General features: G+C 40.1%; 22 protein-coding genes across 30 annotated transcripts; 9 read left to right on the plus strand and 13 right to left on the minus strand.

The window, feature by feature from the left end:
- Positions 1-6,529: 6,529 nt before the first annotated feature.
- LOC101159926 (alpha-1A adrenergic receptor) lies at positions 6,530-20,299 on the plus strand. 2 transcript variants are annotated; one of them, XM_011480271.3, is made up of 3 exons: positions 6,530-8,214; positions 19,221-19,264; positions 19,382-20,299. In XM_011480271.3, exons 1-3 carry the CDS (start codon positions 7,251-7,253, stop codon positions 19,784-19,786), a joined length of 1,413 nt encoding a protein of 470 aa, XP_011478573.1. In that variant the 5' UTR covers positions 6,530-7,250; the 3' UTR covers positions 19,787-20,299. The 2 variants fall into 2 exon arrangements, with proteins under 2 accessions (XP_011478573.1, XP_004073535.1); XM_004073487.4 differs by having other exon boundaries at positions 6,536-8,214; positions 19,221-20,299.
- A 2,095-nt stretch (positions 20,300-22,394) lies between these two features.
- LOC101163908 (gastrotropin) lies at positions 22,395-23,514 on the plus strand. The gene is made up of 4 exons (XM_004073329.3): positions 22,395-22,609; positions 22,688-22,848; positions 22,923-23,012; positions 23,130-23,514. Exons 1-4 carry the CDS (start codon positions 22,543-22,545, stop codon positions 23,187-23,189), a joined length of 378 nt encoding a protein of 125 aa, XP_004073377.1. The 5' UTR covers positions 22,395-22,542; the 3' UTR covers positions 23,190-23,514.
- A 4,181-nt stretch (positions 23,515-27,695) lies between these two features.
- LOC101160175 (cyclin-J) lies at positions 27,696-43,946 on the minus strand. Of its 2 annotated transcripts, none has more exons than XM_011480273.3 (6): positions 43,520-43,946; positions 42,833-42,940; positions 39,053-39,263; positions 31,897-32,196; positions 31,635-31,794; positions 27,696-30,741 (listed from the first exon to the last, which is right to left on the minus strand). In XM_011480273.3, exons 2-6 carry the CDS (start codon positions 42,908-42,910, stop codon positions 30,210-30,212), a joined length of 1,281 nt encoding a protein of 426 aa, XP_011478575.1. In that variant the 5' UTR covers positions 42,911-42,940; positions 43,520-43,946; the 3' UTR covers positions 27,696-30,209. The 2 variants fall into 2 exon arrangements, with proteins under 2 accessions (XP_011478575.1, XP_004073536.1); XM_004073488.4 differs by having other exon boundaries at positions 43,640-43,945.
- A 489-nt stretch (positions 43,947-44,435) lies between these two features.
- Positions 44,436-47,757, minus strand: c1qtnf2 (C1q and TNF related 2). The gene is made up of 3 exons (XM_011480274.2): positions 47,576-47,757; positions 47,005-47,262; positions 44,436-45,839 (listed from the first exon to the last, which is right to left on the minus strand). Exons 2-3 carry the CDS (start codon positions 47,252-47,254, stop codon positions 45,199-45,201), a joined length of 891 nt encoding a protein of 296 aa, XP_011478576.1. The 5' UTR covers positions 47,255-47,262; positions 47,576-47,757; the 3' UTR covers positions 44,436-45,198.
- A 996-nt stretch (positions 47,758-48,753) lies between these two features.
- slu7 (SLU7 homolog, splicing factor) lies at positions 48,754-53,381 on the minus strand. Its single transcript, XM_004073330.4, has 15 exons — positions 53,218-53,381; positions 52,897-53,056; positions 52,650-52,803; positions 52,492-52,572; positions 51,914-52,078; positions 51,627-51,692; positions 51,415-51,546; positions 50,665-50,762; positions 50,517-50,584; positions 50,195-50,334; positions 49,815-49,976; positions 49,625-49,726; positions 49,459-49,536; positions 49,267-49,386; positions 48,754-49,184 (listed from the first exon to the last, which is right to left on the minus strand). The coding sequence occupies exons 2-15, from the start codon at positions 53,046-53,048 to the stop codon at positions 49,005-49,007; spliced, it is 1,698 nt and encodes a 565-aa protein (XP_004073378.1). The 5' UTR covers positions 53,049-53,056; positions 53,218-53,381; the 3' UTR covers positions 48,754-49,004.
- Positions 53,382-54,008: 627 nt separating this feature from the next.
- On the minus strand, positions 54,009-70,499 carry LOC101160669 (histone-lysine N-methyltransferase, H3 lysine-36 and H4 lysine-20 specific). Its single transcript, XM_023959240.1, has 23 exons — positions 69,682-70,499; positions 68,502-69,328; positions 68,096-68,237; positions 67,391-67,563; positions 65,527-67,312; positions 65,324-65,448; positions 64,328-64,541; positions 63,563-63,663; positions 63,392-63,451; positions 63,107-63,316; positions 62,930-63,016; positions 62,709-62,832; positions 61,719-61,916; positions 60,282-60,461; positions 58,884-59,040; positions 58,592-58,797; positions 58,397-58,509; positions 58,046-58,315; positions 57,837-57,953; positions 57,626-57,767; positions 57,430-57,536; positions 57,150-57,354; positions 54,009-55,218 (listed from the first exon to the last, which is right to left on the minus strand). The coding sequence occupies exons 2-23, from the start codon at positions 69,309-69,311 to the stop codon at positions 54,485-54,487; spliced, it is 6,261 nt and encodes a 2,086-aa protein (XP_023815008.1). The 5' UTR covers positions 69,312-69,328; positions 69,682-70,499; the 3' UTR covers positions 54,009-54,484.
- Positions 70,500-70,836: 337 nt separating this feature from the next.
- Positions 70,837-72,658, minus strand: LOC105354916 (UPF0461 protein C5orf24 homolog). Of its 2 annotated transcripts, none has more exons than XM_020706646.2 (2): positions 72,401-72,658; positions 70,837-72,183 (listed from the first exon to the last, which is right to left on the minus strand). In XM_020706646.2, the coding sequence occupies exon 2, from the start codon at positions 72,178-72,180 to the stop codon at positions 71,503-71,505; it is 678 nt and encodes a 225-aa protein (XP_020562305.1). In that variant the 5' UTR covers positions 72,181-72,183; positions 72,401-72,658; the 3' UTR covers positions 70,837-71,502. The 2 variants fall into 2 exon arrangements, with proteins under 2 accessions (XP_020562305.1, XP_011478578.1); XM_011480276.3 differs by having other exon boundaries at positions 70,977-72,186; positions 72,401-72,656.
- A 168-nt stretch (positions 72,659-72,826) lies between these two features.
- Positions 72,827-77,477, minus strand: atp5po (ATP synthase peripheral stalk subunit OSCP). Its single transcript, XM_004073331.4, has 7 exons — positions 77,394-77,477; positions 77,054-77,104; positions 76,850-76,960; positions 76,501-76,630; positions 73,391-73,503; positions 73,213-73,299; positions 72,827-73,086 (listed from the first exon to the last, which is right to left on the minus strand). The coding sequence occupies exons 1-7, from the start codon at positions 77,418-77,420 to the stop codon at positions 72,976-72,978; spliced, it is 630 nt and encodes a 209-aa protein (XP_004073379.1). The 5' UTR covers positions 77,421-77,477; the 3' UTR covers positions 72,827-72,975.
- Positions 77,478-78,956: 1,479 nt separating this feature from the next.
- On the plus strand, positions 78,957-85,284 carry sfxn1 (sideroflexin 1). Its single transcript, XM_004073332.4, has 11 exons — positions 78,957-79,069; positions 80,440-80,609; positions 80,685-80,855; positions 81,073-81,171; positions 81,278-81,353; positions 81,584-81,669; positions 82,313-82,440; positions 82,575-82,624; positions 82,808-82,857; positions 84,783-84,830; positions 84,984-85,284. The coding sequence occupies exons 2-11, from the start codon at positions 80,446-80,448 to the stop codon at positions 85,078-85,080; spliced, it is 969 nt and encodes a 322-aa protein (XP_004073380.1). The 5' UTR covers positions 78,957-79,069; positions 80,440-80,445; the 3' UTR covers positions 85,081-85,284.
- Positions 85,285-88,152: 2,868 nt separating this feature from the next.
- LOC101173428 (copper-transporting ATPase 1) lies at positions 88,153-105,246 on the minus strand. Of its 2 annotated transcripts, none has more exons than XM_023959244.1 (23): positions 105,061-105,246; positions 104,224-104,354; positions 102,797-103,262; positions 100,355-101,095; positions 99,990-100,184; positions 99,725-99,888; positions 99,454-99,615; positions 99,258-99,334; positions 97,093-97,315; positions 96,760-96,993; positions 96,582-96,673; positions 96,258-96,385; positions 93,564-93,718; positions 93,339-93,473; positions 91,357-91,551; positions 90,819-91,001; positions 90,514-90,727; positions 90,281-90,427; positions 90,036-90,142; positions 89,656-89,859; positions 89,107-89,224; positions 88,933-89,035; positions 88,153-88,827 (listed from the first exon to the last, which is right to left on the minus strand). In XM_023959244.1, the coding sequence occupies exons 2-23, from the start codon at positions 104,341-104,343 to the stop codon at positions 88,554-88,556; spliced, it is 4,437 nt and encodes a 1,478-aa protein (XP_023815012.1). In that variant the 5' UTR covers positions 104,344-104,354; positions 105,061-105,246; the 3' UTR covers positions 88,153-88,553. The 2 variants fall into 2 exon arrangements, with proteins under 2 accessions (XP_023815012.1, XP_023815011.1); XM_023959243.1 differs by having other exon boundaries at positions 90,036-90,178; positions 105,061-105,245.
- Positions 105,247-106,296: 1,050 nt separating this feature from the next.
- On the minus strand, positions 106,297-119,778 carry LOC101164902 (copper-transporting ATPase 1). Of its 2 annotated transcripts, none has more exons than XM_023959242.1 (23): positions 119,494-119,778; positions 118,207-118,337; positions 116,732-117,197; positions 115,447-116,187; positions 115,082-115,276; positions 114,817-114,980; positions 114,530-114,691; positions 114,334-114,410; positions 113,866-114,088; positions 113,518-113,751; positions 113,340-113,431; positions 113,016-113,143; positions 112,117-112,271; positions 111,892-112,026; positions 111,527-111,721; positions 109,821-110,003; positions 109,517-109,730; positions 109,284-109,430; positions 109,039-109,145; positions 108,659-108,862; positions 108,109-108,226; positions 107,935-108,037; positions 106,297-107,829 (listed from the first exon to the last, which is right to left on the minus strand). In XM_023959242.1, the coding sequence occupies exons 2-23, from the start codon at positions 118,324-118,326 to the stop codon at positions 107,556-107,558; spliced, it is 4,437 nt and encodes a 1,478-aa protein (XP_023815010.1). In that variant the 5' UTR covers positions 118,327-118,337; positions 119,494-119,778; the 3' UTR covers positions 106,297-107,555. The 2 variants fall into 2 exon arrangements, with proteins under 2 accessions (XP_023815010.1, XP_023815009.1); XM_023959241.1 differs by having other exon boundaries at positions 109,039-109,181; positions 119,494-119,777.
- An 8,243-nt stretch (positions 119,779-128,021) lies between these two features.
- On the minus strand, positions 128,022-146,829 carry atp10b (ATPase phospholipid transporting 10B (putative)). The gene is made up of 21 exons (XM_011480280.3): positions 146,275-146,829; positions 143,734-143,938; positions 143,418-143,503; positions 143,062-143,168; positions 142,234-142,365; positions 141,964-142,091; positions 141,437-141,689; positions 139,355-139,545; positions 138,059-138,214; positions 137,166-137,658; positions 136,985-137,085; positions 136,770-136,896; positions 135,297-135,481; positions 132,847-133,114; positions 131,813-131,889; positions 131,587-131,712; positions 131,295-131,495; positions 131,132-131,212; positions 130,925-131,029; positions 130,158-130,345; positions 128,022-129,049 (listed from the first exon to the last, which is right to left on the minus strand). Exons 1-21 carry the CDS (start codon positions 146,682-146,684, stop codon positions 128,788-128,790), a joined length of 3,882 nt encoding a protein of 1,293 aa, XP_011478582.1. The 5' UTR covers positions 146,685-146,829; the 3' UTR covers positions 128,022-128,787.
- A 4,371-nt stretch (positions 146,830-151,200) lies between these two features.
- gabrb2 (gamma-aminobutyric acid type A receptor beta2 subunit) lies at positions 151,201-187,695 on the minus strand. Of its 2 annotated transcripts, XM_004073334.4 has the most exons (10): positions 187,534-187,694; positions 187,343-187,443; positions 186,922-186,989; positions 174,958-175,178; positions 160,966-161,048; positions 157,429-157,566; positions 157,113-157,265; positions 154,851-155,095; positions 154,235-154,375; positions 151,201-153,147 (listed from the first exon to the last, which is right to left on the minus strand). In XM_004073334.4, the coding sequence occupies exons 1-10, from the start codon at positions 187,605-187,607 to the stop codon at positions 152,791-152,793; spliced, it is 1,581 nt and encodes a 526-aa protein (XP_004073382.1). In that variant the 5' UTR covers positions 187,608-187,694; the 3' UTR covers positions 151,201-152,790. The 2 variants fall into 2 exon arrangements, with proteins under 2 accessions (XP_004073382.1, XP_011478583.1); XM_011480281.3 differs by lacking the exon at positions 154,235-154,375 and having other exon boundaries at positions 187,534-187,695.
- Positions 187,696-187,834: 139 nt separating this feature from the next.
- On the minus strand, positions 187,835-194,656 carry LOC101161166 (gamma-aminobutyric acid receptor subunit alpha-6). The gene is made up of 10 exons (XM_004073492.4): positions 194,475-194,656; positions 194,290-194,396; positions 194,122-194,189; positions 193,559-193,779; positions 193,399-193,481; positions 193,163-193,306; positions 192,320-192,472; positions 191,963-192,213; positions 189,457-189,701; positions 187,835-188,550 (listed from the first exon to the last, which is right to left on the minus strand). The coding sequence occupies exons 1-10, from the start codon at positions 194,519-194,521 to the stop codon at positions 188,535-188,537; spliced, it is 1,335 nt and encodes a 444-aa protein (XP_004073540.1). The 5' UTR covers positions 194,522-194,656; the 3' UTR covers positions 187,835-188,534.
- Positions 194,657-195,581: 925 nt separating this feature from the next.
- Positions 195,582-197,573, plus strand: nudcd2 (NudC domain containing 2). Its single transcript, XM_004073337.4, has 4 exons — positions 195,582-195,975; positions 196,525-196,573; positions 196,672-196,823; positions 197,102-197,573. The coding sequence occupies exons 1-4, from the start codon at positions 195,787-195,789 to the stop codon at positions 197,183-197,185; spliced, it is 474 nt and encodes a 157-aa protein (XP_004073385.1). The 5' UTR covers positions 195,582-195,786; the 3' UTR covers positions 197,186-197,573.
- On the minus strand, positions 197,462-201,485 carry ccng1 (cyclin G1). The gene is made up of 6 exons (XM_004073336.3): positions 201,349-201,485; positions 200,219-200,482; positions 199,880-200,133; positions 199,725-199,803; positions 198,638-198,748; positions 197,462-198,536 (listed from the first exon to the last, which is right to left on the minus strand). Exons 2-6 carry the CDS (start codon positions 200,480-200,482, stop codon positions 198,345-198,347), a joined length of 900 nt encoding a protein of 299 aa, XP_004073384.1. The 5' UTR covers positions 201,349-201,485; the 3' UTR covers positions 197,462-198,344.
- Positions 201,486-201,982: 497 nt separating this feature from the next.
- LOC101165402 (septin-8-A) lies at positions 201,983-210,120 on the minus strand. Of its 2 annotated transcripts, none has more exons than XM_011480282.2 (10): positions 209,990-210,120; positions 208,427-208,541; positions 208,142-208,337; positions 206,710-206,896; positions 206,461-206,622; positions 205,839-205,935; positions 205,487-205,655; positions 204,961-205,093; positions 204,685-204,875; positions 201,983-202,637 (listed from the first exon to the last, which is right to left on the minus strand). In XM_011480282.2, the coding sequence occupies exons 1-10, from the start codon at positions 210,002-210,004 to the stop codon at positions 202,583-202,585; spliced, it is 1,320 nt and encodes a 439-aa protein (XP_011478584.1). In that variant the 5' UTR covers positions 210,005-210,120; the 3' UTR covers positions 201,983-202,582. The 2 variants fall into 2 exon arrangements, with proteins under 2 accessions (XP_011478584.1, XP_004073383.1); XM_004073335.3 differs by having other exon boundaries at positions 201,983-203,479.
- Positions 210,121-211,138: 1,018 nt separating this feature from the next.
- On the plus strand, positions 211,139-212,985 carry LOC101161415 (ankyrin repeat domain-containing protein SOWAHA). Its single transcript, XM_004073493.2, has one exon. The coding sequence runs from the start codon at positions 211,215-211,217 to the stop codon at positions 212,400-212,402; it is 1,188 nt and encodes a 395-aa protein (XP_004073541.1). The 5' UTR covers positions 211,139-211,214; the 3' UTR covers positions 212,403-212,985.
- A 1,471-nt stretch (positions 212,986-214,456) lies between these two features.
- LOC101166143 (growth/differentiation factor 9) lies at positions 214,457-218,020 on the plus strand. The gene is made up of 2 exons (XM_004073338.4): positions 214,457-214,940; positions 216,355-218,020. The coding sequence occupies exons 1-2, from the start codon at positions 214,562-214,564 to the stop codon at positions 217,281-217,283; spliced, it is 1,308 nt and encodes a 435-aa protein (XP_004073386.1). The 5' UTR covers positions 214,457-214,561; the 3' UTR covers positions 217,284-218,020.
- Positions 218,021-218,574: 554 nt separating this feature from the next.
- LOC101166394 (cytochrome b-c1 complex subunit 8) lies at positions 218,575-220,804 on the plus strand. Its single transcript, XM_004073339.4, has 3 exons — positions 218,575-218,667; positions 220,089-220,258; positions 220,635-220,804. The coding sequence occupies exons 2-3, from the start codon at positions 220,105-220,107 to the stop codon at positions 220,727-220,729; spliced, it is 249 nt and encodes an 82-aa protein (XP_004073387.1). The 5' UTR covers positions 218,575-218,667; positions 220,089-220,104; the 3' UTR covers positions 220,730-220,804.
- Positions 220,805-224,101: 3,297 nt separating this feature from the next.
- On the plus strand, positions 224,102-233,710 carry hspa4 (heat shock protein family A (Hsp70) member 4). Of its 2 annotated transcripts, none has more exons than XM_011480283.3 (19): positions 224,102-224,443; positions 225,128-225,185; positions 225,359-225,499; positions 226,627-226,749; positions 226,946-227,045; positions 227,154-227,287; positions 227,381-227,625; positions 227,697-227,773; positions 227,881-228,032; positions 228,126-228,232; positions 228,314-228,447; positions 228,654-228,841; positions 229,475-229,573; positions 229,754-229,909; positions 229,993-230,118; positions 230,233-230,340; positions 230,421-230,540; positions 230,673-230,834; positions 233,009-233,710. In XM_011480283.3, the coding sequence occupies exons 1-19, from the start codon at positions 224,337-224,339 to the stop codon at positions 233,213-233,215; spliced, it is 2,544 nt and encodes an 847-aa protein (XP_011478585.1). In that variant the 5' UTR covers positions 224,102-224,336; the 3' UTR covers positions 233,216-233,710. The 2 variants fall into 2 exon arrangements, with proteins under 2 accessions (XP_011478585.1, XP_004073389.1); XM_004073341.3 differs by having other exon boundaries at positions 229,478-229,573; positions 233,009-233,561.
- A 496-nt stretch (positions 233,711-234,206) lies between these two features.
- On the plus strand, positions 234,207-236,304 carry LOC101167050 (glucosamine-6-phosphate isomerase 1). Its single transcript, XM_004073342.3, has 7 exons — positions 234,207-234,381; positions 234,581-234,708; positions 234,960-235,061; positions 235,140-235,322; positions 235,437-235,621; positions 235,727-235,901; positions 236,032-236,304. Exons 2-7 carry the CDS (start codon positions 234,585-234,587, stop codon positions 236,088-236,090), a joined length of 828 nt encoding a protein of 275 aa, XP_004073390.1. The 5' UTR covers positions 234,207-234,381; positions 234,581-234,584; the 3' UTR covers positions 236,091-236,304.
- Positions 236,305-238,848: the final 2,544 nt, after the last annotated feature.

The following is a 238,848-nucleotide window of genomic DNA, read 5'->3' on the forward strand; positions in this document are numbered from 1 at the left end:
CAGTGGGATAAAATAAAACGAGTGATGGATGAAAAAATGAGGAAGAGATGAGCACAGAACACTAAACTGGAAGGATTACAAATGTTTTTCTGATTGTTTCATGTCTAACTTCTGCACAATCCTGTGGGATGGCGTTTTCATGGCCAAAAACAGAAGCTCACCCACAGGCACGCTGAGCTGCAGTATAAATATAGAGATCGTATCACTTTTAAATAAATCACTAGATTAATATGTCAAGCATTTGTGGGTTTTTAAGCTAAAATAGGTCCATAGTCCACTTTTTGCGCATATAGAACCTCAGTGCAAGCCAAGTTTGTGCTCCTTGAAAGGGCAGTGCTGTATACGTTGAGTGGGAATGTAGTTGCCCTACACTCCACATCCTACACAGGCTCTGAGAGAGGTCAAGCTTCAACTTTTTCAAAGGTCAACATGAAGCTTTAGTCGTTTGTCAGTTAGACATTTTTGAAATCTGGGCCTATGAGAGGCTGTATCTAAACATAAAAATATAAAAAAGTGTGTTTGATGGGTGAAATTTGTACAATGGGAGTAGAAATGAAAACAAATTGTCTGGCTGCTGTTCGCACATAAATTCCAAGATTATGATAAGTAAAAGGATACTTATCTATACATAGACTGCAGTTTTTCAAAAATGTCCATTGAGGAATGTATGAAGTTAGAGATTATATTACATTGAATACATTTAATATAAAATCTAAGGAATACATTAATTTCCTTAGAGAGAATAAAACAAGATAATTAAGTTCGTAAGCCTTGGATAGCTGACAAGTGTTTCGTGGTGCTTTGTTGGATTTTTTCATTGTTGTTAATCAAAAATCTTTTTGACTTTTTACTTTATATCAAAATGTCCTTTTTAACATGATGGTAATTATTCCTGAGAAATTTCTGTGTCTCTCAACTAAAAAAAACATAATTTTATCAAACAACTAGATTTAGTCCTTATCAAAGAAGTACTGGTCTAACATTTTTGCAAATGTGTGAATTTCTTGTTCAACCCACACAAAACTGTTTGTATCATATTTGATACACATATGACATTTCTATCTCATTAGCATGATCCAAATTTGGTTGTTTTCTGTGGGGACTTAATGTTAAAACACACTTAAAAGCTCAAAAAAGTTAATTGTGCATGATGTAGGCTAAATGATAAACAAATGTCACACTCTTCCATTTAGCAAGTAATTATTTAAACAATAACACCATGTTAAAAATGGGTGATGTGAGCAAGAACACAACAAAATCGTCCAACATATCCTAATTGAAACTATCTATATTTCATAAACAATGATATTAGAATTTCTTTGTAGAGTTAATTAAAAAAAAACACAAACAAAACCATCTTCATTTTTTTATTCGTTTTCTGTCAATAATTTGTTGTAGTGGGCTTTGTAGGGTTAAAATATTCAATGTTAAAATTGATTTAAAATGTGTCCAAAGATAAATGAAAGTATTTATCGGGATGTTTGCATGGCTTTTGTCAGGAGATAAGTGTTACCAGGGTCTGGCTACTGTTGTGCTTGATGGAATAAAAGTGCTACCAGGTGGCTACACTGTCAGATCTGTGAATTGAGCTGTGATTTCTCTCCTGTTTTGAGGAAAGCCAGAGTGGAAACTCCTTATTTTTTTCGAGACACTGTAATTTGTTAAAGAGAATGTTTTGCTCTCTTAAAGCATGATGCATATGGAAAGATTTATGCCGTGGAAAGCACCAGATGTCAAACTAAACGATGAGCTGACACTCTCCAAACTACTATGGTTACAGATGTTGCAATAATTCTCTATTAGCTTGTGACAATTAGCAATATGTTGACATTTAAGTCCCTTTTACTCATCTAAATCAGAACATCTGCCTTAAAAAGAATATGGAACATTTGGAAATATGACAAAGTCAATACTTTTTCCAAATTGTACAGAGTTACAGAAGACATCTGAGAGCACACATCAGGGACGGTAGACTAGTTTATGAGGAAGTAACTCAAACTAACTTTGTTTTTGTTTCAAACCCAACTCCTTATTTGCAATAAATATTCAGACAATGTCTCAGAGCAAATTAATTCACCCAGAACCACCGTTTTGTCTCCGGCATGATGTGTCACTATGTTATCTTCTTCAATCATCCCCTGAGGAGCCATGCAAACTCTGATTCTGAGTGGGTGAGCATGCTAATGGGCATCTTATCTGTCTATTTTCCCCTTTTTGTCTCCCTTGTGTTCTCTCAACTTGGACACAATGTATAATACTAAACTGATGAATCACGGAACACAAGGTCTGGTGGTGAAAGGCTGAACAGAACGGCAAGCTTTAGAATTTCAAACTCCTTTTTCTGGTCCCAAACGATGCAAATAGGAAGAGGACACATGCCGAGACGCATTCCGAGCTTGGGAACGTGCAAACATGCAATATTTCTGCTAGTTTCTCTCAGAATCAAAGTTTGTGTTTACAAAGCTGCAATACCATTTGACATCAACCCAGAAAATTACAAAAATGATACATTCTTTTCATTTCCCTTACAAAACCAATTTTATGGCCCAAAATCCTACAGGTAACTTGACTAAATAAGCATTTTTTAAATAACATGTCACTCTAAAAGAAATTTTACCGAAATTTGAAATGTCAAACAAAAATTCAGTTTTGTTAATTAAATAAATGTTTTAAGAAAAACTACCACTACTGTTTGAATGTTTATTTCAATTGTTTCTGCAATTTCCATTCTTGTTTTCAATATGACAACAGATAAATACCTATTTTTAGAAATTCAAAATCATCTGTTGCCTGTTTTGAATGTTGTAAAACATAAATAAAATGTAAGAAGGAATGTCTTCTGTTAAAAATAATGAATAAATCATAAGAAAAGAGGTGTTTGCATTTATATTGGATTTCTGTTTTTCCGTGGTGTCAAAAGTGGAAAACAGGACCCAATCAAAGACTCTGAAAGCAGATGCTAGAGATAATTTTTTAATCAACATAAATAGACTAACCATAAAGTATTTTTAGATATACAAAAACTATGAATATATATTTTTAAATAAATAAAACACATACTGAGCCGTTTATTGCCAAGTGGAGCTGGTGGGATTGCATACAGAACCCCTGACATAAAGTGGGGGGAAAAAGGTTAGGATTTACACAGAAACTTTTTTCAGAATTGTTTACATTTCAAAAGGATTGCTTTACCAACAGACATGAGCAAAAACATGTTTTTAGACTCTTTTTTTCTATCATCCATAAACAGTTAAGTTCGTTTTTTTATGGTTACTTTATTTAAAACTTTATTTTCATGTCTTATTATCATAAACTTTGCATCAATAGATCATCTTGTTAAATCTGTTTTGGACTGGAAAGAGCAAATCTTGATCGCTCTTTGTGTATCAGGGCACCTTGTACTAAATTCATCATTGTTCCAAAATCACAACATGATAGGGAAAATTATATAACAAAAAGTCACTTCCAGGTTGGTGTGTTACACAACATGTACCCATGGACAGTGTGGGAGACTCTACACAATCAAACAATAGCTGTGCACTCATCAAGGTGTGTAATTTCCTGTATAGATTAAGTTTTTATGTGTGCTTCCCTTCTGTTGCTGTAAATCATTTGGATAAAACTGTCGGAAAAACATCTGAAACTTCATAGGTTTACATAACGATACTTTTTTATGTTGCATTTGCTGCAACATAAAAATAAATCTGTGTGTTGGTTTGTCATGCAGGAGATGTGTGTTGTCTCGTGTGCAGCTCTTCAAAAGGTCACTGTGCTCCTAAATCAGTCCCAAGTGCTCGGTGAGCATAACTTTGCTGTGAAAACAGCAGTCAGAGTTCAGGTCCTGGGCAGGAGCAGCAGCACTTAGCTTTAGAAAAACCCGACCTCTCACCTTTTAACTCTTCACTGTATGAAAAACATCCGGCCACGACAGCTGAATCCATATATTTCATCCGGAATATGTGGATATTTTGTAGAAATCATACCAACTGACTAAAATGAGACTTCCTTCTGTTTTGGCAGTTTAACAATTAAGCCATAAAATACAAAATACTGAAATTTGTCAGTAAGGGGTGTTGCTGGCTATACAAAACCGTCAATGTCAGGAAATCTCCAGGAGAAGTTGTATTTTCTAAGGAATTTTGCCTCACGTAACCCTTGCGCAATCCTAGGCACTTTAACATTGGGAGTTGGGTCATCTAGACCCACTAGACAGTGCGCTGAACCTTTTTTTTTCAATGATTTGTGAACCTCACTGGTGTCCATGGATTACATGAAATATTTCTCCCTACCATGACAAAGGTGGATAAAGGTGGAAATATTTCATGTCCATGGATTACATGAAATCTTTCCACCTTTATCCACCTTTGTCATGGTAGGGAGAACACGTCAATGCAAGGGTGGGGTCATCTAATATAGCACAAGAGTTAAACCAGGTGACACAAAGAGTCAGTTAGGTCTGACAGAAAGAACTGAAATGCATGCCTTGTTTATTTTCACATTTTCATTGTCTGCCCTGGTTATCTGCCCTCATCCTCTCAAACTGGAGGTAAATTCCATCACAAGGGCTCTCGTTTAAGCAGAATTTTAAGCAAAAGATATGAAATTCGTTTTCTACCTGAAGCGCTCTGCCACATGCAAAGCAGCAGATGCAGTTGAAAAGCTCAGAGAATTCAATCAAGTCCGGTGGGCAACAAAAGGTAACCAAATCCCTGGACTCCGGTCATAGATAGGAGCTGAGATAATACCTAAAAACTCGGAAATCCATGGAAAGACTGAGAGACTTTGAGGGAGCTTGTCGTCTAAGGATGTTTTTGCTCTCAGGATCTATTCTATTTATTAAAAAATCCCACTTCTCTTGTGATTCCTCTAACCAACATCCGAAATTAATCTTTGTTAATTCTAAACATATTATAGTGAAAATCTAGTTGTATAAAAAAATTCAAATTAACCTCTTATCAATAAAAAATAAAAAATATCTAAGCTTCAAATTAATAACTTACTGTATCATCATTTAAAACTTCTCATCATTGCTTTTATGGACTTGAACCCTTTTCAGCCTGCTGAATATGTAAAAGTGCGGATGCTGCACTTCAACTTGTATGAGCACTTTTTTAAATTCATGGTATGCTAATGCAATTTATAGGGTACGCAATTAGGGATCCTTGAATGGACAGAACACTTAATTTATGCATAATTTGTAAAGATTAAGGCTATCACATTAGACACCGATCACTTGGCAAACAGGTGGTTTTGGCTCAGATAAAGCAATAATACTTGTTCAACTTTCGGCACATCAGGGGTCACAGCGAATCAGCTTTTACTGATTCATACAGGTGGTTTGGCAGAGATTTTTATGCCAGATGCCCTTCCTGACACATCCTTGTATTTTAGCCAGGTTGGGGACCTGCACATGGGTATCCATCCAGACGTGTGGCTATCTAGGATGACGCTCATTGCATCCCCTGGGAAATGAACCCTGGTTTCCCATTTGCCAGTCCTACACGCAGCCAACTGAGCCACTCAGCTGCTTCTGAAGCAAAAATAACAGTAATAATAATGATTTATTTTTCATAGTTGTTGTCCCTATGTTTTTCTTAGAATTCTGACTTCAATAGCTGCAGATTATATTTCTGATTTACACTAAAAGCATACTCAATAAAGTGAACATTCCAGGACACAAGAAAACCACTTCCAATCATCATATTGATCTGACACAAGTTTTCTGGCCTTTAAACTGATTGAAGTTATGTCAGCAGATGTTCTTAAATATGCTGGAATTAACAAGCTCTCCTGGGTTTTCCACTAAATAGAAAGAGTGCATTTTTTTAAAATATGAGAGAAAAGGATTAGATTTAGCATTTTTTATCTTTTCATATAGTTTGAATAATATTGTGATCGTTTACGGAAGAGTTGTTTCAGTTTGGTTTAATCGAAAAAGAAAAAAAATAATCTAAAAGTTAACAATGTAGATTGTCTTGTCACAAAATGTTTTTTTTTCTTTTGCTCTCATTTGGTGCCAAATATAACAAAAAAGGTTGGACCTGTGTCAAATGGCAGTGTTTGTAGTGCATCAGTAACTTTGATTCAAACAAAAACCCAAGGAAACCTTCTTGTTTCCTATTTTCAGACAGCATTTAACCCTTGTGCTATCCTAGGCACCTAACATTCACTGGTTTCTAAGGATTACATGAAATCCTCTTCACCTTTGTCATGATAGGGATAACATGTCAATGTAAGGGTGGGGTCATTGGATAGCACAAGGGTTAGATACAGAAACAAATAGAGCAAGCAGCAAAATCAACAGTCAACCAGGCATCATCCTAATTATGAACAATAGTTTAGTTTAGAACTCTAGAAAGGCAGGATCAGTGAAAGATGGAACAATTAGCAAGCATAACCTTTGGAAATATCCATATTTGGCAATGGCAGAAAATAAATGCATCTTACATCAGAGCTGGATGCTTTCATAAGATTCTATCTACTCAATAACCAAACTCTTATCAGATGTATAAGGTAGATATACCAAACCGCAGCCTTTGGAATTCAGCCCAGTAATTATTTATTGCTCAGTGGAATTAGTCAAAAGAATTCCTGCAACTCACCATACTTGGAATATAATTTATGAAAAATGCCAGAAATGTTTATGCTTATCAATTTTAGTTGTCTGATATTGTCTCCTGAAGATGAAGATGCCCGGAAAACCAAAAGTAAAAATAAATTTAAATTAAATAAACGGAATCAAATCATATATTTTGATTGCTTTGGGGTATTTAAAGACATCTCCGACCTAATTTCCATCAGTAGACGTATTGTAATTAACTAATTATTTCATTTTTTTCAAAAGGCAAAAACGTCCATCTCTGCTTTTTCTGTGCGTAAAAAGCGCAAAACCCGTGCGCTCAGAGGAGAAAAAACGTCTAGTTGCGCGCTGCGTCTCCCGATCTCTCCTTGGGTATGTTGGGTCATTTTATGGCAGCAATGTGTAGGAGAGAGGGAGGCAGGAGGCGATTGTCCTCCCCCCTCACTTCTGCGCTGAGCCCTCGGGAGAGCGCATGGTGGAGAAGGATTGCCTGGCTGCTCAGTGACTTGATAAACAAAATGTCAGCGCTTTAGTGAAAGCTGTGGCGGCCGCTTCACTCCATCCACGCGGACCTCGGCAGCTTTTGTCCCGCTAAGTTCCAGCTGAACCATGTTGTGAGTTTTGGTTACCAGTGACCAGAAGCTTGCTATGGGGCACGTTACGCGTCAACATGAGTTTGAGCACTAACAATGTCACAAACTTGTGGAAAAATGGTTCTTCGGAACTCAACTGGGAGACTCTGCAGATCAACTTCACCAACGGCTCCGGGGGAGAGCACCGGGAGGCTGGCAAGGTGGACCTCACCCGAGCCATCGTGCTCGCCTTGGTTCTGGGGGCTTTCATCGTGTTCGCCATCGCCGGCAACATCCTCGTCATCCTCTCTGTGGTATGCAACAGGCACCTGCGTACCCCCACCAACTATTTCATCATAAACCTGGCCATGGCTGACCTGCTGCTGGGCACTACGGTGTTGCCGGTGTCCGCCACTAAGGAGATCCTGAACTACTGGGTGTTCGGCAGAATCTTCTGCGACATTTGGGCAGCGCTGGATGTGCTGTGCTGCACCGCGTCCATAATGAGTCTGTGCGTAATCTCCATCGACCGGTACATCGGAGTGAGCCACCCGCTGCAGTACCCGGGCATCGTGACGGAGAAGCGGGCTCTGCTGGCCATGCTGGGAGTCTGGGTGCTGTCGGTGGTCATCTCCATCGGACCTCTGCTCGGGTGGAAGCAGCCGCCGTCGGATGATGACATGGAGTGTCTCATCACCGAGGAGCCTTTTTACGCGCTCTTCTCCTCTCTCGGCTCCTTCTATATCCCCCTCGCAGTCATTCTGGCGATGTACTGCCGAGTGTACATTGTCGCCAAAAGGACCACTCGAAACCTGGAGGCAGGTGTAATGCGTGAGAGGATGAACACCAGCGAGCTGACACTCAGGATTCACAAGGGCTCGCAGATGCACGAGGAACCGGGGACCTCCAACGCGGGCAAGGGCCGCGGACACCAGGCGAGAAGTTCCCTCACTGTCAAACTTCTGAAGTTCTCCCGGGAGAAAAAAGCTGCCAAAACCTTGGGGGTCGTGGTTGGCATGTTCATTCTATGCTGGCTGCCTTTCTTTTTGACCTTACCTTTAGGTAGGTTCAGCAGATTATTTTGTTCAATCTATATTTTTTCTACCACCTATTCCCACATTTTTTTGATAGACTCTGAAATGAGGCCAAATCTATTCTCTGATTTAGTTTCCAATTTCAGCTCCAATAGTAATTAATGTACCACCTTTAGAACTTTAAGGAGGAGTTTCTTGTAAGCTTATCTAAATAATTACTGTTATCTTTGCAGTGTTCCATGAGTCTCAGGTAAACTGTAGACATCCTCCCTCTCATCTCAGCCAGTTCTATCAGAGGTCTGTTGATCCTACAGCTTGAGTTTCAAAGACTCCAGAGGAAATTAAATTGTGGTGAAATGTCTGAGACGCAGTAAGGAGACTCAAAAAGCCTCTTAATTTTGGAAAGTTGTTGTAAAGTTTTTTTTTTTTTTAATTTTCTGATTCCGATGGGTGCCTCCTTTTATTTTCAAGCACCTTTATATATGCATGCTTATCTCTCCAGGTCTTATTCGACTGTGTTTACGCCTCTGGCTAGAAGCTGCAGCTCATCACACAGATGCACTTTAGTACTTGAGGCGATCTTGCAATTTGTGCTTGTTACACAGCTAGGGTTATTAGGCTGGAGAGCATCATCAGTAAAATACCAAAATGTGATTTTTATGAAGTTCTGGTTGCATATCTCTGCAGGAAGTGGAAAGAGCAAAAGAGGGAGTGACAGAAGGGGGCTTTTTTGTATAGGATTGCTGAACAAACTGCCAAGAAACCCCCTCAATGGTACAATTGTCTTCCATGTCTGCTGCGCAGCATACTGATAGACAGAGACAAAAGAATGACAGCAGTTAATTTAGTGTACATTTAAAATAGTCAGAGCTCCATCATGGTTACTATCCTTTTTATTATGGCACTGAAAACGATGTCCTCTCTGAAACTTTTTTAAGGAGATTTGCTGATGTTTTTTTTGTTGTTGTTGTTTTTGTCCCTGGTGGGAGTTTGGTCTGAAGTTTAATTCTTCCCATTTGGAATGGCAGCACTTCTCTCCTCATGTTGCTCCCTCGGTATCCATCCGCCTCCACCCACAGAGTGGGATTTCCTGTTTCACACTTGTTATTATCCAGCTCCCTCCACCACATGCTGTCACAGATATCTAACGTGTGTGGGGGCTCAGCCTGGCTGAGTGTTTGTGCGCCGACTGCAACGAGGTTTCTTGTGTTTCTGAGTGAGTTTGCCGGTGTCAAGTGTAGCACTGCTGATTTTTTTTAAACAACTTGAAAGAAGGGGGGGCTGCTGCCAGTCTAAACTGCTGCGACCTCAGGCAAGGTCTCTGCCGGTGAATGCAGCCTTTACAAAGTGTGGGATCTCCCACCTAACTAGTACTCTTACCTCGCTTAGCTTTCTGCACGGAATTCTGCTATTTCACTTTATTTTGTGGTTAAAAAAAATGACAGCAACACAAAAACGTCTTTATGTTTTGATATCCTAATTCAGTGGTGTCATGATTATACTAAATCATATGGTTGGGAATAAAAAGCTGGTTTGATCTTAATGTAGAAAAAATATATAAATTTGTCCAATCCCTAGACCCTTCTTTTTAGCTATCAAAAACTGCTTTTTTGGTTTGATGAAACGTAAAATGAATTAATGACATTTGCAAATGTTCAGTTGAAGACACCAATTATGTTAATGTTCCTTTCATAGCAACAGAAAATTGTTTTAAAAGGAACATTTAACAAAAATGATCTGAAATTGACTGGTTAAAGATATTGGCAGCATTACCCAAGCCAACACAACATTCTTTTCTAATTAGTTTTTTATCTAGACTGACATCCTTAGATGAAGAGATTTTAAATTTAATTTGTAATCTGTTGTTGTTTTTATTTAGTTATTGCCAGATAGATTGTTATAGTTAATAATCCTAATCCTAATCCTTAAAATATGCATCCATTTGTATGTCTCTATCCTAAATTGAAAGGTTTTATTTTGTCAAATTTTGATTAGTAAAATAATTCATCTCTATCATAGTTGGTGGTTTTTGAAGGATGGACTGCAACAGAACAGTAATTTAATTAATAAACCAAATATAACTGAAAAAGAAAACGAAACCTTGCAGGGGGATGGGGGGGGGGGGCTCAAATGGATCTGCAACTAAATGCTAAAAGATTTATCTATTAAAATAGAAGTAATCAATAGACAAGTAGCAGCAAGGATGATTGGAATGAAAACAACATCAATAAAATCTGGCAAAGTAGCACCAACAGCGAGAGTAAGAGATCGTAAAAATGTAAATTACCGTATTTTCCGGACTATAAGTCGCACCGGAGCATAAGTCGCACCAGCCCAAAAATGCATTATTAAGTAGAAAAAAACACAGATAAGTCGCACTGGACTATAAGTCGCATTTTAACTTTCACAACCTTATATGACACAATCATAGCAGACTGTTTATCTTATAATTTCACAGTAATTCTTTCTCTTACTTAATTATTAATTCCTTTCATGAAGCATCATTGGCTAACTAATACTCTGTTTTCATCCTGTATTTGTAGAAACAGTTTTCACTTTTATTGCATTTCTGAATCTATGAAATCATTGGAAAATAGAATATTATGTTGTTAGCCTTCAAGATCTTACTGTAAAAAAAAGTTTGCTGATTCTCTGAGTCACTTAACATCCTCTTAACACTTAACATACCTCATACATCAAATTGACCCAGGAACATCATCTCTGTTCCTCACAAATAAACATAACAGGAGGGTTAACAATCTATTTATTTCAATTTATTTCTAATATAAGTCGCTGCGGAGTATAAGTCGCACCCCTTGCCAAACTATGAAAAAAAGGGCGACTTATAGTCCGGAAAATACGGTAATGTGTACATTGAAAAGAAACCAAAGTGAAACAGAATTGAAGACAGATCTTTATCATATCAGGAATTTGTTACAATAATTTATAATGATAACCTTGTTTTTGGACAATTGTAAAATAATTTATGCTAAATAGTCCATTTGGTTTGTAAAGTTATAGTAATGCTATAGTTTATAGTTGTTGGAGCCTCTTCTAAAAATCATCTGATAAACAAAATTTAGAAAAACAAAATGCAATTTAAAAGCAGCTCCTTTTTTTAATTAGTAAAACTGCTTTATTAAAAAGTTTCCAAAATTAATATGGTTACATGTCCTTGGCAGGTCAGATACATATTTTATGCATTACAAAAAGAAGAAAGTTGTTTTATATTTCTTCTCAGAGAAAAGTCCTTAAGGCTTTGTGTTCAGGCTTGTTGATAATCGTCTGCATTAAGCTTACATGCCTTTTTCTCATTTCCAATGACTGTTTTCCTTAATAGGATCCAGTAGTTTTCTGGAGCAACCAAGTTTGTTTTTGCATCTATCTAATGTTTGAAATGTGGTTTTATACCCATTAAATAGTATATACCTGTATGGCTTATTTTTTTTTACCTTGCTTAAAGGCCTAAAGCGCTTTCCCTTCACAGTCCCATTTACCCATTCACACAGTGATGGCTCCACTGCCGAACACTGGCGCCAACCTATAACCGCCAGGAGCAATGTGGTGCCAGTGTCTTGCCTAAGGACACTTTAACAGATTGGCTGGGTGGGAACCGAACTTGCAATCTCTTCCAATCAGAGGTTGACTTCTCTACATCTGCACCGAGGCCACTGTGTGGTTTTGTACTTCACTTGAAGGAAATAGTGAAGTACAGTAGTAGTAGTTGAGGACAAGTACTGCATAAGCAGCTTATCTGTGATAACTAGGGTTGTGAAAATTCTTATTCTGAATACATAAAATAAAGTCCTTGTGTGTAAGAAAGCAATCCTGTAATTAGTAAAAGACCTATGAAGCTTTACTTAACCCAGTGATAACACTGAACAATGTCAGTATTTTGTTAAAAAGTCCTAAAGTCACCAAACTCCAGAGGAACTGGAACAACGTTTTAGGTTAGATTTTGCAGAGACTAACACAAATGACAAAGAAAAGGAAATGCTCAGTTTAATTCTATTTTCTCAAACTACTGCTGAGAGAGAAGTCTATTCCTGAACTAAACAGGAAGGTCAGATCCAAACTGGCCCCAGCTGTCAAATGTAGCATTGAGAGAGATGCAGCTGCGTTCACCAGCTCCTGGTGGCCCTGAGATCTTATCCTTTTTTTAACTTCCATATTTTCCTTAACAGCCGAACTGCAGCTTGTTGTTTTTTTAGACTCAGATTTTTAATGTCTGAACTAATAGAACTGAAAAACAAGTAGGCTAAAATGTTTGGAAAAATTCATTTGAAACACACAATATACATTCTTTGCTGTTCTTAGCACTGCGTTTTTCCAGGGATCTGCTGTAGTCACTCCCCCAGTGTGGAGGTTACTGTCCCAAGTGCCACCGGGCAGCACTGTCACCTTCACCTTCCAAGGTTGATGCTGAGTCCTTCATGTCACTTGGTATTGCCACATCAACGGTTTTCTTCTGTTTTTTGTCCACCACTCTGTCTGGTTGGTTCGTTGTTACAGTCCCACAGGAACTTTTCTCTCTCATTCTCTGCCGTTTTCAGAGGTGTTTGCCTTTTTGACTTTGAGGTTTCCAGTCCATATTCTGCACACATGTTCCTCTAACTATCCCACGTTTTGATGCTCCATGTATGCTTTCCCTGCCAGCATCTTACACCCTGCAGTTATGTGCTGGATTGGTTCAGGCGGCTCTTTGCACAGCCTACACCTTGGGTCTTGTCTGGTGTGGTAGATCTGAGCCTCTATCGCTCTGGTGCTCAAGGCTTGTTCCTGAGCTGCCAGGATGAGGGCTTTCCAGCCTTTTCTAGTCATTGGTAGGACTTCTTGATATCAGCCTGTTTATTTATGGTCTGGTGCAACATCCCATGCAGGGGCTTGTCCTCCCATGAGGATCTGTCCTCTTACACTGCATCCTCTGATCTCCAAGACAGTTGACAAATGTATGTATTTTTAAGCTATTCAGTAGGATTTACTGGATTATTTTTATTTACTACGTTTCTAACAGTTGAAGTGTATCTATGATGAACACTACTGACCTCTCATCTTTTTAGTGGAACAGCTTGCAGAATTGGTGATTGAAAAACCCTTTTTCTACTTGCCTTCGTAGCCATTTAAATACCCTGATGCACTGACACAAGTAATAAGACATTTCCTCCATTTTAAATCAAACATCAAGACAAATGCCCCCTCAGCAGACTGCATAGAACATAAAAGTAAACTGAAGCAACATTTTTGATACTGACTTAAAGACACACTCTGATCATCTTTTGGTCTATTGTATAAGCATCCCCAGTGATCTTTTTATTATGATTATGCTGTCTGAAGCCAAAATCAAATGACCAATGTTGTTTTCTAGGACATAGTTTCTGCAGAGCGGCAAGAGTTCCTTCAAAATTTACCTCTGAGTTGTGGGTGGCACTGTTGGCGTGGAGTAAGCCCACCCCTACTTCCTGTCATCCACTTTTTACACTCGCTAACTTACAGCCCTCACAACCCCTAACTAACATTAGCGGGGCAACAAAAATGAAGCTCTCCAGCCGTACAGTTTTGAACCAGATGCAAGCTCAGACCAGGAAAAAACAAAGGCGTGCATAGATTTATTTGTCTACAAAAGGATGCATCAGAATAGAGAAGAGCAGGGGACTTGGCCTGCCAACTGTATTTTCTATTTCACAACTACAAGCTTTTTTTAAACAGCCTTTTTTGAGTCTGCTCCTGATTCACAATATAAATAATAAAATAATTAATAAAGAGATAATCAGAAATACTTAATTTTCTTAAACAAATGTTCTCCATCTTCAGAAGAATGGCACAAGAACATGTTCTAAACACCAAAAACACTATTCTCATCGGACTGGGATTTTAACGTTCCCAAAGGAAACACTCTGAAGTGTTTTTCTAATATCCTAAATTAATTAAACTCCTTGAAAAAAAATCATCTAAATAAGAAATAAATAAATAAAATATTACATCATAATGTAGAAATAAGTTTTTTTAAATAATGCTATAAAAAAGGTCAATTATTCTCATTGCCTCTATTAACAGCAATACTAAATAAACAGAAATATTTATGTCAAAGTATAAACGGCATTCCTTAATGCTGAACACATGCATATCCACCTTCTAAAATACCACATGACCCAGAAGCTGTAATGAAGATCAAATGTTCTTCTAAAGGATTTTATGGATCATTGATAAATTGCTCTAAAAGCATCTCGACCTTCAAAAGGATGCAGGAAACAATGATGCCTCTGTGGATGGATGGATGGACTTATCTACATTTCTCAAATGTCTCAGTGAGGGAATTTATTAATGGCCTGAATGAATTTTTTCACTTCACACATTCCAGTGTTTTTACACCCAGAGCAGACACCAGTGTCCTATGAAAACTCTGTTAGGCAAGTGTTTGAAGCAGTGTGAGAGGCCGGCACCTAGAACTGTTTGTTCTCTTCTCCACATTTTCAAGAGGTCTTTTTTTTCTTCTTTTCTGGTGCGTTCTACATGGCTCTCGTGCATTTCCTTGTTCCATTTAGCTGCAGGGCCTCAGCGCTCCGGGGCAATTGAAATGTTATTTTTTGAGAGGAAAATAATGAGAGCGCTACGTGTCAAATCAATGAAGGAGAAAGGAGGTGGCAGCACTAAGAAGGAGGGGCCACAGGGCACCGAGGAGGAGGAGGAGGAGGAAGAGGAGGAGGCGAGGAAGCGGGGAATCTGACTGTCAACCCAATTTGATGAAAATAGCTTCACACTGTGTATTCAGTGAGCGCTACACAAGGGGGCAATAAAGCTTCAGTACTTTCAGATTGAGACACATTAATCACATTTAGTGATGTTATGAAACAGGATGTGCGAGCTTCAGGAGAGCAGATTGTGGATCTTTGAGGGTGTGTGTGCGTCTACATGGCACAGAATAGGCACTGAGTCTTCCAATTGGTGAACATAACAGGATGCACTGTTTTGTTAAGATGTTCCTGTGTTTCATAGGGAGGTGTGTGTGTGTGTGTCAGGAAGGAGGTGCAAGTAGTTTTCTTAGCAGACATGGCAAAAAAACCACCAACATAACAGCTCCTCCCCCAAAAGAGTTATCTATACATACCATTGTCTTGCAGCTGAGCCCTCTGCCCCCTTTTATATTGTACTATAGCTTTTCCACATAAACGCTTCATGTAGGACAAAAATGGTTTACACAGACCTTGAACATACAAACACGCACCAAATCTGGCGACGATAAGGTCTGCTGTCAGCCTGTTTCCTTTGGTTTAATCCTGTGCTCCTGTTGAATGAGGACACATGCACACAATGGCCTCGGCCCAACCTTTATTAGTCTTTGATGAGACCTCTGCTTGTTTGTTCGCGCTTTCTCAGAGGGGGCCACGCCTGCGTTTGAACATACCTGTATCACAATCAATTACTGGTTTATTTGAGCAAAGTTGCAACTCACAAAATTTTCTAATAGAAGATATTTTTGGGAGACTTCAACTCCACATCCGTCCTTCTGAAGACGGAAATCTCAGTACATTTAATTTTGACAGTTATCTTATCCATTGTTAAATAACAAAACAAAAAAAGTGTCTGAACACAAAAACGCTCAAAAAATTTAGTGATTATTTAATTTAAAAAAGACAAGTATATAGCACTGCTCTTTTTCAAATGAACAATCACTATTTGGTTTCCAGTCTTTATTAACCTTCATTCCAATCAACTGTGTTTTATTTACTAAAATGTTTTAGTCTTTTACCTTTTACTCTTCAGCTTAAGAATTTTGTTCATCATTTATTTCACTTTTAAAAATAATATGTGACATATGAAGCATATTTTTGTTTAAAATTCTGCTGAGTAGACTCTTATCAGATATGTTGGTCAAATATGCTGCTTTTTTCCAACCTGGCTGCTCTATGTTGCAGAGCAACAGTCTGTCAGCGTTGCTCCGGCAGGTGTGTCCCAATGAATCTTCGGGTGTGTTCAATTAACTTTAAGGTCACAGGAGCAAAGTCAATGCACTACTGTTTGACAAAATATATAGTGATTTTCCCTTTGGGGAAACTTACTTTCTTTTGTCCTTACCATAATTGAGATATACTTTGTTTGAAAAATTCCATTAGAAATTTAACAAAAGAAGTCCTTTTGGCAGTAACAAATACTTGTAAAAAAATCAAAAATAAGAGGAACTTTGAGTCTCAAAGGCAACCTACACAAAGAAAAAAACATACAAAAAAACTGCAGCAGCTGTAAAGGAAGAGAAAAGATACCGGTTTCCTTTAAATATGAAAAAAAAAACAATTCTTTTTTTAAGCATTCTAAAATAGAGACAGAAAGCTCAAATACAACAAGGAACTACCTTCATATTATGTTAAATTCAATCTACACACTCGAAACTAATTAAAACCCATGTGTTTATTTTAAAATGTTTTAAAATGACAGAATTCTTCCCTTCCTTTCTTAGCATTAAAGTACACTTTTCTCCTCTTTGTGCATCACATTTATGGGGTTTATCGTGTGTCTTTGGTCCTTGCATAACTCGACATACCTGCCCACTTGTGTGCAGCTGCAGAGACGAGAAGAGCTCAGTCAAAAGGGAAGCTCTAATAAAAGGATTATTTTTAAGATGTTAATTATGTAAATAATGCAAAAAGGCGCAGACAAAAAAAAGCAATCCTTTTTACACTCTACCAGTATTACTGCGGTTTCTGTGCTCCTCGCTCTTCTTTTTCTACTGACCACCCAGCCGGAAAGTCTGTGATTATGGTAGCAGTTTGCCAAACACATGAATGCATGTTTCACATACTCAGAAGATCAGAGACAGCTTTTTTAACCCTGAAGTGATGAAACACCTTGGATCATCAAAATAAACCCATATGTCTTATATGTGTTGTCATTCAGGCTGTACTGTTTTCATGATTGACTGAACAGTTTAATCAAGGTAGACTCTTCTATTCTGGAAAACCAGAAATAGTTGTTCTTTGCACCTCCTCTAAGAGCTTGCCTTACTCTGAATGACTAGCAAATGAGTTCATTGGAACATTACAGTCACATGAGCTGGTTTTTCCACATAGTTGTACCCCAAAACAAAAATAAAACCATCTGTTTGTACATTAAGTACATTATAATGTGAAATAAAAGCTGCTAGTATAGCCATAGCTATCTGTGACTTGGCAAATCAAGATGAATGGAGACAGAAATGAGGAACGTTCCAATTTAAATTAGATTTTTTTTTTTTCTTTTTTACCCATCCTTGCAGTGGATACCAGGCAGCTCTCTACAGTCACGCTTAACTGGCTTTCCAGATGGGCAAATGTCATGTGAAAATAGTAGCTACAAACAGGAGGCTCATCCACAGGCAACTCAGGAGAAGCCTAATACAGATTTAGAGGGATTTCTCCGGTTTCACCTCAATGCTCCACGTCTGCACACTCACACAGAGACACAGACGGAATCAGAACCAGGAGTGCTTGGAGCCACTCCACGTTCGCATTAAGGAGTTGCTCGAGCTGTCAAAGCATATTTGATAAGGCTGGGATTTTGTAGTATTACGGTTGTTTTCACATTTAAAATCTAGAGATTATAGAGCATCCTCAGAGGCTGCATGAATGTGATTAAACCATAGGTCGGGTAAATATAGCAACTGTTGATATGTACCTGCATGAAATCACAGGATGCATTTTGTGGTTACACACTAATCACACTCGTGCTGTGCGTATTAATGCTGGGCTTTTGTCTGCAGAATTTCTCTCTCATGTACATCAATTATACAAGATATTTCCTGTAGTGTTGACATTTATTCTAATTAGCAATTTTCAGAAGCCTATTTTATTATAAATGTTTCAAGACTTTCCAAGATAATTTCTATTTTATTGTTAGGATTGTTGTTGAAATTAGTAAAATATACCGAGCTTTCTTTCTTATTTCAAATGCAAATCACTTTTCCTTTTAATCACTCTCTGAATTCTGGTTGGTTTCCAAATAAGCCAGACTTTCTAGAAAACCATGTCATAAGTTTATGGAGGCCTCCCAAAATATAAAATCTTTTTTTTAAATTGCAGATTAATTCAGGGAGTCTTTCCGAAATCCAGAAATGTTGTTTGAATCACTGCTGCCATCTACTGTGTATAGCGTACTTTGCATGTTTACCTGTAAAGTTTTCTTTTTGTTTCATTTTTTAGTGGTCTTGAGGTTGTCGTTTTACAAAAGTGGCAACTTCAGGAAAATCATTTGTATTTTTGCAGCCTAAATACTTTTCAACTTTGTTGTATCAAGGCTTTAGAGGATTCAATGTTAAACAAAAGAAAAATGTCCCTTTACGTATGAATTCATTTTAACCCTTGTGCTATCTTAGATGACCCCACCCTTACATTGACGTGTTCTCCCTACCATGACAAAGGTGGATAAAGGTGGAAAGATTTCATGTAATCCATGGACACCAGTGAGGATCACAAATCATTGAAGAAAAAAGGTTCAGAGCACTGTCTAATGGGTCTAGATGACCCAACTCCCAATGTTAAAGTCCCTAGGATAGCACAAGGGTTACACAAGGCCAAAAATAAATAACTAGAAACAATGGATCTCAGTGACTCCAAAAGGGTCAACCCTGTACTCTTAAATATACTTAAAAAGACTTATCGCCAAAGGGTTTGGAGGATTCAAAGTCGTCAAAAAGCAAAACTTCTATTTGAATTTATTGTAAATAAATAAACTCCTTTTTCTAAATCCACTTAACCCCTTTTGGGGTCACAGGTACAGGGCACAGGTTTTTTGCTGACATGAAAGCAAGCAAAGTATCTAAAATAATTTTTCTAGGATTTGCACCAGTCTTGGTTTTAAACGGAAAGACTTTATGACAGAAACAAATTAAAAAAGATTCTGCTCAGAGTGGAAACAAACAAACCCAAATCTGAGAGAATTTTCAAATAAATTATATTTGATCTAATGTGATGTCTGTGGAAAAATAATTGAAGTTATAGCTGCTTTTTATGTGTTTTTGCCTGGAAACTTTGATTTTTAACTTCCCACATTTCTGTCTCCGTCCAGGGTCTTTTAATGAGAACCTGCGCCCCCCAGAGCTCCTCTTTCGGGTAATCTTCTGGCTTGGCTACTTCAACAGCTGCTTAAACCCCATCATTTACCCCTGCTACAGCCGTGAGTTCAAACTGGCCTTCATTCGCATCCTGAGATGTCAGTGTCATCAGCAGAAACGACCCAGCTGGAGAGCCTACAACTACCGCTCCTCCAACTTCAGCTCCTCTGGAAACTCACGCAAAAGCTCCACGGATCACACCTCCAGCTGGCTGAACGGAAGCCAGGGTACCCTGCCCTCCTCGGCTAGTCCCAGCCCCAGCTACCTAAGCTCAGGCCTCCCTCCTTGTCCTGAAGGGGAAACATTATATATTTGGGGAGCCAGCACTCCTACTCCCTCCACACCCAATCGGCTCCTTGGCAGCACTGCAGACTGCCAGCAGGCGGCTATGAGAAAGGAGGTTAGAGGAGACAAAGCAGCTAAAGACACTGCAGGAGGTGTTTTCTCTTTTTCCTTTGAGAACAGTAAAGACAAAGAGGTGCGCAGCAAGGACAGCATTGTAAACGATGACAAGGTCTGACTGCCGCATCTTACTCCAATGTGATGTATTGGTTATTGGGAGCACCGTCAGTGTGTGGGTGTAGGAGGCCGCAGGCTTCACCGTGCATGCTGAGGATCACTCATCTGAACAGATGACAAACGCCTGTTGTTGTTCTCGTTGCATCACAGATGTCATGCTGTACGTTGCCGTACCTGTGATTGCGACCGACCAGAAGCTTCCTCTGATAAATAGTTATGGAACGCTTTACCAAATGTATCTGTGTTGGTGTTCCCTGCAGACTGGAGAGAAATCTGCATGCATTTCAGTTTAACTGCAAACAGGGGAAAAAAATATCCATTCATGCCTTCACTTTCAAAGACATTCTGTGTGTAAAAAGGCAGAGCCAGAATCACCAGTACAACAAGACGTTCACTTGATATCTCCATTGTGAAAAAGTTTTTAAAGTTCGTGCGCACAGTCATCCGTTTTCCTCCTGTTGGTGTATTTGTAGAAATGTGATGGATAAATAAACGTGTAAACTTTGTTTTAAGATTCTGATTCCACTCTGATTGTTTCATTTACATTTTCCTTTAAAAATATTAAAATATTTCAAATCTGCACATGAAAAGTGGAAAGCGTTGAGAGAAGAATTTGCTGACAGGAACGCACCGTCTTCTGTGAAAGCAAAATTCAAGCAAGTACAGAGAAAAACTATGAGAAAATGCTGTGTCATCTTTGAGGAAGTTCCCGAGTCGGACAGCTGTCCCAACTAAATCCAAAAGTTCAACGAGCCTCGGGTTTAGAAAGACTTTAGAGCAGCTATTAGAGATGATTAAAGCCTCAGTGGAAAACTCTGGAGGGACTGGAAGAATGTGCTTGCAGCAAACAAACATCAGTGAAATGGAGGCCGATGCTCTGAGAACTGGACTGAGAGTTAGAGTTCTGTCAAAATCTGGTGTCTAACAATCCATCATGTTCATCAGAACACCAGATGGTCAAATAAATTCACGTCTCTTGAAGACGATGAGACACTTGGAAATGTGATCATTTTGGTGGAAAAAAGAATCGGAATTTAGGTTTTTGAGGTTTAAAAATGAAACAAAAATAGGTAATAAGTGAAGCACAAAAAGGCTGGAAGAAAGCCTAAATAAAACAACTAAGAAACATCAAAGGTAGAACAATTGAAGTGTACTTTATTAAACACACTTGAGTATAAGTATTCTATAGACCAGGAGTTAGCACCGTTTATGACATGAAGTGCCAATTTGAAATTTTCTCCAACTGTGCCATCATCAACTATAGTGTGAATACAAAGAAACACAAAATAATTCTAGTTTTTCGTACGCACGAGAAAGTATCTGGTGTGCACGATAAACTAAGTTCCTTTGAGCACAGGTGACCTTTTCAGTGTCTGTTAGCAGAAAATAACAATATATAAGCTCATTGAGTTTTATTTTGCCTACAAAAACACTGCAGCTTTGCTCGCCTGCTGTGATCTGCCTGCGTCTAAACGCCACCTAAAACAAGTTCTAAAGTCATGCTGTTTGTTTCACTGCAGTCAAGTGAGTCACTGTTCACATTCCTGTGACAAATCAGCCGTCACTGGATTTTAAGTGCAGGCTGCAAATGCTAGGCAGAGTCCGGGCCTCGAGGACCGGTGTTTGCTAAAAAACACACCTGATCCAGGTAGTCAGCAGCAGATTAACCCTTGTGCTATCCTATGGGGTCAAGATGACCATTGACGTGTTCTCCCTAGCATGACAAAGGTGGATAAAGGTGGAAAGATTTCATGTAATCCATGGAAACCAGTGAAGATCACAAATCATTGAAGAAAAAAGTTCAGCGCACTGTCTAGTGGGTCTAGATTACCTCACTCCTGAAATCAAAGTGCCTAGGATAGCACAAGGGTTAAGGCAGGAATTCTGAGAAACCAGCAGGAGGTCAGCCCCCGAGGCCTTGAGTTTGACACCTCTGTGTTAACAGCTTCACGAGAAATCATCAGATTTCAGAATCATCAGAGCTCCCAATTAATGCAATTATATTACTATTAAAGGAAACAATAATAAGATAATACTGACTGTGCACAATGGAAATATTTACTAATAAAAGGAATTACAAAAACCTGAATGACCAGTTTTCCAGGCTTTGACTTGAAGTAAAGATGCTCTTCAAATTAGTAGATTATCATTCCTTCATACTTAGTACTTCATAAAGTACTAACAAAGTATCAACTATCTTTCCTGTATAGTTTTTGAGTAATAATCTGAAATATCATAAAAAGCCTAGAAGACATGCTGAACTAATGATGCTCTGTCGCAATTAAACCTAATGCTTAAATGCCACAAGTCAGCCAGAAACCCTGGACATTCCCTACGTTATATTGTCAGGGCACACTTCCTTTTTGTCTTCTTCATCCATCTCAGCAAAGAAATATGTGAAATATGAAAAACAGCTACTCATTACCCAATGTGCCGTTGACAGACAATAATTGCAGTTCGTTATTGCGTCAAAGCACCCTTGAGTTATGAGTATTTCTTCCGTCTCTCACAACTTGCAGAGACTTGCAGGCTTTGGTCAGATTGTCGTTGTTCTTGAAAAACTAGACTCCTGTTGTGGACGTACTGCGTCATCTCAAATATTGAGGCTATGTGTCTTGGAAAATTACAGTTGGCACTTCCACACATGTTTAAGGAGTGGCTCCACATGACGAGGAAGAGGTGGAACTGAAAGTTTCTGCATTAGACCTTTTTACCTCAGAGACTCCAGATCGGTCCCATCTCCTGTCTTTCAGCATCATGAAGTTTGCTGGGAAATATGAGCTTGAGAGCCAATCAAATTATGAGGAATTTCTGGAAGCGATCGGTATGACAACTTTTTGGTATCTTCTCTGTACTGGTCATGTCTGTAATTGTTGCTGAAAGCTCTCTGTCTCCATTTGAGACCTTGTCAATGCCAAGACCGAGCACAAAGTGGTGACAGAGGTGGTTCAGGATGGGAATGACTTCACCTGGACGCAAAGTATTCCCAACTGGTCATGGACCAACAAGTTCACTGTGGGTCAAGAATGTGAACTTTTGACGATGAAAAACATTAAATTTAAGGTGAGGTGTTCACACAAACTGTTTTCAAGTTCACTTTAACCTCTTGCTTAAACCTTAACTCTTGTGATCTGCAGGCCTTGGTAACTTTGGAAAATGGCAAACTTTCCATCCCGTTTCCTCAGTACCTTTTCACAGCGGAGATCATTGATGACAAGCTTGTGATGGTAAGTGAGGAAGCTTCTGTAACTGTTGCTTCTTTACACGTGTTCATTAGCTAGTACTTCAGTTCTTTTTCTTTCTCAGTGTGTGATTTCTTCCCTTTTCAATGTTTTGTTACAAAGACATGTGTAACACCAGGGGAGAAGGGTGTGACGTTCCGAAGAGTGAACAAGAGAATCTGACGCTGCGAGACTCAACATGCCTCAGTGGGAAACGGCGTTAAAACTTTCTGCTGTCAACGGGAAAAAGAAGAAAAACTCAAAATGAGATGCACACCAATAGACTGAATTGACTTTCTTGCCTTGTTTGAGCCAAAACTGTGTACTGTAGTGTTGCATTCATGTGTTTAAATAAAACAGTCCTATGACCAGGAACAGTGTAGTTTCAGCCATCAAGAATGATTTTTTCTTTTGAACAAGTGGAAAGGAATACACTTTTGCCAAGTTTGACCAATAAAACAATGTTTAAATGAAATCATGTTATTTTGCATTAAAATTCTTTTATTATTAATAAGTAAGCGTTTCTGTTTAATCCCAAAACTACAACGGAGGCCCTAAAACTCCATCGTACAAAGGTAATCTAAAGCTGAAATGTTTGTTTTTTTAATCTCCTCTAAAATATTTGGCTGATATTAACATTCTACTATGTATTTTCAGTTTTAATATTCTGCATGATACCTGCACAGTTCTTAGGGAAAATACATTTTTCTATGTCAGCCAATGAAATCTACATCTTCACTTTACACATGGGGATCAAGTACAAATGAACTCAAATAATTTATACTGCAAATGAGATGAAAACATGTTCCTTGCATCAGGTTAGAGAAAATAAATATTACTTATTTTTGTATGGTTAAAAAAAAGAATTTCAAACGTTTCTAAAACATTTGTTTTCTTTTGGTCTGTTTGTGTTTCATTACATTTTGAGATGAAACAAGTCTTAAATTGAACAAAACTGAATTGACAAAATAAATTCAGTTAAATTAACCAAATAGAACAAATTGGAATTTAGAAAAATTATAATAAATGAGTTTAGATTTAATCAAAATGTAGATCAACTAAAATGAGACAAAACTAAACTGAATTAAAATGAAAAAACTGAATTTTTAGAAAAAGTTTTTTGAATTCAATTTGTTTAAACTAATATATATTCAGTCATGTATTTTCTAATCTGTTTTGTCCCTTTGGGGGTTACAGGGCTGCTGGGGCCTATCCCAGCCACTGATGGGTGTAATGCAGGGGTCACCCTGGACAGGTTGCAGGGCCACAATCACACACCCATGCACACCAACCACTTAACCTATAAAGGATTTTTTGGACAGAGGGAGGAACCCAGAGTCCCTGGGAAAAACCCATGTGTGCACAGGGAGAACATGCAATCCCAGCTGGGAGTTGAACCAGGGGCCTTCTTGTTGTGAGGCAAGAGTGCCAACCACTGCACCACTGTGCAGGCACAAATATAGAAAATTATGCAAATATATATCAAATTAAATGTAAAATTAATGTACTATAGAAAATTATATCAAAAACAGACTTGAGAAAACATATAAAAAGACCAAAAACACAGAAAAGAAGTGAAACATTGAAAGCACTGCCTAATAAACTATTTTGAATTGCAAATGCTCTGCCTTTTTTTTAACCCTCACAATTCCTTTCAACTAAAACATAACGTGATGACAGTTTTGGGAGAACATGACACGAGCAGATCCAGCAGCAAAATGACATCAAACTGTGAAGCAAATTAAAGATTGTAAAATATTTGCCACCAGGATAGATTAGTTGTTGCATTGACACCAGTTAACACTATCTAAGCCTGCATTTCTCAACAGCAGCCACTAGAAGGCGCTGTCGAACAAACCAAAAGACTCAAATAAGGTTTTTAGAATTTCTGCACCACATAAATTTAAAGATTCTGCTGAAGTTTTCAATCCCATCATTTTACTTTAAAATTTATACTCGGATGATCATCTTAAAAAAAATGAATTCAGTTTTTGTTGTTATGTGAAAAGACAATGGTTCTTTACTCGTGTTTTTAATGATCGTCACACAGCATGGACAAGAGTCCTAAATATGTAAAGTATTGAATCCCAGAGGTAATATAGGTAAATCAGCTGATGCATGATGGAGAGCATGATTTTAATGGTTATATAATCAAAATAAACAATGCCTGAAAACTTCATTTTAATGCAAGCACTGTTAAGAAGTAAAGACGCATCTTATAGTAGATCCATGAAATCTCTAATCTGTGACTTTCCAATCAAACTTGGGTAAAAGGTAAATGTACCCTAAAAGACTCAGCTATAATTGTGCAGCAAACTATAGATTCAAAAAAGTGATGACAGTTAAATGACACAATAATTTAAACTCCTGTGTGGCTTCCATGAAGTTCAAATTAGAAAGAAAGCTTGACAAAAGTGAAAACAAAACGGAATTCAGAAATTTCTGCAGAACAGAAATTTATCAGATTTATAGAAAAACCAGACATGGTGCATCCATCCATCCATCCATCCATCCGTCCATCCGTCCGTCCGTCCATCCATCCATCCATCCATCCGTCCATCCGTCCATCCGTCCGTCCGTCCGTCCATCCATCCATCCATCCATCCATCCATCCATCTATGCATCCATCTATGCATCCATCCATCCATCTATGCATCCATCAATCCATCTATGCATCCATCTTTAGATCATGCTGAATCCCTTTCAGGGTCTTGGGGTTGCTGCAGCCAACCCAGCTACTGTTGGACGAAGGTGGGATACACCCTGAACAGATCAGCAACCTGTTCCAGGTCACACACTCACATGCACACCCAGGTGCAAGTTAGAGGCTTCACTGAACCTATGAAGCATGTTTTCGGACTGTGGGAGGAAGCCAGAGAAAACCCACGAGAGAACATGCAAACTCATGTTTCAAATGACATGACTGCCAAAAAGCACTGAAGCTACATTTAAACTACTTTTGAGAAATTAGAAAGCTTTCATTTAACTTAGAAATCTTATGAAAGTTGTCATCCTAAGATCTTTCTTGAATATGTCACACAAAAAAAAACAAAGTTTAAAAACTCTGGGATTTACCAATCTAAAATCACAGTGTGGTTGCTGCAATGCAGAGTGGTAGAAGCTCTGGGAGTTAAGGTAACAGGAAACGTTCAAACCAACACTGACAAATGAGGAGCTTCCACTACAACCCCCATCTCCCTCCTGGAGACGTTTAAAGGAGATCAGCAGCCTGTGTCTTCACCTCCCAAAACAAAAACCTACAGCATGATGGCCTGAAGCACCACTGCTCCCTCAGTCTGCACCTCCACTGCTGAATGGGCCTCTGATCACAGACTTACCTGGAAAAACAGCCCTGTTCAGCTTTTTGCATGTTGCCTTTGTTTTTTTGCCAGCTGGATCTACCATCAGTAGAGTTAAAATAATGTTTCAATAGTGTTTTACTAAAGAAATAATGTCAGTTTAAGAAAAAATGTCTTAGTGACAAGAATGTTTTTTCTTCTTACCCCAGCAGTGTAAGGCAAATAAAAAAATCAAATTCATAAAGTGTTTGCATTCTCACTTCTGTCTATGTAGTCTAATTACATTCTTTATAATCTGAGTATTTACATGTAAACTGAGTTCTTGTTAAATAATCAGATTTTTGATCATACAATCATAATCTGTAGTAGTGGTCTGAGAACAGTACCTCAGCTGATTGAGCTTTAATCATCATTCTATTCAAGTAGAATGATGATTAATGAAATAAAACTACTCAGAGTACAACTTCCTGTAAAAATACACTGAAGATCGAACTGTAAATGATTTTCAAACTAAAATCCATTTCAATCTTTACATTTTTTCTTACAAACTTAAATATTAACTTTACTCACAAAAACTTGACATAAAACTCCAAATGTTCAAAAATGTGTTCATAAACAAAATAAGCAAACTAGTACCTTTTAACCAATGAGAATCAGTAAGAAGGTAGGTACTAAAAATAATAAGGTAATGCTTCCTTTTACAGTTCAGTACTTACAGGGTATTTATGTGGTACGTATATGGTACTTTTGTTTTATCTACTACTACTACTACTACTACTACTAGGTACTTTCATGGCACTTGTGTATTTATGTGGTACTAGTTCCACAGCTAAATCTCCATAGATAAAAATAACCCAGGTTGGATGGTTTTTGACCCAACCTTTGGGTTCAAATGAAATCCCTCTAACCCCCAAAAAAGTAACCCATAAACATACATCAAACAGGTTCCTGTGGTATTTATACATTAACACAACACATAAATAAATACCCACTAGTTACTATGTACAGTGTGTACAGCATAAATACCAAGTAGAAGCAAATAAAGTACCACAAATACACAGCATGTACCCAGTAGGTACAACAAAAGTACTATAAATACTACTTAAATACCCTGTAAGTACTGTAAAAGGAAACATTACCTAAGAATTTCTATTTTACAGAGATGTCTATATTTCAGAGATCCTGGCTGGCACCTCGCTTCTGAGTTCTGCTGCCGTACCTGTGGGATCTGTGTAAATGTGACTGTTGAGTGCTTTAGTCCTTCAGGACTGTGAGAAAACGTTTTACCTGTAAATGCAAGTTGCCAAAAGTAGAAATTAATTCCAACTCCAGAAATGTGTGCATGTTGTCTATAACTCCACCAAAAAAGAAAGAGAAAACACACAGACACTGAGCTCACTTGTGTTTATTTTGTCATGGCACTTCATATTTCTTTTGTTTTTCTTTGTCTTTAATCACTGTGTCACATAGACCAAGACTACAGGTCAATACAAAAAATATATAAAAATAAAATAAAGTTTGTGGTGCCGTATCATCATCAGCATCGGCCAAGTTTGGTTTACGTCAAACCAGCACCTTTTAGAAAACAGGAACAGTGGGATTCTATCTAAAACCAAAGCAGTCAGTAATATCTATCACTCAAACCATGTGGCTGCAATGTGCAACATATTTATGTTTCAGAGCCCACTGCCCTCTAGAGGAGATAAAGTAAGTTACACAAGTATCAAAAATAAGTTACAAAGGGATGAACCAGTGGTACACACAAGACAGTGACAGCTGTGAGCAGGTAAAACAGTTATTGCACCTTTGACACCTTCATGCTGAGAAGAACAAAAATACTAAAATGTGAGTGTTACTGGAATGTAAAAAAAAAAAATTACAAAACATTAAAAGTTAAGAAAAAACACGCTGTGTACTTGTTCTGCTGGGACGCAGAAAGTCCTCACAAATAAAAGGAACTCGTTCTATTTGATCAAGATGTCGAAGAACATATGTGACATGGAACAGCTGAGGGCAAGGCACCAACACGAAGTGACGTCCAGTGTGTAAATTCAGCAGAAAAAAAGCCTTAAAACTTCAACCCCAGCACAATTATTTGTATTCAGATGAAGCTCACACTTCTGATGAAAACCCGCACGTTATGCATCTTTTTGGCCTCCCTGAAGGTAAACGGATTACATGTCGGCAGTAAAAGTTTAAAGAGAAGGCATCAGAATGGAAACTTCATCTGTTTTTGGTACTTTGATCAATAATCGAGTTAATAGCCAACACTCAATAACCAAAGGCCACAGAATGGCCTTAAACTCCACCAAACGTGGGGCCCATATGTTTAAATGATCACCATGGTGACCAGTGGGAAACCCTTGGGATCAGCAGTGGTAATCTGGAAGTGTTTAAACTTCAAACGGAAGTGGAAGGCTTGCACTTGTGGCCTTAGATATCTAGGATGCAATTAGAGGCCATTATTAGCCGAATATGTTTACAAGCAAACCCGTGGTTTTCACTTCGCTATCTAGTAAAGGAATTCCATGCATTTCTATACTGAAGTGTACATGGTCCAGTGATGAAGAGGAGGATGAAGCATTAGCGCTTCAGATTAAAGCACATCACAGAATGATGGAGAGGGAAGCTAGCTTCAGTCTTAAAACCTCCAAAAGACAGTTTCAATGGACAAAACAAGGAAAACTAAACTTAATCAACAATATTTTCTACATTAGTATAAAAAAAACTACACTACGAGAAACATAAGTAATTCAAAAAACACAGAAAAAGGTCATAAATAAAAGCTATGGCATGTTTCAATGGCATTGTATTCAAGTAATTCTTGATAAAGTCCCTGAAAGTGGTTCATGTAAACATCGAGTCATTAACACAGACACTGAACCAACAGTTCATGAGAAAGGCAGCAGCAATTCATATGTACAACACACGAGCAAGGCTTCATGTCTCCGTCACGTGGTCCAGTCACATCGCTTTGTTTCCTTTGAGTGGTGTTGGAAAAGCTAAACCTTTAGTATGGAGAGGCCTGGAGCCGTGCTTCACCTGTTTGGGTGAGGCTCCGCCACAAGGCCCGACGTAGGAGATGGAGAGCGAAAAAAAAAAAGACAAGATGGAAAAGAAAAAAAAAACAATTAGATAATACAGGAGACCTGTTGGAGCTGCAGACTTGACCTGCACTCAAAAATAAACTCTTGGGTCTCCTCAGAGGTTTTATTGTTGTGACAAATGAGTGGAGGAGCCACTGAGCTCATTCTTGCAATGTTTGTTCGTTTGCAAGAGACACAGGCAGTCTGGGGGGGAAAAAAAAGAAAAATCCAGTTTTCTAATGAGATTCATCCTAAAATATAAAAATGTATTTTCTCCACCTCACAAAATGGAAAAGAGATTTTAAAAAAAACTAACACGCATGTTTAAATATGGAGTTTTGAAAAGAAAAACCGGTTGAGCAGCAAGTAATCCTTATCACAGATACTTTGTGTTTTGCGCACCACTAGATTTGGCTCAGCTTTCATACACAACTGAGAGCACAGGCACTGAATGAGGAGGCTGTTGGATCGCACTGCTGCTTTCATCTCATTCACAGTGATGACAGTCTCAATAAAACACATTTATAAATCCAGTTCAGAAGATGGCAGCAACACGTCTGAGGAGCCTCAGTATTTCACATGAGGCGGGGAGTTGGTCACGTCAACGTGATGACTTCTACTGCTTTTCCTTTGGACCTCTGCTTGCGTCTGGAGCGTCTCTGTGGGAGGGTGGGGGCAGCAGGGCGGGTGGGAGGTGCTGCGGGGCCGACGGAGAGAGACAGGAGGTCTGTAAGCGGGTGTTTCTGGGTTTGGAGCTGGGATGGAAGCATTACAGTGGACTCCTGCAGGGGGTTGAGTTCCCTCTCCGTCTCCTGGCGTCACCTGTCAAAGCAGCCGGCGGCAAACGTGTGGTGTGCCCCGAGGTATCCGCCACTATAGGCCATACTCAGGCAGTGTCTCGGTTCTGCGGCGAGCGTCATCTGAACAGAGATGGGGGGCTGAAGAGGCAGCGAGCGAACCCCTGGTTGCAGACCCGAAGTTATACTTGAGTAAGAAGGGAACACGCCGCTAGGAGTGACAGGAGGAGCTCCAGTTAGTAAACTCATAGTGTGGTTCTGAAGGAAGTCCTGAGACATGCTCACGACAGAGCCCAAAGCCTGGGAGTCAGCGAGCGCCTGCAGCTGGGACAGAGACGGGGAGTGCTGCAAAAGGTGAGGGAAGCCATCTGGCTGAAAGAGCAACTGTGGTGTCGATGAGGCAGAGGAGGAAGAGGAGGAGGAGGAGGCCGGTCTCTGGATAGATGAAACTGGAGAAAGGTGAGAGGTCTGTGGCTGCGACTGCAGAGAGGAGAGTCGATGAGGAGGGGTGGATTTGGTTTTATTGGCCTCCTTTACATCATTGTCGTGAGCTCTGCCATGAAAAAGCAAAAAGAGATCAAGTAAGTCACTCAAACCAGAGCAGAAGAAAACAACACCGCAGTTCTGTAGGAAAAAAACATGTAAATGCAAAAACAACAATAATTCAGACAAACCTGTTTGAATAGCACACAATTAAAATAAGTGTAAAAATGATCACAGTCTTCATTACATTTGTAGGAGTATACAGATTACAGACTACGCTAGTTTTAGTCAGATCAGTGTGTTCAAGTCCACTCCACTGAAAATCGTGTTTTTAACATTTCTCCTGATCGAAGATATATAAATATATAAAGAAAACTAAGCCTAAAATTCCATTTCGGAGTGTTTCTTTGTTGAAATCATTGTGAATCAAGAGTGGATGAAAAAAATGCTGTTGGAAAAAGCTTGGCCACAAGCTGTCTGCTTTGCTGTATTCTGATGCAGCCACATGCAGACAAATATATATTTTATACTTTGTTTTTCTCATCTGAGCTGGAATCTGGATCAAAACTGTGCGGCAGGATAGCTCAGATACTGCTCGCCATTTTTGTTGGTATTATGGAAAGTACACATTTCAATGATATTCTATAGGTTTAGGTTGGGGAATGTGCAAACAGGAGGATGACGGGAAGCAAGGACAGGCTTACTCCGCTCCAATAGTCCCACTCATAACTTATAGGTGAATTTCTATTGAACTACTGCCGCTCTGCAGAAACTATGTCATAGAAAATGATTGGATCAAAACAGCATAATCATAATGAAAAGATCACTGGGAATAATTCTACAGTAGATCAAAATATGATTGGAGTTGGCCTTTAAAAAGCCACCAATTGCAGAAATGACACGTAAAATCCTAACAACTGCACGGAAAACAAAATTTAGGTCCAAATTCAGGGCGTTTCTTACAGCAGCATCAGTTCAATGCACTGGGTGAGGTGGTCCCACGTGTAGCCTGTCAGGAGATGCAGAGCAGTTGTCCAACTCGGGGAAATCTGGAGGCAAATGCGAGAAGCTGCCACGCACGCAGCAGCAACCTGAGATGGTCGGAAACTCAGGAACGCGTGATCTAAATGTAGGAAGAAAGCTTAATTAATGCTTTGAGCCAAAGAAACATCCTTTTGGCCCAGACAGCAGAGTGCAAAATAAAAGTAAGCCTCTGTAAACTCACCCTGCAGGGAGACCTCCAGAAAGTAGTGAGTGTATTTGTCCATGAAAGCCTTGGTCTTTGAGAGCGAGGACAGAGGCCACCCATTGTACAGGTCGCTTTCCTGCACTGCAGCATTTAGGTAGTAGTCAATAAAGTGAGCTGGGGTTGGCATGCACAAATTCCAGCCGAACGTCTCCAGGAGCAGAAGCTCCATTTTGATGAGATCCTTCTTGTTAAGAACAAGGTTCAAGCTGCACATGAAGCCGAGGGAGTTCAGCTGCTCCAGTTTGGGAACTCGGTCCTCCTTCTCCTCAAATTTACCTAAAAAAGGAAAGTGTAAAATAAGTTAAGGATTAACTTATTTTAGTCATGTGGACAGGCCAAAGAGATGAGCTGGGTTTAAGAATTCAGTTCTGAACATCTGGAACCATAATGGTAAAAAGCCCAGCAGAAGGGGTTTTACAGAGGACTAAAAAAAAAAGGAAAAGAGCTGTCAAACATTTCAGTCTTCACCCCAGGTCCTCCCAAACAGAGCAGGCTCATTATGGCGAGCCCCCATCCCATCCAAAGACATATTCTTTTCCATAGCAACAGCCCTGAGGCCTGGGTCCATGTGGCCAATGAAGAGGGGCATTTTTCTGCCTCTAATCCAGGGGTCCCTCCACTCAATCAGGAGGGGAGAGGGAGAGGAGGGTATCAGATTACTCTGATACAGATTTCCCTGGAAATCATTTGCCTTAAACTGGACCTGCTTTTTAGGAGCCAGTTGGAACAGACTGAAACCTGCTGGCCTGTAAACATAAAAGCTGCAACAGCAGGGGGTTTTTAAAGCTCATACCCATGAAGACATCACAACACTAATTGACCGTCACAGAAAAATCTCAGCTCTATAAAGATAAAATCCTATTCCTCTCATAGATTTATCATATTTACAGACTTCATAGAAAACAACAAAAAAGATGTGATTAAAAAAGCCTGATTGCTCACATCACATATGATGAAGCTATTCAAGTCTTTCTATTGTACCAGGACTTTTAGTCAAATTTGTCCAAATGGGCAGAAGCTCAAATCATTTGCATGAGTAAAATGGGGGCTTTGTCCTCTTAAATAAACACGGCCAACCTGCTTAAGTGCTGCACCCTGACTACAGGCAAATTATTTTTGCATTTCATCCCCTTGCTGGGATTAAAAAAAAATTATGAATCCAGCTGGGCACAAAATAAAAAACAAAACTCTGCAGAGTCCATCCTCTAATCTAAAACCATGGCAACTGAGCCACTTTTAATGAGGGGGGGGCTGCTTCGACATTGCTATTACACTTGGACGTGAACGCTCCAACTTACAACAGCTGTTGCTTTTGTCTTTGATTGATCTCATATATCCCTTTATTTATCTAGAAGCAGCAGCATCCTCCTGGAGAGTGCAAATTCTATCGCCGATGCTGCGGCCTATTATTAAGCAAGGAAGAAGAGGGGACGAGGATGGGTGGGGGGGTCTGAAGCCCCACTTTCCAGGAGGTTAGGGAGTAATTAGCAGAGAGGCAGTAATGGCTTCTCTTCAACAGAGCAGGAAGCACAATGACAAACAGCGCTGTTTACCACCACAATTGCTCACTCCGTTCCCCAGTCCACACGTGTCCCATTCTGTGCTTTAGATCTGCAGCCTGCTGTCAGACTGTTATGTCCACACGGTCATAAAAGGCCATCAATGCCCCCAATCTCTGCACAAACCCGACCTCTTTGATCTTGAAAGACATTATCAGCCTGCCTGCGTTTTGGAGCTCTGTGATTATCCCTGCAGTTTAACCACTGCGGCTGATCACAGACTTGGAAAAAATAGATACTAAAGTCTATTAAAAAAAAAACAACCCAAAGTGACTTTAGGAACTCAGAAAAGATACAGTCCTGCTTGAAATAAAAGTCGGACACTACAGAATTTTTTTTTTTAACTTTACCTGTCCAGCAGCAAACAGATCACAGAATTGAAAAAAATAGATATGAAAGAGTGACCTCATGGACTAACAAAAGATGGATTTCCGCACAAGATAATAGTCTGACACTAAACAGGAGCTGTTTCACTGAAGATGCAATGTAGAGGTGTTAACCTCATTTTTCTGCATCAGTCTGAAATCTATGCATTTCAAAGTGACTCTTTCTCCATGTAATGAACACTTCCTTTGACAGCAATTTGTTTGTTTTTCTACAAAACATTCAAAAACAGATGATCTACTACAAAGAACTCGCTAGGCTCTTAGGTACGTCAGAACATGTAACCAATCTCACATTTTTCAAAGATAAACATGAACACTGACCACAGTTTCTCTTTTCTTAGCAGTAAATCTAAGAACCTTCACCTAAATCAAGAATCCATAGAGTACAAACAAAAACCATTTGGAGTGTCAGATAATCCACCAGTCTGGATGTTTCTTTAATTCCATCCTTTCATACATGCAACAGGTCCAAACTGCTGCAACATTTGCAGTTTCGTTTCATTCAAGTCTGAATGCAGGCTGACAGAGATGGTGTGCATTCTTCTGCTGTGAGTTAGCTGCCTGCATTCCAGGTATGGCAAACTGATCCTATCTCACAGCAAAGAGCAGGAAGCAGAAACAGCTGAAGGGGGAAAATGTGAACTTCCTATTTATTTCTCATGACATGTCAATACACAACTACAAGACTACCAGTCCTTTCTAAAAACCCAATAGATGATTAGAAGAGATGGAGACAAAGGTTTAGAAGGTTGAGTGAGATTTAAGGTCATTAGTTTGTGGGTTTAATGATTTGGTGGATAGGAAACCGCAGAAATCTTTTCTCAAAGTTGGGTTGCCTTCTGCTAGTTTACAGCCTTTCACACCCCCAACCTTAACATTAGCAGTGCAATAAAAATGGCTAACGATATCGGAGCTATCCAGCCGAACAGTTCTGAGCCAGATATCAGCTCAGACAAGGAAAACAAAGACATACATGGATCTATTCCTCTACAAGTGGATGCATCAGAATAGAGTGGAGCAGGGAAATTGTGGCCCGCCGTCCGTTTGTAGCTCCTACGTCACACCTACAAGCTTTCTCCAACCCCATTTTTTTGTCTGCTCCTGATTCACAAAGATTTTAATGAAGAAATGCAATTTTTAGCTTTTTTTTCTTCATACAAGTCATCAGAGTGGGCCTTTAATTAAAGGTATTCTTTTTAAGGAAATTAATTAGGGTTTTAAAAATATATATATATACAAATTTTTCTTCTATTTTCTGTCTTGCTTCCGAGTTCTAAATCTCCTATTTGATACAAGATCTCATCTGTTGCTGCTCCTGGTCCAGACAGCTCTGATTATGTAGGCCTGGAGTGATCTCTGACCCACATTGCTGAATGCTCTAGTGACCAAGGAGAATTCTAGAGACCCCAAACTTATGCATGGAAGTGTGTCAGCGTGGTGTGTGTGTGTGTGTGTGTGTGTGTGTGTTGGGGGGTTGTATTGTGCCTTACCCTATGGGTGGTAACAAGGCAGACTGTGGGCAAACATATGTTGAGGAATTAAAGAACAAAATCCTTCCACAGTTGAAGCTTTCTTGGTGTGTTCATGTCAATCTGAATGAAGCGGTCATATTCAGAAACTATTTGGATGATCTATAAAAAGCTGTAAACTTACTTAAACTGTGGGGAGCCACATATGGTAATAGTGGGGTCTCAGAATGGGAAGAGCATTTCCCTAATAATCCACATTTCAGGGCGCCCTACTGGGCGGTTCAGTCCCGACACGTCCCTGTTTAACATCAGCAGCCAACCTGCCTTTCAAGTATCACTCCATTCATTGCCCCGGACCCCCAGGTATGCTGGGCTGCTTTTATTGGTTGCCCCGGCTCGCTCTGCATGACCCCGTCAGAGTTAAAGAACAAGGAGGAAACGGAGCCGGCAGCAGAGGGTAAAAGGACAGCCCCCCCCCCCCCCCCCCCCCCCCCCCCCCCCCCCCCCCCCCCCCCCAGAACCCGGCCGTTAACACGGCGCTGCAGCACCCCGGCCGTTCCCCTCAACTGGGAATTTTCCAGCGGGTTAAGACTTCCAAGGTGGATCTTAATGAGGTGGCCAGGAGAAACAAATCTGTGGGTTTATCACGTGGTTGTCATGGCAACTGTGTCCCTCTTTTAGCAACGTCGGCCGCGCACACAAACGCTCGCATAACAACCTCCACCCCTTCAAGTGGGCTCCCCTCCCCCCTCTCTGGGAAGGGTCTTCTTGCTGGCCTGCTCGCATTGACTGGCTTTTGTTTGAGGACTGACTCGGGGAGCATATGGCAGGTGCCCCTCAGCACACTGCGCCTCCCCACCCCCGGGGCTCGGAGGCCGATGTCTGTGCACTTTGTGGTCAGTTTAACAGAGCTTCCTGTGCAGTTGTTTCAGCAGGATGCTCTTTTTTCTTTTCTTTTCTTTCATTTTCTTTCCTCCAAATCCTTCACTCAACCCGATTAATTCAATTCTAGTGATCTCCCTCTGAAGAGTCACCTGGTATATTCCAAAAAAACAACAAACAAGCTTGACAAAGTATAAATCACGGTTATCTGAATCCATCAGGAACATTTTGTGTTGGCTGACAGCAATTCATTGTGTCATTTATGCTCATAGCTGCAACTTTGAGGGGCTTTATGTTTTCCTCAAAGCTTCCAGGAAGACGGATTACATTCCTGCAGGACTTCACAGAACGCAGCACAAAAGAAACTTTATAGCTGTGGAGTGACTTCCTCAAATGAGCATCCTAAGAGACCAGCTCCTTTAATTAAATGAGTTCTCTGGAGCAAAGCACAATCTTTAAATAAGTACCAGTTGATAACACTCGACTCATTCTGAGAAGAAAAAAAGAAGTGAAACGTATTCCTTTAAAGGAGAAGAAGCTTATCCATAAGCAAAAATGTAGACATGAAAGTTCCCACAACCAACACACCTAAAAGAGTTACACTCCCCGTGGTCATCTTTTGATCTACTTTGAAAGCGTTCCCAGTGGTCTTTGAATTATGATTATGCCATTTTTAGCAAAAATAGGAGACCTTCGTTTTCTAGGACATAGTTTCAGCAGAGCGGCAGCAGTTCATTAAAAATTCACCTCAGAGTTGAGGGCGGGACCGTTGGTGTGGAGTGAGCCTACCCTCACTGTCATTTACACCCAAACCTAACATAGCCGGTGCAACAAAAATGGCAAGCAATACAGGAGTTATGCAGCCATCGAGTTATGAGCCAGATCCCAGTTTAGATGAGGAAAACAAAGACGTCCGTGGATATAGTCATCTACAAGAGGACGATCAGAATGGAGCAGGACAGGGAGCCTTTTCTGAGGCATTTTTAGTCATCTCCTGATCCCAACAATTTGAATAAAGAAATACTCAAAAATGCAAATTGAGCTACATTTTTTAATACGTGTCCACCATAATGAGAAAAATGCCACAAGAACCGGTTAAAAACAGCAAAAACACAGTTTTAATCGGAGTGGGTCTTTAAATAAAATGTGTGTGAGCCACAAATGAGGTACTGATTAGTTAACCGAGTGTGGAAGCTAGGAAAGTTTAAAGAAAGACTATTGTGTGCCTCAAAGGGAAGCAGTGAGACCAATAGGGAGGTTGTTCAATAACTAGGCCAGATTCCAAAGCACAAGACATGAAAACCCGAGTTAAGTCAGAATCACACGGCCCTCTCAGAGGTTCATCAATCATGACAGAGACTCCCTAGAGAGCTGGAGGAGACTGACGCAGGACAGCAGAGCACACAGAGCTCCTCTCAACGGGAAACCACAATCAATGAATTCAATAGTAAAAATCTATCAGTGATTTCAAATGTATTATATTCTGTCTGAGTTGGAGAGATAATACTTTATGCACTTCACTAAATGAACCAACATGAATCTAGCCTTAGACTCTCATGAGATTGCTTTTAAATGAGAGCACTTTGAAGTCGGAAATTTTTCTCCAAACCCTGACGGATTGAAGCTAGCCTGCAAACAACCACGCATGCATCCACACACTCACACACAGCTCCCTGGAGTGAAGAAAAAAAAACGGTTTCAGACTCCTACTTTGACGGCATCATTATTTTAATTATTATCCTTGATGCACCACAGTCTGTTAATCACCAGACAGATATAAAGAGGTTAACAGCCCGCACTCAAGGCGCATCATGCACCAGCAGGGGAGCTTTGGGTGATTAATGCACCTGCTTTACACCAACCACAAAGACGCAGCTAAAATTAGTGACAGACAATCAAACTATGGCACTAGTGTCTGCAGGAAAACTTTGGCTGAAGATGGGGTGTGAGTCAGTCCACGGAAAAATGTTTACATGTTTTTTTTTTTTTTTTTTTGGGGGGGGGGGGGGGGAGGCTTGTTCTAGATAGTTGTGGTCGTCACCAAACCACAGCCTTTAGGATTTAATAGACAAACAGGCCTGAGACCTGCTGAAGGTTGCCCTGTAAGATTTGACAATCACATCAGTCAAACAACAATGTGTTGATTTGGCATTAAAATGAAGGCAATGAACTCTGTGCGGAGATGAAAGAGGTTTCTGGAACCAGAATGTAAAGGAAATTTATTTCTGATGTAAAGCTCTCCTAAAATCGGGGGACGCAAACTGATTTGTTTGCTTAATTTGGCACCTAGTTGTTAATTTGTGAACTGAACTCTATTCAGTTATTTTGTTTTTAAACATGATTCAATCTGGAAGTCAAGCAATTGCCCCTTGCTCAATAGCCAACCAACTGCCGACAAGAGATCAAATTACAGCCGCGATCATACACACAGATAAAGATCTGCAGACATGAGAGAAATACTCAACAGTTGCAGCACAAACACTCAGCAGGCGATAGATTACATGTACAGCTTAAAAACATGCAAAATACTAAGAAGGGGTGACAAAGTCTCCCGAGACTCACTCGAATTAGCTTTGTTGCAGGAAGTGCTCTACACTGTACCAGGCTGTGCTAACCACAGCCGCTTTCAGGTCAGTACAGTTTCACTTTAGCGCTGGAGTTTTTAAACCTTTAGCTAAATGAACGCATTTCAAAATGACAACCATAAGAATCTCTTTAACTGTTATGACACAGAAAGAGAAAAGATGGAGTCTACATGTTATATAACCCTTCTGAGAAAAAAAGAGAAAGCTAACTAGTTTATAAAGAGGAAAAAAAAAAACATGTATGTACTTACTAGCAAGCAACAAGCAGGAGAGCGCAATGACATAGAGCTGTTTGACAGCCACATCATAGTGGTCCATGAACAAGTCCAGCAGGTAGACGGCCAAATGGCGTGCCGTCGGACAGAGCTGGTAGCGATTGCTCAGGATGGCCAGCAGGTCTGCAAAGTATCGCCGCATGCCGATCTGCGGGGAGTGGGCTCGGTAGACCGGCAGCTTCAGCTCCTAAACGAGGAGAGGACAGCAGAGTATAAATAACAGGAGCTGGTTCTCTGAGAAGGTGTGATGAAATGGCGTTGGGGTTGCAGAGAATTCGTATGATGATAATAATGATGATGCATGTCTTTTCCCGACTTAAAAATTGAGACCAAAAAAATTAAATATTGACTCCATGGTTTTTCTTAAAGTCCCACTCCGATCATCTAGTAATGTATTTTTAAAGTGTCCCCAGTGGTCTTTTAATTATGATTATGCCATTTTTAACCCAAAAAAAAGTATTATTCTTTTTTTTAATGGTGCCCTTTTCTTGGCCATAGTTTCTGCAGAGTGGCTGTACTTCTTTAGGATTGCCTTGGAGTCTGCTGGCACAGAGCAACCCCGCCCCTCTTCCCCTCCCCGTTTCAGACAGCATTCTGTTTACACCCTTCTGTTAGGTTGGGGTTGGGAAGGGCAGAAAGCTTCTGCTAGCTTACAGCCCCTCCCAATCCAACATAACCAATGTGGCGAGTAATATTGAAGCTATCCAGCCGTACAGTTTTGAGCCAAATACCAGCTCGGACAAAGAAAGCAAAGACGTGCATGGATCTATTTGTCTGCAAGTGGATGCATCAGCATGGAGTGCAGCAGGGAGCTTGTGGCCTGTCAACTACAAGCTTTTATCAACTGCATTTTTTCCATCTGCTTCGGATAAACAACTATGTGAATAAAGAAATACTTAGAAATTCAATTATTAATTCTTATTTTCCTTTATGAATGTCCCCCATCATCAGAAAAATGCTAAAAGAAGGTGTTAAAAACACCATCTTCATTGGAGTGGGTCTTTAAACGGTTCCAGGACCGTGCAGTCACATTTATATGATCGCCAGCTCTGCAGAGAACTGGAGCTAATGTGGGTCATTGCAGAGATCAGCAAACAATGAGGTTGGGTTTTGGGCATGCGGTTTAGGGTGGGGGGCATCTTCTTCCCGTGGAGTTTAGCAGAAGCCTGGATTAAGTTTCACCCCCAACACATCTTCCATTCTTGTTCAATTAGCTGCAGTTGTTTCAGAGAGGAAAAAAAGACACTCATGGCCCCCACACGAGTGTCTTTTTTCCTGGGCATGGGTGTCTTCACGAATCAGCAGAGAGGCATAAGGAAGGAGCAAAAAAGGTTCCAGCTTTCAATCTGCTGCTGCAGACTTGTTTTTCTGCATTCAAGCAGCTTAACTTCAAATGTTTTTGAAAAATATGTTGTTCTGTCAAAAGTTTCAACAAAAACAAGAGATTTGCTTTACAATAACAGAAGGGGGGCTAAATGAATGTCCTTTGTGAACATATTAAACATCAAAAGCTCAGCCCAACAGGCCTGTGCTGCTGAAAAGCCCAACCTTTGATCAATTCTACCAAAACTTTGTGGGGGGTTTTTAAGGTCATTTACTTTGCAATGGCTTTTCATATCCCATCACACCAAGCTGGGTAACCCGAGATAAGTTACAGTGCCTCGGAGCAGCAACTTTGCATGGGAGCACTCAAATCTATCATTAATTCAGAATCTCCATGGTTGACGTTTTGGGACAGACGTGGCAGCAGTTGTACAGCCAACTAACCAGGACCTTCTTCAGTGCCAACCATTGCTGTGCTGCAATCCACTACTGACTTAAGACAAGCTGACAAACCTATTCTTAGTAAAGACAATCAAGTCAAATGTGTGCTTTAAGTTTTTCTTAGAAGAAAAACTAAGGATTTAATGAACCGACCCAATAATCTGTCGTAAAATGAATTATAAGGTAAGGGTTAAAAATACACGGTGAAGTCATAACAGTTTGTTCAGAGTGATAAACTAACAGTGTCAAGGTTATTCAAATTGTCGAGGATGCATCTTGAGTGCAACTTGAACAGTCTTGACAATCTAGAGCAACCCCCGATATCAACCTATACTCCCTAAACACTCCTCTCCTCCCACAGCTTCTGCCTCTGGTCCATCTGTCTTTTTCTTGGGGTGCAAGGCTAGCAGCAGGAAGGGGGGGCCGTCTGAGTCTGGAGGGGCTCTGGGGGTTCGGCGTAGGGTGGAGAGGTGCCTTTGTGGGGGATCCGTGCCGTAATTAAGGATTCCACAGCTGCTTGCTGATTTGCATGTCTGATTTGCCACATGCTACACGCCGCTGCCGTCTCCCACATCAGGACATTATCAGTGCAGCAAACGTCATTAAGGCAGGGGGGGGGGGGGGTCATGCAGGAGATCTGAAGGCTGAGAAGCCTAGAAACTGATTTTACTATTCTGTTTCATGGTGGATTTAATGTGGTTACTTGGGGGGGGGGGGGGACCGCTACCACTTGTTAAATCCTTTTTTTTCTCGTTTTTGACAAAAATATTCCACTTGTGAAAAGGTCACTTAAGAATTAAGACGCTCTATTTCCCCCCAACTGTTAAACTTAAACTGCATATGCGACATGATAAAAAAAGAAAAAAGAAAATGCACTTATTTCACCCAGGATCTAAAAGAAATTAAGCAAGGTGATTCCAATTATCGAGGATATTTAGTTAATCCGCTTAGAGACAACGTATTAAAATAAATACTTTGTTATGATAATCCAGGTTTCTTATCAGTTTTCATGTCTCACTGAACGGTTTTTATTCCAGTCAGGTTGATTGTTGAGCTTGCATGGGCTATTTTCCTTGTTTTTCCCCAGAAAAAAATTGTAACAATCAGAATAAATGTAACAATTCCCACAGCAATACGATCCATTCACAGCGAGATATGAAGAGGATATATAAAACATACCACACTTTTTCAAATAAAAACTATTCTGAATCTGGAAAACCCCTTTAAAAAAAGTAAAGTTTCACTCCAAACACTTGTGTGAGTCAGTGGCATTTCCATGTCATTTACAATGAGGTCACTTCATTGGACTGGAAGCTAAAAAAAACAGCTAAGAGTCTAACTGACTATCACTGATCTGTCAGTTATAGTCTTTTTTTTTAATAGCATATGAAAAACCGTGGGTGTGCCAATGTTTCCTGCCCTTCGCTGATTTTCAGTTTACCGTAATCATGAGCGTGTAATGAGTCAGACACTGTTCTAGGTGAGCTAACCGATGACGGAGCCCGAGCACACGGCTCAACCTCAGACGACTGATTTATGATCCGCTTCAGTCCTGGCGCTTCTGCGTACCTGATCCCTACAACCTGATCCAGTTTCAATAAACCCAGAACGAGTCGCCGTGGGGGTGACGCGGCTGGAAAATGTCGTTCAATTGACAGATGTCTCCATTTATGTGACACATGGGAAGAAACATGAGCAGGGTTTGGGGGTAATTAAGACATCCTTAATTAATGAGCGAAATGAAATACTTATACAGCAGCGTCAAGGCTTTGTGTCTGGTTTATGAAATATTAAAATGTATATATTTATTTATTTATTTTGTCTGTTTCAAAACTACAACAGAGAAAATCAATGCCTTTTTGAGATTTTGTTGATATGAAACTGAAGGTAAAGCTATAGAGACATTTTTATTTATTGTTGGTTTTTGTAACACAGAAAGAAATCTGCATGGGTTCACAAAAACATAGCTTTCCCGTCTCTGGGGGTACTGACCTTGATGCGCAGGGACTGATGGATGTCAGAAGCCAGCTGTCCTTTCCACCACTGCAGCTCCCTCTCCATCTTTCCCATTCAGAGGAGGCCTCCAGAACCAAGTTTGACCTGCAGGGACAGGTTCCCAGAAAAACCACACAAACTTCAGACACTTTCATTCTGAGACACACATTTCCAGCTGTTCACTCACAACACCAGCTCAACTACAAGATATGACGGAGGATTGCGTTGTTGTTGAAATCAAATAACCCATCATTTCGACACAAACGGTGCTTTTTAAAAAAAAGTAGAGTCGTTTAACAAAGTTTTAGCTAGTTTGAAGCCCTACTTTCGCCGGCAAAGGCCATTTTCTCTGCCTGGGTATTTAAATGGCTCAGTTAAATGTCCTCTCACCCACGCGCTTTACGGCAAATTCCTTTGATTAACGTCTTCAGAAATGCCGCTTTAGGGACTACTTTATGAGGTAAAACGCACATTGAGGTTAACGCGACAATGTTTGGGAATAAAATGATGTGGGTCATGCCGTAAATAGACATGTGATAACTGCTTTCTGTTCTCAGAATGAAATTCGCTTCGTGGGATTTTTTTTTTTTTTTTTACAAATTACGACACAAACTTCTTATTTTCGTTAAAAGGCATCGCGTTGAACTTTTCATCTCCGTGATTTTTACATGTGCCACCACTCACCGCTCCGACGGGAATGCCCACCCCCCTCCCAGACCCCTTTGTCTCAGTCCGACATCCTGGATGATAAAACTCCTTGTCGGCACAACTTTAAGATACACGCTTTCGGCGCAAAAAACTCACAAACTACAAATCTGCTGCCGCGGTCATCGAACGGCCCCCCACACAGGAATGAGGCGGGAAGGCCTCCGCTCGCCTTGCTTCCTAAACTGTTCACACTTTTTCCGAGAAAATCTGCTCTACCGTTCTCCTCTCCGGTAGCTTGCTTTAACAAAGTAGCCTCTCCGGCTGCACCAGCTGCGGCTGCTGAGCTGCGAGGCGAGAGGGGTCGACGTAAAAAGTACTGATGCACTCTGGGAAATGCAGTTTACATGGACAACAGTGCCACACGTCTGTGGTTAAGAGAGCAATACAAATGTTAAAGGGAAAAAAAACATTTTTATTTTGATCACCTATATTATATAATATCATATTATATTATATGTATTTTGTATTAAATTACTTTTTGAAGCAGTGTTATATATGTAACTCACATACGTTGTAAAATAGTGTTAACATCATTGACTGTATACTGTGGTTAACATATAATATTCTTGAATAAAAAGTAGTCTACTAAAATGGTATATTTAGTCTCTATTAAAAGTGTAGCAGTATAGTTGATATTTACCTTTTATATACTATTTAAACTTAAAATGTTCTAATTTAGTAAGAAGTATTCAGTTAGTATACTACCTACACTACACGGACATTGTCTATATAATACTTGCTATACTTGCTATACTTGTACTCAAGTATACCTAATAAAATAAACTTCAAGTGGTCTACTTTTTGCTAAGGGATATACAGCATATTTTTCATCACTGAAACTGCATAAGCATTTGTTAGAACTAGCTTTTTTTTCTCCAATTAGTGTTTTTAACAATATTTGACTAGAACAATGCACAAGATGAATCTTATTAAGGGTATATCAGAAGTGGTGGGGAGAATACACAGTTCAGTTGTTAATAAGTTTGTATTGGTTGTTTTCCTTGTGTGATTCTGTTTATCAATACTGCATTTTTTAACATTGTGCTACACAGTATTATACATTATCTAACCAGTGCTCCAAGTAAACATTTATGTTTCACTTACCTTTGCAAATTTTAGAAGTTTCATTTGAACTACATAAACCAGAGGACCTCCCCAAGATAATATAATGCAGATTTTTTTTTTAAATAAAAAAACGTTGAGCAACAATACAATTTTATACAGTTCAGCTGGAATTCACAGTAATCTTCAGTACAATATTTGGAGCTAGTGGTATATCACACAGAAAGAGTGTGCTGATATCAGTTCCGATTTAAAGGAAAACGTCCTGAATAAACCTGCCCCCAGTGCATCAGTGGATTTTGTTAGATGTTAGATTCCCCGGCTACTGAGTTCATTCTCTATGATAACCATGTAACATACACAAAAATACTATCACGTAGACATCTAAACAGGTGAAAGATGTTAGTAAATTAATAAAATAAATGTTTTACTTTGAAAGTTTCAAATGTCACTCCAATCTCAAGGAAATATGTCATGTTTTAATTTTTTTCTTCCTTCTGCGCCCCCTGGTGTCTGAATAAGAAAAAGCATTAAGAGTTTCCTATACAAACGAGAATTCAACAGTTGAGGCAAAATAAATGAGCATCACAGTATCAACTGTTTTGTTCAGTGTGTGATTTTCTATCTGCCTCACTGACAAACTGATGTTCAGGGTTAATAAGAAAGCCAGTAAAGGTGCTGTCGGTCCAAAAAGGGTCAAAAAAGAGTCCATTCTGCTCAGAGTAGAAGATCTGCAGCCAAACCTCGTCAGAACGCTTTAGGTGAAGAACGGTGGAACCAGACGCCACATCATGGTTTCCTGTGTTGCCGTCAAATGTCCTGATCTTGTACTGCCCGTTGTGAACCAGCCCAATGGCCAGGTGTTTGTTAGCCAGTGTGATATCATAGCTAAAGAAGTAGACCCCAGGGATTGCACAGACAAACTTCCCACTGCTGGCATTGTAGTGATTCCCCTCATTCAGCAAGATGCGGTTAAATCGTATTGGTATCCGTTCTTTTGGATAACTCTTTGTCACGGCAACAGAGAAGGCGGATCGGGCTGTGCGGCCACAGCTACAGCCACCTGGAGCTCCTGGCTGGCCTGTGTCACCCAGCTCCCCTTTCTGTCCGGGTTTGCCAGACACACCTGGTGGTCCACGCAACCCCTTAAGTCCTCGAGGTCCTGCTTTGCCAATAACTCCATCGCGACCTTTCACACCTGGCTTTCCAGGATTGCCAGATCTCCCGGGATCCCCTGATTAAGAGAAAAGAACACTGTATCCTAACTGCACATTAGAAACACTCTGTAACTAGTTTTGACATCATTAGTCCAGAAAAAGAGGACTTGGCTTCAAATGTGTTAAGCCCATTATTCTCTAAAGATGTGGGAAAGAAGCTCATTGATTCCCACAAAGCTGTTAAAGCTGTTAAAGGACATCAAAGAGCAGCCAGTGGGCTAAACTCAACATCTGCAAGGATTCTAAAAATCCCTCGAGGACGAACAGAGGAAGTCAAGACAAGAGAGGAAAGTCAAAACGAGAACTATGAAAAGAAAGACGTCCTAACAAAAGTGGGACATGATGGGGGAAAAAAGACCGTTCCTGATCAAGCTGGTTTTTTTTGTTTTAGGTTAGTAAGTGTTTTGAACATGCTTCAAATGAAAGACATCTTCAAGAAGTTTCAGAAGTTGTGTGTCAGGGTTAACCCATGTCTGCTGTGCAGCAGAAAGTACAAATTCTTGTAAGAGAAGGGTTTTACATTAAAATTTGCAGTATTATATAATCGTCTTCATAAAATAAAGCAATAAATGTCATAGTTTGGAGATAGGAGATAGTGGATTTCACAAAACCCATGAGCTTCACTGGAAATATAAAGTTCTGCTGAGTGACACTGGATTGAGTGAGGCTGCACGGTAAAAGGATGGAACCAGAACATCGGACCACCAGAACAAGAATAGTTCAAGGAGACCACCAAAAGAGAAATGTTTGTGACCCCTCAGCACAGTGCTTTGGGCTTCAGTAACCCTAAGTAAAAAGTAGTACACTTGAATTTTCATTTATTAAGTAAATATGAGGATAAGTGTAGGAATTATACTATCTGAATTCTTCTTCCAACTAAATTGTAGTTGGAAGAAATATTTTAGGTTCACAATATATACTGTAGATGTAATATAAAAAGTAAACTTCAAGTATTCTCACTTTCAGTAAAGACCAAGTAGACTTGTAAACTTGAATAGACTCCATTTTGCTAAGGAAACTCATAGCTTTAGTGTTGTGGTAAAGTGATCCTCCAGAATAATCATTTGACAGTTTCAGGTCAATTAATTTAAGTGATGGGTAAATCATTTTGACCCAATGACACAAATTCAATTAGTTACTTAACTTCTCATGAGCAAAAACAATTATGGTTGCAGTGAGTACCTCTGGCCCCCCTTTCTCCTTTCTCTCCATCACTTCCATCCGGCCCGTCCTTTCCCGGTGGTCCCATCAGCCCCACAGACCCTGGTTGTCCAGGTGCTCCTGGATTTCCTGCAGGCCCAGGAGGACCTGGCAGACTGCAGACCAACTGGGACGGATGAACAGTGAGGGGACGATCCCTCTTGGACAAAGGATTTGGCGACTGACCGTTTACGACTGACAGGAAACACATCATGAAACAAAAGTGGAGCATGCTGAGCGCTGGAAAGACACAAACGGGAGAATGGAGCAATAAAGAGGGGGCAAATGTGGCTCCACAGTCCTACATGAAAAAGTTTTAGATGAAAATGGATTCGCCTGGACATGTTTAAGAGAGTATTGACAAAATGCATGCATAGAAGGATAAAGATCCTCCAATCTTTGCATTACCTAAGTGGCACATTCAGTTTTGGTATTCTAAACAATGTTTTGAAAGAAATGCGAGTCATTAATTTAAAGAAAAGGAAAGATCTCTGCTGCGTTTTTTACTAATGGCATCAATCTGCAGCTCTACAAAGATAAAAACACAACTCACCAGTTGGGAAATCAAAGCCTCTTGGGGTTTTCTATCCTATTTCCACAACCTAGATCTCCATGAAAGCTCACCAACGTCTTTGCATGACTCTTCAGCAGCAAAGCGAACATTGTTTTTCTTCAAATCTTTGGAGGAGCTCTTAATGCTGCAAAACATCCGCCCTGTGTTTGGAGGAGATGATGGGCCAAAAATACTTTCACTATGATGTCATATAGCCAGGCCAACTGTACTGCAGTGAGAACACGAGAAACTTTAGCAGAAATGACAGACTAGTACACACTAACACTGTAGACACTGCATCAGTCTACAAAATGTAACTTCAAAAATTCTTGTTTATATTTATTAAACAACTGAAAACTGCAGAGCCAATGCATTCTAACTCAGTAAGGAGAATGTTTTAGCTCAGTGAGGTTCACCTGGAAAACATACAGCATTCTGCTGATATTAGAAAAACATATGTTTGTATTTACATAACCATTCAAAGATTTGGACACACTTTTTAATTCAGTATTTCTTCATTAGATTCTTTAAAAATTATCAATGGAAACTAATAAAAAGCTGAACATGTTTTTTTGTAATTCAGTTGGATATTAAGCCATGGTTTCTCAAATGCAAACTCTATGATGAAATATGATAAATATCGTAATAAATAAGTCATAATAAAGCAAAACTATATATTAGTGTCATAAATCAAAAACTGGATTACCTATTAAGGTTTTGATGGTAAAAATATAAAAAATGCTGTTATTACTTTCTTCAAACCAAATTTTTTTATACATAATATGCAGAGTAATAGTGATTTCTTCACATTTTTAGGGATTTATTATTAAATTTGATCATTTTTATAATACTCCCAACGCGTACCATACAGTACAGTGGAACTGTGTGCTTCTGTGTGATGAGTAATATTTTCTCCTGTTCAATTATTTTATTCTGTTTACTATTTCTTATTGAGATCTCCTGATGTACTTATTTTGTGTAAAAAGTTTAAGCTCATTGTACAAATTGTACAAAAACCCCTGCATGTTTTTACATTGTCATTTTTTTTAAATTAGAGAGAAAAATAACAAAAATTTGAACAAAAAGCACAAATAGTTAACGTTAGTTGCATCTACTTGAACTGGGTTACTTTGGATTAAGAAATTTATTTTTTTCCAATAAAAATAGTAAAAAAGATGTATTTTTACACAAAAATGTTGTTTAATGTAAAAAGCAGACCTCATGTTGAAAGCGACAGACATGTTCTGCACATCAGCATAAAGGTATGGAACAAAGACAAGATGTTTTTTCAAAGGCTAAACGTCCTACAAAGGTGTGAAAATTCATTTCAGAGGACAAAAATATGCATTCTTTCAGCACTTCCAGTGCAGGATTGTTGCTGTTTTCATCTGACTTGTTTATTCTGAGTCTTTCTGGATTTGGTGGTGGATCAGGGATCCAGGAAGGACGCCATGGGATCGTCTGGTCGTATGCGCTTCATGCGGAAGGCTTCCATCTCTTCCTCGGTGGGCGCCTTAACTTCATACAGGCTGTTGTAGGGCCTCTTCCTCTCATCCAGCTGCATGATTGCATCGACCTGCTTCACTCGCTTGTCCTCTGCGTCCAGAGCCTGGATGAAAGTATGACGTGGAAGCTTAGCCATCCAAAAAAAATGACAATAAATGACACCAAAAAAACCCGTTGTACTGCACCTTCTTCAACTTCTCCTTCTTTTTTTCTTCATCCTCTGAGTCGCTGCTGTCTGAGGCCCGCTTCTTGTTCTTTTTGTTCTTCTTTTTCTTCTTCTTCTCTTTCATTTTGTCTTGATGCATCTTTAGAATGAAGACAAACGTTTAAACTTCTTTTCTAAATAGCTGTCTCTTCACATGCTCGTGGTCACTTACTTCCAGGAGAGTCTTGGGCTGTTCCTCCTCTTGATTTTCAATCGGCCCGTCTTCAAACGGAACACAGTCTGAATTGTTCTGCAGGTTGATAAAAGAACCAAACATCTGAGTAAACTGAAGAACGTCAAGTCTGAGAGGGCATGTGTGAGGGCAGCCGTGCACTTACTGTTTTGAATCCAGTATCTCCAGTGCAGTAGCTCTGTTTGATCATCGAGTGGCAACACTTGTATCCCCAAAAGCCATCTTTCCAGTAGGAGCCCCAAATACACTACCCAAGAGAAAAAGGAGCATCAATGTGATCATGAGAAAAGTAACAGGAACATTTCCCACAAAAACGATTGTCCTGTTTTTCCTACGGTGTGGTTGTTGATGAGGACGTCTTCCTCATACTTGGAGCGGGCGACGGCCTTTTCAAGGCCTTTCAGAACGGCGCCGTGACGAGAATATTCCACATAGTCCTCAGTTTGGGCCAACAACAACTCCCGGGGGGGTGCGTCCAAGTGCTCTTGTCCTCCATACTGAGAGCCGCACACACAAATGGGAACAGATTTATACAGTAAATAATAAATGGAATCATATTTAGGTTACAGACTGAAGGGTGGCCCAGATAAAAACAAAACTATTTTCAAAGTCTAAACATAAACTACTAATTCAGTGAATAATTGAGTGGGGCCACATTTTCAAATGTCAAACTTTTGTGCGGCTAAAGATTGTCATGGTGGGGTGAACTGGGCACCTTCTCCAGGATGCTCTCCCTCTGTTCCTCTTTGAAGTCCTCCTTCTTCACTCTAAAGGAGCGGTGGAGCAGCTCCAGCTTGGTGGGGTCAGCCTGAAGATGGACCTCGGAGCCTCTCTCATAGGCCTCCCAGGCAAACACTGACAGGAAAACCACAATGAAAACAAGCTGTCGCACACAGACACACGCCTACAGAGAACCGTACATTTCTTTTGATATGAATCAATAACATATGTGCAACACAAGAGCCCATCAGCTTCCATTTAATCAAAGCTCGACGATTTTGACATTGTAAAGAAATGGAAAAACAGTGTTGACTCACGCTGGGTTTGAGCCATGCTTATTGTAGCTCCAGAGTAGCGAGCAAAGTTGTCTCCAGCGTACCCAACTCTGCAACACGCAGGGGGTCAGTCATTGCAGAAGATCCCGGAAAAACTAACACTGCCTTTTGAAAGATAATAGTAACTCACTCATCAGGGTTCATGCCAGTGTTGGAGTACGGGTTCTCTCTCATGGCTCGGGTTTTTGGATCGTAGTACGCTGAATTTGGATCCAAATTTCTCAGGTACTGAAGAAGAAAAGATGTAAGAACTTCAGGGTTTTTACAGTCTAGGAAATTACAGTCAAACACAGTTTTTATTTGCTAAATTTAATTAGAGATTTTATGTAAAATATATTGAAGATCTAAATAATTTTATTATTATTTACTCTTACAAAAAGGTCATTTTTTAATATCAATGTTATAAGGCCTAATCAAGCTTAATCATCATAGTTTGTTTGTTTTTTAATTTATTGAAGAAAATTATTTAGGTATGTGACATAGCAGCACGCCAACTGTTAACTTAAATTTATCTTAAAACAGCAGTAAAGGATAAAAGTTAAGGATAAAATTCAAAGAAGAAATACGTCTTTGCTACATCGATGGAGCAGTGTACAAAAAAAGGAGCCGTGTGTAGCAACAGAAGTGCAGATAATTCTCATTTTTTGTTGCTTTTAGATACTTGTTTACAAAAAATCTGATAATTTTTGGTTTTAGATTGAACTCTATAGAAACTAATATATTTAGGTTATCCTGTCAGTTCAACTGAGGCTGTGGTTGTGGAAGAGCACAGAAAAACTTTCAAAATATCTGCCACCAAACTAAATATATGCAACCCATCTCAAACCAATGTTTAAAAAAAGACTAAAATATTTGGCTTTTTTGTTCATCTGTTTCTTACTTTAGCTGTGTCTTCTCTGATACGCAGATTCCTGACGGTGATTCGTCTCTTGGAGTCAAAGTTCTGACCGGGCATGTCGATGTCGTCTGCATATTTGTCTTCATCCTCGTCCTCGCTGTCGTGTTCCCATTCCTGCTCACAGAAGACGCAGCAACTCAAAAGGTCATTGGAAATATTATATCAGAACAATCTTTGTGGACACTTATACCTACATTTTGGTCCAATTTCCCTGAGGCCAACTCATCTTGAAGTTTATGCGCCTTCAGAGTCCTTTTAGCCTGAGAAATAAAAGAATTGGGGTTTCAGGAGCAAAGCAGAACATACGTGTTCAGCAAAACATGAACTGCTTCAGCCATATTTTGAATTTCATGCTAAACTAATGATGTTTAGGTTACATTTTAGTGAATAACGGCAGCTAAATGAATAGGGGGGAAAACACAGCAGCATCAGCTTGAATACTTTCCACACCTACATTTTTGGGAAACGTATATCCACTTACCAGATCGACTTTTGCGTACTCTTCAACAATGCGCTGATGCTCCTCGGGGTCATACCCGTTCCAGCGATCACGCTTTCCATCATAATCCAACTGCAGCTGAACCTGACTGTGTTCATCTGGAGCAATGTCTGTTCCTGTGAACTTTGCACCAACTTTCCTGGGTCGCTGATGAAATACGAGTGAAACTTAAACTTTATCGTTGTTTTTAACACAGTGTATTACTTGAAAATACAGCAGAGATGGTGCAGAAAATACATGCCTGCCCTGCAATTGCATTTTTTTGTCTTCTCCTGCTTTACCAAAATTTGTGTAAAGAAATACTCAGAAATGCAATTGCAAGCTTAATTCCCTCAATATGTCCTCCATCATATAAAAAAGTTGGAAAGAGAACATGTTAAAAACACAATTTTAACTGGACTGTCTTTAATTATGATGGGGGTATAATTGTGTTTTAGCATTGTGAGTTAACATTGTGTGTGAAAGTCTTTGTTTTTTGGTTTTAAATTAAAAAATATTTGTACTATGTAAAGCTCTTTGTGTTACATGCGTATGAAAATGTTTTTTTCAAAATGTTTTACCTCCAAACAGTCTTTCTTCTTGTGCGTCATGGCACCACAGTTTTCACAAGCACCCTTTCGGAATTTGGTGACGACCACATTCTGCATGAGATCACAAGTTCAGTCTTCATTCTTAGGAGTCAACACCACATCAAAGTATTGATTCTATGGATCCTTGCCTCCTGGACTCCTCTCTTGTACCACTCGCCAATGGCCGAGAACTGTTTCTGGTTTTCATCCTGTGGCCTCTGATGTTTTAGTGTTGGTCTTTTAGATGGATCGATGTACCATGGGACTGATGAAATATATTGCGGAATGTGAGGGTTTATGTCCCTAGAGAAAAGGATGAATAATAAATTGAGTTCATGTATTTGAGTTGACAGTATTGGACCTATTTCATCATCTATCTTCTCGAGGTTTACATACTTTCCCTCCTCGTCCACCTCAGCTGGAGCATTTCCCAGCTTCCTCTGCTCCTCCAGCTCCTTCTTCTTCCTCCAGTCCTCCCTGGTCATCTTCTTGGGTTCGTCGAGGTTCACGACGCCCTCGACTGGACTGGTATTCGCCTGCTCCGTCATGACTGAAACTGGATTTAACATATCTGTACTTAAGCATTTCATTTTCATCAATTTTGTGTTGTTTTATGTGTTTTAAACAGGAGAGCATTTTCTACGTTAACGTTAGCTTAGATGTAAAAATGTTAGCAAAACAATTTGATTGTGGACAGAATTTACAAGATAACCTTACCTTGTTACTGGAAGAAGAAAAAATGAAGAATGTCGCTTATGTCTTTTTAAAAATAATTATTTTAATTATATGCTCGAAAACTTTAGCCTTTTGAAAATAATGCGCTGTGTTTTGGTTAAAACGCAACCACCGCCATGTTACTCCAACTATCTTCAGGTACGTCACATCCGCTTTCGTCGGAAAGTCAGGCGTCACAGCGGAAAACAGCGACATCACGTGGACACCAGATGCCTTCAAAATAAAAACCATGGCAAAATAAGAATCCCGTCACTCACTTCCGATTGGAGTTTGTTGGACAGTAGTTATTTTTCTTTTATAATTGGATTTGTAATTTTTGCTATAACAATAATAATGGAACTAACGAAAATAACCCAACTGAATTTGTTCAAAACAGACAAAATCGTTCAGTGGCTGTTTGTGGTTTCTAATCTCATAGTTATAATAAATAGATCAATAAATACTGCACTTAAAACGTGTTCATAAATGGGAACAAATGTAAAAGTAGTCTGTGTACGACCTATTGATTATTCTAAATCTTCCTTAAATATTACATCTCCCTTGGGTCTTTTGAAAGAGACAAGATTTGCAATGAGAGGAATATAACATTTTCCCAAAAATCACAGATCAAATTAAGTAAAATTAAATTAAAAAATACAATAAAACAACTGTTACTATTAGTGTTATTTATGGTGGAACTTCCCAAAAAAAACTCTACATTTAACAGGGAGGAGAAACATCCATCAGTTTAATAAAAATATTTTCTGTCATGAGAAGAATTATCCAGAGCCCCATAATAATTCCAGTGGGTTTATTTTTGCACTTTTCACAGACACTGTACTGCAGTGCCCCAAGTGTAACATGGACCAGTGGGAGAGCACGTTTCCATGACCCCTATAAAGAAAAGACGACATTAAGACAAAAACGGCAGCATAAGATGCTCTTTTGATGACAGTTTGGTCAAGTGAAAACTTCCCACTTCTTATTTATATTCCAAACATATAGATAAAAAAATAAAGGCAGGAAATGTAAACAGTGAAAGGTGAAACAACAGAACAAAACAGCACCAGACACATAAACATATTGGCAGAAATATAAAAAAGATTAAGTGAGATAAGCACCGGTACACATCTCCGCTGTCAGTCCAGCAGTGAGGAGATGAGAAGGCAATGTTGTACCAAAGTGAAGGCAGTGTAGCTTTCATGGAGGTACCAAAATATCTCTTCTGCCATAGTCTACTAAATATTCTTGCTGATTTCTAAAGAAAGAGTTACTTTTCATCTTCCAATTTACCCCAAGATTCAAAATCCTCCTCTTCCACCTCTCCGTCATCATCAAAACAGCTACCCCAGGGGTCATCCTCATCCTCCCCCTCCTCATCTTCCACCAAATCTCCACCATAAATGGGTTCCTCCTCTTTCTCTTCCAACATCTCTGTGTCGTTCTCCTCGTCCTCTTCATCTTCCTCCACTTCTTGCATGTCCAACGCACAGACCTCCCCCTCCTCCACCTCCCCGTCCTCCCTCTCATCCTTGGAGGAGGCGGACGAGGAGGTCGTGGTTTCTTCCGTCGTGTCTGCGAGGTAGGAGCTGCTGGAGGGGATGAAGCTGGAGGTAGCTGTCTTGGTGTTGATGTAGAGACGAGGAGGAGGCTCTCGCTTGGATGCTGCTGTTTGGCTGTCAGGGTAAGAGATGGGAACATAGGGAGAAGAAGAGGAGGAGGAGGAAGAAGAGGATGATGCTCTTCTGGCATCTAGGACCGGTGCAGCCACCGCGCCAGGCCTCACAGAGGCCATGCTGGGCATGTATTCCCGTATCTCTCCTGGCTCAAGTGGGTCAGGTCCACATGGGTCGTGTTCGCTGCAGGACAACTTTCCATCCAACTTGGAGATGAAGAGCATTCCTTCTCGATGCTCCTTACAGTAAGAGCTTGGGCACATCTCACAGAACGAAGCAGCCTCTTTTCCACAAAGGTCACACTGGTGCCAGGGACACTCCCATCGCCCTGGAATCGAGATTTATGTTGCAATCAGAGGAATCACTTCAAATGAAAGCACTATTTCAAACATTCATTTTCATCGGATGCTAGGTGTGTTGGTGAGTTTTTGAGTGCGTGGCGGGGGTCAAATTGTCGCTCAAACGCGCAGTAAGAAAGAAGAATTTCAAAAACATTGCGGGACAGAGTAAATCTAAATCAGTTGCAACTTGCATTGATGTGAGGGAACAACAGTTGCAATAATTAAAACAAAAAGAATGTCATGTAGGTGTTCTTTCTGTGCTTCCTGGTACCATTTGACCCACAAACCAGTGGCCCTCGATAGGGTTGTGCCGATGGATGATGCTGGCTGACTGACATCAGGCCCCCGCCACGCTGACATCATAAGCCGCGGTTACATGTGCAAAATATCTTTATCGGATCAATGGTCGGATTAGAATTCAACCGTGTACAAGGGCCCAGAAAAGTTTTTTCCGATTATAACAATCGTTCACATGGGTCACACTTTCGGTCGGAATAAATCATTCGCACATGTACAGTAGTGTTTGAAATACCGCAAGAGGAAATGAGTTCCTTAATATCCTAAATGATCTTCTAAACGTGCTTTTATTAATGTTATGGTTATTATGAAGTGCCTGTTCGCTCATCATTTTAATTTAAATCCGTAGGGTCAGTGCTTTTTCTGTTGAAGAACGGAGCTGGAAGAAGCCAGTGCTAGGAGAGGCTAACACGGGTTAACAACATTTAGCCTTTGATGAACATAAAATCCATGCGGGAAATGCTGCAATCTGCAGCTTTGCTGAACGTAAACATGTGGGAATAACATCAGCTTTTATTTAGTCGGGACACGACTGGAAACACAAATCCAGGTGATTGTTTGAACGGTTTCTAAGGACTGAGCTACATGTCTGCTTTGAAAAGCTCACACACCGCCCCAAACAAAGCCCCTGTGTGTGTGCTGGCGGTCCGAGCTCTGCCCGGACACACACTTTTACCGGAAGACCCGGTTCTCCTGAGTTCGGTAGCTCGTTCACCTAGAGCTGCGGGACGGATCGCAGTCCGAAGTCTCCCACACATAGCGGACAGGTAACAAAGCATCCTCCCTTCCCCTCAAACACAAAGTCCGTCTGCTCTGCTCAGAGACACGGTCGCTCGGTCCACCGGTCCACTTGACTAATCAAGTGCAGGAACGGACTACTTCTTTTCTATTTTGTTTGTTATTATTATTATTTTTTGTTAAAGTCACTTCCCTCAGTTTATACTGCATCATCGCGGATGAGTCATTAGCTGGGAAATAAAATAAATGAAGTAATAAATAATTATATAATAAAGAACAATTAAAAATACCCCCCCCCAATGATATCATCATCCATCCCGATGGTTTACTGCAAAAATCGTCAACTGCCAATTTAAGGGACATCGCCCAACCCTAGCCCTCTACCACCGGGGAGTTAAGGACCCCAGCTTTAGACATGTGTATCACGCACTTACAAAAGCTGCTCACCTGGGGGCAGTACTGTCCTTACAATGGATAACTAAGGCAGCACCAGAGAAGGTGAGCATTCCCATCTGCTCACAAAAAACGGACTATTCCAGGACATTAAGTCTGAACCAATCAGTCCAGGTGGGAAGGAGCCATTAAACTGCATTACTAGTTATGCTTTTATCAAGTGACTTAAGCTTTTCTTCTGGTTTACTATGCAAACAACACAAAATCTCTGTCTAAACATTCAAGCCTCCATGAGAATTCACTCTAAAAAGTGTATAAAAGTGACAAAGTAATGTGGCAGGTTAATATTGTTTGTTGTTATTAAAAAGTCAGTATTTTTTTTAGGAAAATGCAGCTGAGGCGGAGTGTCCAGGACTCTGAATTCAGCCTCCCTGAGTCAGACTGATCTTTAGAACGTGTGGATCAACGGTAAACCACAGGAAGTTCTGACCTGCAGGCCTCTTGGCGAGGTTGAGGCAGTCGGCATGATAAACCTTTGGACAGCCCGGCTTCTTGCATGACACTATCTGACCCCCGTCGCCACAGCTGAAGCACTCGTCCTCCCGCTCCTTCATCACTTGTTGCTTGGTCTTCTTCTTCATGCCCACTCTCCTCTTCCCTTCTTTTAGTTTGACCTTCTCCGCTGGGGGCTGGTTCTGAACGACGAGGAATGAAATGATCAGTTATGGTTTAAGAAGGTGAGCTAAGATGTTTTCAGCGTAGATGTGTACTTTTGGTCGAACACCCAGGAAGCCGCTACAATTGGGCGCTCCGCATTTGCAGACCGTCTTGCCGTTGCCCCGACACTCAAGATTGTAGTTGAAAGTCAGCTCCTCTCCTGAAGAACATTGGATTTAACCCAAATAAGTGCAAAATGCATTGAAAGGGAGAAAAAAAGGAGAAAGGAAACAGCTGATTGTGTCAAACCTTTGGCGATGTCCTGCAGAGCAAACAGCCCCACCCGCGTGTCTCCATTCACAGTCCACTTCTGCGTCTCGCAGTTCGGCTGGCAGCTGTGGTTCATGAAGCGGGCCTGGTTCCCTTTGGGCCCAGCGTCAATGACCCGGTCCTGAGGAGAAGAACCCACAAATCACCATCTCTGCTGAAAGAGGCCTGTGTCTGCAGGGGTGTGGCTCACCTTGTCCAGTGTGAGCATGTAGAAGTTACAGATGTCGTGTTCCTGAGCGTGCCTGATCCTGGCTCGACACTCTTCCTCATCTATAACCTCCCCCACGTATTCACTCACAAATGCTCCCTGTGGTTGAAACAGAGAATGCTCACACATTTAACAAAAAAGAAAAAGACACAAATACCCCTAAAAATCGTCAGTTTTTTTTTTTTTTTTACCTTCTTGATGTCGGACACAGCCCGCAAACCCCACCCACAGGACAGCGTCCTATAGATCTCTACAGTTGTGTACTGACGCTTTGTGAAAGCCTGGTTCTGGCACCGTTCCCCTGCCGCGCACACCTGGGGATGGCACTCGTACATCAGCATGCGGTTGATGCATTCAGAGTCCGCGCCGCACGGGTTCTCGTCGGAGGCTTTGCAGTTGCAACGAGGGACCTCAGACAAGTCTGCTGTGATGATCTGCACCTTCCCAATGGGCCTGTTCACCTAAAACACCAATGGATTTGTCCAACCTTGGTCAGATGGCAAAACGACAAACGCGGTCATGAGTGACGGCTCACACCGTACCTTTATGTGTCGATATGGAGGCGGTTTTTTGTCGTTCTTCCTGTCCTCCTGGAGCTGCTTCATCTCTCGCTCTGTCTGCAGCTCTTTGAAGCGTTCTGCTGCCTCGCTTAGAGCTAGAGACAAATGTGGACATTCAAATTTGAATCTAACTTACACAGAAGGCAGTTCATGGGTAAACACTTGGAAAAAACATACCCTTTTTATAGATTGCGTCTGCACCTTTCCCCATTTTCTCGATATTGTGAGTGTCCCCCTCCATGTAGGGGAACACCCTGGCCTGGTATGTCCACACGAAATCTTTAGAGCCAAAGAACTGGACCGGGAACTCCCCCACCTCATGCTTCATCCTCAGGATGTTGTTCGGGACGTCTCTGGCCAGACACACCTCAGCGGGCCACCACCTAAATGATCAGATCAGACAGAAACGCAGGCTCATCAGGTGCTGCACACAGAGGCTGCGCACACGGTGGGGGACGGGGGTCCTCACCTGTAACGGCCCCATTTGACCCAGAGGATGTCCTTAATGCGCGGCTTCTTTCCCGCCTTGCAGTCGTTGCAGAACCAGCTCCCTTGAGGCATCTCAATGTTCAGGCATTCTCGGTGGAAAGCAGCAGGACAGGCTTCGCAGCACAGGAGGCTGCCCCCTGTGGAGTCCCAGCACACCCATGAACCACTCAACCTTCACCAAAAGCCCCAATCTGTCTCTGGACAGGGACTAAGAACCAACATCTCTCAAATTCCCAAATAGGAACTTCAAAAATAGTCAGAAAAATCATCTCATAATCAATTCTAAACACAAAAAGAAAAAAACAAGATAAGAAGTGAGGTTTAGTTTTTCTACTGCTAATTAAAGTCATGGGACTTTAAGGGAAACTCCTACCCCAACCAAAGGAACCTGTTCTGTTTCTTTCTGTTTCCTGCAGAAGTCCAAGAATGATTGAAAACAAAAGTCACCAAACAGAATTTAGATCTGGTTGAGTGTGAGTGTAAATGAGAAATGTGTCTCATTGTTGTGCTGCTGCCTCTTAGCCAGGACGCTCTTGCAAAAGAGATTTTTAATCTCAATGAGTTTTTTTATCCTGGTTAAATAAAGGTTAAAATAAAAATAAATAAATAGAAAAAATCTACAGAAGCTGCAAATAGCCTACTTAGCTGTTTTACTGGTCAGTTTTCTCATGATAGTAACTTCTATCTTTTTTCTTTTTCTGTATCCTCATAGTGATGGTTTCTAGTCTCTCGTTATTAACTGTATTTAATTTCTAATTTATTGTTTTAACTGTATGTTTTTAGTGTGATGATGCCTTTTGTCCCAGGTCTCCCTTAAAAAAGTAGTTTGATCTTAATGGGACTTCACGGTAAAATAACAGTCAAATAAAATAAAATAGAATAAAAAGGATCACAGGAAAGCAAGTTTTTTCGCCTGATATTGAGACAATGTATTTCTCTAGCAAGAGAACACTGAAAATTGGATTTTAATTGGTGATTACTGTGTATCTGTAGACACGAGAGGTCTTTTAATGCAGAGAGACGTGCTCTATTGAAATAGCTGGATCATGTTGATGTTTATGACCAACAACATCTACACAATTTCCACTTGAGTTAGTCCACAACTATAGTAATCAATTACAAATTGATCAGCACTGCAGGTGTTTGACATTTTCTCTGACAAACTGCTTTGTTCAAAAAACAAAAAGGTTACTTTTCGTTATCACCATGTAATGAAATTTGTTAGACAGAGCAAAAGAAAGAACGGTAGTCCGTTTGCTGATTCTGTATAGATCAGCTCAAACAGTGTTTGCATATAAAACACACTCTGCACTCTTGGGGGGGGGGGGGGGGGGGGGGGGGGCTGAAGTGACAGCGCCGGTTGCCACGGAAGGCTCACCTTCAGAGCAGACGAAGCACCAGCTCACGTTTATGTGTTCGTGGTTCTTGCAGCCTTTGCGGGGAGTGAAGTGGTTTGGGCAGAGGAAGGTGTTGTTGTCCAGCACCACGCTGCCTGCTGCCATGCAGTTGTCGTTGGCGTGATAGGCCACTGGGCAGCGCACACACCGGGCCAGTCGACCTGAAACACACAGTTTTGCAACCTCTCAAAGCCTATTGGTCACCTTCCATAACATCTTCAGATTTCGACATAGTTTGTGTTTACCAGGATTAAAGTGTTGCCAACAATTACACCCGACTCTGCAGAAGCAGGTATAACCAGTGCTTTATGGGTGGCCCTCAGAGACAACACGTGCTACATAACAAAAGTTGACCTCTAAAGAAGACATTTCAGAGTTCCACACAGAGTTCTTCCCGTTGACTATGTAGGGGAACTGGAGAGAGCCAGTGTGATGTCACCCATAGAAAATGCTTATTTCTGGCACCAACCAAATGAAGTCAATTGAGTCAACATTTTTTCGCGACACCAACGGCAAATTGTTGGAGCCAGATGACGTTACTAAGCAGTGATTGGCCCAAATCGGTCTGAGTCAGCGTTCCTATGGGAACCACTCTCACGAATAAAGAGTGAGCTTTTTGGAAGTCCACACCCGGGCTACACCAAACCTTTAAATCAAGCGTCTGATTGGTCAGTTTATAACTTGGATAACTTGCACTGCAGAAAGAAAAATCACCGTAAAAAATAGAATAAGCAGGAACATGCTAAGAACAGTCAGTAGAGCAAGAATTAGTTCTCATTAGAAATCTATGGGATTTTGGCTTCTTGGAGCTGGCAGGGGGAGGGGTCACTCAGTCCAGTACTCACATACAGTCGATGGAGATTCCCACTACTGATCTGTACGGATTTGACGATGCAAACAAAAGCTTTTAGGAGCTCAGGCCTGATGATAGCACTGACCGAAACTGACCATCAACACAAATACAGTGAAGTTAAACAAAAAGGTGAACGCATTCTTCATGAGTCACGCTTACAACTGGACAAAGTACCAACAGAGAGGTGACTGCTTCTAGGATGCTGCATGTCACATTAAACTATGATCCACCCATCAGAAACTGTTCAGTCATCATCTGGCCTTCCGTGAAGCAATCTGGATGTAGACTGTTTCCACAATCACCAATGTTTATGCCGAAACGTTTTCTAGATCAAAAATAAATGACTTTACTTGTTTTGTCGCTCCGCTAATGGTAAGCTAGCAGGAGAGTGTAAACAGAGAGCTCTCAGCAACAGGGAGGGAAGGGAGGCGAAGATGCTTCATGTTCACATTTGCAGAGGTGAATTTCTAATCAACTGCTGCCACTCTGCAGAAACTATGTCCTAGAAAATGACACCGGTTTTTTGATTCAAGCATAATTTCCAAAGAGTCATGCTCAGACTTACCTTTAGAGCTGAAGACGTTGACGGGGTTGGTGATGTGGCAGGACAGGCACACGTGCAGGGGGCAGCGGAAGCCCTTGTTATGCGGCTGGGTGGCTGAAAACGCTAAAATACAGTCCATGTGGTAGAACTTGCCACAGAGCGGGATAATGCAGCGCTTCACGTCACCAGACTTCTTGCACACGAAGCACATATGATCCCCTGAAACAGATGAGGTTCAAGTCAGTGAAAGTCTGTCATGATAACCATCAGTAGTAGATCCAGTTTGAGTTCCAGTGTGTAGCCGAACACACAACCACTCTGAGGTTAGCGGCAAAAGCATCGCTCACAGGTGAAGAAAACGCTGCAACAACCCAATCAAATCTGGCAACAAAATGTGTATCTTTGACAACTATGAAGAATTAAATAGGTTAAGAAGTTCAAAAAAAATTGCAAAATTGTAAAAAAGTCTGAAATCTTTTCCACTTCATCTAAAATCTAAAAATGCAGATGCAGAAAAAACTGAAAAGCAACTCATCCTCTTAAATGCTGAGTTCAAAACACATCAAAATCACTGAAGGCTTTTTGTCATTTGTGTTTCAGGCAAAAAAATGAGAAGTGAGAATTAATAAATATTTTAATAACTTTAAATTATTTCAATTATTAGTGGTGCAAAGCTTTTTACAACCGAACAAAATTCTAATTAATATTGGATATTTTATAAAAAAAATCAAGTTGTTACTCAACTGTGCTGAGTTGAGAAATTGTGAATCAAGTAGTTTGGCAGTGCAGTTATTCGACTGTGATTTATTTGCTTTAAATAAGATTAATCACCATTTGCAAGAGCAGCTCTCTCTCAGAGCATCAATTAATGCTGTATCACTGAAAAACCAGGCAACATCCCCAAAAAGCATTCCATCTAAGGCTTAAAACAACTTTTACAAACTTTTGGAGCAACATTTAGAAACTGGTTTGAGGGCAAAAGAAGGAGAAGCAGCTGCAGCGTCAACCCACCTGTGTTGCATTCCTGACAGAAGAATTTTCCTTTGGGAGCGACCGACAGGCCGACGCACTGCAGGTGGAAAGCTCCATAACAGTGGCCTTCACACACCAGCAAGTCTCCAGGCCTCTCGCACACCTGCGCAAACGCACAAATCGTGATTGCACCCGGACAAAAACAACCGGACCCAGGTTGAGCTACAGAAAATGAGGACAAAAGAAGAAACGGTCGTCACCTGACAGACGTTCTCCTTCAAGGAGGACGTTTTCCCCTTTCCGTCCACTTGGGAAGAGAAACTGTCATTCAAACCAGTTGGCAGCACCTAAAAGTCATTGTTACCCAGAATTATTGAGGCACAGCTGATATATGAGCATATCTATGCTGTATTGCCTACAGCAAAAACCACGCAGACCTCCGGTTTGGGAGTTAGTGTTCCAGTGTGTGTAGTTTGTTTCTCCTCAGTGCTGCAGGGCTCCGTCTCATCCTCTTGCTTGGGGCTCTTGCATGGTTGCGGGGTTGGAGACCTTCTCTGAGGAAGCTTGGAGGCAACAGCTGAGTCTGGGGACGCGCTGGGAACTGGGTCCTTCTTCCCAGCAGCAGCAGCAGCAGCAGCAGCAGCAAACTACACAAGATAGTTTTCAGTTTAGCAGCCTTCCCAACAACTAAACAAACAGTTGAATGTTTTATACTGAAGTACCTGAGTTTTCTTAACCAACACCTTCACGTCTGAAGTGATGTCAGCAAGGCCCTTTTGCTCCTAGCAGGAAAAAAAAAAGAGAAAACGTGATTCTTTTTTAATGACAGAACAGAAAGCTGACATGAATCGGAATTATTCTCCACCAGCTCCCCTCAGTCAGTCTCGACATACCTTCCTCCTCGCAGGAGCAGCAGACACTTCTTCAATCGTACATTCGAGCACCTTATGTGAAAGCTTTCTCGGCCTCTTTCTTTCTTGAATTTGTGCCGTATCTGAAAAAACAAAAAAATCTAGTTTTGACCCATTTTTCCTTTTCCTTTCATTTTCCTAAGGAAAATTATGTGGGATATATCACAGACTAAGTGGACCACAGAATACATTTCTGATGTTTTTTCTGTTAAGCCAATGAAGGCTATGTAAATGCGCGTAAACATGCATTTTGGGCCTTTGCTTTCACGCGTAGCTAGGTTTTTACGACCGTCTGCAGGCTCTACGTACAAAACGTGCGGCTACTGATTGCGCGTTGCAGGTTAAACTAGGTAGAACTTTGACCAATCAGGGATATCGTGGTAACGTATGGATGGCGCCTCTTTTGATTGACGGAAGTGCCAACCATTTGAAAATTGATAATGGTGGAGAAATTAAGAATTGTGGTCGGTTTGTGCCCGGAGTCTTTCATATATTGGAATAAAGAAAAAGCCTGGAGCAAGATTCAGGAGATTTGCACCAATTGAACATTTGGCACCAAGACTCCTACAAAAAGCGCTATAGAAGTATACGCCATTTACCATGCGACGCATGTTCTTGAACACATGGCCAGTGTGTCCTTAGCTTTACACTGATGTCACCACGAGTTCTTCTGGATCAAATTCGAATGCATCATACAATGGCTCTTACTTCTGCAGCTTGCGAGTACAAAGATGCCCTTGGACTCACCGGATCCGAGAGGTAGATCAGTCTTCTCTGCTGCCTCAGAGTCGAAGGATGGCTGGGGGGAAACAGGAGAGGCTGATGTTGCTACAGGAGACAGTTCATCCTGAGACAGACTCGGCCTCATCTCCAACTGAGACTCGGCTGGATCCACCGAGGACGAGGTATCAAACCCTTCCGCTGCGCTGAAGTCATGGAGAGTCGACATCCCCAAAGTCTCCTGTTTGGGCAGTAATGAAGCACAGTGAATCATGAATTCTTTTGAATGTATCAACAAGCTTGTTGTGCCTGTTCTTTAGACTTGGGCTCAATCTTGGCCAAATGTTTGGGAGTAATATCTGCGCAACATTTCCAAATATCGTGGATTTAAGAGCTCTATAGCACAACATCAAAGAAAACATCAAGTGAAAAACATCCAAAAATCTCCATCTCACACCCAGGTCTCTTGAGCATGAAGTTTTGAAGCCCATTAATGACAATAAGAAGAGCGAGAAGGTTAGGATGAACAAGAAAAAATTGTGTTTGGCAAAAACCAAAGAAAAAAGAAAAAAGAAAAGGATTCCTCTCCTTTGTCAAGCACAGTGGCAGAAGAATGATAATGGGGGTAAATTGGCTGCAACAAATTGAATCTGTAAATCTGACCACCGGTATTCTAGAAAGCAAATGTGATGTGAGTCGACTGACAAAAGTTTGTGTTTAAAAATCAAGAAAAATTATTTGTTTTCCTTTTTAGCCAGAAACAATATTAATATTTGAAGAAAACGTTTTTTAAACATTTTTCAACTTTTTTCAATGAACAAAAACAGTTGAATGGTGAGAAAATCATGAATCAGAAACCACTTGCAGATTGTTCCTATAACGATGGTTCCACAAACGGTTCCACCGCTCCCCCTGGGGGGTGGGTCAAATGCGGAGAATACATTTCACACCGTGCATGACAACTACTGGCTCTGATGTTGCTATTTAATAAATCTGTTCTGGGCAGAAATAAGAGCATCTCACCATTTTAGAGGATTCAGAGCCGTGTTTCTTCAACCTCTTTTTCGAGGAGAACATTTGTTCGTACTCCTCCGTCGACTCCAGCAGTCTCTTTGTTGGTTTCCGGAGGCGTTTGTTCTCCGACTGTCCTGCATGACCAGAAAACACACAATATTAGCTGACATTTCCTCGCTTTACGATGTTACCAAACAGGTATCCAGTCTTACCCGCAGACGAAAGCGAGTCGCTGTCTGCGTGCTTCTCCGTTTCAGGCACAGCCTCCGGCGATGCTCCTGTAAGCTGCGATGCATCGCTCGCCATCCTCTCATCAGCACCTTCCACCAGCTGCCAGCGCTTCTTTGGAGCCGCTGAGATTTCGGAGTTCCCGTCGAGGTAGCTGGCAGAAGAGTCAGGAGGAGCAGCGAAGGGATCAGATCCTGGGTCAAGCGGGTCGGTGTGGCCACTGACAAACTCCCTGCCGTGAGCCATGTTCGCCAGGTCCGCAGTCGGGCAAGGCTTCCTGACTTTAAGTTTAGACGGTAGTCTTTGTTTCCTGCGCTGCTTGTCTGACTGAGTGCAAAGAGGAACATCTTCACATTGGTAGGTGTTAGCTGCTGGAACAGTCTGAGTCTTGGACTTGGCTCTCCTCTGTGTGCTTTGGGGCACCGAGGATTTCCCTGACTGCCCGTTTTCTGACATGATCCTGAGAGTTGAACCATCACCTGAACCTGTTAGTGGGTCGGCTGAAGTGGGAATCACCAGGGGCTCCTCCTTGATTAAAGCTGGGGGTGGAGGGATTTTTAGGGGATTGCCTTCTTTTTCTCTAGTATCGTGGATGTCTTTCAAAAGCATGAGGAAGGTACTGAATTTGTAGCTGGAATTCGGCCGGAATACAGAGGGATCCGTCACCTTGTTGTCCGCAGCGAGGGATTTAAACCGCAGTTCCTTACCTTCTGGAAAGGCGTCCTCTGGAGACAGGGACATGGATGTGGAAGCAGATGACGGCTCAGACTGAGAACTTTCTGCTTCCATCTTGACCGACTGGAAGTGCTGCTCACTGACGTCCTTGCGTTTCGATTTTATTAGGGATCCGTTACAAACTAGTTTCTTCTCGAGCTTTCCGGTCCGTCGTTTCGGGGAGCTGTGGTTTATAGGAAGGAACACGTTACCGGGGGAATCCCAGTTTTCGGACATTTCTGTTTTAATGGGAGCATTAGTCCACGTAGCATCTGTACGAGGATGAGGAGGAGTTTGGGTTGGGATATGATTTGGAGCTAGTGCATCTTTCTGATCAGTCTCTTCCTTTGCTTTCAGAGCTTTTCTCATCAGGCGGTTGCTGGCAGGAAGAGGCGTGGTGCCTTTTTCATCCGACCTGAGCAACAGTTCAGCGCAGCCGTCAGATTTATGGTCAGATTTTCCTTCTTTACACGGCAACTGATTTCTAAGGCCGTCGGAAGAATGGGACAGATCTAAAATCTGCTTCACCTTGACTCTAGAGTTTTTTGATTCAGTTGGACTGCCCTCCTTCAACCTAAATGCGCCGACGTCGTGTTCTGGAGAAACTGGGGTGCGTTTTGGACGATGCAGCATTGGAACTGAATCCAGATCAGCATAGGGCGAATCCTTAGGCTCCTCTTTCAGCACACGACTTGAAGAATTCAGCTGGCTGCCAACACTCGCCGCGGATTCCTTTGATCCACCAACGATATGGCCAAATATGTCGGACAAACATTTCTTTTTCCTCTTGACAGTTTTGATCTTCTTGGCCTGAACTGAAGAATTTTTTAAGGGTTGGTGCTCATTACCATTAGGAGCCTCAGTAGGCAAAGGAGACTGAATGAGGTCAAGAGAGACGGAGGGGTCATCGGCTTCTTTTTCCTTAGAAACAGGGCTTGGTATTCGTTCTCCTTCACCCGTAGACACCGAAAGTGCAGAGTTACTTTGTCGACCTGGGAGCAGGAGCTCCGCCTCTGCCACACTGACTTTCCACGCAGTCAGCAGGCTTTTGGGAATCTGCCATGAAAACACACATCCCATTTAAAGCCATGGTGGAGAAATGAAAAGACATCAGAGTCCGACTCCTACACTTACGGTGTACTTGTAGTCCTTCTCCTTCTGCTTTCCTCTTCTTCTAAGCACAGGAAGGTCTTCAAACTGATGGCCTCCTTCAAAGGGAAGAATGACGCCGTTTGGGACCCAGGCCCGTTCTGCAACCTCCCCGACAGTCTCCAGGAAATACATCCGACATGGACGGGGGCTCGGAACTGATGACATCATGAAGAATATGCCCTTAAAGTTCCACTCTGATCATCTTTTCATTCATTTTAAAAGTCTTCCCAGAAACCTTTAAATTATGATTACGCCGTTTTTGCCCACATAAAACACCTGTGATTTTTGGACAGAGTTTCTACAGGGCGGCAGTGCTTTAATAGATACTTGCCTTTGAGTTATGGGCGGGACTATTCAGAGTAAGCCCGCCCCCACATCCCTTCATCCGTCTGTTTACACTCTTTCCCGCTATCTTACAGCCCCTCACACAACATTTTTCTTTCATCTGCTCCTGATTTATAACGATTTTAATAAAGAAATACTCAAAAATGCAATTTTAAGCTTAATATTCTTCACACATGTCCTTCATCATAAGAGAAATGCTACAAAGGTATGTTAAAAACACTATTTTCATCTGAGTGCGGCCTTCCACCTACTGAGAGGTCCATGCAAAAAAAAAAAAAACCTGCAAACTTCCACATTAACATTTTACCATCGTGAATATGATTAGTAATCATCCATGCTCACCTTTCATCTTAGTATGAAAGCCCTGATCGGGGTCATAGATGACCCGGCAAGGCCACCAGGGCCGCCTGTTGAATTTCGCCCACACCAAGTCGCCCTCCGAGTATCTCACTGCAGGGAGAAGCTTTTTCTTTGGGCTGTTGGACTGATCGACAAAGAATAAAAAAAAAGGCTGATTATCGGATCACATCAGTTTGTAAGACAGGTAATGTCAGCAACTGATCTAAAGTCCTTTCAGAAGGAAATTTCTGAGTCATAGCACAGATACAACAGCTGGTTACAGTGAAAGTGCATTTTTAAACTTAAAGTATATAATCTCTGGATTTATGCGCGGTCAAGGATCGATCAAACTTTCTCCAGTGTAGTAAAGAAACCGGGGCGTCGTTACCCATACGTGGTTCACACTCACGTTAGAGTTGGTGCCAGCTGGTGAGATAAGTCCAGGGTCAAAAGAGGAGAGTTCCACATCACTGTCTAACTCCTCACCCAGGTTCCAGCCGTCCCTCAGTGTGATTTCTGGCAGAGCACTGGGGCTGAGTGTGGGGTTCAGTTCAGAAATAGTTTTGGACATCAGATTAAAAACTGTGGGTTTGTATGGTATTCTGTCCACCCCTGAGCTCCATGTGGTTTTACACTTCGTGGCAGTTCTGTCCTGGTTGGAGTTTGAGGGGTGGTGGAAAGGCGTGAGGTCCTCGCCACCCTGGCGACCCTCATCCTCCTCCTTAACGTCACTGCTGTCAAACAGCGTGGACTCAAAATGCAGGCATCCGTTCGGGATCGGGGAGCAGCGGTCAAAGCTGTCCGGACTGCCAGGGGAGAAGCCGTTCCTGCTCCCGTCCTGCAAGGTCTCAAAAGGTTCCAGGTCGTCGTCCCCCGGAGAAGGAGGGAGCTGGACCAGCGGCGCCTCAAACTCGTCATCCTCATCGATTGGGCTTGCGCAGTGAATGTTGTGGTGAGGATGGAGGTCAGATTTGCTCGGATGCTGGGGCCTCCTCTGCGGGCTGTAGCAGCAGGGTCGCTCCGGCTGGCCGTATCCCAGGAAAGCGGTCTGCTTGAGGCTGGAAGGCGGCAGCGGTGCAGGCGTCGCCTGGGCAGATCCTCGCTTCACGACGCCACAGCGGTTTCCATAGGAAGTGGAGCCATTGTGGGCCCTCAGCTCAGGCTGGGTCGAGCCAAACACTGAGCCTACCCTCAGACCCGCTCTGTAAGACTGATTCATGCTGTCATGCTTGTCTCCTGCAAAATAAAAAAGAGGGGAAGACAATAGATACTTCATAGAGTCAACCAACAGAAGAAAAGCCATAAGGAAAGTTATCAAAACATAGCATGGCCTCCATTCAAAAGGCCAGCAGGACGTCCCACTGACACACTGCATTCACAGATTCATAGTCAGGCATTGTCTGTCTGCTGATCGTGGGCCATGGCGATCGCTCAGGCTGTATAGAGGAGGTGACACTGAGCCATGATCACACAGCCACACAAACAAGCTATGGCCGACAGAGGAAGCTATCGCCGACTCACACACAATAAAGCCTCTAAGTTCACCACACTGTCAACACGTGGAGAAAAAAACCCCAAATGAAACTCACCATTGGAAAGTCGGTCACCGTCAACCCAACAGCGGGCCTTCGAGGAGTGACACAAAGCGGGTGTTTTGACTCGATTTGTGAACGCAGATCTGCACAATCCCAGCTGCGGCGGCACAAGAAGTAGGCCAAGGCACCGCTCTCATTCTCGGCACCTCATCGCCTCATCAGCGGCGGCCCTCTTTCCATAAAAAAACAAAAACAAAACCAAACTGTCACCTCAGACACCGAAGAAGACGGCAATCTCCATTACTCTGCAGCCAGTGGCCCCGCCGGTCCCCCCAACAGCCACGGCGGCTTATTTACTACATGGTTTCAGTGTGGCTGCTGCCGAAGTGCCCCCGGTTATGTTAAAACAAGCCCAGACCGACTGTGTTGGTGAGCAGCGACCAATCCGCGCTGCTATGGCTGCTACCCAACCCCCCAGTCTGCAGAGGGCCGTGACACTCGCCCTGCTCGCACGCACGCACACTGGCGGGCACGCTCGCAGACAAGCCTCCGCGCGCACGCGCTAGCTTCCAGGTGAAGTTGTTTAAAGCAGTTATAAGCGGATAACAACAACGAGGTGAACGCGGAGCATTGAATAATATAGTTCCTTTCACAGACTAACAACCACCGGCTAATTGAATGAGCCATGTCTTGAACAAAAACGGCCTCTCCGGTTCACTCCCCCGCGCCATGTTGTTGCCTTTCACTGAGGAAACAGGCCGCTGAGCGCCTCGGCTCGGCACGAATGAAATGTGCGATAAATACGCGCGGGAACCAGACTCGTGTGTCTTTTTAATTCCTTTTTCCCCCTACGCAGTTCATAAACACAAGCTCGTGCGGAAGGCACGAGCGAGAGGCACGCGCGTCTTGTCCTCTAATGCGAATCACAAATGAACCGATGTGGGACAGTCCTGAAGGACTAGTAGACAAAGACAATTAAACGCCTCGATCGGAAACACTCATTGTGGTGTTTCTTTATAGATATCTAACTAATTTACTAATAGAATAATGTTTTCTAAACATCCACGACGGATGATCATATAGGAAGATCATTAAAATCGAAAAAAGTTGATATTTTTTTAATTGAAGGAACAAATGTAACTCTAAATAGCTCAATTGTTTGTTTTCTCGACATTTCTTGTTTCTATACTCTAAAACAGAAACACAATAAACGCTGAAATACGATTTTTATTGAAAAATCTAATGGTTTTTTTTTACAAAGCAAGTTCTATTGTTTGGAGATATGCGCCCCCTGGTGTCCACGTGGAGAACATATGGTTTTTATAAACATCCAAATACAACGCGTCACAATTTATTTTTTAAAATTGAATATTTAATGAACACATACTTTAACTGGTGAATCAAGTGAGTTTGAGCATGAAAACAGGCCTTTTCAGAAACATGAACTAAGTGCAGAAAATAACAAGTAATGTGCTACAAACTATACTGGTTTACAGGTGACAGGTAAGATGCTCAAATATATCACAAAGTAAGGTGCATGTTAGGTAACAGGGGAAAAAAACAACAGGACAGCAACAGTAAGATATTTATGTTCAGGACAATGCAGATGACACTGGTCAGATAAACTTAGAAAAGTCCAAAAGAAGTATTAGACAAGTATCGATATTGGAAGAAATATGGTTTAAAAAATCCACTAAGTAATAAATACAATTTTATAAAACATGATTTTAATGAGTGATGTGTGTGATTGTTTATAAATTTGCTTTAACTCAGGAATGGCAAAAAAAAAAAAAACAGTAAAGATAAGATGATCTCAAGGAAAACTGCCAGCATTTCATACAGCTTCCAGATGCGTCATCATGCACATGAGCCCATCTATTCACTGGGTTTGTCCGCTTTGCTACTCGGCTCACAGAGAACCCTCTTCTCCATCATGGTGTATGAAAAAGGAGGAAGGTCACAGCTTGTCAAGTCCAGTTCCTTGGGAACGCTGCAGTTGTTCAAGTCAAGCGTTTTGGCGCTGTTACGGCCAAACTCTAACTTCCTCAGGCGAGCTAGACTCTTGATGCTACCGGGAGGCCTGCCGGGGCTGACTTTATACCCAGCGGCTTTGGTGGTCCCGAGGGGTCTTCCAGGGCTGGTTTTGAATCCAGCTGCCCGAGTCGTTCCAATTGGGCGTCCTGTGCTTGTGCGATACCCTGCCAACTTTGTGGTTCCTGATGGTCTCCCTCTCCTCCCTGATTTGACTATTCCCTCCTTTTTCCTAGATGATCCCTCAGGCACCGAGACCTCACTAGCCCTGATTCTCATTGCCTGTGCCTGGAAGTCTGTCTGGGTGTCTTGAAAATGACAAGCCATGGCTTTGTGCATCCCATGAGGCAGAGGGGCAAGGCTGGCAAGAGATAGCTGTAGAGCAGGGTTTGCAGGAGAGGTGAAGAACTTGCTGGACGGTGTGCTACATAAATCAAAGGGGCTGGCTGTGTGACAGTTCTCTGCCAGGCTAGCAACACTCATACAGAGGTCACTGCTGCTGCTGCTGCTCACCTGATGCATCGTCTTCTGTCCCAAAGAAGAGAAACAGATGTTAGCTAAAAGGTCACGCGCGCACAATAAGCATGTTATAGTAGCACACTGCTAAGGGAGCTAGCATATATTTTTGACTGCAAAAGAAAGATAGGCAATTAGAATATTTTTGTTGGCAATACTAGGAAGCTCTTAAAAACAAAGGGCTAAGGATAAAGGTGCTTACAGACATGAAACGACCAAGTCTTACCTCAGTCAGAAGAAAGCTGCTGGATGCTACACTGGATGGAAAGGGTTAATTTCGACTAGCGTGCACTACCCTCTTTATAAGCCAAAACATTTCTGTAAGTCCGTTGTATAAAGTGCGTTTTGGCGTCTATGAGTGTTGTTTGTATCAGCACATCGATTTTTGCCTTAATGTCACGTCCATCTAATCCTTTACGAAGAAGATGCGATGAGAGGCAGCCATATTTAGTGAGGAAGAAAAAAAATCTAATGAAACGATGAGAACCAACGACGCATGCGCAAGAATGCTTCCAGGAACCGAGGGCCCCGTGGAAACATTTCAAGCAAATATTTTGTCAAATTAATCATTTTTAAAGTCCTCGGAAGATATTCATACTTTTCTGGAGTCTTTAACTGTTCTTAAAAATAAAAAATCACTGACTTAAACAAATCATTTTTTGAAGTTTTTATTAACATGTATATCAATTTAAGAACAGACATTGGATTGATGGAGTAATCGCAGGGCTAGGACAAGTAGTAATATTTGTTTCTCGGCGTTTCCCCCCAATGGTCTTCATCGCAAAGTGGAGTCCACAGGACTTAAGTCTCCCTGATCAGCCGAGTCAACTTCTGGATCTTTGTCTTAGTTGACATGTCCACGTACTTGTCTCCAATACTGATGATCATGCCACCCAGAATGGACGAGTCTGTCTGTGAGAAGAAAAAATAACAGTAGAATCATCAATTGAGTCAATTACTTTTAAACTTAAATGTTACCACTTTAGCTAAATTAATGGAAATGCAACCACTAGATAGTTTAAATCACACTTGCTGTACCTTTGTTTCCAGCTTGATAGTCTCTCCCTTCTGTAGAAAACCTTTAAGAGCCACTTTCAGGTCAGCCAGATTAGCTTCATCGAGAGGCTGAAAAACGTAAAAAAGTATACAGGTATTGATCTGAAGCAAAAAGTGATCAAACTATTGAGTTAATTGCAAGAACTTCAACATTTCATACCTGAGCAGTAGTGACTGAACAGAGGACCTCTCCACGGTGAGCACTCATCATCTTGCCAAAGGCTCCAATAACATCGGCAGTTAGAGTAAGACGACCATTATCAGCCAAAACATCTGGACAAAAATTAAAAATAGTCCTATTAGTCTGGAAAAACCAAATGTGCAAATTAAAGACAAGAGTGGATACTATAAACTATACATCACACTTGAAAGATATACCGGTAAGTAATTTCTTCCTTTATTTGTCTCTTTATCATGTTTTCCTCCCAAACTAAAATATATAAATAAAAAACACTTTAAATTAACATGGCCTAAAAATTTGGATTGCTTCTTTACAGTGACTAACAATCACTTATTCCTTTTTTGTTTCACTGCGAAACAAAGTAAAAAAAACAAAAAATGTTTTACATCTAAGAGATGGGGAAAAACACAAGCTTGTGCGTGTTTGTGCATTTAGGAGTTTGGTGCTAAACCAATTGCTTCATTGTGGGTCTCCACCTGTTGTTGTATAAGTGTCTATAGTCTAAGAGAGCGTGTAAACTGTTCAACTGCTTTGTCCGTTTTACTTTTCAAATCTACATACCGTAGGCTGAAAGGTCGGAGTTCAACCATCTACCGGTAAATGTAACACAAACGCTTCGATGGCATCAGACACTTCTTTTCAAAATGTTCTCAACCTTGGCCAGTGTCAGAATACGTGTCTGATTGGCGATGTGGGAATTTGTGGCTGTGCTTGAAAAGATCGGACTGTATGCCTGACATTTGGAGGGATCTTTGGTGTCCTTGTGTTTGACACTACTGTGGCGTCCCTCTACAGCAGGGGGGGCAATTATTTTGGCTCGCGGGCCACATAGGGTTGTAAATTTGGATAGAAGGGCCTGACCAGGAGCAGATGCATGGAGTGAGAAAGAAATAACATGGAATCTGGATGAAAACATTTGGATTGAAATTTATATTTTAAAACAGAGCCTTTTAGAGTTTTTAGGTTAAAACTTTTGTTCTCATTTTACAGCCAATTGCACCAACGGCTTGATGTACCTCGTGTAAAACTTAGAGAAATGGTGCGTTCTTGTGGTGTTTGAATGATTGGAAGAATGAAAAACAACAAATCTTCAAACACCACATGGATGCTAGAGCAGAGTCCACAAACCTTTTCTTGTGAGGGCCACAATGAGTCTTTTAAAACTTTAAACTTCTTTTATTTTTATTTTATTTTAAAGCCCCATAATATAGTTTTACTGATTCATTATCCTTTCAATAAAATAAATAACACTATTTATGAAATCAAAAATGACCAAATAACTGATTTTCAAAGACAAAAAGTCGGGAAAAAATATACAGATTTATTAAAAAGAAAAAACAAATAGTGGATCCTCTCCCATCTTCGCCCGCTGAGACTTTGAGGGCTGCAGCTCCTCAAACGTCTCACAGTTTGCGCTAAAACTGAGCAGCTGCGCTGCGTCACGGCGCGTCTGTTTCTCATCCAGTAATAATGAAAAACGCAAATTTCTATGTCTTCTGCTGCAGCTACGCATATATCTGCGTTACCTTTTCACCAGTACAGAGTTTCCTTGTTTATTGCTGGAGTTGAGTTCTAAAAAACCACCTGTGATCGGTGAAATCCACAGAGTCTGATTATTTACAGAAGTTTTATGGCAGTAAAACTCACTGCCTAAACACACTTTTATCCGACAGACATGAACATTTTCACACTTCACTGTTTAAATTCTCAAACCTTCATAGAAATTAGGGCCAGGATCTTAGAATGAAAACAAAGATCTGATTTTTTTATGTTAAATTATATAGATCATTTCTGAATGTCGTTTTGCTGCCAGATAAAGGAACTTCCCCATAGTGGGATTAATATAGTCATCTACCATCTAACTAAAAGAATGAGCTGATCCGGGAAAGGTGAACTGCGCCGCAGAAAGGACTGTCTTCTGTTCTGTTTGACAGGGATTTTAGAGGGTTTCAGGTTGGAGCACAGAGGGGGGGGGAATAAAATGTCACGTTCTATGCGGGTCTTGATCATGTGGCCAGATAAAAAAAAAAAAAAACATGGGTCTCTGATATTGTTCAGTGGGCAGGACCAATCATGGAGGCGGAACAAATCCATCATGTGGGCCGTAGTTTGCCCACCCCTGCTCTACAGGGTCATGGACCAAAATGACAACATCTATAAGTAATGACATAATAACAAAAGTGATATGAAGTCTAGAAGAGCTTTAGAAAATTTGTTGACATATCCTAATATGTGTTGTCTTTAAAGTCCTGATCAGGTAATTTTAGCAATTTTTAAACCCAGATGTTGGTTTAAAACTTTATAACTGCATAAATGAAGCTGTAGTTAAACTCAAATAATCATTGAAATCCAAGTTAATCCAAACTTTAATTTTCAAGTAATAGTTTAACACCAAAAGTTGTGAAACTACTCGGCTTCAGTTTTTTGTCGTAAACAACTTTCTGTCTAATTTGCAAAATAAAGTGACACTCTAGTAAACCTGTCTCTAATTTGACCATTTAATATTTAGCTAAATGTCTACAGTCAATATGCCATATCAACCCCAGTCTTTAAAAGACAGTGTCCTAAGTCTCATTTTGTTACCCTAGCTTTAACTAGAGCCAACAGTCTGGATTCTAAATGTTTAGCTAATACCAAGTAGGAAAACGTAGAGAGAAAAAAGGGCCTAGAAAAGCCCCTTGAGACTTGGAATTGGGCACTTTTACAATAGCAGTAACACAAAACAGGATGCAGAGCATACAAACAACACAAATGTTCTTATTTCACAAAGAAAATTGAGTCTGAATATTTGTCTAAGCAAAAATATATCATATGGTTTCTTAAATATTTTTTTCCAAACTTTACAACAGCAAAAACTCACATAAACTTAACATATTTAGTGAGAGGAAATGTTTCCAATAACTGGTCCTTTATACTTCTACATCTATTGCTTGTATCCAATACGGTGAGATTTTAATCATTAAAATACAAAGTTTCACCATGGCATTATGCAACATTCCTGCAATTTAGGCTGGTTGATATGTCTTTGTTTTATTATTGTCTTAATGAAAAAATAAGAAACAATCCATTCATCCTCAATGAATACTTACTGATGAGATTGACAGTTAAAGGGGAGAGCTTAGCCTTTGCAAGAGAATCACTGAAGACTTTCTGTTTGATGCTGCGCTTGACATGTGGGTTCAATACAATACCAGCCGTCTTGGGGTCCTTGATCAGGACCTGAAAAAAAAAATTAGACACGCCAAACGTTGATATTTTGACAAATTAGACATTTTAAAAATGCACATCACATTTAAATCCATTCAATCTTAAAGTAAATCTTAAACACAAATCAGTTTTTTGAGAGCCACCAATTCACAAACAATGCTGTCTTGAGGCACTACAAAAAAATACATCAGATCCAGACATTTGTCATTACAAATATTTGTCTGAACTCACAGACACTTTCCCCAACTCCTGTTCAACTTGGTCCAGTTTGTTCTGCTTGCTGGCGGCAGAGAACAAAGCAGTGGCATAGCGGCCCTCCACTCCATAGATCTGGATGGGAGGCTGAAAGAGAATATACATTAACCAGGTCAAATGAAGAACCCGAACTATTCACGAATGATTGGTAAAACACCAAGGAGGAGTGTCGGCACTTACCCTAACCAGCTTTGCAACAGGTCTGATCACAGATGTGCTGAGCTGGCGAGCCTACAAACAAACAAACAAACAAAAATAATAGCTTCATTCAAAACGCAAAATAAAGTAAACGTTGATGCACAAAATCCGCATTCGTCGCACGACAAACGAAGCTAGCTAGGCTAACAGGTTAGCAGTCATTCAAGAGCAACGGATCGACTGCTTTCTTTTTCAACATTTAGTGCTATCTTTTAGTCAACTAAACTAAAAATAAATGTTACCAAACGCTTAATTCCCAATAAAGCCTTGAGTTTAGCGAGTAAAAAGCTTTAAAATATGCGTTTAGTTTCGAATGTCGTACCTGCTGTCCTAGCATGAACGCTGCCATTTTCTCCTACAGCTGTCCAAGGTAGACCAAAAAACTGCGCATGTGCATCAGAAAAGAAGCTTTTTGTGGGAACTGTAGTTTATTAGTGGGTTATTTTTTGACAGGCGCATTTATACAAGTAAGCCGAAATACAGCTCTACCATGTGTTTAAAATTGTAAACCATATTAATTCAGAAACATTAATACTTTATTAAACCATACGTAAATGTCTTTATTGAGGATAAAAGTTTACATTGTGCAAACAACTAAACATTTCAGTTTAAAAGACACATGCCTTTTTTTTTTAAACCAAGCCCTCATTTTTTACTTGTTTTAAGATTTTCCTTATAATACCTTTTTGACTTTCTGCTTCCCATGCTAGGGAAAAAAACATTTTTTAACAGAAGTGTAATGCTGAGGACACTTTACAGATAAGACATCAAGTCTGCCATTTAGGAAACATGACTAAATATTTGAGTAAAAGGGAGAAGAACATGTAATTGTTTAAAAGCTTTGAGCAAACGTCAATAAAATGAGTATCTGACCTTTTACTTTAGTTTAAATATGTTGCATTCTTGTGTGTGTTTTCTATTTTTAACTGATGATCAAGAGTTCACATGAGTAAATTGATTGTGAAAGACCAAACTAGTCATTGCCTCTGCACATTTTTTTGTTTTCTCGTGACCTCTGTTAATACCCTGTTGTCGCTACTAATTCCACCCCCTCCCCTTTTTTACACTGTATTATACGTACTTTACTTTAGTACAATTATGGAATAAATCGATCCTCTGTCTTGTCCCTTGTCTTATCACTAGATGGAGACAAATACAGACTTAGTGAACAACTTTGATAAGAGGCTTAGAAGTAGTTTGAAACGTTGTCAAATAAAATCCTATTCCTAAAACTCTAAAAGTTTTCAATGACATTTTTTAAAGTGTTAACAGGTTTTGTTTGAGGTTTTGTAATGAGTTATTTTGCAATAATCCTATAGATATTGGTAATACGACCTTTTCTTTAATGTACTCCTTGAATAGAAAAAAAATTGGTAGTTATAGGAGTCCATGTGTAGATATTAACCTGGCACAAGTGAAAATACTCAAAAGTTTAAGTTTATTAAGACATCAATAATTAACTGTCTGCACATCAAATTCACAGTAGTGCATTCGGGAGGGCGGAAGTGGGGCCCAGTTCACCTCAAAAAATAAAAGCACAATTTTAAAATGTCAAAATTTCTGTTCTTTAGGGCAACGTTATATCACTGTAACGAAACTAGTAGACAGTATATGAAACAACATGTTAATAATTTCCCATCAAAAATTAGAATTGATGAGAAATCTAAAATAATTTTGTGATTTGACCTCAATCTTCGCACTTGTGACTTGAAGATGAAATGCATTTCTCACTTCAGACATTTTTTTAGGTTCGGGGTTCTTATCTAACAAATGAACATTCAGTTGTTAAAAAGGGGCTAAAATTATGCCACGTTTGGGCAGTATAATAATTTATTTTACATGCAAACGGAAGACGGGCTTTTATTTTGTCAAAAAGGTTCTTGCCAGGCGGATGTAGCCGTGTGTGGCCTCGGGCTGTTTTCATGCTGTTAAATGAAAAATTAGCTGTCTGCAGCCTGTCAGGGACTCTTTCCGCGGACTCTCGGAGCCTACAGCGCTGTGAGTATATAGTGGGGGGGAAACATCCTCCTATTTAGGTTCAAAGATACAATATACTATTTTAGTGTCCCGGAAATCGTGGGAATAACGACTTTCTCTCCTGAAGCTCCTTGATTGATACTTGGACGGCACAGTTGCACAGATGTTGTTCCTAATTAACCTCTAATAAGGATCGCGTAGAAAATTAAGTTGTTTTCGTACATGATCGTTTTGTGTTTGATTTTTAATTGTATTTTTTTTACCAGATGTGGAGACACCTTTAGGTACCGTCCAGATCTGACTGGTTTACCTCGGGTTGGACAAAAGCGGTTCCAGTCACACTCTGCATGCTTTTCATGGAGACACAGACAACATATTTCTCCAGTCACACATGTTGACAATCAATAATAAAAATTATAATAATAAACAGTAGCATTTTTTGTTCTACTGTTAAAATGTATTTGACTAAAAGGACTTTGAATTTGGAGGTGAACGTGTTGCCACGCAGGCTGCCGTGGTTTGGCTGAGAGTGGGAGCGAAAAGCAGCTCAGGTTTTTGGATCAAAGGCCAAATCGGTTCAAAGTCCATTTTTCTTTTATGTCCCAAATGATTTTTGCATTTTATTCGTGATATTTGCTCGCGCTTTTAGCGCGCGTGCCTGGCAGCGTTTTGCGCAGAGCAGCTATGCTTCTCTCTCGCTCAGAAACGAAGGTGTTTCATGTTGATCGCGAGAAAACCCCGCCGAGTTTGATACCTGTTAAAGAGGCAGCCCGCTGTCTGTACTGCACAGGTTTCAGAAAAGAACAGTTGTCTGGTTTGTTGTCAATCCAGCAGCCATCTTTGGTGCAGCTGCCTGTGGAGATTCCTGCAGCTGCATGTTCATGCACTGACTACAGCTGGAACAAAATGTAAAAACAAAACATGCAATTTAGGAAGAAGGATTGTGTTTCTTGCTGATACTTGTAGGTCTTTTTTAATGCATTATGTGTGGTTTGATTTAAGGCTGGAAAAAGTGCAACTTTTAATGACCTTTTTTCATCACATGGAGAATTTATAAACTAAAATTTTACTTATTTTTACTATGAATTTGAATTTCTTCAACGTCGTCTTTATTCTGAGGTTGGCGTTGTCCCAAAGTAGGGCTTTGTAATTTGTTGCTTGACAGCCCAAGTGTCAGGTCAGGCCATCACCATAGCAACATTACGGTGAATCAGTGGCATGGCAGGAGAGAAAGGGGCATTGTCATTCCTGAGTATTCTCCGAATTGGGTTCTGATGGGAAGTTCTAGGTTTTGGCAAAAGTCTGTTTAAGTCAATGCAATGCATGGATGCACACAGCTGGGGTGCTAACCTATGATCCCCCCCCCCCCCCCCCCCCCCCCCCCTCCCCAGACAAACATGGCTGCAGAGCTATCAACTTCCATAAACATCAAGGAACCACGGTGGGACCAGAGCACGTTTATAGGGCGAGCCAAACACTTCTTCACCGTCACAGACCCCAGGAACATCTTACTGACTAACGAACAACTAACACATGCACACAAAGTCATCACCGACTACAGGTCTGTAAAGGAACCATCAAATACATTCATTTATGTTCAAACATGAATGTCCATGTCGGGTGTCTTCTTCTGCAGGGAAGGGAATGTTTCTCCAGGGCTGACAGAAGACGAACTGTGGAGAGCGAAGTATGTTTTTGACTCTGCTTTCCATCCCGACACCGGAGAGAAGATGATCCTGATCGGTCGCATGTCCGCACAAGTTCCTATGAACATGACCATCACTGGATGCATGATGACATTTTATAAGTACGATGTTTTTTTGAAACTTCCACCCTTTGACTTTTATAACAAATAATCTAAAAGAAATTAATTGTTTGTATTGAAGTGTATTGAGCTGGTTTGCGTTCACAGCTATTTTTTTAAAGAGTAAATTCAGAATTATGATTGCATTTCTCCACGTTGTGTCAGTTTTTCATGTTTATAAACTGAACGTGATTGCTAAAAATGTCTTTCTTTCTTGCAGGACGACTCCCGCTGTTCTGTTCTGGCAGTGGATCAATCAGTCTTTCAATGCAATAGTCAACTATACCAACAGGAGCGGCGACGCTCCAATAACAGTCAAGTGAGACTGAAAATGCACCTCAGACACACTTTCAGAATTAACCCTTCAATGTCTGCGGGAGACAGTCTTTAACGTGACGTGACCGTTGCGCTCCTGTGTTTTGCAGCCAGCTTGGCACAGCGTATGTGTCTGCCACCACGGGGGCAGTGGCCACCGCTCTAGGACTAAATGCACTAACAAAGGTAGTAGCCCATCTAACCTCAGCCTATATCTCACTAAAAAGCATGAAACCTTAACGCAGTAGTGTCATTACAGGAAGCTAGCTTTGCATGGATGTCATGCAAATAATCATATTCTTATGCTGCTGTTGTGGTTCACGATCCATGCTCATTCATGTCCTGTATATGAATATAGAAATATAACCCTTTTTGCTGTTACAGCGGTGGATACTAAAGCACTTCTCTTCTCTTAGCATATTTCACCTCTGATTGGAAGATTTGTTCCATTTGCTGCTGTAGCTGCTGCTAACTGTATCAATATCCCACTAATGAGACAAAGGTAAGGAGCGGCTTTCACTAAAGTACTTCTTATTTGCTCTGCGTGTTCATACAAACATTTCACTGAAGGAAAAAAATAGTCTTTTTTTCTCCAGTTTCCAGCAGATATGATCAATCACTCAGATTTACTTATAAAGTACTTATAAATAAGCCAAAACATCCAAATGGCTATGCAAGTAAACAAAATATAATAATAAAAACACTAAACAATAAAATACTATAAAAGAAACCTAACCCTTTAGCTATTTTTATTGCTATTTAGTGCAGCGGAGCAGCAGGATTTTTCAAATAGCTGAGATTTGTATACAGTAAACCACAAAATTAACAGTCCTGCTGCACATCACTGTTTCTATGTTGTTTTGACTATTCATGAGTGTGTTGTTGTGTTGTATGTTGTGTTTCACATTCTGACAGTATTTTGCTGGTGTTTACTATAAATTGGAGTAAAGCAGCAAACAATCAACCCTTTAGTTCACTTTATCCATCCATGTATTTTTATACCAGTTTTTGAGCTTATTGCTTCAACAAAGGCCATATGCTCAAATAAGCATCTCTCACTCTTATCAACAGACATTATAGAATCCTAAATGTCCATACGCAGGAGTTTAGCTCCACCAAAATTGAGCTTTACTTCTTCCCTTCAGAGAGCTTCAACATGGCATTCCCATCACAGACGAAAATGACAACAGGCTAGGAGAGTCAACAAAAGCAGCACAGCAGGCCATCTCACAGGTGGTGGTCTCCAGGATCCTCATGGCTTCTCCAGGAATGGGTATACAAATCTAAAAAAAATCTTTTTTCATCTATTTCATTAGTCATAGTTCTCCCTTTCTGACAGCAGGTTCAAAAGATACATTTTCTAAGCTGCATGCTTGGTAAAACCATGTTTCCTCAATGGCTCCTCAGCTATCCCGCCGTTTTTAATGAACCACCTGGAAAAGAAGGCTTTTTTAAAGGTAAGCATTAAACACAACCAGTAGAAAAGAGGAGATGACGGACTTGACTTACTATAAGTTTGGAACTAGTTTGCTCTCTTTAATTATCAGACATGAGGAAAGAAAAGTGCTGAGGCCACTCTAGTATGGGAGTTCACCGCTGCTTTTGTGTCCCTCATCCCTCCTTTTGCTTGGTCTTTTCAGAGGTTCCCATGGATGAGTGCACCTATTCAAGTCAGTCTGGTGGGATTCTGGTGAGTTGTCAGAGATGGCTGACCCGATAAACTCCCTTTTCGCTCTTCCTGCTTCACATTAACTTCTTGTAGCAAATCATTCCGATCAAGTGAAAAGGCACAATCGGTATTAAAGACCCATTCCGATTAAAAATAGTGTTTTTAGTGTTTTGAAAATGTTCTTCTGAGATTTTTCTGATGATGGAGGATGTGTATAAACAAAATTAAGCTTAAATTGTATTTCTGAGTATTTCTTCATTCTGATCGTGAATCAGGAGCAGGCAAAAAAAAAGCTGTTGTAAAAAAACGTCCTTGTGACGTAGAAAACACCCCAGGCCATTCAGATGCATCCACTTGTACACCTTTGTTGTCCTCATCCCAAGATAGCATCTGGATTAAAACTGTTCTGCTGGATAGCTCCAATATTCCTCGCCATTTTTGTTTGATGGGGTTGTGAGGAGATGAAGGGATGATGGGATTTTAGGGCAGGCTTACTCCACGACAACATTCCCATCCATAACTCAGAGGCAAATTACTACAAAACAAAAAAATGCATAATCAGAATTAAAAGACCACTGGGAGCTCTTTAAAAATAGATCAAAAGATGATTGGAGTGTAAAAAAATTGACACCTTATTTTTCCACTGTCTCAAATTTGATCCACATATTTTAACATGGTACGACTGTATTATAAAATGTAATTCTCAACAAAATTAGCATTTTTAAAATACAGCAAGGAGTCAACAGATAATTTTTTTCTCTCCATAAAACTGAGAAAATGAGCAAAACTTTACTTGAGATTTCATGAAAGCAGCCATTTTGAACTGATCAGGAAAATCTCTTCAACTGCCCCTAGTGGAATGTTTTTTTTATGGGGCAGAAAACATAAAACAAGTTGTTCCAAAGACATAAAGGTAGCTGGTATTAGAGGATGCAGAAGACGGGGTTAGATGGAGGAAACTGATTCTCTGTGGTGACCCCTGAAGGGAAAAGCTGAAAGGAAAAGGAAGTTATGAACAATGGGATTTAGGGAAAGTTTGGATCATGACAATGCAATGTATCAAATTTGATACAAATCAATTATTCAATCGATCAAGCTTTATTTATAAAAAAGTGTTTTTTATGTGTCACAGCTCAAAGTACTTTACAATTAAACACAAACAGATAACAAAATACAAAAAACTGAAAAAATGAAAACCAACCCACCCCTTTGCCCCCCACCCCCCATTCACACATACACCCCATGACGTGGCACACAATGCAAACATGCACAAATAAATCTTAGGGTGAAAATACTGGCAGAGCACAGGTAGAACTACTACACACATGTATATTAAGCGAGGATCAGACGTGTGTTTGAGATGAAAGGTAGGCAGTTCGATGATTAGTAAAGAAAAAAATGGAACAGCTTGGATTCTGGTGGCTTTGTGCTCAGGACCTGGGCTCTCAGTGATCCCGAAAGGAATGCAGTGTTTGAATACATTCTGTATAAATGACTTTAAGGCAGCAGTCTGTCCTTGTAACACTGTAACTGTGGGCTAAGAGGCTCAGGTGACAAAAAAACAATCAAAAGCTTTAAAAATGAAGACCGGTTCCTTCATGTGTGGCCATTTTTTATTTAAAACAAGCCTATAAGTATTCTGAGACTGTAAGAATGTTTGAAGGCGGTTTTAGGAAATGAATCAAGGTCGTTGCAATCATTGTAAATACATTCTGACGGACTACATTTGCAATACACAGGCATTATTATTTTTCCCCTGCACATTGTCTGAATGCCCCCCCCCCCCCCACCTTATAACCTTAGTGTGACTCTTTCTCATGTGATTCATTATTTAGTTAAAAAATAACAGGATTGGGACTTGCTGCCAAGTGGTTCAAGCTGGGATTGTGTCTCCTTTCAAACGCTGTTGTCAGAGTTGACTCTCAAAAGTGTGTTTTCTTTTTCAGTTTGGTGTTTGCCACTCCTCTGTGCTGCGCATTGTTCCCACAGAAGAGGTTAGTGAAACACTGGAAACCAGACCCAGTAACACTCTGGCTCAAAGGGTCCTATCATCTTTCAGCTAAATGAACGAGACTTCTTCTTTGGTTTTGTTTTTTTCCTCTCAGAGCTTCACAGCCTAACTCTTGATTTGTCTTCACCCCCTCCAGCTCCATGTCAGTCAGCCGCCTGGAGCCGGAGCTGCAGGAGAAAATCCGGTCCAATCACCCCGGAGTGGAGAGAGTGTACTTCAACAAAGGGCTATGAGTGCACAGCCCCCCCAACCCAAACACTGTCATACAAGCTGCAGGCTTACCTCCTCTGTCAGCTTTCCTCATTCAGTGTGCCAAAGTTACGTTTTCCACCATGAAGGACCATCATTTGTTCAGTTTGTAAGGATTTTTTTATCTTATTGTGGTGGGTGTTCATTTGAAATGCTAACAAAAATTCTTTCTGCCTGGGCCAGATGAAGAAAAGAAAAGCAGGTTCTTATGATAAATCCCTTCTTTTTCTGCACAGTTGGTTTTTATGTTTTTTAATCCCACAACATTGTGAAAACAAAGTCACACTTAACTTAAGGTTAGCAGGCGAAAAGGATGGTAAACTGCAATATTGTAATGATGCAATCAAAGGAAAGATTTCTAAAATGTTCTTAGAAATACATTTGAAAGGTTCTGATTGTTAAGTTCTGGGTTTAGACGTTTACAGAGAAGGAGCAGGTGAACTCAGGAGCCACCTCCACACCTGGACCATATTGTCAGTGCTCTAGAAAAACCCACAATGCTCACTGAAGTAACTTAATCTAAAATAAGGTATTATACATAAAAATTGAGCAAAAAGAGCCAATTAAAACCAGATGTAATTTATGAATTTTTGTTGTAGAACCATTAAAAACACAAGTAATCAAAGCAGGCTTGGACAAGAAGTACACCCGAAAAAGTATTACAAGGAACTATATTATGCAGATTAAGTTGCCATCTTTATTTCATTTGTTAAATTATGTTAATCAGTAGCACTTCATAGGTAAACATCCTTAATGTGAATAGAGTGCAACATTAAATACATTTGTAAAAATCTCATAGAGGAGTGTTTAATGAGTCAGAGGTTGATATTCAGCTTGCCTTGAACTTTTCAATCAAAGCCAGGTTGTGGCTCAGTGTTGTCTCAGAAGATGGCTGGATATTTACAAAGTGTTTAAACCCATTTGGACCAGGAAACGCTGCAAAAGACTAATTGGTGTTCCAGTATTTTATCTCATTTGATTTATTATTTTTTTAACCAGAACAGTGGAGTTAGGGGTTAAAATGCATTTTTTTCTAAGTCTCACAGAAATTAATGACATTTCTAATTTATCCAGTTTTTAAAATCTCCAGTCCTACAGATGTGATGTTGCAATGATGGCTGTCATTGTCGGTGCTATTTGACAACTGCTTTCCAACCCATTAGCAAAAAGTTGGACACTTGAAGTTTATTTGAATAAATATACTTGAGTATAGATAAAGTAAGTCTACTATAGAGTGTGTAGTGTAGGAAGTTTACTGACCGAATACTTCTTCAGACTAAATTGGAACATTTTAGGTTTAAAGTAAACTTCAAGTGTACTGCCTCATTTTTGGTATAGCACACATGCTGCACATGAAAATTGACAACTTTTTGTCAAGGCAAAACAAAAGAAATGACTTCTTATAAGAGTACCATAATAATCAGGAAAAGATTTTCTGAATGGTGTTTCCTTCAGTATTTGTGGCAGATTAATGTGATTAACCCTTCAATGTCTAACTGAGCCAGGAAGGTTTTTGATAGCTTTAAGTTCAACTACTGATTCATCCTCTTTTGCTGGAAATAATCCTACTAATATATATATATCTTCAATGTATGGTACTGTTTTGATGGTAGGTTAGCACATTTTTGTAATATATTTTTAATGTGTTCTTTTGGGGGTGAAAAGTCCAAATTATTTCAGAGATCATGAGTCATGCAAATGGTTAAAAACAGAGGGATTGATGTACCAGTGTCAAACTATATTTTTCAATGTCTTTAAAACAATATTTTAGTTTTCAAAATAAAAAAATGAAGGAAAACTGCTTCTGAAAATGCAAAGCACAATCCTTAGCTGTGCATTTCATCATGAAATGAGTAAAGAGACGTGTACCTGCACTAGACTGTAAAAACCGAATTAGTCCGGTTTAGTGACTCCGTCTTCTGTTTCCTTTGTGTTGCTGTTGTCTGAATTTCAGTCTGCTGTGTTTGGACACATTTGGTGTTGTACTTTTATTTTAGCCTGAAAGCTTTCAACAGCACGTGTCCTCTTGTTATCCTGGTGCGTAAAACAGAATTTCACAACACAACACTGCTGGACTTCTTTCAAATCAGGGATATATAAACAAATTAAAAATTGAAATGTGTGATTTTAAGTCCATTTTGGAGGTCCAATCTGTATCGTATTGATCTGTGCTTCATGTAATGCAAATGTTCTTTTTTTTAATACATCACAAGCCTGGATGAGTTGTTTTTTCCCCATCATGCTGTGTAATTTTCTGTGACATGTTTGGGTTAAAGAGAAGTTTTCTTTCCTTTAGAACCCCCCCCCCCCCCCACACACACACACACACGCAATACTATCAATTGTTGATTAAAAGAAAAGCACAATCCTCTAACACAAATCTGGAGACTTCGTTTTATAACTTATTATAAGAACATAAAGTACTGTAAAGTAGATATTTGTGGAGTTTAACTGTGTCCCCCTTGGGAGACATGGACGTTTGTAAAGTATCTTTGTTGTTGGGAAAAAAAATCCACAATGATCACTGAAATAACTAAACAATTCAAAAATGATGTCTTCTTTTTATTGGTGGATTTTTTTAGGTCCTGTTTAAATCATACTTTTTGCCATTATATCTATTCAAGTGAATTTATTTATCAAATAAGGTAAAAATATGACCTCTGTCAGTGATGCTTTTAACTATTAATAAGTTTGCTTTAAATTAATTAAATCTGAGGGTTTTGAATTAATTTTCTCCAGTGCTGAGCAAATGACAAGATAATCCGGTTTATATTTGCTCCACAGCACCATCTTCTGGTCAAAAGTAGGCACGACAAGCTTTCCTAACGAGACACAACGTCCAAAGGGCTACAGTAGAGCAGACATGAAAGGCAGAAAAAAATTTAAATTGCAATGAAAATTTTGACAAAGACTTGTTCCAAAAAGAATAACAAAACCTCACCTGGGAGGATGTGATCACTACAGAATAAACGGTGTGATAAAAAAAACAGAATAAGGAATTAAAAAAATTCGGGCATTAAAATAACTGTAAACATATATGACAGTAAGAGTCCATAAAAGTAATACACATTTTTTATTTGGAAATCCGCAACATGTTCAGCCCCTCACGAGTTTCTTTTTTCTGTGATAAAATGTTTGCAGAACTCTTAAAATACATACAAAAATGTGCTCAAACATCAGAGTATTCTGTTAGCATCTTTTGGATTGGATATTCCTTAATATGCTGAATATTTACTTAGTAAGCAATAAACTAAAAATAATCACAAAAAATGAAAAAAAAAGATCAATACTACTTGAATATTTCTGAGTAGGATTCATGTGTTTCAAATTTTCTCAAGGAAAATGTATAAAAATATAATAAATGTCTTTACATCCTCTCTTACAAGGGCACCTCAGCTTAATGTGGACCCTTTCAGTCACTGATTCAGTCCTCCATGGCAGTGTGCTCTCCACGTTTTCAGCAGAACTCTTCCTCACACACAGACTCCCCCACCAGCAGTGAGTGCTTGTCGGGCTCATTGAGCGCCAAACTGTTGAGCGATTGTTTGTCTGAGCGTAAGGAGTTGATGGAGGCACGGCTGTAGTTGACGATGCGATCCAGCAGGCTCAGTTTGGGGGAGGGACGCCGCACGACTCCCATGCCGATGTGAACGCTGATGTCCGACAGGCTGTTTTGACGCTTGCTATGACCAAGTCTGGCCTCCAGCTTCTCAGCAGTGGGTTTTGTGTAACTATGGAGAGGAGGGAAACAAATGAGGGAAGGTAAAGGCAATAATACAGACTAATGCACTGCAGGCAAACAAAAGACTGAAAACCAACTTCAACTTTCTTGTTACCATTTCAAAAGAAGAGAAGACACGACCACGGAGACGGAGGAAAGCGCCATCGCAGCAGAGCCCATCCACGGTTGCAAAACCAGACCAATGGGCAGAAATACTCCTGGAAATAATCATTCTTTACTACAAAAACTTTAAAAGAAGTTCTGCTGAAAAGTATTTTGATGCACTAACCAGCAGCAATAGGAATTCCCACCAAGTTGTAGATGAGAGCAAAAACAAAGTTGATCCTAATTCTCTTTACTGTCTTTTTAGAAAGGTCAATACTGCCGACCACATCCAGCAAGTCGTTCTGCACAGGAGACGAGGCGACGCCGAATCCCATCACAGAGACAAAACATAAAAAACATTCAATATTAGGAAATAAGTAAGAGAACACAAAAAAATTACACTTTTCTAACATCTAAAGCTGCTTTATTATCAGTTATTTTCTGGTTATGACACATTTTAAAGATTAAGTAAAAATAAACATGTGTAAGGAGTGGCACAAATTGTCAATTATTTTACAAATAAGAATTCATCCGATGAAACAAGAGTGGAAGCAGCTTTTTTACTTTAAATATCGGTGTCACTCAGCAGAAATGAGGAGAATCTCCACTTTTTTTTGTTTCCTTGTTATTTACAAGCAATTCAGTTATTAAAAGTGTGTTTGGTGCTTAATCCTAATCCCATTTTAAAATGAATACCTGAGTTTATGCCGGGAGTTCAAATAGAAAGATTTACCCTGATCAGCACCACGTCTGCTGCTTCTATGGCCACATCTGTTCCGGTTCCTATGGCGATGCCCACGTCAGCCATGGCCAGAGCAGGCGAGTCGTTAACCCCATCACCCACCATGGCCACTATCTTTCCAGCCTGCTGCAGCTGTTCTACTTTGGCCACCTTGTGGGAAGGCAGCACCTCTGCAAACACCTTTCTGATGCCCACCTGGAAGACAATCATGAGAAGACTGGATTACAATAACTGTACCTCCTATGACATGAAGAGAATGTTTTTCTCTCCAGCCTCCCGTCTCTAAATGAAGAACCTGACTGAAAAGAAAAAGACGATGTCTTTGCAGAAACATACAACAACTAGAACGATTTTTTCGGCAGCCCTCATACCTGCGCTGCAATGACCCGAGCCGTCTTACTGTTGTCTCCAGTCATCAGCACCACCTCCAGACCCATGTTGGTCAGTGTTTGGACTGCCAGCTCAGCCTCAGGTTTCACTGTGTCAGATATGGCTATCATTGCACACAGCATATCTGCACACAAAGACTCATTTTTAGCAGCTGTTTCATATTGTGAAGCATATTTTCTGAATAGAGTTCCTGTATTTCCTAGAGTTTGATGTAAATTCTACTCACTGTTCACAGCTACTAGAACAGCAGTGCGTCCTCGGCGCTCGTGCTCCATCATGGCTTCATCAATCTCTGCTGTGATCTCCAAGAAGTTTCTCCTCATCCACTCCCTATTCCCAATCAGGACGACGTAGAGGTCTGTCGGACCTGAACCTGCAGTACAAGCGGAGGACAACAGGTCAAGTTTAGCACAGTGCTATTAGAACGGTAACATGTCTGTTAAACCACAGGCTACATACTTAGTGGCTGTGGATCCATGATGAGTGGATGGGAGCTGCTGGACGTCCGTGTGTCACTGATCTGAACGAGCACGCTGTTCCAATGGTTGTTGTCCTCACTGTCGCTGTCGCCCTGCTTCACCACTGTCTCCGTGTTGCTGACCTGACATCGGACGCCACAACCTGGGACCGCCTGAAAGTCTGTGCACGTGCCTAGAGACTCTGTGCCGAGCTCCTGCAAGAACGCCGTTCCAAAAATGTCAACTCCAATGTGTCTGCCACATTACCAAAGAGTATGAGGGGTTCAAAGTCACATGAAAACCAACCTGTTTGCAGTATTTGGTGATAGCTGCTCCTAGAGGATGTTCACTGTTGTTTTCGGCTGTGCCCACAATGGCCAGCAGACGAGAGAGAGGCATCTTGTTCCCCTCCACCACTGTTTTGACTTGGACAACCTTTGGAGCTCCATATGTGATGGTGCCGGTTTTATCAAATACTATAGCCTGGACCTGCACGTACAACCAAATGTAGCTTTTAGGACATTTTAAGAAGTAGTCTGGTATTTTGTCGTTTCTGCAGAGCAACAGCAGTTCATCAGAAATTTACTTCTGAATTGTGGGTGGGACCGTTGGTGTGGAGTAACCTGTTTACACTCTCTCTTGCTATTTTACAGCCCATCACACCCCCAATCCAACATTTCTAGTGCATCAAAAATGGCGAACAATATTGGAGCTGTCCAGCTGTACAATTTTAAGTCAGAGGCCATGATCGGAGGGTTACAGAAAACAGTACTGTCTGTACTCTTATAAAAAATCGTGGCGGACAACCCCATGGATATTTCTTATCAGATTATAACGAACACACCTTATGTGCCATTTCAAGGGGCTCTCCTCCCTTTATCAGAATACCGTTTTGGGCTCCTACCCCTGTGCCCACCATCACCGCTGTTGGAGTTGCTAAGCCAAGACAACAGGGACAAGCGATGCATAACACAGTTATAGAAGTCTGGAAGGCGAAGCGAATCACTGTCTCAGTTGTAGAAATGCTCTTGTCATAACCCTGCAAAGAGGAAAACGGCATTGTTTAATTTCAAACTAAAGTGTATTTTAATTCAAACTAAGAAAATGTGATAGAAGCAAGAACATGTCAGTACGATTAAGTAATGCCATTCATGTGAAATTACTCAGTACTGGACTGGAATGTAACCAAAAGAAGGCACAATCTAGTGCTTGAGTATACCGAACCCAAGTTCATGTCAATGCAGGTGGTTGTGTCAGAAAGGACCACTTGATGCTGTTGACCCACAGTTTCCCTTTCAAAACTGGACTACTGTTGGTCGAGGAGACGGTGAAGGAGTTTTTGTAGACAGAAAAAGAAGGAAAGGCAATAATGTAGGACTTGGAGTCTGGACTTTAATTGTTGGGACTTTGACTTCTACTGGGATTTGGGCAAAATTACAAGATTTTACAACATGATGGAAGGGAAGAAAAGCAGATGTCCTGTTATAGATTGGAAGAAGGTTTGAGCTGTTTTACTAAGGAGGGGATGGAAAGAGGAAAGGAGTAGGAGTGATCCTGATGGAGGAGTTTGCTAAGAATGTTCTAGAGGTAAAGAGAATGTTAGGCTACGTCCACACCGCAGGCTGAAACGACCCAATTCCGATTTTTTTGCCCTATGCGACCTGTATCTGATCTTTTCATGACAGTCTGAACGACACAGGTCCGATCTTTTCAAATGCAACCCAGGCCACTTGGGTATGAGGTCCTGAATCCGATACGTATCCAATCTTTTGAAATGCAACCTCCGTCTGAATGGCCAGGCCACATGTATCCGACCCGTACATCATTGAGACGCTACAAACGTCATCATTCTGCGTTGAAATAGGCGGGAACGAGAACATAAATATCAACCATGGCGAACGATGCTGCTGAGACCAGTCAGTGGAAGGGAAGCGAGGTCACAGATTGGATTAATATTTGGGGTGACAGCTCTATTCAGGTCTAAACTCAAGGGCTCTTATCGCAACCGGGCGGTTTTTGAAAAAGTTTCCAGCTAAATGGCCGAGCGTGGTGTTGAACCTTCCCCGTGATTACTATTTTTTCTCTCCCTTTCCGACCGTGGTCAGAAGTGCGGAGGACCGAAGGCGGATCCTCCTCCGGGGTTCACTTCCCCGTTCGGACCCTTAGATTCTCCCGAGCAGGTTAATAAAGAGTCAATAGCAGTTCTGCTGGGGGAAGCCTTCTTTTATCACCGTTCTCCTTCCTCCTTAACACACAACATAAATGCGCGCTCACACTGCCCCCATCATTCCCTACCTCACTGCACGCACTCTTTCCTGTATCTTACATACACACAGACCCACACACACGCGCGCGGCCCCAGCACATACACATCCCCATTCCACAACAGTGGTTACAGACGATCCTGGCTCCAATGCCTTATTAAAATGAGCAGATTGTAATTGTGCTGGCTCCTTTGTGAAAATAAATGTTATAATACAAAAAGAGCTCTGCTGTTGACATGTTGGAAATGTGAACAGCCTGGCAAAAAAATAGAATAAAAAAAAAAAAAAATCGGAATTGAGCATTAAGCCCTGCAGTGTGAACGTAGCTTAATACAGATTTTGAGTCTGCAGCTGGAAGTTCAAGGTTTGATGCTGGATGTTAAATGTTAAGAGTGGGTATGTCTCTCATGTATGTAGTTAGCCAGAGGAGAAGGAGAAATTCTGAAGGGATAAAACTGAAATGGATAAATTACTGTGGCCAACTCAAAAGGGAACAGACAGAAGGCAAAGAAGCTCAATTCTGGACTGAAAAAAAATGTCAAAGTGCTAAAAAAAAACTTACTGGAAAGTATTTTTTGACAAGAGAAAAGTCCAAAAACCCAATGATTATCCAGACGATCAGTGTTAGCAGAGATACAGCAACAATGAAAGGCACAAAGTAGCCACTGATCTTATCTGCATATTGCTGGATGGGAGCCTGAAACAGAACACACACATATTTAACAAATGCAGAAAGCGTCCCTCAATACTAATATGCAAAGTCCAGATTTCAAACGACACATTTTACCTTTGAAGTCTGAGCCTCTTCAACCAGTTTAACGATCTGAGACAGCGTGGTATCCATGCCAACATGCGTAGCACTGACAAGCAGAGAACCATTCTGATTAATGGAACCTGCGATGACGGTGCTTCCGGGCTTTTTTGTGACTGGCATGGCCTCACCTGAAATCCCAAAGCAACAGCTGATCACAGAAACATTACGGACTGACGGTTTTCTAAGGAAAGATCTACATCCAGTCTGTTCTTTTTGGTTTTGAAATACCCTGTTTTATACTCATCTTTGGAATGTCAGGCCATAGTTTGTACCAGTCCTTTAATATTATGTTTACCCTTAAAGTGATTCCAAACTTTACCACACATTAAAAACATCAACGCCAGAAATGTCAGGACCCTCTGTTGATACAGTTCAGCATTTTATCTATAAACTTCATGTACTATTGGATTAGGCTGCTTTATTCTACGACGGAGTTTTAGGGCCACGGCGAGGAAAAAAAATTCTGGCCAACATGACGAGATTAAAGTCGTCATGTCGACTTTAATCTCGTCATAACGAGAAAAAACTCGACACAAAGTTTCGAGAAAAAACTCGTCGTGTCGAGATAAAAGTCGAAATAATGTTTCGAGATTAAAGTCGCAATGTTGCGCGAGAGCAGTGAAGCTGAGTCTTTCAGGAGTATTCAGTGTTATGGCTAATGTTAGTGAGCTAGTGGCTTTGTATTTAAGAGTTTACGACAGAGTTTTATGGCCACAAAAAAAAGTAATTTTATTAGGAGATAAAAACTCGTAAATTTACGGGAAAAATTCATAGATTAACAAGGAGAAAACCCCGAAGTTGTCCGTTTATCGGAGCCTAGCTTGAAGATGAAATATATGGAGCCTTTTGTGAAGCTTTATTTCCGGATTATAGGTTTAAAACAAAGAGATTCTGAGTCTTTTGGCGACTCAAAATCAGATTATTTTCCGTGTAGCAGCCTTTCCGGGGTTCGGTGTCGGTAAAGCGGAGTTTCATATGTAAAATAAGGAGCTCAGAGACACGTTTGGGTGTAGAGGATCGCTGCAGCCTTTATTCTCCTTATCATTCACAAACCCTGAAGTTCATCTGTCACATTACGTCATGAACCTGTCATCCGATCACCAATGCGGAAGTAAACAGTGTTACATACGCCCCCTCCTGCAGATGAAGCGACCCGTTTGATCATTGAAAAACAAAGATGAATGAATGAAAATAGTCTGTTATATTAGCATTACGACGTTGAAAAAGGCAAAAAGTGCTTCTCCTCCTCAGACGGAAGCGTCACACAAACATAGAGATCTGGTCTTTGGTGGAGGAAGAAAGGATTCAACCAAACAGCTGCAGGGACAACCGATGGCTTCATCATCGGGCTGCAGTGATCCTGCAAACCAACCATCAATAAATAAAACTTTAATAACTTGTAAATCAATCAAATGAGCCTCCAGACATTTGGAATGTTATCAATAAACATTCAGCTCACCTGTTCAACTGAGTTTAGTCGGTCAGCTCTGCTGCTGCACGGCGTTCACCTGCTGCTCTGCATGCTGCTCACTTCCACAATAATCTCGTAAATTTACGAGTTTTTTTGCGACTTTAATCTTGAAACTTTATTTCGACTTTTATCTCGACAAGACGAGTTTTTTCTCGAAACTTTGTGTCGAGTTTTTTCTCGTCATGACAAGATGAAAGTCGACATGACGACTTTAATCTCGTCACGTTGGCCAGAATTTTTTTTCCTCACCGTGGCCCTAAAACGCCGTCGTATTATTCAAACGTGAAACTTTTAAAACTAAATTATAACTGAAGAAATTAAGGGACTGCAAATAGTTTGCAGGAGAGCTGAGCAAATATGGCGTAAAACAAAGTTAACTATTCACTATCAAATATTCTATGAACATTTTTATTAAATAGAAAAGTAAAACGACTCGATCTCAAAAGCTCCGCCTTGCTCGCCATGTGGTGCCGCCCATTTCATGACATCAGCGTTGAGTGGGCCTCGGCAACGTGTCTGCCTCAGGACAGACTTTATGCCGATCAACACTAGCAACGTGGAGAGAGTGGGTGTTTGTGTTAGCCTTGGGGCTAGAAGGGGCTGTTCTCACTGTTCTACGTTAGCTCGTTAGAACCCGTTCATTCATGGGTTGAGAAGAGCTGGTGGTCACAGCACAGGTTTTTAGAGTAATGCTTGAATGGATCAAAATACTTTGGGCTGTTTTATTTGAGGAATTAACATTATAAAACACTTAAAGGCTCAGAAAATAGATTTAGCATGGTATAAGCCTTTTAATGTATTTCTATTTCTTTTTTATTATTTAGAGTTCTGCAGTTTCGTGCTGTTATTTATTTTTTTGTACTTAGAAGTTGTATTATCAAAGCTGAACAAGCTTTTTAAAATATTTTAATGTATTCATAATTTTTGTCATATTTTTATTATTATTATACATTTTATAGCAGTTGTATCTTATGTCAATTAATGTACAATTGTACCAGTTTTACAATCCAGTGCTTGCTACAGTTAAAAGCACCTTCCTTTTGTTAATGCTGTCAAGCACTTAGAGAGGTAAGCGGTTGTCTGTAGGTAAAGGACTATGCAACTGAAGTTGGTGTGATTTTGATTTTAAGTTGGAGAAGAGATCTACCAATTGATTCTGTGTTAAAATTATAACGAAAGCTGTCAGCTCAACTCACCTGTGATGAGAGACTCATCAGCCATTGAATGCCCCTCTAAAACTCTCCCATCAACGGGAAACTTCCCTCCAGGAACAACTTTCACCACGTCACCTCGCTGCACCAGCTCCACATCCACCTGCTCCTCACTGAACATACAAAGCACAAGACATCTGAAAGGTTTAGAATATTTATGGTTTGTCAAAGCTGAAAATTCTTGAAAACCCTTCTATATATGTTATGCTTGTTTTATATATTTTATTTTAACTCTTGAGATTTGATGCAGCCCAAAAACAAACAATAAAAGGACACGTTTGTGTGATCAATGTGGAGAACAAGGTGTACCTGAGAATAACATTATCACTGCCAAGAGCGACCACTGTGGCTTCTGTTGCTTGTAAAGACATCAACTTGGACAAAGCTTCAGAAGTTTTACTCTGAAAAACAACAAACATTGGATTTGATTTGATTCTGTTCAACAATTTAATATCAACTACAAAAGAATAATAATAATGAGTTATACCTTAGCTATCTGTTCCAGCCAGCGACCCAATGAAATGAACACAAAAAGCATAGGAGGTGTGTCGAAAAAAGTGATGGGATTAACTTTTGCTCTTTCCACCATGGCCACTATTAGGACGACCAGAGAGTAGCTAAAAGCTACTGAAGTAGCTAAAACAATGAGCACATCCATGTTTGCAGACTTGTGCTTAAGTGCTTTATAGGCTTGAATGTAGAAGTAGCGACCTCCAATAAACTGAGAAGAGAAAAAAGGGAAAATGGTAGTTCAGCCAAACACATTTCTTAAAAATAAACAATGAAATTCTTCATTGTACGATCAATCCTCCGGCTTTACCTGTACAGGCACACAAAAAATGAAGGAGAGAAGGTTCATGATCGAAAGGCCGGGGAAAAGCTGTCTTTCCAGGAACATGGTGGAGTGGTAATGGTTCCGGTCCTCGACTGTAGCGTTGTGATGATGTGAAGCATTCATGTGGTGGTCCATAACCATCATGTAGATCATCATGCCCATCACAGGAACACAGAAGATCAAGCTAATGAGGAAAGATTTCCTCCATCTGAGAGAGTGGAAACAACTGAGTTAAAAACAATTCATTCTGTAAATTAATTATGATAGTGAAACCGTTTGCTTTAAAACAGACACAATGTGTAAAAGAAGTAGACTTTTATCCATATTTCTATACTTCCATCCATTCCGTCACTTTCTTCCACTCATCCGGGAACAAGTTGGAGGGGCAACAGCTTAAGCAAAGATAATCTTCCTTCTCCCTGCCCACTTCCTCCAGCTCTTCTTGGGGGGATTCAGAAGTGGTCCCGAGCTAGCCGAGAGACGTGATCTCGCCATCATGCCTTAGGTCCAGAATCTCTAAACAGTGAGATGTCCAGAAGGCATCCAAACCAGATACCTGAGCCACCTCTACTCCAACCCTTTCTCCAGGTGGGGGGTTCTCACCTGTTAACATCTCTAAGAGAGTGCCCATCTACCATGAGGAGGAAAGCTATTTCAGTCGCTTGTATCTGGGATCTTGTTCTTTTGGCCATGGCCACAGGTGAGTATTGGAACAGAGATCGACGGAAAATTGAGAGGTTTGTATTCTGGAACGGCTCCCTGTTCACCACAACGCACCAGAACAGTGACCTTATAACAATGCTGCTCCAATTACTCATGAACAATACCCTTAAGATACCTCCACTTGGGATAGAAGTACTCCACCGCGGCAGAGAGGACAGACTATCTTTCTGCTGTCAAGACCCATGGCCTCAGACTTAGCGGTGCTGACCCAAATCCCAGCCGCTTCACACTCGGCCCCAAACTGCCCCCACACATGCTGGAGGTCCTGGCTCAATGAAGTCAACAAGATAGCATCATCTGCAAAGAGTAGAAAGGAAATCCGGTGGTCCCCAAATCAGACCCTTTTCTGGCCCCTGGCTGCACCCAGAAATTTGGTCCATAAAGATTATGAACAGAGCCATGATAAAGGGCAGCTCTGCCGGAGTCCAACATGCACTGGAAATACGGTAGGTCCAACTTACTATGCAAGCCATGCTCCTGCTCTGGTAATAAAGAGACAGGACAGCCGTCAGTAAGACTTCATATTGCCAGAGCACCCTTTACAGGACACCACGGGTGTCAAGCACCTTCTCCAAATCCACAATAAACCTATGGGCTGGATTAGCAACCTCCCACAAACCCTCCAGCACTTTATGGAGACTGTACAGCTGGTCTACTGTTCTACAACCAGGATGGAAACTACACTGTTGTTCCTGAATGCAAGGTTTGATTAGTGTCCAAACTCAGTTCAGGGGAACTACCACCACCACCAGTCTGCAAAAAACCTTACCCCACCCCCCGATGCCTTGCAATCAAGCAGCTCTTTGGCTTTCTTTGTGACTTCAGCTCAGATGATAGATTGCGCCACTATAGGCTTCATCTTTCTCAACAGAAAGGGTGTCAATAAAATTGAGGAGATCCTCAAAATATTCCTTCCACTGCTCTACAATATCCCCTGTTGAAGTCAACTGGTTCCCACTTGCAACAAAACGCTACAGACAGAAAACTGCCAGTGGTAGAGAGTCCAACTCCTCTCAAGGAATTGCGTTATCAGAGCCCACGCCAAACATGAACTTGAACCAGACTATATCAAGCAGATACCTTTTGACCTCCCAGAAAAGCTCAGGTTCCTTCTCTCAAAGAGAGGTGACTTTCTATGTCCCGAAAAGCAGATACCATGACCCAGGGGTTGGACAGTTAAGGTACTGGTGTCTAACTGCTGCGCAAAACACATGGCACCACTCCCATCAGACCTCTCCCAAAAGTGGTGGGCTCATACAATATTTTACAACATTAATTATTCAAACATAACTATATATGGAATTTTTTGTTAATTCAACTAGACCCAAACCCAGTCTTGGTCTCTTTCCAAGTATTAATCAAATAAAAAGGAAACTAAAGTGATGGCCAAATGAGTTTAAAAAGGCTAAAGAGAAAATGTTTCTTACTGCCGGATCTCTTTGCTGTGGTCTAGGTGACTGGCAGACCGATCTCTCTTGACCAGAGAAGCTTTAAATCCCAGGTTCTACAAACAGACTTGGATCAAACTTCACATCTACAGCAGGTCTGGCTTCAATGTGTGCTATTTGAAACCTGCATGCAATGTAAAAATCAAATGCTGAGAAACAAAACAAAGCAATAAACCTCAATCAGCTTGATGATGTCTCGCGGCCCTAAAACCTCTGAGTCAAACTTAATGTGCGCTATGTTGGTTGCCAAGGCGACAGAGGCATATTCAATTCCCTTTTCTTTCATGAGGTTGGATTCAATTTTGTGAACACAAGAGGCACAAGTCATCCCCCTGATCTGAAAGGTAGAAAGAAGGAGCAACCAAGGAAGTGATACATTTAGAAGAAAAACATACATGGAGTTTTAAAAAATGCCTATGCATAAAATATGCATCATATTGCCTCACCACAAGCTCCAGGTTCCTATCCGATCCTTCATAGTTTTCCATGACGGAGGCAGTGAAGCCCAACTCTTTCACGCACTCCACTATCCTCGGAGGATCGATGACTTCAGGGTTATAACGGACCTCTGCTTTACTGGCCATTAATGCTACTAGAACAAAGTAGATCCCTGCAGAAGATGTTAATTTCACAAACCAAGGACAGCAGTTGAGTTAATAAAGGAAATAATCAACCCTCAATAACATAGAAATGCATATGTTTCTTTCAGACCTGGTTCGTTCTTGAGGTTTCGCTCAATGTTTGACACGCAGGACGCACAGGTCATCCCTCCAATCTGGATGTAGCATTTAGAGTGTGTGGCCTCAGTGGATCCTCGGTGGGCTTCTTTGGGATCAAACTCCCTCCCTTGATCAGGTGCTGTACTTGCAGATGTTGTAATATTGGGCTCAAGCAGAGAATTGGTCTCTAATCACAAAACAAAGTGCATCTCATGGATGTGCTAAAGCAACATGAACATTTTTAAAATCTACTTTTTGAAAGTTATGGCAACATATAGGCGCAACAATATGCCTGAACTTTTGCTGGCACTTCTTAAACCAAGTCACAAAGCCCTTTACCACTTTTCTTTGACTTACCAGGTAGAAATGCATCAAAGCCCATATCCTCTACTGCTTCCCTCAGCTCTTGTGGTGAGGTCAGGAGGGGGTCATACTCAAAAATCCCCTGGTGATCTGCCAGTGAGACTTGTGCTGATACCACCCCTTTTCTTTGGGAGATCATCCCCTCAATGGACTGCACACAGGAGTTGCAGGTCATGCCTTCAATGTGGATGTTGACTGTAGATACCAGAGGCTGTGTACAACAAGGCTGCAAAGCTGCAGGTTTGGCTTGAGTTACACTTGCAGGCTGTGCACGTGCAGAAGTCACTGGGTTAGTTGATCCTGGAGCTTCAACCTTAAAGTTTCCTGGAGGCAGCGCCTCAATTGCCTGCTGCAGCGCAGAAACAGTCACCTTGTGGGGATCATAGCAAATTGTAGCCTGCTCCTTCTCAAGAGAGACCTCCACAGATGAAACACCAGGCAGCAATGAGATGTTGTCCTGAATGTTCACTACACAGGAACGGCAGTGCATGCCTTTTACCCCGAGTAACACCAGGGTTGTGTCTATGAAGACTTCTGTCTCCTCTGAAGGGGAAGTTAGTGTTGCTTTTTGAGAGTCAGCAAATCGCTCAATGTCTCTGTTGGACAACTGCAACGGTTTAGGCTTGGACTTCACAGATGCCTTAAATCCAGCAAAAGCGATTTGCTCAACGATGGACTGGTGGGTAATGAGGTAAGGCAGGTAGATGATAGTAGCTTCTTTAGACTCCAAAACAACTGTGAGGGGAAAAAAATTATTACAACAAAAGGGAAAAAAACAAATGCCTTTTTTATTCGTACTCATCTGTGGATTGTTTTCTCCTAGTTTAATTTATCACCCATTTTTATTCCTGATATGTAAACATTAACAATATTTCTGACAAGAACAAATAAACTTAGAAATGTTAAAACAGATCTCCCTGTAGCTGTTGTAAATAACTCCAAGATCTGTATTAAATAAAAAGGTGTTTTTATAATTCTATTTCCCACTGACAACATAAATACTTCAACACCATGGAATAAGAATCAGCATATTTAATCCTATTTTTTTTAAATCCAACACAAATTAAATTACAGATTAATTTCTTTATCTACACTTTGTGACTTCCTCTTTCGGCTTCTCCCATCAGGGGTCGCCACAGCGAACAAGTCGCATGGTTAATTTGGCAATGTTTTACGCCGGATGCCCTTCCTGACGCAACCTTCTCAAACCGGGCTTGGAACCGGCACAGGGGTAGAGAAGGGAACAGGTAGCAGCCCGGAGTCGAACCCTGGTTTCACGGACGGAAGGCGCTGCAAACCAGCACGAGCTAAACCTGACTGTCAAAATGCTGAATGTTGTTTCTCTTTTGGCTTTTCCCATCAAGGGTCGCCACAGCGAACGAGTCGCATGGTAAACTTGGCAATGTTTTACGCCGGATGCCCTTCCTGACGCAACCCTCTCAAAGCAACCGGGCTTGGGACCGGCATAGAAGTAGAGAGGGGAACAGGGAGAAGGCCGGAGTTGAACCTGGGTTTCATGGACGGAAGGCACCGCAAACCAGCACGAGCTAAACTGTCTCCCCTACACTTTGTGAAGACACATTTTTTTAAAGGTTTTGTGGACTGAGATGAGTGTGACTCTTGATGGACCACATGGATGAGTGATAGACAAAAAGCTCCACTTTGACTCAGACAGCAAGGTGGCGTTGGTATACTGGTAAGGTCAGGTATTATTAAAGATGAGTTAGTTTGACCTTTTTGGGTTACAAACTAACTCTATATCAACTGTCAGCCCTACTGTCACTTTTTAGAAGACACTTTCCACAAGCAGTGAGACAGGAAAAAGTTTCGTCTTTCAAGAAGAGCTTTTATGAAAGCCAACGGTCCGTCACGTTCACATGCAAAGTACTTCACTGTGTGGCTGGCCAGTAAAGACCTTATAGATGAAAAACTAATGACATGGCCCTCTTCTTCAAGCCTAATGAGAAAGTTGGGGTTTTTCTTAAGCAGCACATTTACAGTATCTGGGAGTCTGTAGTTGCACAAAAATTCTGATTCAGACCAGATCAAAAGACAGGCGACTCTATGACTGGAAGTTTGTGATTTATAGAAAAGAAGAGTGGCTATGTTGGTCGCTAAGATTTTCCTTTTGAAATCCCAGAAACATATATTTGTAAATTTGGAGTAATTTCTCACTTTAACAGGTGACTATAAACAAGTGAGACGGGAAAATCTTTGTTTTTCATTTAGTTGTATAATAATTCTGTCCACTAATAGTTGTCTAATATTGGTTTAACGTCACTTTTACAATCTAAATGTTCAGGATGGAGGGTTTGTTAACATTTTGTATAAACCAAGAGCACCTTACTGACAAAATGAATCCTCAAAAGTACAGCTTGACTAACAATTGTGCACACGCTGTAATTGTTGTTTGCTTATGCAACTAAGTGGACTCACCTTTGACCTTTTGAATGCCGTTCAGTTTTCCAATCTTCCCTTCAATGGTGGTGACACAAGAGTGGCAAGTCATTCCTTCGACGCGCAACTTTAAAAGTGCGACTCCATCGTCTTTCATCTTAGACGTTTGGACGTCTGCAAGCGTCAGACTTTCCACTACTTTACTGAGCTCCAGTGTGGAAATCAGGGAAGGGGCAAAAGTGATATGGAGGTCCTTCTGGGAGGGACTCTCACAAACTTCCAGAACTCCTTTGGTCTGTGAAAGCTTCTCCCGGGCTTCCTGATGGGCTGCAGGTGCCAGAGCCGACGTGGGGATCAGCTGGGTTTCTGTAGATACCACTGTGGCCGTGCTGCCATCTGGAAAGCTTGATTCAAAGCCCATGTCTTCAATAGCTTCTGACAGGGACTCGGGGCTCTGTTGACCCTGGTCAAATATAAGGGTTGCAGTCTTCTGCTCCAGAGACACCTTCACAGAATTATTACAAAAACGTAAAAGGTGGGAAAGGGTCAAATAAAGAATCTGTCATACATCTATTTTTTTTTAAAGATTACACCTATTAGTGTAGCTTCTTATACTAAAAGATAATAAACGGTATAAATACAAATTGTAAGCGTGTCAATAAAATGTTTCGTACTCAAATGTATCTGCTTTTAATTAAGCAACTTTAAATAACTTCCGCAATTTAAAAGATGAACTTTAAAGCCATAAAGCTAGTACACTGAGTCCATAGTCTTTGAGAGTTTTTAGCACGTTCTTTCAGCATGATGACCCTCAGTTCTCTGTCTTGAGCAAGAATAAGACATGTGACACACTGAACGGATCACCTGACTGGCATAAGCAGAAACACACAAACTAGTGAAATTTACAACTCAGTTTGAAGCTGACTGTAAGATTTTTTTAATGAGAAGAGAAACTGATAATTCTTCATCTTCCAGTTGGGGAAAAGATAAATTCCCTCCTCACACATCGAACAAAGACCAACAAAATGATCCAAGAATCAAAGCATTTTTTTAAGTAACGATCATTTCCTGTGGTTAGAAAGTTTGCATCGACCTGCTGTCAGTCTTTTTTAGAAAGCAGAGCATGTCTGGAACACACAATTACATTAACTTTCCATTAAACCTCAGCCTGAGGGGTAAACACACAATAAACAAAAAAACAGACCTTCTTCATTTGCAATTAAACTGTCTTGTAGCGACTTTTAATAGTAAATTTAACTGACCGGACCCAAGGAACTAAGAATGTCACTTAAATTTAAAACACACAGAAGTGTCTATCAAAAACTAAAAAAAATAAACAGATCCTGTCCTTGAAGGGAAAAATGCAAACTAAAGGTTTTCAGTCATCAAATGAAATAAGAAATCAGAACAAAAATTGCTCAATGTCAAGTAAAATGCTTATCTTTGCATGCAAACACTGCATTTACCCGTATATGAATGACTCCAGGGAGAGACCCAATCCGCTGTTCTATGGACTGAACACATGATCCACACGTCATGCCCTCCACTTTGAGAGCAACTGAACACAGATTCACTTTCTGTGTCATTTTGGGTTTGGCTGAAAAAAACAAAACAGACTTACTTAATTTTTAAGCAAGAACAAAAATAAAAAAAAACAATCAACCATTAGAAAAGACAAAAGTTCTAGAATACAACATAATGTGACAAAATGCTGCAAGACATTTAAAACAAAATAACTTCATAAACCATTCATTTTCCAACAAGTGTTATAATTTAAAGTAGGATTTTTTTCTACACAAAAATTACTTAAATGTATGGGAAATTAATTCCTTTCAGAATTGCTAAATGAATCAAAACAATCTATTAAAACATTGTATTCAAGCAATTTTCAATTAAAAATGTTTTTAAATATGGGAAAACAGTACAGAAAAATCAAATGTGTGTTTTGTAATGTCTAAGTGAGCTATTTCCAATCATAAGAAGAGAATCCCTCCAGATAACGTATTCATTTAGTTTTTGTAGGTTGACTGTTGTAAGTTGAGTGGTTAAAACTAGAGTAGGGTTTTGTTACAATTCATTCACCGTTTAGAAAAGAAAATGTACCTGTTGTCAAACAGGAAATACTGGATTATCATGCAGGTAGGTTTTACACACAGAACATCGTTTGTTACCTTTACAGATATTAAGAAGGCATCTTTAAATGCGTCCTGTATTAAATATAGAATTTAAAAAAAAGAATAGAAACTTTAAAAATCTTACTATTACTTTTTGACATGAATATAAACAAACAAACAATTCCTTACCCTGACGTTAGCCTTGGGCTACGCGACTAACAAGTTAGATTGCATTATATCTTTATCCTGAGATACAGTAAACCGAATAAAAACAATTCGTTGGGTTTGGTTGTGTGGAACAGCTGAAATAACATATTTATTCAGCTGTTTTCATACACCTCAGCTCTTACTTCCACCCTCTCACGCCGATGTGACCGGCCGGTGAGTGATCTCTGAAGTACGGCAAGCCAAAAGTATCATAAATCTTTCTCCTCTCCATTGACGGTATGAGAGAACCCCGAGTGAAATAGCTATTACTCATTCAATATACTTGTCAGAATAGCAATTCGTGCTCTGACAACTTTTTTTTCTTTTAATTGTTCTTGTTAATCTTAATTTTTTTTTTCACAATATTTTTTCGTTATCGCAAGATAAAAACTGACCAATCAGACGCCTTACTAATAGCACGTGGTGCCCGCTGGCCCCTACCTGAATGTTTGATTGACAGATTCTCCGGAGCCCGCTCTCAGTGGAAGGGGTATGGACTTTGAACGAGCTTACATTTAAGTGGCAACAGTATTTGCCATAAATACGTCGTCTCAGACCAACTCTGACCAATCGCTGTCATCTGGCTCCAGCAACCCGATGTCCGTCAACTGAATTGGCTTCATTTAGCTTAAGCCAGAAGGAAGGTATTTTCTATGGGTGACGTCACACTCGCTCAGTCCAGTTTTTTTATATAGTCGATGCTCCTATCATGCTGACGTGATGGAGCTCCTGTGGATTATAAGTGAAGAATATCATAAATCTTCCTCCTCTCATGTCAATGTAACTGGCCAGCATCTCTGTGTATGGCAAGCGAAATAAATCCTAAATCACCAGGAAACCGGACATTTTTCCTGCTGATTTTTGATACCTTTCACTTGCCATAGTGATGCACTTGCTTTAGGGCGGAGCTCCTCAGTCCTCAGCTCAGATCCCAATTTCTCCATATTTTGTTGGAAGAATCGTCTCACATTAACAGCAAGCTGCTACAAAAATAAAATAAATTTTGTTAAAATTCCCAATGTCAAATAGATTATACATTAAGTAATAGTATGGTCTTCATCCAAAGAACTAACAACTTAAAAGAAGTCCGTATTTAAAAACACATCCACATGCACCGAGTTGCATTTGATTGAGAAAAGATACAAACAATAAAGGAATTTCTTGCACCAACTTGAGCTCCACAGCACCGTCTTCTGGTCAAAACTGGACATGACAAGGTTCCTTTGCAAAAGCTTTTTAATTCCAAGGCACACAATCTCCAAAGGGCTATGCAATAGAGCAAACATGGACTGCAGAAAAAATTAATCTGAAGTCGCGTGAACGCTTTTAGAGAACATTGCACCAAAAAGAATGACTTAACTTCACCTGGCAGGATGTGAGCACTACAGAATAAAAAAGCAGCAGGATAAACCGATGTCCTATCAAAGGAATTTGTAATTTTGGCTTAAACAATTCTGCAAACATATATGGCAGTAAGAGCCCATGACTGACACTTTTATTTTGTATTCAGTAACATGTTCAACCTCTAAGTTTAAGGCTATCTTAAACCAATAAAAATACACAGATATACCGAGACATTTGACTCACTACAATAACATTGTTAAACACGTCCTATTTTTTTCAGCAGCATGAAATAAAATGTGGGCCGACTTCTGTGTTCATCAGACAGAGACAAGTCACTCATGTGACAACTTCATCAGATTTTCTTTTACAAGGTGATGATAATTTTGTTTTTCAAAACTTCACTTCTGGGACTATAACTAGTGGATAGAGAAATCTTTGGGATTTTTCTGGACTTTTTTGACTAGTTATCATCTGCTGCAGACGCTGTGTTCACACCACTATCAGCTTTTTGTTTGTTAAGTAGCGTCTTTGGGATTATAATCCTTAGTGTGCTGAAGATTTACACAGTCAGCGACAAACTCCATCTTTTAGGAGACAGAAAATCCAAACTGATGTTTAAATTACAAAATCATCACAAAAGATAAGAGGAGAAAAAAGATAAATACTTATATAAATATTTCTAAGTAAGATTATACAATTGCGTTTCAATTTCTTTAAAGAATATTCATAAAAATATATACTGAATGTCTTTAGATCCTCTCTCTGCTTCATATCTTTGGACCCGCTGTTGACGATTGTAAAGGCAAATAGTTAAAGTTCCAAGGAGGACTTTTCCTTTATTTCTGGGTCATGGACACCTCCATGAACGCTAAGAGGAGGCTCCGTGACACTGAATGATTTGAAAATGTTAAGAGCATCACTGAAGGCAGTTGTCTTCATAAAGGACAGACTGCAGCTGAGGTGCATTTGATCAGCTGCACGAGGTAAAGAGGCAAACATGCTTTCTTGCAGTAAAGGGAGCTGATCTGAGGCACAGAGAGCAGATGGATGAGCTAAAACCTGTTGGGACCCTTTCATTTTGGCACGACCCAGTCACTGATTCAGTCCTCCGTGGCAGTGTACTCTCCACGTTTTCAGCAGAACTCTTCCTCACACACAGACTCCCCCACCAGCAGTGAGTGCTTGTCGGGCTCATTGAGCGCCAAACTGTTGAGCGATTGTTTGTCTGAGCGTAAGGAGTTGATGGAGGCACGGCTGTAGTTGACGATGCGATCCAGCAGGCTCAGTTTGGGGGAGGGACGCCGCACGACTCCCATGCCGATGTGAACGCTGATGTCCGACAGGCTGTTTTGACGCTTGCTATGACCAAGTCTGGCCTCCAGCTTCTCAGCAGTGGGTTTTGTGTAACTATGGAGAGGAGGGAAACAAATGAGGGAAGGTAAAGGCAATAATACAGACTAATGCACTGCAGGCAAACAAAAGACTGAAAACCAACTTCAACTTTCTTGTTACCATTTCAAAAGAAGAGAAGACACGACCACAGAGACGGAGGAAAGCGCCATCGCAGCAGAGCCCATCCACGGTTGCAAAACCAGACCAATGGGCAGAAATACTCCTGGAAATAATCATTCTTTACTACAAAAACTTTAAAAGAAGTTCTGCTGAAAAGTATTTTGATGCACTAACCAGCAGCAATAGGAATTCCCACCAAGTTGTAGATGAGAGCAAAAACAAAGTTGATCCTAATTCTCTTTACTGTCTTTTTAGAAAGGTCAATACTGCCGACCACATCCAGCAAGTCGTTCTGCACAGGAGACGAGGCGACGCCGAATCCCATCACAGAGACAAAACATAAAAAACATTCAATATTAGGAAAAAAGTAAGAGAACACAAAAAAATTACACTTTTCTAACATCTAAAGCTGCTTTATTATCAGTTATTTTCTGGTTATGACACATTTTAAAGATTAAGTAAAAATAAACATGTGTAAGGAGTGGCACAAATTGTCAATTATTTTACAAATAAGAATTCATCCGATGAAAACAAGAGTGGAAGCAGCTTTTTTACTTTAAATATTGGTGTCACTCAGCAGAAATGAGGAGAATCTCCACTTTTTTTTGTTTCCTTGTTATTTACAAGATATTCAATTATTAAAAGTGTGTTTGGTGCTTAATCCTAATCCCATTTTAAAATGAATACCTGAGTTTATGCCGGGAGTTCAAATAGAAAGATTTACCCTGATCAGCACCACGTCTGCTGCTTCTATGGCCACATCTGTTCCGGTTCCTATGGCGATGCCCACGTCAGCCATGGCCAGAGCAGGCGAGTCGTTAACCCCATCACCCACCATGGCCACTATCTTTCCAGCCTGCTGCAGCTGTTCTACTTTGGCCACCTTGTGGGAAGGCAGCACCTCTGCAAACACCTTTCTGATGCCCACCTGGAAGACAATCATGAGAAGACTGGATTACAATAACTGTACCTCCTATGACATGAAGAGAATGTTTTTCTCTCCAGCCTCCCGTCTCTAAATGAAGAACCTGGCTGAAAAGAAAAAGACGATGTTTTTGCAGAAACATACAACAACTAGAACGATTTTTTCGGCAGCCCTCATACCTGCGCTGCAATGACCCGAGCCGTCTTACTGTTGTCTCCAGTCATCAGCACCACCTCCAGACCCATGTTGGTCAGTGTTTGGACTGCCAGCTCAGCCTCAGGTTTCACTGTGTCAGATATGGCTATCATTGCACACAGCATATCTGCACACAAAGACTAATTTTTAGCAGCTGTTTCATATTGTGAAGCATATTTTCTGAATAGAGTTCCTGTATTTCCTAGAGTTTGATGTAAATTCTACTCACTGTTCACAGCTACTAGAACAGCAGTGCGTCCTCGGCGCTCGTGCTCCATCATGGCTTCATCAATCTCTGCTGTGATCTCCAAGAAGTTTCTCCTCATCCACTCCCTATTCCCAATCAGGACGACGTAGAGGTCTGTCGGACCTGAACCTGCAGTACAAGCGGAGGACAACAGGTCAAGTTTAGCACAGTGCTATTAGAACGGTAAAGTGTCCGTTAAACCACAGGCTACATACTTAGTGGCTGTGGATCCATGATGAGTGGATGGGAGCTGCTGGACGTCCGTGTGTCACTGATCTGAACGAGCACGCTGTTCCGATGGTTGTTGTCCTCACTGTCGCTGTCTCCCTGCTTCACCACCGTCTCCGTGTTGCTGACCTGACATCGGACGCCACAACCTGGGACCGCCTGAAAGTCTGTGCACGTGCCTAGAGACTCTGTGCCGAGCTCCTGCAAGAACGCCGTTCCAAAAATGTCAACTCCAATGTGCTGCCACATTACCAAAGAGTATGAGGGGTTCAAAGTCACATGAAAACCAACCTGTTTGCAGTATTTGGTGATAGCTGCTCCTAGAGGATGTTCACTGTTGTTTTCGGCTGTGCCCACAATGGCCAGCAGACGAGAGAGAGGCATCTTGTTCCCCTCCACCACTGTTTTGACCTGGACAACCTTTGGAGCTCCATATGTGATGGTGCCAGTTTTATCAAATACTACAGCCTGGACCTGCACGTACAACCAAATGTAGCTTTTAGGAAATTTGATCTCCAAGAAGTTTCTCCTCATCCACTCCCTGCACCTCCCCCGACTCCAAAAACATCATCATTAAGCATGCAGACGACACAACCGTCCTCGGCCTCATCAGAGGTGGGGACGAGTCCGCATACAGAGACATGGTGCACAGGACCACCATCTACGGCGAGGACAACAACCTTGTTCTCAACATAGAGAAAACAAAATAAATACTGGTGGACTACAAAAGGAAAGCATCGCCACATTAGCCGCTAATCATCAACGGGACTGTGGTGGTGCGGACCAACTGCAACCAGTTCCTGGGTCTGCAGATCATTAACAGCTTCAGCTGGGAAAGAAACACTGTTGCCACGGTGAAGAAAGCCCAGCAGAGGCTGTCCATCATCCGGCTGCTCGAGAAGGCTGGACTCATGCGCAGGACCCTTACCCAAGCCTGCAGGGGGGCTTGTGGAAAGCATCCTCACCAGCGGACTAACAGCCTGGTTTGGAAACACCACCATAAAAGAGAAGAAGATGCTGCAAAGGGTCATCAACACAGCTGGAAAAATCATCGGTTGTAACCTGCCATCCATGGAGACTAGGCCTGCACAATATACCGCAAATTTATCGTTATCGCAATATCCAGCTCTGCAATATGCATATCGCAAAAGATTGCGAATATCGCAATAAATTGTAAACCCAAAATGTGTTAAAACAATCTTATGGCAGCTTGACGCATTTAACGAATCAAATAAATCCCTTTTTGCTTTGACCAATCAGATGGACGCCTTCCCATTGTTTACCAATCAGATGGAGGCCTATTATGTTAGATGTTTGTCACCTATGTCGATGAGGGTCATTTGGAGTGCAATTTAAACTGTTGCAATGAAATGGGAAAGATGTTTTTGGCATTTTTCTATATCTTTATATACCGCAAATTATATCGTTATCGCAATATTAATCTCTAATATCGCAAGTTTTCCTCATATCGTGCAGCCCTAATGGAGACCATCTATAAACAGCGCAGCAGGAGGAGAGTGACAGAGATCAAAGACAGACACCACCCCGCCCACGCATTGATCCAGTGTGTGGACTTAGGTCACAATCTCAGACGCCGCAGGCCCAAAAGCCTCCACGCACACACCACACGCTTCCACAACAGCTTCTTCCCAGCAGCAATCAGAATGCTGGCACAGAACATCAGAGAGGGAAGACTGGACTGAATCATGACATGCCATCCAGCTGGTACACTAAGTGCAATAAACAATTAATTCCACATGTGCAATAATTCTTCTGAATAGATCGGGACGCTGCAATATTCATATTTACTCATATTTATTCTTTTTTAAATTTTTGTCCTTTCTATCTTCACCCTGACATGAGAGATGCCAAAGAAAAATTCCGATGTACTGTATGTGCAAACGGCAATAAAACTTGAACTATTAAAGTTTTCTTTTTCTTGATTATTAGATTGATATTTGATTGCAAACAGTAAAGTGTCAAATTGCAAAACACACCTTATGTGCCATTTCAAGGGGCTCTCCTCCCTTTATCAGAATACCGTTTTGGGCTCCTACCCCTGTGCCCACCATCACCGCTGTTGGAGTTGCTAAGCCAAGAGAACAGGGACAGGCGATGCATAACACAGTTATGGAAGCCTGGAAGGCGAAGCGAATCACGGTCTCAGATCTAGAAATGCTCTCATTATAACCCTGCAGAGAAGAAAAAAGGCATTCTTTAATTTTAAACCATGAATACTTTTGCTTCAATCAACGAAAATGTAATACTCACAAAAACAGGACATTATAATAAGATTAGTGACATTTGTGTGAAAACTGAAGATTGGATTGGATAAAAACTGTCAGTGTTCAAATAAACTTACTGGAAAGTATTTTTTGACAAGAGAAAAGTCCAAAAACCCAATGATTATCCAGACGATCAGTGTTAGCAGAGATACAGCAACAATGAAAGGCACAAAGTAGCCACTGATCTTATCTGCATATTGCTGGATGGGAGCCTGAAACAGAACACACACATATTTAACAAATGCAGAAAGCGTCCCTCAATACTAATATGCAAAGTCCAGATTTCAAACGACACATTTTACCTTTGAAGTCTGAGCCTCTTCAACCAGTTTAACGATCTGAGACAGCGTGGTATCCATGCCAACATGCGTAGCACTGACGAGCAGAGAACCATTCTGATTAATGGAACCTGCGATGACGGTGCTTCCGGGCTTTTTTGTGACTGGCATGGCCTCACCTGAAATCCCAAAGCAACAGCCGATCAGAGAAACATTACAGGGGTTATCAGTGCTGGAGAAGTTAATTCACTACTGTCTGCTTTGGCGTGCTCCTCAGAAAGTCAAAGGTTTTTTAGTATTTGCTATACGCCGTTGTGTGCCCTAACCTTGGATTTTACACTATCAAATAATGAAACTGAAAGTACAAATGATAATAAGATAATGTTCACTGTGAAACAAGTGGAGATCATTATTTATATCAGGAAACAATCATTTATTTCACCTAACTCTGCAGAGCAGTGATGGAGACTAAAGGTAGCAAACAAATGATGTTATGTTGAAGAGTTCTGTATTTCATCTGTGATAACAGCAGTGAAACAAATTTAATCTACCCACGGGAAACACATCCACTGTATTGATGTTACACTGTTTGGCAATAAGATTCTCTGCTCTGTAAATACCTAAAAACCAAAGGACTGTTCAATTATCAGACTCGAATGTGCTTCACAAAATGCTTTATTGCACAGGTAAAACTTAAATGATATTAATATTGTATCTAAATAGCATTATTTTGTATTGTGAAAATGAAAAACAATCAATTAAATCCATAACTGTGTTTCACGATACAGACCAGAAAAGCAGCATTTGAAAGATTTCCAGTTTGATTTTAATGTAGATCCAAATAAAGATGAACTAGTCTGACACACTTTTGATGCATCAAAAATAATAATGAACTAATACTGAAAGCTGTCAGCTCAACTCACCTGTGATGAGAGACTCATCAGCCATTGAATGCCCCTCTAAAACTCTCCCATCAACGGGAAACTTTCCTCCAGGAACAACTTTCACCACGTCACCTCGCTGCACCAGCTCCACATCCACCTGCTCCTCACTGAACATACAAAGCACAAGACATCTGAAAGGTTTAGAATATTTATGGTTTGTCAAAGCTGAAAATTCTTGAAAACCCTTCTATATATGTTATGCTTGTTTTATAGGTTTTATTTTAACTCTTGAGATTTGATGCAGCCCAAAAACAAACAATAAAAGGACACGTTTGTGTGATCAATGTGGAGAACAAGGTGTACCTGAGAATAACATTATCGCTGCCAAGAGTGACCACTGTGGCTTCTGTTGCTTGTAAAGACATCAACTTGGACAAAGCTTCAGAAGTTTTACTCTGAAAAACAACAAACATTGGATTTGATTTGATTCTGTTCAACAATTTAATATCAACTACAAAAGAATAATAATAATGAGTTATACCTTAGCTATCTGTTCCAGCCAGCGACCCAATGAAATGAACACAAAAAGCATAGGAGGTGTGTCGAAAAAAGTGATGGGATTAACTTTTGCTCTTTCCACCATGGCCACTATTAGGACGACCAGAGAGTAGCTAAAAGCTACTGAAGTAGCTAAAACAATGAGCACATCCATGTTTGCAGACTTGTGCTTAAGTGCTTTATAGGCTTGAATGTAGAAGTAGCGACCTCCAATAAACTGAGAAGAGAAAAAAGGGAAAATGGTAGTTCAGCCAAACACATTTCAAAAATAAAAAATAAACAAAAATAAACAATGAAATTCTTCATTGTACGATCAATCCTCCAGCTTTACCTGTACAGGCACACAAAAAATGAAGGAGAGAAGGTTCATGATCGAAAGGCCGGGGAAAAGCTGTCTTTCCAGGAACATGGTGGAGTGGTAATGGTTCCGGTCCTCGACTGTAGCGTTGTGATGATGTGAAGCATTCATGTGGTGGTCCATAACCATCATGTAGATCATCATGCCCATCACAGGAACACAGAAGATCAAGCTAATGAGGAAGGATTTCCTCCATCTGAGAGAGTGGAAACAACTGAGTTAATGTGGGAATTATTAGTCACAATGCAGACAATGTGCAAAAAAAAGGAACTTCTGTTCATGTCTGTACTGTTAACAACATTAAATATTCAAACATTACAATAGTTTGCATGTTTCATTTGCCAAATGCAGACTTTGTTTCCAAGAAATGTATCAGATAAAAAGGAAAATAAAGTGATGGCCAAATGAGTTTAAAAAGGCTAAAGAGAAAATGTTTCTTACTGCCGGATCTCTTTGCTGTGGTCTAGGTGACTGGCAGACCGATCTCTCTTGACCAGAGAAGCTTTAAATCCCAGGTTCTACAAACAGACTTGGATCAAACTTCACATCTACAGCAGGTCTGGCTTCAATGTGTGCTATTTGAAACCTACATGCAATGTAAAAATCAAATGCTGAGAAACAAAACAAAGCAATAAACCTCAATCAGCTTGATGATGTCTCGCGGCCCTAAAACCTCTGAGTCAAACTTAACGTGCGCTTTGTTGGTTGCCAAGGCGACAGAGGCATATTCAATTCCCTTTTCCTTCATCAGGTTGGATTCAATTTTGTGAACACAAGAGGCACAGGTCATCCCCCTGATCTGAAAGGTAGAAAGAAGGAGCAACCAAGGAAGTGATAGATATTTGAAATGTATATAGATATGAAGTGTGATGACATTAATTAAACCTTGCAAAAAATATGCGTTAATGCATAATGTTGCCTCACCACAAGCTCCAGGTTTCCATTGGATCCTTCATAGTTTTCCATGACGGAGGCAGTGAAGCCCAACTCTTTCACGCACTCCACTATCTTCGGAGGATCGATGACTTCAGGGTTATAACGGACCTCTGCTTTACTGGCCATTAATGCTACTAGAACAAAGTAGATCCCTGCAGAAGATGTTAATTTCACAAACCAAGAACAGCAGTTGAGTTAATAAAGGAAACAATCAACCCTCACTGACATAGAAATGCATATGTTTCTTTCAGACCTGGTTCGTTCTTGAGGTTTCGCTCAATGTTTGACACGCAGGACGCACAGGTCATCCCTCCAATCTGGATGTAGCATTTAGAGTGTGTGCCCTCAGTGGATCCTCGGTGGGCTTCTTTGGGATCAAACTCCTTCCCTTGATCAGGTGCTGTACTTGCAGATGTTGTAATATTGGGCTCAAGCAGAGAATTGGTCTCTAATCACAAAACAAAGTGCATCTCATGGATGTGCTAAAGCAACATGAACATTTTTAAAATCTACTTTTTGAAAGTTATGGCAACATATAGGCGCAACAATATGCCTGAACTTTTGCTGGCACTTCTTAAACCAAGTCACAAAGCCCTTTACCACTTTTCTTTGACTTACCAGGTAGAAATGCATCAAAGCCCATATCCTCTACTGCTTCCCTCAGCTCTTGTGGTGAGGTCAGGAGGGGGTCATACTCAAAAATCCCCTGGTGATCTGCCAGTGAGACTTGTGCTGATACCACCCCTTTTCTTTGGGAGATCATCCCCTCAATGGACTGCACACAGGAGTTGCAGGTCATGCCTTCAATGTGGATGTTGACTGTAGATACCAGAGGCTGTGTAAAACAAGGCTGCAAAGCTGCAGGTTTGGCTTGAGTTACACATGCAGGCTGTGCACGTGCAGAAGTCACTGGGTTAGTTGATCCTGGAGCTTCAACCTTAAAGTTTCCTGGAGGCAGCGCCTCAATTGCCTGCTGCAGCGCAGAAACAGTCACCTTGTGGGGATCATAGCAAATTGTAGCCTGCTCCTTCTCAAGAGAGACCTCCACAGATGAAACACCAGGCAGCAATGAGATGTTGTCCTGAATGTTCACTACACAGGAACGGCAGTGCATGCCTTTTACCCCGAGTAACACCAGGGTTGTGTCTATGAAGACTTCTGTCTCCTCTGAAGAGGAAGTTAGTGTTGCTTTTTGAGAGTCAGCAAATCGCTCAATGTCTCTGTTGGACAACTGCAACGGTTTAGGTTTGGACTTCACAGATGCCTTAAATCCAGCAAAAGCGATTTGCTCAACGATGGACTGGTGGGTAATGAGGTAAGGCAGGTAGATGATAGTAGCTTCTTTAGACTCCAAAACAACTGTGAGGGGAAAAAAATTGTTACAACAAAAGGGGAAGACAACATTTTGATTTAAGAAATAAAAAATACTCATTCTACTTTGAATTGTTTCCTTTAGTTTTACTATTTCACTTACTTAAGATTTAAAAAAAATCAAAAGTAAAGATTTATCTAAAAAAAATCTCTATGTAGCTGTAAACAAACCCTGGGATTTATATAACATTCTAAAATACATTTTTCGAACGGACTTCATAAATTCTTTAACACCATGGAATATATGTCTTCAGCATAATTCGTATTTGTTTATAATTCAACAGATTCAACAGTTCCAGTCTGAGGATTTAATGAGTCATGGTCAAATGTCATCGAGGAAGCTCTCAGGGGTGAACCTAAGGACGCTCATTGCACAATGTCCTGACAGCAGTGAGGTGAAGAGTTAGGAACGAACCATACCAAACACCACAGTGCAGAACTATGCAGACTAAATTATAGATTACAGATTAGATTGTTTTGTCTATTCATTTATGTTGTTTTTTGGAATTTGAATGCAACTAAGTGGACTCACCTTTGATCTTTTGAATTCCGTTCAGTTTTCCAATCTTCCCTTCAATGGTGGTGACACAAGAGTGGCAAGTCATTCCTTCGATGCGTAACTTTAAAAGTGCGACTCCATCGTCTTTCATCTTAGACGTTTGGACGTCTGCAAGTGTCAGACTTTCCACTACTTTACTGAGCTCCAGTGTGGAAATCAGGGAAGGGGCAAAAGTGATATGGAGGTCCTTCTGGGAGGGACTCTCACAAACTTCCAGAACTCCTTTGGTCTGTGAAAGCTTCTCTCGGGCTTCCTGATGGGCTGCAGGTGCCAGAGCCGACGTGGGGATCAGCTGGGTTTCTGTAGATACCGCTGTGGCCGTGCTGCCATCTGGAAAGCTTGATTCAAAGCCCATGTCTTCAATAGCTTCTGACAGGGACTCGGGGCTCTGTTGACCCTGGTCAAATATCAGGGTTGCAGTCTTCTGCTCCAGAGACACCTTCACAGAATTATTACAAAAACTTAAAAGGTGGGAAAGGGTCAAATAAAGAATCTGTCATACATCTATTTTTTTTTAAAGATTACACCTATTAGTGTAGCTTCTTATACTAAAAGATAATAAACGGTATAAATACAAATTGTAAGCGTGTCAATAAAATGTTTCGTACTCAAATGTATCTGCTTTTAATTAAGCAACTTTAAATAACTTCCGCAATTTAAAAGATGAACTTTAAAGCCATAAAGCTAGTACACTGAGTCCATAGTCTTTGAGAGTTTTTAGCACGTTCTTTCAGCATGATGACCCTCAGTTCTCTGTCTTGAGCAAGAATAAGACATGTGACACACTGAACGGATCACCTGACTGGCATAAGCAGAAACACACAAACTAGTGAAATTTACAACTCAGTTTGAAGCTGACTGTAAGATTTTTTTAATGAGAAGAGAAACTGATAATTCTTCATCTTCCAGTTGGGGAAAAGATAAATTCCCTCCTCACACATCGAACAAAGACCAACAAAATGATCCAAGAATCAAAGCATTTTTTTAAGTAACGATCATTTCCTGTGGTTAGAAAGTTTGCATCGACCTGCTGTCAGTCTTTTTTAGAAAGCAGAGCATGTCTGGAACACACAATTACATTAACTTTCCATTAAACCTCAGCCTGAGGGGTAAACACACAATAAACAAAAAAACAGACCTTCTTCATTTGCAATTAAACTGTCTTGTAGCGACTTTTAATAGTAAATTTAACTGACCGGACCCGAGAAACTAAGAATGTCAAATTCATTTAAAAGGACAATGTGAAAATCTGCTCAGAGAATTTAAAAACACGATTCTGATACCTAGTTTTAAAACACACAGAAGTGTGGTAAATTAACACAACAGATAGAGTATTTAGAAGAAAAGTGCAAACGAACGTTTTTTTAGAAAGAATTATCTGAAATCAGAACAAAAATTGCTCAATGTCAAGTAAAATGCTTATCTTTGCATGCAAACACTGCATTTACCCGTATATGAATGACTCCAGGGAGAGACCCAATCCGCTGTTCTATGGACTGAACACATGATCCACACGTCATGCCCTCCACTTTGAGAGCAACTGAACACAGATTCACTTTCTGTGTCATTTTGGGTTTGGCTGAAAAAACAAACAAAAAAACCCAAAGATTTTTTTCAGTTTATATACAAGAACACAGATTCTCTTTACAATTGTAAGATAATAAAAAAAAAACCTTATCAGAGCTAACACAAAAAAGACTGAAGTTCTCTTAAAAATATAAAAGAAGTTTAATTAACAACATCTGACAAATATTACAAGATTTCTCACATTCAAAAGAAAATTCATTCATACTTTAAAATACTAATAAATGCTCCAATTAAAAAAGCTAAACATTAATTGTTAATTACTAAGACATAAATATCTGGCAAACTCTTTCCTTTCAGTCTGCTAAATCCGATTATAAAACAAAAATGAATATGATGTGTTTAAACTGTTTTTCCATATAAAAACAGAAACAGATTTCTAAAGATAAAGCAACAGTAAAACACAGATAAACAATCTATGTTGTCTGCAAGCTCTAAACTGAGTGTGATAAACAAATAAACAAAAACAGTCTAAATAAGATAATAGACTAAACTAGAAAACATTTTAAAAATATTAGGAGGTTTATTTACCTTTTATTATATTTATAATTATATACATGTAAAAGTTAATTTGATTCGGTCCCTTTTATGATGTTAAGCCACGTCTTGCAATTTTCAATTTAGTTCTATGTTTTTGTAATGTTCCAATTGTTGAAATTAATAGATAAAAGAAAAAGAAAAAAAATAATGGTTTTCCTGTCTTTCAGCAAAGATGGGGAAAAAGATTTTTTGGCTAAATCGTCGATGTCTAAACTAAAGCCAATATTCTTCTCGCACAGTAAACAATGTGTCAACAACTCAAAAGTTACTTTTCTAGAAGCTCATTGTTTACAAAAACAACAGCATTACTTTGAAGGTTTAAATCTCCAATGCCTAAATGGGTTAACGTATTTGTTTGATCGTTGGAACAAATTAGCTTGAAACCAACAAAACCGAATGAAAATGACTAAAGGATATAGATACACGTTTTAAAATAATAAAAATATATATGTTAGGTTTGTAGTCAAACTGAAAACAATTGATTCAACTTAGCCAAGTTTACACAGAAAACCGTCTTTTTCCTGTAAAAAATGAGCCATTGGTCTTTTAAATGCCTCCTGAGTAAAAGATAACATAATATAAAAGTAAAATAAGTAATTAGATAACATTACCGGTACGTCTTGAAATGAAAACAAGCCGTTCTCTTGAATCTTCACGCCGCTGAGTTTAGCCTATGGGCTAGCAGGCTACATAGGGCTAGCGAGTTGGCTAGCATCGTAGTTTTTATCTGAAATTACTGTAAATTAAACAAGTATCCTTTTTATTGTGTTTGCTATACTACAATGCTGAAACGACTGAAATAACATCTTTACTCGGCTGCTTTCATTAGCTACGGCTCTTAGTTTTCGCGACGAGACTAGCAACCGGTCACGACAGGGCGGAGCTTCTCTAGCCAAGTCACGCATAGGCCCGTTTTTTGTTTGAAGGGCGTCGTTCTAGCAGTGTCCAGCTAAAGTAGTAATTAGCAGCAATTTTCATTTAAACTTTTCTTGAATCCAAAAAGATAAAAAAAAAATACTAATAAAACATATTTAACAATTTCGAAGGTTTTCGTTACATGATGGTTTTTTAAAAGGAACAGATGTCAAAAGCCTGCAAGTCTTAATGCAGGGTAAAAAAACTTCACCTTTTGATTTCCCGTAAATAACTTATTTTCCTGGGCTCCTGTGTCATACCCTGTCATCTTCATCCCTCATTTTACCACAACAATTCAGTTTATTCTTCCATTGTGTCCTCTCGGTGAAAACAAACACCAGCAGTTGACAATGTAGTTTGTCCTGCCTGTATAAACACACTACAGCCAGGGACAGTACTCCTAAAGCTACTTGAAGCAGCCTCACACTAGATTTTCAAATGTAAAATAAAAGTAATGAGTTTATATAGCTTAATTTTAAGTATTTTTTGCTTTAACCCAATGAATGCAAAAATTTCTTTGAAAGTACCATACCGAAGATCAAAGAATCATGCTGGATCGTGTTTCAAGAGGATGCAGGGTTGCATTTCTTCAGCAGCACTGGGCTGTGAAGAAAAAAATAATCTATTTGTTGAGAATGCTCTTTTCTTTTCCCACTAAACTGGATTTAAGATAAAAATTATTCTGGATTTTTCAAGCTGATCATGCTAACTAGAAAATATAAGAAGTAAAACAATAATGATCTCATAACACGTTTACAAAATATAATGATTCTTGGATTGCCAGATGGAGGAGCATGATTGCACCTGGTGATGTATACTTTGGATGCAGTTGCTCAGCCATGCAAACCCTCTCAAAGAAGCTCTTGTTGCACACTTCAACAGCTTATCTAAATGACTGGCCGAAGGACTTGAGGATTTCAGAAAACGTCTTTCGCAGATGCTTGTAGATGCTATGTGCATGTGTCAGGACATGAATTTGTACACCTGTTTTCATGGAAAGGACTACATTTTGACATTTGTATAAGTGAATGCTTTCAGCTGTTTCATTCAATAATTGTGTGTATGTAAAGTAAGAGGTGTACAAGAATAATGTATTGATTAGGCATGTAACAATTAATTGATTTAAACAAATCAATCCTTTTTTTGCCAGTCAATAGGATCGTTCATAATGAACCAATATAGAGTATGAATTGTGTCGTCAATCACAAATCTTGAGATGAATTGAATCCTCGTTAAAATGAATAGCACAATTATTTAAAAAATCATTACACCCCTATTACTGATCTTTTTTTTCTTCTTTTTTTTTTCTTTTTCTTAACTTGTCCTGTCCAACAGCTGGAGCGTGAAAATAAGCAAATAAAATCTTAATGGCCAATGTTTTACTGTGGATAAATCAACTAAACTGTAGGCAAATATAACATCTTCGATGCAATCAAAGAAATCCATCCATCATTTTGTACTCACGTGCACAGTTAGGCTGCGGGCATCAAGCTGTCGTTAAAGCCACCAGCTTTTTGCCCTTCTGCCCAGTGTCATTACCAAACAATCTTTCCCCAGTCAGCTATGGCCATTCACATACACACAACCTGAGGAGCACCAAATCCAGGGAAAACAGAAGTTTTCAGATGTGAGTAACTCTAAATTAGCTTCTGAGGCTTAAATAAAACTGCATTGATTTTATTGTTTTGTATCTGTGGAACACAACTGCCATGTAATTTATCATCAAGGAAGGATGTTCCAACAGATCTGATTACATTTTATTTTGTGCAAAAACAGCTGAGAGTCATTATTTATTCTCATACCAAATTTCTAGAACTTAAGTCCTCCGTTAGACACAAAATCTGAATTGAATGAATTTTCTAAACATTTATAAAAACGTCTGACATTCAGATGCAGCAACACTACTCTGGTAAGCAACACGTTTTAAGGAACTGTTTGATTCATTAAAATGAAACAAGTCAGTAGTAAGATTTTTTCTATTTACCGCTAAGTGGAATGAAATTAATAGCTCATCTCTCTAAAAGTATGACTTTTTTCTCTAAGTAAAGTACTAATACTCAAGAATGTGCAGAAGAACCTCACCACAGTAAATTTACATAGCTACTTTACACCTGTGCATTAAAGTAATACAAGAAAAACCCCATATTATGTTTTTTAGCCTCATATCAGTGCGAGCACTCACTAATTATAAAAGTTATCAAGGAGAGAAAAGCTTGTTTTAAACCTGCTATCAGATAAAGTGGAAAACAAAAATAATCAAAATGCAGATAAAGTAGAAAATGCTCATTTTTAAAGCTAAAAATAAAAAATAAAATATATCAGAAGTCATATATTAAAAAGAAAAAAAGTAGGTTTGTGCACTTTAAAAATGTAGGAAGTTTTTTTTCCCTTCTTTTTATTAAAAACTGTTTCTTTAATTTAGCTTTATGCAGTGAGTCAGAAAATTACGGAGCCCTGGATAAATTTTGAAACATTTTTGAGGAACGTGTGTGGGATTAAGTGCAATAATGAGATTGTGAGTCTTATCTAAATCATTTTGGAAACCCCTATTTACATTGGTCGGACAATGTTTTTGTTATTATAAACTGATTATTGGAGTAGTCAGATAACTGCGATAATCAGATCACATTAACATGAACTTCAGATATGTGACAATCAAAAAACTGTGCTTTTCATTCCTCTGTCAATCATCAGGTTTCTTTCAAAGTTTCTTTGCGTGAAGAAACTTTGAAAATCAAAGGTTTTCAAATGTTGAATTAAAAGCCTACAAACAGATTACACCCTTAGTTCTTTGTTTACATTTCACGAAGAGAAAAAAACTGTTATTATGCAATAAAATTGGTTATTTTTTCAATTGTTTTTTTTCTTTTCACCTTTTAAAGAACAAAATGCATTTACTGTCATTAAGAAATAAGATTATTAGGGAGAAACACAGATTTTTAAGCAGATCTCTTACAAATAATCAAGGATATCAGGTCGTTCTGTTTATGATTTTACTATGATTTTGGAGTGCATGTAAACAGGTTCACTAACGTTTTTTCTGGTACCAACAGGTGTTGACGGTCAAATGGTAATGATTAACATCTAATTGCCACCACCTGTGAGCATGGCTCCTGCGTCATTTTCTGCCGATTTAAGAATTTATGTTCTCAGTTTGACTGGTGTGGGTGAAGCATGCGACAGGGGCACTATAGGCTCGTACTGTCAAACAGTGTTAATTTCTGGAGTGAGCCCTATATGGGATTCAACAAGTGCCAAAAAATATATTTTTGTCCACTGTCTATGTACCCTAGTGCTATTTTTAACCTGAAGATCAAGTATTTTTCCTTAGTGTGTTATTCTGAAACCACGAGGAGTCTTCTGCAAAAAAGCACAATCAAAAAAAATCCTTACTTCCTCTGTTTTTTTTCTTAGAATGTTCTGTTCTAACATTTTGCTCTAAAGCTATCTTTCTCACAACCACCGCTGTCCAACAGGAACTCGCTGTTTATCATTACACAACACATTTGCTGTTTCCTGTCAACTCAGCAGTTCTGCAACTAGAGGATTTTAATCAAAAGATTTTTTCCAAACATCTGTTTTCACGAGTTTAGAGTAAACTAAAGAGCCAGTCTCACAACATTCATTAAAGTATTTACAGCCCTGTTATTAAATACCAAATTTATCAAAAACTAAGGAAATTTATGAATTTAATTTGCTTGTTTGAATCTTTTAATCTTATTTCCCACAGTGGAGCGCTTTGTTCCACAATGAAACGCCGGTTAAGTTTTATATCCAGGCGCCACGCATTCCCCTCCCACGAGGAACCAGCTAAGAGGCAGAAAAGGAGAAAAAGAAGTTCTTAGCCATCACTTCCACAGGACTGGGGTAAACTGCCCCACCGTGTGGTCCTGCAGATTTTTGTCTCTGATCGATCGGGGCCAAGGCCTCGTCTGTGTGCCGGTGTTGGAACAACGTGTTTCACACTCCGGACCTGTGTAGGAGATTTGAGTTTGAGCTCAATCAGTCTGCCACTTCTTACCTGCGCTCCACTCACCCTGACCTCATTCAGCAGATTATCAAGAAGCCCGCCCAACACCTGCAGTATGTTAGCTTCAAAGTAAGGGCCTCCAACACTACCACCAATTCTATGTCATATCTTTCACCCATTTCCCATAAGTGGTAATAAAACCAAACTTTCCCCACTAAAAACCGTTTCCTTTTTTTTCTCTCATTATACTCAGGTTACTACTGCTTCCATCCCTGATTTTTTCTGTTTCTACTTTGTTACAACATAAACAGTGAATCACTAGGGAATTAGGTGGATAGCTGCACAGAGTCTGTCCCAGCTGGTGAACTGCACCATCAAGACGCTCGGGCTGATTTCCACAGCTCGGCCCAGCTTCATGGATGTGAATCAGGTGAGCTCGTCTCAAGCCTTCTGCACCCTTGTGGGTGGATACGGGCTGTCTGTGTGGGGCACACAGGTGGCCTCATGAAATATCGAGGTCGTGGACCGCTCGGTGACCTCGTCATGCTGTAGACAACAGGTTGTAGTGAACACTTAAGCAACACATAACGGTAAAGTAAGGGTGAAATAGTAGGTGACATACAGGCGTGTTTTATGTATTTTTCATTTTTCCTACCCCCCTAAATCCTGCATACTGTGCAGAGATCCCATTAGTGCTGTTCAAGAGATAAGTGAGCGCTCTGTACTTGCAGCCTGACTGTTAGAAATCAGGAAATTAGACAATCAGAGTGTACCGGTAGTATGTGTGTCCATCCATTTATGTATTACCTTTTGTTCAGCATTTGCACACGGCCAGTAAGGTGCCTGTACTCACACCTTACCAACCAATGGGTTGTGGTGTGAGGGCACTGTACAGATATTTTACAGTACATTTACCACACGCATGACAACGGTACGTTCCACTTTCATGAGGCAGGAGCCTTAAAGGTAATGCAAGACACACTGGCACTCCCCGTGAGATGCAGCCGATTCTGCCTATGACCCTCCACAGGCCCAGATGACCACAAAAAACACAGCACCGTCCGGATCAACCCCCGTACGGGTGCATGTGACTTAAACAGAGCAGTTGAGTCTGTTACCATATTACACACAGCAAAAATGCTCACAAGTGAAGCATTTGGTTACAGATTCAGGTGAATGGTCTGCATTCATAGAGCCCTTTCAAAATGCTTTTATATCGTTGACCTGCTGCTGGAAGAAAACTTCTCTACCTCCTGAACAGCCAGGTCACTGGCAACAAATCTAAGTAAAACACAAGTTTTTAAAACGTCACCAAAATATTACCAGTGGGGTCACAATGATCAACGCTTTGAGTAATGATATAGAGACATGTAACCACAGGAACACAGTAAAAATACTTTATTTTTGGATTTATATGTTCTTAAAGTAACAACAACAACAAAAAAGAAGATTGTTCACAAATTCCCAAAATGTTCGTTTTCAAATCCAACTCATCTTCTCTGCTTCACAGTAAGAGCTGTTGATAGAAATATGAGCAACCTCTACTTGGTTGCTTACTTTACATTTAGGCTTGTGATCTGCTCAAGAGATGAAGTCATTAAATGAGTGAAACATGCAAATCTGCAAAAACCCATCTAAAACGGTCTCATCCCAAGCTGTCAAAGGTGACTTAGATCTCACACTAATTGCTTTCACTGCTGCTTTGTTTATGTGCTGTGTATCACACAGAGTGAAAGGGGATTTTCCTTTTGATAACCAAGCAAGTTGTTGAGACATGTTTTTGCAAGATTAGATGGACTGGAAAACTGAGATGGGCATACAAAACAGTTGGTGTTTGAAAGAAAAGCAAACAAAGAACAGAAAATGTTTTGATTGTCAACTGTTTCCTGGAAAAAGCTTAAGTATTCTTGAAATGTAACTTGGAAAGAAAATTATAAACCATTTCCATGCAACAGTATGTCCTCCAATGACAAATACTTCCAACCCATTTGTAATAATAGTAAAAAGATTAATCTGATCTCTGATGGGTCATTCTATGAAACAACTTTGAGTTGTTGGCTGTTTGGTTGAGAATAGTTAATACAAATAATAAAGTAATCTATTTTGGGAGTTTAAGAGATAGATAATCTGTATTACAAGGCTTTAAAATAATAAACTTTACTCCCAAAATTAAAATCCATTCTAGCTCATTTTGGATATAATATAAAAGGTTTCACCTAAAGTCTGCTTTAACTTAGTTTGTGGATCTGGACTTTTAGAGGACCTTTGTGACCATATATTGGCTACAACAAAATAATTTTGAGTTTGACCTTTATTTTTTCCTCCTCAGGCACACTTTGTGTCTGCACTGACTGTGGCGTTTGTAAACTCCAAGTCCTTGTCCTCCATCAAGATTGATGACACTCCTGTGGATGATCCCTCTCTGAAGGTGCTGGTGGCAAACAACAGTGACACTCTCAAGCAGATCCTGAGCAGATCCACAGTGAGGTGTCGAAGCACTAAATCATAGTGCTCACCTGATATGATGCCCACATGGTAGATATTAGTATTTCATGACCTTAAATGAGCATTGAAAAAGAAAGAAGACTCATAGATGGTCACACAATTTACTGTTAAAAGTATTGATCACCAGATTTTCTTGATAAACTTTGTGTAAATCTATATATCTATATCTATATCTATCTATCCATATCTATATCAATCTATATCTATATCTATATATCTATATATCTATATCTATATCTATATCTATATCTATATATTTATATATATATCTATATCTATATATATATATCTATATCTATATATCTATCTATATATATATATATATATATATATATATATATATATATATATATATATATATATATATATATATATATATATATATATATATATATATATATATATATATATATATATTTGGCTTTATTTGGCTTTATTTGGCTTTTCACTATATATATTTCAAGAATGACGTATGCCTGTCTGTCCTGTGTGACCTTTCAGCAACACCATGTTTCACCTATAGAGGGCAGCAATGAACCAAATGTGGGAGGTGAGTTGTTATATAAGAGCTGAGTTGCTGGTGTGTAATGAATTATGCCAACCATAACAGAGTCCCCTTAAAAGTTGGATTCACTTGTATACTTTCCATGTACAAAAGAAACTTTGCAGCTTATACATCCTCCAACATTTACCTTATTGCTCATTTTAATGCAGAGTCTCTTTGAACAGATGCTCACATTAGCACACAGACACACACGGGGAATTAGAAGACGGATTTACATGCATTTACATGGAAATGCTCTAGCTATAAAAATATCTCATAGAAATAAACAATCCAAAAAATGGAAACAAGAAACATGAAATGTAATTTGCATAACTTCCCAACATGGATGCAGGTGTGAGAAATATACTAAAGCAGCTAAGTATTTTGTAATGGAAGTTATATTTTGTTGGGGAAAGAAGAGTTTCTGAGGGATCGGGTAATTTGGCTACCTTCTTACCACAGAGAATGGAAAATGCTTTTTTTTATTTATTTTTTTACATTGTTTTTAACAAAAATTACTACTTAAACACTATGACACTATGAAAAAAGAAAATAAAAGTTCCCATTGGTGTTTCGATTATCATTATGATGTTTTTAAATCAAAATCCCAGATATCTTAAAAAGGCATATTTTGAGTCCTGTCTTCATGGGCGTGGCTGCTGAGTGGCCACCCCCTCGATCGCCCCTTTTGATGATGATAGCTGCGTCTTGCGTGAGTGAAGAGCTTGACACAAGTGGGGCACCACAAATGACACCGACAGACAGTCTCTGTTTTCAATAGTCTATCTTTGGTGATAAAGAAGCGGTGAAATGTGACATATTTTTGGTTCCAAATGGACACTTTTTGAACAATGTGTGTGAATGACAAAATGAATGTGTGTACCAGACCCTGCTGTTTTGCTTTGAAAAGCCTATGAAAAATGCTTTTAATTACGTTATAATTAATTTCGATTGCATTCACTTGCACAGCAATTAAAATGAAAACCCAGAAAGAAAGTGACTTTTCGCACCTAATTTCCAAATGCAGTTCAGGTACTGTTGGGCAAAGAAGGGTGACCCCTGGACTGTCTGTCGCTGGGCCGATAGAGCTGGAGAGATCCCGATCGCTATGCCGGCTCCCAGGAGGCGAGTTGGTGCCCTGGCAGAGACCCGCTGCGGTGTGGGGAGCCAGTCTGCTCAGACAATAATAACAAAAGGTCCCCTTACTTTATTCTTGTTTTTATTCTTATCCTGCGACAGCAAGCCTTCAATTCGAACACAGAACACAAATGGGGAGAACACACTTGAACCCTTGTGCTATGTTAGATGACCCCACCCTTACATTGACATGTTCTCCCTACCATGACAAAGGTGGATAAAGGTGGAAAGATTTCATGTAATCCATGGACACCAGTGAAGATCACAAATCATTGAAGAAAAAAGGTTCAGAGCACTGTCTAGTGGGTCTAGATGACCCAACTCCCAAAGTTAAAGTGCCTAGGATAGCACAAGGGTTAATTTTAAATACGTTCGGCCAACAACAACATCCAGCCTTGGACGCACTTAAAATACGTGTGAGAACCGCAGCAATGTGCCATCTTCTCTTCTCCTGTACCTGAGTTAGTGCACGTTGGAGAGGGCAGATCATTAATTCAAACCGAGCGTCTTTGCAACATTTTGACAGTGATTTAAAAGGAGAGATACTCAGAAATGCACAAATGAAATGATTTATTATTACCGCACATTTGTTTTCTCTTTCATTTAAAAAAAGCCACATGTCAAAAACTCAAAAAAATTTGATTTTCTTTGGAGGGGGGACTTTAACATGGGATGGAGCTTTATTTTTTACCCCCTTAATTTAGGAAATGATACAGCACTTATGAATCCACCTATGAACCAGTCCACATATATACATTTTACTAAATAAATAATGATCATAGTTCTTTTGTTCAGCTGTCAAGCTGCCTTTGCCTTTCATGTGTCCACGGGCCTCTAATCTCCAATGACGTTCAGCGACATATCCTCTCCCACAAAACTTGCAGCATCTCCAAACCCGGGGTAAAAGTCTACAGAGGTCTCAAGAGTTGGGGAAGGTGGCGTAGAAAGCCTGGACTCTTTGACCTCCGTTCCACCCCTTAAGCTCCTCCACTCCTTCATCCACATGTCTCTCACAGAAGGCTCCATCCGGTCCAGATGCTTGGCTTGTATGAGCGGGGAGGGGGCGATAGAGTTCTTCAGCACGTAAAACGTGTACCTGGGGGAGAGAGTGTGGCAGAGAGAAAGTAGGCCAGTGAAAAAGTATGCAGTGCTTTGATGAAAATCAGAGCATTCCCCTCTAAATATTAGCGGCACAGGCGAGAGGAAAGCAGTTAATCCTGACCCCAAAAAATTTGTAATCGTCAGTCCAGAATTGATTTGCACCATCACAGGCTTATTATTTCACAATCTGCTTTATCATATATACTTTAAAACCCTGATAAATATGAGCAAAACAGACTGGATTTGTTGTTTCTGACTGTTTTTGCTGGGCTGTATATCTTTCATCCCGCTTAACAAAGCCAGAAAAACCTTTTCTGAATTGGCTGCATGCTACCCTTTGTTGGTAAACGTAACGCGAAATGGTGACGTCTTCTGTGATGGTGAGTGGGTCGTCTTGGGCGTAGACAGTTCCCTGAAATATCACTTCCTCACATCAGCATAAGGCCCGGTTTCCACTTCGGTTTTGTTTTCGCTTTCCATTTACATTTTGAGTTTTATTCATGTGTCGTTTTATGTCTGTTGGGTGCGAGGGGTTAGGAGGGTTGAGGGCATTCTGTGTGTTTCATAATTTTACTTTTAATTGTTTTCAACATGTAAGGTGTTTTTGTGTTGCCTTTGTATAAAAATTGCTTAATAAATAAAGTTTGATTATGAATTTGAATTAGAAAAGGGGAAAGACAGACAAATGGCAGACAACATTTAAAACTTGGAGTACTTTTTAATTCACCTAGATCTCTAGCTATTTTTATTTTAATAAACCAGTGTTTGTTTAATGTAGTTTAGAATATTTTGGATTTTGATAGTAGCACATTTTATTTAAAGAGAAACCAAATAACTAAAATAAACCGATGACTGATTTTAAAGTTTTTGATCACCTGTGTTTTCTGATATGACGAAATTCTAGTGTGAAATTTTTTTTTTCAGCATAAAAAACCCAAATATCAGAAATTCAAACAAAGCAGAATAAAAATTGACAAAAATACAGAAAAAAAGGAATAAAAAATACTCCAAAAGACAATCTGTAGGGGCAACATGATCACATTGGATACGTTTTTCTGGTTTTAAATCACAAACTGTTTTTGAGTGAGAGTGAAGCGTGTTACCTGGGCAGGAGAGCCACCACAGTGGAAATGATGCATATAAGGTAAAACATGGGGTCAGCCATCTGGTTCTGGAGGATCCAGTATGGGTTGGATGGGGGATTACAGGTGACACAGATGGCGCTGTAGGCAAGTGTCACGATAAAGTATAAAGCCACACTGCCCAACATGATAATCCAGTGAACCACCGTCTAAGAGATGATGACAAAAAAACAAAACGACAAATTATACTGTTTGCTATCTTGAAACTGTATTGTTTCAATTTAAATATATTTATCTAAATTTTTAACAAACTGAAAGCAATTTAAATATTTTTATAGTAATAAAAATTAAGTTTTAAAATTAATTTAGTTACTTTTCATTGGAAGTTCCACAGTTTCATTTTATTTGTAGCTATTTTTAAACTCCAGTGTCACGTTGAGTTTGACAGTATTTGTCGGTTATTTCACTAGATTTCAATGTGTGAAACTTTTAAATTGTAAACTTTCTGTTTGCACATGGCTTTTTTGGCACTCATTGATTTTTTTAAGCATTTCTATGCATCCAATCATCCATTTTCTCTATCCTTCTAGGGGTCATGGGGTCGCTGTCCCATTTACTGTTGGGCGAAGGCGGGGTACCCCCTGGACAGGTCTCCAGTCTGTCACAGGGCTTTTCAAGACTTTGAGATGCAATATTTTAATGAAAAAATGCAACATAAATAAAAATGAAGTAAAAAAAAGGCTTTTTTGTTTGTTTTTGTTTTATTTGAAGACATCTTCAGGACTCACCCAGGATTTAATTTCTATACCGAGATGCAGCAGGATGATAAATAAAGAACTTGTATTAAGTGGAGTTCCAAAGGTGAAAATGTCAACATCTGATCCCTGGTAAGCCTGAAAAAGAAACAAAGACAATATTAAGAACTGTTGAAAGATAGGAAAAGGTCCATCAGAACTTGTGAGGGCTGCTTCTTTATTAGATGTATTTTATGTTACCAGATATGGAACGAAGAAGCACACGAGACTTTGATAGAAAGCATCCAGCATGGAAATCCAGAAAGTACGAAAATTGTATTCCTGAGGAATTCAAGGCAAACATGTTTAGCTGAAACATGCATATGAAAATGTAATGAATCTTTTCTATTGTCCGCTTACTGACCCCTGAACCCTGACCGGTTCTGTACAGTTCAGGAACACCCATCAGCATCTCTGCAGAAACATCTTTATCCATAATCCCAAACATGATGGGTGGTGTTGAGGTGAAGAAAAGGTTGAAGAAAATCATCAGCCAGTAGTCAATCATTGCTGTGCCTGAGAATCCGCAGTAGAATTGATACCAGAACAGAAGGTTCACGTAGGCCTGAGAAACACATTAAAAACTAATTAGAGGATATATCGGAGCAGGCAAGTCTCTGCCAAAATAAAAGCTTCGACTTAGAAACCCAGCTCACCGCATTCTTATAGAAGAAATAAATAATCATGTTGGCCAGGCGAGTGTGGCACCAGTGTCCGTGCACCAGGAGAAGTTTTTTCAGGTGTTTGAAGCGAGTTATGGCAAAATCACTAGCCATGACTGCCTGTAAATGACAGTGAGGAGTAACGTTTGGTTCAAAACACAGTGAGAATGGGAGAAAGCATGCCTTTTTTTTTTTTGCAGAAATAGAAATCAGATCAGACCTGCATCCCTTCTTGACCAGAAATCCCAATGCCAACGTCAGCCACCTGAATCATGTTGACATCATTTGCACCGTCACCTGAAACCACAGAATGAATTTTAGCTTATGATGACCCATTTGCAACTTTTAGAAATGTCTGAGAAAATTTCTAAATACATATTTAAGGTGTTGTGATTGAAAATCTGCCTTATGCTGATGTATTTTAGACCTTAATAAATACAAACAAAAGGCTGTGGTGGATCTGAAATGGTTTCATCATGACATACTAAAATCTAACTTTTTACTTATCAACAGTTTTTTTCCTGTTTCAGTATTTCATTTCTGTTGGCAAATTAATGCAGGAAAAACTTTTTTTTGGTCTTAATTGCTAAAGCATTGCTTCATTTGTTGTCACTTTACTCTGTTCTCAGATTGACTCCAATGAAAATTGTGTTTTTGGTGTTTTTAACATGTTCTTGTGGCCTTTTCTGATGATGGAGGACATATATGAGGGAAATTAAAATTAAAACAGAGTATTTATTGTATTCAAATCATTGTGAATCAGGAGCAGATGAAAAAGATTGTTGTCGTGACATAGAAGCTACAATGGGCGAACCACACGCTCCCTCCTCCACTTCATTCTGTTGCATCCACTTGTAGACTAATAGATCCGTGTACAACTTTGTTTTCCTTGACTGAGCTGGCATCTGATTAAAACTCTGGATAGGTCTAATATTGCTCGCCATTTTTGTTGCACCGGTAATGTTAGGTCAGGGTTGTGAGGGGCTGTACGCTGGCAGGAAAGCATGTAAACAGATGGATGACGGGAAATAGGGGCGGGCTTACTGCACTCCCACATTCCACAACTGAGAGGTGAATTTCTAATAAGCTCTTACCACTTTGCAGAAACTATGTCCTAGAAAACAACACAGGTTTTATGATTTTGGCTAAAAAACGACTATCATAATCGAAAGACCACTGTGAACCCTTTTAAAATAAATCAAAAGACGATCAAAGTGGGACCCTAACAGGTAACAAAGGTTTAGTTTTTCTCACCAACAGCAAGTGTCATGACTTTGAGCTTGTCCCTAACCAGTTTCACAACCCTGCTTTTCTGCAAGGGAGTGACTCTGCAGCAGAGCACAGAGCGGCAGCGCTTTGCCAGGTCCAAGAACCGGTCCTGTAGGTCAGGGGACAGTGCGATGGCCAGAGTGTCTCCATCGATCATTAAAGAAATTTTCTGGGTGGTGTCCACATTACGAGGGTCCTCGTGATATCTCCTCACTTCTTCCAAAGTACAGTCCAGGATAGATACACATGTGACCTGAAATACAACAGATGCTTTCCTAAAATTTCAATAAAACTTTTACAATTAGGTTTCTAAAATATACTTTTTGAAGTAACACAACAAACGTTTGTCCCCCCTAAAGTTAAAGAAAACTTCCAAGATGTTCCACTTTTAGTTTTAATGTTGAAACCTAAAATAAGATGTAAAAAATCTGTTTTTTCCCCCCAGTAATAAGTAATGTGAACTTTATAAATAAATTTGCACAAGAGTGTAAGAAAGAACTTCTTTTATATAGCACTTCCCTCAGAAAGCAACTTACAAGGTGCTTCACAATGTTAAAACAAAATGAAACCAAAGAAAAAACACAAAATAGCACGGGATGCCTAAAGCAGGTAAAACCTAATAAAACATACTCAGTAAAAAAAAAAAAAAAATCAGCTAAAAGTTCTTCTTAATAAAAAAATGTTATGATAAAATGTAAAAGTTCAATATTTGCATCTTTTTTTTGTCTTGCAGGTCTAAGAGTCCAAAGATTTCTCTATCTTTTGCAGAAGCAGGCCCATCAGATTTATTGTTGATGCTAAACGGCTTCAAACTGGGTTACAAGGAAATTAAATTGAAAAAAAGGAAGATCCATGTTTATACTTTCTCCTACAAGCAGCTCAGTCCTGGCTAAATTTCATTACACTTAGTGGGGCAGTGCTTATAAGTAAATGTCACAAGTGGTTATCAGCTAAGGTTGTTAAAAATCCTGTTCATTAAAGTAAATTTCCTGTGAGATCTAAATATTACACTGGTAATTAGATATGAAAGCACTAGTTATTGGGTTGGGGGCATCTAACTCCATTCATCATCAGTCACTGTGCCTCTAAAGGATGCGCAGCGGCCCCCTCATTTCAAAAACTTATTGGGGTATCCGTCAGAGCTGGCAGCCATTTGACGTCAGGATGAGTAGACACAGTCGGGTTTTTATGAAAACCTTGCTCCGGCGCTACCAGATCTTTAATGACCTCAGAGAGGCAGGTCCCCCAACGAACATTTTTCATCTTCCCCTGATGGAAATGTGAGCGTTTGACCTTTAGTTAAATTGTGAAAAGTGGTTCGAAAGGTTTCAGTCCTTTAAATTAGAAGGTAGATGCTCGGAAAGCACACCGCTTTTCACCAAAGACCACCAGGAAAAGACAGCATTGCTTTCTTAAATGAGAAGACATAGAAGTGACATTTCAACTATTTTCATTTACGGTAATGTCTTCAAAAAGGCTAAACTCTGACTTAATTTTCAACTTTTCTATGGTGACAGTTTCTAAATGTGTTTGCTGTTTTTTGTTTGAAATTAGTTCAAGCTATTTCGCAAAATAGAATCAATTCACATGTAATTTTAACTAAATTCTTGATCAATCTTTGGCCAAAATCAAATCTTATAGGAGAAATATTTTTGTAGCATTACTTATTATTTGGTTTGTTATTTTAGCCTTGATCATGAATATTTTAACATCTTTTAATGAGTCTTTTCAGTTGCTAATCAGAGCTTTCCTTTTTCACAAATATTATAAAATATTCCCGTCTTTAATTGGATGTTAGATTTCATTTATTGTTTTTTGAATGCAAATCCAGAAGGAGAAAACCTGACAGAAACAAGTTTCAATTCCCCTAACTTGTACTTGTCAGTTTTCTTGGTGTGTTTCCAGAGTTAAAGTAACACTTTCCATTCAAATAACGGTTATATTTTAATTGATTTTTTTTTTTTTAATTGAGCATCCATGTGACCAACAATACATTGACTGTCCATGTAAGGATATGTTGAACCCCAAATCCACTTTTAGTCCAATTATTAGTTTTTAAATTTTTTTTTTTTTAATCTTTTCACAAAACTGAATAAAAAGAAAGATGATCTGTGTTTTGTAAAAATACCTTAAAAGATAATTCAAAGAATCCTTAAATGTTAGGAACATATGTCACATCTGCCTTGTTAAGGATCTGCAGTCAGTAATCTCAGCAGAGAGATGATTTGCATTGGTTTGGTTCTGAGCAAAACAGATGAGCTTCTTTTTTAGGTTTTATATTGTTTCACCATATTAGGACAGGAGAGCTTGAGTAGTCTTCACTTGAAGGTAAAATCCAACTCCCCTTTAGCCCACATTCAGTACTTCAAGACTGGAAAAGTTTCTCCTTTTTTTGTTAAAACACACCATGCCCAACAATAAGTGAGCGTCCCCACCTTGTTTTTGCAGCTCATGTTAATCACCAGGTCTCCCTCCTCCATTAACCTGCAGGCGTAGCCGATGTTGAGAGCAGTCTCTGGCTTGTCACCTGTCAGCACCCACACTTTGATCCCTGCTTCCCGCAGAGCTGTGATGGTGTCTGGGACGCTTTCTTGCAGGCGATCCTCGATACCTGTTGCTCCTGATGAAGGTGAAAAATCCCATTTTATTTCCTCAATAAGGTCATTTAATGGAACATAGTAAACTTGTATTTGTAGGATGTTAAAATGGAGCACAATCCGGTTTTTAACAAGTTTGAAAAGTAAAATCTTGGACAACCAAAATTACTGGAAATCGTCATGTGCAAAACCGTTTTCTGTGAACTAATCAGATTTATATGCTGCATTTGCTTGAAGCTAAACCTGGTGAGACTTTGTTTAGGTTCAGATGCAGCACTGCATACATAATCATCACTGCAATGTTCTATTTTTAAAGACTGAGTCTTTGTATTGTCAATTTATCGAAACAAGAGGTGGTTGCTTGTTTTAACGTTCCTTCTGTGGAGGTTAAGGTTCTAAGAGTTATCTGAAGCTTTAACTAATCTTTAGGTTTCAGAAGTAGTTTTGTTGGCTAGGTAGAGCAGTGGTTTCGCCTTGGAGAAGTCCCTTGTTGAATCCCAGCCGTTGCCTTTCTGTGTGGAGTTTGCACGTTCTCCCTGTGCATGCGTGGGTTTTCTCCAAACACTAAGGCTTTGTAGATTAATTGGTGACTCTAAATTGCCCCTAGATGTGTTTGTGATAGTGTGACCCTGCAATAGACTGGCAACTTGGTCACAGCGTACCCTCCTTTCGCCCAACAGTAACCAGCAAGCATGTGTCTTCAAAAGGGATTCAGCCTGATCTGAAGATGGACGAATGGATAGATTACAAATGGATGGATGGATGGATGGAGGTAGCTTTGTTTTAACTTCTCTGAATATGGTTTGTTCTGAGTCATTTTGCAGGGCTGCTCAAAGCTGGTCTTTAACAGTTTTTTTTAATCATGAAATCTTTCATGAAAAAAAGGATATTTGAACAGTTCAGAAGTTTTTTCATGATTCTTTCTGAATTGATGTGCAGCATCTTTTCTTGATGGAATTGAGTTAATGCAAAACTTTAAAGCTCCAAAACAACAAAGTATCTGCCAATTTCGATCTCTTGTAAAAGTGTCCCTAGTGGTCTTTTAAATTTAGTTATGCCATTTTTAGCCAAAATTTTAAAAAACTGTCATTTTCTAGGACATAGTTTCGAAATTCACCTCAGAGTTGTTGACGGGACTGTTTGTGCAGAGTTAAACCGCCCCGCTTTCCCTTTATCCATCTGTTAATCATCATGTTAAAAACAGCAAAAGCACAATTTTCTTCAAAGTGGGTATTTAAACCTAAAGAAGGTTTACTTTGTGTGTCCTGGTTGCAGAGTTAGTTGTGTTGGGGAAAAAAGTGTCTGATTTACCTAGCAGGGTGAGTTCTGTCTCCAACTGCACAGCACTGGCCATCATAAGCTCCTCTCTGCCGTCTATAGCTGCAAGAGCTCTCTTTCTGTCTGCCAACCAGCTTTGATACTCTCTGCTGCTTACAATCTGCAACACAGGTGGAAAAAAATGAATCACAACACAAGCCCAAATAAAAGAAATATGCTGTTCAGCTTTATGATGCAGGATTTTGTACCTTCTTTGTGATGCACAATGTTCGGAGTCCATCTTTCGCATAGCAGTCCAGGTGATATTGAGTATCAGCTGCAATCTTTTTCTGCTGACCACTGAGGTGTTCTGGGGAAGATTGTTTGAATTTTTGTAAAACAAATTGAATGAAAAGACATCATGAAGGCATAAATACTGCCTTCACTCACCTGCATACGGTGTTCCAAGCAGCTCCATGATGGCATAGTCTGCCCCTTTGGTATACAGTACGTACTCTCCAGTGATTGGGTGTCTCACCAGGACAGACATTCGCTTTCGGTTGGAGTCAAAGGCCAAGGTGTCCAACACCTCAAACACCAGTTCCTCCCCAGATGGAACCCTCACTGTTACGCTGTTAGGGGTGCGAGCCAGCAGGGTGAAGCCATATGTCTTGGCTGCGTACACCAGTGCTGCCTCGTCTGGACTCTCAGCCTCATAGCACACATCACCTGACGCTGCTGCAGGCCTGGCGCTCAAGGTCACGGTATCTAACGCACGGGGTTGGACTCCATTGGCATCATCGCTTCTCTTGTGTGCAGAGGTGGAGGAGCCATTCTGTTTGGGGCTGTCAAAGACTTTCCAAAATGAGCCAGTCCTTTTCACCAGAACAGAAAAGCTCTCCAAAGGGTTGTTAGTCTTATGGGAGTGTGAAGGTGAACTCACCTTTAAACAAAGTGAAAAAAAAGCAAAAGATTTTTTTTAATTTAAATATTCAACCATATCATATCTTGTATTATATCTCTAAGTTTTAAAAAGTACTTTATTTTCAGCATCATTTATCCTCATTTAAACTGCTTCCATCAACTTCAATTATGAAAGGGAAGGGATCAATTTCAACCTAAATGCCCTAATCTCCTTTAAAAACTGGTAAATATGAGTAAAATGAAAACATGTGCATTTCCCATTAAAAGACGTGAGTTTTGAAAAAAAAAATTAAATTATGCTAGAATTCATTGCAATGGATAACACTTTGGTTGTTGATTTTTTAAAAAGGCCAACTCTTCTACTTGTTTTTTTCGTCTTTTCCATTAATGTTTTCCATCCGCTATTTTGGTAAACTCACCCTCTGTCTCTGAGTTGTTGCCATGGAAACCACCACAGAGTTGCAAATAGCTAGAGCCAGAAAGAAGTCCATGTAAGGATCTGAAATCCCGCTGCTGCTTCTCTCTGAGCGGCTGATCTGCTGAAGCAGTTTCTCATCTGGAATCACCTGGGTTTCCTGATGGTGCAAAAATGCAATTACTTTGTTAATTCAATAAGTAATGGGGGGTTTGGTCACCTTTGCTTTTCCCACACCTCTACAAGAATCTTTGTTGACGGGGCTGAAGGCTGGGTTTTACAGTAGCTATCTAATCTTTTCTGTCTGCTTTAGCTAGTTTCTTACAAGAAGAGAAAAATTAAGTAATGTTATTTATACAAACACAGAACTCTGGTAAATATGCAGCACAAAATAGAGTAAATGTGGTAAATATTGTGCTAACTTTTTCTGTGTCAGCTCATATCACCAGGCTCCTGCTCTTTGCCCCGTGGACAAATATAGCCACTCATATACTGTATATCCGTAGCTTGTTCCAAAGTGTACTCAGTGTGACCATATGTCCTGTCATAGACACAGGAGCAGCTCAAAATGAGAGCTCTTATTAGTGACACCTTGCAACTTGGCCATCTGCAGCAGCAACTAGGACCATAAAGACAGGGGGTGGATCAAATGGGGGGAAAAACACGAAAGCAATTAGATATTTTCTGTATTTGAATTGATGTGAATATAATCTTAATTGGAAAGTCATCAGGAGATGAAACAAGTAAAAGAAAAAAGATCAAGATGTGGAGAGAAGCAAAGCTAAACTAACATCAGCCTGAGAATGAATTTAATCATGTTTGTGCTAAAAATTGTGAAGGACCTGAAAAAAGTACAATCTGTTTAAATAGGATGACATGAAAAACAAACTACTTATTTTCAAATTGGGAGACCAGTCAGACTGATACCACAGAGTAAAAACATGGTTATATTCATTCAAACGTTGTTGTTGTTGTTTTCTGGGGGGTTTTCCCAGTGGTTTGTGGCAATAGTAAATGGTCCTTTGTATGCTCACATAGCACTTTATTAACTTCCTTGAAGGCCCAAAGCGCTTTACAATCACAGTCCCATTCACCCATGCACACACACATTCACACACTGATGTCTGTTGCTAACACTGGAGCCAACCCATAACCACCAGGAGCACTGACCAGCACTTCGACACATGGCCAGGCACGGGGGAACCAAACCTGTGACTTTCCAATCAGAGGTTGACTACTATCAGTGGTTGACTACTCTACCTCTGCACTACAGTTCCTCCTGACTGGTTGAGGAACCTACCAGTGGACTGCTGAAGGCCATACTGCTTTGGCGGTTTACAGCCATCTTGCTCCTGTGCCGGCTGCCATGTCGATGAGTATCTACAGGGCTTGAGTCCTCATCGTACCGACTGGCCTGGGAGGATAGTGTTGATTGGCTGAAGATAACATTCTCCTCGGACTCTGTCTCCTCGAGGAGGGCCAGGCGATTGGCTACAAACAAAAAACACAGTGACACGTGAAGCCTTAAGTGTTAGACCAGGCTCTACTCATTTTTCCTTTAAAGCCCCAAGGAGAAAGGATTCTCAGGCGTAGGAAAAAGAAATTAGGCTCAGGAAGAATCCTATAAAAAGAAACATAATTGGATGTCAATTTCATGCCCCATCTTCTCCCAGTTATTTTGACAGCTTGTCTAAATGAAAAAGCAGTTTAACACAGAAACAAAATGGTGAGCAAATAAGAAAAAATAATCTGCAAAATGTTTTAACTGAAAAACGACAACCACCCCTCATAAGGAACTATAACAGTAACACCATAACAGCATGACTGGAAAAAAAGACAAAAAAGCCAACAGGAAGTTCAGACCAAACAAACATTTGGCAAACTGCCACGACTTAAGACATAATATGCTGTTTGACTAAGTTTATAGTTTCATGTGATCTGAACTCCTTGACACAGAGATTAAAGATGATTAGATTTTACTGTCGTTACACGTACAAGTAATAAAATGCAAACCACGCAATCATTATTGTGTGGACATTTGCAGGCTGTGCAGGATAAGCCGAATGACAGAACATACACTGAAGATAAAGTATAGAGAAATTATGATATATATTACAATAATGTGTGTTTAAAGGTGTAAGTAAATGACTAAGTAAATGTTCAACTGTTGGTTAACTAGAAGAATCAGTTGTACAATGACACATGAAAAATCCCAGAATTAAAAGATAGATTTAACCTTCAAATCAAAACTTTATCGCATTATATGTGTGTGTGTTTATGTATTTTTTTTGAAAAAGTAAATGAATATATGTAAAATGCATGTTCAAGTCACTTTGATTTCCTGTGGTTATTACAGGATCATCTATTGTTGTAAATATTGGGCTATATAAAAAAAAAGTGAATTGAATCAACATTAATTGTTGAATTTACATTCAGAAATTAAAAAGCTACTGGTAGTCAATAAACACCTTCATGATTTAGAGAGGGATTGGAAAAAGGTGCTGTGGTCAGATGAGACCAAAACTGAGCTCTTTGGCATCAACTCAACCTGTTGTGTTTGGAGGAAGAGAAATGCTGCCTACGACCCCAAGAACACCATCCCCACTGTCAAGCATGGAGGTGGAAACATTATGCTTTGGGGTTGGTTTTCTGCACAGGGCTACTTCACCGTGTGGATGGGAGAATGGAAGGAGCCATGTTCAGTCATATCTTCATTGACAACGACACATAAAAATGGTTGTGGATGGGTTTTCCAACTGGATAATGACAAAAAACAAACCGCTATGGCAACCAAGTAATGGCTGAAGAAGAAGCACATCAAGGTCATGGAGTGGCCCAGCCAGTCTCTGGACCTCAATCCTACAGAAAAACTATGGAGAGAGCTGAAGCTCAGAGTTGCTAAGCGACCGTCACCAAATCTTAATGATTTAGAGTCATTTACAAAAAAGAGTGGACTAGATATCCTCCTGAAAAGCGGAGAAACCTGATCATCAACTACAGGTAATGTCTGACCTTTGTCCTGCTAATAAGGGTTTTGCCACAAAGTACTGAGTCTTTCCAACAAGAGGGTTCAAACACTAATTTCCCTCAATGAAATGTAAATACATTTACATCTTTAAAGTCATTTCTTGATTTTCTTGTGATTTTCTACCTCTCACTATTCAAACGAACATACCATTAAGATGACAGACTGTTGGTTTCTTTTCAAGTGGACAAACCTACAAAATCAGCAAGGGATCAAATGCTTATTTCCACCACTGTGTTTACAGTTTCCTCAGACAACAACAAATAACTCTGTTACTATTTCTATAATATAGAATTACTTTCTGAAATTGTGTAACTGCGTTTTTAAATGTGTGAATAAAATGTGATAAATCCTTACCATTCTCTTTATGTGGATAGTCTTTTCCCATAATGGAGCATCTGCGAAACACCATCTTGTTTTCTGTGAGGGTGCCTGTCTTGTCTGAGAAAATGTACTCGATCTGTCCCAGGTCCTCAGTGATGTTCAGGGACCTGCACTGCACTTGGCTGTCTGTCTCCTCATCGTACAAGTCCACGTCAGTCAAGATGAAGAAGATCTGACCAATCTTGACCAACTCAACAGACACGTAGAGTGAGATAGGAATCAGGATCTGTGGAGGAAAAGAGAGTTCAGACTTAATAGAACCAAAAGGAATTTAAAAGAACTGACATAAGTGGTCATTATTTTCAACTACTGTATTTAGAATAACTTGTAAAAGTTTAGCACTCTTTAAAGACATCAATCTCTTAGGCCAACAGATCCTTTGCTCTCGTGATAATTGATTATAATATAATATTTTGATTGTCATTTTAGTTTACCAAGAGTTAATGACTTCTTAATGAATGCAGCACCTTCGAGACAACTAGAAATACCAATTAAAACACCTGCAGCAGGATGATCATGGTGAAGAACATGTAGAAACTGGACAGGCTAGGACTGTCCAAGTGACCTTTACTGTCTGAAACCAGGAAAGAGGGGACATCCGACAGATTCTTCAACCACAAATAGTGTCCTGAGAAAATAAACACAATGTCATTGAAGCAATTGATCAACAGCCACACATAGAAGCTATGGGTGACACATCTCTATCTCTATGCTTCCTCTGTCATTTTGTGACGCGACTAAAACGGGAAACAGTGCCGTTCAATACTGACCCAGAGATCCAATGAGGCACATGATGAAGAGAAGAAGGACACAGAAGAAGACGTCCACATTAAGCCTCCGCTCTAGTTTGCTGCGCTTGTATCTGGGTCCATTGTTGTTGAGCATGGACTTGGTTTCATGTCCTTAAAACACAGAATAGGAGGTGTTTGATTTAGACCCTTCATGTTTGGAGTGAAACATCATAGAAAATAAATTGAATATCAAATGGAGGTTCTGGGTCAAACCCACAAACAACACAAAAAAATTAATCAAGTTCTTGGTGCTGATGATGTTACTGCAGGTTTGAATAGACTTTACTCAAGAACAAACTTCAATTACAAAAGTGGAAATAGAGACATTAAACATAGTTTCTTGGATAAGAAAGTTATACAAATAGGTTCAATAAATTGGATAAAAAGCTCTTGAAAAAGGGAAAAAAAATCTGCAGAGTTGTTGTTGGTCACTGAATAAGAATGAATTTCTAGATAAACATAAGCTATTGAAATTTTGACTTTTTTATTTTAGCCTGTGAAACAACAAAGACAAATATTGTGAGACTCTAATTGGTGTCCACTGGTCATATTTCTTTACACTGAAACTTTCATCCCCAAATATCCTAAACAATGTTATAAAGGCTAAAATAATGGCTGAATATAAAACCAAAAAGTATTTTTTACATAATCAAGAAAACGCTGATCTGATTTTATTATTTATATTTTGTAATAAAAATGTCTGCTCAATCCTATGATGGGAATATACCAACTTTGATAATTTTATGTAGAACAACCCTAATTCCTTATTCTTTAAAGCTAAAGGTTGAAGCAGTGACTCCACAGTACCTGCGTACACCACAAAGCCAATGGCGTGCTCTGTGTTTCTGACTGTGCATCCTCGTAACAGCAAGCTCTCAATCCCAGCGCCCGTCTTCTCCTTATCAGGTTTCTCCCTGTTCCGGGAAAAAGTGAGAAACCTTTTAACGTTCAGCTCTTAAAAGATATTGATCACTGCTTACGTATTTTTCCCACATTATCAAGTTTTTCTTTTTTCTTTTCATGGACGGCAGAGCCTCTGTGAAAGCTGGAAATCGATTAAACTCCCGCCCCCCTAAAAAACAATGTGTCTGCCTGCACTGTTGTAATTAAGTTAGCAGCAAAAGTGTCTGGAAATCCATTAGAACCCCCCCTTTGATACTTACACAAAGCACTTGAAGTGATTTAGATTGTTGTTGGGCTTTTCACACACTACAGTGCAGTTAAAGCTCTCAGGTTCAAACACATCATTCTAAAAGAAAGGAAAGACAACTTTAAGAAAGTAAAACGAAACTTTTGAGCCACATAACAGTAAAACTCACAATAGTATATCTGCAGTAAACTATGCAGACAAACAGGTACTTTCATTTTCCTGTAATGTTTCAATTATGATTGCGCAACTTTATATATCAGTTTCAATTTAGTAAAACTGCTCTAAACAGGCAGGTGAAAGTGTTTGTAGCATTTCCCAAAGCCCCTCACCGATGTGCAGAGTCCAGGAAGAGCATTCCTCTGTTTCAGGTTTGTCTCTCCATCCAGGTTGGATGTCTCTATGTGGCACACATTGTTGGGGTCCGATGTGTGGAGGAGAAGCAGGTCCGCAGGGACAGTTTCGTTGCAAACCACCTTTACAAAGTCTCCAACTCGCACGTCTTTCCAGCGTCTCTCTATGTAATGCTTTGCTGTTCTGTGTGGAGAATCGTCAAACATCAATGTGGCTAAAAACAAAGTTGACATCAAGGTTGGCAAGAGATTTATGGAGGTGAAAAGAGTTCATCTGTCTCAAAGAAATAAGATATTAACACCATGGCAAATGAATCAGTTCAGTGGTCATGTAGTTGAGTGTCCGCCCTGAGACTGGCAGGCTGGGAGTTCAAATCCCTGACAGAGTCCCATATCTAAGAAGGGGACTCAATGCCTCCTTGATGTACACTAAGCATTAAGGGTTTAGAATGGGGGGGTTAAACCCCCAAGTGGTTCCCGAGCGGGTCTGTGTCTGCAGCCACCGCAGGGAAGGGGTCAAATGCAGAGAATACATTTACCATACCTTGGTGTGTGACCACTCTTGGTGTGTGACCACTTATTAAACAAAAAAATAAAACACATTTTGAAACAAATCAAATTGTGAGCCCTTTTTTACAGTTGTGATCTACATGGGTTTGTCTTGTTTATTATATAAAACACTTTATTGAAATAAAATATTTACTGCATCCCCAGACAGTCTCAGTTGTCAATAGAACCTGAACATCAAGCTGGCCAACCACAGCTGACAGAGAACTGCAGGTATGCTGCCCTGCATGAAGGACCAGATTGGGAAGCTGCTACTGAAGGCCACACCTCAGTGCGAACAAAAACAAGGAGAAGAACTTTACATGTTTCAAAGTGAACTACATTGACCAGCACAAATACTTTTGGAAGCAAAGTGCTTTTGTGTGCGTCAGGATGTCTGGTTACAGGTGTGAAAAGGTTTGTTTCTGAAGGGTGTGCTCTCAAATGAATATTTTACTGTCTAAGACTTTTGAACACTTTTTTGTTCACGAAAACTTTGAAGATTGTAGCGTTTAGGGAATTCAAGGCATTTGTCTTTCATTTGAATACTTTTTCTCTACTTTGGGGAGGTGATAATAACTTTAATATAAAAAAAATCCTTTTTCTGAAGATAAAAAATAAAGAAATTTAGTTTTCTATGGCAGAATATTTCAGTTGTACATTTTTCTTAGGCTATTAAATACAGTTTTTTAAATTGGTAGATTTTAAAATGAAGTTATTACGGCTCTGTACATCATGGAGAACCTAAAATGGATTGTTTTTAGTACTTCGTTTGTTTTAACCTTTTTACTTTGAGCATCACTCTCAACTTGACTTTTTGGGATTCTCCTCATGATATCTGCAAACTTCTGGTTTAAAAAATGAGATTGTTCACTTAAATTTAAAAATAATTAATGTAACAATAAATATAAATTGACAATATCCCTAAAAATCTATCACTTCACCTATGCAGCACATTTAAAAGATAGAGCTTTGTTAGCATCCATGCAGCTGACAGATGAGTTAATTTACTCTTCTAACTTTTATTACATTCTACAAGAATGAGGTGTGTCTGGTTGTTAGGGATGTTCAGGATGTCGACGACAACAAAAAAAAGACGTGTTTAACAAAACAAGAATAGGGATTTGAATTCAAACAGCCAGATTAAGAGACGGCCTGCTTTTTAGTGCAGGTGGATTGACGAGTTTTTGATACACTAACAAGATTGTAATACACAGAAGATAAGGCAAGACATGCTTGAACACTCAGACACTTAACACGTCTGCATTCAAAAATAACTGATCGGAAACGCAGACATTCGCTGATGACGTGACAATTTTTCCAACTGAGTCAGCTTCCCTCCCATGTGTCGGATTTTTCTCGGATGAGGTTAAAACTGTTGCCATTGGATAAACAGGTTTTTTTGAGATTCAAGAAAAAGGAGGGAAAGCTTCAAATTCGTTCATTAGCATTTGTAGGGATCCAACCCAGTTAATTCTGTTTCAATCTTTACAAGCTTAAAAATTAGCATTTTGGGAACACCCTCAGTCTGAACCTACAGCTGATTGTGGATTCTCCTAAATCTGCCCCAACACTCACACACAGCAGTTCGTTAGCTATCGACTGACAAAATATCCTGTTAAGGCTGAAGATTTTCAAGATGTCTTTATGTTCCCTGCTAAAAAAGACCCTTCTTTAATTCTCTTTGTTCCAATATAGTCCTAAATTATTTTTAAAATCACAACCTTTTGTTTTTTTAAGGACACAATACTCAGTTGATCATTTCTGCAGTGTGACAGTGAAAGAAGAAGGACTTTCCACACATTCTTGCAAAAAGCTGCACCTTAAAGCCAGAGAAAGTAAAACACACAATCGCTCAGATCGTTGCACTCACAGCACAGGAAGATGAAAATCAAAAACAGCTGTGGAGATCTTTAAATCGTTACGCCTGTCATGTCAGACTGGACATCACAAAACAGACTCCTGGTCAAATACCTGCTGTAGATGAGACACGGCATGTTGTTGAGCTTCTTGTCTGACTGGTACCTCCTGAAGTCTTCCCAGCCGTCCTTCAGGGCCGTCAGAAACATTATAACGCAGATGGGGATGAGAGCTACCTCTGGCTGAAATGCATTAACTACAGGGATAAAGTTCAGAATAGCCAGGCCCACAAAGTAGACGTTGGCCAGACGGTGGAACTGCTCATAAAGGTTCATAGGGATGAAGAACAGAGGTGTATATTTGTTGGTTTTGATGGCATTTGGTTTGAAGAAGCGATTCGGCTGCTTTGATTTACCCAGACCCTCAAAAGGTAAGTTGGACACCAAAGAGCGCAGTTCCTTTTCCCGGGCCTTCTGGCTGAGCACAGCATCCCTCAGGAGGGCCAGAGGGCTCCTCCAGGTCATGGTTCTTCCTTGTGTTATCCTCCTCTTTTCTCAAAGACCTTCCATCCTCGGCAAGTTAGAGAGATTCGCTGTGGGTCGCTGTCACTGCAGTGAATGACTGCGAGGCCTGCAGTACAACAAGTGACAGCGCAGCTGTGGAGGACCCGCCCCCCCGCATTGACAGGTATTATTGCATTCCTTCCTTTAGAGCAGTGAATGGAAAGGAGCCTACCAATTAGAGGCAGCGCTGACGTAACTTGGCTGATTTAAACAAAGTTTTTACACAACAGAGCAGTGGGGAGTTCATCATTGCTTTTGAAAAATATTAGTACATCCACAAGTTACTTATACTAAAAGGAAGCTGTTGGATTAAGAAAGAAGGAAAGAAAAATTTGAATATAACACTGCAAAACTGAATCTTTACAAAGCAATAATACCTTCTATACATTTAGTTTAAGAAAACATCTTTTTCATATATTGAAAAACAAAAATCATTTTACTTATACCATTGTGTCTTTAGTTCCAACAGGAAGGGTCACTTTGTTTTAAATGTGTATGAAATATTCACATAATTCATGCTGTTGACAGAAATCACATTTTGTTGTTATTTACTTCTACAGTTTATGGGATTTACAGTAATTATAATAAATACCAATGTTACAAGTAGAGAAATGTTCTATGTCCTTTGTCTTTGATAAACCTACATGCTCAACACAGCCCCCTTAACCATGTTTCTTTCCATTTTTATGAAGATAAAATACCCTTACACTACTCTTTTATGGATTTAAAAGTCAGATTTGTTTACCTGTATTACGTGCGATCAACAGGTTATCCAGAAACTCGTATGAGCCTAATTCATGAAAAACAGAAACCCAAATGATTGATGCTGACAATAAAATTCAACTAGTCAAACCAAAACTCAGTTTCTTGGGCTCTTTTGTCTTGTTGAGCCTCATTTTTGGTTCGACAAATCAGCATCTTTTGGTAGTCTCTGAACTCACGGGTGCGTTTGCCAATCACTTTGGATTTTAACAACGATGTGGGAATGACACCAACCTGCTATTAGTATGGTTTTTATTCAAAATTTAACAGAAAGGTTTCAAAAAGGCTATTAGCTTTAAAAAGTTTGGTTTAAAACAAACATTACAAGAATTAAAACACACAATTGAATAAATCTGTGAAACATTGCACTTTGTTAAGTCAAGGTTTGTCTGTTTTTTTTGTTTGTTTGTTTTGTTATTAAAGTTTCACAATTTTTCACCTTGTCTTTTCTTTGTTTTTTGATTAATACATTTCTATTTAATCTATGCACATTTGGTCTTAAAACTAAAAGTTTGATTTCAATTTTTGTGTTTTTTGCTGTATAAACAATGAAAAACATACTATTTGTAACTGCGTTTTATCTCCAGTTTCATGTTTATTGTGGAATTATTGTGTAATATTTTGCTCTGTGAAAAAAAGAGGTTGGGGTTGACCTAAACATGGATATCAAATGTAACCACAAAACACTTTTCAAAGGTAAACTGTGAATTGTTAAAAAAAGGCCTCGTTCTACTGAAGGTGTTAGCGTGCCACTGCAGACAGTGGTTAAGAACATATGACATTATTATAAGGATATCTCCAAATTTGGTTAATTTGGTCAGTTTTGATGGATAATCCATCTTTAATTTAATTTCATTTATATTATTTTAGATTATTAAAGTGAATGTATAATTTTGTTTGATCTTTTTGATCAAAACCTTTTAGGAATAGAATTCCTTTTTTAACTGTTGCTCTTTGTTGCTCCTAATCTCTGAAGTGAGATCTTTGAAACAGTCAAGAAGGCTTTGCCCTTGCCATGACATATTTAGACAAGTCTTTGGATCGTTTGAATTTAAAGAATTTCAATGTCAATATTCTATATATAATATTTCTATTAACACAGTTTAATTGTCCTTTTTAAAAAATCTCTCGAAAACTAAAGCTTACCCACCTCACATACTCACTCATGACATTGCAGATTGGATCTACAATCTAGGATTCTACAATCAAGGATGTTTGAGGTAAATAAGATCGGTTTAATCCAATCTTGATGGTACAAAGCACTGAATGGATGAATGACAGTGTCGTCCCTTATTTTCAGCTTCTCTCTGATCAGTAAAGGTTTAAAGTCCCACTCTGATCATCTTTTGATATTGTAAAAGTATTAACAGTGGTTGTTTACTTATGATTATGACTTTTTTGCCCAAAATTTTCTTCATATATGTTCTCCACCATGATGACAATGCCACAAGAACATGTTAAACACCTAAAACACCATTTTCATTGGAGAGGGTCTTTAAGGTTAGAAGCTTTATGGTTTAGATGTACATTTTTTTCACATCAATGAAACTGGGCTACTGGAGATTCTGATCCACATAAAACCCATCAGTATCTGTGTTCTATGTTCTAAAATTTTCGATTGATCTGGATGTACTGAATGATTTGAGCTAGAATGGTGGACTCCACCAAAGCAGGTTTTTTGCACAGATGGCATGCATGTCGGAAGCTTTCCATTCCCTCATGTTAACATATGTTGTCTTTTCCAATAAAAGGTGCCAAATCTGTTTTAAAGAGACCTTATTTGACCCAATCATTGTTTATGTGCTATTATTTATTAGTTACTTCTAAAACACATGTGATTTCTTTGTATCTGAATGTCGTTAGCAGCAGACATGTATTAGTTCATCTGCCACAACCCTTTTCAAAGACGTTTTCATGCATAACCTTTCAACTTTACCTTTTATCAGTGAAAAGCTTCACAAATATACAATATTGTTGCTGTTGACTGAGCAGCACAACTTGTTTTTCCATCCCCGCACACGTGTAGCAGGGGAGTGGTATGAACGAAGCGTGTCAGACTCACACACCCTCTCAGCACTCACAGTCAGCTTTGGCTGGGCTTGGCAGGCTCACCAGTTTTACGGTGGCGCAGCTGCAAGTCCACGCACACACATAAAAAAAAGACAAATTTTAGCCCATGCATGCAGATTACTCAACAGAGCAGAGGTCCCTGCATTGGTAATCACGCAGTGGCATGGAAACATTAAAAAGCAGGAAGCATCTGCCTCTCCTTCTCTTACCACATGTCAGCACTAATACCCCTTTTAAAAAAGGGGGAGAAAGAAAACAGGCTAATTTAGCAAGAACCATCTGCCTACTGTGGTGAAGTAATGCATCTGTTATGTAGACCTGAGCTATGATTAAACCTGAGTATTTTACATCAAAATCTTTGTCTACATGACACAAAGCAGTTCTATTTCCCCTCACATCGCAACATTAATCACTGAATGTTATGCATGTGTGCTTGAAATTCCGCTCCAGTCATCTTTTGATCTATTTCCAAAGTTTTCAGAGTTTTGAGGTTTTTCTTTCATCATTTTTAAGCAAAAATTTTTAAAAAACTGTTGTTTTCTAGGACATAGTTTCTGCAGAGCGGAATTTCCCATCATCCCTTTGTTTATAAGCTCTCCTGCTAGCTTACAGCCCTCACACCCCCAACCTAAAATTACTAGTGTAACAAAAATGGCGAGCAATATTGGAACAATCCCGCTGTACAGTTTTGAGTCAGATGGCAGCTCAGAAGAGGGAAACAAAGACGTACATGGATCTATTTGTCTACAAGTGGATGCATCAAAATGGGCTGCAGCAGGGAGCTTGTGGCCTGCTGCTGTAGCAGCTACTTCACTGCCACAAGCTTTTGCCAGCAGTATTTTTTCATCTGCTCCTGATTCACAACAATTTGAATAAAGAAATACTTAGAAATGCAATTTTAAGCTTCTATATGTCCTTCATCAGGAGAAAAAGGCCACAAGAACATGTTAAAAAAACACAATTTTCATTGTTTGTAACAAGGTAACCAGATACTTTGATATCTGGAATCTTTTTTGTTCTTTGTGCTCATTAGTTCGTGGTAATAAAAAACGTTCCCTTTAAATATTCAACATTCAATGTTTTGTAACATCAAATATTCACCACCATCCATTTATGTGGTCAGGTCACAAAGTGAGTGCAGTGGAGAGTGCTGCCGGTCTGCAGGAAAGGCAGGATGTCGTTGGAGGAGGTGGAGGAGGCATGGCTGGATGCACAGATGGATCCTTCCTTTTTAAAACTAAGTCTGACCCGCTATTCTTTTTCCCTCTTTCTTTTTATGAGCTGCTCTGTTCCCTGCAGTCAGAAGGCCAAAGTTGAGTCCAAAGAATGGCTTTATATCTATGGCTTTCTGCATTAATGTCCCCTGAGGCTGGGGGTTGAACCCAACGCAGCCAGCTCAGACCACCACCTCCCCTCGCTCCAGCTCCCATCCTCTCCATCCATTATGCAGCCAAGAGTCCCCAGCTGCAGTGCTTACATCTCTGTTCACCCCCACATTAGCATCTCTCGCTTGTCTACTCATTCTTCGCGCCGGGTTCAGTTGTTCACTCGCTAATTCAGACACTCAATCAGCCATGAGCACGCCAGTCAGCACTCGCCCTCACATTCACCCAGGACACAAAACTGCCACCCGTTTACTCTGGAGTTGAAGTGATAGACTGAGTTGAGTTTTAATTGAATTTAGATACATCTTCATAATTGCCGACAATCATTACACAAGATATTTGAAGTCAGTATGAACTGGAATTTACATAAACTTTGTACAAAATATGACTCACTTCAAGGCCTGGAATGTGAGGTCCTTGGTAAGGTTTTTTTTTTTTTGAGGAGCCACAGGTAGACCCAAAAGTCACTGGTATTTGGAAGTGCTTTAGTTTCAGGAAGTAGTTGCTTTTAGACTCCATTAAAAAGAAAGAATGAGAATAAAAGAGAAAAAGTGGTAAAAGTACCATCAGAAAAGTTGTGGTCTGTGTTTTAATTTTTCCTTTTCTGTTTTTCTGACTGAAAGAGAGACTGCAGCTGTAATTTACCTGCAAAAAACAACAATAAAGAGCCATTTAAATGGAATAAATTCATAGTATTTACACGATCATGTGAGTATTGATTTATAAAAAGGAATCATTTCTTTTTCTTTAAACATGATTCATGTTTATCTACAGCTTTTCAAAACAGAAACTTAATCACAATTGAATAGATCATACTTCTATCATTCATTTCTACTAATAATAATGGTTGTGGATGGACATATTTATGCGGCAACTCCATTTGGAAACGAAACTCTGCAGAAAAGTTCTTAAACCAGCTTCCATATGTGTTCAAATCACCGTCCGCTCCTTTTTTATGATGGCAGAACATACAGAGTCAAAAGAATTCTCATAAAACAAACAGAAACACGAGCGTTTTAGTGGATCTGAATCCTCTTAGCACAAATTATCAAGCGTAAACCAAATGCCGATGCCTCCAGTAGATGGAAAAGGACCATAAACGTGTCTTGATAGCATTAAAGCTTGGTGTTGTTGTCCAGAGAAGAAAGTGCTCCCTGTTGTCCAATCCACTTCCATGAGGGTGATGCTCAAATCGTCCGTCCAGGTGTGCCGAGCCAAAGCTGCAAACTTCAACTGATAGATAGCTCTCAGCAAGAAATGAAAATGTTTTACGCTCCATCGCCATGGCTGAGATGCAAATGAAATCAAACGTAAGCATGCTTTTAAAGGATGTTTTTGATATACAGTAATTATAGGAAAATAGACTATCAAGGATGACTCCTTTAAAATCATTTATAAAGCTTTCCTGGATGCAGACAGCTCAGCTACGAAGTAAATAGATACTAAACAAAAGAAATTCTTAAAGTATATGCAAACACAAGCATAAATATTTGATCCACAGAGAGTAAGCTACGAATGACAAATATTAGTGATATATTGAAATTCTGGAACAGGCACCGTTTCTGTCTTTTTTAAAATCTCTTTAATGAGTGCATGTCAGTCGCTTTGAGGTGTTTCCCAAATCTCAAAAGAATCGCCATTGCCTGAAGTGGGTGCTGCTGCAGTCCTTCTCGAAAAAAAGTCTTTGCGCTTCCCTCACATGGTCTCATTGGAACCAGCTAAAAAAATTCAGCCCAATTTATATATCACGTTCTCTCTCACGCATCATCTCTGATACCCCCCCTAAATTCTCCCCCCCCCCCATCCCATTCATCTCCTGCACAGAAGTCGCCCAGCGGATTCCGCCAGCTTTAATGAACGTAGTAGAGCCAGTAGACCACGTTGAAGAAGGAGAAGACGGTGGGGAAGATCATCCTGGACCACTTATCGATGGAGTTCACATCGGACAGGTCTGGGATGTTCACCTTAAGCTGGGAGGCCCTTCTCCGTAGGCGGGACTTTTTCTGGGCGTGGCGCTCCAAAGCGCTGTGGCCATAGTTCTGGCGGGCCATGGCTGCCCTGCGGTACTGCAGCGTCGAGCTATCGTACGACAGCATGGTGTTACGAGGATCTCCAGGTGCTCCAAGGCCCCGGGACAAATCGCCGGCACCTCCCATCTCATTCTTCATCTCCATGGGGCTGAACAGGATGTTGTCATCGGGAGTCATCTGAGAAGGGTCAAAAAGACGTGTAGCCATGAGAAGTTACTGCCACAGAGAATGCATCATAAATTAGCTAACTTTGTGTTTAAGCCATAAATAGCGGCAAAACTATCCTTAAGCAAAAATACTGATGGGGTGCTAAAAATGGGTAATGCAAATGAGTCAAAAAGTGTGTTACTTACAGTGAGGAAAATTTCAAAACAGTCTAAAAAGCACCAAATAAATTCTTGATCATTTGTCAACAACTGAGTGATAATACAACCACAAGACTATGAAATAATCCAGGAGGGGCACAGTGCACTCCACAAACTAACTTTCATGGAGAAACCTTTATTGTCATCTCAGAATTTCAACCAGAGTTGGTTAAAATTCTGCCGATTCACAACACAAACGCAATAAAATAAGAGAAAGCAAAGGTATAATAAAATAATGAGACAGGAGAAGGTTGAGAGAAATAGGGACTTTGCAAAGATGGAGGAGGTTCGGGGCAGGTCAGGAGAGACGCTGTGGGAAGTGGATTCGGATCAACATTTTCTTCATCCATAGCCTGACTTCTGAGAACAAGAAAAACTACCCTATAATTCAATCTTGAGCTCCTGCATACATAAGGATGATAGATTTGATTGCTTTTGTGTAACTGACATAGAAGCCAAGCCACTTAGCTGGCAGTATCCATCAAACTCCAAATGGTTTATTTCGCTTATCTCAGAAATCTTTTTCTTTTCTTTTTTCTTTTTGGTTTCACTTAGTCATAAGAGATTTATCAATTGCCTCGGATGCAGTGCAGTGTCAGAATCTTAATGATTATCTAAAGAGAAGCTACAGATGCTTGTCATTTCCCATCAGCTCAGATGTACAGCTGAAGTTAGGATTAAATCAGTGCCTGCAGAAATGAAACTGTTAAGCCATGTCTGTCAGGGAAATGCATGAAGAGCAAACCAAGAGAGGGAAAAAAACACAATGGTGGGAGTGATGGTTGCCTTAAAAATCCATAAAACTTAAAGAAATGCACAAAGACTAAAGCATTTTCCTCTGATCTGGATTGATTCAGACTGATGACATTGTTAGTTTTGATTTTCAAAACCTCCAGTACCTTATGTCTTTGATCGCCTAGTCCTAATGCAGCATCGTCCACAAAGATGGGATCCCACATCGAGTCATATGCGTCAATTTCCCTCTGTTTCATTCTGGCATACAGAGCATCATCTCTCTGAACTACATTTCCCACCAGCCACTGCAAGCATACAAAATCAGCACTGTTACTTTGGGGAAAAACGCTTGCCACACTCAGAAGGAAAGGCTGTTTTATTTATTTATTTATTTATTTTTTATTTATTTATTTGACATTGCTCATGTTTTCTGCTAAGTTTAGCAGCTGAATAAAATATGAAGAGAAGGCTTTGGCACCACAGTCTGTCATTTTTCCGAGGCGCCTTGCCCTTTAGGAGACAAAGACATGTGGAGAAGTATTTAAAAATCCAGTTCTTGCTTCTGCATTCACTCTATCAGTCTGATCTAATATTGTTGATACATAACCGCTGGTTAATGGAGAGCTGCAGCTGGAGTAAAGAGTGCTGGTAAAGACTGTCAGACATTGATCACAGGATAACATTGGCCTTTAACAGAAGAGGGACTGGTTTTGGTCCCACAAACACACATATTAACAGACAGAACAGATGCTCTGAGCGGTGGTTTCCTTCCTCGAGTACCTTGTTTGGATCTTGCCTCAGCTTCTCGTTATTGGCTGTGGCTGCTTTCTCAGCCGCCTTCTTCTGCCGCTGAGGTCCCTGTCCGAAGAAGATGTAGTTGACAAAGGCGTACTCCAACAGAGCCAGGAAGACAAACACGAAGCAGCCCATCAGGTACATGTCAATGGCCTTGACGTAGGGAATCTTAGGGAGTGTCTCTCGCAAGTGGGTGTTGATGGTGGTCATGGTCAGCACAGTGGTGATCCCTGAAGTTCAGCAGAGTCAAGCATTAGAAAAAAAAATTCTGTTGTCGTCATGTTATCTTAATTCACCTGTAAATCAGTCAATTCAAGAAGTGGTACAAATTTATCAAACATTTTTGAGAAGATCCATCACCAGACTGAAAAGTGTCACACAGGCCCGACACCAGAGGAGTCGCCCATCCCAAAATCAGGCCCCCCTAGGACAGGCGCAACAGTAACATTTCAGTTCACATTCACCATCGTTGTACCCTAAAACTACTAAAAATGAGCATTGGAACTTGGCTAAAAAAGACAGCACAGAATGCACAAGCAGTAATAAAACTACTGAAACTACTTCAGCATCAGCGAGGCAAGTGCAGCTAAGTGCCGTCTCTTCACTCTGTCTGATGCTGCATGGCGGTAGCAGCACTAGGATTGTTGTGTTCGGATGACCTTGGAGTTGATAAAGCCTATAAAGGGCACCTCCAAAATTATCCAGCACAATATTTCTCTGGAAAGCAACACAGTTTCAGGGATGGGTAACTCCAGGCCTCGAGTGCAGCATTCCTGCATGTTTAGCAGCATACCCTGCTCTGGGATGTTCTAATTGGCTGGACACACCTGAACCAGGTAATCAGTCATAAGTAGGGATTGGATATCTGGAAATCATGCAGACACACTAGACCTCGAGGTCTGGAGTTGGCCATCCCTGTTTCATGGTATCAAAACAGACCCGGTGAGAATATTTAGTAATAGTCAGTGATGCTGCACACCGTTTCCGTGCTTTACAGTTTAATGGGAGCTCGGTGCTGTTTTGTGAATTTTCCTTTTTTGCCTTTTTAATCCAAAGAAAATGTATGCTTCGATTTCTGGGCCTTAATTTGTTGTGGAGTCTTGAAAACGTTATTGTACTGACTGATGTTAAAACCAAAGTTCGAGGACGACCCACCTAAAGTACCCCAACCTAAAATATAACACACGCTAAAAAAATAACCAGCTTTGATTGGTTCAAGGTTGGAACCAAGTTTTGTTTAGTTTTCTCTAGTTGCCAGATAAGCATTCTGCATTTTTTTAGTGGATGTTGCATTTCACCAAACAAAGTAATTAGTTGTAAAACTTAGGAGAGGTGGAGAAAATGCACATTTACTTGAACAACCACATCTGTGGTGCATGTTTGACATGAACAAATGTGAGCTGTTATACATGAAAATACTGTCCAAGCCTCCAGAGAGTTCAAATGTGTTTCATAAGAGTGTAATGTGGAGAAAAATGGTTCCCAATGCTACTGTAAACATCTGCCTTTAGTCAGAGCACGATTCACCTGTTTTGTTCCCTTTATTTTGACACACACACATTGCGTTTGATACATTACTCATCTGCCTGCACAATCTGCATTTGGTCAGATTCACACGTATTATAAATAACCCAGCAGCAGCACTGTGGCATGGAGCCTCAGTTTTCATTGGCTGGATTCGCTTCATGTTCTCAGGATGCTAAGAGCGTGCAGGCACATCTTTAAATCACCCACCCAGCAGCCTCCTCTCAGGCTCCAACCTGCCTGTTCCGGCTTGACTGCAGCACAGAAACACCCCCATCCCCCACCCCAAAAAAGGTGCATTATTTAAACGACTGTTGCTAGTTTTTGTTCATCTGTACTTTGGCAGCAACCTGACTGGTAAAGAGGAATGGTCGACCGTTTAGAGTCTCCTTCAGACAGACAGGCAAACAGAAACACAGAACGCTTCAAGGTCAGGCTGCAGCGCTTCTTGCTCTGCATGACTCATAGACACAGTCATCTCTGAACAACAGACATTTAGCCGGGCAGTCTCTCACACATGGCTATCGCTCACATGCTTAGAGCGTAATGGGGAGAAAAAAAAGGACATGCTGGAGAAAATAAAGAGTCATCAAAATCATTGTAGACACAATAATGCATGGACCTAACATGTCCAAGTGCAAAAGGCCTAATGTTTGTTAATGACTCCTTTCATGGTCTCTCATTATTTGGCTTTGGGTCACTGTTGAGGCGAGGCGCTCTTACCCAGAGCCACTCTGGCAGCTGATGCATCATAGTTGATCCAGAAGGAGACCCAGGAGAGGATGGTAATCAGGATGGAAGGCATGTATGTCTGGAGGATGAAGTAACCTATGTTCCTCTTCAGTTTGAAACTCAGAGACAGGCGGGGGTAGGAACCTGAAGGAGGCACATGGAGATAAAGAGATTTCTACCTTGGCGCCTGTTGTATATTTCTTGAGACTTGGAAACTATGTTTATATAAACCAACACAGATCTTTGTGTGTAGTACATTAGAAATGACAACCTAGGCTCTAAGATATATACTGTATGTTATGTATACCTGTCGAGAAGACAACGTTTTTGGAGATGAGCTTGTAGTCAACAATAGAGAACTGTGGCAGCTCTATTCTGTCGACCCCAGACACCGCACCTTCTCCACCTCTCCAGTAAAACTCAATATCATCCGTGGTGTACCCATCTAAAAAGAGGAGAGGCAGGAAACTCAGAGAAGCACTGGCATAGCACATTAACAGGCTGCAATACATCACAGCATCAGGTAATAATGATAGATGTCACATCTGGGGTCGTCTCTGTTGGCTCGCTCTCTAAATGCACAGACTCAGACTGAATCTAAGATTAAACATGAAAAAATGTTTGAAAAGAAAGAAACATTTCATTTAATTTAAAAGACAATTATTTGACTAAATTTTAAAAGCTTTAATCTCTAATAAATGTCATTACTCATGCATATTTTATAACAATAATCTTTAAAAATTACATCCTAAATGCAACACTATGTCTGACTTTGAGGTTGTTTTGTGACAGCCTGCTGCGTGATGCATTCAAGGACTTACAGAAAATTCAACACTGCTTCACAGACTGTAACGACTTGAAACAAACTGCAGCTGCTGCACAAATGTCATGTTAACTGTAATGAATTGTTATCTTCACAGTTGTTTACGTGATCCGTTTACATCGACTTAAAATCAAGACACAATGAGTGCAACAAGGAATCTGTTTAACTCTGGTATCCATCCTGAGGAAATGCTTGTCTGCCGTAAAGCAGACATTTTTAGCGAATCATTCCTGTGACAAAAACCAAACGGAAAAAAAGAAACTACACATTGGACACTTATGACTCAAAACGTCTTATTAGCTTTCCTATGGTAACTATAATTTTGTCATTTTTTCCATTTCCTATGCCACATATTGCACTTCAAGGCGCACTTAAATCTTATTTATTTTTAATTTTTTTCAAAAAACAACAGTGCACCTGAATATCTGGAGCATCTTATATATAGATTAACTCTGGTTGTGTTTACTGATACTTTAAAATAAATAAACCTGATCTCAATACATAATCGTATCTTCCATGCATTGTATGTGAGATGTACACAGAGACTGATCCATGTAGGTTAAAAACATTTGGCGGCAGCTCCTCCAACACGCGTCTGGGCCATCAAGCTTATAAACACATTTTTGGACAGGCGTCGAGCAGTGAATACAGGGCATCCAAATAGAGGTGGCCGACACGAATTTAAAAATATGCTAATGCTTCCAATATAGCTAACGTGTAGAGTGTCACAAACAAGTACTAGAATTTCTGTGAATGAAGTTAATAAAGTCTGACTGACAGACTTATTTCTGACTCTTTTGTCACACTTAATGCTCCTTATAGTTTGGTGCGCCTATGACACAAGTTTGATAATTTATCATTTATTGATGCTTTATGATCCAGTGCTCCCTATAATGCAGAAAATGCAGGAAATAAAAATAAAGGAGCAGAAATATTCACATCTGATGAATGATTTAAACTCTGGGGTTATAATTTTTTTTTATATATACAAAAAAATATTTGTAGATAAGTCCGTGACTTTCAAGGTAAGGTTAGTCATGATGCCCAGGTATGATCTTTGCAGGTTAGACAGGGAGCTGACTTCACCCAAAGGCCTTTTTCACAGTAGACATGTTGACCTGTCATAGCAGTGGAGGCACAGGTGTTACTTCTAATGTCACCAACATTTTTTGTCTGCAGGAGCTTGCATGTGATTTTTAGGACCTCTTATTTTGTGATTTAAAAGCTCTGCTTTACTTGCAGTGGTGTTGGTTGGATTTAACATCAATTTGAGTTGAAGTAATGCAAGTTTTTTTATGAAACAGATAAATTCTTCCCCTCAACAGCTGGGTCCTGTAAGTAAGCATTACTCAGACAAGAGGAAATTGTGCATCTTTCAGTGTTTGCTGCTGTGCAGCACATTTGGCGCTCTAGTGAGTGTTCACATCAGGAGGAAAACACATGTGAAACAGATCCAAACTAAACCACTGGGCATGCACATGTAATGAAGAAGCACCCATGTGCTTTTTGCCATGGGTGCCAGGAATGTCAGTGCTGGCTCTATTGTCAAGAAGCACCAATTTTGTTTTTGCTTTTCCAACCAGACTGAAGTAAAAGAAACAAACTGAACAGTGAAGGTGACAGTGAAGCAACGTGTGACTGACACAGAAACTGCTCAGCAGACACAGTATGTTCTCTCTGCAGCTTTGTGCAAGCCTGCATTACCCCCAATTAGGGCACCATGCTGCTGTACTGATGTCAGCCATGACACTGTGGGATTAGAGGTTTGGCTAAGACATTTCGAGATGGAAGGTTTTGATATGGAATCACAAAGGATCAGTTCACAGCTTGACATACATAACTGGTTAGTATGGAGGTCTATAGTAAGAATTATGTGCTTTAAATTGGTTTCATTACTGCACATTGCGTACATGATACATGCATGGGATGGAGTGTATTTTTATAAGTGAAACAGATGTTTATCTCTAGATAAAAATGGATTGTTTGCTATTACAAGCAAGACCTTCTGACAAAAGGGCAGAGATGTAGTAGTGAGTTCCTCTTCTAAGGTTAGACTTGTGTCTGTTAAAAATGCAACGAGTTTATCAAGAGAAGTGAGAGTTCTCTTGGCTCATTAGTCTGAATAAAATAGCATGCTGTGGCATGAAGAGATTCCAGCGATGAAACCGTTGCCAGTTAATCCATATGAGAGCTGATACTGCCTGGTGATCAAAACTAGGGCTGTGTGTATGTGTGTGAGAGAGAGAGTGAGTTTGTGTGTATTCTGAAGAACTGCTTGAGAGAGCAGGAGAAAAAAGGAGCATATGAGTGATGGGCAGAGGGATAAAAAAGACTGGGAGACAAAAAAAAGAGAGGATGAGAGTCCACAAAGAAGGGAGATGAAAAGCAGAAAGATGAAGATAGAGATGGGGAGCACATTGGGAGAGGAGCAGTGAAGGTCGGTTCTGACCCATCCTGTTTTTTTTGTGCTGCTTGGAGCTGCTGGCAACAGTGTGATCAAACCAAGAAAAACTGCGCCCCGCACCATAATCTCCTCTCTAGGGACTCAGATAAAACACGCAGAAGACCTCGGTTTCTCTCATGTTCTCCCCCACTCTCTCTGCTCAAAAGCTCTGGTTCACATACAATCACGAAGTCCATGTGAGATGAGCTCTTTGTACTGTACAAACACGGAAAGGCAGTTTCAGGAGAAGGCCGCGCTTAACATTTCCTATTAGCACAACCCCTGAAAACACTGGACCTAATCAGGCTTCTCTGCGCCTTGGGAAGCCACTGCAGTTGGAATTAAATTAATTAGGCTGGATGTTATCAGTCACAGAGTGATTAGTAATGTTCCTCTTCTTGATGCATAACTCAGGATATCTCATCAGCCTGTCTCAGCATTTAACATCCTATTCTCATCAACCTTCCTTCTACCTTGGCATCACTGGGAAGGCAGAGCTCCATGCGTATGTGGGATTTGTTTAATTTTACATCTGCATGTGGGTGTGAGAGCTGGTTGCCAGGGACAACGGTACTTACAGCTTTCAATCTCCAGGGTGCAGTTCTGCTCATCTAGAGGATAGCGGCGCAGGTCCATCATGCAGGCTGCAGTTGTTGTGATCCTGTGGACCGAGAGGAAAAAATATGTGATTCATAAGAGACAAAAACAGTGAGTAGCATCCCAGCTGTGCAGTTTCAGAGCTTAGAAATCAACCAGAACAAAAAGTGTCATACCATAAAACGTTCTCCTTCACGAGTGACTGTGAGTGGTGAGGATGTGACCTTATCACTTAAATTGAAAGATTCTACCAAATACTAATTTTCCCACTGGACAAAAAGTTGCTTTAAAGCTCTGTTTGCTGTTTGTATACTTCCTGTAAACGCATAAAAGCGTAGCTAATTGCATTTTAAATGAACATGAAATAGTGCTATTTGTTTGGTTGAAGGAGCAAGCCCACTAGAGCTCAAGACAATACAGGCTTCCTGTTTTCCCTTCTGTAATACGAGACATTTATAATTCAGTGACATGAAAGATAAAGTCAGCTGTTCTTAGCAAGCTAACTTAACACATGAATAATTTTCACTGCACGGCTAAAGTTATGCATCAGCAGCCACATAGTTTGTGATGTCATTTTTGACTAAAAAAAGGTGTATTTTCTGCTTAGGTTGTGTTTAAGTATCTAAAAAGACATTCTAGCTGTTAATTAACATTTGTGAATTGGATGTTAGATTGTCTGTCAGTTGCTTTGGGCAAAAATGAGCTAAGTAACTTTAAATAGAAGTGTTTTTGTTATTTTTTAGTTCACAAATATCTAAATAATAAAAAATATATATATATATTCTATCTTATCTACTTGTCTTATCTACCAATGGCTATTTTTCGAACCATAAAGGAAAAATATTAGTGCATCTAATTATAGGGCACAACCAGAGGATGCTGCATGACTAGACTCAGAATCCCAGAAGAGGCCAATAGACAGGCCATTGGTCAGAGAGGTTGATGGGATGTTTTAAAAATGTTCCAGCAAACTGTGTTGTTATTCATGTGCAGCTCTTTAATCTGCAATAAGCAGAGAGTGCAACACAACAAATAAGTCAAATTTTATTCAACTCATTTACAAAAACTGAATGTTGTGCAGTTCTAACACCCATTTTTGCAACACAATACACTTTTTCAGTTCATTATGTTGCAAAACCGAAAGCTGTACCAAAACTTTTTGACAGATTTGTGAATGGCCTCATAAAATTTGTTTCAGGCCAGAAAGCAAGTTAAAAAAGAATTAACACATGAGAGACAGCAGATTATAAGACACATTTTCAATGTTTTTAAAAATCAAAAAATTTTAGGTGCGCCTCACGGTCTGAAAAAGACATTATACAGGGTTAACTGTTTTTGTTATGTTTAGTTTGAACGGTTGACTATTCATTTTGGTCATCTGTAATGCTTCTTTCCCACTGGCCTCTGTAACATGCAATTCAGCGGCCACTTCCAATAAAAAGTCTACGCGTCACTACACAAATTTTTAAGTCTGTTTTTCTGGCTGTACGTACAAAATGCAAAACCATGGAACACCCACTCACAGTTAAACCAGGTTGAACTTTGACCAATCAGGGGACTCAGATTTAGTAGTGACATGTGGATGGTGTCCTTCTCAATTCACGGCAGTGCCAACTGTTTGAAAATTGATCATAGACGAGAAATAAATAATTGTAGTTTTTGCCCAGTTGGAATTAAATGACACCAAATTTTTCATATATTGGAATAGAGCTGGGAAAGAAAAAGCCTGGTGCAAGATTTGTGATATTTGCACCAGTTCAAACATTGTGCACCAAGCCTCTTTCAACTGTGAGTGCATGCGCTAGTATCGGGTAGCAAAAGTTCAATGTGAACACCATGGGCTAAAAGCTCTTTGAAGAACCTGTGTTCAGCACGTTCCTGAGTGCACGACACATGTCAGATGTGTATGTAGCATTACACATTCAACAACAGCATTTCCTCTTTCCTGGTTGGTCCTTGACACTAATGCATTTCTTCATTGTGTTGGGCTGATACAAAAAACAGAACTATAAAGCTATAGTTATGTCCTATCAGGCCTGGACCTGGTGAAACACAGTTATGGTGTTTAACTCCTGCACTAGAACATGTCCTGTCTGATAAATGACAGGAAAAACTCCCATTAACTGCTGAGTTTGAGCTTCCCAAAAGACTTTAAGTGAGGCTGTCTGATGACTGCATCCTTCAGTCCATGTGAATCAAACTGGTTATCAGATCCTTCTGAGAATGAAGGTTTTCTGATAGCACTTCACAATTGTCCACCATAACAATTTCCCACTGTTTTACAATGTGCAAGTGTGAATGTACTCCGCAAATCTGCACTAAGTGCCTGACACATTCTTCTCTCACTGCAGAAACTCACGATTGGCAGTCAATCAGAGTAAACACTAAACTTGGCGTTGTGGCTTCTGGAATTTGTTCGCTTGAAATTCAAACTAAAAAGGACACATCTTAGTGTTTGTTTCAGAATGTGAATTATAAGGACAAATATTCATTTTTTAGACAGATCCTCTGTTAAAGCAATAAAGTTTGATAAACCATTTTAAGATTAATCTTCTCTTCTTCTGTGGGTTAAAAATCAAATTTTGAAAAAAAACTTGATTTACTTGTAATTACCAAACCATAAATAGTAAAACAACTAAAGATATTCAGCCTAACAAAAGTTTACTACAGTTCTCTGACCCTCAAAACTAAAAATAAAAGCAATTAGGAAGAATAAAATTCTTTGGATTTTAAAAAACAATTTTTTAAATTAAAGTCTTTATAATGTTGATGAGCTCATGGTGTTTCTCTGAGAAAAACAACAAAAAGTTATTGTAAATTGCAATGAGCAAGTATTCAATTTTATTGGAGAGGTACTGCGGCTCCACAGATGTTAATTATATTGTGAAAACCAGCAAAAACATCTGAAAAAAACAAGAAATGTTTCTCTTTAACACTAAAATATAAAATGGAGCAAACGATATTTAATATACTATTAAGTAAAGAAATAGAGTTTTGTAAAAAAAAAAAAAAGAAAAAAGGTTACGTTTAAATTGAATTTAAGTTAGTTTAAACTTACAAGGAGTAAGGTAAAAAACTATAATAAAATCAGAACATCTTTGGTTGCATTAGCTTCTTACACAAGCCACTTGGTTAAATGATACCAGAACTTTTATTAAGTGTTCTGTACAACACAGTGATGATCTTACTCTTAGTTTTTAAATGCCGTTGCATTTCATTCATGACAAAAAGGTAAAGAGAAAATAGAGTGATTTATCTTTGCACAACTGTGATTTGAAAGCGTTCAGACAAGAGTAAAATAAATATTCTAATGATAAAGAAAGGAACTACAAGTTTTCGATTTTAAAGAGTGTGTGGTTTAGTTTGTCATTCTAAAGCCGTATTTGCTTTTTCTCCAGAGGTCTAATAAGCTCAGATACCATCTTTGACCTTGTTGTGAATAAACATAATGTTGTATTTTGTCCCTTACGGAAAGAACATAATGCGTTTTTATATCGTAATTTAGACCACATTACTTGTGCATGACTGGCAAAATAGTAGCTTTTGGCCAAAGTATATTACTGGTGGTATCAAGCATAGCAGTTTGCATCTTATTTACAAGAAACATTATCTTTTGAAGCTCCCATTACTAACTCTGTATTAGCTGCTCGTTTTAATGAAATGGGTACTTTAGATTTAAAACAAAAAACATCAAATAAACATTAGTTTGTGACATTTGTTCGTTTATAAAACAGCCTGGGCCTTCGACCTGTAATACTCTGAACTAATGACATGTATGAAAAAATATAGAAAGAATCCAGTTAAGGCTCCCAGACGCCCTCTACAGGTTTCAGTGGGGTGAACACATTTTGTTTTGTTTTTCCTGCACCGAGTAAAAGCAAGAAACCTATCATATGCTTTACCATATTAAAATAAAGTAAAATAAAATAAAATTGTAAATAAAATACAAAATAAAAATAAAGTTAAATACAAATAAATGCAGGCACCTGTGTGTAAACAACTGTTTAGTTTCAGACATAATTTGAAATACACTTCTAACAAATACTAGTTCTTCTAACTATGGTCATTAATTAAAATTAGCTCCAAACCAACGTATTAATAATTGATTTGTCAATAATATAAACAAAATAGTAATTATTAATTGTGTTGTTTTTTTAATGCCTTTCATAAAACTCAAAGGCACTGCAATGAAAATATCAAAAAGCTACAAAACAGAATTAAACTGCATAAAACTGCATGAGAAAGCAGTAGAGAAATGCCCCAGAACAGTAAGAATGTTGTTGTTGCTGGGAAATGATGATTTTCATTGATGTGGTGAAGGAGTCTGGGAGCTGAGCGGCTGAAGACTCCCCGTGGTGATGAGACCAACAGAGAGATGGATGGAGGATGAACATTTAGAAGGGCAAAAATCTAATTTACAGGAGAATTTGAATGACACGTCCTTTGCTTGGTGTATGAGCAGATGTTGAGATGACTAAAGTTGACGGCAGTGTTATGCTTGATCTAGTAAGTCTGGCTACCGCCCAAACAACCTGGCAAATCTAATGGTAAAATTCATGGTATCAGGTCAAGGTGAGGTATTATTCCCTTTTTCATTTTTAGTGCAATTCCGGCCCTTGTTGACAAAATTAACAAAGTTTACCCATTTTGATTGTTAGATATTGTGAAATTACTGTATCTAAAGTATTTGCCTGCAGTTTCTCATGCTGTCTCCGTCACTGGTCCACAAACACATTCAGACAAATTCTTGTCACGCAGTCCTGCAAAAAAAAACAACAAAGAGCCGCAACATCTGAAAGGTTCACATCAAGTGACGCCCATCATGGGACACACGGCAAGTTGGCCCGATCTGAGACGCGCTGGCGTCCAGCCATGCCGGCCCTGGAGGCTGTCTGAGACATCGGACGCACAGTTTAACTGCAGGGACGAGATCCAGAATAGCTTGACTTTTAAGAAGAAACCCCTCACACTCTGCAGTTGCCATCAAGCACACATGGATGCACATGAAACAAGATAGCGTCAAACAACCATAATTAATAGCAGATGCCTGTGGGAGAATTGTCAGTAATGGTTGAAGCATTGGTTGGAGCTGCAGGTTTTTCTTGTCACAGATGGTTACTGCCAGTTTATTTCTTTATCTTTCTGTTCACAAATAGAAGCAGCAGCTTGACTTATGTGTTTGTTATGGGAGATTTTAATGCTGATCTCTTAGATAACTCATCAATATTTGGTAATCATTTAGTACATTTTTGTGAAGAAAATAATCTCACCTTATCAAGCAGAATACGTCCCCCAGATACAAGCTTTACTTATACCAGTGATGCCTGGGATTCCAACTCATAGCTATACCACTGTATTTGTACTGCGGATGCTGATGCTTCTCTGAGAAATATAGATATTCTGTATATTCTGGCTACTTCAGATCAAATACCACTAGTCTTCTCTTTAAATGTGGTGAATATATCATCTCTTGTGACTTAAAGAAAATGATTATTCTGCAGACAAACTTGATTGGTCTAAAGTTACAAATGAAGACATCGATAAATACACAGCAACCACAGATATTCAACTGCAGGCTGTAAAATTACCTAGAGATACGCTGATGTGCCGTGATCCAAACTGCAAAATGCTAATCATTGCAGTGAGTTGTATGAGTTCTATGAAAATATAACCAAAGTTCTAAAAGATAGTAGTCTTTGCCTTCGAAGAAGGAGTCATAAAAGCTAGACTATTAACCCAGGCTGGAACGACTTTGTAGCTGAACATCATGCTGAAGCCAGGGAAGCATTTAAAATATTCAAGTTTTAAATGACTGCCCTTATTGGCTATGCGTTTCACTGGCTTTTTAATGCATGGAGTCCTACCTGATTCTGTTCTTTCGGTTGTATCAGTCCTGTCATTAAAGACAAGACTGCCAGTTTAAATAGTATGTTGAATTACCGACCGATTGCCCTTGCCAGCAACATCTCAAAATTTTAGAATATGTGTTATTGACTAGACTTAAATTGCATCTTCTAACAAGTGAGAATCAATTTGGTTTATAAAATAAAAGCCTCTCTACCGATATGTGTATTTACGCATTACAGGAAATAGTCGGGGAAATACCTGAATCTGAATACATCTGTATTTTGGTGTTTTATTGATGCCACTAAGGCCTTTGACAGGGTGAACCACCACAAGCTATTTCGGAAGCTAATAAATCAAGCTGTGCTGAAATATCTGGTATTCATCCTGGTTTTTTGGTATGCTAATCAAACAATGGTTGTCAAATGAGGCAATGTTTCATCAGAGACTTTTTACGTAAGCAAAGGTGTTCAACAGAAAGGGACACTTTCTCCATTTTTATTCAATGTATATATTGATGATTGCTCTACTAAGTTAAATCAATGCAAAACTGGGTGTGTTGTTAGATGTCAGATTTTTAACCATCTTATGTAGGCTAAGGACTTTGTCATTTTTAGCCTGTACGGATGCAAAAACTTCCTGCACTCCACTGTATACAGCTCCTCTGGGGTGGAATTATGAATGTGGGACATTCCGTAAATTCCTAGTGGCCTATAATGATGCCTTTAGGCTTCTACCCCAGGTGCCCAGGTGGTTCAGAGCCAGTCATCTGTTTGTGGATGCTCACATCCCCACCTGTGAAGCACAACTATGTCATCTTACCTACAGCCTCATGGAGTGCCTGGACAAGTCTAAAAACACAATTGTAATGTCTCTGATTGATCCCCAAAGAAGCTAATGCTGCTACACCTCCGCCTTGAGAAGGCACTGAGCGCAAAGATTATGCTCTGTTTAAATGGTTGTAAATTGTAGTTCTCTTTTTGTATGTTCTGTTTGTCTGTCTTCTTTTATGGACCGCATCTGAGTCAGAAATAAAGTGAATTTAAATCAAACTACTGTTGTCTGTGCAGACGTCTGTGTGGCTGCAAAAGGTTTCTGCACATCCTATCTTGCACGAAATTGAAGACTGTCACCATCCACTTCACATCTGCATTTCTGATAATGCTTTATTCATTTTATCATCTCAAAAGGAAGACTCTTTCAGGTTTTTATTTATTTATTTAATATCTGTATTGTTATCTCCATTTTTGGACACCCTGGCCTTTGCTTTGTTTTTCTACTTTCAGTTTTCTTTTTACAACAAATAAAAAAGCAAAAATATTTTGTGTCTTCACAGTGCAGACTGCAGAAAGATGGAGTATGATTTGATTATAAAATGGACTGTTGTTCTGTGTTCAAGAAAACAGACGGACCCTCCAGTGTGGAAGAAAGAGGGCTTTCTTTCACTTTGGTGACAGCTCCACTAGGTCAAACCTAAAAAATCTGGGTTTTGATTTGATGAGAAACAGAGTCTTAGAGTATTTTCCTTCCATTCTCAGGCTCTCTGACTATATCTTCCTTCGTGCTAGGCTCTTATGTAAGAGCCAGTTAGCAGAACCATGGTGCACGGGGAGGATTAAGACAGGACTCCTGCTTCTGTCCTAGTTTACCCTTTTATGGATCCAAGTCACTGGGATGTTGTGCTGGCCAAAGTGGGAACTCATCACCCACCACCATCGTTACTTAATCGTCTTGGTGGCACAAGAAACGCCAGAGAAGAGCAGAAATGAGGCCAAAATGGCAGGGTTAAAAATATCAGCCTATTTATAGCCCATCTACATCCTCAGCAGAAGTCTCAAAGCTTTTCTGTCTGTCGATCTTTTCTAAATCTCATGGCCATCGTGTCCGAAACACACGGTAACGGTTAATTAAATGCTAACAGGGAGCAGGGAGGAGAGGCGGATGAGAGTTCATCTGCATCACATCCTCCCCATCTTTGCTGCTCCTTCTCCTCCTCCTCTTGTCATTGGTGCTGCAGCGAGAGTCTGCAGTGATCACAAAACATGGGCTCGTTTGCTCTTCGTCAACATCAGAACCGGCACCTCTCCCTTTCATCCCGACCTGCCGACGGAGAGAGCCTGTGCTCTTGGAGATCAGGTGATTTAAACACGGTACGTTTGCTCACCGTCTGAGTAAAGTGAGTTTTAAAAACAGGCCCTTTTATTTTTTTATTTATTTTATGCCCATGCTCCACCACATTTCACCCAGGGCCTGGTCTGTTTTGTGTGTGTGTGTGTGTAGGTGTAGGTGTGTGTGTGTGTGTGTAGGGGTGTGTGGGGGTGGGTGTGTGTGTGTGTGTGTGTGTGTGTGTGTGTGTGTGCGTGTGTGTGTGTGTGTGTGTGTGTGTGTGTGTGTGTGTGTGTGTGGGTACCCACTCCCCCAAGGCAGCCTGTGCACCTTTATTCCAGATGACCTTGTTTACGGACAAAACACAACCACTACAAATTCACAGACAGAATCTCATTCCGGGAAAGCACCACAGCAGCGAAAAAATTTCAGAGAGAGATTAACTGCCTCAACTGAAGTGACCTTTTATTACTCCGACAGTTTATATAGGATGGCAGTGGTACCTCCATTTTGAAAGGAGAGCCCAAGGAGAGCTGTAGAACTACATGTGGGGGACTGCATGCTTTTCCTCAGAGTTTGAATAAAGCAAAAATGTTGCAGTCTGGGGTTGAAAATGACCAAAAGACAGCTTTTTATTTTAAGTCATGCAATGCATCTCCCTGATTGGTTACTAAAAAGGAAAAATTGATAAAAATGAAGGTTTTGACACTGGCAAAGATCCCGACTCTGGGATATGATGCAGAGGGGGAAAACTCTTCCTTCATCCGACAAAACACAAAGTCAGTCTCCACATCAGAAGGATATGTCCTCTCACAAAAGAATAACTCACAGGGAGAGGAGGGAGGAGCGATTCAAACAATTTCTCCATTTTGAATGAAGTCTGACCTTCACATCTCCGTCTTTTCCCTTTTCTCCACGACCTCTCTCTTTGCAGCCACACGAACTGAGATTTGTCAATTGACAGCATTTGTTCATTTTTTTGCAGAAAATAAAAAGTAAAAACTAGTCATGCATGTGCGCATGTTTCCTCACAGCCCGGGCCATGTTATTAGCCTAGCCTTTTCAGAGGCTGGGTAATTAGATCAGACTGCCTTTCCCTGAGAGCCAACTCGAGCTCTTAAGTGACAGTCAGGAGCACTGTTGTAATTTTCTGCTCCTCCTGGTAATTGAAAACCAGGATTTGGCAGTCTTGGGACGCGCTATATATCCACAGAATAAGGAGTAAACAACACCCTCACTGTTCCTCCTCCGCATGCACCCCAAAAATAACACTCGCCTACATGCAAACACCCACCCATACACATGCGTATATCCTGCATGCACAATTCTAATATCCAGAGCTTTCTAACTAACCTCAGTCTAATCATCTTTTGTTCCCCTGCTGTGACATCACAGTTAGTTAATTCAGCATAAAGTTGTGTTCACGTTGTTCTACACAAAGGTGGAGTCAGAAAACAGAAGACTGCTTTATAATTTTATTTTAGTTTTGCACCTAAAATTATATTTCTGCTGTTTTTTTAAGTAAAATAAACTCCAACTCCTCTGTGTGTGATATTTACTTTTGGAGAAAGCGGTAGCTTAGATCAGGATTTTCTGAACGTTCAATTTTCCACAATGCCTTTGCTTAGATTCTGGGTCATTGAACAGTAACATGCCCTCTGCCCTCCCTTTTTTATGCACAGGAACTTATCAGCCAAGCACAATTAGCCAACCATAACTTGACGCAAATACATAAAATCGTATTCACCGTACCACTCAAGAATCATTCAGGGAAAAATAAATTGATAGGTATTATCGTACTGCAAACTTTCTTTCACGGGAGAGAGCAATACGAGGCTTAATCTGTAATTAAAAAACAAGATTATTCACTGGAGGAAAGCTTTCAAGACAGTTGCCGGTGTTTCGTTCAGAGAAATGCAAAAAAAAAAAAACTCAGACAAAAGGTTCACATGACTCATGCCACAACAAGACGTCATGACAAGCAGCATTTGATTTCAACAACCCCTTCTGTCCTACAAACAGGTTTAAAGCAGACATGTTAAAAAGCTAAGTTTGCTAATGCTTAGTAACATGCACCCGCATGGGTGCTACAGGTTTTTGGTCAATGGTAAATGGCGTATCCTCATATAGGGCTTTTCTATCTTCCTCGAAGGCCCAAAGCACTTTACAGTCACAGTCCCATTCACCCGCTCACAGACACATTCACACACTGATGGCGAACACTGGCGCCAACCTTCCACCAGAGGCAAGGTGGAGCCGAGGACACCCCGACACATGGGCGGGCAAGACAGGAACTGAACATGCAATCTTCCGATTAGAGGCCCACCGCCCCACTGCTGCACCACGGCTGTTTTTGGGTTGTATTTTCCTGTAAAGGGTCGTGGACAGGAGCGGTTGCATCTTTAGGGAGTGCAGGTGAGTCCCTTGAGGCTCTTGCGGCCACCTTAAGGCGCCGTGAACAGGGTACGTAGGATTGTTGTGCATGTTTTAACGTTCTAACAGTCAGGCTGCGGGCAACAATGAGTGCGCACTCAGCACTTAAACAGCACTAATGGGCTTTCTGCGCCGTGCCTGCGACACGCCTGCATTTCACCTACCTCACCCTTACTCAGCCTTATGAGTTGTTAAAGTGTTCATCATAACATTTTGCCCGCAGCATTCCCGTAGATAAAAATTTGCACAAACATTTTGGCTGTACAAGTTCACCAAGTGATCTATACGATCGTTAAAATTTTGCGAGGGTCACTTGGCTGCTCTGTACAGGTTTGCCCATTTTTCACCCACAGACAGCCTGAACTCACCCGTGGAGGCAGTTGTGACTAAGCCATTACGGAAAAAAACAAACAGCAATTCACAGAAACACCTTGCAACCCACAGTAAAACAGGGGTGGAGAGAGGTATTGATTTGGGCTTGTGTTGTAGCCCACACTTCTCAGTACATGGGAGCTAATTAGTGGCCTAAACTTAATAGAATTGTAAATGATATTAAGGATGAACATCGTGAAATCTGTCCAACAACTCAGTATTAAATACATATATATTATTACCCTTAATAATAAAATTCGGCTATTTAAAAAGTTAAAAATGTATGTATGCTTTGCTTGAATTTATCGTCATAAAACTCATTTTATCAGAACCCATTCACTTTATTGACATGGACATGAACATAAATTTGCAGCAGTGGTCATTTAAACCATTTACATCTGGAGTTTTAGAAAGCAATCAAAGCTTCCAAAACTTTAAATTGAATTTTGAAAGCTGCAAATATATGCAAACCAAAATCCTCATGACAAAATGTGCTATTTTAAATTATATTGTGTCACTTTTGGTGTTAGAATATCCTCATAAATCACCTTTTCACTTTGGAAAATAATATACTTGACAAAAAAACCAGAAGACTCTCAGCACAAGTTCTGTTAGGGTCAGAAGTGGAAATAGGTTGAGGTAGGAGTCAATGATATACTAGGAATTTTGCTCTAGCATAAGTGTGCAAAGAGTAAATAATTCTCTAGTTTCTTACTTTTGTATGTTTTACATCAATTTTTATGACATCATTTATTATATCTTTCTAACTGGAGGGAATCAATTACTAATTTGTTGTTTACTCACATGTGTAAGCTACTTGGGACTTTTTTTTGTAAGTTATGATGAGAATTGTCTAGATGAGGTGTATGCAAGCCCATCTTAGAATTTCTGCTCATTGCCAAAATGAATAAAAAGCATAAAGAAAACCTTTGGGGTGAATTAAACTGCTCTACACTTTTATTTTGTTGCTCATTTTGTTTCAGTACAAATATTAATTCCATTTGCTTCAGAGATACCCTTTGAAAATCTTATTTACTTCACCATATTCTTATCCTTACAAACTTTCAATTTACATGTTTTTCTGCAGTTTAATTAATCTTTCATTCCTCTTTTCTGCTTCAGGTTTCAACATCTTTTTGCAGTGTTGCTGAGTTTTACTTAAAGAAACAAGATCAGAGCAGTAAATGTTGGCGCGGTTCATCAAATCAACGAGGCGTGGCTGCCCATGATAAAGCATTTCATTTTTATTACTGCAAACCGCATAGCTTAACCTTGGAAGCAGTTTTGTTTGCAACCTCAGTAAAAAAAAGAATAAACTTTTCAGAGTCACCGCAGACTGGAGTTGCCACATCAACTTGTGGTGATGGACCACACAGAAACAGTTTCTCCTTCACTTTGCTTTTGCTCCAACCACAATTCTCTGTCTCATCACTTAACTTTTTATTTGGCATCCACTTAGCTTATTCAAAAGGCTTTTTAACTTAATGTTTTTACTCTGCCTCCAGTGTAAACCAAAATCAGTTACGCTACATACTATATCAACATAAGAGACATACTTCTCATCTTGTTTTCTATGTCCTGTGTGTTTCTTTCCTGATGTGATGAAGGAGCAGCCATCTGAAAACTCTCTTGCTGCTGAATTTGCCAATACTAAACATAAACCACCCAAATCCAATAAGCAAATGAGCCGAGAGGCAAAGATATGTTTTATAGTGTCTGAAGTAGCAACAAAGTCTCTTCAAAATTCTTCCTGTGCTTTTCTGACTCTCCAAGCCTGCACAAAATCTTTCTGAGTGTCATGCAAAAGTATCTGTTAGGGTTATGTAACTGAGCAAGAGTGTAATGAATTCTATTTCTCAACTGTGAAAAGAAAAAAAACATAGCATCGAATATGCTGGTGCAGTGCAGATACTTAAATTTTTTAAGCAGTCTTTGCTCAAGAAGGACGTCTCAGTCTGGAGAGGGAACGACGGTGAGCCGCGACATCTTGAATGAGCAACAGAAACCTTTCACTCGTCCCACACAAAGACCGTGACGGGTCAGACAAGTCAACAACACCGGGACAGATGTGTTGTGGCTCTGACAGCAAATGAACAGATTCAGAACTCAGTGTTTATATTGAACTGCTACATTATTAATTAAGAGTTATCAATTATGAATGCCCGCCTCCTTAGAGGCATCTGAGTCCAGCGTCACAAAGATGGGCTGAACTACCGAGTACAATCACTACGTTCAGAGGTATGCACCACCTTCCTCCATTATTGATCACAACAGTTAATTATGGATACGGCTAAACATAAAAGGCAACAATGTGAACATGTGAAAGTGCTTTTACACACAACTATTAGAGACCATCACGTTTGTTACAGCTAAAGTTTTCACATTATTTCCATTGTTATTTTCTTCAGTTTGTGCTTCCGTTGAAATTATTGATGGGATGAAATGTGGTGAGTTGTCTCACTGTATACCTTATGGCTCTTTTACCGTATTTTCCCCACCATAAGGCCAAATCTGAATTCCTCCCCTACCCCTCCTCGCCATTGCTCCAATTGTAGGGACATCTGGAGCTTTAATGGTGTCCGAACTTTTTTTTTTTTTTAAGGAGGAGGAGTAGGGACTTAAAACTGCATATCCATCTTCTTGGAGGGTGATCCACGTCGCACTGTGCCATGGATGACAAATGCTTTTCCTCACATGGGTGTGCTCTAAAGCAAAGATGTTTACATTTAAATAAGTAGATAACGACTTTTTGTTATAGCGAGACTTATTGAAGTTATAAAACCAATGTTATGTATCTTCCAAGCAAAGACAGCTACGCGCTAACGGAGATGATCGGCGACTATAAATGATGTCATCGAGTGATATTAACGTCCAAATTTGAAGACACTATTTAACCATAACCCTCTGCTTGGAGGGCTAAATGTAGGGGTAGGAAAAAGTTAGAGGGGTAGGGGAGGAATATGGATTCGGCGTACAATTCACCTAAAAGCAAATTATTGTCGCGCTTAACATGCCTTACAGTTTGGTGCGCCTTATGTCAAGTTTGAAAATAGTCCATTAATTGACTATGCACTTTACAATCCGGTGTGTCCTTTTGTGTGGAAAATATGATATTTTAAAGATCATGTTCTATTCTTATGCCTCTTGAATGCCCATTGTGTGTTGTCTCAGAAAAAAAATAGGTGTGACAGTAAAGGCAGCATAGACAAACACCTTACCGGAGACCATAAAGCACTGTCCCATCAGGGTGAAGACGTATCATCCTGTTCTTGACCGTGACGCCGTGAACAAAAGACTTCTTATCATTGAGGAAGTATGTGTCGGGGACCCACAGCTGGTCGGCTACTCGGTTATCCAGAGTCAGGTTGTAGGCGATCTCAGAGTAGGAGAGACGCTTGTCCCGCCATGCTTGTTGGAAGTACATAGTCAATGTGTAGTCCTGGAAAACCAAAAAAAGGGGTTTAATAAAGCTGGTTTATTAAACCTGATATTTGCAGAAACAAGGATAGTTGTCGTCACAGTCAACCTGAGCTACGAGTAGAGGAGAGTGGATTAATATGAGTAGTATTTCCCTCATGCTGTTTTCAAAGTAAAATTAAAGCTTTTTTTGTGTTCATGATGTGTTGGTTTCAGAAGTAAAACACAACATAATCAAAGTTAAGATATGACCCCATAAAAGTGGGTGTTTGCAGGTCGTTTTGCCCAGATCAGAGGGGACTATCCTGTAGATACTCATCTTCAACGGGGAGAAATCTTCATCTTTTTTTCATCATCAATCATCTCCACATTGTTAATAGGTTTGGCCTTCAGCAATAAGCTGTAACTCTCAGGATCAATAGATAGACGTTCTTCAATTTTTATTCTTCTGTTTTGTTATTGCAGACAAAAAAAGCCTCAATTTGCACGGCAAACGATCTGCTCTTTCGTGGTTGTTTCAGCCTTGTTAGACGCAGAAAGTTTGCTTTATGAATGACGTCAAAGCCAAACACTTGTGAAGGAAGAGTACATATTCTGGAGAAATAATGTTTGTTATACAAACATTTCTAGAATAAACTATATATTAGACAAAAAAAACTTAAATTGTTTTTTTAAAAAAATGATGCTTTCGTTGAAAAAAGAAGGAAAATAATGATCACACTATCTGGAGTTTTCCTCCTCCACAAACACAAAAACAAAAAGAGGTGAGAGTTTATCATAAAATGTGATTATCACATGATAGAAAATGCATAAATGTGGTGGTGGAGGTGTTATACCCTCTTGGGTAAATTTACCTCTGCAAGCCTCATAAAACTCAGCCTCAACTTAAATGAATTTGACTTTTTAGTATCAACTATCCAGTCGCAGAGATTGAGGAATATGCCAAATTTACACACAAAAAAAACTTGTTTATTTTGTACAGTTTTTCCATCTGTGCTCTGTGATATGCTGTTTAACTGAACCTCCTCCTCTCATTCTGTCTCTTTCCCCTATTTCTCACCCTTAAAAAAAGGACTGACACACACACACACACACACAACAGCAAAACAGAGCACTGCAGTCAGATCTGCTTGGTTACAGTGTTTTGCGTTCTGTGAGTGGGAAAACACATAGCAAAAATACAACCCCTGAAACTCCATCATCATTAAAATGCATTCTGGACTACATTTCCGTGTGTAACGGGCACAAAAAGGCGTGGCGATTTAAAACAACTGCAATTTTCTGTACTGCCCTCATAGATGAGCGCAATCTGAAGATACATCTGGTTTTAATCCACTCAGAGTGAATTAAACATGCATCTTTATTTCAGTTTTTGCTGCAACTTTTCTTTCCTCAATCATTAAAAACAAATGGTTCAGTTATCCCAGTTATCTTAAAGATGGGCAACTCTGCCCTGCAGGAAGGCTCCATCTCCTTTAGATCATTTTGTGACATTTTTTTGTCAAATTGGTGAAACAGTACACTTTGATGCAATGGGTTCTGCTTGAAAAATGTCAGATTTTCCTTATTTTGTTCCAATGTTAACAAAAAAAGAGGTGATTACCCCATTTGTTTAATTCTGAATCAGACATGAGCAGTTGGGTTGGGTTCACACATCCAAAAAAAATCCAACTTAAAAAAACCTTGTTTTAGAGTTCACTGAACTACAAACATATAAAACAAAAAACTAGGATAGTGCTGTGGCTTCATGATGCAACAAGTTAAATCTGGCAATTTTAAAATTTAAAGACAACATATCTTCTTGTTGCAGCAAACATAATTCATATCTCTCCATCCCCTGAACATTACTTGTTAAATATCAGTACTGTAGGGGCAATTCGAGTCAAAACTGAGTTTAAATATCATGAAAGCAATGTGCATTTTGCTAAAGGTAGCTTAATTATCACATTTAATTTCCTCTTTTAAGGTGCTGTATTAAGTGTCACCATCGGGAGCTATAAAGCTGTGTCTGTAAAAGGAGAAAAACGTGTCAAGATGTAATTTTTTATATGAAAATTAGAAAAGTGCCCACATTTCGCGTTTTCCAGAAACATATCAGTTCATGTCTATTAGAAAATACAAGAATTGAATGTAAATTAGTAGGAAAAAAATGTTTTTTTCAGAGCAGTAGGAGGCAACTACAATAGTTTGTTATTTACAGTTTTGTTCAAAGCGATCAATAGATGAGGAAATCTGTGTCCAGTTATCCTGACACTGCCAATTGTCATAATATGATCAAACATTTTTTGACAGTAGACACAAAGTGATGGACGCTAAATATTTATGATTTAGTCACATGCACCTGTATGGGTCAGCCCCTATATGGGTGCCATAGGTTTTTGGGTTGTTCACGCCTGTGGAAGGTTATGGCAAAGTGCGGCCACATCTTAGGGGAAACACATTGGACATCATTAAAATGTAAGATTGACGCACATGTGCTAAGTGTTTCGTGAAGTAATGTTAAGGATCATGTAAATAAATGGAAAATGTGAGCACGAGTGATGCTGTTTTACAGTTTCCTTATGCTGCACCCCAGTAATTAGTGGAATGCAAGTACTGGCTCCTTACAGCAAAAATGCTGTATGCAAAGGGTGTGCAGGTTAGTGTCCTTACAACACCAGGATGCCCACAAAAACTATGCTCTCTATCTAATTTCAGCAATTCTAAGAGCCAGGCTGCAAGCACAGAGCTTGCAACTGAAGCGCACTTATCACTTGAACATTACTAATGGGTGCCTTGCTCAGTGTGCAGGGTTCAGGGAGGCAGAAAATTTGAAAAATCCTTATGACGTTTCTGCATCTCACCTACTTCACCCTTATATGTTGTTTAAGGGTTTGCTACCACCAACTGCTACACAAGATAATGTGTATGAACATGTGGACCACCTGTGTGCCCCGTAGTTGTGACCAGGGCATTATTCGATGAAAAAAGGACACCCTCTGTATCAAATGAATGAGAAACTAAAAGCATCAAAGGCATGGACCACTTAACTTTTAAGCCTCCTAACTGAGTGTAAAGAAACGTGTTTATGCTTAATTTGGGGTACATGAAGCTGATTTATCATAAACAACAGTTTGTTAATTAATTTGTCTTCAAATGACTAATTGGTTAAGTAACTAATGATGTCAGCACCACTAAGGATGCACAGCAGGAGAAGCAGCACAGGTGTTATTAAATCTATGAAGCCTGTTCGAGCATCCCACTTAGCAATGACAGAGTGACAGTGAGCCAGGATTTTTGATTTCAATAATGCATTTTCCACTTTCAAATACAACCTGGTGCGTTTGCTGAGCTTGTGGTATTATTTTTTTGTGTGTTTGCAGTGGTCTGTCGTGCAAGTTTGGGGGTTTAGGAGTTAAGATATGCAGAGAAAACACCTGGGCCTTCAAGCTGCCTTCTGTCTGAGCTGCACAATCGCTGCATAATTATGGCCTCACAGATGGTGCCTCTTTCTTTGGATTCGGGATCAATTGAACGAGTTTTCACAGGAAGCTGCAAAGAATCTGACTGCACAGCAAGAGAATAGAATCTGTGTTGCGATGGGAAAATGCTGGGGGGTAAAAAGGCACGGCAACTGTGTTATTTTTGAACAAACAGAGCAGATACAACGCAGATAACTGATGCTCCAGTGCGATAGCCTGGATAGATTTTTCTCCAAGCCTGAAATAAATGTCCAATTAACAAAAAATGTATACCCATTTCTTGAAACATGGTAGCAAAGGAAAAAAATTTGAAGCTGAAATAATGTATTGTAAAGTGACCTTGAGTCTCCTTGTCACAATTGGAAACTCAGTTATCATGGCACGAAAGGAGAGTTTACGGCCAAAAAAAAAGACAAAATGCAATAAAGAAAGATGGAAACAAGGCCTGACTAATTTAAAAAAAGGAAAATAAATGAACAAAAAAACAATCCCAGGCTCTCCGTGACAGCGCCCTGCCGCACATAACCTCATAATAAGAACCTGACTGTGACAAGAACTACATTTGACTTCCCTGTGCAATCTGTCAGACTGCAGTTGTTACAAGTCCTCCATTACAACTACATCAGCTGTTGTGAGTGACACTGGAGAGCGGCCCACAGATGCACCTAACACCGACTTGACTGCTGGGTTGGTACATTCAGATTCACCTCAGCTTTTAAAAGAAATATATATAAAAATATTTGCAGGTAATTAACAAGTGTTCCTTTCCAAAGTTACCGTATTTTCCACACTATAAAGCACACCGCCTTAAAAAATTTTTTTTAAAAACGACGTCTTGATCTGGAGCGCCTTATTTATGGATTAATTCTGGATGTGTTTACGGATGTCGAAGCGATTTTGAGAGGTACATGGCACTCTGTCAAAATGTTCGGTTAGGTAATATTGCTAACACAGCTAATGCGTAGCGGTATCTGACTTTCATTTTTTCCATTGTACTAAAAAAGGTTTGGAGTCAGCGTAGTCACAGTAGTGTTTGTTTTAGTGCCATCGGTCTGTGTAAACTGTGGCTGAGTTTAGGACTGGCTTTCGGGAAACCAGGGTTAGTTTTCCAGGGGCCAATGAGCTTCAACCAATGTGGGTCCTTAGACAAGGGTTCATGCTACTGCCTAACCACGTAGCCACAAGGGGCCCCAACTCTGGGTCTCCCTGTAACTTTGGAAACTGAATGCTTGATGGGATGTGTCGAAAAGTGAACAAGTCTTTTTTTTTAACGTGTTGCAAACAAGGCTGAGAGTCGCCAACATGAAAAGAGATTGTGCTAGCGTATTACAAACAACTTCTGGAGTTAATAAGGTTAATAATAGTTAAGTTAATAATAGTTAAAGTCTGACTGACAGAGTGATCTTTTGTCTCGCTTGATGCGCCTTGTAGCTTGGTGCACCCTATATATGACATAATTTGAAAAACAGACCATTCACGGCACGCTTTTTAATCAGGTGCACCCTGTAGTGCAGAAAATACAATAAACTAGAGACACTGACATTTTTTATTGTAGAATTGTTGCCATTTGGAATGTTGTATAAAGGGGAATTGACCAGTGACTGTTTTTGTACAATTGCCCAACTATAGTGAGCTCAAAGATTACTACACAGGGATGAAAAATAAACTTCAACATGCAAACAAGAATATTTGTTTTGAACCAAAACAACTACTTTACATGCTCATTTTTTATTTGTGTAAAGCGACACTTCCCAGCTCTGTTTTTTTTAACAGTGTAGCCCTCAAGGTAAAAAAAGGGAAATTCATTAACACAATCATGAGTCCTAAATTTCAAGTCCAGTCCCAAATTTGCCATCAAAATGAAGTCTCTCATTGGCAATCTAAGCAAAACTTCCATTCAAGTCACTAATATAGCTCACCCTCTGGAGAAGTTAACAATTGTTTAAGGTCTTAAGGTCAGGTCTTCCTGCACCATGCACAGGAAGAAACACAAAAAAGAACAGAAGCCAGCTGGAAAAAGAAACAAAAAAATAAAAAAATACACAATCTGTTTGTATGTGAGTATACAGGATTACTTTTTCTATGTTTCGTTGGAGGGGAACCCTCCAGGAAGGTTTAAAGAACTAATCCATAAAGTGCTGCTCTGCACTCTTGCCTTCCCGTGAGGCTGCAGACATTTCCCATCCTGCCAACACGTGCCCTACTGCCCAGCAGCTGCACAAAAGAACTCGCTGACAATAACAAGCACTGTGGTTGCAAAATAGTCTGGTTTTTTTTTATCTCAAATGTCTGCACACATGATCGGAAATCTGGAATGTTAAACGTACCCAAACGTGAATAAACAGAATTCTTAAGCAAAATCTCCCAGCCTGGATGCTGCAATGCTAAGAAGAGGCAGATCAGCAAATTTGATTGCAGACACGGGTTTCATGTCAAGCATCAAGGGTCAGGGGAGCAGTTGGTGTTCTCTCAATGAGTTGTTAGCCATTTGTAACCCGAGGGAGGTGACAGCATGGCTGCTTTTATGACGCTCTTTCCAATGGGCTGTTTTTCAGCTGGTTAGCTTCGATGGACAAAATGCCTGACAGAATCATTAAGGGAGGCACCGACACATTAAAAGGCTTCTGGTGGAACTGACTGACTTTAGCCCACATTAAAAATGTTTAGCTCTTTTGGTTCCCTCTCACAGTCATTGTTGAGGAGAACAGTAAATGCAAATAATCACAACAAAACAAAAATACTGTATTCTCTGCACTATAAGGTGCACTTCAAATCCTTAATTTTTTTTTCTAAAAACAACTGTGTGCCTTATAATCCGAAGCATCCTAAATATGGATTAATTCTGGTTGTGTTTACTGATGTTGAAGCGATTTTAAGAGGTAGACGGTGCTCTGTCGAAATGTCAGTCTGGGTTTTTTTTACGAGTTGGAAACAAACATGTTCGATTTGGGCTGTCAGCTAGCAGGGGAGCGTGTAAACAAAGGGATGATGGGAAATCAGGGCAGGGGTAATCCACGCCAACAGTCTCCCCTTCAACTCAGAGGCGGATTTCTTATGAAAACCTGTCGCTCTGCAGAAATTATGTCCTAAAACGACACAGATTTTTCGATTTTGACTGACAAGAGAATAATCATGATTATGGGAATGCTTTCAAAATAGATCAAAAGATGATCAGAGAGGGACTTTAATACATCTTATAGTTCGGTTCACCTTAAACTTGACAAAAGTAAAAAATAAAATAAAAACAGTCATTGATCTTGCAGAATTCGGTGTGCCCTAAAGTGAAGAAAATATGGTACCTTAGTTTTTGAAAAATAAAACCTTCTTAACATCTTAACAGAGCAGATTTTAAATCCATCATTTGAACACTTTCCACCCATAAAAAACAACAACAGAGGGCTCACCATGCGTAACAAAAACTTACAGGATTAAGTGATGTTCTTTTTCTGTAATTTTATTTCTGGCTTATGAATCTTTTACTGCGTGCTTCCACTCAGCCTAACTAAAGACGGTGGTCTGAAAAGACCTGCACTCCTGTCTTGGGCTTTTAGGAAAGCTCAGTAGAGCAGAGTAGAGCCAAACAAAAACCTGTAATGAATAAAGAAGAGACAGAAATGTCTTAAATATTAAGGAGGTGTGAATTTATCCATGTAAAACACATCTGTGCATTTGCTACTAAAAAAATGCATTAGTGCAAGTTTTCAGAAATTTTAAACATTTTTATATGCAAGTTGTGCTTGTTTCTTCTGAGAGCAAGTTGGTGTTTGGGTGTAAAGAAAATGTCTTTAAAAGGCCATATTCATATTTAAAACATTCTGGATATGGGCCCAAAAGGAACTAAAAATAATAATTACATCACAAACATGTCATCTGCAGAAGCGAAACGTTTGTTTTTTGCACCTTCAAAGTTGAAATCCCTTTTGTTTGGCATCTATTTTTCCTGTGATCTCTGAATCTGCTGGGAAAAAAAGATGCTGTTGTCATGGAAACACTCAGTAAAAATAACTCGTGCTTATTTACCAGGAGCTGAAAATAAAATGGAACAGGATCATTTTGGACAAACACCATCAAAATGGTTGCTAATTCGCCTCGACTGCGTCCCTGACACGGGAGCGCCGTGGCGGCGGGGCTTGTCCTTCTCTCCCCTTCGGTCTCCAGCTGCCGTTATCTGATGGCCGGATCCTCTTACTCACCGAGAGAAACCAGTGCTTGTCAGGATAATGATCTTAATAAAAGAAACACTCACGCCCCACTAATTCTTCCATCTCAGAAGCCATCACAGCTGGTTTGTTTAAATCTTTTAATTCAAGGCCAGCTAATTAACATTGGAAGAGCTGTATTACAGTGCAGTTCTTAACAACCATCAACCTCAGGTATTTTACATGTAATTAACAAGCACGAGAAAGAAAAGATGGAAAATACTCATTTAGCTCTTTCCTTATTCCTGCCCTGCAGTTCCTATTGCAGCTCCACTCAGTATGGACTGCATGCAAAAGACATTAGACCTACTCCAATGAAAATTACGTTTTTGGTGTTTTGAACATGTACTTGTGTGTATTTTTTTTCTCATGATGGAGGACATATATGAATAAAATTATGCTAAAAATAGAACTTTTGAGTATTTCTTTATTCAAATCGTCGTGAATCAGGGGCAGATGAAGAAAAATGCTGTTGGAAAAAGCTTGTAGCAGTGACGTAGAAGCTCCAAATGGCAGGACACAAGCTTTCTTCTCCGTTCTGATGCATTCACTTGCAGACATAATCATCATGCATGATCATCATTAAAAGACCTCTGGGAACGGTTTTACGATAGACCAAATGATGATCAGAGTGGGACTTTAAGCAGTGGTGTATTTTTGACACAGTCACTATTTAATCAGCTGCAAGAAAGAAAAAAAAAGACCATTTTCAACACGTAACCAAACTCTGGATGTACTGCTGGGTAAAGGAAGTCTGCAGAGTGAGATCTTGATGTTTACCAGACAAAGATGAACTGGCTAAGTGAGAATCCCAGCCATTATATCATGTCTGTGTTTTGCACTAACCCCCATGAGTCAGCAAAGCCCACCCAGTGAGGACGTGTGGTCACACCTCGGACTCATGAGGACACCCCCCTACCCCTCTCCTCCTCAGAATAGCACATTTGTAATTGCATGCAGGCGAGGCGCTGACTGACCTGCACATTTTCATGGCCCAACAACATGGCTGACCTTTGAGCCACAGCGGGCCGACGTGGTACAAAAACACAAAGAAAAAAACAAAAAACCTGTCACACAACGCTGGAGAAGAGGCAGCACTGATCCTCTGCAGCTGCCGTAGCCTTCATGTCAACAGAGATGCCACAAAAGCTTGACTTTGCTGAAACTGAAACAGAGTTCACTCTTCACCAAAGGCAATGTTGTCTTTAATTAGAGGAGCGAGCATCTGTCTACAAACCCGGCCCTGCACACCACCATGATGTCAATCCTGCTCACACACATACCGGTACATTCGGGCCCACTCCTTTTCTTTCCACTTTATAAAGCAGACTCCTCCATCTTTTATCAGCTTCTGTCTTCATTCTCTATGAACTGTGCAGGTTATTAGAAGATGGCTTTAGAAACTAAAGAAACTGCTCTGAATAAAACTGTAATTTGGTTAATTCCATTCTAGATAAGTGACCAAGAAACAAAAGATTTTTTTTTTTACCAAATTAGTATTATAACCAAATTTCTTTCATTTTTAAATAATAATTCTGAGGAATAAATATATGAACAATTCATCACATTCATCTTTCAGGTTTCTGTATTAAAAATTATTTTATTTTATTTTTCTATCCTGCACGCACTCTCTTAAAAAGTAAATAAGTTCATAAGTAAAACAAAATAGCAAGATTTTTTTGTATCCATTAAGTAACAAATAAAGATAAGTGACAATTTTTCAAAGAAAAAAAAAAAAAATTTGGCACAAAATTATGATCAACATATTGTTTAATACAAGCTTTTTCTATTTAGCAGGAGGTTATTTGCCTTACTATAAGTTTTTGTCCAACATACCAGTAATTAAAAAGTGTAAAATAAGATAATGTATTATCTAATGTCGTTTTTATTTATTTATTTTTTTTTAAAGGCTAGTAGGCCTGATAGGAGTTTGGTTAAAGTTACACTGTAGATCTCATTCATTTGAAAACCTTTCAAGCATCATATTCACCCCAAGACAAATTTTCTTCTAGGTTTTTTTAAAGTTAATTTACCATTTTTTTCACATAGCAGCGTTTTCACATCGCAGCATTTAGCAACAGCCAAAAATTATAAATAAAAAACAGAAAAAAATAATAAAATATATAATTTAAAAATTAGAGAAAACTTTTTTTTTATAAATTTGACCATATGGATCCTACAGAGTTAAAACTATAAAATAACATAAAAATCAAATAGGATAAATTCCATTATTAAAACTTTTCCACTGTTCGATAGTATGACCAACAATCCTTAGTTAAATCTCCTCCACAGATGCGGCTGTATAATATTAAAGGTTAATTTAATTTTTTTTAAAGTGATAACTTTAACCTTAACCACTATTCCAATACTGCCATCTATCACCTTCACTAGTTTCATCCTCGTGTCTCCAAGTTGTTTCCCCCTTCATCACTTGTAAAGGAGCTGCCCCTGATGAGGAGGATCAAAGCCGTGCCACGCCGACCACAGGTCACCGGCTTCCTCCTCCTGATCTGATGCTATTGATTTCTCTGGGATCAGCTTCTCTCATCCTCTGTTGGGCCAGAAGATGGTTGGACATGCGGAAAAGAGGGGTACCGACTTGTTATGTGAGGCACAGAGGTTGCAAACATGTGGAACACAAACAACCAGGTTTGTTTTTTTAATCATACCCTTCCCCACACACACTTTTTATTCTGAAGGTGTTATATCAGAGTGAATCCTGTGAATCTGGCAGGGAGAGCTATTCTGAGCAATAAGAAAGATGAAAGCTCTCCCACAGCCATAAGGAGCTCCGTGACGTCAGTCGCCATTTACTGTTTGAGCACAGTTTTGTGTTTTTTGCAGACACACACAGATGTAAGAAGCGGAGGGGGGGGGGTCTCTTTTTTTCCACATGAATGCTTGCTTAGTTCTTCAGGATAACCCTTTTGAGCATGGCGGAGGTGGATTACATGGCTGCTGAGCCCAGAGTCACAGCCAGGAATCTGGTCAAAGTGGTGGGTAGAAAGGATGGAGACAGGAAAGAAGGAAGGAAAAAAGGGAAGAGTCTATATTTCAGCTTGACAACCCACCCTGCTCAAATCTCTCATGCCATCCTGGCAACATCCACCACCCAAAAACAATTTCAAATAATTATGCTCTAGAAAATTTGGCCACTCAAACTGTTATTTAATGCACAAACAAAATCCAAAATGATATGGATTGAATGAAAAGGACAGAAAAAGCACCCCCTTCAGTTCTTGGTAAACTTGTTTTTCACGCTCTTACATAACAGCTCAAAAAGAGGCTGGCTTGTAACTGATACTCTTCCCCCCTCTCCAGAAAAAATGCCTCATATTTTCTGAATTCGACCAAATGAATGTCACCAATTGGACTAATGGGGGGGGGGGGGGCGCCATAGCAGACTGTGGAATCATCATTATGGATGGTGAGGACATCATCAAATGGACGTTTATGCAACATTGGTGAAAAGAAGTAATGAAATATCAGACATTTATCAGGCTAAAAACAAATCGCTTACGTCATCTGACCAGTAGGAGGAAGCTGGTTTGCGTAGAGGGTGATGATGTGATTGGGCGCTGAGTTAAAGGGGCCAAGTGATGCTGGCTTGGAGGAAGAAGAATTTTCTGTTTGCTTTGTAGTGACGACGTTTGCTACGTGAATAAAATTACTCCACCTTGTTTTGGGGAAGTACCCCCCCCCCCCATTCCTTTTTTTTTTTTTTGCTCACTCGCACTCACACGTGCACGCGCGCGGACACAAGCCTCGTGCGCTCAGCCGCCGCTGTGCGTCCGATTGCGCCAGTGACTGTGTGTTTTGCATTCAAATGCAGCAACACGCCAGTAGGGAAGGGGGGGGGGGGGGGTGCGGCGCCTGGGTAAGGGGAATTGCGGTGATCTGTGTTATTTATTTATTTTTGAGGAGGGGGCGGGGGGGGGGGATCATGCTCTTGAGTGCTGTCACCGTCACCAAGGCGATAAAAGTTGCTCACCTTGTGGGGTGTGTGGCTACAACTATACTGCAACAAGCTATGCCTGGTAACCAAAGGGGGGGGGGGGGGGGGGGGGGAAACACTAAGACGAACGACAGTTGGAGATGCACCTACCATGTTGACCTCAGACACCATGTCGATGCTGGAGATGTCTATGTTCATCCCCACCGCCACCGGCGCACCTGTGGGAGGAGAGGACGCATTAACGCCAAGCATCCTGCCAACCGTGGCAATCCACCAAAATCCCGTGACGCGCGCGCAGGTTCCCTCTCTGCGCCTCCATCACCTAAATTAGCCTCGAATGATGTTAATTTCATTTACTTTAACGCAATGGACTAATCAAACATTGATGAGCGGTGTATCGATCACCCCTCATCAAATGATGCACGCTCATCATTTCTCTTAATTGGTGGCGCCCATTTGACTGTGAAGGGATCATTATGGAAATTAAAGACGATTTTGCGATTCATTAAACATGTATCGCACGTTGGGAGGGCGTGAAAACATGACACTCCGCTTCCCATCCGCTCGTTACCTCCGAAATCCGGCCTGAGCCGAATGTCGTATCCTTTCATCAGCCTGTCCACCGTCTCTTTTACCAGAGGCATGTTGCTCGGATCTTTAATATCCTTTACGCTGGAAACAAAAATAAAAAAAGACAGATAAAAATGAGAGGTTTGACGTCCAAAAGGATGCTGCAGTGGTCACACAGAAATGGTCGCATACCTTTGAGCCGAGGCGAAAGTCAGCATAAATAAAAAAGTAAAAATCCAAAGATGCTTTTTCCCGATCCTCCCCATGGCAACCGTGTTAGAGGCGGCTTCTGGATGCAAGTGAGGAGCGCGCACATCCAACTTACTCCAGAGCGCCGGAGTCAATGATGGGCGCATGCGTACAGGCAGCCCCAGATCAAAGAGTAGAGAGCGATGATGGTGGAAGAGCGGTTTCCATTGCAGAGGAAAATATTAAAGAGACAAGTGGATGTCCTTAAGAAGAAAAATATATTCAAGAAAGAGGAAAAATAAAATGGTTTGGAGTGTTTTTATTGAGTCATTGGAACATGCCAGACAGTTTTCCCATTTCTAAATCCAAGGTCAAACAGTTGGAATATTGAGGTTGAAATGATCAAGTTAATGTTTTCTGTTTTTGTGCTGTAAAGTTGATACAAGGCAAAACACAAATGTCTTTTCACAGAAAACAACTGAATGTGCCAATAATAATTATGGATATCTTTTCAATGTGTTTCCTGATAATCAGAGACTGCAAAGCAGCAGCAGCAGCATGGCAAGGCAGAAAGGTGGGATGGAAGAGAGCCTCACAATTCCTTTTCTCAGCTTTGAGCATATATTTGAAGCAGTAAAGAGGGATAGGAGCCTTCTCTAAACTGGCTTTGATCTTGAAGATGTGCTTCTGCAGAGAGGGCAGGCTTCTAAAAGCATTGGTTCAACGTTGCATCACCGCCAGTTAACGCCATCACAGATTATATCATGCCGGCTCTTTTTGATGCGTTACATGGTTTGTGTCTCTGTGTGACGTCCGGTTGCGTTGTGGGGTTCAAAAGTGACCGGGGTGTTTTGTGCAGATGTGCAGCGAGGAGAACAAACGAGTTTGTGATTCAGTTCTTCTGTCAGATGGGGAGGGGCGGGGGGGGGGGGGGGGGTACGTGAATCCTGCGAGCTGGCTTTTGCAGAGGTGGAAGATCTTTCAATCTCCATGTCCTCTCAGTCTTAAGGATCCATGTCCCTGCAGGACCAGAACAAAACAGAGCAGATAATGTGAGCAGAAGCTTCTCTATTTCCACATTCAGAAATGCTCTATCTCTGCAGTGCTGCACAGCCAAGCCTGCTCCTGTGCTCCACATCACCTCAGCCTTGAAAAAAAGCTGAATCCAAGAGGCAAAATATAAAATGGTACAGATGTGCTGCAGCTGCACTCATGATCTGTGTTCTCTCTTTTTATCCTGCACAATGCTACAACCAAAAATTAAAAAAAATAAAAATACAAAAAAAACAGACACACACAAAATGGATTAACAAGACACACATTGAGCAGTTTTGCACTTCTCTGTCTTACGTAAAAGATCTCTTTTTCTCCCTCTAGAGATCTTTTTGCTCTTATCTCCCCTTTTTCTTCTTGGACATGAAACTCTGCGCTCTTTAAGTGGCACTCTCATACGTAGAAAAGTTATGAGTCATTACTTTGTGCAGATTACTGGTATGTGCAAATTCATCGTTGGTTGTCAATTTTTCTCTGAAGATAAAAAGATTTTTTTTTTAAAGGAAACGTTTTTGCAGGAAAATCTTGGGTGATGGAGGGGAAAGGTGGATTCTTTCGGACTCAATATACCAACCAAACACCCACTTTTCTCTAATTTTAATCTCTGATAATTAAAGTCAAAGTACTAGCATGAGAGAACCCAACAAACCACCTAACTCTGGGTTTTTTCTCTTCGCCTACAACTCCTTTGGCTTTTGCAGCAAATTAAGGATGTCTTTCCTGCTTTGAAAAAAGTCAGAAAATTGTTCTTGAGAAACTGCATTAAGTTTGTGGTTTAAGTTGTAATGCTAATTTAAACTATTGTCATCTTAATTTTTAGGATAGACTTTAAGAAATGATGTCTTGCATCCTGATGTTGGCTGGAATTCTTACCTGGCTCTCTCCATGGTGTCTTTGGCCAGATAAATATACCAATAGACCAGGTTGAAGAGGGCAAAGGTCAAAGGGAAGAGGATGCGAGCATATGAGTCAATGCGGCTGGTCCCGGCCAGCTGCGGTATCTGAGGAAAAGCTGAACCCTGTTGAAGGAAAATCGGAGTTGGCGGGATTTCTCCCGGCTCACTGCAGCTCACTGAATGGTTTCTCCTCTTCAGGCCTTCCTGAAAGCTGCTGTCCGACTAGGAAAAAAACAGCAAGAAAAAAAGGAGTCATGCTTCAAGACAAAAATACACAAAATAGGACAAAATTTGGGGATAACTGTAGTTTTTGTCTATATGATTTTTTGCAGGTTTTTTTTAAATCATACACCACAATTTAGAGATTATTGTTCTTCATTCCTCATTGGAGCTATTTTTAAACATTGATCTATGAGTTCTGCATGTGAGACAGATCCCAGGAGGGACTCTGTAGTGGCTTAGACATTAACGATTTTCAAATTCAAAAAATGAATAAATTAATTTTATGAATAATTCTTGTGGCATTTTCCTGATGGTGGAGGACATAGAAAAGAAAATTAAGCTTAAAATTGCATTTCTGAGTTTTTCTTTATTCAATTGGTTGTGATTCAGGGGTAGATGAAAAAAAAAATGTAGTTTGACGAAAGCCTGCATTAGTTATGTAGAAAATACGATGAGGGGCACAAACTCCCTGCTCTGCACCATTCTGATGCATCCACCTGAAGACAAATAGATCCACGTATGTCTTTGTTTTCCTCGTCTGATCTGGCATCTGGATCAAAACTGTGAGGCTGGACAGTTGAGAGCGCGTAAACAGAAGGATGACGGGAAGTGGGGCTGGCTAACTCTGGTCTAACAGTCTCGTCCACAACTCAGAGGTGAATTTTTGATGAACTTGGCTGCCCTGCAGAAACTACAGTGGTATGAAAAAGTTTGGGCACCCCTGATAATTTCCAAGATTTTTCTTCATTGGTTGTTCGGATCATCAATTTCAGTTAAATATATCATATAGCAGATGAACACAGTGATATTTGAGAAGTGAAAGGAAGTTTATTGGATTTAAAGAAACTGTGCAATAATTACTTAAACAAAAATAGGCAGGTGCATAAATTTGGGCACCCCTGTTATTTTATTGATTTTACTACCTTTAGCAATAATTCTTGGAACACAAAATTTGTATTATAAGCTCATTAACCCTTGACCTACATACACACGTGAAGCCAATCATGAGAAGAGGTATTTAAGGTGGCCAAGAGCAAGTTTTTCTCCTCTTTGCATCTTCTCTGAAGAATGTCAACATGGGAACCTCAAAACAGCTGTCAGATCACCTGAAAACCAAGATTGTTCAACAACACAGTTTAGGTGAAGGATCCAAAAAGCTTGCTAAGAGATTTCAGCTGTCAATTTCCACTGTGAGGAATATAGTGAGAAAATGGAAGACCGCAGGCACAGTTCAAGCAAAGGCCCGGAGTGGCCGGCCCAGAAGAATCTCAGATAGGCAGAGGCGAAGGATGGTGAGAACAATCAAACTCAACCCACAGACCAGCTCCAAAGACCTACAACGTGATCACTGTGCATCGTTAAACCACTCAAGCACATCGCACAAGGAGATGCTGTATGGAAGAGTAATGCGGAAGAAGCCTTTTTTGCGCACACGCCACAAACAGAGTCGCTATAGGTATGCTAAAGCACATTTGGATAAGCCAGCTTCATTTTGGAATAAGGTGCTGTGGACTGATGAAACTAAAATGGAGTTATTTGGACATAACAAGGGGCGGTATGCTTGGCGAACAAAGAACACAGCATTCCAAGACAAACACTTACTACCCACACGGTTCCATCATGCTTTGGGGCGTTGTGGCCAGTGCAGGTACTGGAAATCTTGTCAAAGTTGAAGGTCGCATGGATTCCAGTCAGTATCAGCAGATTCTAAAATCCCTGTGAACACTGTGTTCATCTGTTTCATCTGCTATATGATATATTTAACTGAAATTGATGATCCGAACAACCAATCGTTTATGAAGAAAAATCTTGAAAATTGTCAGGGGTGCCCAAACTTTCTCATACCACTGGATGTCCTAGAAAATGACACTGTATATTTTTAATTAAGGCTAAAAACAGCATTATCCCAATTAAAAGACCAGCTTTGAAAACAGATCAAAAGATGATTGGAGAGGGACTTTAAGTATTATTGCCAAGTTCTTACTTACCCAAGACATTCAGAACATAGTTTGATCTGTTGATGACCTCATCTAGTCCTGCTTTAGTCAGGTACTAAAGTCCCGGGCAGCCACACGGGTGAAAATGATTTTATTAAGCACTTTAAGGCCTTTACACTTTTGTGTAAGACTAACTATATTTTCTCCTTATACAACATGTATTTGCTTTTATTTTTTCATTTTACACATATGTTTTCATGTGAATATTCTGTGAATTTCCTGCTGTTCTTTTTTTTAATGATGATCATGTAGCCTTCATCTTACTGAAATCGTGTCATCATCCTCACTCCCAGTGGCGAGAACCTCCAGCCTGTCTTGTCTGGCTCTGTCCTTCATCAGACGGTTGGCCTGCAAGGTGGCGAAGTAGTTCACCGCTGCAAACTCCACCAGAGCCGACGCAACAAAGGCAAAGCACACGGCGATGAACCAGTCCATGGCCGTGGCATAGGAGACTTTGGGTAAGGACTGGCGAGCGCTGATGCTCAGAGTGGTCATGGTCAACACCGTGGTGATGCCTGAAGCAGAGCCAAGTCATTATGAATCCCACAAAGCATGGAGATTGTAATCTCACACTGATTAGCACACATTAATTGTTTAATGATGTTGGGAAAAGGGGCGTACCAGCAACTGTGCGCGCAGGAACGGACTCTTTGTTGATCCAAAAGGAGACTTGTGACAGGACAACCACCATTATTAAAGGAATGTAGGTCTGGATGAGGTAGTAGCCCAGCTTCCTCTGGAGGTGGAAATAGACCACCTGCACAGAGTACTGCCCTGCAGGATGAAAAATATGTCAGAAAATGCAACCCTGAAGGAAAGTCTGTCCTTTGAATAGTAAAAAAGAGCTGCTGATGGAAATGATGACATTAGATGGTGTTAACGAAGTTAGTCGGAAACCGATTATTGATTTCCTGATACATTTTTTTATCTTTTTTTTACCAGCATAATCCTGTTTGTATCTGTGGTTACTGTTACTTCCAGAGCTCTATAGATTTTTTTTACACATCTGTATCTTTTACATCCCCTATAAATATATCATGGTAATTTCGAGTTTCCAATAAACTTTACAGTTTTTCTTACTTAGCCATCAGTATACTTGAAGTTTTCCGACAGTTGTGTTCAGACCTGATCATGAATCAGATGAAGTTTTTAGATTTAATGAAGTTCCATTCTTCTACATTTGGTTCCTCCAAAAAACCTCCATCCCTAAAATTTGGTTTCAAAGTAGAGAACCAGGATTTAATTTTGTGTCTGTTTCCCCATTTTTTTCCAACACACTCCATCTTCCCCTGTCCTGTTTATTCAGGAACACCAGAAATGGCTGCATTTGCTGCTCATTTAAGGCAATCACTTAGTTCTGAGGGAAAAATATCCATAAACACATTAAGAAACAGTTTTGATAGCATTTGCGTGGCTCTTTTCATCTTGAAAAATGGTAACCCAGTTTGTTGTGATGAGGAATACCTGTGTTTAACTTGATCATTTCACTGGACAAAGTCTGCCCCACAAGGTCGTACTGCAGAAGACTCATGGACTCTTTGGGACATTCGACAGAAGCTGTCAGGCCTTTCCTCCAGGTGAAAATGATTTCACTGCTGGTGTATGCATCTAAAAATCAAAATGGTTTCAGAAGAAGATTGATCCCAAACAGCTTCCCTCAAAAAAAAAAGAAGGTTTCGGAAGAACTCCGCTTCACTCACAGCTTCCAAACCGGAGAGGACAGGCGTGACCGTCCATGGGGAAATCCATCAGCCTCATCGGACACTCTGCGCTGATTGTCAGTCTGAAAGCAAGAATTTGAAGAGGAAATCAGGGCAAATTTCTTAGTCAGATTCACAAACCAGCACCCCCTAAGATCACCTCATGGTGTAGAGGACAGTCCCGTTCTGCATGATACGGAAGAGCTTGTTGGGCGTGGTCATGTTGTGGGAAATGGACTTCTTGGAGTTTCTGAAAAACGTGTCAGGTGTCCAGATTTTGTCCACCATGCGATTATTCAAACGTAGGATTTCGGTGGGGCCTTCGAATTTCAGACGCTCGTCAACCCACATCTGACGGAAGAACATGTCCATGGTGTACTCCTGATTCAGGAATAAATGCAAAGCAGTTGTTTCCACATAAACTGAAACCATAAAATTGCAGCTTTAGAACGCACAACACCAGAGAGACATTTCAATTAGCCGAGAAAGACGAGGAGAGCTTCTGAGCAATGATGGATGCCACTCATCCTGCATAATTGTGAATCAATTTGTCCAGCCCTTTAACTGTCTGACATGTTGTCCTATTGATTTAGAGGCCTCAATAACAGAATTATGGGTCTGATCACAGAGATTAAGACTCATTAGATGTTCTTGTGGTAGATTGTCCATAAAATTATTCACAAAATCCTTTGCATCTCACATATATATATATTAATATCTTACCATCTTCACGTCTGAAACAGGTCCAAAGCTGGTGACAAAAATGTCTGTTTTCACCTCTGTGATGCCACCTACAACAATAACTTATTGTACATAAAAACGGTAGCAGTTTGCCTTAAATAATCCAGTGTATGCAGAGAGGAAGGATTGAGCGTTGAAGGTTTAAATTACCTCCAGAGCCAGGTCGTAACCTGTTGTCGTACCCATCCAGCAGTCTATCCAAAATACGAGTAATGTTGTCTGAAAATACTTTTTCTTCACCCCAGACATTACCTAGACTGCAAATTTAAGAAAATTAAAAAAAAAAAAAGAAATGACTAAAAATTAATGTTGAAGCAAAAGGAAGTGAACCTTACCTAATCCAGCAGATAAAAACAACCAGAGATAATGAGGCACCGGCCATGTTTGACAGCAGCTGTCAACTTTTCGGTCAACTTCCCAGCAATTTATGGCAAAACACCCCCTGAGATGTAAAAATCACATGGAGCCTGTTTCCATTTTGTGTCAGGTTACAGGGCTTAAGGACACAAGAGTCACTGAGGCAAGAGCGGTAATCTAATTAACAGATTAGCAAATCCCCTACATTTTTAGACAAACCATGGAACCACTTGGTTTCTACTGGAGATACGTTTAGTTTGTTAAAATAAAATAAAAAACTAAAACTACAGACAGACATCACAGAACAGGAAAAGCTCTTGTGTGCACATAAAAACAGGTGAATCTGTTGTCATGAGCACACATAAAGATTGAAAAGAGAAGGATCGAAAATCAATTGTTTGCATTTATTTTTAAATTGAATTTTTTTTGCACGTTGTTTTATCTTATCTCTTTATTTATTGCACACCCCAAAAAGAATATATGGATGGATGGAAAAAAGTTACTGAAAATATCTGTGATGTGGAGTTCACTTCAAATACAAAAGATAATTGCAAGCAGAATCTGCAAAGAGAAATTACATAAGATTTTAATGATATAATAATTTCAATGTTTTTTCTTTCTTGCAAATACAGGATTTTGAGTGAGTTGGAAGAATAAAAGAAATAGGAGAAAAACCGCGAAAAGGAATGAGTGCAGTCAATGGCGGCAGATGAGACAACTTTTTTTAAACAAACTTTATTAACAAAAGTTCTATCCATGATCCATACACAGGATCAGAAAAAAAGAGATTTCTAAAAAGTACTGTAGATGTTAAATAAAATTATGATCACAGAGCACATTTGAGTAAATCACAGCATAATGAAAACAGGGGAAAGTTCAATGTTTCACACTCCACATAAATTCCAAGTTTTTGTAGCTTTCAAATCATTTGAACTTTTTGAGAGGTTCACTGTGTTGTTTTTTTGTTTCAAAAATGAAAAGAGGTATAAAAAATGTAGATGAGACAGCTGTACGAATGAAAATGTGTATTCTGACTCCACGCCGCTAGGTGGCAGTATTGTCTGTCAATTGAGCATCAACAGATCTGTTTACATGTATGAGGAAGAATCGAGAAGTTTGATTGAGCAGTTCTAGCACATAACATCACCTGAAGATTTGCCGATGAAACACTGAAACGCCTGACCTGACCTACATCGCTGGCACTGAAATCATCACTGCCGTTTACGTTGAAAAACGTCGTGCTGCTACACGGTTAGCACAGGACAGTCAGGCGGGGACTGACACCGGAGCATGTCGGTGCACTTCGACGAGAGGAGCGGGGTGGTCCCCTGCAAGACACCGTGGGGCTGCTGGTACCAGACCATGGAGGAGGTCTTCATCGAAGTCGGGGTGCCCCATGGGACGTCTGCCAAGGAGGTCAGATGCCGTCTGGGAGCCAGAGACGTCGAGCTGCACGTCAAAGGGAAGGAAATAATCAAGGTAACCCGGTAAAGTATAGTTGTCTTCTTTAAATCATTGGTTAAATTGTAGATCATTTTTTGGTTCAACATCACAAACATTATTCCTTTTTAAATCAAAAGTACTTGCAGTACAGTTTTAAACTTCTACATACAAATAGTTCTTTTTTCTTTAATGGACACATTTTATGTAAGGCTAGTTTTGCAGGGCAATAAAATGATTTTAAAGTGATTTATATTTTAATTTTTGCTTTGTTTTCAGGAAAATAGCGTCAATCAACTCTAACCTCATTTATATTTGTGTAAAAAAGTCAGAAAGTGAAGTTGTCTGTTCTACAGATTGGCTTATACTGGCTAATCCTGAAAAGGAAAAGCTTTACAGTGTTTTAAAGCAGAGAAGTAACAAAACAATGACAGTTTAATCAAAAAGGACACTCGTGATGCAAATATAATTTTATATTGGCTGTCGATGGCTTTGTAAAGTCAATGCACATTTAAAAAATTAAAATTACATTTTACTCTGCTTCATTATTTTAACTTTTTTGTGTGGTTATTGTGAACTTTTTCCCAGGGAAAGTTGTTTGAAACAACCGTGTCAGACGAAGCTACATGGACGTTGGGTAAGTTGCACACCGTTTGGCGTCTTTTGCAGAAGTCTGTGTAGGTTAGCTTTGTGCTTCTCATTTATTTATTTTTTTTTTTTCCCCCTCCTCACCAGAGGACAAATGTCTCATTCGGATCATTCTGATGAAGACCAACAGGGAAGCAGGAAACTGCTGGTCTTCTCTTCTTGAGGGGGAGTACTGCGCAAATGCTTGGCTTCAGGATCAGATGCAAAGAAAACTCACTCTGGAGAGGTTTCAGCGGGAGGTCCGTTTATTTAGCTCTCCCAGAAAACCCTTACTGCTACAAGAGATTGGTTCAGTTTTCTCATATAGATTCGTACATTTAAGTCTGCAACTCCTTTTGAGGGAAATTAGAAAAAGCTATTTTCATGCAAATTAACAATTGGTCGTTTCCAGCATATTAAAAAAAGTTTTGGATGATTTTAAAATAATCAGACATGCAGGATGTTTGCTGATGTCTCAGCAGACATGTATGATTTTTCAGAAAATTTCACTTATATATTGCTTGTGTTTCTATTTCAGAATCCTGGCTTTGACTTCAGTGGAGCAGAGATCTCTGGGAATTTTACCAGTGGCGGTCCAGACTTTTCCAGTTTACAGAAGTGACACTTCATGTTTACAGAATCTGGTAGACAAAGTGCTACTTGGGATTTGAACCCACCCCAGTGAGCAGACGAGCAGAGAATCATCAGTTTGGTCGTTTTTACAAGGGTCGAGTGAGAGACTTATTTCAGAGCCTCCTTCTCTCAATTGTCTGGCACAATAGTTTCCTACGCCTGGTTAAGGTTTTACTCAACCGTTTTGAAGCCAGACTAAAGGAACTTCACTTTTGATTAAGATGAATTGTGTCAAGTGTGTCATCCAAGTAAAGATCCGTGCAAATACAGCTTTTCAATAAATCTTTATTGAAAGGTATGAGTTCTTGAGTTTATCAGATGGTATTCCATTGACCACTTTAAACTTGGAACAATTTGATATCACTAGCTCAGCCAAACAATAAAAGAAACTCAACAGAAAAATGCATTTTGAATTCCAACCCACATTTCCACTGCAGCCACTTTTAAGTGTTCTCTGCATAAACAGAACTCAGTTCAATCTCATGGCTCCATGTCAAGATTCCAAAATCAATGAAAAGATCTCATCTGAACCGCTCCTCACAGTTCAGCTCTGGCAGGGACGTGATGGTCACTTCATTGCTATTTGCCAGAGCTCCTTTACCGCATCATAAGAAAAGAAAAAGAAAAAGGTCACCTTGGGTAGGAGTGTGCATTCAGGACAGTTTAACAACCTAGGGTGGGAGTTAAGGACTTTGGGTCCGATTTCTTGGTTCCATTTTTGCTGTTCACAAAATCCTTCTCCCTCCTCTTCCACATAGTGGACTGAGGACCTAGGCGGTTCTATACTTAGTAGCTTAAAACTAACAACCCATACCAGGAAACACCAAACACCCTGGTACGGATTCTCCCAAAACAGACTGTGCAATCAAGTTTAGAAGAAAGTAAAAACTTTGCAGGATGGCAGCACATCCACATTCCACACAAAGCACTACTCCTTGTTTCTGGGACAAAAGGAAAAATTCTCTTTTTTACTTTTCCTTCCAGAAATTCATCATCATTAATGAAGATCTGGAAGCAAAATAAGGAGGGGGTCATAAATGGGTGACCATAAACTGAAATGAGATCTAAATCAGAAAATAAAAGGTGTAATAGCAGAAGAGTTTTCACTTCCTTCTGTGTGTACGGTCACCCATCTATGGACCCCATCATTAACAAGCTGACTCTGGTATGGTGGGAAGATGGGCGATCTTGTAGTAGCTGTGCTTCAGCTGACGAGCGGTTCTCCCCGAGATGGTCCAGCGGAGTCTCAGACAGTGAGGCTTGAAGCACTTGGTGGTGGCATATTCAGCCAGACACTTTCTAACAAGCTCCCTCACACAAACCAGGTCTCCATCTCTTACCTGCAGAGGACAGAAACCATCAGAAATGTGTGCCATCTGTCCCTCAAACCACACTACTAGACTCTCAATGAACATTGCTGACATGAAGGGATGGGACTTACATTTAGCAGCTTCTGCAGACTTTTCACAGCCTCAGATATCTGGTCGATCTGTTCAGGGTCATGTTGATCCTGGGCCTCATAGCAAACTAGAGCCATTGCAAGCAAAGAAGGCTGAAAAGAAACAGCAAATCAAGGGGGATTTGGTTAAAACGAGCATGGACGACATATTTCCTTTTTAAGAAAATTCTAGTTATTTCCAGAAGTCCATCCCTGAAAAAGGGATGACAAATTGAACCTGGAGCCAAGTTCAAATAAATTTAATCAGCTCAAACTAAATGAAAGTTAGGTTTCCTAATTCTCTTTTTCCAAACACAAGCATCAGGTTGCATGTAAGAACAGTGTGTTTGACTGATCATGGCTAATCTTTTCAACCTTCTGCTGAACTCAAAGGTCTTGTCTGTTTTCGTCTGCACCATCACATTCTTTACACGTCTGCTTTTAAGAAGCCACTTTGACTGGGGGAGGGTACACCTTTGATAATCCTATGGAAACTATTCGAGGAGAAATAACTTCATGTTGTCTCTAACAACTCAGACTGAATCTATTAGCCTAACACATTTGTTTTGATAAGTGTTTCCTTTTCCAGATCAGTCACCTCAATAAAGAATTGTAAAAAACAGATTTCAAGTCCCCTCAACATAAATAAATCTGGAGTATTCACATGTGGGACTCTGTTCGTGACAGAGTCACGAACGAATGCCTTTGGAAGTTAACCAAACAGGAGCCAGTGGAGAATCAAATCAAAAGGAGAAAGTGGGGATGGCTCGAACACACGCTCCGAAAACCACAAAACAGTATCACTCGCCAAGCGCTAAAGTGGAACCCACAAGGCAAAAGAAATCCAGGACGGCCCAAAACAACATGGCAGAGAACAACGGCGGCGGAAGCCAAATCTCTTGGATTATCATGGGGCCAGTTAGAAACCGCGGCCCAGGACAGGAGAGGCTGGAGAGACCTAGTAGACGCCCTATGCCCCGACAGGGGTGAAGAGGATTAATGAATGATTCACATGTGGGGTACGAGGTACAGAATCATTTTTTTATCAGAACAGATGATCAAAATTTGTACACAGTTTCTCATGACATACCTTTATTTTGGAGAAAGCAAATGAGCAATGACAGGCTTTAAGCTGCGACTCCAGTCTCTCGATACTTAAGATCATTTTGCTGTTGACAAAAAGAGTGTTCAATGATAACATTCAAACTGGAAAAAAAAAAAAAACATATTTTAAGATTAAGTTACCCCTCAGAGTCAAGCTGCTCCTGGATATGACTGTGAATCAGTCGAAGAAAGTGGAGGGTTGTGGGGGCTTTCACCTTCCAGTATAATTTCTCCATGACGATCTTCTCCATCCTCATCATATCAGACACAGTGAAGCGATTCTGACTGATGCGGATGAGGTCATTTGCCAGAGGCACATTTTTCTCCTCCTCTGAGGACTTTATAGCGATGTAGAAGCAGCAAAGACCAACACAGGAGAGGTGCTTTGGCTGAATCTGAAATGGACATGAAGGGGAGGCGTGTCATTTTATTTAATTTGTAGAAATTCATGAAACAAGCCAGAACAGTTTCATTACAAACCTTCATTACAGAGAGAAATCGATCCAGCAGGCTCACAGCCAAGGAGAAGGTCTCTGCGCTAAAACCAAAGAACCTGGAAAGAGAGAGCAGGTCTTTCACCTCCAGCTCTCTGAGTTTTGCAGTCATCCTTAGGCCATTGTCCTGGGCACACTCAATGAGCCTCAATCCGCTCAGCTTTGGTTGGTATCTGGCCTCCAGATCTATCAGGGTCTTCAGCTGAGCTGCAGAGGACTGCACTCCAGCTCCCGTCACTGTATCAATCATCTGTAAAGAGCAGGAGAATGTTGATATTATTTGGAATAGGAAAATAAAAACCACATGCCAGGTTATCCAAATTTGGGGATTTTGAGTGAGCAATCTGATGATCTGCACACGGGACACAAAGTATAACATTGCATTGGTCTTTGGGTATTAACTTAATCAATTTACATGAAATGAGAAAGACACCCTTGAACCTGTGGATTACTGCACGCAACCTGCTTTATATGCCTAAAAACGTGTACAGCTTAGGAGAGAGCAAGCAGACCGAGTTTCTATATTGGTAAGTTATCAAGTAACACATTTGTTACAGCTGTCACCTATTTGAACTTTAGATGGGGGGATAACGCATGATTGGACACAATTACCACATATACTGGAGATAAATACAATTCAAACAGGTATCTGGAGTCATAATCAAAACGTTGTATTCCATTAAATACTTCGTAATATTGATAGATGGCTATTAGAACAGTAGGTAAATGGATCAGGCCATGTTGGGGCAGAACCCGCGACATGTCGGGACATGTTCCTGCCATAGACAACAACGCTTCGAGGAACACACACTAGTCCGTGGTGTCAACACATTTGTGAAAACTTTAATAAAGACTTTACCGAAAAACGGATATATGTGCTTCAAGCACTAGCTAGGCTATGAACTTTTTTTTTTTTACTGTATGGAAAGGAGAGTTAATCGAACTGCAGCTAGCTACTCAAGCTAACGCTAGCTACAACATATCTCAATTATAGTACTTTCTATGGATCAGTCACAACACAAAATGCTTCCTATTTTTAATTTTAGGTTGACTTCATTTAACCATAATTGTGACATGTAGTGAATGTTGTTACACAAATAAACGTGGTGCACCTACCTTGAAAGCGTGTTGTCTTTAATGATAAAAGTTATGATCCACTGGGTAATAAACACGGAGTTTTGTAGAAAAATAAAACTTAGCGTAAAAAAAATTTTTAAGCAGAGGTTGATTTCTGCCTATGCACACCCCCTACCCTTGGTTAAGGCGACGGGGAAAAGGACAGTTTAGGTAAATAAGAGTGCATAAGAAGCTAGGGTCTGAGCATGGGAGGATTTGATTGGCTAGCAGCTGAGTCTTCTATATTTTAATTGGATATTCACAAAAAGTCCCACCCCTTCACGAGGCAAATGACCAATCAGAAATGAGAGATATGGGCGTGTTAGAAGTGACTTGTTGAGGCTCAGAAGAATTTTTTATTTAAGATTTTGTAAAGTAATAGTATATTTCTTATTTAGATGAAAGCTAGTAACTTATAATAACAATTTTACCTTAATAACAATAAACAATTATAAAAAGGTGTCTACACTCGGCAACCTTATGTGTTTCTAGGAGGGATCTAGAAGACACTGGAAGGAACCTGAGCCTCACCAGCGAGTAAGCCCTGGCTGTTAGTTGTCACCAGCTGGAGCTGACCAAAACCAGTTTTTGTTTTTTTTAATTGAAAAAAATAAAACAACAACAACGATACAACTATAATAATGCATAATAATATTTATTTCTTCATAATCAATGATATTGACATAACACAAATTTACAAGATTTATTTCCAAAGGTTTAGGTACATTTATTGTTAATATTTATTTTCTTTAATAACACAGTATATTCTTTTGGCACTTAAGACTAGTTGTATCTCCATCTATAGGAAATATTTTTAGAGAAGCACTATTTATAGTTTTAATATTATTTAAGATACATAAAATTATTCTATGAAAACTAAAGGTGCTTCTAAATCATAGAATGATCAAACTATCTTTGTAACCATCAAACAGCAAATGCAGTTCAGTTAACAGTATGAATATCACAGTGTAAGTATTCATCAGTTAGAAAGAAACCATAATAATGGCACGCTAAATGAAGCAGGGAGGCATATTCGGTACAAAACCAAGACTTTGGCAATGGAGAGTGCAGGAAAAAGAGCCTTAATTCATGCAGAGACCATGCCACAAAGCATTTATAAGACAGAAGAGGAAAGTCAAGTTGATGTGGAAGACTTCAGGCTCTCTTAATTCAATTTCTATAAAACGTTCAGTAAATATAGTAAAATTAAAGAAGTTTGACGTTTTGGTGTCTTCTAATTCAAATTCCTTCCTGAGGTTAAGGAGCACGCAGACGGAAGACTAAAGAAGCTATGAAAGGAAAGAAAAAGGCAGGTTATTTGTCTGAACAAGTAACATTCATAAGGCAAAAATTTAGCATTTTCTGTTTTTCAAGTGTCCTGACAGATGTTCTTGGCAACTCAGTGAAGACAAAGGATGCAGTCCGAATGTTGTGAATCATCTAAATGAGTGAAGTGATTAAAGCCCCAAGGCCAGAGGAAGTCAAAAAGGGACACGGATGACAAATGAAATGATTTTATGCCTTTAATTCCCCCTCATCTTTCTTGGAACAAAAATGTTTTCCCAGCTCCAGAACGCTGTAATAATATTCAGCTGCACTCTTCCGGTTGTTGCATATTCTTGATTGTAAATAGAAAAATTATTAATATCTTTTTTTTTTTTACAAACAAAATGTGCATAAAGGCCATTAGAAATCTAAAAAACCTTAATGTGCATAAGTGCCATTAGAAATCTTAAAAAAAAATTATTTCAGAATAATGTCATGCAACTCAAAGCAAAGTTTATTCAAAAACTGAATTTTTGAAAACGCCTCATTTAGAAGCAGATATAATTTTCAACAGGAGGTGAAAACAGATGATATTGACCTTAAATCATCCCAAAAACCTGTTATGAAAACAGTCAATGGGTTGGTCATTCTGTGCCTACAACACTCAGCATAAGGTACACATTAAACACAACAAGTACTGGTTAACCCCTGAGTACACACCAAATTGCATGTACATTTTTAACCAACATATAGTTAGCTCAAACATACGGCATCAATAACTACGGTCAGACATGACAGCCTGTTTTTCCCATGCTGACGGTGGACACATTCCTGGTTTCCCTGGATGTTTTGATCCATAAATCAACTAAAGGGAGGAAAAGACAAAACATGGAGATAACAAAATATGAAGGATATGAAGCATATAAAATAAATGATATGGAATCAAATTGGAATGTCCCATGGTTTGGGCATTCACTTTTTTATTACATTTAGACAACACATGAAGAAGTTTCAGTGAAGTGGGACCTATCAAATTTATTTGATAGGTTAATTAAGATAAAAAATGAGTCATGGAAAGTATTTTTAAAAAGGTCTAATAACTGTATGTAATATTTAAAAATTACTAAGGCCTACTTGTGTTACACTACATCACCAGCAACAAAAAAGGAACATGGCAGTCCTTTCATTTTCTACCTTTAGCATAAATCTGCAACCAGTTCTGACTGCAATGAGCAATGATGCAAAAACACATGTCTGTCACTGATTCTGCAAGTTGGCCTACTTTAAAAGATGATAATTCTGCAATGTCTAAATATAAAAGTAAAATCTAAATTAAATATCAAATATAAATGTTAAATCTAAATATAAATGTTAAATATAAATGTTAAATATAAATTAGAATACACAGTTCAACTTCAATATTTTCAATGCTTGAAGGAGGTGTTTCTCCAAAATCTCACAATGTATTTCCTCATTCATCCTTTCCTTAATACAGATCAATCCTTTCTCCTTTGCAGAAAAAGCAGCACCAAAGCATGATGCTTCCACCCCCATGCTCTACAGTGGGTATGTTGTTCATGGGATGCTGTTCAGACCTGTTACTGACCTCTTATATGTTTAAATGGGAAAACTTGCAGAGCTAGTGAATGACAAATACTACTAACTCAATATGAAAGGTACCAGAAATACTGAATGAAGTTCTACATGTGATGTTGTTTTCTCATCAGTACATGAGCATGAGAATGAAGGAGATGGATTCAACTAACATTCAGAACTCTTCTGGGAGGGCAGCCGGAAGAGATGTTTAGGTTTAAGTTCTATTCCTTTTTTACATGGTGCCTTAAACTGAACCCAGTCAAAAAAGGTGCCGTACATTAAAAGCTCAAAGGCGTATGCATCAAGCTGTGTCATGCAAGCAGTGACACCCCCCCCTGCAGTGTCTGGGCACATTGAGCTAGAACCAATCAGCAGTTTCTGTCCCAAAATGGCCACTAGAAGGGTAATATGATCATACTGATATTTCAGATATTGCTTGTTGGCACTAACATTTAAGTTAGGTGACTGACTTACTTCTTTTTGTCTTTGTCCTTTTTGAATGGCTGCTGTGAGCTTCCTTGGAGTGCTTGTCCCATCAGTGTTTCGGCTGCCACTTTTCTCCTGTTGAAGGCATTCATCTCTTCCTCCATTTCTCGTTTTTTCTCCTCCAGGTTCTTTTTCTCTTCCTGGTGCATAGTCTTCAGGCGCTCAAACCTCCCTTGGAGCTTGATAGGTTGAAGAAAATGATACAGTTAATGATTGTAAATCTACTAAACAAAGACAGGGAGGAATGAAGCTTTCAGTCTTGACCTCTTTTTCTTTTTCTTTCAACTCCACTTCTGCCTCTTTGACTTTGTTCACAAACATCTGCCTCATCGATTCCTCCTTGTGCTGCAGTTCTTTGATGAACTCCTTCCTTTTGGCTTCATACGTTTTCTGAAGGCTGACAGGGTAAATACAAAGATAGCATAATCTTATTGCAAAAACAGATGGAATGATCAAAACCTATTTCCTAAAGATGCTGCAGAAATGAGAGCATCTTAAGGTGAAAGCACAACAAAAGCTTCTCTTTTTGGGGAATTCCTGCTTCTTTTCACATTCCAAAAGGATGCACGGTAGATTAAAAATCCATTGTGGACAAATTGAAATAATTGTATTTGAACTGTAATTATACTTTCAATTTCAACACATTTGAGACCAGTCATTAAGGTTCCAGTCTAGTTGCAACTTCTTACCCTAAAGAAAAGTACAAAAGAAAATAAATCTGTTTGAAATATTAGCAAAAGGCAGACGCCTCAACCTGTAGCTTTTTTATTTAAAATTTCAGGTCCTGAACCTGAAGGACTGATTGTCGAGGCTTGGGTCCTTGAAGCCCATCTCCTCCAGCTTGCATCGACGGTACAGCTCATAGTGACGAGTATGTGTTTGCTCTCGGAGGTCCTCCATGTTAACACGCAGCAGCATCTCTCTCAGCTTCACCAAATCACAATGATTTTCATTTTCCACTGAAAAAGAGAGAAAAAAAGATTGATTATGTTACTTATGTTAATGTATTAAGAGAAGGGTGGAAACGTGACACGCTTTATAAAAATTTCATCGTCATGTCTCATGCTTTATCTAAAAATATAGAGGGCATTTTATAGGCATTTCTAAAATTAGTCAGACAATTATTAAGTGAGCAGAATCACCCTGTATAGATCCCCAGGGATACATCCTTCCTTTCACAGTTTTGTTTCCCACTGTAATGTTTTCAGTGCTTCCAATCACAGCAAAGGGAAGCTGAGTCTGTAACAGAGGAGAGGATGTTTAAAAGTGCTGCACCATGCTCTCCCTGTCAGTCTGACAGTGAATGTTTCATCAACTATGCAAATTCACAAAGAGGCCCGGAAGTATTTTACTCTAACACAGTTCTTGCAATATCTATATTGAGTCAAACAAAAATGGAGCTCGAAAGACACCATTAAAGTCTAAATTATCTTTCTCTCCAGTTATTTTTGAGTCTTCATGAAAAATGTTTGATTGCGTAACCTGACTAATAAAGAAACAAGGAATGCATAACTTGTTTTAAGGCTGTGTGGTGCAAAATTAAAAAAAAATAGTTTAGATTTTTACAAACCTAAATGTATTTAACAGTAAAAATCTTAGTCTCTGTGTGTTAAAGTTTCTAATTTTAGCAGAGTTGCAAATTTTCAGGATCTCTGCATCCTCTTATCCATACTTTATATAAGCAAAACAAATAACTTTGTTTCTGTTTTAATTTTCCTACTACATGGAACACTCACAGTTTGCTTTGCAGTGGATGTTACTCACATTCATGGAAGAGTTGATCTCTGCAACGGCCTCATCCTCTGTTGGAAACTGATATATCTGAACTCCGTTGCTGACCAGCTCACTCATCACCTTAATTTTTAGGTTGACCAGTTCATTCCTGGTTAAAGTGTCTGCCTTTGCAATAACAGGGATGATGTTCACCTGAATAAGGAAGACAATGAGGAGTCCGAGGTACACCAGAAAGATCTGCTGCAGGCTTAGACATAAGGAGCTTTGACCGGTCATCACCTTGCTGTCCAGCTTCTTCATAGTGACAAGATCAAGGGCCTTCAGAGAATGTCCGTTTGGAGCAATAAAATATAAACACGCGTGGATTCTGGTGTCATGGTAGTTCCACAGCGAGCGTTTTATCTTCAGCTCTTCTTCCAGGTATCTCTTAAACTGAGCGTCGATGTACTCAAGAATCGGTTCAGAGCTGCACAGAAAATAAGTTGAAAAGTTACAAGAATAGGTCCTCTGTTCTCTCATTTATAAACACGTGACTTGACTGTGTTCCACTTGTTGCTTCAGAGACATTTTGGTGCCCTAGTGGTATAGCGACCTAGAGTGCCAGTGCCTCTGCCTTCAACCTGCTTCCTTTCCCCCACTTTTCTGCACACATCCCAGCATAACTCATGTGCACGGTAGGTTCTGGGGATGAGTTGTGCTCATGCTGCTTTGATGCTGACACCCTGGACCTAAATTCTCATTCATTCTCAGGTGGAGGGACATGACCCTCTCGTCCACCGGAGTGAACTCCAACACTTGGCGGCTGAGATGGGGGCTCACGAGTAAGCCAACACCAGCCCCGTCACCTTTCACCATGAGCAAGTCCAGAATGGTAGAGAGTCTAACCCTTCTCTACGGACTGAGTTTCAGAGCCCAGGCTATGTGTGGAGGTGAGTCCAACTATATCTAGCTGGTAGCTCTCAACCTCTCGCACAAGCTCAGGCTCCTTACCTCCCAGAGAGGTCACGTTCCATGCCCCAAAAGCCAAGTTCCATGACTGGGGTTTGGGCCGCCGAGGCACCCGCCTTTGACTGCCACCCAAACCAGATTGCAGCTGCCCCTTTTGAAGTCTCCCATAGGTGGTGAGCCCATGGGAGAGTGGCCCCACGTCGTTCCTTCGGGCTGAGCCGACCGGGGTCACCAGGCACTCGTCTGTGAGCCCCTCCCCTAGGCCTGGCTCCAGAGTGGGGCCCCAGTGACGCCAATCCGAGCTACGTATCTGGGTTCTTGATTTTACTTCTCATGAAGGGCTTCTGAACCGCTCTTTGTCTGACTGGTCACCCAGGACCTGTCTGCCTGTCTGTGACATGCAGTTACCATAATTACAGCTGCACATGAGAACACTATTAAACGAGACTCTGTTTAAAGACAAAAAACCCAAGACAGTGAGTGATCAACTCACAAGCACCCTCCTTTGTCAGCAAACACATACAGTACATGCACTTCAGCACTTCATCAAATAGCAATACACCCCTGCTGCTGACAGAGAAAATGCCAAATACTGGCAGTGATCCCAACAATACAAAACTATTGCATAACAGTTTAATCATTTAAAATGTTTTTTCTTACAATATTTTTGTAAATATTAGCTTTGAAGAAACTTGCTGGAACATGGTCAAATCAAAACCTAATGCAAAGTTTTTTTAGTCTAATCAAAAGTATAAATATGCACCTTTTTACATGGTTGATCTGGTCCCCGAAGCCCACAGTGTGTACCACAGTCAGCTTGAGGTTGACGTTGCTCTCTTGCAGATCATATGTTCGTGGGAGCACCTTTACCTCCTCGTCATAATGGCTCGCTTCCTCATTTTCAAAGATTGTTCTGAAAAGAGTGTTGATAAGGGTGGACTTTCCTATACCGGTCTCCCCTGGAGAAACAGTAAATGGAAGAAACGCTGACAAACACACTGCAAAGTAACACGTCTGATTAGAAAATAAAGGCTGTTTGGGGACATACCCACGCAGAGGATGTTGAAGCTGTAACCTTGTTTTACTGCTCTTTTGACCAGCTGATCGGGGAGACTGCGTAGCCCCACATGGCCACTGAGCTCCAGAGTTCGCTTTTCTTCATTCTAAGTTGCAAATTTAAAAAAAAGTTTACAGTATATCACTACACGGACCGTAACATAAAATAGTTTTATTGCTTGAGGTCCTGGTGTCCACATATAAGGACATCACATTGAGGGTTTCATTACCACTGTAGTTAATTCTCTATACCTGGGGCCCTGTGATGACGAAATAAAAAAAGTTCAGGTCTCAAGAGGTTTGAATACAAAGTCAATGACAAGAAGGCAGAGCAATATTGTGGCTCAGTCCTGTCCCATTCTGCTGTGTCATGTAAAAAGTATTTTCTGAAAACTAGGTTATTTCTCTTTCACAAAAGGTTAAATCTATTAAAAGGTTGTCTTTCCTTATTAGTTCATCAATTGGAGAGAGGAGTCACTTTAATTATGGAGCAGACATCAAGAAATTACTGTAAAAATCATTAGAAGCATATTCTTTAAAGACCCAGCCTGACAAAATGTGTGTTTTTTAACACACAACTGAGTGGCAAATTCCTAATGAACTCCTAGACGACACAGGCTTTTGGATTTTGGCTAAAAAGGGCATAATCATTATTAAAGGACCGCTGGGAACACTTTTACAACAGATCAAAAGATAATTGGGACTATAAGGTTTTCCACGATAGAAGCAAGAAATAAGTGAATGCATCTGAGTCTGACTATGAACAGTGCTAACTCTGTGTGAATAGATCTTTGGCTTCAAGCTGGATGCTCTTGAGAAGCCAGATTCCCCCATGGGATCCTGGCATCTAGCAAAAGACTTAACATGAAGACAGGGTGTTTATTCAACACAACAAGCATCCGTTTCTGCCTGTCTCTGTGTTTGTCCACACACACACACACACACAAATACAAAGAGCTCTTTATTTAGCTGTTATTTCACAAAGTGGAGGATACCCAAGCAGTCCACTACTCATAACCCTCCGTCACCCATCAGTTTGAAGAGCAACAGTCTTGGTGTTCAACTTTACCAGATTTTTAAATATTGGACTCCAGTTGTGCGTTTTAATCATTAAATCTTGACGTTCATTTGTTATTACTAGTCTAAACTGATTATCTTAATGTCTGACGTGATTCATTCAAGTCATGCTTCCTCCGTCTTACTTCAGCACCATGGATGGACATCTGCCGTGTAGAGGCTGACAGATGATGTAAAACCGTGATGCTGCATCACGCAGGCCGATGTTTAGATGCTGAGGCCAGCTTGTGTTCAGAGCATCAGGGGACTCATCGAAACGACGAAGCGTTTCTCTCCCTCAGCTTTGGCCACAGCTCTCATTCAGATTCACGTGACGCAACGAGCCTCCTCAGCACCGCAGAGCCGTCGCTGCTGCCCCTCACAACCACAAACGATCCTAGCTTGTCCGCTTCGTTATTATTATTATTATTTGACGGTCCCGTCCGGTAACTAAAAGCGAGCATTGCATCATCGCGCACTCCGTTATTAAAGCACTCACCTCTCCGGGTTCCATAGTGAGGAGCGTCTGACTGAGCGCGGAATCGACCCGTCTTCAGTCAAATCTGCTGCTCTGGCGCTGAGTTTGCTCCGGCTGCAGGGAGGCGACACCACCTCGGTGCTGGAGGGCGAAATGACAACGACTGGAGAGTTTTTAAGGGACCTGTGGAGGCCGTTTATTAAATACCTCAAAATGCACTCAAAAAGTATAAATAACAAATATATAAATATATTTTCATACATTTTATTTAATAAATAAACTAAAATTAAACGGTTTTACTAAAATTAATTTAACAGTTAATTCATCCGTATTTGGACTCGTACTGCAGGCTTTTTTTGTGTTAAAAATGTGTTGCCAACAGTTAATTACATTTTTGTCTCACTAAATGCCCGTTTTCCCACAAATTATCCACCATCAACATGTAGGCCTATTTATCTTCGAATTTTAATCTTAATTATCCAACTTTGAAGGCAGTATGTAATTTATGTTAAAAATAAAACAAGTTTGGGTATTTTACCACTGCTGTTTGGGAAACATGCCATGTTTAATATGTAGTAAACAATTAATTATGGCTAAACCAGGCTAATTATGGTTAGAATAATGCTTACAAGTCAAAATAAATGACACCTTTCAGTGGCTATCCACCTCATGAAAATTAAATAACTATTTTACCACATTTAGACATTCATTTCCACATGTGTTGCATTTATGTCACATTTTCTCAGCATTTATCCCATATAAAAGCATGATTTGTGACTTGAGGGTCTTTATATGCCAAATATGAATCTAAATAATAGGCACCAGAGCAAGAATGGATATTCTGACCAATGTAATGATTGAGTAATAGCTGTTTATTCTTCAATAAAAGTCTATGGAATTTTGGCTTTTTGGAACCAACTGGTACTTCCTGCTTGGAACGCGAGTGAGGAGGGGTCACTCATTCCAGGTCCATTATACAGTCTATGGTTTGTTCTTGTTCACAATTGTCAATAAAGAGTATTTAAAAAAAAGCAAAATAATCTCAAAATGTTTATAATCTAGCAGTTTTGGGTTTTGTTTTTAAATAATAGTGTTGGTTTAAAATAAAAATAAAAGGAATAAATGGGGTGGATTTATTAGGAATGGCGCCGGAAGCAGCAGATTGGATGAGGACAGGAGGAGGATCAGCGGAGTTATCCCTGTGTCTGTCGTGTCTTTTCCCGTGCTTTAACTCGGTGGGACGAGTATGGCTTTGACCCAAGAGTCTCTCCTGACTTTTTTGTTGGAACGTGGAGGCAAAGTGAAGAACTCCGAGCTGCTGAACAGTTTCCGAAGTGTCTTTGACTGCTGCGATCCCGCGGAAAAGCAGCACAATAGAGACCGCTTCAAGGCGCTGGTGAACAGCGTCGCTGTGGTCAAACAGATCGACGGGGTGAAGTTCGTCGTGGTGAAGAAAAGGTATCAGGATTTTGTGAAAGATGTGGCACCGAACCTCCCCCAGCAGGTGGATTATAGCGGTTCGGGTCCAACCCAGACCGGCTCTGAGTCCAGTTGTTACCGGAAGATTGACTCAGATGCTGAAAACAATAACGAACCCGCGGACGCTGCTGTTGCGCTCAGAGGGGGTTCACGCACGCGCAAAGGTCCGGATTCTACCACTGTTAAAATTCTGAATATCCCCGGAGATCAGGTGGGCAAATCTGGAGCAGTGTTTGCCGTTGTTGCCGTAAAATCCCCACCTAGAGACCTTCCACCAGCAGCACACCTCCAAGCGCAGAAAAGTGCAGAAAACTTGGTTTGTGGCTCAGATTGCAGGTTGGATTCAGCAAAGCAAGCCCAGAGATGGCAGGCAGAGGCTGCAGTGAGGCATCCAACTCTGAACCCATCAAGACAAGCAGATGAGGAGTGTGTACCTTTAGAGCCACTGGCTCATGAGTGGCTGGTGAAATGTGCAGCTGGACTTTGGGAACACATACACGCTTTGCTGTTGCGAGACACCCGCCTGGCCCAGAAGAGGGACTTTGTGTCGGGTTTCACAGCTCTGCACTGGGCTGCCAAGGATGGCAACTGCGGCATGGTCCAGGAACTCATGACGGTCTCCAGAAAAAGAGAGACTTTTGTGAACAGCAAATCCCATGGAGGATACACGCCTTTGCACATTGCAGCCATACATGGACACACTGAGGTGATGGAGCTGTTGGTGCAGAGGTACGGGGCCAGTATAAGCGACAGGGACAATGATGGAAGGAAGGCCATCCACTATCTGGAGAAAGGGGCTTCAATGGAGGTCAGAGCACTTCTGGGAGGACAAGACAAGACAGAGGAGGAGGAGGATTACAAGGGGCAGACAAAAGGCTTCAACACGATTAGTAAACTGTTCCACCCTCACATGGGGAAAAAGCAAAAAACAAGCAAGTCGGTACATGAGTGGTGATAAACTCAGCGTCTTTTAGAACTAAACAATGTGTACTTTTTGCAAATATCTTGCAGAACATAGTACAGTGCATCACTGTTAATGTACTATCCTTAACTAGTACTTCTAAAATCTAAAACTTTTGTATCATTTTCTCTTAAACCGGTAAGCGTCCTGCATTTCATAGTAAAACTACAGTGTCAGGTTTGAAGCTGGTCTTTGTGTGGGACTTGCCGCAGAAAAACAAAGCTTTTTATTAGGCAGGACATGGGAACACGGCCTTTGGTGAGGTCAGTTATGCAAAGTATGTGAGCATGTCGGTGACGGTTGGAATGCTTCCTTTATCTGTTTTTTCTGTGGACTTCAAAGTTGGAACACATGAGCAACGCCTTATTTTGTAGGTTTTTGGACTCCTTTTAATAATAAAATAAGTCATCTTTTACCAGAAAGAAAAATTTTGATTAAACTCAATTTACTGGGATTACTTATTGCTTCATGTCAACAACATATTATAAAATGCAATTAGTTTTTCCCTTATTGTACTTTTTTGTGCATATAAACATAGTCTTATTGTTTTAATAAAAACAATTTAGCATCTACAAGATAAGTGCTTGGAACTTTTTATGACCTTGTGTCTATGGGATGAATCATTTGTTCATAAAAGGTTTTAACTGGAAAACACACAAAATAAAAAATGTACTTTCTGAGGATACAAAGGCCTAAAAACATCACTCACTTTTTCCTACAATACGACTTCCATCTTTGCTGACGAAAAGGAAACACAGTCCCTCGTGACCTGAACGAGTTCACGGTGACAGTGCAGCCTGATTAAAGCTGAGACAGAACAATAACTTTTGTCTTTTAGGGAGGGGGGGGGGGGGTCACGGACACGATAACAAATGCAGCTGCTACCTTGGATGTTTAAAATATAAAACTCCAATAATAATCCCATCTTTGGTTTTTCTTGATTTATTAATTAAAGTGTGAAATGAGTCAAAGAAAGGATTCTTTACAGCCACAAATTTGGATACATGAACCTGTAGCAGCAGCTGAGCTACAGAACTCTTGAAATAACACAAATACAATCTCTCAAGATTTTAAATTCCTAAAGAGATTATTCAAAACAATTAACCTTTTTTGTTTCACAAAGAAACATTGGATTTCCAGCAAGATATTGGTGGATAAACTCTGCAATCTCTTTCAAATGATGATTTGTGTCCTGTGTCCTGCACGATAGCGCAGTGGTTAGCGCTCTTGCCTCACAGCAAGAAGGCCCAAAATTCAACTCCTGGCTAGGGGACCTTATACAGATTCACCATTCTGTGTAGAGTTTGCATGTTCTCCCTGTGCATGCATGGATTTTTCTCTGATGCTGGCTTCCTCTCACCATCCAAAAACATGCCTCATAGGTTACACTAAATCGTCCCTCATTTGTGGCCCTGCGACAGACTTCCAAGCTGTCCAGCATGTCCCCTGCCTTCGCCCACATGTGACCGGGATAGACTCCGGCAGCCCCTGACCCCTGTAGGGACAAAAAAAAAAAGAATGAATTTGTGTCAACAACATACAATGATAGTAATATTTAACTGAACTGCTTGCTCTCCTAGGTCAACTCAGTTTTGTGTAGCACTATCCTGACATTATTTGTTTATTATTGATGTTGTCGTTTTTAGTTTAAAAACCCATTACAATGAAACTTGTGTTTTTGGTGATTTTAAGATGTTTTTGTAGTGTTTTTCTCATGATCTAAGACACGTGTAAAGAAAATGAAGATTAAAACTGCGTTTCAGAGTACCTTTTATTCAAATCGCGATATAAAAGGATTTTTTTTTTCAAAACAACTAGATATGAGACAAAAATTAACATTTTGCATGCATTTTATTGCTTAGTAATGCGATTTTAAGTCAGATGGAATAATTTAAAATAAGGTTGGGATTTGGACCATTTACACATGTGAATGTGGATTTTTTTAAACCAAAAGTAATAAACAGTTGATCAAATGAAACCGGATATCACTTTTTCCTTAAAAAATAAGGTGAGTTTGCCAACCGCCAATAGGAGGAGGAGGAAGAGGAGTGGTGCGGTTGATTGGCAACACCTGCGCTCGTTGGCCGAGACGTGTGCGTCGTGCGCGTGACCCCTATATCTTTACTAGAGTCTCTCTCTCTTTACTGCTGACTATGTTTACAATGGACCGATCAAAGCCCGCGGCCTCCGCCGTCTGCTGCCTCCGCGGTGTTTTGTTGCTGCTTCTGGTCAACTGCAACGTGCCGCTGCTCGTCTCGTCCCCCTCCAACGCGCTCCTCCCCCCGGACGAGTTCACCTACCCGTACAGCAGCATCTTCTCCCCGCTGCTGCGAGCCCTGTCGGAGCACGGAGGATCCAGGTGGAACCCAGGTCAGAGGCGGAAGGTGAAGCCCGAGCGCAGGTACATGAGGTACCTGACGGAGGTTTACAAGAAGCCCTCCCGGGGGCAGAGGAGTGTTGTCGGAGACAAGGTCTACAACACCATCAGACTGATCAAACCCCAGGATGAATGTGTGGTACAGAGCAGCACAGGTGAGTAAATGGGGACTACAACACCCACAGTGCACCACCAGTCCACAGCAAAACTCCACGGACATCGCAAAGTAGCAAATACAGTCTTTGGGGGGAAGAAGTTGATATTAAAATGTCACAGAAAACCAAACTAAGCTTTATTATGCTATACTTTTTTGTTTTGCTTTAAAAAATAGCTTTCCATATTTTTTTAATTGAAAAATTGAAGTTATTGCACCCAGAAGAAACAAATATACAGAGCAGCAGTTAATGGTAAAACAGAATAAAACTATAATACTCAAACAAATTTGGTATTGCAAGGCTTATTTTTCGGGTTATATGTAGTAGTTTTTTTTTTATCTTCGATAACTTTTATTCAAAAAGTTCAAGAATTAAAAGGAAAAAAAATAATTGAAAGATAAATAAAACAGAAATTCAAGAAAAGCAAAACAAATGTTATGTGCTTAAGAGCCAAATGACATAATCTTATTATACATATACATTCCCCATATTCTTTTTAAATCCACATCAATTGAAAATTCTGTTAAGATGTTGAATAGCTTTAGCTTTCTTTGTTGCTCTTGAAAGTCTTTTTTTTTTTTTTGGACAAACTTTATTATAAACTAGACGCTGAAGAAAACATTACTACTGTGCAACCTACACCTCAACATTTACAGTGCAGAGATTTACATTATCTTTTTGATCATACAATATTATGAAATGAATAAATATCTAGTTTATTTTGAAAGATTAAATGTTTTTGTGGTCTAAATGTTTTGCATGCATTCTATTATTTTGTAATAGGATTTAAAGTCCAGATGAAAGCAATTAAAAGAAGGTTGTGAATTTAAGCATTTACACTTGTAAATGTGGAATTTCTCAAAATTAATAAACAGCTGAATAACAAAATTCCCTTTCCTTGGCAAACCTTGTAACTCAAAATATAACATGACATCAAGAATATTAATTTAAATATTTACATTTAACTTCCTCATTAACATAGCCTAACTGTAACTCCAATCTCTTAAGTTTCAAAGTGCTGTTTTTGCTTAAATTTTTTGATTTCTGAGGTTAATTTTGGTTTATAATGTAGGAGTCTTCAGCAACAGCCGCTGTTTATATGATTTCTGCAGGAAAAGTTTTCATAATTAAGTGTTTTGTTTTATGAGCTACTCAAAATGACTCATCCTTACTTTACTTAAGCTTTGTACAGCTCTTACTGTAAAGTGCCTTCTGAGCTCCATCACAGCATTTGCAGCTTTTCCAGCTGATAGTTTAGCATCCCAACAATGTTTAGGGATGCTTGTCAATATTTTGTGTAGATATTTTTTTATCGTTTGTGCAGCTTTTTTGAAGTTTTGTATTTTTATTTTCAAATAAATGCATTCTAAAATGTTTTGCTTTGATCGTGATGCATTATTTTCTTGTTTTGCAGAAAGTTTCACGCAGGATTTGTCTTACAGCCTTGATCAAGTTAGAGATGAAGAACAGCTTTTGAAGTCAGCCCTGCTGTTCAGGCTTGACCATGAACTTCCAACACCTGCGATCTCTGTTTGTTCCCTTAGTCTCAATGAGCCTTCAAACCATTGCCAGCTGTGTCTAGGTTCCCCCCATGCTGTGAATCTCACAGCCAGTGCAGACAGAAAAAAACACCGGAAATGGGTGGAGCTTGACATCAGCTCAATGATTCAGCCAATTATAAAGTTTCCAAAGAAGAATATAAAGCTGCTTGTTAATGTTTCATGCCCAGATGGGCAAAAAACCTGGAGCAGCAATCACAGAAATCTGTTGGAGTTCACTCTGAGGTACCCTCCTCTGATTCTTTATCTCAAGGACACGGGCAAATCTGTCCACCATGGTGTTGCAGTCAATACCAGCTCAATCCATACCCTGTTCCCTGAGGCAAACGCATTTCAGAAGCCAGTGGTTTTCAAGCCTGAACGGAAACACAAGAGGAGATGTAAGAGGGAGCCGTCCAAGAGCAAGCGAGGTGATAAAGGCCTGGACATCCACCTCCCGGATCTCCTGCCCAGCTCCGTGTTCCCAACCAGCGACTGTGCCTTGTACGATTTCAAGGTGCGGTTCAGTCAGCTCAAGCTGGACCACTGGATTGCTTTCCCACCAAAATACGACCCAAGATACTGCAAAGGCACCTGCCCGAGGACCATGGGTTTCATCTATGGCTCGCCGGTCCACACTATGGTACAGAACATCATCTATGAGAAGCTCGACTCCTCTGTGCCCAGACCCTCGTGTGTTCCCTCCCACTACAGCCCCCTCAGTGTCATCATAGTCGAAGCGGATGGCTCTTATGCCCAAAAGGAGTTCAAGGACATGATTGCTACTAGGTGCACATGTCGCTAGCCATACACCAAGCTCCTCTAAAACAGTTATCGCTGCACTTTTTTGGTGTATCAACCATTCTGGCCAGGCTCAGTGAGTTCATAAATTTAATGCACAAATAAAATCATCTAGAGCAGATGATGCAAATGCAAACAGAAGTATGGCTGTTTTCTTTTTGTTTAAAGCCAAAGAATACCAATTGAACATACCAGCGATGGTCCAACACATTTAAAGGGGGAGAATGAGTGTGTGGTTTTCTGTTATGTTGTTTGTTCTTTTTTTATTTTTTGTTAATTTATTATGATTTTTTGCAGGAAGTCTGCCAATGTAACACAATTGACAGATTTTAAGTAGCCCTGTTCTGGACAAGACAAACAAAGAAACAAACAAACAAAAAAGAAGCCGTCACAATCTCTTAACAGACCTTTTACAGATTGTTTTATTCTTGAAGATGCCTGGAAGCTGTTGGAAGGGGCTGCTGTCTTCCCCACCTTCAGAATGAAAGTTATAAAAGTGCGTACTTAATACTTCTGGTCACTAAGTGACTCTGTTTGTGTAATATACTTGTAAACTAACTTCATGTATGAATTTGTATAGGTTGAATGTGACTTAAGACAAATCTATTTATGGTTGTCAAATGAATTCACTGTGTGTCTGCTCTGCTCAAAAACATGCAAAAAAAAATGTAAGCATGTCAAACCTTTCTAAATCAGTTGCATAAAATAAAAAAAACATGTTTTGCATTATTATTGCATTAATGAGTCTGCATAGTCTTTCTTTACACTTCTACATTATTTTGACAACAAAAGTTGTTTGAGTTTTAATCTATTTTTAAATCCTGCTTTAGAAAATATTTGTGTGCACTTAAAAGGTTAATTTTATTTCAGTGTTTGTCCAATTTTAAGTTACTTGTCTATTCAAAAAACAATGTAAAAGTTCTATAAATAGACTAAAATAATACAATTACAATTCTTGCCAAAAAATTTAAAAAAAATTGAATTACTACTGTATGAACGAAATGGTATTTTAAATTGTTGAAACTTCATATTATGCATATAAGTTACTGATTCTGATTTTAATTCTTTCAGCCATAATAAAATTAACAATTTATCTTGGAGTCATTGTAGATTGCGTGAAAGGGGATTAGTGTCCCTTCTTGTTAAAACAAGCTTGGAGATGGGTGGTAATTTAGCGAGAAATTAATTTATGACAAAGACGGACTTTTATTTTTTACTTTCTTGATTTAAAGAACAAATTTCTTGCAGTTGAAGCACCACATCTAAATGTTGGAAGGTAATTTTGTGACCTCCTGTCCTCTAGATGGCGCAAGTTTCTTGTCGTTAGTCTATAAACGGCAGATTGTCACCGGAAATTCTTCTAAAGAAATCCATCGGTGAACAGGACGGTAAGGCTCAATGTCACCAGTTTAATTTCGAACATTATCAGATTTTATAGGTGTATTTCCAAAACCTTATTCTAAATCATGTATGCTGAGTTAGTTTGGACCAATTTGTATAAAAACTAAATTTGTGTCGCTATTAATTTTGTGCGTAGGTCTGTCTGGTTACTGTATTGGTCAAGCAAGGTGCTAATTATTTTAGCCTGAGTTTGTTGTTTCGTAATAATTTGGACATTTTACGTCTTTAAATTTGTTTATATTAGTTTCATCTGATTTACTGATTAGCAAGCATACATCTCTATATATGTAGCATAGGAAGTAGTCACATTGTCACACTTTAGGCTTTTCTGTAGCACACAAAACTACTGGCACTAGTGACTAACATAATAATGGCAGATTAATTAACGAAACCAGTAAGCAATTTTGTCGACCATATTGATGTGCGTATAGATCGACGATATCCTAATACACTGTCAACTTAAGATGTCTTTTAATTAAAAGGGCGACAGTGGCTCAGGTGGTTGAGCGGGTCGTCCAATGATCGAAGGGTTGGTGGTTCGATCCCCGCTCCCACCAGCCAAAATGTGTCCCACCAGCCAATCATTGTGTCCTTGGGCAAGACACTTCACCCTCCTTGCCTCCAGTGTGGCTCCACTGGTGTGTGAATGTGCATGAATGATCCCGGTGATGGTCAGAGGGGCCGTAGGCGCAAAATGGCAGCCACGCCTCTGTCAGTCTGCCCCAGGGCAGCTGTGGCTACAACAATAGCTACCATCACCAAGTATGAATGAGGAGTGAATGAATAATGGACAAAATATAATCGCTTTGGGTGTCTTGAAAAGCGCAGATAAATCCAATCCATTATTATTATTAAAACAAAAACACTAAAGTATTTAGGTTCTGTTTGAGGAAATCGATGTTTCAGCCAAAGGATTTTCCAACAAATTTGATAAAGTGTCTATTCGCATGTAATTTTCTAAATACGTGGTGCAAGAGGTGAACTTTTTTATTGCCGCACTAAAGGTGAGGATTACTGGTTATCGTTAGGGTTAAACCACCAAATAGTTCCTGAAGTTAACTTGGCTGTTTCTGCTGCTCTGCGCTCCTCCAGGGGATGCATCAAAAGCAGAAAATAAACTTCATACACCTAGATGCGTGAACGATAATGGAAATTTAAGTTTAATTTTAAATACGTGCAGCCAACAACAAAATGCAACCTTAAACGCACTTAAAATAAAAGCGGGCATTGCGCATCTTGCCTGCACTTATTACGTGTGGCCAACCTGACTTTCCATCACTTTGTGTGCTGGCAACATCAGCCTTTTTATTAAAAAAAAAAAAAGTTCACATTTTTAACTCCTGAAGTTTTTTCTGTAGTCAAGTTAATAAAAATCTTTGTGTTTTTCATGACCTGTACTGTTTTTTAGACTTCCTGTGGGGAAAATGGGGCGTCATTTTGGAGACTTGGCCAAAATCCGGCATGTGATCACCTACAGTCTGTCCCCCTTTGAGCAGCGGGCTTTTCCCAATTACTTCTCCAAGGGTCTGCCTAATGTTTGGAGAAGGTTCACAACTTCATTCTTCAAAGTTGCCCCTCGTGAGTGTCTATTGATTGCACACTACTGTCTTTTTTTCCTATTGCATTAATCAGGTGTCTTGCAGTATGTTTTGCTGCTATATTCGTGTAAATGTAAGCAATGTTAACTTGTTCTAAGGTAATTTAATTCTTTAAATGATATAAATATTTGACACAATTTATATGCATTTAATATATACCCGCTGTTAGAGTAGAGGATGCATTAGACGGGGTTAGATGGAGAAAGCTGATTCGCTGGGGCTACCCATGAAGGGAAAAGCGGATTAAATTAGTGTTTTGTGTCATTCTTTAAAAAAAAAGCAGTTTTTCCCCAATCCTGTTTAAAAATCTCAGCTGTAATGAACTCTTGTCAACATTTGTGATCTTATCTCTACAGCCATGATCGCCATGTATTTGACCTACAGCTGGGGAAACAGCGTTCATGAGCAGGGCAAGAAGAAGAATCCTGCTGACTATGAGAGACAAGAATGAATATTTGGCACCTCTCCAAGCTTCTGTAATTTCAAATTCTGTGATCATTAAACCTGAAAAAATATGTATGTGAAATGAGACTGGATTTGTCTTTATTACCTATTTTTATGGTTTGTGTTTTTTCTTTTGTTTTTAATACAAGAGCTTAAGAACAAGAGCTTTACATGAAGGAATTGTTTCAGCCACTGGAAATAAACCATTTTATCTTAAAACATGTCTAAAAGGAGCTTCTCAAATCTCTTTTATACATAAAAGGAGAGAATAATTAAGTTCTGTGCAGTTCTTCAAATGTAGGAATGTTAACAACCCAATAGCTTTATGCAAAATAACATTTCCATACTTTTTATATAGTTTTTCTAAATTGGTGCTTTTTTGATTCTGTTACCATACAAGGTCACTGGGTTTCAGGGACCTACCCAGTTGTCAAGACAGGGTACACGCATTGACTGTATAAATATAGATATAAAATATGTCATATTGAAGCTTCTTCAAAGTAGCCACCTTTTGTTTTGATTACTGCTTTGCACACCCTTGACATTTTCTTGATAAGCTTCAAGAGGTAGTCACCTGAAATGGTCTTCCAACAGTCTTGAAGGAGTTCCCAGAGATGCTCAGCACTTGTTGGCCCTTTTGCCTTCACTCTGCGGTCCAGCTCACCCTAAACCATCTCCATTGGGTTCAGGTCCGGTGACTGTGGAGGCCAGGTCATCTGGTGCAGCACCCCATCACTCTCCTTCTTGGTCAAATAGCCCTAACACAACCTGGAGGTGTGTTTGGGGTCATTGTCCTGTTGAAAATTAAATGGTGATCCAACTAAACCCAAACCGGATGGAATAGCATGCCGCTGCAAGATGCTGTGGTATCCATGCTGGGTCAGTATGCCTTCAATTCTGAATAAATCCCCAACAGTGTCACCAGCAAAGCACCCCCACGCCATCACACCTCCTCCTCCATGCTTCACAGTGGGAACCAGGCATGTAGAGTCCATCCGTTCTGTGCTTTGGTCATCAGACCAAAGCACAGATTCCCACTGGTCTAATGTCCATTCCTTGTGTTCTTTAGTCCAAACAAGATTCCCACTGGTCTAATGTCCATTCCTTGTGTTCTTTATTCCAAACAAGTCTCTTCTGCTTCTTGCCTTTCTGTAGCAGTGGTTTCCTAGCAGACATTCTACCATGAAGGCCTGATTGACACAGTCTCCTGTAACAGTTGTTGTAGAGATGTGTCTGCTGCTAGAACTCTGTGTGCCATTGACCTGCTCTCTAATCTGAGCTGCTGTTAACCTGCCATTTCTGAGGCTGGTGACTCGGATGGACTTATCCTCCACAGCAGAGGTGACTCTTGGTCTTCCTTTCCTGGGGTGGTCCGCATGTGAGGCAGTTTCTTTGTAGCGCTTGATGGTTTTCGTGACTGCACTTGGGGACACTTTTTCCCAATTTTTCGGACTGACTGACCTTCATTTCTTAAAGTAATGATGGCCACTTGTTTTTCTGGATCTAGCTGCTTTTTTTCTTGCCATAATACAAATTCTAACAGTCTATTCAGTAGGACTATCAGCTGTTTATCCACCTGACTTCTGCACGACACAACTGATGGTCCCAACCCCATTTATAAGGCAAGAAATCACACTTATGAAACCTGACAGGGCACACCTGTGAAGTGAAAAATATTTCAGGTGACCACCACTTGAAGCTCATCAAGAGAATGCCAAGAGTGTTTAAAGCAGTAATCAAAGCAAAAGGTGGCTACTTTGAAGAACCTACAATATGACATGTTTACAGTTGTTTCACAATTTTTTGTTATGTATATGATTCCACGTGTTAATTCACAGTTTTGATGCCTTCAGTGGGAATCGTGAATCCACAATTTTCAAATTCATGAAAATAAAGAAAACTCTTTGAATGAAAAGGTGTGTCCAAACTTTTTGGTGTGTGTGTGTGTGTATATATATATATATATATATATATATATATATATATATATATATATATATATATATATATATATATATATATTTATAGTGAGATTCACTGTACACATATACCGTCTGTGGGTGCACACTGGACAGTTTACCAATCCAACACAGGAATCAAACAACACGCAATCACATTCATACTTATGGGACAGTTTAGAATCACCAGTTAGTCCATGAAGTATGTTTATTGCTCTGTGGTATGAGGTAGAAGCTCCCAGAGAAAACCTATGCGGGCAAGGAGATAATGTGCCAACTCCAGCCAGAAGGAACCCAGAGGTATTTGAACCAGGGCCTTCATGCTGTGAGGCAAGATTATAATAAATCCCGATATGTCTATTCCTTTATATCTTTTTGTGCAAAAAACACCCTTGAAAGCTGGATTTTTCACCTGTCTAGCTGCTACAAATGCAAATGTGTGCTGTTTGATTCTCTTGTAGCTCTACCTATATACCCCTTTCTGCATGGTCAGAGAAAAAAGGGTTGAGTCAAAGATTACATTTTAAATTTAGCCTACAGGTAATCTTTGGCCATTATTATATTTCAGTAACGCTTGATTTAAAAACAAATGAGTCAAATTATTACTAATAAACTGCTAAATTAAATGACTGAATGGATTGCCTTTTTTTAGAGGATTGTCTTTAACTTGAATTAATTTTGAATTCATTTTAATTTCATTAATGACAGTTCCTGCTTTGTTTAAATGATATCACAGATTAAGGGAAAACTGTTTTTAACTACAGTTAAAATATTTTCTTTATAAAGAAAAATGTTTTTACAGAAGTTTTTATTTGTGAACTTCAGAATCAAAATTAAATCAGGGATATTAAGTGTTGTTAAAAGACGAGACAACTGGCAAAAGACAAAAATTTAATAGACATTTATTTAAAAATCAAAAACATGTTACATTACAATAATAAACCATATAACAATTCCAAAAAGTGGAGTATTTTGAATCAGCATTTGTTTAAAGGTTGGGACGTCGTTTGCATCTTTTTCTTTAAATTATGAACACATTTTAGGTCCATGTCTGTACTTGTACAAACATTTTCCTCAAAAGAAGTCAAAGAAAAAAAACTGGTTAACATAATCTTATAACTACGGTGACCGTATATAACAGACTGACACAAAACAACAAGATAAAAATCATAAAAATTAAAATATGGGTCTGCAAATTAGATACAGTTCAACAATAAATAGTCTGTTATTGATAACTTCCAATTATATATTTTTTTTACATTTTTATATTATATTATATTTAGAGGCCAGATATATGTTTTTACATCTTCTATGAGGTACTTTTCCTGACCATGCCTCATTATACAGTCAATGGTTGGGACTGGACAGTTGAGTTTTACATGCCGTACCTTTTTTGAACAGTAGGGGGCGCGAGACAACGCGGTCTACCGCGTCTCCGCAGTGGGATGTTATTGGTCGATAGACTGTCAGAAAATTCCTGAACCATCTCACCCAGTTCTGCCGGCGCACACCGCATGCTCCTACTCACTTTAATGGAACAAGGGTGTCTCACTGTCCATTAATAGGAAAACTTTGTTGTTTTTGTTGTTGCTTTTAGCACTTGGTTGTACTTTTGTTCTCCGTTATAACTAAACACCGAGAAGTTAGCTAGTTACAATGTCAGTTATAGGATTTGACGTCGGGTTTCTGAACTGCTATGTAGCAGTAGCCAGAGCTGGAGGGATTGAAACTGTGGCTAATGAATACAGCGATCGATGTACACCGTAAGTACGAGCTGTGGTATTTTTATTTACGTTTTATCACATGATGTTTGTGTCTTCAGCATGTACGTCCACCTTATTTTAAAATATTTTGTGGTTTAGAGCGAAGCTAATGGCACTACTTCGCTGTTAGCATGCTAACGGACTTCACAACAGGAAACAGGCATGTGACTGCTAAAGCTAGCGCTAGCTTATTCATCATTTCCGAGTGTGAAAACGTTATTTTCTGCTGTTTTTATTTATTTATTCATAAACGTTTCTTTCTAATTTTAGTTGTTTTTGAACATACAGACTCGGGCGCTTTTAGTACCAGGGCAGATAGGATATCATATACCTAATGTGAATGGCCGGGTTCATCATGGTGAAAGGAGGCCGGTAGCATCATCATCCATGTTTCAGAACGGCTTAAGTGATCCATAGCTACTTTTTAAAAGACCCTTCATGCACAGAACAAACGGATAAAAGGCGGCAATTATGTAGTATCCAGATATTTGTGAAATTTCTAATTTAGGTTTTGACAGTTTTATTTCATAATTAGACTTTTTAATATCTGAATTAAACCTTTTACTTCCCCTAAGGTTTTACATAACCAGATTTTAAAATTTAAAAAAAAAGTATTCATATTCAAAGATATGTATTGTAAACATTTGCACGAGGACTAAGCTGTTTGCATTTCCCTATTTGCAGAGCATGTGTGTCATTTGGACCAAGGAATCGATCAATTGGTGCAGCTGCAAAGAGCCAGGTATGAGATTTTGAGGCCCCAGTGCATATGACTTTCCTAACAGTTAAAAGTTGTGACATGGCCGATGGTTTGTGGACAATCCAAATCACACAAAAGGAGTTTAAATTGAACTTCAACAATGTGGTTTTTCTTGTATTTTTACCCTGACAGCTGCTATTTTTGTTCTCCGACAGGTTGTCACAAACTGCAAGAACACAGTCCAAGGGTTCAAGAGGTTTCATGGCAGAGTTTTTTCAGACCCGTACGTGCAATCCATCAAAAACAGTCTTGTCTATGATATTGCACAAATGCCTACAGGAACAACAGGCATTAAGGTGAGAGCAGAAACTTTCAGTGTTTCTACTATGATTATTATTTCTAAACTGTTCTGGACAAACTGCGTTGTTTCCTCTGCAGTGTTCTGGTTGGTGGAATTGTGGAACTTATCTAAAAGTTTGTGATATAAGGATATAGAAATTAATGCTTAAAACTCGTTTTCATCCTGGTTCATGAAGTCTGCATCTACCCACAAATATAGTCAAACACCAATGATGGATGAACATTTATCACTGCATGAAAATCTGCTTGTGTCACTGCCCAGCCTTCCTGTTTGTACACAGGAAATGGAACACTCACAGATTTACCCATGCAACCTGTGAGAGTTGCCTACAGTGAAGGTTTTTTGTGACGCTGGGGCAGCCGCTGGGTGAAAATTTGTATCTTTCTTTGGCAACACCGACAGAACAGTGATCTATACGTCATGCTCTTGCCTTAAGAACCTTTAAGTCCACAAATTGTACTTTTTCTCTATGTCGAATTAGTGGTGTTTTTTGGGTTGTGTATTTTGCTTCCCTCTATTGTTGAATTTCAAGACAGCCCCCCCCCTCTGTTACTATAGCTACACGTTTGGTGCTTGGTACTTTGTCTTTTAGGGGGCAATGCGGGGCTGGGAAGATAGATTATAAGAACTTGAACAAATCTCTATCAGCCTAAACATTAACTAGAGGAAAATGTTTTTTTTTTATTGTCATGTTATGTATAATATAATCTATAGAAAGGCTCACTTTGCATAGAAATTGTTATATATAATAGGATTTTGAACATGAAGGTATTTAATGAATAATTTAGGTAAGCTGTTCAGAACCGCTGAAAGCATGTCGATGAGCTCAGTTTATGACCCTTTTTGTATCGACTGTGCCATTTGGAATTGTGAAATGTTCATGTCTTAACGTGACATAATAACAAGCTGAACTTTGGAGTACAAAAGAAGGCTACGATCATGTTGTGGAAGGCTTTACAGAGTGAATATTCCCTAAAAGAAATCTTACATTTATGCACCAGTGTTTTTTCTGTTGGACTATATTCCTCTGCTCTTACCTTTGGTGGATGTATGGCTCAGATGGATTTCCAGTAATGGCAGATGAATCTGTTTCTTCATCCACTTTTGTGTCTCTTTCCATAGGTAACCTATATGGAGGAAGAGAAGCTGTTCAGCATTGAACAGATCACGGCCATGCTTCTGACCAAACTGAAGGAGACAGCAGAGAGTGCCCTGAAGAAGCCCGTGTTTGACTGCGTTGTGTCTGTAAGTGTGCTGTTTTTGCTAAATGGAAAGTTCTGACTCATTCTTGCCCATCCCTCATAGGTGTTTTCACGTGAATCAACTTTTAAAAAAAACACCCACCAGATTGGTTGTTTTATAACAAGTCTTGGAACACTGAAGACAAAAATAAGACTTGCTGAGTTGTTAAAATCAAGAAATGCCGTTCTGTTGGAACCAGGTTCCCTGCTACTACACCGATGCCGAGCGGAGATCAGTGGTAGATGCTGCTCAGATTGCTGGCCTCAACTGTCTGAGGCTCATGAATGAGACAACAGCAGGTCTGTAACAGGATGCTGGGCAGGATTTCAATCCAAATTGAGTCACAAAGACAAATGTTGACATCATTTAACTTGATTTGAAAGTGTATATATTTTTTTTTCTTTCAGTTGCATTGGCATATGGAATTTATAAACAGGATCTTCCTGCTCCTGAGGAGAAGGCCAGGAATGTGGTGTTTGTGGACCTGGGTCACTCTGGGTACCAAACATCTGTGTGTGCCTTCAACAAGGGCAAACTCAAGGTTTCTTTGAAAACACAGCACACTTCGCAAACTCATTGATAGGCTTTAAAAAAAAGGATAATTTCAAATGTTCTACTTGTTTTTGCCTTTCAGGTCCTTGCTACGGCTTGTGACCCACAGCTGGGCGGGAAAGACTTTGACGAGATGCTGGTGCAGCATTTCTGTGAGGATTTTGGCAAGAGGTACAAGCTGGATGTGAAGACTAAGCCCCGGGCTCTGGTCAGACTCTACCAGGAGTGCGAAAAACTGAAGAAACTGATGAGCGCCAACTCCTCTGACCTGCCGCTGAACATCGAGTGCTTCATGAACGACATCGATGTCACTGGAAAGATGAACAGGTACGCAAAACGTTAGCTTGGCTTTCCTTTTATCTCCCAAAATGCACAAACCCTCATCTCTTTTCCTTTAGGGGGCAGTTTGAAGAGATGTGTGCAGATATTCTGACAAGAGTAGAGCCACCTCTGCAGAGTCTGTTGGAACAAGCCAGTGAGTATTTTTGAAGACGGGGCCTGAAACGCTTGACACTTTTTAATTGCTAACATGCCTGTCCAACGATTTTCTAATTTGTCTGACTTTGACCAAACTCTCTTAAGAGCTGAAAAAGGAAGACATCTATGCAGTTGAGATTGTCGGCGGAGCTTCCAGAATCCCAGCCGTCAAAGAAAGAATTAGCAAATTCTTCGGGAAGGAGTTGAGCACTACCCTGAATGCTGATGAAGCTGTGGCGAGAGGTTGTGCCCTGCAGGTAAGTAACACCACACCGAGCCTCTTAAATCTAATGTCTGACTTATAGGATGTTTGATAGGCCGTTGTATTGAGGAAATGTGTATTTCCGCAGTGCGCTATATTGTCTCCTGCCTTCAAAGTCCGGGAGTTCTCCATCACAGAGGTTGTTCCGTATCCCATCTCCTTGAAGTGGCACTCTGCTGCAGAGGACGGTTTAAGGTAAAACATAGCCTTTTTAATCTTTGATTCTTTTCTTTTCAACATTCTCCTTCTAATCCAAATGTTTTGTTTTCCGTTTAGTGATTGTGAGGTTTTTCCTAAGAACCATGCAGCACCTTTCTCCAAAGTGCTGACCTTTTACCGCAGAGAGCCTTTCTCTTTGGAAGCCTACTACAGCTGTCCCAGTGAGCTGCCTTATCCTGATCCTACTATTGGTGAGCCACTTTCATTTTCAAATATAAACTCCTCATGCTGGGTTTTGGTCCACTTGAGGGTTTGTAGTAATTGCAGCTAAACAAACTTTTTCTGTTCACTTCTTGGAAAATGAGGAGAAACCTGCATATTTTCCCCCTAAAATTCTAAAAATTACTGGATGTAATATTTTAAATGACTGAACTTTATTTTTGTTTACTTTCATCAGGTCAGTTCCTGATCCAGAAGGTTGTCCCTCAAGCATCTGGCGAGAGTTCAAAGGTCAAAGTCAAGGTGCGGGTGAACATCCACGGGATCTTCAGCGTGTCCAGTGCGTCTTTGGTGGAAGTGCAGAAGTCGGATGAGACAGAGGAACCCATGGAAACGGAACAGGCCGCCACTGACAAAGACGGCGAGGTACCTCAGTCAGTAAAAACATGAAGCTGTGCTCTTTTGGAAAGGAGTGAACCACTTTAGAAAGTTCTAATTAAACTAATGAGGTATTGTCGGATCGGCCTCTAGGGAAGACAAAATGGTAAAAAAAAAAAAAAAAATCTGCTAAATATATATTATAATGTATTTACTACAATAGGATGATTAATATTTACACCTCTGATTTTTTGCAGAAGTATATTGTTGTTTGTTACCTGTTATGCATTCATTAGGTATCTAGTGTATGTTTAAACCATATAGTGTTAAAAATCTTACTATAGTACACAGTACAAAGTGGCTGGGTAGCTTGGTTGGTAAGGTGAGAGGCTACCATGCAGGAATCCAGGGTTCAATTCCCGGAGGGGAATGAGCAATGGCACTGGGGGCAATTACCACATCAATGGCGAGCAATTAACATCACTCAGTGGGGGTCCTTAGGCAAGACCCTTAACGCTACTGCCTCTCGAGCGCGGTTCAGCTGCAGCTCACCGCTCCCCCCGGGAATGGGTCAAATGCAGAAAAGAATTTCCCCATTGTGGGATGAATAAAGTATCACATCAATACCAAAGTATTATTTTCGTTGATTCCTCCGCTATAACATTACTTCCTGTTCCTCAGCAGAGCAAGATGCAGACCGATCAGGATGGACAGCAGGCTCAGGCCGACGTTCAGAAAGAAACGGAGGAGAAAACGCCACAAGAGAACGAAGAGATGGATGTAAGATTTGTTAGTGTATGAATGAATGAATTATTCTGACCATCCAGTTCCTTGTGATTGACTTGATTTTAACAATGAAACGATTGATAAAGGTTTCCAACTGATGTATGACAACAATCTAAATGGAAACTTTACGTACGCTTTCTGATAGTGACTTTATCTTACCTTCTGTATTTATAGACGAGCACGGAGGAGAACAAGGGCGAGAAAAAGTCTGACCAGCCTCCACAAGCCAAAAAGGCCAAAGTCAAAACTAAAGTGCTGGAGCTTCCTATTGAAAACAGTCCGCAGTGGCAACTAGCGAACGACATGCTAAATCTTTTTGTAGAAAACGAGGTGACTATTTTTCCAGCTGGCATTAAGACATTGTTTTAAATCAACCTTTGGGCTGCTATCTCAGTGTTTTCAATCCTTCACAGGGCAAGATGATAATGCAGGACAAGCTGGAGAAGGAGAGGAATGATGCCAAGAATTATGTGGAGGAGTATGTGTATGACATGAGGGACAAACTACATGGGATTTTTGAGAAGTTTGTCAGTGAATCGGTAAGTAAACACCACTTTTAATCAACTTATTTTAATGAGAAATTCATCTTATTTTCATAAATCTAAAAATCTGCTTGAAAAATGCTCTAATATATATATTTTTTTCCTTTTCAGGACAGAGATGCTTTGTCATTGAAGCTGGAGGACACTGAAAACTGGCTTTATGAAGACGGAGAGGACCAACCCAAACAAGTGTACATTGACAAACTGGCAGAGTTGAAGGTGATTATTTCAGGTTTGTTTTTTCTGTTGTGTATTTGTTGTATTGAATCTAAAGTACATGTGTACCCCTTGCTGTGCAGAAACTCGGCCAGCCCATCCAGGAAAGGTATTTGGAGGCTGAAGAGCGACCCAAAGCCTTTGATGAGATGGGAAAACAAATCCAGCAGTACATGAAATTTGTGGAAGCTTTCAAAATGAATGTACGTTTGAGAAACTTTAAGAGAAGAAGCAGAGTTTGCTTCTTTTCCACTACTCTTAACAAAACATCTTGGTATCTGAAAAGAACTGCTCCTAACAGTTTGTTTGATACTTTTCATTCGTTTTATTTCCAGGAAGAGCAGTACAACCATTTAGATGAGGCAGATGTCAGCAAAGTGGATAAACTGACCAGTGATGCGATGATATGGATGAACAGCACCATGAACCAGCAAAGCAAGCAGAGCCTGACATTAGATCCAGCTGTCAAAGTCAAAGACATTAGAGCAAAAACAAGGGTGAGTGTTTACACAAACTTACCAGTTAGCAACTAAAACCACCACAAATATGCAAGGAAATATATTTTGTTAGGAGAGAAGCTTAAATTGTTTAAAAAATGGAAACAGCAATAAGGTGGTTGAGCGGGTCGTCCAATGATCGAAGGGTTGGCGGTTCGATCCCCGCTCCCACCAGCCAAAATGTCTTTGTGTCCTTGGGCAAGACACTTCACCTTCCTTGCCTCCAGTGTGGCTCCACTGGTGTGTGATTGTGCATGAATGATCCCGGTGATGGTCAGAGGGGCCGTAGGCGCGAACTGGCAGCCACGCCACACAATGTAAGCGCTTTGAGTGTAAAAGCGCAGATAAATCCAATCCATTATTATTATTAATAAATGTACCGTATTTTCCGGACTGCAAGCCGCTACTTTTTTCAAACGCTTACAGCCCTGCGGCTTACTTAGTGATGCGGCTAATTTATAGATTTTTCTGGCAGCTGCCTTGACCGCTCTGTCTGCATAGGAGCTGAGGTCGACTGCATGACCAACTTCAAGCAGCAAGCCAATTTGTATTTTATGCACCTGTAAGCAGCCAAACAGCATGGACCTCACTTCAGGTCTTAAACACTTCAGTCATGGTTCAACAATAAGAAACACGCATGCCCAGCCGCATCCCAAAATCCTTTGGTGCCATTAGACCCAACGTGCACGTGACCGGCACAAAGCCGCTGTGTGAGACGGAGACATGTTCTCCTGAATTCGGCTGTTCGTTCACATAGAGGTGCGGGACAGATGGCAGTCTGAAGGCTCCCACACGTAACAACGCATCCTCCCCTCAAACACAAAACTTATTAAGTCCGATTGCTCTACACGGACACGGTTCGCTCCGTCCCCCGGCAGCCGTGCCCCGCATGCAGGGAACGGACGTCAGGGGGCACGAAGCGCTCCTCCCTGGAGCCCCCCTTGCGAGGGATGTCGGAGAAGATAGGAAGGGAGAGACAAGGAGCCCGCGGGCTCCGCGGAGCGGGCGTCCGCGGAGCAACAGTGTGTCACTGTTATGGAAGGAAACTTCTGGCGCATGCGCTGCGCAGAGGCGCGCATGTCGCGCTGAGGCGCGCTTTTATTGGTATTAGGCCTGCACAATATATCGCAAATTTATCGTTATCGCGACATGAAGCTGTGCAATATGCATACCGTAAAAGATGTCAAAAATCGCAATAAATGGTTACCTTAAATGTGCTAAAACAATCTCATGGCAGCTTGAAATATTGAACAAATGAAATAAACCCATTTATGCATTTAACCAATCGGAAGGACCCGTTTACGTTGTTGATCAATCAGATGACCCCTTTTATGTTTGATGTTTGCCTCCTATGTCGACGAGGGTCATTTGGAGTATAACCTTTAAACTGTTGCAATGAAATGGAAATTATGCTTTTGGTTGTTTTTTTATTTGTTTATATACCGCAAATTATATCGTTATCGCATTATTATTCACCAATATCGCATATTGCGAGTTTTCCTCATATCGTGCAGCCCTGTTACTACCACAAAGCTGCCGCGACACAGGCAGAAGGAGAGGAGAGCTGCTCTCCCATTCTCCACTCCTTCCGCTGCTGCTCCTTCTTAAACACGCACAAAAGTGTGGCGACCTGGGGGTTAGCCCCGCCTTAAGCCCCTAAGAGTCATGGGAAGTGGGGAATCGCGGGTGTAAATTTCCTCATCATAACTGAGGGATGTAATGTTGATTATTTGGTTACTGTTATTTACTACTGTTATTTTATGTATGATACCTCAATTGTCAATAAGTAAAAAAATAAAACCATAACTGAGGAACCTGTGAACAGAAGTGAGGTGCATGCTGTTTGGCAGATGTGGGTATGATTAATTGTATGGGCTGACGCAATGCTGACTCCTCCCACCGTGAGACTGTAAGGTGTCTCAATTTTCAGAGTCAGGATATTCAGTGTCAAGCTGCAACATGCGGCTTGTACACTGGTGCGGCTTATGAATGCAATCAGGATCAGGATAATTAACACACCTCCTGTAATTGGGTGGGTGCGGCTTGTACACTGGTGCGCTTTATAGCCCGGAAAATACGGTAAATGAAAATCTTCCCACGCAAGTAAGATCACTGCAAAAAGGATTTTTGACCAACTTGTTTACTTAAAAACACCTTTTTCTTTGTGTTTTCAGGAACTGTTCTCTGCTTGTAATCCCATTGTGACCAAGCCCAAGCCCAGAGTAGAGGCTCCTAAGGAGGACACACCTGCCGAGCAGAACGGTCCTGTCAATGGACAGGAGAAGCCTCAAGAGGAACCTGCAGACAAAGGAGCGGCTGAAAACACGGGCAATCCAGCCTCGGAAAGTGCAGACACCAAACCCGACATGGATCTCGATTAAAGTAGCCCCCGAAAGCTCCTGAAGCTTAGCTGAACAGGGGCTAAATACGTCAGACTGAGATGCAGCCTGGCTGCATGTCAGAGCTGGTCATGTGTTTAAGGAGCCACACTCCACAGTCAAATGCAGGATCCGTGTTGAGCAAACTGGGCCCAACTTGTGGTGGCTGACATAGCATGCCCTCTCTCTTTCTGGATGATTTAAATCAAAAGCCAGCTGCAATAACAGTTTGACGATGAGCGCTGTACACATGATGGTATTTATTTCTGTTGTGTGCTCTGTACGTGTTCTGGTCTCTGTCAAAATATGGTTTCAATAAAGTGACCCAAAATCTCTGGCACCATCCTTATCACTGTGGTACAGCACTTCATTAGCTTCTTTTGAGAAATGTATTCCTTTTGAGTTTTGTGGGAAGTTTCGGGATGTTGATTTCACTTATAAATTGAACTTTTTGAAACAAAACTGTGGAGTAATAAATGTGGTAAACTGTTAAAAAATGCAAATGTGCAGAAGTTATTTGAAAATACTGAGCCAAAACTTGTTCTCGTGTGTGTAATACATGCCTGCATTTGTAGATGGTGCTGATTTGAAATATTTGCAACATTTAAGTTAACGTACTATCTTGCTACACGTTTAGCACGTATTTACCTTGGAAAAGATAGGTTAGTCTTTTAACTTGCATATTTCATATATTAGGAATTTGTCTTCAGCTAATGCCACATATTCTGTGGATGCTTTTCACGTGTCAGTCCAGTTTGTGCTTGAAAAATCTATTTACAATTTTTTTATGTAACTACCTATGTTCACTCAGATTTTCTAATCGCCTAGCAACCAAAATATGCCATCTACTCCGAGTCGATGTAGCAACCAATGACATCGTGAGGGTTTCATTTCCTAAAAAATATATTCTAAAAATTATTGCTCATTTTTTTTTATCTTTAAAATGCTTAGTTTGATAATAAAATAAGGATGGCTCATTAACGGGTGCTACTTTTTTGGCTCCTCTAGTAAGCCACATTCCATTTCCGCTTTACGTCACTTCCGCTGTGCGCGCTGATCACATGATCATCCGAATCTCGTCTTCTCCTCAAAGCTGCAAAAACTCAGAAGAGAAGCTCAAACTGTTATTTTATTCCTGGCAGGAAATCACGGGATTCGTCCTTAAAACGGTAAGTTTAAGTGACTACAGTGTGTCGAAAGTTTGTTGTTGTAGTAATGGTCTAAATGGGGATTGCATTTTACTGTCTGAGAATGAGATACTTTGATGGGTCTAAAGTCTGATAGGTGTGTTTTGCGGTAGAATTCCTTCGATATTGAAGTGGTCATAAGCGCAAGCCGTTCCTCTGTCTTTCTGTGTTATTTCTTTAGCACCATGAAGTTGATTATTCTAAATGACTACGATAAGGCCAGCGAATGGGCGGCAAAGTACATCCGAAACAAGATTTTACTGTTCAAACCTGGACCCAACAAATACTTTACACTTGGGCTCCCCACAGGTAAGATAAAAAATTGCAAATCTGTGATTTATTCCCAAAAATATTCTTGTTATTTGGGCTTCTTTTTTCAGAGCCTTTTACAATCTGTCTGTCTGTGATAGTAAAAAGTAACCTTGCATCACTTCTTAGCAGAAAATAAGGGAGGAAAACAACAGTGTTCTGTATTCATTTGAGTAGTTTTTAAGGTAAGGTTATTATGCTATTAATAATTTCCAGTAAACAAAGTACAATTTTTGTTAATCTGCACACAGGAAGCACTCCCTTAGGTTGTTACAAAAAGCTGATTGAGTACTACAAAAATGGGGAAATCTCTTTCCAATACGTGAAGACCTTCAACATGGACGAATACGTAGGCAAGTAACCCTCCTGTTGTAATTGAAGTTACACATTGATTTCATTCAATAAATGTTCATAGACTTTTTTTTTTATAGGGCTTCCCAGAGATCATCCTGAGAGTTACCACTCCTTTATGTGGAATAACTTCTTCAAGCACATAGACATAAGAGCAGAAAACACCCACATTCTCGACGGGAATGCTGCTGACCTGCAAGCGGAGTGCGAAGCTTTTGAGGAAAAGATTACAGCTGCTGGGGGGATTGAGCTGTTTGTTGGAGGTCAGGAGGACACATTGATGATGTTTGTTCTGTAATCAGTGGAATTTAATGATTAAACATTCACTTAAAAAAAAGAAAACTATAATTAAAATCAGTCTATATGTCGTGTGTCAGGCATTGGTCCAGATGGTCACATTGCCTTTAATGAGCCTGGTTCAAGCCTTGTTTCCCGGACCAGAGTAAAGACCCTGGCAAGGGACACCATCATGGCCAATGCCAGATTCTTTGATGGGGATCTATCAAAGGTGCCCACTATGGCCCTGACTGTGGGAGTAGGCACGGTCATGGATGCCAAGGAGGTCAGAAGGCTTTTGTCATATAACAGAAAAACCTTTTGTCATTAATGCAACAAGCAAAGCACAGACTGTAAGGCATGATTATTTGAAGAATGACTGTCTTTGCAGGTCATGATTATCATCACAGGGGCGCACAAGGCGTTTGCTTTGTACAAAGCTATAGAAGAAGGTGTGAATCACATGTGGACAGTGTCAGCATTCCAGCAGCATCCAAGGACTGTTTTTGTGTGCGATGAAGATGCCACCCTGGAGCTGCGGGTCAAGACTGTGAAGTACTTTAAAGGTGAGACACTGAATCAGAGCTTTGCCTCTTTATTATGCATGTTTAAATCATTGCCCATGGCAGTACAGTGACACAGGAATATCTTCTGCTATTGATTTTTTTTTCTTTCCATTTTTTGTTTTTTTTACAGGGATGATGCATGTCCACAATAAACTGGTGGAACCGCCTCCTTCAGAAGCAAAAATCTAAGGAAAGGGAATTGTTTTACATTTTTTGAAAAATTGAGCATTTATTAAAAACGATTAAACTGTCAGAATGCCTCATCTTCCAGTGGAAATATTACATTTTAATCCTGAAAGAATTTGATACATGGACAGGAGATTCTGTCCAGTTTTCTGACAATGACTTAAAAAAACTGTCTTTCTATTGTGTTCTTTGTAATAAATTTACCCTGATTATTATGTCTTGACGTGATCTGTGAGTTTTCTTTAGGTCTATAATTGCAACCAACTGCATATGAACAGGAGATGTTCAGGTTTTTTATAGAACAATTGCAGAATACAAAAATGCAGCATTTATGCAAATATAAAGTACAATACAGTTCTGAATACAGAATAAATTTGTTATAACCTTAGGAAAATCTTAATTATTAAGAACAATCACAGAAGGAAATAAAAACTAAAAACAAGAAATAAACGTTGACAAATAGGGATTTTTGTGGGTACGTCATCATGCGTTCCATTCGGTGCATGTTTTTTTTAATATATATATATATATATATATATATATATATATATATATATATATATATATATTTATATATATAAATCTAGCCACAGGGGTTGCAAGCCAGTTGCCTCTGTGCCGGTCCCAAGCCCGGATAAATAGAGAGGGTTGCGTCAGGAAGGGCATCCGGCGTAAAAATTGCCAAAATAACCATGCGAATCATCCACAACACTTTAGACATACCGGATCGGTCGAGGCCCGGGTTAACAACGACCGCCACCGATGCTGTTAACCTACAGGGTGTCGGTGGAAATTTGACTACTGTTGGTCGAAGAAAGAGGGGAGGCAGAAGGGTCCGTGGCCAGAGAGAGAAGGGAAAAGGCAGGAACATAGGTTTGAGAATAGGGACTCTTAACGTTGGCACAATGACAGGGAAAGGCAGAGAGCTGGCAGACATGATGGAGAGAAGGAAGGTAGATGTACTGTGTTTGCAGGAGACAAGGTGGAAGGGCAGCAAGGCACGTAGTATTGGAGGAGGATACAAACTGTTCTATCATGGTGTTGATAGGAAGAGAAACGGGGTAGGAGTGATTCTGAAGGGGGAGTTTGTAAACAGTGTTCTAGAAGTGAAAAGAGTCTCAGACAGGATGATGAGCCTAAAGTTAGAAATTGAAGGGGTGATGGTGAATGTAGTCAGCGGGTATGCGCCACAGGTTGGCTGTGAGTTAGAAGTGAAGGAGAGATTCTGGAGTGAGTTGGATGAGGTCATCGAGAGTATCCCCAGAGGAGAGAGAGTTGTTATTGGAGCAGACTTTAATGGGCATGTTGGTGAGGGCAATAGAGGTGATGAGGAGGTGATGGGCAGGTTTGGTGTGAAGGAAAGGAATCTGGAGGGACAGATGGTGGTGGACTTTGCGAAGAGGATGGACATGGCTGTAGTCAACACTTACTTCCAGAAGAGAGAGGAACATAGAGTGACATACAGAAGTGGAGGTAGGAGTACTCAGGTGGACTACTTCCTATGCAGACGAGGTCATTTGAGAGAGGTTATTGACTGCAAAGTGGTGGTAGGAGAGAGTGCAGCCAGACAGCACCGCATGGTGGTGTGTAAGATGACTCTGGAGGTCAGGAAGAAGAAGAGAGGGAAAACAGAAAAGAAGACCAAGTGGTGGAAGCTTCAGAATGAAGAAACTTGTGAGGAATTTAGGCAGAAGTTGAGACAGGTCCTGGGTGGTCAGGATGAGCTTCCAGAGGACTGGGAAACTACAGCAGAAATTATCAGGGAAACAGGTAGGAAGGTGCTAGGTGTGTCATCTGGAAAGAGGAAAGACGGTAAAGAGACTTGGTGGTGGAATGAGGAAGTACAGGACTGCGTCCAGAGGAAGAGGTTGGCTAAAAGGAAGTGGGATGTAGAAAGGACTGAGGAAGGTAGACAGGAGTACAAGGAAGCGCAGCGTAGAGTGAAAAGAGAGGTGGCAAAGGCCAAACAGAAAGCTTACGATGAGCTATATGACAGGTTAGACACAAAGGAAGGAGAAAAGGACTTGTACAGGCTAGCCAGACAGAGAGACAGAGATGGGAAGGACGTGCAACAGATAAGGGTGATTAAGGACAGAGATGGAAAGGTGCTAACAACTCAGGAGAGTGTACAGAAAAGATGGAAAGAGTATTTTGAGGAGCTGATGAACGTGGAAAATGACAGGGAAAGAAGGGAGGAAGATGTGGTTGTTGTGGAGCAGGAAGTAGCAGAGATTGGAAAGGATGAGGTTAGGAAGGCTCTGAAAAGGATGAAGAGCGGAAAGGCCGTTGGTCCTGATGACGTACCTGTGGAGGTATGGAAGTGCTTAGGAGAGACAGCAGTGGAATTTCTAACGAGGTTGTTCAATAGGATTTTAGAGAGTGAGAAGGTGCCTGAGGAATGGAGGAGAAGCGTTCTGGTTCCGATCTTTAAGAACAAGGGTGACACGCAGAACTGCAGCAACTATAGAGGAATAAAGTTGATGAGCCACACAATGAAGCTGTGGGAAAGAGTAGTGGAAGCCAGGCTTAGGAAGAAGGTGGAGATTTGTGAGCAGCAGTATGGTTTCATGCCCCGTAAGAGCTCCACTGATGCCATTTTTGCTTTGAGAATGTTGATGGAAAAGTACAGAGAAGGTCAGAAGGAGCTGCATTGTGTGTTCGTAGATTTAGAGAAGGCGTATGACAGGGTGCCGAGGGAGGAGCTGTGGTACTGTATGAGGTCGTCTGGAGTGGCAGAGAAGTATGTCAGAGTAGTTCAGGA

The sequence above is a fragment of the Oryzias latipes genome, chromosome 10 (genome assembly GCF_002234675.1).
Source record: "Oryzias latipes chromosome 10, ASM223467v1".
In the NCBI taxonomy this organism is placed as follows: Eukaryota; Metazoa; Chordata; class Actinopteri; order Beloniformes; family Adrianichthyidae; genus Oryzias; species Oryzias latipes.

What these genes read in the sequence shown, in the direction of transcription:
- nudcd2 (XM_004073337.4), top strand. Translation starts at nt 195,787, where the DNA reads ATGTCGGTGCACTTCGACGAGAGGAGCGGGGTGGTCCCCTGCAAGACA. An exon ending in AAGGGAAGGAAATAATCAAG is followed by an intron (nt 195,976 to 196,524) that starts GTAACCCGGTAA and finishes ACTTTTTCCCAG; the next exon opens with GGAAAGTTGTTTGAAACAAC. An exon ending in TGGAGAGGTTTCAGCGGGAG is followed by an intron (nt 196,824 to 197,101) that starts GTCCGTTTATTT and finishes TTTCTATTTCAG; the next exon opens with AATCCTGGCTTTGACTTCAG.
- LOC101161415 (XM_004073493.2), top strand. Translation starts at nt 211,215, where the DNA reads ATGGCTTTGACCCAAGAGTCTCTCCTGACTTTTTTGTTGGAACGTGGA.
- c1qtnf2 (XM_011480274.2), bottom strand. Translation starts at nt 47,254, where the DNA reads ATGCTCCACTTTTGTTTCATGATGTGTTTCCTGTCAGTCGTAAACGGT. An exon ending in AGGAGAAAGGGGGGCCAGAG is followed by an intron (nt 45,840 to 47,004) that starts GTACTCACTGCA and finishes TCTCTTAATCAG; the next exon opens with GGGATCCCGGGAGATCTGGC.
- LOC105354916 (XM_020706646.2), bottom strand. Translation starts at nt 72,180, where the DNA reads ATGCATCAGGTGAGCAGCAGCAGCAGCAGTGACCTCTGTATGAGTGTT.
- LOC101160669 (XM_023959240.1), bottom strand. Translation starts at nt 69,311, where the DNA reads ATGAATCAGTCTTACAGAGCGGGTCTGAGGGTAGGCTCAGTGTTTGGC. An exon ending in CACTAACTCCCAAACCGGAG is followed by an intron (nt 63,017 to 63,106) that starts GTCTGCGTGGTT and finishes AATGACTTTTAG; the next exon opens with GTGCTGCCAACTGGTTTGAA. An exon ending in ACATGCTCACACTGGACAAG is followed by an intron (nt 57,768 to 57,836) that starts GTGAGCCACACC and finishes TCTTCTCCTCAG; the next exon opens with GACCGGGTCATTGACGCTGG.
- LOC101159926 (XM_004073487.4), top strand. Translation starts at nt 7,251, where the DNA reads ATGAGTTTGAGCACTAACAATGTCACAAACTTGTGGAAAAATGGTTCT. An exon ending in CTTTTTGACCTTACCTTTAG is followed by an intron (nt 8,215 to 19,220) that starts GTAGGTTCAGCA and finishes GTCTCCGTCCAG; the next exon opens with GGTCTTTTAATGAGAACCTG.
- slu7 (XM_004073330.4), bottom strand. Translation starts at nt 53,048, where the DNA reads ATGACGGAGCAGGCGAATACCAGTCCAGTCGAGGGCGTCGTGAACCTC. An exon ending in GAGGTGGACGAGGAGGGAAA is followed by an intron (nt 52,804 to 52,896) that starts GTATGTAAACCT and finishes CCTTTTCTCTAG; the next exon opens with GGACATAAACCCTCACATTC. An exon ending in GGGAGAGCATCCTGGAGAAG is followed by an intron (nt 49,977 to 50,194) that starts GTGCCCAGTTCA and finishes TGCGGCTCTCAG; the next exon opens with TATGGAGGACAAGAGCACTT.
- gabrb2 (XM_004073334.4), bottom strand. Translation starts at nt 187,607, where the DNA reads ATGGGGAGGATCGGGAAAAAGCATCTTTGGATTTTTACTTTTTTATTT. An exon ending in ACAGTGCTTTATGGTCTCCG is followed by an intron (nt 161,049 to 174,957) that starts GTAAGGTGTTTG and finishes CTCGGTCCACAG; the next exon opens with GATCACAACAACTGCAGCCT. An exon ending in TAGGCGATCAAAGACATAAG is followed by an intron (nt 153,148 to 154,234) that starts GTACTGGAGGTT and finishes GACCCTTCTCAG; the next exon opens with ATGACTCCCGATGACAACAT.
- LOC101166143 (XM_004073338.4), top strand. Translation starts at nt 214,562, where the DNA reads ATGTTTACAATGGACCGATCAAAGCCCGCGGCCTCCGCCGTCTGCTGC. An exon ending in TGTGGTACAGAGCAGCACAG is followed by an intron (nt 214,941 to 216,354) that starts GTGAGTAAATGG and finishes CTTGTTTTGCAG; the next exon opens with AAAGTTTCACGCAGGATTTG.
- LOC101166394 (XM_004073339.4), top strand. Translation starts at nt 220,105, where the DNA reads ATGGGGCGTCATTTTGGAGACTTGGCCAAAATCCGGCATGTGATCACC. An exon ending in ATTCTTCAAAGTTGCCCCTC is followed by an intron (nt 220,259 to 220,634) that starts GTGAGTGTCTAT and finishes TTATCTCTACAG; the next exon opens with CCATGATCGCCATGTATTTG.
- LOC101163908 (XM_004073329.3), top strand. Translation starts at nt 22,543, where the DNA reads ATGAAGTTTGCTGGGAAATATGAGCTTGAGAGCCAATCAAATTATGAG. An exon ending in GGAATTTCTGGAAGCGATCG is followed by an intron (nt 22,610 to 22,687) that starts GTATGACAACTT and finishes TCTCCATTTGAG; the next exon opens with ACCTTGTCAATGCCAAGACC. An exon ending in TGAAAAACATTAAATTTAAG is followed by an intron (nt 22,849 to 22,922) that starts GTGAGGTGTTCA and finishes TGTGATCTGCAG; the next exon opens with GCCTTGGTAACTTTGGAAAA.
- LOC101165402 (XM_011480282.2), bottom strand. An exon ending in AGATCAACTCTTCCATGAAT is followed by an intron (nt 205,936 to 206,460) that starts GTGAGTAACATC and finishes CCTCTGTTACAG; the next exon opens with ACTCAGCTTCCCTTTGCTGT. An exon ending in CTCGACAATCAGTCCTTCAG is followed by an intron (nt 205,094 to 205,486) that starts GTTCAGGACCTG and finishes TTACCCTGTCAG; the next exon opens with CCTTCAGAAAACGTATGAAG.
- LOC101164902 (XM_023959241.1), bottom strand. Translation starts at nt 118,326, where the DNA reads ATGACACAGAAAGTGAATCTGTGTTCAGTTGCTCTCAAAGTGGAGGGC. An exon ending in CTGGAGTCATTCATATACGG is followed by an intron (nt 117,198 to 118,206) that starts GTAAATGCAGTG and finishes AATTCTGTGAAG; the next exon opens with GTGTCTCTGGAGCAGAAGAC. An exon ending in AGCGATAATGTTATTCTCAG is followed by an intron (nt 113,144 to 113,339) that starts GTACACCTTGTT and finishes TTGTATGTTCAG; the next exon opens with TGAGGAGCAGGTGGATGTGG.
- LOC101167050 (XM_004073342.3), top strand. Translation starts at nt 234,585, where the DNA reads ATGAAGTTGATTATTCTAAATGACTACGATAAGGCCAGCGAATGGGCG. An exon ending in TACACTTGGGCTCCCCACAG is followed by an intron (nt 234,709 to 234,959) that starts GTAAGATAAAAA and finishes ATCTGCACACAG; the next exon opens with GAAGCACTCCCTTAGGTTGT. An exon ending in GACTGTGAAGTACTTTAAAG is followed by an intron (nt 235,902 to 236,031) that starts GTGAGACACTGA and finishes TTTTTTTTACAG; the next exon opens with GGATGATGCATGTCCACAAT.
- atp10b (XM_011480280.3), bottom strand. Translation starts at nt 146,684, where the DNA reads ATGACCTGGAGGAGCCCTCTGGCCCTCCTGAGGGATGCTGTGCTCAGC. An exon ending in GTGCCTCATTGGATCTCTGG is followed by an intron (nt 142,092 to 142,233) that starts GTCAGTATTGAA and finishes TTATTTTCTCAG; the next exon opens with GACACTATTTGTGGTTGAAG. An exon ending in CTATCCACATAAAGAGAATG is followed by an intron (nt 139,546 to 141,436) that starts GTAAGGATTTAT and finishes TTTTGTTTGTAG; the next exon opens with CCAATCGCCTGGCCCTCCTC.
- LOC101173428 (XM_023959243.1), bottom strand. Translation starts at nt 104,343, where the DNA reads ATGACACAGAAAGTGAATCTGTGTTCAGTTGCTCTCAAAGTGGAGGGC. An exon ending in ACATCATCAAGCTGATTGAG is followed by an intron (nt 99,335 to 99,453) that starts GTTTATTGCTTT and finishes GTCTGTTTGTAG; the next exon opens with AACCTGGGATTTAAAGCTTC. An exon ending in CATGGATCCACAGCCACTAA is followed by an intron (nt 90,428 to 90,513) that starts GTATGTAGCCTG and finishes CTTGTACTGCAG; the next exon opens with GTTCAGGTCCGACAGACCTC.
- ccng1 (XM_004073336.3), bottom strand. Translation starts at nt 200,482, where the DNA reads ATGATTGATACAGTGACGGGAGCTGGAGTGCAGTCCTCTGCAGCTCAG. An exon ending in GATTTCTCTCTGTAATGAAG is followed by an intron (nt 200,134 to 200,218) that starts GTTTGTAATGAA and finishes TGTCCATTTCAG; the next exon opens with ATTCAGCCAAAGCACCTCTC. An exon ending in GTCTGCAGAAGCTGCTAAAT is followed by an intron (nt 198,537 to 198,637) that starts GTAAGTCCCATC and finishes TGTCCTCTGCAG; the next exon opens with GTAAGAGATGGAGACCTGGT.
- LOC101160175 (XM_011480273.3), bottom strand. Translation starts at nt 42,910, where the DNA reads ATGGGAAAGATGGAGAGGGAGCTGCAGTGGTGGAAAGGACAGCTGGCT. An exon ending in ATCAGTCCCTGCGCATCAAG is followed by an intron (nt 39,264 to 42,832) that starts GTCAGTACCCCC and finishes CTCCTCGTTTAG; the next exon opens with GAGCTGAAGCTGCCGGTCTA. An exon ending in TGCATTGAACTGATGCTGCT is followed by an intron (nt 30,742 to 31,634) that starts GTAAGAAACGCC and finishes TTTTCATGGCAG; the next exon opens with AGCTCACGACAATGATGTAA.
- atp5po (XM_004073331.4), bottom strand. Translation starts at nt 77,420, where the DNA reads ATGGCAGCGTTCATGCTAGGACAGCAG. An exon ending in CGTTCATGCTAGGACAGCAG is followed by an intron (nt 77,105 to 77,393) that starts GTACGACATTCG and finishes GTTTGTTTGTAG; the next exon opens with GCTCGCCAGCTCAGCACATC. An exon ending in CTATCAAGCTGGAAACAAAG is followed by an intron (nt 73,087 to 73,212) that starts GTACAGCAAGTG and finishes TTCTTCTCACAG; the next exon opens with ACAGACTCGTCCATTCTGGG.
- hspa4 (XM_011480283.3), top strand. Translation starts at nt 224,337, where the DNA reads ATGTCAGTTATAGGATTTGACGTCGGGTTTCTGAACTGCTATGTAGCA. An exon ending in ATCTTTTTGTAGAAAACGAG is followed by an intron (nt 229,910 to 229,992) that starts GTGACTATTTTT and finishes AATCCTTCACAG; the next exon opens with GGCAAGATGATAATGCAGGA. An exon ending in ACATTAGAGCAAAAACAAGG is followed by an intron (nt 230,835 to 233,008) that starts GTGAGTGTTTAC and finishes TTGTGTTTTCAG; the next exon opens with GAACTGTTCTCTGCTTGTAA.
- sfxn1 (XM_004073332.4), top strand. Translation starts at nt 80,446, where the DNA reads ATGGCTGCAGAGCTATCAACTTCCATAAACATCAAGGAACCACGGTGG. An exon ending in GACGCTCCAATAACAGTCAA is followed by an intron (nt 81,172 to 81,277) that starts GTGAGACTGAAA and finishes TGTGTTTTGCAG; the next exon opens with CCAGCTTGGCACAGCGTATG. An exon ending in CATGGCTTCTCCAGGAATGG is followed by an intron (nt 82,441 to 82,574) that starts GTATACAAATCT and finishes ATGGCTCCTCAG; the next exon opens with CTATCCCGCCGTTTTTAATG.
- LOC101161166 (XM_004073492.4), bottom strand. Translation starts at nt 194,521, where the DNA reads ATGGCCGGTGCCTCATTATCTCTGGTTGTTTTTATCTGCTGGATTAG. An exon ending in GTTTTTATCTGCTGGATTAG is followed by an intron (nt 194,397 to 194,474) that starts GTAAGGTTCACT and finishes TTAAATTTGCAG; the next exon opens with TCTAGGTAATGTCTGGGGTG. An exon ending in AATGATCAAGTTAAACACAG is followed by an intron (nt 192,473 to 193,162) that starts GTATTCCTCATC and finishes TTCATCCTGCAG; the next exon opens with GGCAGTACTCTGTGCAGGTG.